This window comes from Phasianus colchicus, chromosome Z (genome assembly GCF_987193195.1).
Source record: "Phasianus colchicus chromosome Z, bPhaCol1.hap1.1, whole genome shotgun sequence".
NCBI lineage: Eukaryota > Metazoa > Chordata > Aves > Galliformes > Phasianidae > Phasianus > Phasianus colchicus.
The window spans coordinates 82708883-82919467 of NC_143476.1; the positions used below are offsets into that span (position 1 = coordinate 82708883).

Below are 210585 nucleotides of genomic sequence, written 5' to 3' on the forward strand. Positions count from 1 at the left end.
TGGATGATGGAGGTCCTGAACCATAGGTCCATAGGAAAGGCACTGCTGGCCTGACTGCTGGGAGCTGCTGCTGGCTGTTCAGCAGAGAACAGTACTAGCTGGGGGCAGTTTCCCTTTTGGAGGTTGGTATACAGGACCTCAAAAGCTGGCAAAATTGTGGTGAACCAAAAGATCTGAGTGACTTGGATCTCTTTGTAAGTGTGACCCAGGAAAGCCACACACGTTGCATGGAGCAGGCTGAGGGAGTTTTTCTTGAAAATCCATGTGCTGAAAAATGTTTTTGGATCCTCAGAGCAGAATGATAAGAATTCCTACCAGGATGATGTGTGAGGAAGAGCTGATGGTTTTCCAGCTGAGAATCCTGCACCAGTAGCTGTGACAGGGCAGAGACATTTCTTTTGTGTGCAGTTCTTATGATGCTGAGGCTGACATAAAGATCTGCTTCTGGTATACACATTTAGAAGTAACTTTCGTGGAAAATTGGAGAGTGCACAGGAAAAAATTACTGGCTGCTCTAAGGCAGAGAAAGTGCCCTCTAGAGAGAAATTTAAAGGGCCTCAGGTGATTAAATTTTTAAGGTGGCTACTGAGACATTAGTGATTGGGATATGGGAAAATACACTGGGGCTGAACTGACAGCAAGGCAGATGGAACCAATGCCTTGGTTAAAGAAAAATGCATCAAAAGCATGACATTCCAACACTGAGAGAGACTGCGCATGAGAGGAGTTTCCTATGGGAAACCATACGCCTCTTTGAGTTTTTGGAGCTCTGTCATTTGAAGTTTCCTCATCCCAAGCAACTTAGTCACACTGACTGCTGAGCATTGTAGCAGGGTGACTGCGTGCAGTGATGCACAGCCAGACAGAATACTCCAGAGACTATTGCTCCTTGCAGCTGCGAGTCCACAGCCACAGACTCCTCCATTTGTTCTGCCACATGGGCATCCTGCCCCTCATCCCAGATGTTTTCAATTTTGTATAAGCTGGTTTAGGTAAAAAAGACTCTGTTGCATTAATTCAAAGTTGGTGTTTTTAACTTGCAACCCCCCAAATTTCCTTTCCTTTAGATGGCTTCTGGACGTATGGTCCTCAGGGAAGTTTTATTAATGTGTCTCCCTTTTTGGAGGAGCAATTTAGGAAGGGTAATTCATCATGCAGGACAAAGTACCCTGATCACCGCTGATCACCACTCATCTCCAAAGAAATGAATCATGTTTGCTTTGCTTTGCCAATCTGGGAAATGTACAGAAGGAAGCATTTCACAACTTTCTGTAAATTAGAGGCAAGATCTTCAACTGTGCTCATTTCTTATTAATTGAGACATACTTTCTTTTTCCCTAATGTCATTTCACACTGAGGCAGCAGAAGCGAGAGTAACGTCACAGTTTCCTGTGACAGTACACATTACAGAAGCTGCTGATGGCTTTTGACAACACCTGCTTGCAGCAAGCCCTGTTTACTCAACTTAAGCATCCAAGACACCACCCAGAGTGGATTGACATAGTTTCTTAAATGGGATGTAATGGGAAAATACTGCATAATAGGTGGCTTCTGAAAAATTACGTTATATCAAGTGATAAAAAGATTCAAAATTCCTACTTTCAAGGACAACAGTTATAGAAGAATACACGAAAACTAATGACTCCACCTAGAGTGAAGCACAAGAGCACCCAGCATAATAAAGAGTGGCATGGAAATTTTTTGTTCATTATAGTACAGGAGATGTCTGAAAGTTGTATCCCAAATAATGTGTAAAGTTTTTAGAGGGTGACTCCATCCCTCAGTGGTTGTGTAACTGCAGGGAATGGTGCTGAGAATGAATAAAGAATTTGCTAGCAGCAGTAAAAGCTGAAAAAGGAGGTTGTGGCTTGGTGGTGAGTATGAGCATGGAAAACTTGAGAACTGCTCCCAGTCAAGACCCTAAAGAATAAACTCTAATACTCTACAGAAGGGTCTTTAGTAGTTTTAGGAGTCTGAAGTAGTCTGATGGAACAACAGAGAGGAGATAGCTAACATGTAAAAATTAAAAAATAAACTTTAGCTGTGACTCCAAAAATGAACGATATTTCCCTCCATGTTGCTAGATGCAGGAATAGAAGCAGAGGACCCCCAAAAAAGCAAATTTAAGAACAGATCACCCGACTCAAAATAAAGTTCAGTAAAATAGATGTGATTGAAATTCCTCAAAGGTTGGCTTTTGGACCTACCTTCATGAAAAATATCATGTTTACAGAGGGGAAGAATGAAGCTAGGAAATGCTGCCACTGCAGCTGAAAATCAGGCCATCGCAGAAGGGTTGTGAAAGATGAAGGAGCACAAAACCTCATATTTGTGAGTGCTGATGAGCTGCTAATGAAAACTCATGGTATACAAGAATAACAAGCAGGCAAAGCACTTAATCGTGTATTTACTATGAGCGATTTCACATGTACCTGGACAAGTATTATCCTTATAAAGTAAATGTATAATTTAGGGTGTGTATGTTCAGGAAAGGTTGATTGTGAGGTGCAGAGGGTTAATGTGATCAGGAGAAGCAGAGACATTTATTTTCTGATAAGCTAAGCTGGTGTGGACTTCTGTTTAACCTTTCAAAACATGGTTTGTGGAGGGATTGAATTGCTGTCTATAAATAAACGAGAGAATAAATACTATCAAAAGGGCAGCCCTACTTAGAAACAAATAAATATATTTTGATGGAAAAATCAAAGAAACACATTGAGGCTTCATAATAAACTCAGAGAAGAGCAGAGGAGGAGGCAGACTCCTGCTCTCCAGATACAGCTCAGTCAAGTCATGAGGGAAGTCACAGAGCTGCTTTTCCACAAGTAGGACTGGACTTGGTGCACAGGCAAGCTATGTCAGACCTGATTGGTACAAAACTGTAGGTAAAATATTGTTCTGCTTGCTGTAATTAAAGAGATTGACTTTTATTCACTGCTTAAGAGAGATCATGCTGCAGCTCAGTGCTCTTAGAAGTGCTTGCAAGCTGTGAGTCTCCACATTTTTGTCCTGCTGCTTCCACACTATGGCTGCTGTTTGACAGCAGGTTCTGGGATGCTTGCCTGCATGAAACACTCTGACACAGGGGCCAAGTCATATGTCGACCTTGCCCAAAGCCAGACTTAATAGTTCCCAGAAATTTTGCTATTTTGAAGCTCGAATTTGGGAGTGAATCCCTTAAAATTAAAACCAATTTCAGTTTCTTCTTACTCCAGTTTTTTTAGGCTTGTCCAACAGTTAGCAATAGACATATAATATCTTAACTGTTTGTAGAAACACATAAGTACATATTTTTAAACAATCTCCACTAGAGCTGTTGGAATTCATAGTTCCAAAGCAGCTGCTGCACCGCAGGTATAGTTCTGGTTCAGGAACTGCCAGGGGAACCAATTCCTCTGGTACCTGCTTCCTACCACCCAACGACAGAGGAGCAAACCACTCCAAGGACTGGCCAGATTGGGTCCAGAGCCCCATAACAAGGATGTGCTGGTGTTGCTCTGAAATTAGGAAATATTATCCTAGAAAATTAGGGGATGTCAACAAACTAATTATCACACTCACCTCAAAGTGTTCCTCACCATCCTACCCCCAAGCACTGCATATGGGTTACTTGCTGGAGATAAGCCGTGCACTGCAGCAGTAGAGAGCTTGCGTGGTAATGTAGGTCCGTGGAGCATCTCTTCAGGTAGCTTTGTTTTAGCAACATACCAACAAACACAATAAGAGCGTCACCGTGTCATTATCACTATGATATTCCAATTTTTGGAGAGTTCATTTTCTCAAATGTCAGTAATGGAATAAATACCGCACGTATGTGATTCACCCAGACAGTTAGGTTTCTTGCAGAAGTCATCCCATAAGTCAATCCCATAAGTCATGAAGGGGCACAACAGCACTGATGTGATGAAGTGATGGCCACTGCTGTTATGTTAGAAGTTTGCCTGCACAAGATCTCAGAAATTCACTTGTATGTCCTATGAGAAAGGATCACTCCTACAATTTTAATAAGGAACAGAGTCACAGAGTTCATCCTAGGCACACAAGTCTTTTCTTAGCTGAGCTAATTTTCTTAGGAATTATATCTTTTTCCTTAGAATAAATCCTTTTACAGGCATTTGGAGACTATCCCTCCCCAGAGGACTATGACTAAACCAAGACCAGACAGCATTTCCTAAGGCATATCCACTTGAGGACAGCCTGTCTTGTGCTGCTGAGGATGAGAGAAGCACCCTGGAGAGTTGGAGTTTTGTGCCTTGAACTAAATGCATGCCAAGATGAGCAGAAGTTTGGTGTTGTGCATTTCAAGAGGCCCCATCTCAACAAAGGGCACATGTTGTTATAAACCTTGTAAAGGAGGACTCCACTGTGTTCTTCCACCTTGCCTGCCAGGCTTGTGGGATGAGGCCATGATCCACAACCCACCGCACTCCCCAATGACACATCCAATGTGGCCTGTCCACAAATTCACCTTTTGTCCTCCAGTGTCTGCGACTGCCAGTTATCTTTGTCTCTACAAAAAGCTGACAAGGAGATGGAGATGTGTGCAATTACAGCTTCTGTGATAGGATACACGCAGCCTTGAAGAGTAATGAAGAGGGAGAACAGTGAAACCTAAGGCAGGGCAGCAAGGCTGATGGCCTCACAGTGACTCCAGCTGCACAGAGTAGAAACAGCGAATGCAAGGCGACCTATCTGACAAGTGAACAGGAGTATGCCCAGGTGTAAGCTGAGAACTGCATGGGGCTTGGCTAGAAAAGGAATAGATTGAGCCTGTTCTTAGATAACCAGACTTCTTCCTCTTCTTTTGTTTTGATTAAAAGGACCAGGACTCTTCTTCCTTTTTATCCTGTAGGATAATCTACAGGAATGTGAGAAGGAAAGGGTGTCTGAGTTGCATTTTATGGTTTGTTTTCCCCCCCCCACATTCTTGTTTCCTTGAGCCATGACAAATAAATGTCTTCCTATCTGATGGCTTGGCTTATCTGGTGTTGGGAGGAACAAGGTGAATCAGGATAAAACCTGCAGGTTGGGAGTGCACTGATCCCACCTTCAGGTCATTCCTAGAGACCCCAGGTGCACAAGGTAAGGCTTCTGCTACAGGGCAGAGCAGGAACGCACGGTGCCAGACTGCAGAGAATCAGTGCAGCAACTGGTGTCCTGGCTGTCAGCTTTTGTGGACATCTTTCTCACGCTCAGCACAAAATCCAGGCTGCACAAGACCTCCCTCCCTCTGTGACAGGTCTCAAGCCCCATCACGGTGACAACAGCAATAGGTCTGGATGCACTGGTTAGGGCTACATTGAGCATGTTCATATAGGAAGGTGTGGGCTAGGAAACAGCTGGGAAAACTGGTTTAGAAGAAGTGTGAGGCTATGCAGATATGGCAGAGCTGGGATGCTGGTAATAAGGAGCCCAGCAACTTGTCTGGTGTCTTCTTGTACAGGCACAAATTATACATTCGGCTGAAGGAATTCCCCCATTCCCTTTTGCAGTGTATGAAAAGATACTTTGCTGGTTGTTCTCAAACTTCTTGCGAGACGACATGGGTTGACTGCACTGTAAATCCACTACTCAAGGAGTAAATGCTTCCTTGCTCCCTGGTTCTGTATGACCTGCGATGCCAAGACCATAGACTTCATCTGCTCTTTCCTTGTGCAAAAGCCATTTCTGCGCCCAGCCTGGTACTGCACTTGCTGCTTCTCTACCCTTTGTGATGGGAGAAACAAAACAATGACTGAAGGAGGATTTACCAGAGGTTTATACAACAGCAGAATGTGTTGTTTTTTGTGTGTGTTTTTTTTTCTTCTGTTGTTTTGTTCTTTGTTTCCTTCTTGATAATCCCTAATGTTTACTTTACTTTCTTGGCAAGCAGTCAACTGTCATCTCCGTGACTTGGATCTCTTTTGCGAGCTGCAATATCTGATTTAAAACCACCCTCTTGCACCCTCTACTTCTGTGTTCCTTTGTATCTACAACACAGACTGCAACATGCTGTAGATCCGCCCAAGCACCACATATCACAGCCCCTTGAACTCTTCAGGACCACTTCAGCCTTTTCCCGACCCAAATTAACATCGTAGCTAATTCCATCTCCTCACTGCCTGCACACTTTTTCAGACTGTTGCTGAAAGCACGAGTCCTGGCACATCCACTTGAGCACACCCCGACAGCACATGGGGAGACACCCAGTGCTGACAGGGTCCCTCAAACCCCTGCTGAAGGAGGACGCACTGGGAAAATGGGTCTCACCCCATTACCAAGGGGTCTCAAGCCAGAGCTGAGGATGTTCCTCATTGGAGATGTCAGTCACTGGAGACGTCAGTTATTGGAGATGTCAGTCATTGGAGATGTCACTCACTGGAGATGTCAGTCACTCCATCACTGGAGATGTCCATCACTGGAGGTGGGGCTCTTTCAGCCCCGCGCAGTGAGAGGACACCATTGCTGGGGAAGTCTCTTATGTTATTGCTGGGGGTGTCCCACACCCCAACACCGATGATATCCCTCACTTCTTCATTGAGACATCCATCACCCTATTGTTGAGGAGAAAGCTGAGGAAGCCCTCCACCCCATCACTGAGGGAATCTCATAGCTGACGATGTCTCAGCCCCTCACTGAGAGGGTCCCTCTGTCCAGCACTGAGGGAATCCTATAGCTGAACTGTCCCTCTCCCCATAGCTACGCACACCCCTCAGCCCTCCCCGAGGGGCCCCTCACGCCCTCAGCAGAGGCGCCAGAGGGGCGTACGGGGTCTCCCGCCCCCCCTTCGCAGGGGCGGGCCGCGCGCCCCACTCAGGTGCCCGCGGGGCAGGGGGGGCGGGGGCAGCCCCCTCCTCCGTCCCGGTAGGGTCACAGGTTCGAGTCCCGGTGCGGGGGGCGGCGGCGGCGCGGCTCACCTGTCCGGGCCGGGCGGCGGCAGACTTTGCCTCCAGCCTCTATAAAAGGTAACGGCGTCGTTGAGTCAGGGCTGCCTCCTCCCCCCTCCTGTTCCCATGTATGTGCGGCAGTCCCGACCAGCAGGCAGCCGCGGGCCGTCCCGCACGCCGCACTTGCTAGAGATGAACCGCACCGCGCTGCGGATCTGCGTCCTGCTGCTGGCCGGGCTGGGCCGAGCCGCCGCCGGGCAGGAGCACGACCACAACGACGAGAACGCTCCGCACTCCCAGGAGAGAGGTGAGGGGAAGCGACCGGGCTGCGGGGCGCCGGCTGTGGGGTGCGCAGGGCGCGGGACACCCCGACGGACGGGACAACCCCCCTCCCGCGATGGGGGCTTTGGGGTCGCCGAGGCACTGAGCAGCGCCGTGCACGGGGCACCCCAGTGCCGGCTTCGGGTTATCCCGATGCACGGAGCACCTCTGTGCTCCCGTGCACGATTCTGGGGGTGCTCTCACGCTGGGATTTGGGGCTGCAGTGCCCCCCGTTACGGAGCCCCGCCTCCCCCCGCCCCGCGCAGCCCCGCACGCCGCTGCCTTTGTCCCCGCTCCCGCCAACTCTTCGACCCCCGCGGGGTCCGCGTTCTCGCCCCGCGCGCAGCCCCGCGTCCCGCTCCCAGCGGACGGCTCGCACCGCACCGCGGCTCGGGGCTCTCGGCCGCCAGCAGGGTCCGTGCAGCGGGGCAGGTGTGGGGCTGCACCACGGCGGGCGGTGGGATGGGGGGAGCGTGGGAAGCGCGGGGCTGTGTGCTGTTGCGTGCCTCCCCTCACCCCACGCAAGGGGCTTTCAAGTTTTGAGGTCACTTTTGGGGGGTAGTGCTCAGCCCCTGTGGTCTCGGTCCCTTTTCTCATTCCAGCGTTCAGCAAGGTTTGGGAATAGTGCGGTGCTTTGCTCGCCTGCGGCTGAGCACAGCACAAGGATGTCCCCGTCCCAGCGTTGCTTTGCCCGTGGGTTTGCCTTTCCGGGCTCACAGTGTGTCTTCACTTTTCCCTGTGTCAAATACGGGGTGCTGCGAGCTGATGCTATTATTGCAGTGATTCACATTTCTTACCAAGTCCTTGTTTAGCTGTGCGTGGGGTTTTGGGGATGCACTGCTCCTTGCCACAGAGATGGAGAAACTCCACCACAGGGTGAGAGGGGGCCGGGTGACACCGTCTCCCTGTGGCTGTGAGTGTGGTGTGGGACTGGGTGGGATGTGGATGGGAAGAGGATGTGGGTGAGGAGCGGTAGCCAGCCCTCAGTGACAGTCCTTGTGCTGGGGCCAGGTCCCATACATATTCCTGTCTTTCCCCCACTTTCGGCTCCTGCACGAGGCCAGGCTGGCAGCATCCACTGCACTCTGCAGCCTTCCGTAAGGCTTTCCATGAGATTTCCTAGCATGGGAGCCTGAGGAACCTCTGGTGTCTCTGTAGTAGAGCAGCCTATCTGTTCTCTCCCTCCTATTCAGACCTGTCCTGTTTTGTGATCCCTGATGCTCTCTTCCTCCATCTGAGCTCCCTCCTCTTTTGTAACCCTCCTCATTCAACTCATTCCTCCGCTTCAAGCCTCAGTCTTTCCCCAGGATTTCCCCATTTTTATCCCATCCCTTGCTAATGCCCTGTAAATGTTTTCCCTTTCCCCTGTCACTCTTCAAGACTATTTGGGTTCACAGGCAGCAGGAACAGACCAGGGGCCATTCCTGCCCTGAGCCTCCCCTCACAAACTCTCACTGCTCCATGGGATGCTGCCTGCCTCGTGGGGCCCCTCTGTTTCCCAGCAGCACAAAGAACAATCCCTGCGGCGACCTGAGCTCCGGTGCAGATTAAAGGCTGATCCCCATGGCTCGCTGTTGGCCGAAGTTAATAAACACAAAAGGACTTTAGTGCAGCCAGGATCAGTGCCCCATGGGCAGTGCACACAACGGGGGCTGGGGCTGAATGGCTGTGGGTCTGGGTGGGCAAAAAGGGGCTGTGTTTGTGGGATCAGGCTGAGATCTGCTGCCTTCCTGTCCATGGGGCGCAGAAGTTCTTTGTACGGTTTGGCAGGGAATGCTGGCCATTCTCTGGACCCTGTACCAGTCCTTGCCTCGGGAGCTGGCTGCGGGCAAGCATGAGCGCCTTGGCACAGCCTCTGTACCTTGGTCAGGTTATTACTTGCAGAGGACAAGGTGCCTGGATGTGTGGTACACTGTGGACTTGCAGTTGTGCTGTTCACTGCTTTGAGACATGGTGTATCTGTGTGTCCTGATCCCTCCTGGTACATCCCACATTGCTCTGTTCTGTGGACTGACCCTCCACATGAGGATGGAGGGCTACACCGAGCCCACTCTTTTCTCTGGTATTGGCTCTTGCTCTGTACAAACAGTGTTAGGTAGTCTCTGCAGCCATGGGGATGTTTATGGGAGCAGCCTGCAACTTGCTGCTTTTCCCCACTGCTAGCAGCAGCTGCGCTGCTCACAGGCCACAGGACATGCAGAACAGTGCACTGCTAATGGCAGCGCCCGCCCCGACTCAGCAGGGAGGTGTTGTTGGATGGTGTTGGACGTCAGGAAAAAGCAAGCTGGTGGCAGCACTGGGATCCCAAGATGGAAAGAAGGAGAGGGAGTGAATACAGGGGGGAGAAAGCATTGAAAGGGGGAAGTGTGGCTGCTCTTGGGTGTGAAACACCCCCTGCTCAGGGAAGGGGTGGGCTTGGAGCAGGTTGGGAACAGAGGGACTCCACGTGGCCAAGCAGGGCGCCTTTGTGCTGTCTGCAGTGGCAGCTGGCTCCTGCTGCTGCCCCTCTGTACCCCACAGTATTTTCCTGCTGAGACTCTCCTTGCTCACACCTCCCAGAATGTACATTGAAGCCCTGTTGCAGCACTTTTTTCCTTACATGCACATTTTTGGGAGTACATTGCAGCCCCTGCCAGGGCTGAGCGCGCCCAGAGGCAGGGCAGGGCATGCAGGGAGCTGCAGCTGCGGCACCATCACCTCCGTTGTGGTGCATGGCAGCAGTTCAGCAGCAATCAGAGGGAGAAGACGTGCTGCAGCAGGGAGCTGGGATGGAGGCTGGGACTGAATTTGGGCTGGGCAGGGCAGGGGGTTAACGTGCTTGCCGAAGGACTGTGGGATTGTGAATGCCCCCGTGTGGAAGGGACCAGAGTATTGCAGGGCTGAGAGCTGGATTGCAATGCCAGGGGATGCCTCCCTGCAGCACCAGGGCATGCACCAAGGGACCCAGCTCCATGGGGTGGGAGATGTTGCCTCAGTGCTTGGGAATGTGTGCATGGGAGGTCTGTGCTTTCTTCATAGGCTGAGCCCCAGAGGGAAGCAGAGAGCAGGGTGCTGGGCAGACTGTGGCAGCTGAGACATGTGCAGTGTGCCCAGGTATTGTGTGCCAGCCCTGGGGTGCCACGTTACCTGTGCCAGAGCACAAGCCCTGTGCTGCAGCTGAGGAACCATGCCTGAGAAAGCTGCTGGAATATCTCCCATGTGTCTCAGCTCTGGTGCAAGTGCCCCTATTCATCTTTCTCGTTGATGCCTTGCTGTTCCCTTCACATACACCTTTAAGAATATGTTCCACACCTCGAAGAGTGACTCCCTCGCATCACTCCTAAGCCTCAACAACAGCTTGGGTTAGAAGGAACCGTAAAACCCACCTAGCCCCAACTGCTGCCATGGGCCAGTCGCCCTCCACAAACTCAGACTGCCCAGGGCCCCATCCAGCCTGGCCTGGAGTGCCTCTGGGGATGGGGCACCACAGCTTCTCTGGACTTTTCTGAGATGCCACCTGCGGTGCTGGAGACGCCCTGAGAGCCGTCCCCATCCCTGTCCCCAGGCATCTTTCAGCTGTGGCCACCCGCTGCCTGGGGCTGGGAGGAGGGCAGGATCCTGCTGGGCTTGGGGCTGTGTGCCGATTGCCCGGGCCTGGGAAAGCGTGTCTTTTCCTTTCTCACCATGAGATGGAATCTGCTCCTGTTAATAGCAAGTGGCTGTCAATGGCTGTTGTCAGTGGGGGCTATGGGGACCAATATGGTGGCCCTCCTGCCTCCCGGCCACCCTGGCAGGCATTCACCCTAATGAGGGATAGACATATGGAACTGGATGGTGCTTACAGGAGCTGATGGGAGCACAGTGGGAGCAGCTGGAAGAGCATGACTGGTGCTACTCAGTGATGGGAGTGATATCTGTGAATTATTTTCCACTATAATGATAATAACCAAGTATCAAGCCCTGGAGTTTTCTCTCTGCATGGAGGAGGCAGTTCCCTTTGGGAGCATCTCTAGTTCTGGTGAAGGAGGAGGAGGATGAGCAGGCAAATGCTGGGAGAGCACTGAGGCAGAGAGTACACTGCTGCTGCAGGACCAGGAGTCCTGCATGGCAGAGGTGTGTTTGCAGCCAACCTTTCCCTTCCATTCATGCTCTTTTTTTTTTTTTTTTTTTCCCTCAAGGTCCTAGTGACAGCCACTGGAGCTATGAAGGTAAATATCCTGCACTTGCTCCTGCTTTCCCCACCACCCATCAGAGCCTGGGCTCCAGCCAGTCATGGTTAATGATTACCAGGCAGCTGTGCACACTCAGTGTCTCACCCTTCCCTCCCTTCACCCTGCTGGTTCAGCAGTGACTGAGCCTGGGCACCCCCATTTGTGAGGCAGCAGTGGGATGTCCTGTGCCTCAGTTTGGGGGTCCCTGCGGTTGTGCCTCCCCAGGCAGGCACAGGCCCGTCCCATGCCATTCTCACTGACAGGCTGTGCTGGGACTTTGCCCAAGGATCACTTGTGTCCTTGCACCGTCTCCTAGAGCAGGGTGTGCAAGGGGACAGCGCTGGCTTGCAGTGGCCCAGGGCAGAAGCTGCAGATAGTGGCACCGTGTTCACAGGGGGCTGCCAGCAGTGAATGTGATGAGCTGCAGAGCTCCTCTGCCTGCCAAGTCCACTTGGAAATGATATTCTCACACTCTTTCCAAACACCCCTAAAATAAACTTTCCTGGCAGCTCACCACGCTCAAGAGCCCTTTTGTAATGCAGCCACAAGTGGTCATGCAGCAGCATAGAGTCATAAGAATCATTAAAGGTTGGAAAAGACCTCAAAGATCATCAAGTCCAACCACTAGCCCACCACTACCATGCCCACAGAGCTGCTCATGAGCTGACTTGGTAGAAACCAACTCTTTGTGCATGATGCATGGCCCATCCCTTCTCCTGCACCCACCAAACCCCCAGGGTCCTGTCCCTGCCCGCTCTCACCACTACCCTTTCCCCATGCCAGATCCAGGGCAGTGGGCCAAGCACTTCCCAGCGTGCGCAGGCAACATGCAGTCTCCCATCAACATCAACACAGAGACGACCATCTTCAGCCCCCAGCTGCGACCCATCCAGCTCTCTGGCTACAGCCTGCCCGCCAGCCAGATGCTCGCACTGAAGAACAATGGGCACACAGGTGGGTGGGGAGCTTGCTATTCACTGCCATTGGGTGTTGGCTTTAGGAATTTATTGTAATTCGTGTTTCCTTTAGAAATTTGTTCCTAATGCAGGTTTGCAGCCATTGGTTCCTTTCCTACATTTCACTTTTCTCAAATCAAGGAGAAATCATGGCCTTGTGTGAATTAGCCTCTAAGGTACCCACTTCTCTTGTAGGACACACTTCTTGAAGTCTATGCTTTGAAATGTTATTTGAGGATCTTAAGAAGCTTCTGCAGTTTTAGAAGGGCTTTTTTCTTTCTATCTAGCATGGTGAAACTGATAATAAAATAACGTGAACAGATTCTGTCCCAGCTTTCCAGAAACCTCATCACTTCCTCCCTGCAGCAGTGGATCTGGCTGCCGCCAGCTCCTTCCAAGAGCACCTCCAGCCCTGTGTGTGCTGCTCAGACTGGGAGCTGCTGGTAGTGATGGCAGCTGAAGAGCTCTCTGAGGGTGCAGCAAGACAGCCCCATGCCCTTGTCCCTGGGAGCTGATCCCTGCATACAGCAAATCCAACAAGTCAGACTTGCTGCACAGGGCATGCCCAGCATTCTATTTTATAGCCTCCTGCCCTAGCTGCCTGCACAGCTCAACGATCTGAAGTCAGTGGTTGCTATTTTAGGCACCCTGGCATCTGGTGCTGTTTGGTGTTTGCAGAAACACTTGTAGCATTTTCACCCAGAGGGGCCAGGGCTGAGGTAGTTTTTCATGTGCTGACCTCTGTGATCACTCAGGAAAGACAGAACAAAGAGAAAAGTTGCAAGTCAGCTAGGACAGCTCTACAGTTACTCCTTCTTACAGTGTATATGTTGAAAATGACTCAGGTGAATGCTAGGAAAGCAGCAATTTAGATATACAATAGAAATACAGGAGGGTATAAATGCACAGGGAGGGAGGAGTGTATTTGAGTTCTGTATCTCTGTGCCCAGTGGCACAGGGGAGGACAGATGACTCATCACAAACCTGTACCCTGGTAATGTGATTGAAACACTTCACCTATAGGGATGGGACAGAATCACCAAAGTAGGAAAAGACCTACAAGATCATCCAGTCCAAACATCCACAGCTTCTCCCAGGGTCCAGGGATACTCGTGATGTTGGTGCTTGTCCCCCCCATAGCTCCGCCCTTAGGTTATCCACACCACTGTTCTGCTTGCCAGGTATCCAGGCTCAGCTTTGCCTCAAACCACACCTAAAGGTAAAGGCAAAACCAAATACATGTGCCCAGTGTCCAAACAGGCACTGCTCTAACTCTGCAGATTTCATGTGATGCCAGCCCTAGTGCTGGCCAGGCCTGCAGGCTGCTCTGCTTGTTGCAGCAGTGATGCAGCTCTGTGCTCCTGCAGGTATACATGGCTCTGCCAATCCCCTTATCCCCTATCCACAGCCTCTTTTGTGTTATTCCCACACAGTGAATAAGTTTATTCACTGGGTGTCCTGCAGGCTGAACCCTGCTTCATAGCACGGCTCTACTCACTGCCCTACCCTCAACCTCCTTTAAGATCCAAAGCCACTTTGTTTGTTGTCACCAACCTCCCCCAGCTCAAGGTGACTCCTTCCCTTCAGCCGTTCTGCAGACTCTGCTTTACCAACCGCCCTCTCCCTCCCCCTGCAGTGGTCCTGAAGCTGCCTGAGTCGCTGGCCATCGCGGGCGGCTATGCGCAGCAGTACCGTGCCGTGCAGCTGCACCTGCACTGGGGCTCGCCTTCGGAACCTGGCTCCGAGCACACCGTTGACCACAAGCGCTTTGCTGGGGAGGTGAGGAGCATTCTGTCCTGCTGCTGGGCTGGTGGCACAGGACCATGAGCTGCACACAGCCAACTCGGGCTGATTTCATCCCTTCTGGTACAGCTGCTGTCCTCCAGGGTGGGTTGTCTGCCCATGTTCAGGGCAGCTCTTGGTGCTCAGTGCTATGGCACCTTTATCCTACTTCACCAGCAGCAGTGTGCTCCTAGCAGGAGGAAGTGAGCTATCCTTCACCATCCAGTGGTGCCCATCCCACATTAGGGCTGTGTTTCCTTTCAGCTCCACGTGGTCCATTACAACACCAAATATGAGAACTTCAAGGCAGCCGTGACCCAACCAGACGGGCTGGCAGTGCTGGGGGTCTTCCTGGAGGTGAGCAGTCCTTGAGCAAAGAGGGGAAGGAAGAATAACATGATCTGGGGGATGGAGAAGGGGACAGCAGGACATGGGGCTCTTTGCAATCAGCCATTCCTTCCATCACTGCTGTGTTCCAGGTTGGGCCAAGGGAGAACCCATACTACCAGCAGATACTCGAGCATCTGCATAGCATCCAAGGAGAAGGTAATACCCTACTGGCACGGCAGAGGAAGGCTGTAGCAGCTGTTGGCTCTGTGCACAGGGGAAGTTTGCACAGCAGCAGTTGACTGCTGCTCCATTTCTCCTCCCAGATGATGAAGTCTTTGTGCCTGGGTTCAACATTGCTGGCTTGCTGCCTGACAACCTGCACCTCTACTTCCACTACAACGGCTCCCTGACCACCCCACCCTGCCATGAGTCTGTCAAGTGGACTGTCTTCAACCAGACCGTGATGCTCTCCAAGGAACAGGTCTGTTGGCCACATGCATGCTGGATCTTGGCTCCTCAGGGCATCCCGCATCCCATCCCGCTCACACTGCTTTCCTCCCAGATGTCCAAACTGGTGAGCAGCCTGCAGACAGATGACAATCGCCTCCTCATGAACAACTTTCGGCAGGACCAGAGCCTGCACAGGAGATGGGTGCTGGCAAGCTTTGAGCCCAGCTCCTCCCGGGAGAGGCAGGTGCCTGCAGGTAAGGAGCGTGTGAGCATCCTGGGGGGAGGAGTGAGGCCTCAGCGCTCTGCTTCTCTAGGAGAAGGGTTTGTGCATGGGTTGGCCCTGCTCCTGTCCTCAGTTTGTCCTCAGAGCACTTCCTAGCACTGGTGTTTTCCAGCTATGACTCGAAATTCCTGTTCACCCTCAGGTGTGACTATCACTGCATCACTAAATTTGTGCCCTTTCTCAGTTCTCTGAACTCACTCAGGGTTTTATTTTTTTGCTGTCCAACATCCTGTTCCCTCTCCCTTTGGGTGGCGTTTCCGATGCCCTGTGTCACACTGAGTAACAGCACCAGTGCCTGGGGCATTGCTGGGACTTCCCCTGGCCATGGGCTCCCAGCACCGCAGTGCCTGGGCAGCACCACAGGAATGCTTCACTGAAGCCTGGGAGATAAAATCTACCGCATTTTCTTTGTCTAGAATCTCACTTATCAAAGAAGGATATCGGGTTAGGCTGGCATGCTCTATCTTTGGTAAACCTGTTGGCTGCTTTATCGTGTTCACCATTTACCTCCAAGCCTTTTGCCATTTTCTGCAGAAACTGCTCCCTGGCATTATAGAGGTGGGGGTAGAGGTGCAAACACTGCTTTTTCTCTCCTATTTGCTATTTCTATCAAAGCCCTGAGCTCATAAAAAGCCCTTGTCCCCAAGCAGCGGTGGGAGTGCTGTTGTGGTGGTGGCTTCTCTGAACCATGGGACACTGCCACCGATAGTGCCAGCCGGCACCACACAGAGAGGCACAGAGGCGATAATGCAGCTGTGCACAAGCAGCACCACTGCTGGGTAAATATTTGCCTGGCACAGCCCCAGCCCAGCATTTAGGGCACGGACATGCACTGGCCATCCCTACGCAGGGAGCAATGTGAGCAGCCTGGTTCTGGGACCAACCTTTCACTTCTGGCAGAACCCATAGTGGTGTTCCCCTCCCCTCTGGGCACCCCCTGACTGTGATGTGTCTCTTTCAGGTGGTGGCACCTCAGCGACAGCAGGTAGGGGAGATGCTGGGGATGGGAAAGGGACTGGGGTGCCAGGTGGGGATGGGGTTTCTGGCAGCCTTGTGCTGTGCTGAGGGGCAGAAAGCCAGGGGGGATACTCTAGACCCACCTTGGTGTCCCTGCAGCATGCTCTAACACTAGTTCTTGTTTCTCAGCAGGACACACCAGCTCATTTCATGCAGGTAAGCATGCTGGCTGCTGGCTCTGTGTCAGCTGCCACCAGCCTGGCACCATTTCCCCCCCAGTCAACCTTGTATCATTCTTGGGCTCACAGGGGATGTGCTGGCTGTGCTTTTTGGGGTGCTCTTTGCCATCACGATGCTGGCTTTCCTGCTCTACGTCTACAAGAACCGCAGCCAGAATGCACGGTAAGTGATGGGAACACCAGTGGTGGGCAGCAGTCCTCCACAGGGATAGCAGCACCCACTACAAGACAGCTGTTAGCAGGGCCCCCTCCTGCTCTAACCTCTATTCTTCCCTCCTGCTCCAGGCTGGACTCACCCTCTAAATCCAAGGTCATCTACACAGCGGCCACAGCCGAGAACACCGCCTGAGCCACTCCCACTGAGCTGGGGGAGGACCTCCTGCAGCTGCATGGACTGTTCACCTGGGACAGCACCTAGTCTAAGGGGATATTTTTGTTACAAAAAGGATAAAATCATTAAAAAAAAAAAAAAAAAAACTACGATAAAAGCCTTTTGCTCTGCCAGCCACCTCTTGCAGAGGAAGCATCAGCCTCTATCCATGCATACGGCAGAGCTCCAGAGCAAGCAGTGCAGGGCTCCTTGCACAGTCCCGCCCTGCCCTACATCGCTCTGGGACTTCTTCCTCCTCTTATTTGTGCAAAGTGTTAGAAAAACACTGCAGTGCTGTGAAGAAATGCAGAGGTGATGGTGGCAGACCCACCGCTCCTGGCCAACCCCCGCCCTGCTCCCCTCTGCAGTTGGAGCCAAGAGCAACGGGCTGGGCATGGAGCAGGAGGGAGCCTGTGAGCAGCCTCCACCCCAGTGCATCAGTCAGAGCTCTATACAGGAGCAGGAGGAAGGATGCTTGCATGGCCAGCACACAACTTCTGCTCACCTCTGGTGCTTGTTTTATTGGTACAAAAGCCCACTGTGGACAAAACCGCCTCTCAGCCCTGAGCCCATTGGCAGTCTTCCCTGTCCTGTAGCAGGTTAACAGGGAGGTACCTGCCTTAAAATCCCCTTTTGACTCAGGGAGAGGGCAGTGATCCCCAGAACAGCCCCAAGCCCCCCTTCCCAGGTGGTGCCAGCACCAGCTGCAGCCCACCGCTCACCCAAGCCCTTGGCTGCACATCCACCAACAATGGTGGATGCGTTCTGCCCCTGTTCCTCCATATCATCCCCTAACCTTACCGTGCCAACCCCCATATGCCCACCCTGGGATGCTCACTACAGTTCAGTGCTGGGGCTGCATCTCCCAGTGCAGCAAGTTGAGATGGAGAAAGTAGCACCACAGCATTCAGTCCTGGCCCCAACAGCACCTCACAAAGCCACTTCCCAGGAGAGGAGGAGACATTGTGTCCCCTGTAGGCACAGGGGACCACAGGGCATCTTCTGCACCAGGGGGAAAAGTGAGGGAGCTTCCTGGGCTTGTGTCTCCAGCAGTCCAAGGAAGTACCCTTCCCAGGTGATAGCTCAGGGCCAATAGAGCTGAGTCCCCCAGACTGAGCTGTCCCCAGAGGGGCAGAGGAGCAAGCCAGTCACAGCACCACTGCTGCAGCCGGATGGCAGCGTCTGTCCCTGCTGGGGCTGGCCAGGGTCCCCCATTCCAGGAGAAAATGTATTGCAGAAAAGGCGACGGCCAACCTTGCTGCTGACGGGAGGGCAGGGGCAGCTGGGGATGGGAACATCTGCAGGGCCTCAGGATGCTGGCTGGGGGCTCGCTCCACTCTGTGCACCTGCAGGAAGCAAGGGGTCGGTTTTCACTAAATTAACTTCCTCAGAAAAGCAACAACCCAAACCCTGGAGTCTCTTCCTTGTAGCAAAGGCCATTGCCTTGCTTCAGTCTCCAAGACACCCTGCCCCACCTCAGGACACAATAACCAAAGAAAACTCCATTTGGGTGACTTACAGAGCAGGAAGCGGCGCAGGTTCTGGACAGAGCCCCCCGACAGCATATATGCCCAGACAGCAGCAATGGCCATCAGCACGTAGGAGGGCACCAGGCTGCCTACATACAGCGGGTTGCAAAATGTCTGCAGAGAGAGGAGAAAGGGAAAGGGTGAGCAGGATCTCTCATGGCCTAATTGTTACACACAGCCGCAGTGTCCCCCTCTTGGTTCGCCCCAGTGCTCTGGGGAGTGGCTGGGACAGGATGGGGACAGGGCAGCATCACTCATGGCCCCAGGGGTAGGAAACCAGCTCCAGGGTTTGGTTAGCGACAGGCACAGCCCAAGGGGAACTCCTCATAGGGAGTTCTGGTCTCTACGTGATTTGCTAGTGCACGTAGCTGCTCCTCCACAGGCACGGGCACCAGCATACCCCACAGCCACCCCTGGTGGCAGCACTGAGCTCTGCTCCCGGCTACTCACCGACCCTGAAACGGCCAGGTGCATGACAACGACGGCCACGATCTCCCACCAGTGCCGGTTCTCACAGCCGTGGAAGAAGAGGATGCCCCAGAAGGTGTGCAGGAAGATCAGCACCATGGTCATGAAGGCTGCCGGGAGAACAGTGAGGAGGTAATGGAGATTCAGTAGTGCTGCAAGGTCAGGGCTGGACAGGATCACAGGGGACTATGACACCACAGATGGGGGCTGCAAGTGGCTACAATACAGCTATGGGTCTGCCACCCCTGTGATGAGGGCTCAGGGCACAATCCTGTCCCTCACCTGAGGTCAAGAAATAGAGCTGCGAGTCCCCATGGATGCCCACGGTGCCAGGTCCCAGAGCGTCCGCCAGGAGGTTGATCATGGAGAAAGCACCACTCATGAGCCCAAAGCCCACGCCAGCCACTGCCAGGACAAAGAGAGGCTGTGACACCCCAAGGACACAATCCCCCCCTACCCCAAGCACCTCCAAGACCCCAGGAGACCCAACCTCTTCTTCCCCATGCAACACTCACCATATGCCATTTGCTGGATGGAGATGGGGGAGCAGCCGTCCTCGCTGAGGGCCACCAGCCCCTCGATGGCCTTCCTGCAGGGGACAGTGTGATGGGGCACCACATGGCACCCTGGATGGATAGGGCAGGGGTCTGGGGACTGTCCTGCACCAGCCCACGCCTCTCATGACTGTGCAAAAAGGGTACGGCTGTGCTGTTGGCAGGCACCTGGCCTTGTCCTAAATGACCCTGAGGTTGATTAATGAATCAACAGGCACTCTGCACATCACTGAGAACCATTTAGGACTCTGCTGACAGCTCCTGGAGTGCTGACCGAGGGCAGCGTCTGGCTGCCAAGCTGGCCACCACTGCAACAAGCACCACAGGACCTCCTTGAATCTTTTTCCAGAGAGCAAGACAAGCACGCACCAACGTCCCACGCGTTGGTGGGATGCTGCAGGCAGCAGCACCCCTGGTTGTGAACACAGTGCAGGCATCAAAAAGCTGAGATCTCAGCAGTTGTATTTTCTATGAGAGGGTGAAAAAATGCAAGAAAGTGCAGAGAAAAATGCTGAAAGGTAGAAAAAATTCAATTTTGGGCAAAAAACTCAGAAAACTAAGCATCCTGAATCTTACTGTGCAGCCAGGAGGGCAGTGATGCTGGCACTGCTGTGGCTCTGCAGGGCGAAGCACGGATCTCTGCTACCCTCTGCCTGCCTGCCGCAGTGCTGCCACGGGGAGCGGCATGAGCCCTCCTCCTCTTCCTCCTCCTTCTTCTCCTCCTCCCTGCTGCTGCAGACACCGCGGGGCTGGGGCCAGACTTTGCCCTGTGCAGGCAGCAGTGTGCCACCCACAGCAGCCTGGGCTGGGGGGAGGCAATCCTGCACTCACAACACTGCTCCAGATTGGGCAGACTGCAGTGCTGCAGAGCCCTAGAATCTCCTCCAGGCTCCTTCTGCTGATGCAGAGCTATTCCTGGGAAAGGCATGAGGCTTGCAGCAGGGGCTGGTCTATCACCCTTCTGCCTCCTCCATGCAGCAAAGTGGGAACCTTCTTGTCTCTGGCATCCAGCAGGCATTTGTCTGAGCTGCAGGAGCACCACCCACTCCAGTCACAAGGGCGGGCGGGCAGAGAGGACGCTACAGGAGCTTAAAATCACAGCCAACCCACACAGAGATCAGGAAGACACTACCACACACTCAGCCTCCAGCCCTCAGACCTGGGGCTGCTCTTCTCCACCACACAGACATCCTCCACCTTAACCCATCTCTGCGCAGTGATCTTGGCCATAAGACCTTTTGCCTCATAAAACCCCCCAACTGGGACCCTGAGCAGCAGGATGATGTGGCACAGGGACAAGGAGTGACTTCTCCTGGCACCAGGCTCACTGACACTATGTGCCCTCAGCCCAGAGCCAGGCAGGAGCTGCCCTTACCTGAGGAGCTTGTAGTAGAGGAAGCGGAATGCCTCCTGCAGCAACACAGAGAACATCACCCCGAAGATCAGGAGCCCCTTCTGCAGTGGCTCATCACGCGGGTCGCTAGCCTTCACAGCAATGAACCAGATGAGGGAGGAGAGCAGCAGTGAGACTAACCAGAAGAATGCCCTGGGGAGGTGGGAAACAGCAGCAGCTGAGCTGTGTGGGCACCAGCACGGAGCCATGGTAAAGCTCAGTCCCTGCTGCAGGAGGGCCAGCACCAGTCCTGCAGTGCCACTGGCTCCCATGCTCCTACAGACCCCGTCCCTGCTGTGCCACACCTACAGTGGCACCAGTGCAGCAGTTGTGCAGACAATGGTACCAGTATGAGTAGTGGTACTGGTGGGGCTGTCATGCCCACAAGGTGCCCACCAGCACCCAGAATGGTGCTCAGGCACCAAAACCAGCACCAGTACTGTACCAGCCCCCTGCATGTACTGGTACCAGTGCCATACTGGTGTCCTGGCACCAGATTAGTGCCCCACCGCTCCCACACTGGTAACGCTGCAGTACTGGAGCCATGACATCTCTGCACTGCTACTGGTGCCATACTGGTGCCCCACTGTCCCCCCCCGATACCAGCACCCTACATTCCCCACTGGTACCAGCGCCATACCGGTGCCTGAGCTCCCCACAATGGTACCGGTCCCATACTGGAGTCCCAGCACCAGAACCGGTACCACACCAGCGTCCCATGTCCCCCCACTGGTGCAGGTCCTACAGAGATGCCCCGATGTCACCGTACTGGTACCAGCCCCACTGCAGTGCCCCACGTCCCCCCCCGGTACCACTCCCGTACCGGTACCAGTGCCATAGCACCGTACCGTGCCCCGACGTTCCCCAGCCCCGCACTGACCCCGCGATGAGGATGATGATGCGGAGGGGGTCGCGGGCGATGGTGAAGAGGAAGAGGCTGAACGCGGGCCCGAAGGCGATGAACGTACACCCGAAAAAAACGGCGAGCGTCATGGCGGCGGGGCGCGTGGTACGGGGGTGGGGGCGGGGCTGCGGCGGGACGGGACGGGACGGGGCCGGACGGGGCCCGGCGGCGGCGGCGGCGGCTGCTCCCGGCCCGCGCCCTTCCGGGGCCGCCTGACGTCACACGCCGCGGCGCGCCGCCGCCCGGGCCGGAAGAGGCGGGGTGGGCGGGGCAACAGATGGGCGTGGTCACTCAAAGGGGGCGTGGTTTGCGGGAGGTGGGCGTGGCCGGGTGCGGTGTGTCTGCTGGGGCGGGGGCTGAGTCGGGGCGGAGCTTCGGTATGGGAGGGGTCTGCGCTGCGTGCGGGGCGTGCTGCAGGCGGGGCCTCCGGGAAGCGGGGGTGTCGTCATGGCGGTGTGGGTTTGTGCTTTGGCACGGCCGCCAGCGTGGGCATGCTGAGGGCAGAGTGCTGCGGCTGGGGCAGAGCTAAACCACACAGCTGCACGGGCTGGGCGGAGAGTGGGGAGAGCAGCCCTGTGGTTTGGGGTTCAACACGAACCGATAGTGAGTTCTTGTGGCCCAGAAAGCCAGCAGCATCCTGGGCTGTTAGCAGGGGGGGCGGCAGGGAGAGGGAGGTGCCTGTCCCCTCTGCTCTGCTCTCCTTTCATGAGGCCCCATCCGCAGGACTGCGCCCAGCCCCCAGCACAGGAGGGATGCAGAGCTGTGGGAGCAGGTCCAGAGGAGGGCGCAGGGACGGTGACAGAATCGTGTGAGTTGGAAGGGACCTTTAAAGGTCACCTGGTCCAATTCCTCTGCAGTGACCAGGGACACCCGTGACTCCCATCAGGTGCTCAGAGCCCCCACTCTGACCTTGAATATCTCCAGGGATGGGGCATCCACCAATCTAGGCAGCCTGTGCCAGTGCCTCACCACCCTGAATGTAAAAATCTTCCTTATATCCAATATAAATCTCCCCTCTTTCAGTTTGAAGCCATTTCTCCTTGTCTTACCACCTTCCTTTCTGTAGCCCCCCTTTAGATACAGACAGGCCGCCCTCAGGTGTCCCTCAGCCTTCTGTTCTCCAGGCTGCACAGCCCCAGCTCTCTCAGCCCGTCCTCGCAGGGAGCTGCTCCATCCCTGACCATTTGTGTGGCCCTCCTCCGGACGCTCTCCAACAGGCCCCCGTCTCTCCTGTGCTGAGCACTCCAGCTGTGGACGCAGTGCTCCAGGTGAGGTGTCACAGTGCAGAGCAGAGGGGCAGGATCCCCTCCCTCGCCCTGCTGGCCGCGCTGCTTTGGGTCTTGCAATGAGTTCCTTATCCATCAAGCAGCCCACCCATCAAATCCACATCTTTCCAATTTGTAAAGAGGGATGTTGTGGAGAACTGTAAGGGAGATGGAATACCTCTCCTATGAAGAAAGGCTGAGGGAGCTGTGGATGTTCAGCCTGGAGGAGAGAAGGTCCCAGGGAGACCTCATTGCAGCCTTCCGATGTTCATAAATAGGAGAGAGACCAAACTTTTTACAGGGGCAGACAGTGATAAGAGAAGAGGGAATGGCTTTAAACTAAAAGAGGAGAGATCCAGATTGGATGCTAGGGACATTTTTCATTGAGAGGGCAGTGAAGTGCTGGCACTGCTGCCCAGAGAACTGTGGTGCCCCATGCCTGGAGGTGCTCAAGACTAAATTGGAATGGAGTCCTGGAGAGCCTGAGATGGTCAACCAGAAAATGGCAGGGTGCTGTGGCCTGGACATGGCTCCCAGCTGATTCCTGGCCAGCACCAGCCTCCTGATGCTCTCCCTTCTTGAAGAAAAAAGGGGAGCAGAGGGTGAGCGAAAAGCAGAACTGGGGATCAGCTGGTGGTCATAGGCAGAGCATTACTCTGGAAGCAGCTTCCAGGGCCTCTCAGAAATTGAGAGTTTAGAAGTAAAAGAAGAAGGATCTGGCATAGGGATGTAGATGGTTAAATGGACCGACCCAATCCAGGAGGCTGGAATGGGGAAAATCACTGGGTGTGAAAGGGCTCTTTGTCCCAGCAGGAAGGGACGCCCAGAGACTGAGCGCTGGGGACGCACCCTGATAGGAAGTCTGGGCAGGCTTGTTTGCAGGACAGGGTGCTGCTCACAGGGAAAGGCTGTGGTTTTGACTTGTTCTTTTACAGCAAGACAAATCCATTTCAGGAAGATGCTTTTACCAAACACTACTCAACACAGTGACATACTGTAGGGAAGCAAGACAGACCCAAAGAGAAACCCCAGCCCTTGCACAGGACAGGCTCTGCCAGGAGAGTAATGTCTTTCCCTTCCAGCACATCCTGGGATGCCGCAAACCAATCAAGAACAAGCACTGAGGCAGGGAATTGGAGAGCCCTGTGTGAAGGATGCCTTTTGCCGCATTGCCAGATGCAAGTCAGAATTGCAAATGCAATTTGGGGACCTAGAATAGGGCAGGAGGCCAGCAGTACCTGGGTAGGAAAAAACTTGTATCTCCACGTTTCTTTTGTGAGCCAGGAGGCACAGCAAATAAAGGAAAGTGGATGGGAAAGCACTCCCTGTTGCTTGCTGGGTTGATGGCTTAGCCCAGCAAGGGGTCAGCATGAATTATGCTTCCTGGCCACATAAGGCTATGCTGTCAAAGGGATATCCGCCAAGAAGCATGAAACAGCTGGGCTCCATGCAAGCCACAGGGGGGCCCAAAGCACAGGGCGGGACTGGATGATGGCTCTGGGCATCCCTGGGGAGTCCACCCCCTTTTGGGGACAGCGATGAGATACATCCTGCTGCTCTTCTCTTTGTGTTGGAGAAATTACAACAGAGTGGGAGGAAACTTCCTGAGCGCTCTGGGAATTGGTTGCCTGCTGTATTAATACTTGCTAGTTTATATAGCTGTCCCTTAGGCAGGCGTTCAGCATCTGGTAGTAGAAAATGAGAGTGGTACAGACAATGGTACAGATACTGAGCTGGGTGAGACACTGGAAGGTAGTAGTGTGTGTACGTGTGTAGTCATGCACTTGTACATGTGCTCCTGTGGCACTGTTTGCATGGGCCATGAAGCAGAGTCAAGGATCCTGTGGCTTCCCCAGGTGTCAGGCAGATAATGTACTGGGGTGGAAGGGGGCAAGCTGGAGACATATCTCTGTCACTGTGTGCTTGAGGAGGATGCTGAGTTTGGATTGCCCTTGAGACTGAGGTTTCCTGTGCATCCTAAGGAACTGATATCACTCCCATCCAAACTACTGCTCCTGCCAAATCACAAGACCCCTGCAGAGGTCCCAGTGCTCATTCCCACCCACAAGGACCATTCACACCCATCCTTCTTGTTAAACTGCTTTAATATTTGGACATGAAGACAGGACAGAGCCATTCAGGCTGTGCACAGACAAGACGCCCCCAAGCCGTGGTATAAGGCTGCAGGGTTTCCCTTCTCAATGGATGTGTGGATTTGGCCAAAATGCTGTTCAGCTGGTGACGTCCTGAGCGTGCCAGTGGGGTGCACGTGTGGGATGGGGAAGGGGGATGAGGGCTCCCCGGGCAGCTCAGAGGTTGTTCAGCTCCAGCAAGGTCTGGTCCAGGACCTGGTGTATCCCCACATTCTCCTCTTTGGCACTGGCCAGACTCTCTGTGAACACAAGTGACACCCAGCCAGACAGCAAGATGCACACACAGACACAGCACAGGCATATCCAGGCACAGCCGGACCCACGCACACCACACCAAGCGCAAACACACACACACAGACAGGGATCTCAGAGTGGTGTCAGCAGGGATGTGCCCAAACCCTCTGGGACCCCCAGGGACGGGTGGTCCCTGCTCTTTATCTTCTCCATCCTCCCACAGTGCCCTGTTGCCCAAGGACAGCCCTTTATGGACAGCATGGGTACTGCTGGCAGGTACTACTCCAGCCAGCCATCATCACATCCCCATCTCCCCATCCTGCCATCACCACCAGCCACAATGGGCACGTGCACAAACCCTTGGCTACAAAAGAGAAGAGCCAGCGCCTGGTGCACGAGCCACGTGCTCCGTGAAGAAGAGGAATGAGACAGCAGCCCAGAAAGGCGGGTGGAGAAGACAGCAGAGAAGGAGCAGAGCTAATGAGGCTGCAGGGATGAGCTCACTGGGGCAGTCTCCTTCAATGCTCACTTGCAGATGGTATCCTCCTTCCGTGAGAGGTGGGGATGGGGCAAGGGTTCTGCCCACTCTGCTGCAAGGGCATCCTGCTGCGAGGGCATCCCCCTGCTCAGTTTGGGGTGACCAGAGGGATAGGAAAGAGCTGGCTGCCTGGGGAAGGGGAGGAAGGCAGATGCACAGGGCACTGTGTCCCTCCCCAGTGGGGCCAGGCTGATGCCAGGGGACAGCCACCATCTGACGGACATTCAGGGACATGGCAAAAGCTCTCATCCCTCCCCAAGAAAATCCCATCGGCTCCACAGGGCTTCCCTGTACCACTGAGCAGGGCAGTCACCCAAGGGGGGAGCGGGCAGGGCTCACAGCCTCAAGCCAGCCTGGTCAAAATGGGGTGGGAAACAGCTGGGGCTGGGGGCATCCCAGGGGCTGGGGCAGGAGCTGTCGCAGCTCAGTTGTTAAGTTCGGTAAGGATGACACGCAGCTCGTTAGTGAGAACGCGGTTTTTCTCGGCCTCCTGCCGGGAGCGCTCTAGAGAAAACAGAGACATCAGCGCAGCAGTGGGAAGAGAAAGAGAAAGGAGAGTTAGAAAAGGGACAGCGCTGCCCAGGAGAGCCTTCACTGGGCACCCCATGGCTATCTGGGGGGCAGTAGGGGAAGCAGGAGGAGGAGACAGCCAGTCACAGGGCTGCTGGTCCATCAGTCCCAAGGCAGGGCTGTGGGGTAGGGTGGAATGCTTAGGGAGGACTGGGACCAGAAATCACCACGGACAGCCCCTGCGGCCAGGGAGGGTGATGGAGGACGGATGCCAGTCAGTGGTGAGAGGATGTTGTGATGTCTGGGAGCACAGATGGGGAATGGACAGACCAGGTCCAGCCCTATGAATTTAGGCTGAAAAAGTCACGGAGCGGGGTCTGGAAGGTGGCACAAAATGAGGAAAGCTGTGTCCGAGAGCCAGGGGTGGTGGGGACACAGCTGTGCTGGGTTCCCTGAGACCACCTCCGGCTGCCGGCACCTGCATGAGACGGCAGGAAATGAAAGATGAGCGTGGAGAACCAGAGCAGCATGAAGAAAACAAAGGAGAAACCAAGGAGAGAAAACGCTTTATTGAGACCAACTCAGTAACCCAGAGGGATAGAACAGAAAAGAAAAAGTCATGAAATGCAAAATGCAAACTGAAAAGCAATGTGCAAAGGACAGAGGCAAGGCAGGGAGGGGAGCGCGGGGTGGTGGGGGTGTCTGCCTAGGGCCAGGACCACCCCCCTCCATCCCATATTCCCCCTGGCATGCAGCACCGGGATGGCTGTGCTGGAGGGACATGGAGTCCCTAGTGCTTGTGCTGCTGAGGGGGAAATGCGGGACACAAGGCCCCTGGGCATAGCTCCATCCTCCCACATCCCCGTGGGGTGTAGGGTCCTGGGGATGCACCCCTTCCCCTTTAACACCCCATAGCGCCTACACCTCATTTGTGGGAACACAGAATTATAGAATCACAGCATGGCTGGGGTTGGAAGAGACCTTAAAGAAGAGGGTTGGAAGAAACCCTGCCATGGGCAGGGCTGGCACCTGCTATGAACACCCCAGGCCGACTCCTGTTGACCAGTGGCCATGGGTCAGGAAGGACAGAGAGGGAACAGAGTAGGGACAGAGCGAGCAGTAGGAGTGGGGAGGGTGCCAGGCAGGCAAAATGGCCGATCTGGGGGGGGAGGAAGGCAGGCAGGGGGTGCGGTGCTGGTGCCCAGTGTGGGGTTCAGAGGGAGGTGATGTCGTTAAGCGCATTGTCCAGCTCCTCGCTGATGGCTTTGTACTTCATCTTCTGTGCATATACTTCGTCTGCAGGTGGGGGGAGTGGGGAGCAGGTGGTAGAGCAGGGAGGGAGTGAGTGGCAGAGAGAGAGAGAGTGGCAGTGAGCAGGAGGCGAGGGTGGTGGGAGCGTGCAGGTACAGCATCGGGCACAGACAGTGTGGATGAGGCCATATTTCCCGTCTGGGACTCCAGCACCTCCACAGCATCCCAGCCTCCCCCCTCCCATCACCCGTGCCCATTCCCAGCACAAGGACCCCATCCGTGCCTGCCCATGAAAGAGGGACACAGGGCAGTGAGGACCTTTTACCTTCTAAGTCATCAATGGTTTTCTCCAGCTTTGCCACAGACCGCTCAGCAAATTCTGCCCTGGTCTCAGCCTGCAGGAACACAGCAAGGACAGTGAGTGTGATGGGAAAGCCTTCAAGTCCACACCTCCACACCCCAAACATGCTCTGCACCCCAAAACTGTCCTGTTTGCTGCCCTTGGCTGGTGACCATCTCAGTTTGCCTCCAAGGCAGAGGGGTGAGATGTTATTTTGCTGCTGCCAGTGCATGTCCTGGGAGCAGAGCATCATGCATCCGAGAGCCTTACCTCCTTCAGTTTCTCCCCTAGAAGCTTGATTTCCTCCTCATACTTGTCCTCCTTGGTGGAATACTGCAGGGACAGAGAGGACCTTTAGCTTCAGAGGACACCTTCAGTTCTTCACCCCAGAGAACCTGCTCCCCTCAACCCTGCACACTCTGCCCAGCCCCAGCAGCCCCACCAGGTCATACCTTGTCAGCCTGGGCCTCCAGAGACTTCAAGTTGTTGGTGACAATTTTCAGCTCCTCCTCTAGGTCACCACATTTACTACATCCCAAGCAGGGGCCACCAGGCAGGGGAGGGGGTGAGGAAGGGGAGAAGGGGGGGAGCGGAAGGAGCACAGGGAAGGAAGAAAGAAGGAGAGAGAACAAGTTGAGAGAGGAGAAAACTCAGAGTGGAGAAGCAGCAGAGCCACTGGGCACGTATCCCTTCCTCGCATGTCACTGCTGTACTCCTGCATCCCTCTCAGGAGGAGGAGTGGACATGGAGGAGCATGTGTTGCCCACGGAGGGACAGGCGAGGTGAGGGCTGTGGCAGCAGTGCAGAGAGGAGAGAGTTGGCTGACGTGGCTCAAGAGACAGTGATAGAGAGAGGGGGGCTGCTGCACCTTGCCCCACACCCTTGCCCCAGTACCTCTTCCTCTGAGGCAATGAGGGATTTGAGGCTCTGGTCCATGGTCCGCAGCTCCTCCTCCAGCTGTCTCACTCGACTGGGGTGGAAAAGGGGCACCCACAGAGGGGGCCAGCAAAGAGCAGGTCAAGGATGTGTTGGGGGCCAGCATCCCTCCTCCCTCCTCCCACCTGATGGGTGTCTGGGATGGAGCTCCCCATCCCCATGTGGAGACACGGACATGTCCACAGCTCCCACGGGCAAGAGAATGGGATAGGGGTGGTATGAGAGCCTCATGTGCCTGGAGCGCTGCTCACCTCTCCGCCACCTCTGCCCGCTCCTCCGAGCGCTCCAGCTCTCCCTCAAGGACCACCAGCTTGCGGGCCACCTGTTGGGGACATCCAGAGGAACATGTCAAGTTGGATATTAGGAAAAATGTCTTCTCAGAGTGGTGATTCACTGGCACAGGCTGCCCAGGGAGATAGTGGAGTCACCATCCCTGGAGGTGTTCAATAACCATGGAGATGTGGTACTAAGGGACATGGTTAATGGGCTTGGTGGAAGGGGATGGGGTTGGACTGGATGATCTTAGAGATCTTCTCCAAACTTCATGATTCTATGAGGCTATGTCAAATGCAGACTAGGAAGTAGGGCTGCAGGGCTGCACTGCCCTTGATGACACCAGGGATCAGGGGACACAAGTGGTGGCACACACCTCCTCATATTTGCGGTCGGCCTCTTCCGCTATGTGTTTGGCCTCCTTCAGTTGCATTTCCTGAAGTTCCATTTTCTCCTCATCCTTCATGGCCCTGTTTTCAATGACCTTCATGCCTCTGAGGAAAACCAGAACAAGAAGGTTAGGAAGAATTTATTCATGGGGAGGGTGGCCAAGGATTAGGCTACCCAGGGAGGTTCGTGGAGTCCCCATCCCTGGAAGTGTTTAAGAGATGTGAGGACTTGGCACTAAGGGATATGGATTAATGATGGATCTCAATAAGTTGGGTTGGTGATTGGGCTAGATGATCCTGAAGATCTTTTCCAGTCTAGATGATTCTGTGATTCTATGAGATTATGGCTGTGGGTCGAGGTGGCACCTGTATCTCCTGCCTGCCCATTGTACTCTGATCTGTCCATCCTCTCACTCCAGAGACACAGTACATTGCCCAAGAACACAGGCACCCTGTGCAGTAGGATCACATCAGCAGCACCCTGGAGATGCACAGCTGAAGCAACAGAGATGCCCCATGGCAACTCAGAAGATGTGCCTCTCAGCCAGGCAGGTCAAACTGATCTTTGCCAGTGGAGGCAAACGGCCAGCTGCAAGTTGTTCATTGCCACCTGCCCAGAAGGCATTGACATGTCTGCCCTCACCTGCATAGCTCCTGCCCAGGAAATGTGTGTGCTGAAAGCAGGTACTTCACCAGAGGGTGAGCAATGCCCCGTGTGCTCTGCAGCCCTCTTTAGGATGCTACTGCTTCATTCCCAACGGCCAACCTCAGCTCCTGGGCTACTGCTCAACCCTCAGAATCACAGAATGGCCAGGGTTGGATCATGAATCTCCAACCTCTCTGCCACATGCAGGGCCACCAACCTCCCCATGGGGCACAACACCAGTTCTGAGAATCCTCTAGCTCCAGGCACAGCTTAATAATTTGTATGGGCATCAGATCAAATTGTTAAGGATTTAATGTGTGCCCTGGAAATTTCAAAGAGTGCCACGAATGCCTGTAGCAAAGGGGGCTGTGTTGTGCTCCCTCCTTACAGAAAAAACAATGCAAACTCCCAACTCAAGGGGATCCCAAGCCCTGCTGCAAAGCCAAGGGGCTGTCTGCTATCATGGGCAACCCAAAGCCACCCCCTGTTCTCCGCCACTCCCCCCCCCTCCCCATCACACCTCTCGCTCTCATCTGCCGCCTTCTCAGCCTCTTCCAGCTTCTGCAGGGCGGTGGCCAGGCGCTCCTGGGCCCGGTCCAGCTCCTCCTCTACCAGCTGGATGCGGCGGTTCAGAGAAGCCACCTCAGCCTCAGCCTGTGGAGCAGAAACCTCTTGGTCACCACATGGCACACAGACATGTATATAGCATTGTCAGGAGTTATTTTAGCTGGGACACCCCTTTGCACCGTGCAGCAATCACTTCTGACCCACTCTGATACTTTGCCGCAAGTGCCCCATCACCTCTCCGTAGTGACATGGGGTTCCTCCATCCCTAACAAATTGTGTGTGATGCCAGTTGCTCCTTAACATGTGTGCACAGCCCCCAGACCAAATCTTCGCACCCCCAGTCCAGGAGATGGAAGAGATGCCCTCAATGGGTACTCAAGGCTGTGCTTCCCCAGGCCAGCACTGGGGTTTTGCAGAGCAGTGAGTAAAGGAGGAGGAATGCCTTGTGCTGATCTGCTCCCGAAAAGGAGATGGGAGCCACTTGTGGATTTCCTGTTTACGGAGGCGGTGGAGCAAACCAGCCCCATAGAGCCCCCTCTTGGGGCCACCCGGAGTCCCCCTGCACTGCGCTGCCGACTCACACAGCCCGCCCGCGGGGCGATGGAGTGAGCTGCCCTCGGATGCATGGCACCTGGCCAACATCGCACCGCCGGGGCCGGAGGGAGCGGGGCCCCCCGCGTTCCCATGCTCTCCGTGCGCCGACGGGGCGGGCAGCCAGAGCCTGCCGGGAGCGGTGGCCCTGGCCCCCCGCCAGTCCCCGGTCGCCTGGCCCCGTTCTCTTTCCATTCTCTAAGGCTTCCCTGCTTCATCACAGCCGGGAAACGCTGCCTCAGCAACTCCCGACCCCACGGCGGGGAGAAAAAACCCAAAACTCGAAGGGATGGGCTGCGGTGGGAGCACCCCCCTTCATCGCCGGTACGTGGGGCAGAACAAGCTGGGATGCTCAAAACAGAGGTCCCGGTCAGATGCTCAGCCTCACCTCGGCGTGAGCTTTTTCCCAGGGAATGACCCCCCGAAGTGGGTCAGCGCTGCCCGAATGGGCGCTCGGGAACATGAGCTGCTGAGCGGGGAACCCGATCTGCGGCTGCAGGAAGGGGCCGCTTCCTCTGCCCGCGACAACGGCGCGGGTACCGCGCCCAGCTCTGCCGGCCCCGATAGCGGGAGGATGCGGGAGCCGGGGGAGGGCAGCGGAAAGAGAGACAAAAAACCTCCCCTCAACAACAGCACAAAGCCAAACCGGGAACGACCGCAGCCTGGAAAAGCCACAGAGCGGAAATATTGGCCTGTGCCAGCGCACAGGGATGGTTTGTCCCTACGACGGGGTACAGAAGGCTCTGCGGCCGCTCCCGAACCAGGCAGCAGCCGCTCGGGCGTGGGGATCTGGGCCGCGATGTGGGGCCGTTCCCAAGCTGAGCGCCGCTGCGGAGCATCCCCGCGAGGCCCCGGCAGCGGGGAGCTGCCCACAGCCCCCGCCCCGCACCGGCACCCGCGGGGGGGCTCACCAACGCCCACCGGGACGCGCGGCCCCGCAGCCGGCCAGTGCCCCTCGCTCCCCGGTGTGCGGCCCCGAGGGGCGGTGCCGCCCCGGTCTGGGGGTCGCGGAGTGCCCCCAGGAGCCTTACCCGCTCCCGGGCCTGCCGCTCGGCATCGGCCTCCCGCTGCAGGTGCTCGGCGCGTTCCTCCGCCTCGTCGGCCACCTGCTGCAGGCTCTGGATCTTCTTCTTGACGGCGTCGATGGAGCTGATGCCGGCCATGGCCGTGCGGCCGGCGGGGAGCGCAGCGAGGCCGCTCCGCTCAGCCCTTTGTGGGATCCGCCTGGCTCGGGCAGGAAACGCTCAGGCGGCGGCCGCTCCCGCCCTGCCTCCATCCCTTCCTGCTCCTCCTCCTCCTCCTCCTCCTCCTGCCGCACACCGACCCGCTCCCGCTGCGCTCCCTGCGCTGAGCGCACGTCGCCCCCCGATAAGGCGCATGGCCCTCCAGCATTAGGGACGCAGCCCCTCCCGAAAGCAGGGCACAGAGTGCCCCCCAGGAGGGTTGCATGCCCTAGCCGAGCTTCAGCAGGCAGATGGGAAAGCAGTTGGAGTTTTTGTCTTCCTGGGAGGAAAAGGGGCCCCTCTGTGTAGAGTGTATCCAGGGGTGCTCCCCAGAATCCCCACACATCTGCTGCAGAGACGGGGGGCACAGACTTTTGTCCCACAGGTGAAGCAATGAGAGGGACAGGGATGTTCTTGGGCATCCCCTGGATACAGCCCTTGGCCAGCAAAGACCCCCAGGGCTGATGCCCCAGGGTACAGGCACACCCAGCTCTGCATCCCAGCCACAGCACATGCTTGGGTCCATCAGAAGGGCAAGGTGCGGTGGCATTCAATCCTCCCTTAAGGACCTCTGTGAGCTGCCGGGCACTCCCAGCCACACTTCATGCCTGCCTCCAGGAATGCCATTTCCTAAGATTTGGGGCTTCCCTGGAGGGGCAGCATCTGGCCATGCCCCCACAGTGCTGCGTCCCAAACCAGATGGCAGCAGTGTGGCAGCACATGGCTTTGGACTTGGCTCAGTCCCAGCCTCATGCTTGGGCACAGAGCAACTCACGGGGTGCAGGGCAGAAGGGGAGTCTCAAGAGTAAAGAGGCCACGGGAGCAGGCTGTGGGGCAGGCACCCTGGTCCCATATCGGCCAGAGCAGGGTGCCTCCTGCTCTGGCCCCACCCAGGGATGCAGTCACTTCCCAGCAGCGCCCGTTCCCTCCCACCGGCTCAGGGAATCGCCAAATAAGAGCAAAGTCTCAGCTTGGGAGAGCGCTGGGGCGGGAACTTGGGTGAAGCCTTGTGGGATCGTGGCCTGTGATCGTGGCCTGGGAACAGCAGAATGTGTGTGTCCCTGTGCTCGCAGTTCGCTGGGACAGGCCACTGGCCAGGAACAACACAGGGCTGGAGGGGGACATACCCTGCTCCGACCACCACACTGTCTTCACGGGATGTCTCTTTTGGGGACAAGGAGGGAATGGGGCTGCAGTGACCTTGCTCTGCACTGCCAGCACACTGATAATCAGTGGCTACGGGAGCAGCCTGTCCCCAAGCCCTGTGTCTGGGGCATCCTGCACCCAGCTCACCCCATCCTGCATGAACCTGCTCAGAGCAGCACAGAACCACACACAGCACAGTCGCCCTCTGGACACAATAAACAAACCCTTCCAGGGAATTCCCATTCCTTTGACAACTTGATGTCTAAGTTTGGGCAGCCTTAAGAGTTGGTAATCAATGCCAGAACCTTTCTCAGGACAAACTTGTAAAACCTCCCTACAAGACACAGCCTGGCACTGGGGCCAGTGGCATCCAGTGAGGCTCACTGCCTGCTCTGCCCACATCCCTGACCCAGCAACCCCTGTTCCCCTGTAAGCTGGGGGTCCCAGTAGGGGACACGGGCCCCTCCAAGGACTTCGCTGCCGTTGTCTGTCCTCATCTGCTCTGCCCTGTCCTTGGCGGCCACCTTGGACTTTTGACGCATCTCCCCCATTTAGCTCCATAAACCCGCCAGGATTGAATTTTTGTTCTCAATCCTAAAAAGCCTGGCCATGCCCCTGCTGGCCATGCTCCAGACAGCTCCCCTTTAGCTTCTCCTCCAGTTTCCAGGGTTGGTTTTCATCAGAGAAGGACTGGCTATCAAAAGGAGCATTTATTTATAGGGTGTCAAATACCCCGTGTGGCATTGCGGGTTGTTATACCCAGTTCCTGAGCAGGCTCAAGCCACGCACAGCTGTTCCACCCTTCATCTCAGCCAGGCGCAAGCCAATTTCAACACCTTCCTAACATCTCCCCACTGGGATCCATTTCCCAGGAGTAGCATCAGTCATGGCCCTAAATAAAACTCTTCCCAGCCTTTCCCTTCCCAGGGTACAAGGTGGCACATCAGACCCCTAAAGGGGTGTCCCCATGCTCCCTGCACATCCTTTCCAACCTGAGCTCAGTGCGGGCAAGAGCTTTTCCTATTTCTCAGTTTTTTTTCCCATTTTTTCTAACACATTTTAGCAACTATTACCAAGTTTTCCCTACATGTGCATGTCGGTGCAGTGGGGATGCTCATCCCTATGAGCTCTAGGGCACTGGGCTAAGTGATGCCCCTATAACCTGGCACCTACATGGCATCCACAGACAGAATGGGTCTGACACCCTTCCCACCAATGCTGACCATATAAGGTTCCCCTCTTCCTTCACCCCCCCAGGGTCCAGTGCCTGCTCAGGGGAGGGGTTGCCTACGTACGTCCGTGGCTTTCTTCTCCGCCTGCTCCAGCTTCTCCTGGGCCTCCTTGACAGATTCAGAGTATTTCTCCACCTCATCTTCTGTGCCCTTCAGCTTCTTCTGCAGGCCCTGCTGTTCCTCCTCCAGCTGGGGAAGGGATAGAGCACGGGTGTCATGGTTGGTCACCCTGGAGCACCCACCCAGCAAGAGGCAGCCATCCTCACCCTGTGGTGACCACAGTCCATTTTGGGGCCCCAGGACTTTGGGAACCCCCATGTCCCCAGGGCTGGGGATAGGAAAAGTCCTGACATGGAGACACAGCTGTGGGGCACTGGGAAGGTCCCTGTCCGTGTGGCTGTAGTGGGAGTGCGTAGTCCCCCAGGGTGTCCCATGCAGAGGGGTAGGGAGATGGCAATAGGGGGTCCCGGCAAGACATGGTGAGTTTGGGGATACTGAGGTCAGAAACAACAGGCACTGGTCCCCATGGTTGGACAGCCCCAGATTGGAGATCACTAAGGTTGGACACCCAGCAGGACAACTTCCCTAAGACTGGATATCCCTAGACTGGGGATCCCAAAGGTTAGAAACCCCTGAATTGTGGATCCTCAAGATTGGACACCCAGCAGGTCCCTAACATTGGGCACCGCTAGGATGGGGGTTCCCACGTTGGACACCCATTAGGACAAGTGCTCCGGGGCCAGATATCCCTAGACTGCAGGTTCTCAAGGGTTGTACACCCCTATAATGGGGGCCGCCAGGATCAAACACCCAGAGAAGCGCGATCCTTAGGGCCAGATCCCTTTAGGGCTGGGATTCCCAGCACTTTTCTGGGGAAGGCTATGGGACACTCACCTGCTTGCAGCGATCCTCTGCCTGCTTCTTGTCAGCCTCCGCCTGCTCGGCACGGTCGATGGCGTTCTCCTTGTCCAGTTTGAGCATCTGCATCTTCTTCTTGATGGCCTCCATGGTGGCGGTGGGGCGGCGGCGGCGGTGGGGCGCGAGGCGGCGGCGGTGGGGATCGGAGCACCGGGGGCGGCGGCAGCACCGGCACTGCGCCCACCGCCCCGCCGCGCCGCCTAAGAGCCGGGGAGGGGCCGCGCCGGGAGGGAGGGGGCCGCCCCGGGACCTCCCCCGCCGCCCGCCAGCACCTTTTAGGGACAGACTTCGCCTCCGTCCGCGGCACCGAGGGAGACGGGGGGGTCGGCACCCGGCGGGCAGCCCTGGCACCTGGCACCAAAGGGGCACGAGGAGAGGGGCATAGCGGTGGCACTGTTCTGGGGACACCAGGGTCTCTGCGGTGGGGGTGCCGTGGTGACACGGTGCTGGGGACACCGGTGACAGCACGCTGGGGACGCCGCGAGGGGTCTGTTTGAGGGGACACTGTGCTGAGGGCACTCCTGGTGGCACTTCCGCGGGGACACTCCGGTGACGCTGGGCTAGGGGACACCGCGTTTTTATTCCTGTGCTGTTGTTGTCACCTGGGGACACTGCTTGGTGACTCGCCGATGTCAGTGACCCACCTCTGTCCGCAAAGCTGTCCCTGAATGAGGGGACACCCTGCACTTTGTCGCTGTGCCCTGGGGTAGGGGGACCCTGAGGGCTGGCACTGCTCTTGGGGGCACCCACGGCAATCTTAGGGGTCCTGGAGGTGCTGCAATGGTACTGGAACACCTATGGGCTGTGACCACCTGGGGACACCCCATAAGCCACCTCTGCTCCCTGTGGCAGAGGGACACTCCATCAGCTCTGAAAGGAGCAGGGGATGCCCAGAACCATCACGATACTGCTGTGCCCCAGGGTCCCCTATGTTGTTTGTGTCCCTGTGTCCCCAGCAGGACGCCGTTCTTGCATTGCAGCCCCCCATATAGCCCCATAGCATGGGTGCCCCACCAGCCTGGCACAGCTGGAGATCGAGGTCATAGCCCTAAGCCAAACATAGCACCCCACTCCCAGAGCCAGTAGTGGGCACAGGGATGCTCTGTGGAGGTGGCCACAGTGAGACCCTCCTGTGCCATGCAGGCTCCTCCTAGCACAGCCACCCCAGGACCTTCCTCCACACCACCCCAGCATTCTCTGTGCAAGGCCTGGCAGCAAAACACAATGGAAAAATCCTCCGGGACTGGAGAGAGCTGAGCACTGACCCCCCCCTTTCCATCCCACTGCTGCGTCACAGCAGCAGCACTGCTCCATGTTACCACCAGCTCTGTGCCATCATCCCCACAAGGAGGGTACCTCCAATGGGACAGTGTTCCAGGGTGACTTGGGGCATGCGGGCTGCCTTGCTCCTTCTTTCTTCTCAAAATAAACCGTATTCCATAGGCAAAAAAAAAAAAAAAAAAAAAAAAAGCAAACCCTTCTGATTCCAACTCCTCCAAAAATACCCCATGCTTGAATACCGCTCATAAATGCTTCTGGTGCATTCCCAGCTGCAGGGTGGGTTGGGAGCTGGGGGGGTCAGAGGGGATAGGGTGGAATGGGATGGATGAGGTGAGGGATTGTGTGAGCTCCAAGCCCATCCCTTTGCACCCACATCCAGCAATGGGGTGCACACCTGACATTTTGGCACAGAGGTGCAGTGAGAATGGTCGGAGGTGAGAACTGGAGAAAATGGCTTTATACAAGCAAGACAAGGATGGTTGGCTCTGGGGAAGATGCTTCAGCCCAGAGCAGCCCAATGAACTCAGATGTGATGAGCACAATGTGAGCAGCTGGGGGAGCTTCCTATGAGCCCCCCTAGGGATGCAGGTCCCTCTCACTGCACTCTCCCATTTTCCCCATGGCCATATCCTACAGGGGCAACTGGTGCCATCCAGGTGCTCCTGTCCATGGCTTTGTCCTCAAAGCTGAACTGCAGGACAAGGGGTTCTGGGATGGGCACCCTTCTCCAGTGTGCTCCTGGGGAAGGGACTTCCTTGGTTGTCACTACTGCTCAGTGTTCCCCAATGAGCCAGGCTGCAGGTCCTCTGCCCACCACAAATTTGGGGCCATGGTGGGACTTCTGGCACCTTGTGATTGACATATCCCGAGCACCACTTGTGCCTGCTGGAACCTGCATGCAAAAATAGCTCCTCCAATCTCAGCTGAAAGATTTACGGGGTCAGGGCTCCAGCCATGCTGAATGCTGCCTTGTGTCCCTCCAACATGTATTTACAGCTGACACCTGTGTCCCAACCTTTGCCTGGGAGACGTGGCTGGGAGGTCCCCACTGCTGCAGCCCACTGCCCTGGGTGGTGGAGCTGGGCTGTGCTTGTGTCTGGTACCTGGTGCTGGGTCAGGCAGTGCAGATTGTCAGGGGACAGCTGGCAGGGCTGAGATTCCTGTGGGAGGCACAAATCTGCCCTGGAGCTGGGCCATGGGACAGCGTCCCGAGGGCATAGTGGCCCCTCTGCACCTCGACACCCCATGATGCTGCAGGACACCATAGTGCTGCAGGGAATGGAGACCCAAAACAGTTCCATGGTCAGCCCGATGGACACAGCTGAGAACTGCAGAGCTGTGACATGCTGTGTAGTTCAGCCTCTGGGCTGCTTGCTGGTGCTGGCCCTGCAGCACGGGTACTTGGGGTGCACAGACAGAGGTATCCCCACTGCATCTCACCATATCCCTCGTGTCCCCAAGCTCTGCTGAGTGACGGGAAGGGGTGGCAGCAGGTGGGGAAGGGGCCACGCTGGGGCAGCCAGGATGACTATTTCAGGGCCTGAGCTTAGCCCAGGCAGCCAGAGGGGCTCCAGCTGCATTCCCGGCTGCTGCCCCACTAGGGGGTCGATGCATAGGGGGTGCCCCACCTGCACCCTCTCCCACTGCCCTGCCTAGGGATATTTTCGGCTGCCTGCAGGAATGGGGCCAGGAGCACAGAGCCTCAGGGGCAGGTGCTACACTGGAGCTCAGCCGGCCCCCAAATCCCCCTGCAACAAAATCCCCCCCCGCCTGGGCAGCACCTGTGAGGCTGCCAATGGGGGTCTGGGCTGGCGGGTGCTGCTTTGGACGTGCCTCAAATAGTTTCCATGCTGTATAAGCACTCGTGCCGCTTTCCCCCCGCAAGGAGGGCTGGCAGCCCCATGCCGCCCACAGTGGGGTCTGCAGCACCCCTCTCCCCCTAAAGCCCTGCTCCTTGGAGGCACCCAAAGTTGAGGGTCCCTGCACTCCCCCATGGACACGTGCTCCAAGCAAGCAGAAAAACCACTTTTATTGATGAAAGCGTCTTTCCGAAGAGCCATCCGCATCCCACCACCCCGGAGCTTCAGGGGAGGTGGTTTCCTTCCATGTGTAATATGGGATGCTCCAAGTATCAAAATAGTGAGAAAAGCCTCAGCGAGTGCAAAGGGGAGGGAGGGAGGTCCCAAGAGCCAGGAGGGGTGGGGAGCTGTGGGCTCCGGGCCCCTAGGCAGGCACTGGGCTTTGGGGGTTAGTGGGGGCGATGTGAGCAAGGGGATAAATGAACTTGGAAAGCTGCAGGCTCAATACTACAGAAATTTAAAAGTTATAAAAAATACTGAAGATCTCAGAAAACAATGCAGGCACTTGGGTAGGAGAAGGAAGGCAGAGCTGGCTGGGAGGCAACAAGATGGGAACAGCAGCTCCTGGGGAGAAGCCATGGCACCAGCCCCCAAGCGGAGGCACTGAGGAGGGTGCACGGTGCCTCCCGGGAGGCTGCTGCTGAGGAGTGCAGGGACATTCAGCCAGCAGTAAGGCATATAGAGGTGAAAGGAGGCTCTGTGCGAGGCACAAGGGAAGGTGCAGAGATGATCCCCAAACAAGGGCAAGGCACAGGCCTCACCCGCTCCCACCTGGAGGAGGGAGAAAGAAAGAAGCAAGAGAGAGGACAAGAAGGCACGAGGAAAGTCCTGAAAGGTGTGAAGGGCCAGGCCCCAGGCAGCAGGGAGCCTCAGGCCACAGGGGCACCTTGAGCTGCCCCAGGACAGGCTCCCAGCCCGGTGTGCTGCGTGGAGAGGTGGGCTGGGTGGCGAAGCAGCAGTGCAGGTGCGGCACCTGCACGGTGTCTGGGTTAGTCCTGGTGCACCGGTGCGGGCAGGGCACTGGTCTCGCCGAGGCAGCCCAGCGTTGTTGGAGGTGGGGTGTCTTAAATAGGAGCCGGCGGCAGCAGTCTGTGCAGTGAGTGGCGGGAGGGCTCTGCCTGGGTGCAGCGCAGAGGCGCGGGGCTCAGTTCTGCTCCTCGTCCCGCAGCTCAGTGGGCAGGAACTTGTACTGCTGCTGCCGGATCATGGCCAGCTTCTTACGCGCTTCCTCCAGTTCCCGCTCCTTGCGCAGCATCTCCTCCTGGGCGGCGATGATCTGCAGAGAGAGCAGTGAGATGCCTTGGCTACCCGTGGCAGGGATGGGAGCACATCTTGCTCTTTATCCTCTCATCGCAGCCACAATTACGGCTAAGCACCCCCTGTGGTCACAACATGGTCCTTACGAGATACAGCCCACAGCATCCTGCAGGCAGGTCCCAAATCCAGCACATAAAGCTGGGACTTGTGCCATGCCACATAGGGCTATGCCTGTCCCTTGAACAGCATTCTACCCTTCATACACCCTGTGGCCACAGGGATGGTGCAGGTATTACACCAAAAGCATCAGCACATGTTCGCTGGCTGTGTTACTGCTGAACAGTAGGAAGAGTATCAAGCCCTGCTGTGTGGGACGGGAGCAACTTCCCAGCCTGCAGTGCTGTTCAATGACCCATATTGGCGGATGATACATATGGCCTTGAGGGCAGCCAGAGCCTCCCTGCCCTATGGAAGCAGCCCCACTCCTCACCTGTGCAATTCCCCCCACCATCTTCTCCTTCACCACCACTGTCTCATCATGGTCCTGGAAGGCGGCTGCCTTCTGTGCAGCCTTCACCAGATTGTCTGATGCTCTCTTCACAGCGTTGCCAGCAGCCTGGAGTGGGGAAAAAAAGGGGAGTATTACACTCAGCCTAGGTGGGGGAACCCCTGTGCCGGATGGGCTGGTGTGCAGAAGAGGCAGCTGGGAGAAGGGGACACGCCAGCAGAGCTTCCTGCTCATGGCTCGCTGCCACCATGACTGCTCATGACCATTTCAGGCACTGCTGTTCCTGATTGAGTCCAATGAGCTCCCTTGCTCTGCTCCCATATGAACAGCGGGGCAGGGACTGTCCCATCCCAGACTTTGGCCCAAGATGACACCTCCAAGGTCCCATTGGGATCCCTCCTGCAGCACGTGGGCATTCACCTCTGCCTTGCAGCCACAGAGATGGCCACATCAAAACATGTCCCCAAACTTTAATGCCAGGGATCTGTTGCATACATTTCAGGCATTCCTAAGCCTGGCCATCAGCCGTGAATGCCCTAGGCTCTGCAACGCCAGCCTGGTGGACAGGAGCCCAGGATTACATGTGCAAGCAGCTGACGTCTAAGCTATGTGGAGCCAGCGTCCCAGTGAACCACCAACAGCAGTGCCACAGTCCCATCCCATGATCCCAGATGCCTCCCTGCTCCCACCCACCCCTCAAGCACACAGGGGAATGTTCAGGAACCTGGAGGAGTCAGCTGGGGCTCTAGGGACTCACCTGGAGCCTCTTCATAGCCTCTGAGTCATGATCAGCCTTCACCTTGCAGGCCACCAGTAGCTGTGCTGTGGAAGCAGCCACCTGCTTGGCTGACGAGATCAGCTTCTCCTCACTGGCGTGGCCCTGCACTGCCGCGTTGGCAGCTTCACACAGGTTGTTGGTGGCAGCAGCCACCATGCGTGCCTGCAGCGAGAGAGGGTGTCAGAGGAGTGCAGGAGAGGGTCCCAAGGAAGACACGGCGCATAGGATGGAGACAGTTGGCTTCCATGCCACACCCCAGAGGGTGAGAGAGGGAGTAAGCAGCGGGGCTGCTTCTTTTAGAGTGCAGAAGCACAAGGACAGAGAGCATCTTGCCCAACACAAGGAGATGTTCCCTGCCCCTATGTGTCCTTGATACTCACAGCTGAAATGAGTCCCTGTGACCACTGTCCATCATCCACTGCATTGGCCGGGATGACTCCCACCTGTTAAACACAGGAGGTGAATGAGGCACAGGAGCTGTCGGCAGCCCTTGTAGAAGAGGGCCAACCACAGGCCCAAATCCACCTTCCCCTCCTGGGAAAGCTCTGCATCTTGATGACTTCAACTCTCTTCCCTCCCTTAGGAAGAGAAAGCCTTACCTTTCCTTGGGCCACCAATTCTCGCTGGGCTGCTGAGGCCGCTTTCACCAAGGCACTTGTGGCTGCAGCAATCGATTTGGCAGCTTCCAGGATCTGCTCCTCAAAGTCCAGGCTCTCATCCGCTTGCTGTAGGCAAAAAATGGGCACATTAATCCTATACAGTAGGGCAGGGATGGTGGCAGGGAGATGGGGAGGTGAGGTGGGGCTCAGCACTCCACGCTACCTTGGGCTTGGCCCTTGGTTTCAGCTGCTCCAACTTCTTGGCTGCAGCCTCGATGGCAGCTGCCGCACCCAGCAATTCATTCTCAGCAATGACCGTGGGATCTTCTGGGTCAACCCACTCTGTCCCTACAGAGATAGGAACCAAGAGAAGTTAAACCCATGCACAGCTTGATTTCTCATTGACCCTTCCTCCTCCCATCAGCTGCTGAACCCCAGGTGCCAGCCCAGAGGTGGATGTGGCCATGGCACTCACCCTTCATGGCCTCAGCTGCCTGGATGAGCTCGGTGACAGAGCTGGCCACCCGCTTGGAGTACCCAGCCAGCTGCTGCTTCAGCTCATGGGTTGGCTTCTGCAGAATCTGTGAGAGAGCAGGAGTGAGCATGTTAGAGAAACTGAAGCAGGGGTTGGTTCCTACACGGCAGTTCCCTGTCCCCAGAATTTGCCTGCTTGGAAAAAGTGCTTACTGGGGCTCAGACACCCTCATTTCAGGCTACTGTGAATGCTATCACAAGGCAAGGAGGGTCCCATGGGTGAATTTGAGATGTTCCCCCAGAGAAGGAGGGGGGAGCCCCCACCCTGCACGTGCATATCGGTCATTGTTTGCCATCCTGTCTGCAGCAACGCAGGTCTCCTCCTGCACAGGGACATGATGCTCTTCTAGGACATCGCACAACACTGAGGTTCTCAGCTCGACCCCTTCTACCAGTCAGTGGCTGTCCTCTTGGATCTCCTCCCCAACCCAAAGCACTCCAAGCTCCAGAACCCTTCCCTCCCTTGCTGTCCCCCCCTTGGAAACTCATCTGCAAACACAAGCTGGGCAGGGGAGGACGTGGAGCAAGGTCCTAGCCCTGCAGGACACACCTCCCCTTTCTAGGAGCCACCCTGAAGAGGGTGCTCTGGGGGACCGGCATGCACACACCACGGCACACCCGAGGCCACACGTCAGCTCGAGCAGGAGTGAGTACAGGCACGGACCACAGGGTCCTGCTCCAAACCACACAGACACAGCTTCACCCCAGCGCTGGGCTGGGCAGGCAGACACGCTGCCAGCAAGGCTCATGCGGAGGTTAGACACTGGCAAGCACACCAAGTGTCGCCTTACTCACCGGCTGCACAGGAGGATGGAGAGGAGAGAGAAGAAGGCAGTGAATGCCCCAGCAGAGACACATGGGCAATGGGATATGCGCAGAAAGGGTGAAGGAGGTGAGATAGAGAAGTGGGAAGGAAGATTCAGAGGCTTCCTGAAAGCTGCCATCACCACTTCGTATTTCAGCCCCAGCACATTTTCCGCAGGGCTGGAGGGACCACCCATGCCCAGAGCAGCACCTTACTTCTCCCTGCTCTTAACTGCCTGACTGCAGTTTTCAGCCTGAATTTCTCTGCTTTCGGTGGCAGAGACCTATTGTTAGAAAATACCACATCCCTGAGGAGGTTCAAATTCCTTCCCCTCCCTGGTGAAATATGCTGCTTGCTTACTCTTCTGCTAGGAGCCACGTTTTCCATCCCAAGCTAAATAACTCTCTTTCTTGAACTACAACCACTCCTGTTCACACTCTGTGAGGCGTTGGCTCCCAAAGGGACCAACCCAGCATACATACATACAAGTCTTGCTGTATCCTGTTGGTATCAGGCAGTATCCTGTCCATAACCTCCCCTTCCACACCCTTTTGTATGGGAAGGGGCAAGCACTGCACTCTGCCCCGTGAGCACCTCTGCATGCCTTCTGTTCACTGCTTTCCAGGAACCTGCTGCCTTCTCACCGACGTGACCCTGCACACACAGACTGGCACGCTGCTGAGGCTGGGAGTGCTTTTGACTTTACTCCGGACTTGCGTGGGGCAATCCCAGGAAAGTCACAGGAGCTCCTGAGCTGACAGCATACAGCAATGGCCAGTTTGCACTCACAAGCACGTCTGGACAAAATGCCATAGTGTTAAGTCTGTTGTCTGCTCTTCTGATATGTTTAAAATTGCTAAATGGTCTCTTTCTAGAGGACATAGCCTTCCCAAGATGTACCTCTGGTAAGAATTTCACTGAATGTACTGCATGTGTGATATTCAGGAGACATCACAAGGCAGCTGGAAGGTTACACCCAAAATGCAGTGGAATAGCATGCTTCTGCGAGTAGACTGACCTTGGACACTGCCACAGTATGTCAATGCCCAATCATCTGTGAACAAGAGGTCAGCCAGAGAATTTCATCTAACACGTCAGTCTTGGCTGTGATGTCTTATGTGTGGCTACAGCATCTTCCAGAAAGACATCCGATCTAGAGCATGCAAAACTCACTGCTCCTCTTGGAACTGTATCCTGGTTGTTACCTCCTTCAAGCACAACCAACCATTCCTTGATTTCCCCTATCTCTCTTCAATTTCTAGCCATTGGCTTCTGCCTGCCTCCTTTTTGTTCTGCCAGTGCTGGCAATTCTCTTCCCCAAGGAGTTTGGCTTTCCTTGAGCTCCACCACTTCACATCTGGTGAACTTGAACAACATGATTATCAGTCCCTTTTAACTAACCCAGTGAAACCATGCTGCGTAACTGACCCACACTTGCTCTTTTTCCTTGCTCCTGGTTCAGGGCTATCAGCATCTCCAAAGGCATGCGCCCTGCACATCCCTGCAGCAGGGTCAAGTCTGTCACTATGTAATCTTGCCAAGAATGCAAACCACTGGAAGCACCTCACTGAATCCTTGCTTTCCATCTCTTGGTTAACCCAGATTTTATTTGCTTCAAGTAAGCTACATTGATTTTGTAAGACAGCTAATTAAAGCAACTGAGAGGACTGTAGCAGCAGAAGTACCTGAGAGGACTATGCTGGAGGAAGATAGGATGAATAGGGCACAGCTGGCCTTTGCAGCCAACACCTCTGCCGCCACAGATATTGCCTGTCTCACACTCCTCTGTGAGCTTAACAAGTTCTGTTTGCACACTGACTGAAGTTTCTCCCTCCCACCACTTTTAATGGAAGCTGCTTCAGGATTCTGTTCCTGTGTTGTCAAATTTCCAGCCTCCATCTGTTTATGGCCAGTTAATCTCCATCTGTTGTTAGCCAAATACTTTTCTGGAAAGACTGTTTACGGCTCTGATAGCTTCTGTAACTAACTACAGGCAGCACTCCTACCCCTCCTCACCTTTCATTTGCCTGTCTAACCTAGGTACAGGGACAAGGAATGAGACAGGAATCCAGCACCAGCTCCTCAAGGATCATTTTGACACTGACTGTCTAGCTCAGGTCAAAGCAATTACAGCAGCACTAGCTCAGAGCACTGCAGCAACAAATAGCTGCAGTCTCAAGGTAGGGACAGGTCTCTCTTTTATGCAGGACCTGAAAAACAGGCATTGCTACCTGTTGTGCCAGTGGCCACTGCACACCATCTTTTGCCCTGCACTCACCTTGGGCACTTCGAGTGCAGGCAGTAAGGATAAACTTGCTAAAATACCTCAGTGAGGATAACTGCAGAGCTCAGGAGTAGCTGGGGATGGGGGGAGCACCCTGGTGACCAAGGGCAGCCTCAGCAAACCACGGGGTTGGGGACACTCACCACCAGCACATGCTCCAGCAGTTCCAGGTACCCATCAGCACACTCCTTGCCGAAGCGCAGTGCCCGGTGCCGCACATCTGCGCTCACTTCTGGGTGGTAGGCAGCCTCCTGCAACCCAGAGATAGCATTTTCATCCAGACATGAGCACTGGAGCTCATGCCAGGGTCCCCCCAGCCCTGTGCCAGCCCCACGTCTGCCGCCCACCCGTGCAGCACCTTGCAGGCACGCAGCATGTCAGCAATGGCACGGCGGCTCAGGTTGGCAGTAGCGATGACATCCTCCTGCCGACATGAGTTACCAGCAGCCACAGCTTTGGCCGTGGCCATCGTGATGCCTTTTGTCATTCGGATGAAATCCTCTGGGGTCGAGACCTGGGCAGGAGGCACTGGGGAGGAGAAGACCTGTGAGGAGAAAGGCAGGAGTGAGGCATGGGGCAGTGGGTGGGCAGGGTGTCAGCTGTGACACCACAGCGATGCTCACCGCCAGTTCTTGGCGGATATGCTCTATTGTGGCTTCCAGTGCTCGTGTCCCCTTTGTGGCCTCATCCTCAACAGCCTTTACTGTCTTCAGCAAGGAAGTGACGTTGGTGACCATCACCTGTGGAAGAGAGAACAGAGCCAGGTAAAGCCCTGCAAAAGCTCTAGGGTGCTGCAAGCACCGTCTCTCCCTCGTGGTTTGGTGCAAAAATGTCCCTTCCCCAAACTCCACTTACACCACTTCATTTCACTTCAACTCCACTCTCACCAATTCATGTGTGCTGTGCCCCACCCTTCACATGCCTCTCTGAGCCCTTGTCTCAGTTGCCTCATAATTCTCCCAAAGATATGCACAGAAGTCCCCCAGCTCTTTCTCCAGCCCTCCTACCCCAACTCTTCTTCCCCATTGCAGACCTTGGCGGAGTTCTTCAGCTGATAGACAGCAGGATCATCCCCAGCTTTGCCAGCAGCTGCTTTGGTGGCACCGATCAGGTCCCCAAGTGCTTTGGCCACATCCTTCACAGCATTGATCAGAACCACCTGGGAAAAGCAAGGCCAGAGTCAGAGCTTGGTCACACTCAAGCTGGAGTGGTGCATTCCAGTGATAAAAAATATGGGCACTGTAGGATACACCATATACATGGAGTTTAGCTCAGCTAGAGTGGCCAACAAGGGTCAAAGCCCAGTCAACCCTCTTCAGGACATGCAGAGTCCAGCCCAGACCATACACCCTCAGCTCCTTTCCCTTCCTGCAAGGTATGAGCACCCTCCATTCACTCCAGATGTTCCATCCTACCTGAGTCTCTGGGTCTTCAGATCCCAGGCTGGCAGCACCCAGCTTCACCACCTCGGCCAGGCGGGTGATGGTGGACACAGAAGACTGGGCAGCCTGGGCTAGCTTCTCCTGGCTGGCCGTGGCATTCTGCACCAGCACCTTGGTGTCCTCTACCAATGCCTTGGCTGTCTTCAAAATGCCCTCCCTGGGGAGAAGAAGAGTGTCAGAGAGAAGGTAGTGCTGCAGAGGTGGGCTTGCACAAGGTGCTGAAGAATGACACGCAGGTGTCTGTCCCTCTGCATGTGCACGTGCTCCTTGCTTCCTGCCTTCCATCTGTACATGCTGGGTGTGAAAACAGAGCCAGCATGAATTTGCAGATCTTCCTGGAGCTGGCCCACAGCTTACAAAGATGTGAGATAGTAGGACAGAGCCTGACCCCTTCACCTCCAGCTGAGCAAAGTGTCTTATCCCCCGGCCCTGATACCTGTGGTCAGCAAAGGTTTCAGAGTTCTCCCGATTGAGAGTTCCTGCTGTGGCAAACATGATGGTGGTGTCGAGGTCAGCAATGATGCCAGAGACAGCACTGGCTGCAGTGATACAGGCTTGAGTCCCACGGTTCCCAGCCTGCAGGGCTGCCAGCACATGGGACACCTGTGGGGTACAAGTAGGTTGACTGGAGAGGCAGGCACATGCAGCCCCCCACCATGAACCTCTTTAAATCAAGGAGGGGAATCAGGAATTATATGTACAGCATCCTTTCTTAGCATCCAGTAATTTTTATCTCATATCTCTCACTTTTAGGATTGCAAGTACCACTGGACTCTGCTACTCTCCAAACAAGTGAGGCATGCAGCTTATTACACATTACAGCTCATTCCTTCTCTAAGTGCTAAATCCAAATCCTTCACTCTGCCAAGCACTCTCAAGACAGTAATTTTCCTGGTGGAAAGTAAGCTTGGAAAGGAAGAATCTGCAGGGGGCCCTGAGCATGCTGATATGTGCCAGACAGTACAAACCAGTGTTTGTTTTGCTTTTGTAATCTTGCTTACAAGGACTGCAGCTCTACTTTTTTTAACCCATATTTGCATCTGTTATTAACTGATGTGCTTTCAAATGGACAAGGCTTTCCACCATGCCAGTAGAAGGTGCAGAGGAGATCAATCACCAATGTGAGTTGCAAGCTCGTTAGAGATGCAGCAAATGCTACACACATCTCTATAAGGGCAGGTTTACAGAGCCCTGAGCTGCCATGAGGGTGTGATCAATACTCCTTGGCAGCTCAGCACTTCAGTAGTGAGCACACAGCTATTGCACACTCCAATCACAGCACAAGTTGGTACGCTGTCAGGAGGGAACTGGGGTGGCTCCTCCACCCGTTGTGCCAGGGCAAGAATGGCCAAGAGCAGACAGAGTCCAGGATGACCACCGGAGAAACCAAACTGGTGGCCATAGGACATGGGGTTCAAGCCAGCACTCCTCCCACCACCTGAATCCCCCCTCCTATTACATGCTCTGAAACCCTCAGGGCTACTCACCTTCTCGGAGACCTTGCGTGCACTCTCTATCAGCTCCTTCTTGGTGTAGGCATCGCTGGGGCTACATTGCAGGGCTCCAGCCTTGGTCACCAGGGCAGCACAGCCATGGCCCAGCTCCTGTACTCGGCGCTTGATGTGGGAGCCAATCTGCAGGCAAACATGTGCATGAGAGAGCCTGAAGGGCATTAGCCTTACACCCAATACACCCAATGGGAAATGCCAATCATCCAATGCAGTTCCTCCCCAGGCCAAACATCTTACCTCCTCATTTTCAGCAGTGAGTGCAGCTGGCTTGGCCTGTTGTGCCAGCTGCCCGTAGTCATTAGTAAGCTGGTTGGCCAGTATGCCCAACTCATCTGGGTTGGTGGTGGATTTGGTGACCTGCCAATGGAAGAAGGGCAGAACTCAGATGAGCCCTGTAGTAGGACAGGCAAGCAGCAGAGTGCCTGGGTGAGACCACAGCATTACTGTCTGCTTCCTGTCTCAAGCAGGGTGAATAGGAGAGCAGAGACCAGGCCCTGTACGCACCATCTCCTGCACAGTCACTGCAATAGCCTTGGCTGTCTTCACCATTGTGGTCTGGTAGTCCACAAATGTCCCCTCTGGCTCGCCCATTGGTCCCTCATCCAGCTGCAAGAAAATATATCAGGAGAGTTTGGCTCCAGCCCCAGCCCAGAGGCCCTCCTTGACTACAGCAGGGCAGGAGATTTGTGCTTCCCACAAGAGCTCCAGATGCTCCTCCCTTAGACCATCCCCCAGAGCTCCCTCAGGGGAAGATCTGAACAACCTCCAGCATCTCTCTCTGCCTCCTTGGCTGCCTAAGTGCAGTACCCTGTTTACCACTGCTCAAGCAGGACTCAGTGGCAGCATCCCAAGGAAGACAAGAAATAACAAAGTGTCACACAGAGTTTGACTCTGACTCCTCCTCTCCCACAGCCTTCTCTGTGTTCCCTTCACCTGGTTGATGGCTTGGGTGATGGAGTCCACCATGCCCCCAACAACGCCTGCAGCGCTGGCTGCCTCGTTGAGCGTGGTGGTCAGGTCCTCCACTGCCTCCTTCATCATCTGCACGGCCTCCTCCAGAGCCTCCTGTGTGTGGGCAGCTTGCTGCAAGGACAAGACAGAGTGAGAGAATACAGTTACTCCACTCCAATGCAGACACCACGTGCTTGTCCTGAGTTTTGGTGTCAGGCATGCACACATAACACATGACACATATTCAAAGCTCACAGTGTCAACGTGTCCACCTCCTGCTTACCTTGGGGTTCCCACCAGCCTCCTTGGCTGTGTACAGCATCTGCAGGGCAGACTCAGCCAGAGTTTTGGTCTGGTCCAGGAGGTTCATCTGCTGCTGGTGGTTGGGTGTTTTGGAGGCAGCGCCAATAGCTGCCAAAATTAGAGGCTCGAAGTATTGTGCCATCTGGGACACCTAGGGAAAAGCAGAGTCAGTGCTGGCAGGTCCTAGCATCCGCTAGCCTGAGCCTCTCCTCATGGTGCAAACTGCTTGACACACATTTGGTCTATCACCAGCTCCCCATCCCTGCCCTTCCATTACCTTGTGTCCCAGCTGTGAGGCTTCAGCCCGTGCTGCGCTGGCCACAGGCTCTATCAGGTTGTTGATCTCCTGCACAGCCGTGATCATCTGGTTATGCAAAGCCTGTTGTGAAGAGAGTACTTTGCATGAAGCTGCAGCAGAGCTGGCCTCACCAAGCTCTGGTGAGAAGGAGTTAGCCTATCTGAGGTAAGCAGGACACCAAGGTGCTGGCTGGACTGCTAAATCAGATCTGGGTGTAGGGGTGGCCTGACCAGACAGCCCTGCACCGTCCCAATGAACCAGACAGGCAGCAGGGACACACAGCTTGAAGCTAGGCTGTTTTGCCAAGCACTGGGCTAGGTGGATTTAGGACTCCTGCTAAAGATACAAGAAGGGCTGCAGAAGCCCTTTATGAAGGCAGTGGGATCCGAAGGTAAGATCCTGGCCCTGGGAGCATGTTCCCCACTTACCTCCTGGGAGATTCCTTCTCGGGGGGCCAGCTGCTGGCTGATGGCTGCAAGGGAGGCCTGGTCCACCTCCCGCATGCATCTGTTCAGGACCTCAATGGCCTCGTCGCACTCCCGCTGTCCAGGAGCTTTGTCCCTGCATGACAGACATATCAGTACCGTGCAAGGCTTGCCATCACTTTACCATAAACCTCCCCTGGTGATGGAGAGGGGCAGAACCCCTTTCACCAAGCAACTTGGTGTTTGAGCCAGGCACTGCAGCTGCACATGCCCCCTCAACACTTTTTAGTGCAGCATCAGGGACAAGAGGAACAACACCTTCCTTGCTTCCCCACGGCAACAGCCAAGAAGAACAAAAGCAAGATGTGCCAAAATATTCCCAGCATGCTTGGAAGTGCACCCAATACTGGTCAGTGCAAAGGGGCCCTGGCCACACACACCGAATTGGCTGAGATGGTCCAGTCCACTCTCACCTCATGTTTGTGATCAGTTTCTTGATGGAGTCTGAGACAGTCCGAGAGTGGCCAGCCAGCACCGACCACTGTGGTGGGTCCTTGGGGTTGACAGCCAGGGAGCGGGCAGTCTGAATGAGGCCAGCAGAGCTCTCCAGCATCGTCTTGGCAGATACAACAATGGGCTCCATGGCTCTGCGTCCCTGTGCAGGAAGGCGGTGGCCTTGTGAAACAGATGGACTGGCATGCGTGGGCAGCAGCTGCCACCACAGCCAGGCCACCCCTCCCAGCCCCAATAACACCCCACCTCAGGGCTGATCTGGGCAGGAACGGTGGCAAACTCCGGGTTGGAGGCAAAGGCTGTCAGGTTGTCCACAGCCTCTATGAGAGGAGCTGTGGCTGCGCGGCACCGCTCCCGGTTCTCCTCATTGAAGGCACCATCCAGGGCCTGGTGTGCAGGAGAGAGCAAGCAGTTATCTAACCCTGAGCATATCCCTAAAACCCATGTGCTCTCTTATCTATACCCTGCCCATACTGCCCCAACAGGAACCACACCTTGATGGTCTTCACCAGGTTGGCTGTGCTGTTGGCCACCTCCTTAGCTGACTGGACAAACTGCCGCTTGGCGACAGGGTTGGCGGTGCGGGAGGAGGCCAGGCGGCACGTGTTGCACAGGGCTGAGGTGTGCTTTGCCACAATGGTGGCTGCTGACAGCACCTGTATAGAAGAGCAGAGTGAGGCAGGACCCATAGCATCTCCCCATTTCTCCAATGCTCATCACAGCAGCCCACCTCATACTCACCTGAGACTGTGTGCAGGCAGGATCCACCAGGTTCTGGCAGGCCATCTGGATGGCCTGGTTAGCTCTGGCAAACTGAGTGGGGTCTACCAAGCCCTGCTGTCCAGCCTGGCTGTTGGGATCAGAAACTCCCACCAAGTAGGCAGCCTGTGAACATGAGAGATGCAATGAGGGACTGCATGGAGACAGAGGCAGGCAATAGCTCCCAGACCCAGGAGTGATACATGAGGTTGGGAATGAGTGTATCTCACCTGGGCTGCTGCTTCCGTAAGCCCACAGAGAGCTTTGGAGGCTGCGCTGATGGACTCTCCAAACTCAGGCAGCTTGCTGTTCTTTGCATTCTGGGAGATGCCAGCCATGGACTCACCCAGCACCTGAAGGATTCACAGCCACCAGCTAGAGACCACCTCCTGTTTGCACTGAGTGCTCCAGATTCAGAGCTCACCAAGTTCCACCAAATGAGAAGTGAGAGAGGAAGCTTCTTTCCCTTTGCCAGATTTGCCCTCACATACTTCCCCAAACCTCCCCATCCTTCCCCAACCTCCATCTTTTGCTCTGTTCCTGGCTCACCTTGGAGTTCTCCATGACACTGTCCAGACAACTGAAGTAGGACATGTCATTGACAGCCTGGGTGGGGTTCTCCAGCAGCTCCTTCACCGTCTATAAAGACAGAGATGCCACATAAAGGGAAGTGCATTCTCTGCATCCCACCCTGTACCTGTAGCTCCTCTCCCCCCGCCAGACAACTCAGCATCCAGCCAAGCCCAAGCAGAGGAGGGCCTGGGTCACCGAGTTGCTGCTTCTCACCTCCAGCTCCCTCAGAGCATTGTCGCACTCCTTCTGGCCTGGTGCCTGCTGGGTGCACATGGTGATCAGCTGGTTAATGCTGTCAGTCACGGCCCTGACAGGACAGGGGAGAGGCACACATGGATCAGTGTTAGCTTCACCATCCAGAGCCATCACTATTGCAAACACTTTAACTTGGTTCTGGGGCACATCTTGGTACAGGAAATGGACAGAGGCTTTGGTTATGAGGCCCTCCTGCCCGCCCAGGGTCTCTCTCTTTTCATAGACTGCAACCGCAGCCAGGTTAGGATTACATTAGATAAATGGGCATAGGGCAGCCCCGTAACAAACTGAGTCTCACGGAGGCAAACACCTGGCCTAAACTGAACCATCTGCAGCCCAGCACAGCCCTTGGCATTTAACCACCTCTCCCCATGCACTGCAAGCAATTCTTCCTACCGTGCTGCTGCTGCCAGTTGACTCTTGAGGTTGGGGGCTGTGGGGTCAGCAGAAAGCGCCTTCGCTGCCAGCAGCAGCTTGCTGGAGGACATGGAGATGCTCTTCAGGTTTGATACCACCTGTGCCTGGTCTTCTTTGTTCTGCAAAGAACCAATAAGAGTCACCAACAGCAGGTTCCCAAACTCTGTGCACACCCTCAATCTCTTTGGTGCTTTCCAGGCTGTGTCAGACCCCTTTGCTTACTTTGTCTGCCAGCTGGCAGCAGCTAGGATCTATGAATTTGCTGAACCAACCCTAGCCTCTTCCTACCCCTCTACTGCCATTTTGCCCAGTCTTGGGCACTCCAAACAGGTGTTTGCACTCACTGGAGACAGGCTGGCCATCTCCACTCCCGCTTGCAGGAATTCATTGAAGTCCTGTCCAAATTTGCCAGAGGATTTGGCCAGGTCCTGGGGTGTGCCACGTGATGCTTGCACCAGCTCGTTGGCAGACTGGTTGAGCCCTGCAGCCGCTCGGTTCAGCTGGCTCTGCGCCTCCTGGAAGGTCTTGTTGCTGGGAGGGAACTGGAAGCAAAGAGGGTGTCAGGAGTTGCTGTGAGGTGGTGGCAGCTGGATGGGCATTCCACACCCAGCAACAGGGAGAGCATCCAGCTGTGCCCACCTCAACACTTCCCGGTTCCCTTAGCCCCAGGCAGAGCTCACCGAATCTGAGAGCAACCTCTTGCTGGCCTCTCCCACCATGCGGATGGCAGCGTCCACGTCCCGCTGCCCAGGCAGGCAGTTCACGCAGCGATTCAGAGCCTGTGACACCGCCTTGGCCACCTGCAGAAGACATGAACAGAGCCTATTCAACAGCCATCCCTGGTGGCCCATCCTCATCCCACAGCCATCCAGGGGCCCAGACCTACCTGCACCAGGCGCTGCTGGCTGTCAGGGTCCCCAGGCTTGGCCACGGCTTTCCGTGCCTCCTCGATGAGGTTGTTGGCCTTATCCATCACGTCGCTAGCGCACTCCAACATGGCACCCTGCACCTGAGGGTCCGAGCTGTTGGCCGCCACACCGCGGGCAGCCTGGCTAAGGGAGCGCAGGGCCTGGGCCACCTCCCGGGCAGCGATGCCTGCCATAGAGGAGAGCGGTCAGTCAGTGAGGGCCTGGCCACATGCTGCAGCCTGGCTGGGGGCCGAAGGCTGGTACCTGTGTAGTTCTCATTGCCCTGGGCCACCTCGCCCAGGAGATGAGCGATGGCGGAGGTGACAGCCTTGGTGCTGTTCCCCAGGTCCTGCGCACACTTCTCCATCTGCAGGGCAAACAACATGGAGGGGTTCGGCCCTGCGACCCACACTGAAGTGGTTTGGCCTCACCCCGGCCTCCATGTCCATCACCCCGCGTGCCCTCACCGTTTCTCCTGGCAGAGGCTTCAGCTTGCCATCCCTGGCGGCCGCCTTGGCCTCCTTCAAGTCCCTCTCCAGGCTCTGCACCAGGCCCAGCGCCGAGTCGATCTCCAGGGGCCCGCAGGCCTCCTGTGCCTGCAGCGGGCGGAAGGACGGACAGCATTACACAGAGCTCAGCCCGCATGGAGGGCCATCCTTCCTGCCTGCCCTCCGCCAGCCCCTCACCTTCTGTGCAGCTGTGCGGAGCTCAGCCAGGGCTGCGGCCAGGTTCTTGGCGCACTGGCTGAGCTGCATGGCTGAGGCCTGGTCAGTGATGGTGGGCACGGTGGCCTTAGCCGCGGCAACCATCTTCCCACCGGGCTGTCAAAAAAGAAAAGAGTGAGACACGGCATGGCACATAGTTGTCTTGCTGCCTGCATCCAGCGGCAGGTTTGCTGGTACCTGCAGGAAGTTCTGGCTGGCAGCGATGAGAGCCAGCTGGGCGCTGGGGCTGTCCGGCTGCGACTGGCTTCCTCGCACACCCTGCACCAGCATGGGGATCTGGTCTGCCACCACCTGTGATGAAGGGAGAGCAGAGTCACCGCAGGGGACATGGAGTGTGTGGGCACCTCGATGGCTGCAGCTGCTCAGGTTCCAAGGGCAGGAGCTCCCCTCCTCAGCACTAGCAGCCCAGCAAAGATCTGACCACTGGTGACTTTATCATGGAGTGCAGTGATTGGACAATGAGTAGTTGCAGATGCCCCATCCCTGGAGATGCATAAGGCTGGGTTCAATGGGCCATGGGCAGCCTGATATGGTGGGGGTTGGAGCTGGGTGGGCTTTAAGGTCCCTTTCTCACAGCAGCTTTTCTCACTGTTTGAGAGAAAACCACAGCCTGTGCCCCTCGCGTCCCTCACCTTGCAGCTCTGCACCAGCTGCTGCTGTGCAGCAGGGTTCTTGTTGGAGGCAGCGGCATGCTGTGCGGCGGCGATGGTCTGGGTGGCGGAGGCGGCTGCCTGCTTGGCCGCGTGCTACCAGGGGAAAAGGACGAGTCAGATGTGGGGAGTCCAGCACAGGAGCCCTCTGTCACAGATCGAGGTCCCACTCCCCAGTACACTTCTGTTCAAATACTGTCCCTCTTTCCCCTCCGCAGCCCAAAAACCGCAACCTCACCTCCAGCTTGTGCACCAACTTCTTCTTGATGGCGTTCTGAGCCGCAGCGTTGGTGGCCATGCGCAGCCCCTCTGCTGCCTCCCGCAGCCGCTGCTGCTGCTCCTCGCTGTCGGGATGGGCGGCAGCCCCCTGGACAAAGCACAGAGCCATCGTACCCGGCATGACCCTCAGTTCCCCTGTCATCCTACCAGAGGTCGCTGTGCTGTGCCCTTTGCTCCAGCGGCTCCTCCCGCCTGCCACCAACCTTTGCAGCCTCCACCATCTTGGCGGTGGCATCAGCCAGGATTTTGGCCGCGCTCAGCAGCTTGCGTGAATTCTCTAGGTCAGTCTCTCCCTCTGCGTCAGCTTTAATAGCATTGACGAGGTCAGAGGTGGCCTGGGCCAGAATACGAGCCTGCCGCACCATTTCCCCTAGGAAGGAAGGAAGGGTGGCTGTCAGCAAGTCCTGAGAATTACCCTGATTTGCTGCTTTGCTGCACCAGCCCCCCGTCTTTGGGGCAAGCTCCAAGCATGAGTCCCCAACAAGGCATGACTCCAGAGCCTGCTTTATCTCACTGTGCCTCTCAAGCCCACCATCCCCAGGTGCCACCAGCCACTCACTCTTACCTGCGTCGCCCATGGAGCTGAATATGTTCTCAGTGACGTTGAGGATGGTGTCAGTGGCCTGGTCGTAGCGCCCGATGGGCTGCCCACCCGTGGCGTGCTGCTTGATGTGCTGCAGCAGGTCGTTGAGGGCCTGGGTGACGGCGGTGGCTGCCACCCCCACCTGCTTCAGCAGCTGGTCATCATTGGTGGCTGCCTTAGAGGCCTCCACACAGCCCTCTGCCGACTTGGCTACCAGCTTGCCAGCTTCAATCAGCTGCTCCTGGCACACTGGGGAGCTGATAGTGGGAGCAACCACCTGCAGGACAGGAAAAAAGCTGGGCAGTGCTGCCACTCTCTATTCTCCGTCCAACATCCCATGACCCCAGTGACTGCTGTCCTTGACCCCCAAGGTGGATGTTCCAAAGAACCATGGTCAGAGGAAACAGAGACTTTTAGCAAGGTGAGGGTTGATGCTTACCTTGGTGCAGGCCACCAGCTGGGAGGTGGAGAGGGCACACTGCGTGGCAGCTGCAATCACCTGCGTCTGCAGGGCTGAGTCTTCTGTTTTCTGAGCCACGTTCTTGGCCTTCAGCACCAGCGCAGCGGCGGCGCTGGCCACAGCCTTGGCCAGTTGCATCAGCATGTCCTGGGAGGACGGACAGGGTCAGTCCTGAAGCCACCACAGAGCCAGGCACAGCCGGCTGCACGGCTCTCGTGAAATATTCAGCAGGGAAACATGAGATCAGGGGGCCTTTCCACCACCCCTGCCTTGCGCCGAACTCCTGGTGTGTGGCTGGCAACACCTCCAGCCCATCCCTATGGCTGGGTGCTGTGGCATCTACCAGCACCAGGACACTGCCATGGCCAAAATCACCGCCTGGAGCAACTCAGCAGCACCACCCATGATGTTGCCACAGGGACAACCCACGCAGCACCTCTGATCATCCCACAGCCAGAACCTGCAGTGAGGCCCCACGCTGCCAGGAGGCCCTGCAGCACACAGCAGGATCTTCTGGCAGGACGCCCAGCACACTGCAGCCATCTGGATTCGCCCTCATGCCACACTGCTGGATGCCACCAGCAGTGCTTGGGACAGGGAGCTCGGACAAGGTGTACGGATCACAGCTCCTCCCATTGCAGACAGCAGCTAAGCTGCTCCAGGCCCATCTTCCTTCTGAGGGCATGCTTACAGAGCATAAACAAGGCAAACACACCACCACCAGACTCCTGAATGAGCTCTAAAGTCACACCCTGCTACAGCAAAGCCTCTGGCCACCAAGCAACATCAGAGCATCCCCACACCTACTGCAAGCCAAAGCCACTCCTGCTGCTGTCCATCATCACCCTGTCAGACATGGCAACAGTCTGGAAAGCACATGCACCAAACTCTGGAGCCCAGTTCCCAAAAGCACAGCAGCTGCCTGAGGCAGAGAAGCAGCCACTCTGTACGAAGAGTCTGGAAGAAGGAAGCAAATACACTCGGGTCTGGTTGTGGAGCAGGCTGTGGAGTACTGCAGAGTACTTCCCATGATTTCCAAACCTGTCCCCTGCCCTGTGCTAGTTGCATACAGAATTGCTTCAGTGAGAGCCCCCAGGAAGGAGCTGCCCCCCCAACTCCTCCTGTACATGCTGCCTCTGTCTCGCTGCATCCCCCCACTAGCTGTTCTGCTCTTCTTCGTGTTCTTTCCAGGCTTTGCTGATCATATTGAGGCCATGTGGCTGCAATGAGCAGAAACCTCTCATTTCATGAGCACATTTTGGTCCACACTAGGTCAAGTTCCTCTGCTGCCTCTGCTGTGCTGAGCAGCTACAGGAAACCAGCATGGGAAGAGCTCAGCTCAGCAAAAACACCAACCACAGGGCTTTGGCTGCTCCAGATCCCTGTTCTGGGCAGCTGGGCACCACAGACACAAGGTGGTAGCTGGGGGACTGACCCGAGTGCATGGACTTCTGAGAGTTGATCATGAGAAAAGCAGATTTTCCACCAGAACCCATCTCCAAAGAATTCAACTGATTGTCCCCAGAGGAGCAGCCCTGACATCCAAGAGGGGCAGACACCACCAAGCCATGCCTACAGCCCCCTTTTACCGTCTTTGGGTCTGAGGAGGGCGGGATCCAAGCACGCCGGCTTTCGGGCATCTACATGGGAATCCACAAGATAAGAGGCATTACATGACAGCGGCTCTAAGGGCAGGGATGGGAATTGGCCTGTCTGCTCCCCCGGCACAGTCACTGTGCATGGGTCAAGCTTCAGCACGGACCTCTCCTGGGGTTCCTGTGCAGGGCAGAAGGATTTTCCAAGCGTATGTCCCCACGCACAGCCAGAGCCGCTCACCTGGAACCGAGGGTCAGTGTCGCTTTCCCCAATCTGCTGCAGCAGCTCTCCGCTCGTCTGGCCCACCAGGCCAGCAGCCTGCAGGAGATTCTGGCGGGGCTGCAAGAAAAGAGGCAGAACCATCAGGTTGGGCAAGCCCTGCACCAAGCTGCTCCCACGGCTCCCACCCATCCTGATTCAGCTCCCTAGTGCCCGCCAGTCCTTCCTGCTCCTTCGCACCTCAGCACTGGCAGGCTGTGCTGTCTTCAGCAAGTCGGAGACGGCACTGGCCAAGTTCTTGGCTGCCTGCAGGAGCTGCCGCCCATTGCCTCCCTCATCCTCCATCAGAGCAGCCAGCAGCTTCACGCCCTTGGACATCTCAGTCAGGTTAGAAGATATGGTAGTGACAGCGCAGCCCACAGCCGTGTAGTCTGTGTCAGCTGGATCCCCTGTATAGAAAAGAGGGATGTGGGAACACTTGGAGAAACATCAGAAGCACCCAACCCTGTGCTCGGAGTAGATGTGCCTGAAATGAGTGTGATTCATGAGAAGCTGCCTGGCTCCTTCATCAGTGCAGGAAAGCTGGAGCACACTTGTGGCTGCAACCACAGCTGAAAGTGGACAAATGTATTCCTGACAGGTAAACTCAGAAGGGGAAGGATGGAGAGCAGTGATGCTGGAATATCCACAGGCACCATGGGAGCTTTCTGGACACACCAGAAGCAGTCTGGATTCAGCACTGGCTAAGCCAGGCTGCCTCTTTCAAGGGCAGGAACCTCAACCTTCATATAAAGGGTGGGTTAGAAGTGACTGTAAAGTCCACTCATTCCATTAATTTCCATTCTCCTGTCATGGGCTAGTTGCCCCCACCAGCACAGATTGCCCAGGGCCCCATCCAACCTGGCCTTGAGCACCTCCAGGGATGGGGCACCACAGCTGCTCTGGACGGCAGTGCCAGTGCCTCACCACCCCCCCAGTGAAAAATTTCTCTCATATCCAATCTAAACCTCCTCTCTTTAAAGGCATTCCTCCTCGTCATATCACTGTCTGCCCACGTGAAAAGTTGATTTCCCCCCCATATATATGCTCTCTTTAAGGAAGGCCAAAGGCTGGACAATGAGAGACCAAACCCTTCTGCTGAGAGGTGCTCCACTGCTGCCCTACCTGCAGTGAGGTTGACCACTGAGGCTGTGCCGGCGGTGATAGCATCCACCTGGGAGTGGATCTCATGCTTGGACTCATCCATCTTGTTTTTGCGCCAGGCTTTGGAAGCCTGAAATGAGAAGAGGGTCAGGAGGTGGAGGTAGTGGGGAGCTGCAGTGAGATGTGAGAGGAGACAGGAGGAAATGGAGGAAAAGCTGCCACCACCCAAAACCCCTCAGCATGTCCTAAAGCTACAAACACAGAAGAAGCCCCAAAACCGAGTGTCCCAAATTCATTCTGCAGGCAGCAATCTTCCTGTGAGCTGCTAACACTTCTCCTTGCCTCACCCACCCCACCAGCAAACTTCTAGCTCCAGCAGCCTGGCACCCCTTCCCCAAGCACTCACGGCATCCTGCCCAAGGGGCGGCAAGGTCTCGAAGTCATCCAGTGTGGCCTGGGCTGCATTCACAGCTTGCATGCTGGAGTTGATGGTACCTGTTAGTGCCTGTTGTGCTGAAGTCTGCAAGGCAAGAGCAGAGTGAGGGGGCTGCTTGGGACAGTGCTCTAGGCAGGTGCTGACTGCAGAGCCCCTGCTCCCCATGGCAAGCTGATGCCAGGCCAGAACGATGGGTCTGCACTAATCCCCTGGCTACCCTGCAAGCACCTACCAGAGGAGGCATGTGCCCTCGATGCATCTGGCCACTGGTGATTTGCAACTGGGCCTGGGGCATTGTCCCCACCTGGAAGTTCTCTGGCCCCCCAGCCCCTGTGCGCATGATGGCCGGCAGTGCAACTGAGCCCAGCTCCGCTTTGCCCACACGGTTAAACTGCTGCTGCAGGACGGTTGACCTGGAATGAAGAGAAACAGAAGCACTTGAGATTCTCCTCTCTGGACCAGCACTTTGGCTGTTCCCCACAGTGCTGCCCCGAAGGCTGAAGGATGCCCAGGGATGCCAGGGGCTGAATTGTGGTATGCCACTTGGCAGCCAACTTGCTCCTGACGCTTACTTCTTTGGAGACACCGAGTCTTCCAGCATGGTGGACTCCTCATCTCCCTCCAGACCGAAGTGGTCTTTGCTCTTTTTCTGTTAAGGCAAAGAGAAAATGCATTGGTCAGTGCACACCTCACAGCCTCCTTGTATCAAGTCCATGGGATGTCCCCACCTCTCCCCAGCAGAACCATGAGCCCAAGAAGCACCTTGCACCTTGCACTTCTCCCAGGAGAAGAGCAAGCTGCCTTTCCCTGAACTTGCCTTTTTCAGGATGATGTCGATGTAGCCAGCAATCAGCTGGGCGATCTGCTCCCCTTCTGTTGTCTGCACTGAGTAGTAGCCATCTTGGTAATCTCCAAAATCCTACAAGAGCACAGCACAGGGTTGCACCATGGCTGGATGCTGGCGCATATCCTGAGCCCCTCTGGAATGTGCTAAGCACCATGGCCAGTGCTGTGCCAGCCACTTTCTGCCTGTTCTTGGGGCCAGGAGAGGAAGGGAGCAGGGCACAGAGGGCTGAGAGCTGGGGCTGGCTCCTACCAAGGTGAAGCTCTTGGGGGATGCTGCCCAGCGCTTGATGTTGGTCAGGCTCCACTCCTGAATCACTTCCTTGGTTTTCTCATCCACACGCATCACACATTCCTTGGTGATCCCCAGCAGACGTGGCACCAGCTTGTTCTTCCCCTTCATTTTCTCCTGCAGGGCATAACAAAGGGGTTAGAGGGCTCACCAAAGAGCCGTGTGAGCAGCAAGCAACCCCACCTAGGGCCACAAGTCCAGGTGTGGTAATTACATGGGTCTTGAAAAGGATGTGGGGAAAAGCAGGAACTGAGTGAGAGGGCAGTGCAGATAAAAAGCCATGAAGTCCTTAAGTTGACCATAGGTTGCACCAGAGGAGGTTCAGGTTGGATACTAAGAAAAGTTGTTTCTCAAAAACAGTGGTAAGGCACTGGCACAGGCTGCCCAGGGAGGTGGTGGAGTCACCATCCCTGGGGGTGTCCATGAACCGTGGAGATACGGCACTGAAAAATGTGGTTAGTGGGCATGGTGGGGAAAGGCTGGTGGTTGGATTAGATGACCTTAGTGATCTTCTCCAACCTCAATGGTTGAGATTTGAAGGACAGGCAGATAGCAGGGATACAGGGAGAGCTAGGGCAATGTGGGCTGAGAGGTAAGTGGTGGGTAGAGATGGGAAAGATGAAGAGATGCTGAAAAGGAAAATTCAGTCAGGCATCAGGAGAGGTGGAACTGCAGAGTTTCTGCTCTACCTTGACTAGGAAGAAGGAGACCCCATAGGTCTTGAGGGAGCGGGCCAGCTTCACATAGCGAACTTTGGCCTCAATCTCGCTCATGTTCCCGCAGTTCTTGTGGGCCTGTAATCACCAGAAGACATCAGGTCAGCTACGACGTTGCCAACACCACCTTCACAGCTTCTCCAGGCTCTCCCCCTGCCCTACCAGCGTTCCGTTCCCCATCTATATCATCCCTCTGAGCACCTGAAACTTCACATTTGTCACATCTGCCCAAGTACAGCCACACTCTTCCTCTAGGCACCTGTCTTGAGCACTGTCCCAACTCTTCTTCCTCACCTGCCAGGCTGTGATGTGCCAGGACAATAGCAGCCCAAACCTTTGGCAAGGAGTGACAAGCCTGTTCTCAGCACATCCTCATACTTACCATAAAGATCTTGCGTTCCCCTTTCTGCTTGATGTACTCCTTCGGCAGGAAGTCCTTCAGCCTGCCAAGAGATAGCAAAATCAGCTCCCACAGCACAGCCCAAAGCCAGCATTTGTGTTCCTCTATGAAGACGCCCAGCACAGAGCCTTGCACAAAACCCCGTCGGTACAGTGTTTTTGGGAACAGGAAGGATGTGGGAGAGGTCACCGCAACTAATGACAACTCCAGGACCCAAAACCTTAGAGCCACCCTCTGGGATGATGATGCCCTGGGGGATGAAACTTAGCACATGCGCAAGGGGACACCCTGGGACACTCACTCCAGAAAGCCCGGCTTGTGCTTCTGCTCGTTGTGTGGCCCAAACTGGATCTGGCACTGGTAGCCAGCAAACTCACAGGCTTTGTCAAATGAGACGGGATGGGAACCGTTAAGGATGTCATCGCGTGCCTAAATGGGAAGAGAAGACACTGGGGTCTGCTCTGTTCCCTTCCACATCTGGTGGGATCTGCACTGGCACAGAGGAGCTAGCCAGGCACCTGATATACCCCCATGGCTGCTCCTGACCAAACACCTGATGGGTTGTCACAGGGCAGCATTGCTGTACCTGCACGTAGAGCAGATTGAGTTGTACAGGATCTCGTGAGTCCACGTTCTGGTCAGAGTAGAAGAACTTCCGTCGCAGCAGTAGCGTCTCATTGTCATCAATGCCTTGTTCGCGCAGGGTCCGGCCGTGGTCCAGCCAGTTCACTGCAGGTGATGGCAGTGTGAGCAGGGACAGACAGCCAGGCAGGGACAGACACACAAAGACAGACAGGTGGCCTCATTGCCATTCCCACCACCCCCAGCACAGGATGGCTCTGTCCCCAGAGCTTGCTAGCACATACACTCGTCATCGGTGTGCAACTTCTGCTTGAGTTTCTCCATCTTCTTCTCATCCCGCAGCAGGGTCTTGTCCTTCTTGAGGGTGCCAGTGACTTCCTCCTTCTTCTCCTCCATGATCTCCCGAACGAGTGAGTACTCGTCATAGTTGGTGATGCCTGTAGGAGCACATAGCACTGAGCCGGTGCTGCTCCCTTGACACTCCGTGTTCTTCCCTGCCCCATATTGCCACCCCTTCTCTCACCAATTCGAGCACATATTGTCATCAGCATATCTGTGACGGTCTTGGAGTCGTCAACCATAACTGTTTTCACAGTCCCATCCAGCATGCGGATCTTCAGGGGCCGCTGCTTCTTCTTGTACTCCATAGTATCCTACAGGCACAACCAGCACAACTCCAGCAGCCATACTGAGTACATCGCACCACATCCCCCTGGTTCCCACCTTCTCAGCAGGACGCTCAGGGGGCACGCACAGTGCTGGTTGAATGCTTACCCCATTGCGAAGCATGTAGTAGTCCAGTGCCTTCCCAGCCTCCAGCCAGATCCCCTTCTTTGGGTCTTCATCCGAGAGGAACAGCCCAAAATCATTGGCTGGAAAATACAGAGAGATTCTGTCTGGTTGGATGGGGCCACTGGGATGTGCTTGAGACAGCAGCACCCCTGGACGCTGCTGGAATTGAATGCAGTGGCCATGAGACCAGGGAAAGCCTGAGTGGGCAAAAAGCTGGCAAACAAACTGCAGAGTGGGTGTTTTACATCTGTTTGTCTGCAGGAAAGCTCATCTGAAGCATGCCCACACAGTGCTAACTGGGAAGTGGCAGTCACAGCTGACAGATGAGCTCAGAGTGGTGGCTGACAGCTCTAAAATGTTTGATGCAAAACATAACAACCAAAAGATGATGATAAAATGCTGAGCATTGCCAAGAAGGGTGCAGGAAACAAGGCAGAGTTTGCAAACACACCAAGAGAGCAGAAGAAGTGATGGACCAGGAGGGGCAGCTGCTTGCTGCGAGGGACTGAAGAAGGATGTGATGGAGGTTCACAAGGTGAATTTGTGCAGAACTTTGATGTTCTACAATCCTGCCCACTAGGGTGGGTCTGCTGCTGCCCAAGGACAGCCCTGGCACTGCTGCTGCGCGAAGTGCTGCCCTGGGAAAAGCCCTTCTGCTCCTTGCCAGCAACCTCTGGTTGTGTAAGCAGGCAGGGAGGGGGAAATTCCTGAGCTGCCCTGTGCCTGCCCAGCTCATGCTGTGCAGGGGATCCTGCTGAACGAGCGGGGAACCAGTGAGGCTGCCCTTTGTTGGCTTTTGGAAAAGCAAGCTATTTCCAAAGCCAATTCTAAGAGGCTCATTCTAAAGCACTGAGAACCAAGCAGCTCACTCAGATCCCTGCAAAGGAGGAGAGAGGCACTTCCTGGGGCAGGGCAAGAGCAGAGCCAGTGCTCAGCACACTGTGCAGGGAGGTGGCATTCAGCCACAAAACCCAGGCAAAAGGCAGGGAAAAGGGCAACACCTGTCCCAGCAGCCTGGGACTCCTCTATGGGGCAGGAAAGCAAGCTCAGAGGGGTTTGCTGGGAAACATGCTCAGATGAAACTATAACAGCATCCTGGAAGAGGAGCCGGGCAGTTCCAAAAGAGACACACAAATGTCACAGGGTAAGGGCAACAAAGAGGAACAAGAGAAAATGGTGAGCTCTGTGGCAGGGATGAGGTAAAAGCAGGTAAGTGGAAGAACTGCCTTGGGGATTCCCAGCATTGCAGCCTGAACGCGGGGACCCAAAGGCTCCTTTACAGCAGGCCTGAGCTTCAGCTGCTGCCAGCAGAGCAAGGGCAATGGTCAGAGCTGGGGCTGAGCAGCTCCCTTTAAGGCTCTCTCCTCGCGCTTTACGAGCAGCCTGGCACAGACCCAGGGGCAGGAAATGCAATGGCTGCAGATCCGCGTAAACACCCCGTCCCCCTCCGAAACCGAAAGCCATGGTTGTGCAGAGCGAGAAGGCATTTCCTCTGCTGCACCAGGAATCTGCTGCTCCCAGATGTCGCTACCTTCACCCCCCTCCTCCCACCTCCTGGAGCTGGGGGTGCCCGTCCTTGGGACGGCTCAGCATCCCGAGGTGCTTTGTCACACACTTAATTTTGAGTCTGACGGCAGCAGGGAGATATTAGAGCTGACAAAGCTCAGCACAACGGCAGCACGTCACGTCCCCACAGACGGCTGCCGGGGAGGGTATATGTTCCCCAAGAAAGGAAAAGTTAACTTATATGGTACAGGAACACCCGCTGGGAGCACCGCAGTTGTTGGAACCCACCGAGTCCTGGCCAGCTTTGTGCAGGCATGTAGGAGAGAGGAGACAGGAGGCAGGGAAAAGGCTCACAGTGATGGACACATATTTCACTTCCAATGCATTTTTCCTACCCCCCCTTAAAGTCCCCAGAATTCTTCCCAGGTTACTGGGAGGAATTCTTCTAAGACTCGCTGCGTGCTGATGGGAAGCCTAAAGCAGATCAAGGGCAGCACTTGCTGGGCTGCAGGAACTATTGCCTGTTCTCATCTATTACTTATTTTCAAGAGAGTGACCTTAGCAGGTGACAGCCCCTGGGCTCAAATAAAGTCTGCTCCTCTTGGAGCTCTTTTGTGCCACTCTGTGTGCAATTCCTTCATGTCTGGGAGCCTGAATACCTTACTAGAACCAAGGCTCATAGAAACAGCTCTATCAGAGCAATCCCTCCAGTTGTTGCAGAGAGGGACCTGTGTCCCTCTGAGCAAGGGAAGGTTCAACACGGGAAACCTGCCTAGAAAGGGGTTTCTTCAACCCCTACAATTCTGTGATTCTGTCTACAGACCTCCAAAACGAGCCACAGTGCACTGACAGACACTTTCTGGCAAGACAACACCACCGAACGCTCCAGCAAAGCCCTAATCTTGCACAAAGCTTCTCAAGCTCAGAATCAAACTTATTCACCCAGGGCTACAAGATGCCTTGAAATGAGCTCTCCCATCGCCATGCAGCACCCAGCAAACACCCTGCGGGTGCAGAAACCCAGACCTTGGGGGGACAGAGCAGGAAAGGGAAGCTGCAAAGAACCATTACACATATATCTTAGAGATGCAAAAAGCAGCACAGAGCAGGCCATAGAGCACAGCCTGAAATAAGATGGGCTTGTCCGAAGCTGCAGGAGCATGCTGAAAGGGTGCTTAAAGGCTGCCCATCACAGGCAGGTGAGAAGCAATGAGAGCAATTCCAGGGCTGCCAGAAGAGAAAAAAGGAGGTGTAGCTGGGGAAGCAGAAACACACTTGCAAAGAGCAGGGGACGAGCCCCAGACCACACACTTACGCTGTCCCATCTGTGCCTCGGGCACGCGCTCCCGGATCATGCGGCAGGCGTCATACACCATGGTGGAGGGCTCAAACTGCATCGTCTTCACCACATTGCCAATGCTGATCTTCAGCGAGAGGGCAACCATGGTGGCGGCCGGGCTATCCCTACTCCTGTGTCACCTGCTGAGGACACAACACATCAGATCCCACCACCAGGCACCGGGACACGATGCTGGGTGGGATGTACTGGTGTTCACCCCTCTGCAGGTGTCTGGAGGTGGTGGGGGAGCAGAGCCCAGAGCTCAGGTCCCAACCCAGGAGCAGGTGATGGTGGTGGAGAATAGAAGTACGGACAGAAGGGCTTCAGATGGAGTTCCCAGCCTGGCCCACTAATGGAGAGCCCTGGAGCTGCTGTGCCCTCATCGTGCACCCAATGTCCCCGAGCGGACTGTGGTGCGCTCAGCTGTCACCCACAGCACAGAGGAAATGTGCGTCAGTAGTATGCTGAGATAAGGCAGCACTGTGCAACAGAAAGGGCTTTAATTAAAACCGTGGCAAAGAAACCACAAGAGGAAAACCTCACGTGGTGCGTGGTCCGACCCCACTATCGAGGTCCAGCAGGGAGCCCTGTGGGGACCCCAGGAAGCGCACACGGCACTAATCGAGGAGACAGGGGCTGGGGCAGCACCCAGCTCGCTGCAATCCGCTCCGGGGGGCTCTGGAGCTTCCTCCCCATCGGATCCCGGCGGCCACAGGGCTCTGCTCGGGAGGAGCGCAGTGCCGCCTCCACCAGCGCGTGGAGCCGCTCCAGCTGCGCATTCCTGAGCCGTTCGGCAATGCGGCGCAGGAGCCCCGTCGGAGGCCCTCGGCCCCCGCCGACGAGGAATGCAACGCGAGCGGGACGGCCCCGCACGCAGCCGCCCCGCAGCCCCACGGCCGGGATCCGTAAGGGGCCGCGGGGGATTTGAAGGGACGGACGGGCGGGGCGGCTGCGGCCAGCGGGACGGGGATCGTCCTCTTCCCTAAATCTAAAAATACCCCGGAGCGGAGCGCTGAGCCTTTTCCATCCCTCCCCCTGCTTCTGCCTGCAGGGCAGGGTCAGGGAGCGGAGAGGAAGAGGAACGCAGAGGCAGGCAAAGAAATTAAAACTGTCCCAAACAATACTGCAAAGAAAACACGGGATGCCGCACCCGGCAGCTTGGCCTCACTCGTGAATTTCTGCAAAATCGGTGAAATCGGCCCCTGGCTGCAGGATATGCCGGAGGCGAAACTGCAATGGGACAGGGGCAGCTCCGGCTCTGTGGGGCCGTCAGCAGCCGCACGTGGCCACCGCCCCGCGCCCCAAATAACGCTGTGCCCCAAATAGCTCTGTGCAAGGCGCTTAAACCGTGTAGAAGCCGGAGGCTCGTTGCTTTTTCTGCGTTCTGAGGAAATGCTTTGTGCGTTGCTCCCCACCAGCGCGTTAAAGCAGAAGTGGTCTCTGCTATTTAAAGCAGTCCCATAACAACGTGGCGGCGGGGTACGGCGTGAGGGTTGAACGTCTGCTCAGCTGCTGCCTCCCACATCCCTGGGGTGTAGGGGAAAGACCTGGGTACATTTCCGCACTGGGGTATGCACGGGGACACTAGGTCAGGCGCAGGGGATGGGAGCATGCGCGTTTGGGCATCGGAGGGCAACGAGAGCCCTTTCGCGAGCTCTGCGGAGGCACCGGCGCGGCAGGAAGCAGATGTGGGCTCTGTGCTGATGACAGCAGCGCCGTGTTCCCAAGGCACCGGTGCAGAGACAACACCGGCAACAAGGGCTACACTGTGATGGTGCCACTGTGGGCACAGCCGAAATGCAAGAAGCGAATTGTCAGCCCCGGGCTGCCCCCCCAGGAGGTGAAAAAAAAAAAAAAAAAAAAAAAGCCAAACGATGTGATGAATGCACACCAATTTTCAGCACTGGCCGCCCTCCAGGGAAAGCAAACAAGTCAGCAGTGCTCGCTGGTAGGCGAGGCAGATAAGCCAGCACAGCAGCAGTGCAGCGGCTGCGGGCACTTCTGCATTTCTCTTCCCTTCCCCGCGACGCCTCCGCCGCCATCCCCGGGGCACAGAGCGATTTTCCACCCCATGACGTCGCCGCTGTATTTATATCTCCCGGCTTTAGAGCAAGCGCTGCTGCGAGCACGGGTACAGAGAAAGTTTTATGTTTGAAAAAAAAAAAAAAAGAGAGAGAGAGAAAAAAGAAAACAAAGCGCAGCCCAGCCGGGTTCTCCTCACGGGCTGTGTCTGCAGGCAGCCTGCTCTGCACGCCGGTGGCACACGTCCAGAGGCCGCAGAGCTTTCCCGAAGGAACCGAATTTGCTGCTCTCAGCCCGGGGGAAGGGGCAGCAGTGCGACCGCACCGCAGGAAGTTCCCGCAGCCCTTCCGCTCCTGCGGAGAGCACCCCGCACCGCGGCACGGCGGAGCACTGGAAGGACTTAAACTGCTTTGTTCTGGATTTCTCTTTTTGTGTGTGTGTTTTTGTTGTGTGGGTTTTTTTGTGTTTTTTTTTTTTCTTTTTCCTTTTAATCTCAGAAAACGCAGCGCGGTGAGGTCTCATGCTCCGACGCTTTCCCCCTCCTCCACCGAATGCAGAAGTTAATGTTTTAACCCAGAGGCGCAGCGCCGGCCCCGCACGCCCCGCAGCACCACGGATCCCGGGCGGGCAGCTCCGCGGCGCGGTGACTCAGCCACACGCAGCACGGCTGATTCACGCCGCTTCCTCCTCTCCGGCGGCCGCGACCGGTTCATGCCCGCCGGGGATGGGCGCCGGGTGGCAGCGGGCTGACAGCAGGGCCGGTGACTTTGTCCCCGGTGAACGGCACCGGGAGGGCCCCCTGCAGCACGGAGCCGCGCACCGCGCCCCACCCTTCCCACCCGCATCCTAAAGTGATGGCGTGGACAGGGGATGCTCCGACTCTCCCCGACTCGCACTGAAATACAGCCCCGCAGCGCAGCGGCACCCACGCCCGCCGGCCCGCGCGGGGTGTCCCGGTCTCGCGGCATCGCTTCCAAATATGGGGCTGGAAGCGATGCATCCCCGGGGCCGGGCGGGGGCACGGAGCTCCGGGGCCGGGCGAGGGCTCCGCTCCGGGGACCGACCGCCGCGCTCCCCACGCGGGACCGCGGCCGCCCCGCGGGTGCGGGAAACAGGATGCGGCCGCGCTCCTCCCGCACGGAGCGCCCGAGGGGGGGCGGCCGCGCCGGGGTGGGGCGCGCTTCGCCCCGCACCGCTCCGCTGCACGCGGCGTCCCCGAGCGGCGCACCCCCCCGCGCCCCGCCGGCCCCGCAGCGGTAGCCCCCATCCCGCGCCGCGTTGCCGCCGCGGGGCCGCCGCGCCGCGCTCCGAACGGTCTCCCCTTCCCCCGATCCCCGCTCAGCGTCGCCCCGCGGTGACGGGGCCGCGCCGCCCGCTCCCGGTGCCGTACCTGAGCGCGGCCGAGCAGCGCGCCGGGGCCCGCCGAGGCTGTGCGGCAGCGCGGCGGCACCGCCCGCTTCCCGCCCCGCCGCCCCCCGCCGCGCATGCGCCGGGCGCGGCACGACGCCGCCGCCGGGCGGAGCGGAGCAGCTCGGCCCGGCCCGGCCCCCGGGCTGCGCCGCGCAGCGCCGCGCTCGGTCCCCGCCCACGCCCGCCCGCGCCCCGGGGCCGCGCCGCACGGACCCGCCGCCGCCGCCACGCCCGCGCGCGCCCGCCGCCCACGTGCCGCGAGCCAATGGCAGCCCGCGCTGCCCGCGTCCCGTGGGGGCGGGGCCGGGCGCGGCGGGGCGGGGCCTCGCGCGGGGGCTGCCGGGCGGCGGTGGCGTCACCGCGGGGCGGTGGGCGCGGAGCGGAGGGCGCGGCCGCGGGCTTTTGGGCGCGGGGCGGCGGAGGAGCGGAGGAGCCGAAGCCGGGCCCGGCGCGGCGCCCCACGGCGGCTCCTGCGCTCCCCGGAGCGCCTGCGCTGCGCACCGAGCGTGTCTGCGGCCCGCCCGTTCTGTCGCGTCGCGCTGCTCGGGCTCGAGGCCCGGCCCGCCCCCCGTTCTCCCGGCGCCGCCGAGGCCCGGCTTCCCCCCTTTCGCTCTTACCCTTCGCGACCCTTCGCGACTCCTTCCCGCTGGGGCTGGGCGCCTCCTGGCTCCGATGGCGGGCCTCGAGCCTCTGGCCGCGCTGCCGGACGGGGACCTGCTCGACTTCCTGCTGAACGATGACGCGCCGGCGGCGTTGAGCCCCGCGGGGGACAGCCCACCGCTGGGGGACTGGGTGCTGCCGGAGCTCGAGGTGGGTCGTGGAGGAGCCGCTGCCGAGTGCTGGCAGGAGGGTTGGCTCCTGCTTAGCTGGAGGTTTTTCTCCGCAGCTCCTGGACAAGGAGATGGACAGCTTCATCAACTCCCTGCTGAGCCCCTCTGAGGACGAACCGTGCCCGCTGCAGGGCTATTTGCCCGCTGACAGTGACAGCAGCACTTCTGAGGATCAGAACCCGTTCCACAGCTCAGGCAGCGATGTTGCCGGCAGTCCTCAGAGCTCAGACATCGTGCAGTTTGATCACAACTATTCCCTCCATCAAGATTGGCCAGCACTGGAAAGTGTGAGGTCTGACATGGCAGAAGGAGACGTTTCCATTGACCTCGGTAAGTGATGTGTGGGATCCATCTGTCCTAGCTGGTGCCTTGTGTGGACGTTTGGCATAGAGACACAAAGTAATGTTGGAGAAAGATGAGCATGGTGGTTTTTCACTGCCATATGAGTGTGATTTCATGCTAATCAAATATGTCTGGTGAGGTTTTTGTGCAGCTTTATTAAGGCCCAGACCTTGATTCTGCCTTTATTTCCCAGAGACATGGATGTGTTTGGAAAGCACAAATGAGACTCTGGAGCAGAGCTGCAGTTTTCCTATCACTGTTGCTGTGGATGCTGGACCCCAGCATATGCCTGGAGCCCCCATGCAGGTACTGAATCTTGTGCGTCAGGAAGTGTGTATTTCTGGGCACTGTATTTGCTTTTGCTCACATCTCCCTTTCTCTCTGGGCATGGCCACTCGAGGAATGTTTTAAGGGAGACAGTGGTGCTGCTTTGGGAGAGCCGATTCTGGTTCTGAAAACTTTGCACACTTTCTCTACCTAGCAATGGACTCCCTTTATTTTGTGTTCTCAGTCGATATATTTTTCTTGGTTTGTTTTTTCTTTTTTCCTTCCAGTCCAACTTCCCAGAGCTGGTCCTGACTGAGGAGGAGAGGCAGCTTCTGGAGAAGGATGGCGTTTCCTTACCAACCTGTCTGCCACTGACCAAAGTGAGTCCTCACTGCAGCCTCTAACTCCCAAGCAGACCTGGACTCCTCCAACCCTTCGGTGCTGAAAACGCAGGACGATGCCTTGGTGGTGAGACAATGTGCTCTCCTACACCACCAGTGCTTTCAGTCTTTTTCGTCCTACTTGGTGCTTCCTGAGTTGTGTTTTCCATCTCCCTCCAGTGTGACCCAGTCCTCTGGTACACCATGAAATTGCCAGTCTTATCAGCAGACCAGAGTTTGCTGTGCAACCTGTGCAGTTTGTCCATTGGTCTGAAAGGGACAGGGGACAAAAGTACATTGCTTTCTGCTTCTCTAAGCAGGGCTGAGTGCTACACAGGATTTGTAAGGGCTGGATTGCCTTCACCCAGGGCTGGCTGCTAATGGGAAATGGTTCTTGCAGGCTGAGGAGCGACTTCTGAAGAAGGTGCGTCGGAAGATCCGGAACAAGCAGTCAGCCCAGGATAGTCGTCGCAGGAAGAAAATCTATGTTGATGGCCTGGAGAACAGGTATGAGCACACAGTACCTGTGCTGTGCTACTACTGAGGTCTTGCCACTGTGGGCAGAAAATAAGCAGATCCTGGAGGGAGGTCAGAAGCTTGGGGCATAGTCTGCCTGCTCTCTTGCACTTGGAGAACACCCAGAGCTTGCTTGCTTTGAGCCAGGTGCTGACCTGCTAGGTCCGTCATGTTCTCAGTATCAGGCTAGTTTGCAGTACAAACTGGTATCTCTGAACACTGGTGCTGCTGTGCTGCCAGGAGTAAGCATCCTTACAGATTAGGATGGTGCTTCCCTGAGGGACTCAGCAAAGACTTCATGTCCCTCCCCGCCCTTTTTCCCCATGTCCTGTGTGAGGTATGGTCTCTGGGCTTTGCCCCACTTGGTGTCCAGTAGACTCCAGAAGTGCTTTCGTCTGGCCCAGCCACTCAGGGATGGTGGCTGATCCCATGAAAAGGGATGCCAGAGAAGTCCCTGCTGTTGTCTAATAAATTAAAACCTTTCTGTTTTTCTCCTTTGCTGTTCGTCTGTCCTGGGCAGGGTGGCAGCTTGCACAGCCCAAAACCATGAGCTGCAGAAGAAGGTGCAGCTCCTGCAGAAGCAGAACATGTGAGTTCTTGTTTGACATGGTAGGAGATGTGGTGGGGAAGGTTGTTCTCTGCAAGGATTATATTCTGTCACTGGCTGTGAAGGAGAGGAGCACAGTAGCTTTAGCTGCTGCATTAACCTGCCCTATTTGCTATGCTGCAGGTCTCTGCTGGAGCAGCTGCGTAAACTGCAGGCCTTGGTGAGACAGTCCACAACCAAAACTACCACAGCGAGTACCTGCATCATGGTGAGTTAGGACTAGAGGGAATGGTTTCAAGCTGCGCCGGGGAAGATTCAGGCTGGATATTAGGAAATACTACTTCTCTGAAAGGGTGGTCAAGCACTGGAATGGGCTGCCCAAGGAGGTGGTGGAGTCCCCTTCCCTGGAGGTGTTCAAGGAACGTTTGGATGTTGTGTTGAGGGATATGGTTTAGCGAGAACCATTGGTGATAGGTGAATGGTTGGACTTAATGATCTTATAGCTCTTTTCCAACCTTAGTGATTCTGTGAGTGTCTTCAGCCCCAGTGTTTGTGATGGAGGGGTCTCTGCTGTCCCCGTAAGCATTTATTGCAGCTTATGATGCCTATTCACATTTTTTGCTGAAGGCTTTTCTTTGTTTCCAGGTCCTTGTCCTTTCCTTCTGCCTCATTCTCTCACCCAGCCTCTACTCGTTTGGCAGCAGAGGGCCACAGCCAGAGTTCAGAGGTGAGTTCTCCAAGCATGATTCCAGGAAAAACGTCCGCAAGAACGGAGCACTTCCCACAGAGACAGCCTGAACTCTGGGGCACTTCCAGCCCAAGAGCCCCTTGCCTGAGATGAGCATTTCCTTCCCTTTCTTAGCCTGTCTCCAGATTCTTTCTCCCTCTCACCCAGGGCTAGGGGTGATACCACCAAACTGTAGAGTTCCTCTGCTGCTTGCAACACAGGCTGTGCTAATGGCTGGCAGCCGTGGAATGTTTTTTCTGTGCCTCACTGGGAGGAGGCAGCCTCAGCAGAACAATTTGAGCTTATCTTGCAGGTTCTGTATTGACCTGCAGGACCGTGAGGGGTTGATGCATCCTGCTCTCAGGGTGGGTGTGTTGAAGCTGGCTCTCCCTCTTTTGCAGTTCTGTCACGGCAGATTCGTGAGTTCCCAAACAAGGTCTGGCAGGCAGCACCCGCTGTGCAGGAGGAAGTTGTACTGGAGAGGTTCAGTCCAGAGCCTGAAGACACTTCATTGTTGGGCAGCCTCAATCAGTCACGGGAAGAGGGGCAGAGTCCACCCAAGCCTGATCCAAGATCTGTGTTCAACAGCAACTCATCCTCTGACCCTCCTGTGACAGCAGGCTCAGAGCTGGGCCCTCCCCAGCCGCAGGAGCAGCACTACCGGAGAGATGCCTTGCAGTCGGAGGTGCTGGCACCATGGAAGGATGAGAGTCAGGAGTGGGTGGAGCGCACCACCAGCGTTGTCATCCAGCAGCACCGCACCGATGAGATGTGACCATCCCCTTCTTGCTGCCTGACAGGCTGGGCACACTGTTGGGGAGGGTCAGCCAGAACTGTGTTAACAGATAATCTGTAAAAGCAAATGCTTTTATGTAGTCTCCTGATTGCTGGCAGCTCAGAGGAATCATTTTAGAGAGGAATCATTTTAGAGATGATCTATCCTTACACTCTGCTCTGTGTATCTGTAACAGAGGCTCCTATCTAAGATGTGGTAGGAAGCTCAGGGAGCTTTGTTCCCTGCAGCCTTAGGCAAGCCTTCAGACTCACTGGGGATGGGCTCTGGCCTGGAAGCTGAAAGCATCTGGGCCTGAGGTGTGAGTATCTGCAGGCTGCCTCTGATGAATGCCATTGCCTCGCTTCTTCCCTGCCCAGATGGAAGTGAAAAGGCTGGGTCTTGCGCTTCTTACTGCATCTGGTGGCCACAAGCACGTGTCCCTTGTCCCTTACTTTAGTCCTTCAGTGATTTCTGATTTCTCAGTATGATGCTGATCTTTAGTGCCCTGACAGGGAGTTGTCCTGCCCTTGCAGCAGACCCTGCACTTCCCCTTGTGAACAGTTCTTGTTCACTGTTGAGCCATGGGTGCAGCTTTTGGTGTAGCTAGAGGAGATACTCTAGGTGATACTGAGGTGTTCTTTCCAAGTTGTGCATGCCTGTTTCTGTCACAGACACCTGAGCCTTTCCTCTCCCAAAGCTCTGGGAGCTGGGCTTCTGCCCCTGAGGGAGATGGGGAAGCTTTCTGCTGGACTACTAACTGCAGGAGAGAGCTCAGAGAAGCAGAGCTTCTTATTCTGAAGGTTTTCCTTTCTGCAACTCAGATTCACAGCTGCACTGTGAGCTTGAGCTTTTCTGCACTGACCAGTGAGGCTTTTTGCTGGCTCTGGTTGCTCTGTGAGGCTGAGCAGAAGCACTTTGCATTGGGGCCTTGTGTCTTTCCTGGGATACAGTTGAATGGTACCTGTTGAGCTTATCTCTTTGTCCTACTTTATATCTAAGCAAATGACATTTCCTTGTTAATGATGGGAAAATAAAACATGTTCTCTGTGCAACTGTGCACTCCATGGTCTTTTCAATCCGGGGTTGGGCTGACCAGGTGAAGATGGGGCTGTGCAAGGGTTTGGGAGCATTGTGAAAGGACCCTGAGTGCAGGAGCCCTGCTCCCAGGCCAGCAGAGGCCAGGGGCATGCAAATACCCTCAATTTGTTCAGGACACATTTATGTTGCCAGCACAACTTATGTTGCACAGTGACAATGCTCACAGCACCATGCCATACAGAAATGCAGTTACCACAACGGAATTGAGCAGCTTCCCTTGTAGGAAGCACAAGTAACTGCTGTCTGCCCCCACCTCTGTTTTCATAAGGAGGAACTGCACAACTGCAGGAAGGCTGCAAGTCTGGAGTGGTGCAATAGCCCCATTGCTGGGGGGACTGGGGAGGGCCCTGCCTGCTAGGAAGATGATGGATGCTAGATCAAGGCTATGTATTGGAGTCAGGTGGGATCGCTGGATCCACAGAGACATCAGTGGCTGTGGAGTTTAGGTTGTGCTGAGCCCTGTACAGGGTTTGGGGTGCAGGAACTCGGAGAGGCAAGCAGCACATGCTTGTGGTATGAAAAGGTCCTTGTGCAGATGGACAAGAAGTTGAAGTGTATGCCAGATTTCATCGTGGAGGAGAAAAAGTAAAGAAGGATGTCTTAAGCCTGGGCCATGTTTCTGAACTGACAATAGCATGCTTCTAACAGGATGAGGCTGCTCATCCTGTTAGCTCAGAGACCCTCAGTCTGGCCTTGGGAAGACAGCCATGCTCACCGTGGGAGCCACTGCACCTCCTGCCCCAGGAGCCCTGCTCAGTGGTGGGGAGGTGTAGGAGTCTTGGCTGGATTTTGTTGTGTTTTTTCACAAGTCAAAGCTAAGATGTGTAATGGCACTGATGCTACCTCCAGCCCCTGGTGCTGGCCCAGCTCTACCCCACATCCCTTGGAGTGATCCGAAAGCAAAGCGGGTGGTGCTGCCAGCAGTGCTGAGAGCAGACAGCACGGTTGCTCCGGGGCCAGGAGCATGGGGCTCTGCTCAAAAAGCACTGGACCTGGTGCTGCTGGCACGGGGTGTTGGCCACACCAGCCAGAACAACAACCCTTCTGTGCAGAAAGATACTGAGACTGAGGTGAAGACTCTGGAGTATTTCAGAGCCCACAGCTGTACTGGGTAGAATAGTAGGGGACTCTGCTCTCATAGCCTGTTCTGCTCTAGTACTGCTGTTTTTTCTCCTTGCTTTCTTTGCTCTCACTTCTGTGCCACAGCAAGCGGCTCTAAGCCAGTAGGGGAACGGAAATGCAGCCTGGACCTCCCACTGTGGGATGAGGGGCAGCGATGATAAAAATGCCAGGAATGAGCCCTTCGGTCAAAGAGGCTCGTGTTTTATTCCTGCAAGGCAGAGGAGCAGGAAGTGTGCTATTTCTGCAAGCTCCTGGCAAAGCTGTCCCTGACAGCTTTCCTTGCACACTGTGGGGATTGAAGCTCTCCCTTTGTGCTCTGTGGGCCTGTGCACATGCAGTCCCTGCACACAGTAGCAAATACAGCCCGTCTTCTCTTCCCTTTTGACTTCTTAAGCTTCCTTCCCAACCCACTTCCCAAATGTGTGCAGCCTCAAAGGCATTGAACAGTACCTGCGGTGGCACAGGGGACATGGTGACGCAAGTGTCATTGCTGGCACTGCCACGCCATGGGATGTGGGACAGGTGGGGGGAGAGGAACTGGGATGCGGCGGGGTAATAAGGGACCCAGAAGTGCAGCCTGAAGGAACATCGCAAGAGCCAGAGTGTGTCTGATGTAAAGCTTTATTGGGAGCAATGTCACAAGCAGTGTCAGCACTGCAGCATTGCTGCTGAGGTGGGAATCGCAGAGCCATCCTCACTCCTTCACTGAGCGCAGGCGAGTGAAGACATTGTTGCCGACCCTGTGGGGACAGAGGGGAGATGTAAGGTGGGAAGTGCACAGCCACTAGGTCACTGGCTTTGACCATGTTCCCCTGCCCTGGGCTCACCTGGTGGCTTTCCAGTCATCATCAATGTCATCAACACTTGATCGCAGCAGCCACATGGTCTTCAGGACCTCCTTCCCACCCCTGTCTATGAAGCACTGGCCCGTGAAGACAGTGGTGGACTCTGTGGGAAAAGGGGCAGATGAGAGGAGTGGGGTCGTGAGCTCCACAAAGGGCAGGGCAGTGCCAGAGCCATGGTCCCATGGTCTGCCCTGGGGACAACTCATCTGAGCTCTCCCTGCCTTCAGGGAACAGCCCCAGCACCTCCCCTGCACCCAGGGACCAGAAGGTGACACCAGTCCAGCAGCTCTGGGGGAACGGATGGGGCAGCACCAGGGCCATGGGAGGCAGGGCATCATTGGAGAAACTACAGGGATGGGTAGGAAATTATCAGAGACACCACAGAGAGGAGGAGAGATCATCAGGGACGCTGTAGGAAAGTGCAGAAGAGCACTGGGAACATTGCAGGGAAGGGGGAAGGGCAAGAGAGCATTGGAGATGTTGTGGGGAAGGGCAGGAGAGCAAAGGGGATGTCAAAGGGAAGGGCAGCAGAGGAGCAGGAACATTGCAGGGAGGCTGGGGGAGAAGCACCTGAAAACTTCCAATTGACAGTGAAGCCGAAGGTGGGCTGGGTCTTCTTGTTGATGTTGTTTTGGGTCCCGTACAGTGGTGACAATTTGATGTCATTTGATGTGGATGTTACAGCTGTGTGGTAGGTGCCACTGAACTCGCCTCTGTTGTTCACAGCCCCGATGGTCATGTTGGAGCCCAGGTCGTTCGTCCATTTCCCAGTCAGCATGCACTGGAATGAAGCACAGGGATTCAGTGCCGGGCAGGAGGCAGGGATGGGCTCCTAGGAGCACCCACTCCCAGCCCCATCCCGTTACCTTTCTGGCAGAGTGGCCGGGAGCCAGCAGAGCCAGGCTGAGCAGCAGCAGCAGCAGGGAGGAGGTTGCGTGCACCATCTCTGCAGCAGGTGGACAGCCGGCCGTGCTCCTGGCAGGACTCATCCCTCCTGCACGCCCTCTCGCCTTTTTATTGCTCCCATCACTGACTCTGCCCAGTGTTATGCAATCTGGGTGAGCCCACATTTGCTGTTCCTGGTTGCAAACATATTCCCAAAATAATGTGCTGAAACTGACCCTCCTTGCTTAAGACTCATGTTTGTGAAGGACCCTTCAAGGAAGCTGGCAGCAGGGTGCTCAGCTGGGGAAAATCCCTTTTTCACAGGTCACTCTTCTGCTGTCTGTTGATCACAGCACAGCCATCCACAGGGTGCCTGACATCATTAATGCCTATCTGGGAATGGCAGCACCCAGGCCCCATGCCATTCTTCCTCACCTTGCTCAATCATGCATACTACTTTGGGACCAGACTGCAAGGGTCTGCAGGTGTTCCCTACAGCTTGGTCCTGTGTGCAGCTGGGCTCTGGGTGCCTGCTGCAGATCCGATGGCTCAGACCTGCCCCAGGACTGCAACACGCTGCAGAAGGCAGCAAAGAGCACAAAACCCAGCCACATCCCACCTGCACCTGGGCTCTTTTTGCTCAGAGCTGGTGTGCAGGTTCACTGTTGTTTTAACAATTGGCTTTTGTTGGAGGAAACAATATTGTTTATGGAAAAACAAACATTCCCTGAATATCTTGGATGTCATATTTTATTGCCAACGAATATCGCAATTGTCCTGGGGTCTTGTGTATTTTCATGCTTCCCCTTCTGTTACATTTTTTGCTGACAAGGGAGGCTGATGTAACTTGCTTTGCACTGTATTTTCTTGTATGTTCCTTTGCAACATTCCAGGGGTCTGTTAAAATAAGAGTGTTTTACTTCTGTGTTCATCACACTGTAACCTCATGGTGACCTGCATGTCAGAAAGCACTCCCTATTTCTTGTAAGGGAAACAGAAAATTGGCTGCTGTGGTCAGTTTCTCTTTCCCCTTAGACTCACTTCTGAGCTCTGATTATAGAAACTGATCCCTGCTCCTAATGCTGAGCACTGCACTGCCCAGCTGCCCCAGTGCCATCTCAGTGCCACTTGTTACCATCAGTCAGTATCAACTTGTTACCACCACTCTGCAGACCCACCAACACTGCTCTTCCATGAGGGGCCACATCCTACGGTTCATTTCCTGATGGATTTCCCAGCCCTTGTGCTCCTGCTGCTCACTCCCCACTCTGTGACAGCAGCCGTGCCTGGCTGGCCCTTCCTGGCTGCTCTTCTGTAGGAAATTCCTGCCCCAGTGTTTACTTTGCCTTTTTCTGGGAATTGGCTGCACGCTAAGTTTCCCTTTCCCACAAGGCTGCTGAGTTCACTTTGGCTGCTCAGGTTCAGCTCATTTACACATGGACAGGCTTAAATCCAGCAGAATAGAACCTACAACACTGCCATTACCATTGACCTTCATAGTCATAGAATCACAGAATATCCCAAGTTGGAAGGGACCCACAGGCATCACCAAGCCCAGTGGTGCATCTTGTATCTTGAAGATGGATTTGTTGGCAAGTCTCAGATAAGGGTACTGAGCAAGGCAGGAGCCAGGAGGAGCCCTGTGGCTGAGTCAGCCCTGGGAATCATTTCTCCACAGTGGAGAAAATGACTTCTCTTTGGTTGCCCAAAGTAACCCAAACCACCCCAGCCTACAGACGTGTCCATATGGACCTATCCAAAAGCTGACTCTTTAAGATACAATTTTAACTGAAGTGCTTGTAAAGTAAGAAAAGAAAATAGTGAAATTGTCCAACAACTCAGTAACACCAAATTTCCCAGCCTTTGAATGAAAGCCTGTATAAGCTTATTGTATAATAAGCAATAAACTTATTGTAGAAGTCATTGTATAAGCTTAAAGGGCGATGCCAGTAGGTCACACCAATAAAAGCAGCCTCTAAGAAGGCGTGACGACTTTCACAGCTGTTTTTGTTCTTTGCCTGTTTGGATCAGGATGTGGTTATTGTGGTGGCCAACGAGGGTGAACGGCTTGTTCCTTGGCAAGGAGCAAACATCCCTGTCCTGGCACCCATTCTCCAGTCCTACAAGGGGGGACAATGGGCACAGGTGGTAGGGAGCAGGCAGCAGTGTGACATGGGCACGGTGCCCCAGGGTGGCCAGCACTGCGCCACCACCCACATACTCCGAAGCCACAGCTGAACTCAAGCCATGGCACCTGTGGATGTGGGAAGCTGCACTGCACAGTGCTTCCAGTGTGAATGCAGGGGCCTGGGTGGGATGTTCCATTGCAGTGTCCACATGGAGGCAGCAAGGGGTTGACAGGTGAGGGCTGAAGGGTACCTCCCTGGAACCAGTGCAGCCATCACATGAGATGTGATCTTGGAGTAACAGTGACAACTAACCAAGGAGTCCAGCCCTTACTTCATTAATCAGCCTCAGTCATGGAGCCAGCCCTAGAAACCTTCCAAGCAGCCTGGTGTCATTTCATAGAATCACAGAATGACTTACCTTGGAAGGGACCTCAAAGCTCACCCAGCCCCAACCCCTGCCATGGGCTGCTTGCCCCCACCAGCTCAGGATGCCCAGGGCCCCATTCAACCCAGGGATGGGGCACCGCAGCTGCTCTGGAAAGTCTGTGCCACAGCCTCACTGCTGTCTCAGTGAGCAATCTTCTCCTCACATCTAACCTAAATCTCCCCTTTTAGTTTAGAGCTTCCCCCTTGTCCTGTCACTATCAAACTGTGTAAAAGTCAGTTCCCCTCCTGCCTGTAGGTTCCTTTCAGGTATTGGAAGGATGCAATGAGAGATCCTCTTCTCCAGACTGAACAACCCCAACTCGCTCAGCCTTTCTTTGCAGGAGAGGTGCTCCATCCCTCTGAACATCTTTGTGGCCCTCCTCTGGACCAGCCCCAGCAGCTCCACATCCCTCCTGTGCTGAGGGCCCAATCCTTTACACAGTACTGCAAGTGGGGCTCGTGAGGGCAGAGTAGAGGGGGACTGGGTCATGTTAAATCTTTCATGTCAAGTCCTTCTCTGCAGGGCTGCTCTAAAGGAGTTCTTTTCCCAGTTTGTGCACACACCTGAGATTGCACTGACCCAAATGCAACACCCTGCACTTACAGGATCAGTGAATCATAGAATATTAAGGCTGGTACAAGATCATCCAGTCCAACTATCCACCTGACACCAACAGTTCTCACTAAAACATGTCCCTCAACACAATGTTTAAATGTTCCTTGAACACCTCCACGGTTGGGGCAGCCCGTTCCAGTGCCTGACCACTCTTTCGGAAAAGTATTTCCTTATATCCAGCCTGAATCTCCCCTGCTACAACTGGAGGCCACTCCCTCCAGTCCTACCACCAGTTACACGAGAGAAGAGGCCAACCCCCAGCTCAGTACAACTTCCCTGCATGGAGTTACAGAGAGCAGTAAGGTCTCCCCTGAGCCTCCCCTTCACACTGAACAATCCCAGCTCCTTCAGCCGCTCCTCATAAGCCCTGTGCTCCGGACCCCTCACAGCTTTGTTGCCCTTCTCTGGACACACTCCAGGGCCTCAGTGTCTTTCTTACAGTGAGTGGCCTAAATCTGAACACAGTACTTGTTCAACCTCATTTGTTTCACATTGGCCCACTTTTTGAGTGTGTCCAGGTTCTCTGAATGGCATCCTTTCTTTCTGCCATAACAACTGTACTCAGCTTGGTGTCATCAGCAAACTTGCTGAGGGTGAATTCAACCCCAGTGTCTATGTGGTTGATAAAAATATTAAAGAATAACAGTCACAAGTTGGGCCCATGGGGGCACCTCCAGTCACTGGCCTACACCTGGACATAGAGCCATTGACCAAAACCCTCTGACTGCAACCACTCAACCAATTCCATACCCATCAAATAATCCAGCCTTCAAATCTATCTCATTCCAATTTACAGATAGCGTGGGAACATATCAGAAGCTGAGCATGATGCAACAGCCTGCTGAAGAGTCTGTCCCCATCTTTCTTACAGCCCCCCATTGGACACAGACAGGCCGCCCTCAGGCCTCCCCCAGCCTTCCATTCTCCAGGCTGCACAGCCCCAGCTCTCTCAGCCCGTCCTCGCAGGGAGCTGCTCCATCCCTGACCATTTGTGTGGCCCTCCTCCGGACGCTCTCCAACAGGCCCCCGTCTCTCCTGTGCTGAGCACTCCAGCTGTGGACGCAGTGCTCCAGGTGAGGTGTCACAGCGCAGAGCAGAGGGGCAGGATCCCCTCCCTTGCCCTGCTGGCCACGCTGCTTTGGATGCAGCCCAGGATCCGGCCGGCTGTCTGGGCCGCAGGGCACACTGCTGGACATTGTCAGGACGTGCAGGGATGCCACAAGGAAGGCTAAGGCCCACTGGGAATCAAATCGGGTGACGGGGGTCAAGGACAGCTTCTTTAGTATGTCAGTGGCAAAAGAAAGGCTGGGAGAACATGAAAAGAAAGGCTACAGGGATATCTCATAGCAGCCTTCGAGTAGTTGAAGGGAGCTAACAGGGCTGTCTCTTTAAATGGTGTAAAACTGATAGGGCAAGGAGGAATGACATTAAACTAAGAGTGGGGACTTAGATTAGATGTTAAGGGGAAATTCAGAGGGCGGTGAGGTGCTGGCACTGCTGCCCAGAGAGCGGTGCTGCCCCATCCCTGGAGGTGCTCAAGAACTGGCTGGATGGGGCCTTGGGGAGTCTGAGCTGGTGGGGGCAACCAGTCCATGGCGGGGTTTGGGTCTGGGTGAGCTCGGAGGTCCCTTCCAACCCAAAGCCATCTGTGATTCTGTGAAGACCAAGGCTATGGATGGACTGCTGGATGACTATTATGAGCACAAGTAAGCAGTGGCCCAAACCCTGCTCCCCGGCCCGCCCCAGCTCAGGGCACGATAACAGCACGGGCCTGTGCCGCCCGGCCGGGCCGAATTCGAGGACGCCGGAGGTGCCGTCCTGCGGAACGAAGGCCGCGGCACCGCCGCCATGTGGACGCGCGCCGCGTCCTGCAGCCGGGCAGCGGGCGCCCGTTGCGCTCCGTGCTGGAAATCGCGCTGCCGCTGGGTGAGGAGGGCAGAGCGCCGCCTGGCGGCAGAAGCGAGCAGCGCTGCGTGCCACGGCCAGCCCTGCGGCGTTCACCGCGGTCTTCTGATCCGCGAGCACCGGCTGCTGGGGACTGGTGGGAGCGGACGGGCTGACGGAGCTCCAGGGCCCGACCGAAACGCAGCTTCGAACACAGTGGCTGGCTGTTGTGTAACCGACGCCGGGTGCAGCTGCTTCCACGCCGCAGCTTTGAGTCCGTTTATGAACGTCGTGTTTGGGAATCCTGCACGTTGCCCCATCTCATAGGTCGCTCTTTGCAGCGTGGAGAGCAGCCAGGACATTCGTTCAGTGGTGTCCAGGGACAAGTGTCATTTTGGAGCCCAACTTGTTCCAGCACAGGCCCTGCAGCCCTGCAGCTCGGACTGGGACCAGGGGACACAGCAGCATGTCAGAGCACACCGTGGCTCACAGCACCCCGGCTGTGCTCACCTTCCTGGGGGCCGTGGGGCCGAGACCAAGCAGGAGGCAGCATGGAGGTGCTCCACAGCCAAGCTGCGCTCTGCCTGCTGCTCCAGTCCTGCTTGGACCTGTTTATAAGCAGTGGGGGCTGCATGGGGCCCCTGGAGTCCTGCCAAGGGAAATCTGCATTCTGCGCTCCCTTTTCTACCCTACACTGCCTGTGTACCATCACACGCAGTGTGGGAAATGAACAGGAAGAGTCCGAGATCCAGGGATGGTCGTTGGGCCATGATCTTATTGCAATCAGCACACGGACGTGGTGGGAAAGCTCACATGACTGGAATGCGCTCGGGGATGGCTGTGTACTTTCTTAGGACAGACAGACAGCAGAGTGAGGTGGTAGAGTTGCTGACTATGTGAGAGATCAACTGGAATGTACAGAGCTCTGCCAAGGGATGCGTGATGAAGCACCAGGACCAGTGCTTTTTGAGCAGAGCCCCATGCTCCTGGCCCCGGAGCAACCGTGCTGTCTGCTCTCAGCACTGCTGGCAGCACCACCCGCTTTGCTTTCAGATCACTCCAAGGGATGTGGGGTAGAGCTGGGCCAGCACCAGGGGCGGCAGATAGCATGGGTGGCATGTGGCGGAGGAGCAGGAGGAGCGTGCTATTTCTGCAAGCTCCTGGCAGAGCTGTCCCTGACAGCTTTCCTTGCACTCTGTGGGGATCGGAGCCCACCTGCATGCACGGTGTGCCAGTGTACACCCCACTCCTGCACTTGATACGCAATACGGCCCATCTTCTCTTCCCTTTTGACTTCCCAAACTTCCTTCCCAACCTACTTCCCCAATGTGTGCAGCCTCAAAAGCACTGAGCAGTGGTGACACAAGTGTCATTGCTGGCACTGCCACACCATGGGGTGTGGGACAGGCAGAGGGGACAGGAAGGGGAGAGGAACTGGGATGCAATGGGGTGATATAGGAGCCAGAAGTGCAGCCCGAAGAGACGTGGCACGAGTCAGTGTCTGATGTAAAGCTTTATTGGGAGCAATGTCACAAGCAGTGTCAGCACTCCAGCGTTGTTGCTGATGTGGGACTGGCGAGGTCATCCTCATTCTGCACTGTGTGCATGCGAGTGAAGTCGTTGTTGCCAACCCTGTGGAGAACAGAGGGAGATGTAAGGTGGGAACTGCACAGCCATCTAGTCATAGCCTGGGACATTGTGCCTCTGCCCTGGGCTCACCTGGTGGCTTTCCAGTCATCATCAATGTCACCAACACTTGACCGCAGCAGCCACTTGGTCTTCAGGACCTCCTTCCCATTCCGGTCTATGAAGCACTGGCCCGTGAAGACAGTGGTGGACTCTGTGGGAAATGGGCAGATGAGGAGAGTGGGGTCATGAGCTCCACAAAGGGCAGGGCAGTGCCAGAGCCATGGTACCTCTGCCCTGGGGACAACTCATCTGAGCTCCCCCTGCCCTCTGGGAGCAGCCCCAGCACCTCCCCTGTACCCGGGGACCAGGAGGCGACAGCAGCCCAGCAGCTCTGGGGGAAGGGATGGGGCTGCTGGGAACACAGCAGGGGATAGGGCAGCAACAGGGCCATGGGAGGCAGGGCATTGTTGGAGGGACTGCAGGTATGGGTAGGAAATCATCAGGGACATCAAAGAGAGGAGAAGAGATCATCAGGACACTGTAGGAAAGTGCAGGAGACCAATGGGGACATTGTGGGGAAGGGCAGGACAGCAAAGGGGATGTCACAGGGAAGGGCAGGAGAGGAGCAGGGGCATGGCAGGGAGGCTCAGAAAGAAGCACCTATAAACATCCATTGCACTGTGAAGCCAAAGGTGGGCTGGCAGACTGTGTTGTTTTGGATCCCAAGCAGCGGTGACCATGTGATGTTATTTGGTGTGTCTGCCACAGCTGTGAGGTAGCTGCCGCTGAACTCGCCCCTGTCATTCACAGCCCCGATGATCATGCTGGAGCCCAGGTCGTTCCTCCAGTTCCCAGTCAGCAAGCACTGGGATGAACAGGGGGACTCAGTGCCGGGCAGGAGGCAGGGATGGGCTCCTAGGAGCACCCACTCCCAGCCCCATCCCGTTACCTTTCTGGCAGAGTGGCCGGGAGCCAGCAGAGCCAGGCTGAGCAGCAGCAGCAGCAGGGAGGAGGTTGCGTGCACCATCTCTGCAGCAGGTGGACAGCCGGCCGTGCTCCTGGCAGGACTCATCCCTCCTGCACGCCCTCTCGCCTTTTTATTGCTCCCGGCGCAGGCTTTTCTTCCCAGGCATTTCACAATGTGGGTGGGTCCACATTCACATTTTCCAGTTGCGGGCACAACCCCAAAATTATGCTGGCAGGTCTTTTAGGAAGCTTTCCTTGCGCTACAAGAGCTCTCCATCTCCTGCTGGAGGAAGTCAGAAAGCAAGGCGAGAGACCAGCATGGCTGAACCAGGACTGCTGGTCAAACTGGACAGCAAGGAGAAAAGGCACAGGCAGAGGGATCGGGGACAGGTACCCTGGGAGGAGTGTAGGGATGCGGGTCGGCCGTGCAGGGATGGGTCAGGAAGGCCAAGGCCCAGCTGGAACTTCGGAGTATCGCCAGAGGAGGAGGCGATGCACGCTGAAGGGGCCCCACTGTCTAATGAAGTATTGAGACTCAGAAATACGCCGTGCTCACTGGGGGCTCCTGTCATACTGTGTGGAGGCACTGGAGACGGAGGGCTGCTGGGCAGAGTCCTACGTGACGAGGTGCAGAAACTGCTGAAGAGGAGGTGAAATGAGCCAAGGCGCAGAAGTGAAGGCCATCCAACTGGCTGTAGCCATTGCTGAGAATGAGAAGAGGCCGGAGCTCTACCTCCACACTGAGGCCTGTTTGGTGGCCAGCCCCCTTTTGGAGTGGCTACAGCAATGCAAGCAAAACAGCAGCCTGCACTGAGGCAAAGCCATCTGGGCTGCTGCAGTGTGGAAAGACACTGCTGCCGCGGGAGAGAACGAGGCTGTTTTTCAGCTGGACCTCTGAGGAATACCAAAATAACCAGCAGATGGATCGGGCCTCCAGAATTCAAGGGTTCAGGTAGCTCCGGACTGGTGAACAAAGGCTGAACTACTTCTAGCTCAGTGGGCTCCTGACACTTCAGGCCATCTAGGAAGAGATGCTGCATACAGATGGGCGTGGGATCGAGGGGTGGACTCATCCGTAGACGCTGTTGCTCGGGCTTTATGTGACTGTGAATGACGTGTGGCAACTATGGAAGTCAAGTGCATAAAGCCTCCTTTCTGTGGTGGACGATGGCTGAGATCTACATATGGGGAGGGAGGTCTGACTGGATTTTATCTCGTTTCCAGAAGCCTGCCATGGCAAGCTCTGTGTGCTTATAGTGGTGGAAGCACTGATGGGATGGCTGGCAATGTATCTTGTGCTCCGTGCCACTGCCCAAAGCACCATCCTGGATCTTGAAAAGCAAGTCTTGTGGCAACAGGGCACCCGAAAAAACCTGAATCAGATAATGGGACTCATTTTCAAAGCAACGTCGTAAATAAACACCTGGGCCAGAAAGCATGGCATCCACACATCCCTTATCGTGGTCAGGCTCTGCGAATGATTTGATGGACTGTTAAGGACTACCCAGAGAGCAATGGGTGCTGGGACACTCATACGTTAGGATGGATCCGTCTGCCAGCCGAGCTGGTGCTGCCCAGTCAAATGTCTTACGGACTGCAGAAGGAGATGAAGTCGCTGCAGTGCAGGTGAGGGCTCAGGCCTGCCCCAGAACCCCCTGCACTGCAGGAGGCTGCAAAGGGCACACAGCCCAGCCACATCCCACCTGCACATGGGCTCCTTTTGCTCAGGGCTGGCGTGCAGGTTTATTGTGGTATAACAAATTGGCTTTTGTTGGAGGAAACAATATTGTTTACGGAAAAAGAAAAAATCCCTGAATATCTTGGGTGTCATATTTTAATGCCGATGAACATCACAGTTGTCCTGGGGCTCTACAATCCCCATCACTGTGAATTTTCACACTTTCCTTCCATAACATTGGACCAGGGAGGCTGATGTAACTTGGTTTGCACTGCATTTTCTCATATGTTCAATGTAGTTCCCCAAAACAAGTATGTTTTATTTCTGCGGCCATCAGCCTATGGCCTCATGGCGACCCGTGTCCCAGGAAGCACTGCCTTTCTTGTGAGGGAGAAAAGGCAGCGGTGGTCTGTCTTTCCCTTCAGCCTCACTTCTGAGCTCCGATCACAAAACTGATCCCGACTTGTAGCAGTCTAAGCTGCTACACAGACTGGGGCATTTTGGAGGCCCAGCAGTACCGCAGTGGGGGGGCTTTCAGCTCAAACAAGTGACCGTGCCTTCTTAGCAGACTTACGTAAGATCTCTCCTGCCACGAGGAAATATCCCTCCGTTCACAGTCACGCCTCATTCCCATCTTTGCTTTTTGGCTCCCGCACTTTTGAGAAAACCACTTTCAGAGATGAAGCACCGGAAGAGTAAAATTGCTGTCAAGCCATTGATAAGGCAAATGGCAACCCCAGCAGTGAGGGACAAGCCACATTATCTAGCAATTAGCATCACACAGCTCAAAGCATTGCCTGTTCTCACCCAACATCAAGTCCCCTTGAGGCACACACAGGATGTCCCCACCCTTCCTCATCACCCACCACGTGCACTCAGTGCCTTGAGCAAAAGCAGCCCCACCGGTGGCAGGAATAACCCAGGCTGTCCTGCCCAGCATGTTTATGTTTTTCAGGTGCACTGCAGGAACTTCATCTTCTTCTACAATCCACAGCATGTTTGATTGGGCTGGACCAGCTCGGCTGCCAGATGGATCCACAAGCATGACTGAGCCGGTGAGTTTTGCTAAGTGTGCATCCTAGTGTTTGAGTGTCCCAGCACCCTTTGCTCTCCTCTCCAGGTAGTCTTTAACAGTCCATCAGAAAGTTCCCAAAGTGGTGCCACAAGGAAGTGCAGTGCTGGGAGTGGTAGAATTGAGATTGCCCTGAGTTGGCACTGGCGTGGCTGGCAGAGGCAATGCATTGCTATTAAATGCTGTTGACATTAAAATATGACATCCAAGATGTTTGGGGATGAGTACTTTTTTAATACACAATATCATTTTTCTCCACCAAATGCCAGTTGGGTATAACAGCAGCTAACCCGCACACCAGCCCTGATCTGAAGGAGCCCAGGTGCAGGTGGGACGTGGCAGGGAGTTGAGTTGTGCCCCTCACCAGTTTATTCATGGCACGAGAATGGGAGGGCATCCCAAGGGATGCATGATGTATGAGTGGAAAGTTTATGGGTGAGAACTACGGGGCAGGCTGTGATGAGTGACGCTGTTGTGGGTGTCTACTACAGGCCGACTGATCATGAGGAAGCTGAAGAGGCCTTGCACAGACAGCTGCAAGCAGCCTCGCTATTACAGGAGCTGGTTCTCACGAAGGACTTCAACCACTCTGATATATGCTCAAAAAGCAATGCTGCCAGGCACACAGAGCCCAGGAGGTTCTTGCAGTGTGTGGAAGATAACTTTCTGGTGAAGATGTGGACGAGGCAATGAGGAGAGGTGTGCTGCTGGATCTTTCTCCTGCAAACACCAGTTCCTCCCCAGCCAGTCCAGGAAGGACTGACTGGGGATGTGAAGGCTGGGGGAAGCCTTGGGTGCAGTGACTGTGAGATGGTGGAGTTCAGGATCTCGCATGGGAGAAATCAGGCAGTTTGTGGGACTGCAGTCAGGACTTCAGGAGAGCCAACTTTGACCTCTTCAAGGACATGCTTGGAGGCCTCCCATGGCTTAGAGCGCTGGCAAGCAAGAGCAACCAAGAGAGCTGGTTGCCATTCAAGCAACTTCTTCCAAATTCGGGATCGGTGCATCTCTAAGACTAAGAAATCAGGCAAAGGTGGCATGAGGCCTGCAGAAGTGAGCAAGAAGCTCATGGAAAGACACTGATGGAAGAGCAAAGCCTCTGGAATGTGGGAAAGGGCTCTGGCCATCTGGGAAGAACATAGGAATGTTGTCAGGACATGCAGGGATGCCACAGAGAAGGCTGAGGCCCACTGGGAATCAAATTGGGTGACCTCCCAGTCAAGGACAACAAGAAGGGCTTCTTTAGTATGTCAGTAGCAAAAGGAAGACTGGGAGAACGTGCGTCTGCTGCTGAATGAGGTGGGTGACCTAGTAATGGAGGACACCAAGAAAGCGGAGTTACTGCACAACTTCTTTACTTCATTCTTTCCTGCTAAGACTGCCCCTTGGGAATCCCAGAGCCTGGAGACGAGAGCATGGGGAAAGGACGACTTCCCCTCGGTCGAGAAGGATCTGATCAGAGGTTGTCTAGGCTAACTCAGTTAACACAAATCCATGGGCACCAATGAGATGCATACATGAGTGCTGAAGGAACTGGCAGAAGTGACTGTCAAGGTGCTCTTGATCATCTTTCAAAGGTCATGGAGAACAGGAGAGGTGCCTGAGGACCGTTTCCTCCAGAACGCCAGTGCCACTCCAGTCTTCCAAAAGGGCAGGAAGGTGAAGCTGGGAAACGACAGGCCAGTCAGCCTCACCTCTGTGCCTCGAAGGTAGCAGAACAACTTGTTCTGAATGCCATCTCTTAGCAATTGGAAGAGAAGAAGGTTATCGGGAATAGTCTCCATGAATTCACCCAGGGAGAAATCACGTTTGACCCATCTAATTGCCTTCTAGGATGTCATCAGCTAGGATGTCGCGGGAGTTGAGGGGGGAGCAGTGGATGTTGTGTGCCTCGACTTCAGCAAGGCTTTTCACACTGTCCCCACAACATCGCTGTGGGCAAGTTGAGGAGGTGTGGGACAGGTGAGAGGATGGTGAGGGCCATTGAGAACCGTGTGGACTGGCAGAGCTGTCTAATGAGAGGGATGTCACTGGAGGAGTTCCTCAGCGGTCGGTTCTGTGCCTCGTTCAGCACCTTCTCCAGTGACCTGGATGACTGGATAGTACGTGCCCTCAGCAAGCCTGCTGACGATATGAAGGTGGGAGAAGCAGCTGGCATACCAGAAGGCTGTGCTGCCATTCAGCAAGACCTGCGCACCCTGGAGAGTCGGGTGGAGAGGAAGCTTATGATATTTAACAACGGCAAGAGTAGAGTCTGGCAGTGGGTGGGGAATAACTGCAGACATCAGTTATGCAATGATGTGCGTAACTGCACGCAGGTTGGGGCTGTCCTGCTTGAGAGGAACTCTACAGAGAATGACCCGCGGGTGCTGGAGGCCGAGCCGTGGGCCGTAAGCCGGCAGTGTGCCCTCGGAGCGAGAAAGCCAATGGTATCCTGAGGTGTGCTGAAGAGAACATGGCCAGCAGGTCGAGGGAGGTGATCCTTCCTCTCTCCTCTGCCCTGGTGAGGCCACGTCTGGAACACCGTGTCAAGTTCAGGGCTGCCCAGTTCAAGAAAGACTGAGAACTACTGCAGAGAGTCCAGCAGAGGGCCTTAGAGATAATGAGGGGCCTGAAGCATCTCCCGTAGGAGGCGTGGCTGGGAGACCTGGGGCTGTGTAGTCTGGAGAAGGCTGAGGGGAATCTTATCAGTGCTTACAAATACGTAAAGGGTGGGAGTCAAGTGGATAGGGCCAGGCTTTTTCAGCATTGTCCAGTGACAGATCAAGGTTCAGCGGTCGCAAACTGGAACACAGAAAGTTCCATCAGAACATGAGCAAATCCTTCTTTACTTCAAGGGCGACATAGCACTGGAACAGGCAGCCCAGAGAGGATGTGGAGCATCATTCTCTGGTGATATTCAGAATTCCAATGGCCTGGCGAATATATCTCATGCTCTGAGCCACCTCCTCTGCCCCCCCACCAAGTCCACACTCCTGTCCTGCACTCCTGACCCCACTCACCACTCACATATCATGTCTGTGGTCAACAATGCCCACGTTCCCAAAGAGCAGTCATTGCTTCAGCTCTGTCCCCATCACAGCCTGCGGAAGGCTGGGGGTATTCATGCAGCATCCCTGCAGTGTCCCTCTCCAGGAGTTTCCCGAAACCCACCTGTTCAGTCAATGCTCATGGATCCATCTGCCAGCCGAGCTGGTCCTGCCCAGTCAAACATGCTGTGGATTGTAGAAGAAGACGAAGTCCCTGCGGTGCACCTGAAAAACATGCTGGGCAAGATAGGCTGGGTTATTCCTGCCACCGGTGGGGCTGCTTTTGCTCAAGGCACTGAGTGCACGTGGTGGGTGATGAGGAAGGGTGGGGACATCCTGTGTGTGCCTCAAGGGGACTTGATGTTGGGTGAGAACAGGCAATGCTTTGAGCTGTGTGATGCTAATTGCTAGATAATGTGGCTTGTCCCTCACTGCTGGGGTTGCCATTTGCCTTATCAATGGCTTGACAGCAATTTTACTCTTCCGGTGCTTCATCTCTGAAAGTGGTTTTCTCAAAAGTGGGGGAGCCAAAAAGCAAAGATGGGAATGAGGCGTGACTGTGAACGGAGGGATATTTCCTCGTGGCAGGAGAGATCTTACGTAAGTCTGCTAAGAAGGCACGGTCACTTGTTTGAGTTGAAAGCCCCCCCACTGTGGTACTGCTGTGGCCTCCAAAATGCCCCAGTCTGTGTAGCAGCTTAGACTGCTACAAGTCGGGATCAGTTTTGTGATCGGAGCTCAGAAGTGAGGCTGAAGGGAAAGACAGACCACCGCTGCCTTTTCTCCCTCACAAGAAAGGCAGTGCTTCCTGGGACACGGGTCGCCATAAGGCCATAGGCTGATGGCTGCAGAAATAAAACACACTTGTTTTGGGGAACTACATTGAACATATGAGAAAATGCAGTGCAAACCAAGTTACATCAGCCTCCCTGGTCCAATGTTATGGAAGGAAAGTGTGAAAATTCACAGTGATAGGGATTGTAGAGGCCCAGGACAACTGTGATATTCATTGACGCAAGTGATTTTATGTAAGTCTGGTAAGGAAGCAGTCAGTTTTTGAGTTGAAACCCCCCAGTGCAGTTCCAAATCTGCCGTGGTCTTCAAAATGCCCCAGCCTCTCCACTACAGTCTCTTCTCACACAGAATCATAGAATCATGGAATGGCTTGGGTTGGAAGGCACCTTTAAGATCACCTACTTCCAACCCCCTGACATAGGCAGGGACATTTTCCGCTAGACCAGGTTGCACACAGCCTCATCCAGCCTGGCCTTGAACACCTCCAGGGAGGGGGCATCCACAACCTCGCTGCACGACCTGTTCCAACCTCTCACCACCCTCGCAGTAAAGACTTTCTTCCTGATATCTAGCCTAAATCTACCCTCTTCCAGTTTAAAAGCATTTCTCCTTGCCCTGTTGCTACATGCCCTTATAAAAGTCCTTCCCTGCTTCCCTGTAGGCCTCTTCAGTTTCTGGAAGGTCACTATAAGGTCCCCCTCGAGCCTTCTCTTTTCTTGGCTGGAGTCACAACTCTCTCAGCTGTCCTTGCAGGGGAGGTGTTTGAGCCCTCTAATCACCTTCAGATCCCTCCTCTGAACCCACTCCAACAGCTTCATGTCCTCCCAGAGTTGGGCTTCCCTGAACTGGAAGCAGTACTCCAGGAGGGGTCTCGTGAGAGAAGAGCAGGGGTGCAGAACCTTCTCTTGATGCAACCCAGGATACAGTTGGCCTTCTGGGCAGCAAACGCAAATTGCTTGTTGAGTCTTTCATCAACCAACGAGCCCAAATCCTTCTCCTCAGGGTTGCTCTCAAGCCATTCTCTGCCCAACCCATATCTGAGCCCCGACCCAGATGCCAGAACTTGCACTTGGCCTTGTTGAACTTCATGAGGTTGGCATGGCACCCCATCTTTCAAGTCTCCAGCTTGAAAGTCCAGCTCCATCTGGATAGCATCCCTTCCCTCTAGCATGTCAACAGCACCGCTCAGTTTGGCGTCTTCTGCAAGCTTGCTGAAGGGTTGTGCAGGCTGGTGTGGCCAACACCCCGTGCCAGCAGCACCAGGTCCAGTGCTTTTTGAGCAGAGCCCCATGCTCCTGGCCCCGGAGCAACCGTGCTGTCTGCTCTCAGCACTGCTGGCAGCACCACCCGCTTTGCTTTCAGATCACTCCAAGGGATGTGGGGTAGAGCTGGGCCAGCACCAGGGGCGGCAGATAGCATGGGTGGCATGTGGCGGAGGAGCAGGAGGAGCGTGCTATTTCTGCAAGCTCCTGGCAGAGCTGTCCCTGACAGCTTTCCTTGCACTCTGTGGGGATCGGAGCCCACCCCCACTCCTGCACTTGATACGCAATACGGCCCGTCTTTTCTTCCCTTTGGACTTCCTTCCCAACCTACTTCCCCAATGTTTGCAGCCTGAAAAGCACTGAGCAGTGGCTGTGGTGGCACAGGGGACGTGGTGACACAAGTGTCATTGCTGGCACTGCCACGCCATGGGGTGTGGGACAGGCAGAGGGGACAGGTAGGGGAGAGGAACTGGGATGCGACGGGGGGCTACGGGAACCAGAAGTGCAGCCCGAAGGGATGTGGTACGAGCCGGTGTCTGAAGTAAAGCTTTATTGGGAGCAATGTCACAAGCAGTGTCAGCACTCCAGCATTGTTGCTGATGTGGGACTGGCGAGGTCATCCTCATTCTGCACTGTTTGCATGCGAGTGAAGTCGTTGTTGCCAACCCTGTGGAGAGAGAGAGGAGATGTAAGGTGGGAAGCGCACAGCCACTATTCTCTGCGAAGGTCCGTGTGCCTCTGCCCTGGGCTCACCTGGTGGCTTTCCAGTCGTCGTCAATGTCATCAACACTTAACCGTTGCAGCCACTTGGTCTTCAGGACCTCCTTCCCACCCCTGTCTATGAAGCACTGACCCACAAAGACACTGGTGGACTCTGTGGGAAAGGGGCAGATGAGGGGAGTGGGGTCATGAGCCCCACACAGGGCAGGGCAGTGCCAGAGCCACGATCTTCTGGCCCTGGGGACAACTCATCTGAGCTCCCCCTGCCCTCTGGGAACAGCCCCAGCACCTCCCCTGTACCCGGGGACCAGGAGGTGACAGCAGCCCAGCAGCTCCGGGGGAAGGGATGGGGCCGCACGTGGGGCATAGGAGGCAGGGCATCATTGGGGGGACTGCAGGGATGGATAGGAAATCATCAGGGACACCACAGAGGGGGAGAGATCATCAGGGACACCGTAGGAAAGTGCAGGAGAGCACTGGCGACATCGTGGGGAAGGGTGGGAGAGCAAAGGGAGGGTGGGAAAGAAGCACCTGAAAAATTCCAACGGACTGTGAAGCCAAAGGTGGGCTGGCAGACTGTGTTGTTTTGGATCCCAAGCAGCGGTGACCATGTGATGTTATTTGGTGCGTCTGCCACAGCTGTGAGGTAGCTGCCGCTGAACTCGCCCCTGTCATTCACATCCCCGATGATCATGCTGGAGCCCAGGTCGTTCCTCCAGTTCCCAGTCAGCAAGCACTGGGATGAACAGGGGGACTCAGTGCCGGGCAGGAGGCAGGGATGGGCTCCTAGGAGCACCCACTCCCAGCCCCATCCCGTTACCTTTCTGGCAGAGTGGCCGGGAGCCAGCAGAGCCAGGCTGAGCAGCAGCAGCAGCAGGGAGGAGGTTGCGTGCACCATCTCTGCAGCAGGTGGACAGCCGGCCGTGCTCCTGGCAGGACTCATCCCTCCTGCACGCCCTCTCGCCTTTTTATTGCTCCCGGCGCAGGCTTTTCTTCCCAGGCATTTCACAATGTGGGTGGGTCCACATTCACATTTTCCAGTTGCGGGCACAACCCCAAAATTATGCTGGCAGGTCTTTTAGGAAGCTTTCCTTGCGCTACAAGAGCTCTCCATCTCCTGCTGGAGGAAGTCAGAAAGCAAGGCGAGAGACCAGCATGGCTGAACCAGGACTGCTGGTCAAACTGGACAGCAAGGAGAAAAGGCACAGGCAGAGGGATCGGGGACAGGTACCCTGGGAGGAGTGTAGGGATGCGGGTCGGCCGTGCAGGGATGGGTCAGGAAGGCCAAGGCCCAGCTGGAACTTCGGAGTATCGCCAGAGGAGGAGGCGATGCACGCTGAAGGGGCCCCACTGTCTAATGAAGTATTGAGACTCAGAAATACGCCGTGCTCACTGGGGGCTCCTGTCATACTGTGTGGAGGCACTGGAGACGGAGGGCTGCTGGGCAGAGTCCTACGTGACGAGGTGCAGAAACTGCTGAAGAGGAGGTGAAATGAGCCAAGGCGCAGAAGTGAAGGCCATCCAACTGGCTGTAGCCATTGCTGAGAATGAGAAGAGGCCGGAGCTCTACCTCCACACTGAGGCCTGTTTGGTGGCCAGCCCCCTTTTGGAGTGGCTACAGCAATGCAAGCAAAACAGCAGCCTGCACTGAGGCAAAGCCATCTGGGCTGCTGCAGTGTGGAAAGACACTGCTGCCGCGGGAGAGAACGAGGCTGTTTTTCAGCTGGACCTCTGAGGAATACCAAAATAACCAGCAGATGGATCGGGCCTCCAGAATTCAAGGGTTCAGGTAGCTCCAGACTGGTGAACAAAGGCTGAACTACTTCTAGCTCAGTGGGCTCCTGACACTTCAGCCATCTGGGAATTGTTTATGGAAAAAGAAAAAATCCCTGAATATCTTGGGTGTCATATTTTAATGCCGATGAACATCACAGTTGTCCTGGGGCTCTACAATCCCCATCACTGTGAATTTTCACACTTTCCTTCCATAACATTGGACCAGGGAGGCTGATGTAACTTGGTTTGCACTGCATTTTCTCATATGTTCAATGTAGTTCCCCAAAACAAGTATGTTTTATTTCTGCGGCCATCAGCCTATGGCCTCATGGCGACCCGTGTCCCAGGAAGCACTGCCTTTCTTGTGAGGGAGAAAAGGCAGCGGTGGTCTGTCTTTCCCTTCAGCCTCACTTCTGAGCTCCGATCACAAAACTGATCCCGACTTGTAGCAGTCTAAGCTGCTACACAGACTGGGGCATTTTGGAGGCCCAGCAGTACCGCAGTGGGGGGGCTTTCAGCTCAAACAAGTGACCGTGCCTTCTTAGCAGACTTACGTAAGATCTCTCCTGCCACGAGGAAATATCCCTCCGTTCACAGTCACGCCTCATTCCCATCTTTGCTTTTTGGCTCCCCCACTTTTGAGAAAACCACTTTCAGAGATGAAGCACCGGAAGAGTAAAATTGCTGTCAAGCCATTGATAAGGCAAATGGCAACCCCAGCAGTGAGGGACAAGCCACATTATCTAGCAATTAGCATCACACAGCTCAAAGCATTGCCTGTTCTCACCCAACATCAAGTCCCCTTGAGGCACACACAGGATGTCCCCACCCTTCCTCATCACCCACCACGTGCACTCAGTGCCTTGAGCAAAAGCAGCCCCACCGGTGGCAGGAATAACCCAGGCTGTCCTGCCCAGCATGTTTATGTTTTTCAGGTGCACCGCAGGGACTTCGTCTTCTTCTACAATCCACAGCATGTTTGATTGGGCTGGACCAGCTCGGCTGCCAGATGGATCCACAAGCATGACTGAGCCGGTGAGTTTTGCTAAGTGTGCATCCTAGTGTTTGAGTGTCCCAGCACCCTTTGCTCTCCTCTCCAGGTAGTCTTTAACAGTCCATCAGAAAGTTCCCAAAGTGGTGCCACAAGGAAGTGCAGTGCTGGGAGTGGTAGAATTGAGATTGCCCTGAGTTGGCACTGGCGTGGCTGGCAGAGGCAATGCATTGCTATTAAATGCTGTTGACATTAAAATATGACATCCAAGATGTTTGGGGATGAGTACTTTTTTAATACACAATATCATTTTTCTCCACCAAATGCCAGTTGGGTATAACAGCAGCTAACCCGCACACCAGCCCTGATCTGAAGGAGCCCAGGTGCAGGTGGGACGTGGCAGGGAGTTGAGTTGTGCCCCTCACCAGTTTATTCATGGCACGAGAATGGGAGGGCATCCAAAGGGCTGTGCAGAATAAAATTCTGTAACCCACGTATGGTTATCAATCAGGTATGTTTATTATGGCGCTGTGATGCACTGGGGATTTTTCCACCAGAAGTGATTCAAAAATTGCATAATTCAGATTCCCTTATATAGATAATACATATTCTTTAATTATGGGTGAGACAATTAACATATACACACTTATTTTAGGGAGTTATTTATGAGGTCTCCAGTCTTCTATTCCATGGTCTCTTTTAATGTCCAATGTCCTTTAGCATCATGGCAGTACAACCAACAGTCATTTAGTTCAGCCAGTGCTCTTCCTCACTTGTCCTTTAGATGAACTTTCTTCCCTGATGCATGCTCATTAAGAGCATGCTGATTATAAGTAATTTGTAGTTACTGAAATCATAACATTTGCTCATTCAGCAATCAGCCATTATTTCTGGACATCTGCTCGACCCTGGATAGAGATAAGCTTGGAAGGAAGACAGAGGCATATCTTGATGCCTTCCTGTTGCATCCCAACCTACCCACAGAGTGAGACAATCCAGCCTTGCGTGGAGGTCACTGAATCACAGAATTGCCAGGGTTGGAAGGGACCTCAAGGATCACGAATCTCCAACCCCCCTGCCACACGCAGGGCCACCAACCATCCCACCTAATGCTAGACCAGACTGCCCAGGGCCCCATCCAATCTGGCCTTGAACACCTCCAGGGACGGGGCATCCACAACCTCCCTGGGCAGCCTGTTCCAGCACCTCACCACTCTCTCCGTGAAGAATTTCCCCCTGACGTCCAACCTAAATCTCCCTTCCCTCAGCTTAAAGCCATTTCCCCTTGTCCTGCTGTCACTCACCCTTTCAAAGAGTTGATTCCCCTCCTGTTTGTAGGCTCCCTTTAGGTACTGAAAGGCTGCAATGAGGTCACCCCGCAGCCTTCTTTTCTCCAGGCTGAACAAGCCCAGCTCTTTCAGCCTGTCCTCATAGGGGAGGTGCTCCAGTCCCCTTCATCTTCGTGGCCCTCCTCTGGACCCTCTCCAGCAGCTCCCTGTCTTTCTTGTACTGGGGGCTCCAGACCTGGACGCAGTATTCCAGATGGGGCCTCACAAGAGCAGAGTAGAGGGGAACAATCACCTCCCTGTCCCTGCTGGCCACCCCTCTTTTGATGGAGCCCAGGATCCCATTTGCCTTCCGAGGTCCTGGCTTCTTTGATGTTTGATAAGCTTGCTGTTCTTTTGCTAAGACTCTCTTATCCAAACAGAATAGCCTTACAACATGCTATCTAGTCCATAATACTATACCCATACTATTCGCAACATTCAAAAACTACTGCAGCTTTGCAAGCGAGAATTAATCACGTAATTGAACAGCCATGTTTCTAAAACATGCCCTGCGCGCTGCCTGCGTCAGCTTGGAGGGGATGGCAGAGCGCCGCCTGGCGGCAGAAGCGAGCAGCGCTGCGTGCCACGGCCAGCCCTGCGGCGTTCACCGCGGTCTTCTGATCCGCGAGCACCGGCTGCTGGGGACTGGTGGGAGCGGACGGGCTGATGGAACGGGCCCGACCGAAACGCAGCTGCAAAGACGGTGTGTGCCTGCGGAAAATGGCGGTGTGATTTAAATCAGCTTGCTCGCAGGCACAGTGCTGTGTGCCCGTGGTCCCGCAGCGCTGTGGGTCTTTGACGAGGGTTTTGTAAAGAGAACAGGATGTGGCCCAAAATCTGGGCTGTGCATTGTCCTGCTGTAAACTGTGCTGTGCCAGGTGACCAAGCAGGCACAGTGAGGTTGGAGAGGCCAGGTATTGACACTGCTGCAGAACGAGGCAGGAGATGCTTCTGTTTGGATATTAGTAAAAATTTATTCTCAGAAAGTAGTGGCAGAACAGTCTGCCTGGAGAAGTGGTGGAGTCACCCTTCTGGAGGTGCTCAAGAACCCTGGAGATGTAGCACTAAGGGACATGCTTAGTAGGCATGCTGGGGATGGGTTGGGCTAAATGACCTTTGTCTGCTTGGCAGGGGGAGCGTGGATGATGCATGGCAGGCATAGCTCACAGGTACTGGGGCTTAATGGGGCAGCTTGTGTCTCAGAGTTGCAAGGATCAAGGGGGTGGCTACAGCCATAGCACGCCATCATGAGGTGGATGAAACCACATCCTCAGTGGAGGGAGATGGCACCCTCTCAAAGGCTCCCTTCACTGGGGTGCCCCAAAGCACGCTGGGCAGACTTTTCATCTCTAATGCCCCAGCACTTACTAGACATGTCCCACACATGGTGAAGGCCGTGCCATCTTGCTGTGCTGCTGCTGGGATCCCTTAAGGATTGAGGCATTGTCACAGCCACCAGTGAGGGCTGTCCTGGTTGAGCACTTGCCCTGGAACCCCCATTGTCTTCCAATGCCAAAATCTCATAGAATCCTGGAATCATTTGTTCCCCTACAATGAACAGGAACACCTATAGCTTCATCAAGTTCTCAGAGAGCCAGTCCACCCTGACCTTGAATGAAAAAACTTCTTCCTTAAATCCTGTCTACATCTCCCCTCATTTAGTTTGAAGCCATTTCTCACTGTCTTATTACAACAAAACTTGCCCCCATTTCTCTTACAGACCCTCTAATGGGGGGTCTCAGGGCTGCTCTCAGGGCCTTTTCTTCTCCAGGCTGCACAGCCCCAGCTCTCTCAGCCCGTCCTCGCAGGGAGCTGCTCCATCCCTGACCATTTGTGTGGCCCTCCTCCGGACGCTCTCCAACAGGCCCCCGTCTCTCCTGTGCTGAGCACTCCAGCTGTGGACGCAGTGCTCCAGGTGAGGTGTCACAGCGCAGAGCAGAGGGGCAGGATCCCCTCCCTCGCCCTGCTGGCCGCGCTGCTTTGGATGCAGCCCAGGATCCGGCCGGCTGTCTGGGCCGCAGGGCACACTGCTGGCTCACGCCCCGCTGCCATCCAGCGGCACCCCCAGGTCCTTTCCGGCAGGGCTGTGCTCTGTCCCTACATCCCCGGCTCGTACCGGCAGTGGGGGTTGCCACCACCCGGGTGCGACACCTCGCGCTCGGATTTGTTGAACCTCAGGAGGTTCACCTGGCGCACTGCTCAGCCCGTCCAGGTCTCTCTGGATGGCGTCCCGTCCCTCGGCCGTGTCGACCGCACCACGCAGCTGGGTGTCATCCGCAAACTGCTCCGGGTGCCCTCCATCCCACTGCCCGTGTCACTGATGATGGCATTAAAGAGCGTCAGTCCCAGAACTGACTGCTGAGGAACAGCACAGACTGCAGTTTGTACAGGGTTCTCACCCTGAAACCCTCTTGTCCACCAGTGCTATTTTCTTGCTATGTGCTTGACATTTTGTCCAGAATGATAGTGTGCAAAGCAGTATTGAAAGCTTTACTGAAATGCAAAAGGATTACTTGAACTTGTTTCCCTATATCAACTAGGTCGGTGATCTTTTCTTAAAAAGGGAATTTAGTTAAACAGGACTTTCCCCTCATGAACCCATGTTGGCTGTGACCCATGATTGCATTATCCTTCAGATGTTTTTCAGTAGCTCCCAGCATAATGTCTCCATAATTTTAGTAGGTGCTGAAGTGAGACTGACAGGCCTGTAATTAGCAAGGTCTTTTTGCTTGCCTTTCTTGAACAAGAACAACATATTCTGGAACAATATTTCCCAGCTTTCAGCCAACTGGGACCTCTCCAGATTTCCAAGACCGTTGAAAAATAATTGAGGTCTTGTGATGACATTGGCCAGCACTCTGAGTGCCCTGGGGTGGATCTCATTGGGTCTCATGGATTTAGTTGCATCTGTATGGAACAGCAAATTGCACACAAGTTGGGAGTTGGCTGGGAGCTGGTTGTCCCCTTGTCCCTGGACCCCCAGGGGTCCCAGAGCCCATCATCAGTGTTGAAGACAGAGGCAAAGCAGCCATTAAAGATCTCTGCTTTTTCTATGTCCCTGTTTGCAAGGTAACCATTCTCATCAAGTAATGAACCAACTTTCTCTCTGGTCCTTCTTTCATTGTTAACATATTTAACATTTAATATTTAATAATTTTATTGTCCTGCACAGCATTGGCCAGCTTTAACTCTAACTGAGCTTTGGCCACACAGTTTTTTTCCCTACAAAGGCAAGCAGCATCCCTGTGTTATTCTCATGTTTTCTGACCTTGCTTTCTGTGGCCTTTCCTTCTAACCTATCGAAGAAGATCCCTGTTCAGCCAAGCTGACCTTCTGGCCCAACTGCTTGACTTCTGACATTTTGAAATTGCCCATCCTTAAAAAGTGGCCAGCACTAATGGATCCCAGTACCTTCAAAAACAGTTTCCAGGGGGCCTCACTGACTAGTTCCCTGAGTAGCCTGAACTCTGCTTTCCCCATATCCAGGGCTGAAATTTTGGTATCCAAGTTCCTCTTAAAACCAAGGATTTTAAATTTGACTACTTCATGATCTGTGTGGCCAAGACGGTCACTCCATCCACAAGGCTTCTCAAACTATGTACCTAGGAGGGCAGTTTTCCTCGTTGGCTCCTCCAGTACCTGCACCAGGAAGTTGTCAACAAAGTATTTTAGAAATCTTCTGAAACTGTGAGGTGTTCCCACTTAACATCTGGCAAGTTGAAGACCCCATAAGGACAAAGGCGTTGATCTAGGGAGCATCAATAGCTCTGCCAGCCCGTGCCCTATTTCCTAATTCATGTGAAGGAGATACTTGGACTAAATATTAACTGAAAATGCAGGAAGCTTGTTAAAAGGTAACTCCAGACAGAGCAGCCAAGAAGGAAAAAGGCTGCAGCAGAGCAGCAGTGTAAATGTACTCTGCTCAGAAAGACTGAGAAGGAACTGCAAAAGCTCAACAAACTCAAGCCTGGGAGAAGGAAAGCATCAAGGATTTGGCAATGTGTCAGAAGAGGAAGAGGAATCCAAAAGAGAATGCTTTACTGGCAGCAGCAGGCACTCAATGCTAAGTTTTGTCCCCCAGCCACTGCTATCCCTGCTCTCCCAAAAACTGCCCTGAAATACTGCCCTACCTTGCCCACTGGCACTAAGGATTTATTCTGCTCTGAAACAGCATGCTGTGCTGCTAGTAATGCTTGTTGGAGGGCCTGCAGTACAGAGAAGGTACTCATCCCCCAGTCAAGTGCATACCAGTTGCTGGTCCCCTGCCTGCTCCTCTTCTGAGCTCAGCTGGAGGGGAATAAGAAGCACATGTGGTACAGCTCTGCTGTGAGAGGGAGGGTTTATTTGGCTCCTGGTGCATAAGCACAGGGATGCAGCAGGTGGGCAGCAGGACACAGTGAGGAGGCAGCAGAGAGCCCAGGAGCTGCAGACAGGATCGCGAGGCGCGGGCAGTGCTCCCCATCACTTGACGCGGGTGAAGACATTGGTGCCAACCCTGCAGGAAAACGGGTCAGTGGGGTGGGAGTGGGCATTGCAGGGGTGACAGCGAGAGCTATGCTCACCTGATGGCCTTCCAGGTGTCCTTGCGGGAGGGAACCTCTTCCCGCAGCAGCCATGCCATCTCCAGCGTCTCCTTCCCACGGCGGTCCACAAAGCACTGTCCCACAAAGACAGTGGTGGAGTCTGGGGGTAAACCAAGGGCTGAAGCCAGGGGAATAAAGACTGCCTTCTCTGATAGACAGACACCCTGAGTGCCCTGGGCTGACAGATAGCTCTGTCAGACCCTTAAACAGACAGACAGACATCCCGGGCAGAGCTGTCTGGCTACCTGTGGCCTTGCTGGTGCTGCCATACCTGCAAACTGCCACTGCACAGTGAAGCCAAAGGTGGGCTGCTGCCCCTTGGTGCCGGGGGGCTGCTGGGCCCCCTGCAGCGGTGACACCAGGATCTGCTTGTTGGTGACTGCTACCGCTGTCTGGTAGGAGCCGGAGAAGGTCCCAGCCACGTCCAGGGCTGAGATGGTCATGTTGGAGCCCAGCTCATTTCTCCACAGGCCCTGCAAATCACACTAGGACCAGAGGACATGGCAGTGTGTCAGATCACAGCGTGGCCCAGCACAGCACAGCATGGCAGCTGCCCCCAACATTGCAGCTTCGGCCGCTCTCACCTTCCTGGAGGCTGCAGGACCGAGGCCAAGCAGGATCAGGCCAAGCAGGAGGCAGCAGTGGAGGTGCTCCATGGCCAAGCTGTGCTCTGCCTGCAGCTCCAGTCCTGCTCAGAGCTGTTTATAGCGGTGGGGGCTGCGCGGGGCCCCTGGGCCGCCTGCCAAGGGTCACTGGCAGGAGATGGGCCACCGCCTGCAGTGGCAGAAGGGACGTGGTGACACAGACATTGCTGCCACAGCACTGTGTGGGGGCACAGGAGAGGCACCGGGAGGCCGTATGGGGGCATGGGAGCCAGAAGTGCTGCCTGAAGGGATGTGACAAGAACTAGAGCGTGGCTGCAGTAAAGTGCTTTTAGAAGGAGAGTCAGGAGCAGTGTCAGCACCCTGGCATTGTCACCAGCTTGAGAGCAGCAAGGCTGCCCTCAGCCCACAGGTTGGGGAAATTGGTGTCAACCACAGGAAGACAAAAGTCAAGACAAAGGTGTCCCACCACAGTGCCGAGCAGCCTGCACAAGGAACCAGGTACGCTGTCACTACTGGGCCACTACTTCTGGCCTGAGCTCCCCCACAGCTCTCCAGTCATCAGTGCGTGACTGCATGAGCCACAGGGCCCTCTGGCCGCCTTCCCAGCACCTGGTGGCAGCTCCCTGTGAGGGCTGGTGACATTTCAGAACCCATGGTGGTTTCTTTGCCTTGTTGCACGCATAAATGGGGAGCTGGCTGCTACCCCAGCTCTGCATGCAAAACCCCACCCTTGCACCTGCACACAGACCAGGAAGCACAAGGAGAGTGATGGACAGCTGAACAATAGTTTATTAAGAACTTAAAACAATTAATTTTCTAAAACCCGCTCCCCTGCCCACCCCAGCTTGCAGCACGGTGCCAGACCAGGCTGGGCACTGTTGGGGCTGGGATTGTCACCATGCCCCAGTGATTGTCCCAGCTGGGCCCCCCAGCTGCAGAGTCAGCCCAGGAGGCTACACACTACAGCATCCACGTGTCAGTGTTGGCTGTGTCCTGTCCGTCACATTCTGCAGGCCACATACCCCAGGACAGGTGTTGGGGCATGGGGGTCCTGCAGGAGCCCTGAGAACCAGGGAGGGGACAGTCACATATCCCCATCCTGTCCCCTCCTCTCACTACAATGATGACAGGACATAACACGTGCCTCTGGTCTCCTGTGCAGCACAGGGGCTGGGGATCCCCCAGAGCAAGGGGCAGAAATGTGGGGGCCAAGGAGGTATGAAAGAAAACAGCAATTTGAGCATTCTCAAGAGAGGGAGGCACAGGATGAGATCCCTGCAACTCTGCTCTGTGCCACCAATCTCAGGGGTGCAGAGGATTCTTTTGGGGTGGTGTAGGGCTGAGGGCCCGGTGGGCTTTGCTCTCCAGGGCCAGCTGCATGCTCCAGATGCTGAGGGGCCGCATGTATGCCAGCGAGCGGTAGACTTTTTTCTCACAATAGGCTTCAGGGGTCTGGAAAGCCATGCCCAGGTTCTCCCACACCGTTCGGTAGCAGCCCTCTGCTGTGTGGAAGCCCTCCTGCACCAGTCCCTGTGGAAAAAGGCTGCCACTGTCATCTCTGTGGCATGCAGATGACACATGCCAGCTCACCCCCTGGCAACCCGCTTACCTCCTGGATCATGGTGGCAGCCAGAGCGTAGACAACACCAACCCACACCTCACTGGACTGCACACTGGAGGTGTCAGGCACACCATCAGGTCGCATGCCATTCACAGCACCCATGGTGCCACCCGCAAAGCTCATCACATTCTTCTCAAAAATGGTCCTCAGTGCACTGACAATGTGGCTCTTGGGGAAGACCTGCGTAGAGAGAGCGCCAGCAACTTGGTGACATTTCTCGTAAGGAATAGGTCAGCACTGCATGCTGGTAAGTTAGAAAAACACCAGGTAGAAGGCCTTTTCCCCCAAAAAAAGACAGAGAGGAGAGGCAGACCTTTATGCCACGTTTCCCGACGTTGCCTAGTGACTCCTCCACAACTACATCTCACTCCTGCTTTGGGGTTTGCTTTGGGGACAGGCCAGCTACACTCCTCAAACTTGCCCTACTTGAATTCTCAGCCTGCAGTTATGGTCACTGCTGATGTTATTCAGGCTATTGCCAACTCAGAACCCAGGTTTTCTGCTGGTTAAAACTGCTGTCTCATCCCCATCATAGCTACTTCATGTAGCTAGTGTAGCCTGCCACCATCTACAACAGGCATTACAATGCCCAGAAAAGATCAGACACGGACCAGAGGTGGACAGAAGAATGAGTCAGGGATGCTGGAGGGGAAGTCTGTGGCACAGCCAAGGTAGTGACATGGGGATACATCCTGCAGCTGAAAGGTGGGACTGTGAATACCACAAGAGTGATTACAGTATGTGTTGGGAATCTTATCAAAAGATCTGAACACTGAAAGTTACCTAAGCAAAAAGGAGATTCAGCTTCTGCACAGTAGAATAAGAAAAACTGAGCATGGTTTTCACAGATTTCAGAAGGACTTCAACCCCTTCAGGTTTGCCATTAGGTGGCAATGCAGGGACTGTGTCCCCGATCAAGGGTTGAGGTGAGATGAGACAGCATGAGGATAAAAGGTTGGACTGTGACACATGGGACACCTTGTGATTTTCTGCTTACGGCAGGAGAGCTCTGAGACTTTTACCGCTAGCAAAAGGCCTATGAAAGGTCAGCAGTGCTCACTGAGCAAACAGTTGCTTCAAGAGAATACAGGAGGAAAAACAAGTTATTCAACAAGCCAAAGCCAAGAGCTCACAAGAACTACAAGAACAAACTAAAGCACCATGCTGACTAAGCCCTCGCAAAACAAAACAAAACCAAAACAACTCGAGCATGAAAATGCCTGCCAGTCAAACAGCAAGGAGGACTGCATAAAGATGGAAAGACTCTGCATGTAGCTGGAAGTAAATAATGCTTCTCTGTGGTGCTAAAACTAAAAAGTCATAAAAAGGGCACTGGGACAGGAAATAGTCAGTTTGCTTGTCTGGCCGCAGCACAGGATGCACCAACTTCTTGGGCACATTTGCTGGAAATGTTGAGGAAGTGGCAAGCATGGTGACATGCCACAGGAGCTTGCCAAAGGCTGGCAGAGATAACCCAGCAACTTTTGCAAACTCATCAGGGGGAAGGCAGTGGATCACTTTATCTGTGCTAAAGCCAAGCATCTGATACAGTCATGTTTTCCAGTGTGGATCTGGAGATAAGCAGAAAGGCTGCTTGGGAAACAGTCTTCACCAGCAAAAAAAGTTTCAAGACAGAATTTCTTCAGGACTGAGGTCACCAATTTGTCTTACTTTGCATTTCATTACTGACCTGCATACACAGCAGGAATGCATTAATGAAGTTACAAGCAGGAGAACTGCCAGCAGGCCATGGGATCAAAATACATGGAAAAAACTGGATGACCATAGTAAACAGAGAGAATTCATCAGTGCAGCCTTCAGCAAGCTCTGAGCTCACCAGAGAGCAGGGGACAAATGATACCTTAAGCAACAAAGTCAGACATCAACAAAAACATGGGCGAGATTTCAGACTGTGCCACATTTACCACTTGCATCTAAAAAGGCTGTTTGAGTATCGCTGCACAAGGCTGGAGGGCACAGCCAGATGCTGTCTCCTCACTAAGTCCCACAGAATTTGGCACACTGCTCTTGGGGGAGAAGCTATTGCATATTCTTTCCCACCACAGAGAGCTCTGCTCTGGAGCAGCAGGATCTGACAGCTTCCTTGGTCATAAGTAATCCACAGGAGTGCTCTCTGCTGCCACGCTGTGTTCCAGTACTATGTTACTAATCATTGTTCTTGCTGCCTCATCACACAGAGCAGCCTTTGGCCAATTCCTCCTTTGTGAGGAAAGAGCTGTGGGCCACAAATCAATCTCCATGTTCACCAACACTCATTTAGGACTTCAAACTGGGCAACAAACAGCATGTGGAAAGTTTCATGCATATTTTCACTGGTTTCTAAGCAAACACCATTTTGCGGAGAGCAGAGCCCGCAGGACCCTCCTAGAAGTGTACCAGGCTTGACCAAGGTTACACACTTTGCTCACGCAGCCCATTTCTGAGCTGATTTCCATTTAGTGCACTGAAGTGCATTAAGCCACCTCCACCCAAGTGCTGCCCAATGCACACCAGCATCTAGCACACGGCCCACACCAGGTGCTCGCCCTGCTGAGCTTTCACAGCCCTCTTCTCCTCACCTCCAGCTCCTTTTGGTCCAGGCCACAAGCCCCCAGGAACCACTGCCCCGCACACTGGTCTGACATGATGCTGCTGGAGGTGCTGCTCCCACTGCTGTCATAGTTGTAGTATTTTCCTGGAAAAAGCCAGAAATATGGCATACTGATGGCTGCTGTGCTGTTCTATCTCTCCTAACCTTCCCACTGGCCAGCACGCACCATTCCACAGCAGCCTTTCAAATGATTCCTTGCCCTTCTGCAGGATGGCACCATACTTCTGCCGGGTCTCGGTGTCACCCAGCACCTCTGCCATCTCACACATCATCCGGACAGCTGCCAGCCACAGCCCACCGCAGTATGCACTGCCAGAGCAAAAAGGACGATTGTGTTGGCAATGCTGGACACATTGCGCAGTGCTCTGGTGACATATGGGGAGCATATCCCCAATTCTGAGTTACCTCCCACCATTCAGCCCACACTCCTGGCTTACTGACCTGGCCCCGTTCACCACCCATGCATCATACGTCTGGTCAGCAGTGCCCCCGTTCTCAATAAGCCCATCGTTGTCAGTATCAAACTTCAGCTCCGACTCCATCACAGCCTGCAGGAGGCAGGAGGTGGTCATGAAGTATTCCTGCTGTGTCCCTCTCCGGATGTCTCCCATCTTCTAAGGACCCTCCCACAGTACCTGGCAGACCGGCCACATGTCCTGCAGGTACAGTGCATCGTGCGTCAGGTAGTAGTCACGATACACCTGCAGCACAAACTTCAGGTTCAGGTCCTTCCAGTTGGCAGTGTCGTGTATCAGATAGGCATTGACTCGCTGCCAGGGCTCGTCGTCTGCATGAGGACAGAGCAGATACAGCAGCACAGCAAGCAAAAGCCATCCCTATAAGGTCCCAGAAGTGTCACAATCAAAAAGCACCAAAGTGACACATTGTACCCACTGCCACCTCCTCTGCAAGCATCTGTTCAGCATCCCTGTACATCCCCCTCACCTGGATCCCCAATGTCATGGGGCACCACATTCTTCATCTTCACCTGCGCTGTTTTGCCACACACCAGGTACTGCCGTGGCTGCATGTCCTCGTTCAGCACTGAGACAGCTGGAAGGGTGTGGGATATTAGTAAGGCATCAAGCCCAAACCACAGGCATAGGCAGAGCTATCAGCACCCTGCTGTGCCCTGCAACATACAAGGGGACAACAGTCTGCTCCCAGTCTCTTGCAGCAAGGACATGTCCCAGTGCTGGGGGAGATGCTGAGTGGCATCAGTGGGACAGGGTTTGCTAATCAGAGCTTAGCAAGGAGCTGGAAGGCAATACCAGCCCCTCAGCACCAACACCCAAGGCAGAGGTCAAGCCCACAGCACCAACAAGCAACTCACCAATGTCATACTGCAGGCTGATCTGCAACTTGGGCCACAGCATTACAAGGGCAAAGGATGCATAGAAGTGGACATCATAGGTGTTGTACATACGGTACTCCTGCCCTGGAAGCAGCAGAGGGCCAGTGAGGGAGGGGAGACACAGAAGGACAGATCTCCCTCCCCATGCCATGCTTCATCCTGCAGGGGTGCAGAAAGCATCCTCGGAACAAGTAAAACAGGGAGGGTGCACTTGGGACATGAGGTGCATTGTGTCCCAGTGAGTTGTTACCTTCCAGATAAGCAAACCTCCCATACTCCTGGAGGACAGGGAGGAGGTGGGACAGCTTAGCAGCCCCTGGTCCCTGCAGGTCCTGGGGGAGGCAGTCAGGGGGTATGTCCAGCCAGATTGTGCCCCCATCCGTCATGAAGTACAGCTCATTGAACAGGGCTGACTTGTACCAGGAGGGCAGCTGACTGCAGGAAGAGGGAAAGTCAGCCAATGACCCAGTCCCAAGTCCCCTGCCCAGTCACTATCCCCCATCCACCCCACCTGTCCTCCAGGATGGGCTTCTGCCATGCTTCAATCTTCCTCTCCCACTCCTTGTAGTGTGTCAGGGCATAGTGTGACAGTGCAGGAGCTGCATCCCCACTGCTGCCAAAGAAGCGTGTGTACCGCCTGCCAAGAAGAACAACTCAGCTCAGGGGCAATCCAGAGAGCTCCACCTGGCTGTCCACAAAGCACCCACCTGAGGTGCAGTCTCTCCTTGGAGCCAAAGTGAACACGGGGCATGTCCCACACCAGGGCCAGCTCCAGTGTCCCATGGCCTTGTGCAGGCACCGTGCAGCTGGCACACACTGCAGCTGCTGTCACTTCTCCCTTCTGCGTCTGCTTGCTTTTACCTGCCAGAAAGACGATGAAAAAAAGGTTCACAAAGTAACCAAGGAAGCCTACAAAGCCTGAGGGATTGCTGCCTCAAAGGAACAAAGTTTTCTGGTCCCCCTGCAACATGGAATGTATATCTGATGCATTCTGGAGGCAGCACTGCTGTGCATGAGCAACTGCTTTTTGCAACCAGGATAGAATACTTACCATGGGATGAGGGATCATAGGGGAAAAAAAAAAAAAAAAAGAAATAAAAAGGGCATGGAAGCAGAGAGAGAAATGAGGCAGTAAAGCCAGCAGGCATGCATGGAATGACCCTGTCACCCAGAACTGTGCACTGCCAGCACAGGCACCAGCACTTTGCAGTGACAGCCATTGCCTCCAGCTTTCTAAAGGGTGCTTGAACAGCACCTGCATTTAAAAAATGTCCTCAAGCAACTGTGTAATTATACACTGGCCCTGACATGTGTACCAGGTAAACTCATTAAGGCAACAATTTTCAGGGAAGTATAGATCCTATGATAAGGTCCAGCATGCATAAAGGAAAAGCACATCCCAATAGCCTAGAGAGCTCCAAGTGCACTGCAGACAGCAGAAAGGAGTTTTTGTTTTCCTAAAATATTTAGGCAACTGGTGACATGAATCAACCCTCACGAAACATTGCAGAAGTCCAGTGCCAGCATCACAAGTCTGTCAGTGTCAGCAATCTGTTCTCTTGGAAGGCAGGCAGGGCGCTGGACACATGCGCAGCTCTATTGCAGCAGCAGGACAGCACGGGCTGCAAGGTGTCACCCTGCTGGAAGGCAATGAGCGAGCAGGCAGCTGAGGATGACGCAAAGTATCAAGGAAATTCCAGAGACCTTCAGGAAACCCTTGTGGCACAAGAGGGCAGCAGGTTACACCAGCTTCAGAACTCAAGAGCTGCTAAGTGCTCCCTAAACAAATCAGAACCAGCTCGGCTGGCAGATCTGGCAGCACGAACCTGGGGAAGGTGGCTGGGCACCACTACAGCCACATAGCAAACCTCAGCCCATGCTCCCCCCAGGCCTCTGAGACAGCACTCACCAGTGGGGGACTCCAGCTTGCCATCCTGCAGGAGGTCCTGCCACACGTCCCTGCCTGACCCCGCAGGGTCAAATGCAGTAAGGTGAGTGATGACTGTGCCAGCCTGGGGATAAGGAGAGCATCAGGAAACAGCTCCCATTCCGAAGCCGAAGCAGCAGGTGATGCAATTGGATCACCCCAGAGTACGTCTGAAGCTGGAACTTTCTTGGGTGGACAAAGCTACCCATCACCAATCTCACAATCATAAGCTTGGTCTCGTGCTGCCCACCAACACCACCCCCAAATCTGCTTGCCTGGCATCATGCAAGCTTCACCCACTGCATTACTTGCTGGAACCCCAAACAACTGCTCCAGGGAGCTTGAAGACACCTTCCTGCTCCTATCCAGCTCCAAGGCTGTCCCCATACTGGGGACCACCCCACAGCCACCAGCAGCGCAGTCCCACTCCAGTCCTCACCTTCTCCCGGGCAGCCACGGCGAAGGTGAAGGGGTTGATGGGTGTACAGTGGTGCAGCAGGACACCAGCCACCCGCTCCCCACCATCCTGCAGTGCAAAGGGCTCATTCCAGTGCCCCCCGCTCCCATCCCCCTTTGTGCCCGTGCCATTCTGCAGGGTGAACATGATGGAGACATCCACAGGCTCCTCACTGTTGTTCTCCACCTCCCAGATGAACACACCCACCGGCAGGCTGGAGTCCTGCAGGGATACAACACAAACATAAGGGTAGGAAGTGAGCAGGACACAGTGTCAAAGCACTAATGGGAAGGGAACACAGCAGCTGCCAGAACAGAGAACAAGCAGCAAGGGATGACTCCTCTCAGCACTAGGTCTAGCTGTGACAAAGCCCACAGCAGCTGATACTAGGAATGGGATCTTAGTCTTAGGACAAAAATATCAGGCTGGGAAAGAAAATGATCAAGGAGGGAAGTCTGGCTGACAACAGTCGTGCCTTAGTGGCACCAGTGTGGCACTCCAGGAGCACTGGGACCATTGCCATAAAATACCACATCACTCCCCAGCTCCTTCCTGGAGCTACTGCAGTACCTCAGGGCACAGGCGTGATACTTGAGGAACTGCCACCTCCTCACCTTGTAGTCATGGGGGATGACTGGGGAAATTTGGCGGCACGTGAGCACCACATTCTGCCCCGGCAGCTCATACACCATCCAAGCACGGGGGTACAGTGCATGGTAGAAGGCATAGCGGCCACAGTAACCCCAGTTCCAGCCCTGCAGAGCACTGGGTTTCTCCACAGACAGGACCTGCTGGTAAACAGTCTGTCCCTTGCGGCGCAGGCACACTGTGAACTGGGGAGAAAAAGAACACGGGGGAACAGGGTGAACCCCAAGGCAGGGGTCACGGTGCTGCAGGGGGGCAGGTGGCACTGAGCCCTACCTGGTCAGTGATGACTGTCTCATAGTGGTACTTCCCAGGGTTCAGCTGCCAGCGGCAGAACTCGCCCCGCCAGCCACGAGTGATGGTGCCGCCGCCAATCCCACCTAGTGGGCAGCCTGGTGGATGCAGGGGTCAATACTGCCCTATGCCCCAAGCAGCCCCTTCCTGGCCAGAAGAACCCAAGGGCCAGGAGCAGGACAATGCCTCCTATACCACCCCATGCTCAATCCAGGCTCACCATAGATCTGCTGCAGAGGGACAGCACACAGGAGGTCGATGAAGGCAGATTTCTTCTCAATGCGGGTTTTCTTGTACCACCACTTGAAGTACCTGCAGAGAAAGCAGGAGGTGTGATTGCAGATAGGAGCACTGCCATCCCTTGCCAACCCCGCAGGGCAGCAGTGCCCATCAGATAAACCCTCACTGTGGAGCTGGCCCCAGGCAATGCCCTCTCACCCTACTGCTCACCAGTGGGCTGCACTGAGCCCAGCCTGCTGCCCCCAAGGATGAACACACCTGCCCCACCTCAATGGTGGGTAAAGGCTTTTCCAACAAATCTGGAGGCAGAAGCAATGCTGCACTTGGCAGTATGAGGATAGCACACAGAGGTCGGGAGAACCAGCCCATCCTGTGCAGCCACTGCCACTATCGGCAGCTCCATCACTTTGCTTTGTGGAGGTGCCCCAGAGTGAGGAGCAGGGGGTGCAGAGCAGATCACCACCTTCAGCTTTCTCAGCAGCACACAGCACAGGCGACCGAGATTTTACAACCAGCAGAAAGCCTGCCTGCACTGAGCCACACCAGGTCCAGAGGGCATTGCTTTCTGCTCAGCCTGGCACAGAGATTAAGCCTGCCCAGACAGCTCCCAGTGTGCCCTGTCACCACAACTGTGCCACCGGTACATCCAGGGTCGCCCTGCAGAAAGCTGCAGCAGCGCAAAGTCCCACACCGCATCCTCCCCCGCTCCAAGGCCACGGCACGGAGCACGGCACGAGGAAATGGTCAGCGGTGACAGCCTCAGGCACGTCCCCTGCATTGCGCCGGGCCGCGAGCCCAACCCTTCCCGGGGACGCACGGCAATTCCCTCCCGCTGGAAGGAACCTTTGCCCCGCACACGTCTTGCAGATGGCAGCGGGGCCGCGGAGCCGGTGCCGGCTGTTCCCGTACCCCATCTACAGAGCGGGGACGCGACCTCCGGGCCCCGGCGGGTACAGCCGGCGTGGGGGTCGAGGCCGGCACAGCGAGACGGGAACCGCGCAGAGCGCGATGACACGGCCGCTGCTCCCCTCCGCCGCTCCCAGCCGGGGTCCGGAAGGCTCCGGGGCGGCCCGTCTGCCCGGCCACCCTCCCCCCCCTCTCCGTATCAGCCCATCACGGCCGCTCCCGCCCCATCCCCGCCGCACCACCCCCTCCCCCGGCCCGCCGCCGGTGCCCCTGCCCGTACCGCAGCATCAGGCCGACGTGCCGCAGTACGTCGCGGAACGGCACGTCGCCGGCTCCGTAGGGCTGCCGCTGCTCCGGGAAGCGGTGCGCCAGGCACAGCCGCCAGCCGGCGGTCTCCACGCCGCGGCCCCGCGCCGACCCCTCGTAGCACCGCATCAGTGGCTCCGCGTCCGCCATGGCCCCGGCGCGGCCACGGCCTTGTCCAGCCGCCCCCCGCCGCCACCGCCACCGCCACCGGCGCCGCCGCGCCCCGCACGCGCCCTCTTCACCGCCCGCCGCCCCGCCCCGCCCCGCCGCTGCCGCTGCCGCCCCGCCCACCCCCGCGGGGCACGGCGCCCGCGCCTCCGGAAAGCCGGGCGGCCGAGCCGAGCGGCGCCGAAAATTGCCGAGCGGGTTCGAGCGGCGCTCGAGCGCTTCCGAGTTGTCCCGAGAGTTCCCGAAAGCCGCCGAGCGCGGCCGAGAGGTCGCGGAGGAGCGGGCGGCCCTGCGGCGGCGCGGAGCGAGCGGGGTCTCGGGGCGGTGAGTGCGGTGCGGGGCGGCGTGCGGGGCAGAGTGCGGGTCTGGGGCTGCTCCTGGGCCCTCGCCCCTCGCGGGGGGGTGCGGGCGGGCGCCGACGGCTGGGGCTGCCCCTCAGGCCTGGGGGAGGAGCGAGGCCGTCCCCGGGCCTCCTCCGTGCGTGTGTGGCGAGCGCCGGGCCTGGCCGTGACGCCGGGCGCCTTCGTGAGCCGCCAGCTCTGCTCACCGCGCCGCTCTGTCTGGCAGGTCCTGTCCCAGCCATGATCGAGGTGGTGGCCAAGCTGGGCCGCGGGCCCGTGTTCCTGGCCGGGGAGATGCTGGAGTGTGTGATCACCTTCACCAACCCCTTGTCGGCCTCCTCCACGTCCGCCAGCAGGTATGGCAGCGCTGGGGCTGCCGCCGGGTGTGCTGCGGCGGCGCCTATGGGGCGGCGGTGCCAGCTCAGCCCCCGGTGACTTCCCCGCCCAAGGTGTTCCCTAATGGAGCTTTGTGCCATCTCTGTTGCAGGGCGGAAACACAGCTCATCATTCTGGTTTTCTGCCCCCAAGAAAGAGTCTGGGAAGAAGTATGCGGGTAGAGATGCTGGGAGAGGTGCGCTAAGTGCTCCCCCAGCGAGCCCTCAGCAGCAGCGTTGCTGGCAGAAAATGAAGCTCAGCTGGCTATCAGAGTAGGGTATCTCGTTACACCAGAGTGAGTCTTGCAGGGCAGCGTCCAGGCAGTGTCATTATTTCCAACATTTATGGAAGGAGTTCTGCCTGGCAATGCAGTGATGTGCTGGTGTGATCCCTACCTCCAGAGCCAGCAGGCAGAGGGGAAAGCGGTAGCTAGAGGGAAGGACAGGCAGTCTTCAGCATTTGCTGTGGCCCAGATGCTGAGTGCTGCCTCACTTCTTGTCATGGCTGTGCCAAAGTAGCCTTTGAGGAAAGGTGACAAGACAGGAGCTTCCTACGTTGGCTCACAGGGAGTGACTCACCCAATGGCTCTGTGTCAGCTGTGTGTGCAGCCTTGTCTCACTTCCCAGGGGTGGAGATGGCTTTCCTATCCTGGGTCCTTCCTGGGAAGTGTTTCCTGCCCCATCAGGTCCAGAACCTTTGCATCATCACCAGTATGACTTTCAGAGATGACTTTTGATGGAACCACTTCCAATGCACGCGGTCTCATCAGCGGCAAAGTAGTATATTGTATTAACATCATAGGATATTTCTTAATTAAGTTCCTTAACTTTTCATTGTTTCTTCCATGTTCCTCTTGCCTGTTGAATGTATTAGTGTGTATTTCAAGCACAGGAACAGAAATTAGGGATAGTAAATAAATGGCAGAAAGCAAATCTAGTTGTGATGTGTAAGGTGTTCGATAAAGGAAGCTGTCCTGACCAAAACAGTGTGGATTGCAGCCATTATGGGCTACAGAAAGAGCCGTAATGAGAACTGAGGGAGAGGTGAGCTTGGCTCCTGTGTGGGGTCTGTTTGTGTCCTGCCAGCTGAACAAACAAGGTCTGCTGATAGGAAGGAACATGCAAATTTTGTTTGCAAGTCTGGTTAAAAAATTAGAACAATCTGATGGCACGTTGTTGGGCAAAGCTAAAAATAAATGAAAAATATTCAAAATACCCTGTTTGAAGGACGGTACTATAATCATGCTAAGCTGACATAAAATTGTTAAGCACTGTCTCTTATGCAAGAGTATTTCTCTGCCTCCATGTAACAGATACCTTATGAAAGAAGACCCTAGGGCAGCCCTTAAATAAAGCCATGCCGTTGCTTTTGAAGAATTTCAGCTTGTAGGGTTAGAGGTAACTGGGCAGAGTATCCAGTGCACATTCAGGTAAAGTACATAGGATCAAGTAGCGCATAATTAGCTGAATGAATGCAGCAAACCTCTTTCCCTGGTTCACTTGAACATTTAAGTGGTCTGATTAGTCTCACTGAGAGATATCCATGTGCCGCAGAGGTTCCCCATACCACTTAAAGTTCTGTGTCAGTGCTTACTAATCAGATTGTGATGCAGGATAACAGGGGAGGAACCAGACACTGCCTGCATTCACAAGACTACTACTGAAGTAAAAACAGATAAGGGTTTTGGGAACTGGAAGGTGTCAGTGTGCCTGTAGTGTGACTATAGGGGTTCTGAGGGAAATGGCTGCTGGGAGGGAGCATGTGCAGGGGCAGATGAATCCAGTGAGCAGGTATTACTTCTTTCTGGTTTAATTTGAATCCATACACTTCTGTGATTGTTGTTTTATCACCACACACACCTCAGTGCTGCTGCATGTCACTTTTGGCTTGGGGTTTGGCTTTTTTGTGGCTAAATGTCCTTCCTTCATTAGGAGTGGCCTGTATATGACAACTAAATAAAAATTGCTGCTCAACAAGAGTAATAGAGCCAGGACTTGGGTGATACTGCTATCAACAGCTGTTACCCAGCTGTGGTGGAGGGAGCTTCAGGTCAGCACCCCAGCTCAAGCATGTCCTGGAACCATATTTGGAGAGGGGCTTTAGGGATGGATTCAGTGGCAGTAAAGCAAGACCTCCTTCCTTCTGGAAAAGCAGTCACCCATAGAGTAGGACAAGAAGAGCTGCTATTTTCCTGATTCATGCTCACTACAATCTAGATTAAAGTGTAGACATGAGTGTTGCTTTTCTTTGTTCTCAGTGAGATGCTGGCGTGGGCCAGTGCCCAGATCCACTGCCAGTTTCATGCCAGTGAGAACCGGGTAGTGCTTCCTCCATCTGATGGCAGCAAGCCTGACGTACAGGCAGAGAACGAGACGGTCTTTGTTCCCAACAGAGGTGAGTGATTCTCACAGGTGGTGGAAGTGATAGCACAGCAAGCAGGAATCACACATACTCTGAGAGGGAGGAGGACTGCAATTGCAAAGTCCCTGGTGCTTTCCTTGAGAAATTCCCTGGTGCATGGGCTGCTGCAGGACCTCATTAATGTTGAGATCATAGTGGTGCTAGCTTGGAGGAAAATGTCAGAGTTGTCAGTCCAGCTATCCCAGGAATGTTGCATGGTCTGACCAGGACATGAGATATTTCCTCATCAGCCCCTCTTCTTCCCCATTCCTCACTATGGAAGTGAGGCATGACTAAGCCTGCCACAATGAGTACCCCCTTGTCACCCCAGGGCTGGCCAGGAGCAGCACTTACATGTTCTTCGTCTTTTCCAGGAGAGCGGGGTCAGTGTATCCTGTCCACACCACCAAAGATTCTTTTCTGTGACCTGCGACTGGATCCCGGGGAGTCTAAATCCTGTGAGTTCTGTCTTCTCTTCAAAGCATTCACCTCTGGGGAGCCCCACACTCAAGGTGGCTTTGCAGACCTGAGTGCTGCAAACAGTAGACCCTGGTGCTCACAGAAGGCAAGTGATGGGAGGGTAAATCCTAGGGAACTGCTCCTTGCTGCGTTGTCCAGAATTTGTTCTCTGTATGTATTGCATTGTCCCTCAGTTTTGCTTCTGGCCTGTGCCTCTGCCACAGGTCCGTTGTATAGCTTCAAGGCATGAAAAGTTTTGAAATACCTGGCTGCAGCCAGAGCTACTCACACCTGTGTTTCCCTGCCTCTGTTCCTTCAGACAAATTGAAGCAGTCTGGGAATTTAGGCTGGCATCTGCCAAAACCGTGTGCTTCTCTTCAGGTTGCGGCTGTCTTGGAGACCATTCTACTTGTTCTAATTTTTCTGATCTTTCTGCCATAAAAGTGAGCACTTCTCATTTTCTCTGGCTGAAAGCTCCCTGTGTCACGAAAGCCCACAGACTTCTTCCAGCAGGCCCCCTCTAAGCTATACTTCATCACTGCTTTCCCTTTTGCTGTTCAAAATGAATTTGCAGCAGTCCTAATCCCAGGCAGTGTCTTGTCTGAGAGCTTTCTACCTGAGCAGTCAGCTGTGCAAACACAAAAACGTGCTATTATCCTTTAGTTGGTGGCTAGTGACCCAGCTTGTCACTTCATGTCAGATCTTTGTGTCCCAGCAGCCCGTGGTGGACCAGCAGGTTGCTTCAGGCACTGCAGGTTGTGTATGTATGCATCCCTCAGGTTATCCCAGCAGAAATCTGGTTGGAATGGGTGACAGACACCTCTCAAGTTACAGACTGAGGAAACCAGGTGGAGGGGGCTCTGCTATAGCTTTCAGCAAAGCTGCAAGTTAAAGCAAGAAGCTGTGGGCTATGCCATGCTAGTTTTGAAGCTGACACCTCTTGCCTTTCTTCAAGGAGCTTCAGTTGGTTAGGTGATTAATGGGGTTAAACAGTGCTCTGTGGTGCTTGACTGTAAAGTCTGTCATTCAGGAACGTTTTGTTATACACTTAGTGATGTACAGCAGCACACACGTGAAAGCAGCTGGCTCTACTGCATTGCATCCAAAGATGAATGTGTTTTCTGAATGCCAGGGAGGAGGAGGAGGCAAATATCTCAGGTGGCCTGAGGCTCCCCTGAGTGCTCCTGCGCTCCTTGCTGCTGGCATCTGTGGGGCTGGAGCATTCTTTCTCCCACACATGGAGAGCCCTTTTTTCCACAGCAGCTTGGGTAGGCTAAGCAGGCTCTGGGAGAGCAGAGCAGTGATGACAGTCCAACCCCTAGGTGGCTGGGATGGATTGAGGGGATTTACTTGAGTACTGGCATGGCAGATGGAAGCTGCTGAGCCTACAGCTAAGCCAGTGGTCCCTCTGAGTGATGTTGTATGTTTGCATTCACTCCACTGCTGGGTGACAGTGGCACAAGCATAAGCTCCCTTATTTTTGGTCACAGCCACAGCTCCACGGGAAGAACACAAACTCTTCAGCACCTTGAGACTCCTTGTCTCAAGGCTACATGTGGTACACACATTTCTTGCATGAGCTATGTGTGATGCTGCTGTGTGTATGACTCTGGACCCCATGGCACCAAAACCCTGTTTCACAGCTCCAGTTCTACCTAGCTGCTCACACCAATCTCATTGGTGTGCAGTGCTGCTCCCCTCACACGAGACTGCAGCTGGCACGCTTGTGGGTTGTTTCTGGGGGCTCCTGCCAGCTCCGTGGAGGCAGAGTTAAGGCTGTGTGGGTGTGTATCTTAATTCTTCATTTCCTGTTTTTCAGAAGTTTTGAGTTTTCCTGCACAGTTTGGAAAGGCAGAAAAAAACCAAGCAATTTTAATTCTGCTTCAGCAAAGTACCGTATTAATAAACTGTAGCCAGAGCTGGCACGTTTAGCTGAGGTTGTGTGAGGATGTTGTTTGATAAAAGACCTTGTTTTCAGTTGCCTACGAGCTTGTTCCCCAATAACTTCCTCATGTTGTGGTGCCTATACGTTATAGTTGACTCACCTCCCATCAGTTTGACACACTGCCCAGACTGAGCTCTTTAAATTTGTCAATGTAAAACATTTTCTTAAGCCCTCAAGTCATTTCTGGCTATTTCTGCCTCCCCTCTGGTGTTGCAATGCCTCTAAATATTTGGTAGATCATAGGGAGAGGAGGAAATGGAAGTTGCCTCAACACAAGCCAGGAGCTCAGCCAGAGGGTACAGCAGGAGGGTCGGGGAAGCATCTGCAGTGCCAGGAATGCGCTTCCTCCCGGGGCCTGTCAGGAAGCTGGTGCTTCCTGAGTCTCAGCATTCCTGCGCTAGGCAGCAGATGCTGTGCATTGCCCATTTTCTTCCCCAGACATGGTGGGCTCTGCTCCGACTGTCCTTGCTAGGCAAGGAGACCCTTGTGAGCATTTTTGCTAAACCTGCTGCAGGGATTTGCTGTAACACTCCTGAACCTTCCTTGGAAATACCTGATTTTCTTTTCTGTCGAGACAGTTCTCAGCTTAATTTGCACCTCAGTCCAGTGGGACGGCCTTTTGTTTTTGTGTGTAAGAGCCTGCAGCCTCTGGTCACCAGCATGGGATTTCTTGTCTGTCCAGTCGTCTTTTTTAAATCCAGAAGTTTTATTTTAAATGTAATTCTAGCTTTTAATCTAAGCCTCAAAGTTTAGGATGTGCCAGACTTGGGGTAGGATCTGTGGTTTAACAGCAGGATGCTGCCCTTCCTCTGGCAGGGTGTATTTGCGTCACGGTGGGCAAGCCAGAGATGGAGATGTTCCACAGTCCTCCGTTTGTGTCTCTTCTTAAATGGTGTGCAGTTTGGGAAAGCTGCAGAAGTGTTCATGCTGCATTAAAGAAGCATTGGGATTTATGCGGTGAATGTGGATGGGGCTTTGAGAGGGCTGCATATGGTGCAAAGCCAGGTCCTGGCACGGTGCCAGACCAGGCTGGGCACTGTTGGGGCTGGGATTGTCACCATGCCCCAGTGATTGTCCCAGCTGGGCCCCCCAGCTGCAGAGTCAGCCCAGGAGGCTACACACTACAGCATCCACGTGTCAGTGTTGGCTGTGTCCTGTCCGTCACATTCTGCAGGCCACATACCCCAGGACAGGTGTTGGGGCATGGGGGTCCTGCAGGAGCCCTGAGAACCAGGGAGGGGACAGTCACATATCCCCATCCTGTCCCCTCCTCTCACTACAATGATGACAGGACATAACACGTGCCTCTGGTCTCCTGTGCAGCACAGGGGCTGGGGATCCCCCAGAGCAAGGGGCAGAAATGTGGGGGCCAAGGAGGTATGAAAGAAAACAGCAATTTGAGCATTCTCAAGAGAGGGAGGCACAGGATGAGATCCCTGCAACTCTGCTCTGTGCCACCAATCTCAGGGGTGCAGAGGATTCTTTTGGGGTGGTGTAGGGCTGAGGGCCCGGTGGGCTTTGCTCTCCAGGGCCAGCTGCATGCTCCAGATGCTGAGGGGCCGCATGTATGCCAGCGAGCGGTAGACTTTTTTCTCACAATAGGCTTCAGGGGTCTGGAAAGCCATGCCCAGGTTCTCCCACACCGTTCGGTAGCAGCCCTCTGCTGTGTGGAAGCCCTCCTGCACCAGTCCCTGTGGAAAAAGGCTGCCACTGTCATCTCTGTGGCATGCAGATGACACATGCCAGCTCACCCCCTGGCAACCCGCTTACCTCCTGGATCATGGTGGCAGCCAGAGCGTAGACAACACCAACCCACACCTCACTGGACTGCACACTGGAGGTGTCAGGCACACCATCAGGTCGCATGCCATTCACAGCACCCATGGTGCCACCCGCAAAGCTCATCACATTCTTCTCAAAAATGGTCCTCAGTGCACTGACAATGTGGCTCTTGGGGAAGACCTGCGTAGAGAGAGCGCCAGCAACTTGGTGACATTTCTCGTAAGGAATAGGTCAGCACTGCATGCTGGTAAGTTAGAAAAACACCAGGTAGAAGGCCTTTTCCCCCAAAAAAAGACAGAGAGGAGAGGCAGACCTTTATGCCACGTTTCCCGACGTTGCCTAGTGACTCCTCCACAACTACATCTCACTCCTGCTTTGGGGTTTGCTTTGGGGACAGGCCAGCTACACTCCTCAAACTTGCCCTACTTGAATTCTCAGCCTGCAGTTATGGTCACTGCTGATGTTATTCAGGCTATTGCCAACTCAGAACCCAGGTTTTCTGCTGGTTAAAACTGCTGTCTCATCCCCATCATAGCTACTTCATGTAGCTAGTGTAGCCTGCCACCATCTACAACAGGCATTACAATGCCCAGAAAAGATCAGACACGGACCAGAGGTGGACAGAAGAATGAGTCAGGGATGCTGGAGGGGAAGTCTGTGGCACAGCCAAGGTAGTGACATGGGGATACATCCTGCAGCTGAAAGGTGGGACTGTGAATACCACAAGAGTGATTACAGTATGTGTTGGGAATCTTATCAAAAGATCTGAACACTGAAAGTTACCTAAGCAAAAAGGAGATTCAGCTTCTGCACAGTAGAATAAGAAAAACTGAGCATGGTTTTCACAGATTTCAGAAGGACTTCAACCCCTTCAGGTTTGCCATTAGGTGGCAATGCAGGGACTGTGTCCCCGATCAAGGGTTGAGGTGAGATGAGACAGCATGAGGATAAAAGGTTGGACTGTGACACATGGGACACCTTGTGATTTTCTGCTTACGGCAGGAGAGCTCTGAGACTTTTACCGCTAGCAAAAGGCCTATGAAAGGTCAGCAGTGCTCACTGAGCAAACAGTTGCTTCAAGAGAATACAGGAGGAAAAACAAGTTATTCAACAAGCCAAAGCCAAGAGCTCACAAGAACTACAAGAACAAACTAAAGCACCATGCTGACTAAGCCCTCGCAAAACAAAACAAAACCAAAACAACTCGAGCATGAAAATGCCTGCCAGTCAAACAGCAAGGAGGACTGCATAAAGATGGAAAGACTCTGCATGTAGCTGGAAGTAAATAATGCTTCTCTGTGGTGCTAAAACTAAAAAGTCATAAAAAGGGCACTGGGACAGGAAATAGTCAGTTTGCTTGTCTGGCCGCAGCACAGGATGCACCAACTTCTTGGGCACATTTGCTGGAAATGTTGAGGAAGTGGCAAGCATGGTGACATGCCACAGGAGCTTGCCAAAGGCTGGCAGAGATAACCCAGCAACTTTTGCAAACTCATCAGGGGGAAGGCAGTGGATCACTTTATCTGTGCTAAAGCCAAGCATCTGATACAGTCATGTTTTCCAGTGTGGATCTGGAGATAAGCAGAAAGGCTGCTTGGGAAACAGTCTTCACCAGCAAAAAAAGTTTCAAGACAGAATTTCTTCAGGACTGAGGTCACCAATTTGTCTTACTTTGCATTTCATTACTGACCTGCATACACAGCAGGAATGCATTAATGAAGTTACAAGCAGGAGAACTGCCAGCAGGCCATGGGATCAAAATACATGGAAAAAACTGGATGACCATAGTAAACAGAGAGAATTCATCAGTGCAGCCTTCAGCAAGCTCTGAGCTCACCAGAGAGCAGGGGACAAATGATACCTTAAGCAACAAAGTCAGACATCAACAAAAACATGGGCGAGATTTCAGACTGTGCCACATTTACCACTTGCATCTAAAAAGGCTGTTTGAGTATCGCTGCACAAGGCTGGAGGGCACAGCCAGATGCTGTCTCCTCACTAAGTCCCACAGAATTTGGCACACTGCTCTTGGGGGAGAAGCTATTGCATATTCTTTCCCACCACAGAGAGCTCTGCTCTGGAGCAGCAGGATCTGACAGCTTCCTTGGTCATAAGTAATCCACAGGAGTGCTCTCTGCTGCCACGCTGTGTTCCAGTACTATGTTACTAATCATTGTTCTTGCTGCCTCATCACACAGAGCAGCCTTTGGCCAATTCCTCCTTTGTGAGGAAAGAGCTGTGGGCCACAAATCAATCTCCATGTTCACCAACACTCATTTAGGACTTCAAACTGGGCAACAAACAGCATGTGGAAAGTTTCATGCATATTTTCACTGGTTTCTAAGCAAACACCATTTTGCGGAGAGCAGAGCCCGCAGGACCCTCCTAGAAGTGTACCAGGCTTGACCAAGGTTACACACTTTGCTCACGCAGCCCATTTCTGAGCTGATTTCCATTTAGTGCACTGAAGTGCATTAAGCCACCTCCACCCAAGTGCTGCCCAATGCACACCAGCATCTAGCACACGGCCCACACCAGGTGCTCGCCCTGCTGAGCTTTCACAGCCCTCTTCTCCTCACCTCCAGCTCCTTTTGGTCCAGGCCACAAGCCCCCAGGAACCACTGCCCCGCACACTGGTCTGACATGATGCTGCTGGAGGTGCTGCTCCCACTGCTGTCATAGTTGTAGTATTTTCCTGGAAAAAGCCAGAAATATGGCATACTGATGGCTGCTGTGCTGTTCTATCTCTCCTAACCTTCCCACTGGCCAGCACGCACCATTCCACAGCAGCCTTTCAAATGATTCCTTGCCCTTCTGCAGGATGGCACCATACTTCTGCCGGGTCTCGGTGTCACCCAGCACCTCTGCCATCTCACACATCATCCGGACAGCTGCCAGCCACAGCCCACCGCAGTATGCACTGCCAGAGCAAAAAGGACGATTGTGTTGGCAATGCTGGACACATTGCGCAGTGCTCTGGTGACATATGGGGAGCATATCCCCAATTCTGAGTTACCTCCCACCATTCAGCCCACACTCCTGGCTTACTGACCTGGCCCCGTTCACCACCCATGCATCATACGTCTGGTCAGCAGTGCCCCCGTTCTCAATAAGCCCATCGTTGTCAGTATCAAACTTCAGCTCCGACTCCATCACAGCCTGCAGGAGGCAGGAGGTGGTCATGAAGTATTCCTGCTGTGTCCCTCTCCGGATGTCTCCCATCTTCTAAGGACCCTCCCACAGTACCTGGCAGACCGGCCACATGTCCTGCAGGTACAGTGCATCGTGCGTCAGGTAGTAGTCACGATACACCTGCAGCACAAACTTCAGGTTCAGGTCCTTCCAGTTGGCAGTGTCGTGTATCAGATAGGCATTGACTCGCTGCCAGGGCTCGTCGTCTGCATGAGGACAGAGCAGATACAGCAGCACAGCAAGCAAAAGCCATCCCTATAAGGTCCCAGAAGTGTCACAATCAAAAAGCACCAAAGTGACACATTGTACCCACTGCCACCTCCTCTGCAAGCATCTGTTCAGCATCCCTGTACATCCCCCTCACCTGGATCCCCAATGTCATGGGGCACCACATTCTTCATCTTCACCTGCGCTGTTTTGCCACACACCAGGTACTGCCGTGGCTGCATGTCCTCGTTCAGCACTGAGACAGCTGGAAGGGTGTGGGATATTAGTAAGGCATCAAGCCCAAACCACAGGCATAGGCAGAGCTATCAGCACCCTGCTGTGCCCTGCAACATACAAGGGGACAACAGTCTGCTCCCAGTCTCTTGCAGCAAGGACATGTCCCAGTGCTGGGGGAGATGCTGAGTGGCATCAGTGGGACAGGGTTTGCTAATCAGAGCTTAGCAAGGAGCTGGAAGGCAATACCAGCCCCTCAGCACCAACACCCAAGGCAGAGGTCAAGCCCACAGCACCAACAAGCAACTCACCAATGTCATACTGCAGGCTGATCTGCAACTTGGGCCACAGCATTACAAGGGCAAAGGATGCATAGAAGTGGACATCATAGGTGTTGTACATACGGTACTCCTGCCCTGGAAGCAGCAGAGGGCCAGTGAGGGAGGGGAGACACAGAAGGACAGATCTCCCTCCCCATGCCATGCTTCATCCTGCAGGGGTGCAGAAAGCATCCTCGGAACAAGTAAAACAGGGAGGGTGCACTTGGGACATGAGGTGCATTGTGTCCCAGTGAGTTGTTACCTTCCAGATAAGCAAACCTCCCATACTCCTGGAGGACAGGGAGGAGGTGGGACAGCTTAGCAGCCCCTGGTCCCTGCAGGTCCTGGGGGAGGCAGTCAGGGGGTATGTCCAGCCAGATTGTGCCCCCATCCGTCATGAAGTACAGCTCATTGAACAGGGCTGACTTGTACCAGGAGGGCAGCTGACTGCAGGAAGAGGGAAAGTCAGCCAATGACCCAGTCCCAAGTCCCCTGCCCAGTCACTATCCCCCATCCACCCCACCTGTCCTCCAGGATGGGCTTCTGCCATGCTTCAATCTTCCTCTCCCACTCCTTGTAGTGTGTCAGGGCATAGTGTGACAGTGCAGGAGCTGCATCCCCACTGCTGCCAAAGAAGCGTGTGTACCGCCTGCCAAGAAGAACAACTCAGCTCAGGGGCAATCCAGAGAGCTCCACCTGGCTGTCCACAAAGCACCCACCTGAGGTGCAGTCTCTCCTTGGAGCCAAAGTGAACACGGGGCATGTCCCACACCAGGGCCAGCTCCAGTGTCCCATGGCCTTGTGCAGGCACCGTGCAGCTGGCACACACTGCAGCTGCTGTCACTTCTCCCTTCTGCGTCTGCTTGCTTTTACCTGCCAGAAAGACGATGAAAAAAAGGTTCACAAAGTAACCAAGGAAGCCTACAAAGCCTGAGGGATTGCTGCCTCAAAGGAACAAAGTTTTCTGGTCCCCCTGCAACATGGAATGTATATCTGATGCATTCTGGAGGCAGCACTGCTGTGCATGAGCAACTGCTTTTTGCAACCAGGATAGAATACTTACCATGGGATGAGGGATCATAGGGGAAAAAAAAAAAAAAAAGAAATAAAAAGGGCATGGAAGCAGAGAGAGAAATGAGGCAGTAAAGCCAGCAGGCATGCATGGAATGACCCTGTCACCCAGAACTGTGCACTGCCAGCACAGGCACCAGCACTTTGCAGTGACAGCCATTGCCTCCAGCTTTCTAAAGGGTGCTTGAACAGCACCTGCATTTAAAAAATGTCCTCAAGCAACTGTGTAATTATACACTGGCCCTGACATGTGTACCAGGTAAACTCATTAAGGCAACAATTTTCAGGGAAGTATAGATCCTATGATAAGGTCCAGCATGCATAAAGGAAAAGCACATCCCAATAGCCTAGAGAGCTCCAAGTGCACTGCAGACAGCAGAAAGGAGTTTTTGTTTTCCTAAAATATTTAGGCAACTGGTGACATGAATCAACCCTCACGAAACATTGCAGAAGTCCAGTGCCAGCATCACAAGTCTGTCAGTGTCAGCAATCTGTTCTCTTGGAAGGCAGGCAGGGCGCTGGACACATGCGCAGCTCTATTGCAGCAGCAGGACAGCACGGGCTGCAAGGTGTCACCCTGCTGGAAGGCAGTGAGCGAGCAGGCAGCTGAGGATGACGCAAAGTATCAAGGAAATTCCAGAGACCTTCAGGAAACCCTTGTGGCACAAGAGGGCAGCAGGTTACACCAGCTTCAGAACTCAAGAGCTGCTAAGTGCTCCCTAAACAAATCAGAACCAGCTCGGCTGGCAGATCTGGCAGCACGAACCTGGGGAAGGTGGCTGGGCACCACTACAGCCACATAGCAAACCTCAGCCCATGCTCCCCCCAGGCCTCTGAGACAGCACTCACCAGTGGGGGACTCCAGCTTGCCATCCTGCAGGAGGTCCTGCCACACGTCCCTGCCTGACCCCGCAGGGTCAAATGCAGTAAGGTGAGTGATGACTGTGCCAGCCTGGGGATAAGGAGAGCATCAGGAAACAGCTCCCATTCCGAAGCCGAAGCAGCAGGTGATGCAATTGGATCACCCCAGAGTACGTCTGAAGCTGGAACTTTCTTGGGTGGACAAAGCTACCCATCACCAATCTCACAATCATAAGCTTGGTCTCGTGCTGCCCACCAACACCACCCCCAAATCTGCTTGCCTGGCATCATGCAAGCTTCACCCACTGCATTACTTGCTGGAACCCCAAACAACTGCTCCAGGGAGCTTGAAGACACCTTCCTGCTCCTATCCAGCTCCAAGGCTGTCCCCATACTGGGGACCACCCCACAGCCACCAGCAGCGCAGTCCCACTCCAGTCCTCACCTTCTCCCGGGCAGCCACGGCGAAGGTGAAGGGGTTGATGGGTGTACAGTGGTGCAGCAGGACACCAGCCACCCGCTCCCCACCATCCTGCAGTGCAAAGGGCTCATTCCAGTGCCCCCCGCTCCCATCCCCCTTTGTGCCCGTGCCATTCTGCAGGGTGAACATGATGGAGACATCCACAGGCTCCTCACTGTTGTTCTCCACCTCCCAGATGAACACACCCACCGGCAGGCTGGAGTCCTGCAGGGATACAACACAAACATAAGGGTAGGAAGTGAGCAGGACACAGTGTCAAAGCACTAATGGGAAGGGAACACAGCAGCTGCCAGAACAGAGAACAAGCAGCAAGGGATGACTCCTCTCAGCACTAGGTCTAGCTGTGACAAAGCCCACAGCAGCTGATACTAGGAATGGGATCTTAGTCTTAGGACAAAAATATCAGGCTGGGAAAGAAAATGATCAAGGAGGGAAGTCTGGCTGACAACAGTCGTGCCTTAGTGGCACCAGTGTGGCACTCCAGGAGCACTGGGACCATTGCCATAAAATACCACATCACTCCCCAGCTCCTTCCTGGAGCTACTGCAGTACCTCAGGGCACAGGCGTGATACTTGAGGAACTGCCACCTCCTCACCTTGTAGTCATGGGGGATGACTGGGGAAATTTGGCGGCACGTGAGCACCACATTCTGCCCCGGCAGCTCATACACCATCCAAGCACGGGGGTACAGTGCATGGTAGAAGGCATAGCGGCCACAGTAACCCCAGTTCCAGCCCTGCAGAGCACTGGGTTTCTCCACAGACAGGACCTGCTGGTAAACAGTCTGTCCCTTGCGGCGCAGGCACACTGTGAACTGGGGAGAAAAAGAACACGGGGGAACAGGGTGAACCCCAAGGCAGGGGTCACGGTGCTGCAGGGGGGCAGGTGGCACTGAGCCCTACCTGGTCAGTGATGACTGTCTCATAGTGGTACTTCCCAGGGTTCAGCTGCCAGCGGCAGAACTCGCCCCGCCAGCCACGAGTGATGGTGCCGCCGCCAATCCCACCTAGTGGGCAGCCTGGTGGATGCAGGGGTCAATACTGCCCTATGCCCCAAGCAGCCCCTTCCTGGCCAGAAGAACCCAAGGGCCAGGAGCAGGACAATGCCTCCTATACCACCCCATGCTCAATCCAGGCTCACCATAGATCTGCTGCAGAGGGACAGCACACAGGAGGTCGATGAAGGCAGATTTCTTCTCAATGCGGGTTTTCTTGTACCACCACTTGAAGTACCTGCAGAGAAAGCAGGAGGTGTGATTGCAGATAGGAGCACTGCCATCCCTTGCCAACCCCGCAGGGCAGCAGTGCCCATCAGATAAACCCTCACTGTGGAGCTGGCCCCAGGCAATGCCCTCTCACCCTACTGCTCACCAGTGGGCTGCACTGAGCCCAGCCTGCTGCCCCCAAGGATGAACACACCTGCCCCACCTCAATGGTGGGTAAAGGCTTTTCCAACAAATCTGGAGGCAGAAGCAATGCTGCACTTGGCAGTATGAGGATAGCACACAGAGGTCGGGAGAACCAGCCCATCCTGTGCAGCCACTGCCACTATCGGCAGCTCCATCACTTTGCTTTGTGGAGGTGCCCCAGAGCGAGGAGCAGGGGGTGCAGAGCAGATCCCCACCTTCAGCTTTCTCAGCAGCACACAGCACAGGCGACCGAGATTTTACAACCAGCAGAAAGCCTGCCTGCACTGAGCCACACCAGGTCCAGAGGGCATTGCTTTCTGCTCAGCCTGGCACAGAGATTAAGCCTGCCCAGACAGCTCCCAGTGTGCCCTGTCACCACAACTGTGCCACCGGTACATCCAGGGTCGCCCTGCAGAAAGCTGCAGCAGCGCAAAGTCCCACACCGCATCCTCCCCCGCTCCAAGGCCACGGCACGGAGCACGGCACGAGGAAATGGTCAGCGGTGACAGCCTCAGGCACGTCCCCTGCATTGCGCCGGGCCGCGAGCCCAACCCTTCCCGGGGACGCACGGCAATTCCCTCCCGCTGGAAGGAACCTTTGCCCCGCACACGTCTTGCAGATGGCAGCGGGGCCGCGGAGCCGGTGCCGGCTGTTCCCGTACCCCATCTACAGAGCGGGGACGCGACCTCCGGGCCCCGGCGGGTACAGCCGGCGTGGGGGTCGAGGCCGGCACAGCGAGACGGGAACCGCGCAGAGCGCGATGACACGGCCGCTGCTCCCCTCCGCCGCTCCCAGCCGGGGTCCGGAAGGCTCCGGGGCGGCCCGTCTGCCCGGCCACCCTCCCCCCCCTCTCCGTATCAGCCCATCACGGCCGCTCCCGCCCCATCCCCGCCGCACCACCCCCTCCCCCGGCCCGCCGCCGGTGCCCCTGCCCGTACCGCAGCATCAGGCCGACGTGCCGCAGTACGTCGCGGAACGGCACGTCGCCGGCTCCGTAGGGCTGCCGCTGCTCCGGGAAGCGGTGCGCCAGGCACAGCCGCCAGCCGGCGGTCTCCACGCCGCGGCCCCGCGCCGACCCCTCGTAGCACCGCATCAGTGGCTCCGCGTCCGCCATGGCCCCGGCGCGGCCACGGCCTTGTCCAGCCGCCCCCCGCCGCCACCGCCACCGGCGCCGCCGCGCCCCGCACGCGCCCTCTTCACCGCCCGCCGCCCCGCCCCGCCCCGCCGCTGCCGCTGCCGCCCCGCCCACCCCCGCGGGGCACGGCGCCCGCGCCTCCGGAAAGCCGGGCGGCCGAGCCGAGCGGCGCCGAAAATTGCCGAGCGGGTTCGAGCGGCGCTCGAGCGCTTCCGAGTTGTCCCGAGAGTTCCCGAAAGCCGCCGAGCGCGGCCGAGAGGTCGCGGAGGAGCGGGCGGCCCTGCGGCGGCGCGGAGCGAGCGGGGTCTCGGGGCGGTGAGTGCGGTGCGGGGCGGCGTGCGGGGCAGAGTGCGGGTCTGGGGCTGCTCCTGGGCCCTCGCCCCTCGCGGGGGGGTGCGGGCGGGCGCCGACGGCTGGGGCTGCCCCTCAGGCCTGGGGGAGGAGCGAGGCCGTCCCCGGGCCTCCTCCGTGCGTGTGTGGCGAGCGCCGGGCCTGGCCGTGACGCCGGGCGCCTTCGTGAGCCGCCAGCTCTGCTCACCGCGCCGCTCTGTCTGGCAGGTCCTGTCCCAGCCATGATCGAGGTGGTGGCCAAGCTGGGCCGCGGGCCCGTGTTCCTGGCCGGGGAGATGCTGGAGTGTGTGATCACCTTCACCAACCCCTTGTCGGCCTCCTCCACGTCCGCCAGCAGGTATGGCAGCGCTGGGGCTGCCGCCGGGTGTGCTGCGGCGGCGCCTATGGGGCGGCGGTGCCAGCTCAGCCCCCGGTGACTTCCCCGCCCAAGGTGTTCCCTAATGGAGCTTTGTGCCATCTCTGTTGCAGGGCGGAAACACAGCTCATCATTCTGGTTTTCTGCCCCCAAGAAAGAGTCTGGGAAGAAGTATGCGGGTAGAGATGCTGGGAGAGGTGCGCTAAGTGCTCCCCCAGCGAGCCCTCAGCAGCAGCGTTGCTGGCAGAAAATGAAGCTCAGCTGGCTATCAGAGTAGGGTATCTCGTTACACCAGAGTGAGTCTTGCAGGGCAGCGTCCAGGCAGTGTCATTATTTCCAACATTTATGGAAGGAGTTCTGCCTGGCAATGCAGTGATGTGCTGGTGTGATCCCTACCTCCAGAGCCAGCAGGCAGAGGGGAAAGCGGTAGCTAGAGGGAAGGACAGGCAGTCTTCAGCATTTGCTGTGGCCCAGATGCTGAGTGCTGCCTCACTTCTTGTCATGGCTGTGCCAAAGTAGCCTTTGAGGAAAGGTGACAAGACAGGAGCTTCCTACGTTGGCTCACAGGGAGTGACTCACCCAATGGCTCTGTGTCAGCTGTGTGTGCAGCCTTGTCTCACTTCCCAGGGGTGGAGATGGCTTTCCTATCCTGGGTCCTTCCTGGGAAGTGTTTCCTGCCCCATCAGGTCCAGAACCTTTGCATCATCACCAGTATGACTTTCAGAGATGACTTTTGATGGAACCACTTCCAATGCACGCGGTCTCATCAGCGGCAAAGTAGTATATTGTATTAACATCATAGGATATTTCTTAATTAAGTTCCTTAACTTTTCATTGTTTCTTCCATGTTCCTCTTGCCTGTTGAATGTATTAGTGTGTATTTCAAGCACAGGAACAGAAATTAGGGATAGTAAATAAATGGCAGAAAGCAAATCTAGTTGTGATGTGTAAGGTGTTCGATAAAGGAAGCTGTCCTGACCAAAACAGTGTGGATTGCAGCCATTATGGGCTACAGAAAGAGCCGTAATGAGAACTGAGGGAGAGGTGAGCTTGGCTCCTGTGTGGGGTCTGTTTGTGTCCTGCCAGCTGAACAAACAAGGTCTGCTGATAGGAAGGAACATGCAAATTTTGTTTGCAAGTCTGGTTAAAAAATTAGAACAATCTGATGGCACGTTGTTGGGCAAAGCTAAAAATAAATGAAAAATATTCAAAATACCCTGTTTGAAGGACGGTACTATAATCATGCTAAGCTGACATAAAATTGTTAAGCACTGTCTCTTATGCAAGAGTATTTCTCTGCCTCCATGTAACAGATACCTTATGAAAGAAGACCCTAGGGCAGCCCTTAAATAAAGCCATGCCGTTGCTTTTGAAGAATTTCAGCTTGTAGGGTTAGAGGTAACTGGGCAGAGTATCCAGTGCACATTCAGGTAAAGTACATAGGATCAAGTAGCGCATAATTAGCTGAATGAATGCAGCAAACCTCTTTCCCTGGTTCACTTGAACATTTAAGTGGTCTGATTAGTCTCACTGAGAGATATCCATGTGCCGCAGAGGTTCCCCATACCACTTAAAGTTCTGTGTCAGTGCTTACTAATCAGATTGTGATGCAGGATAACAGGGGAGGAACCAGACACTGCCTGCATTCACAAGACTACTACTGAAGTAAAAACAGATAAGGGTTTTGGGAACTGGAAGGTGTCAGTGTGCCTGTAGTGTGACTATAGGGGTTCTGAGGGAAATGGCTGCTGGGAGGGAGCATGTGCAGGGGCAGATGAATCCAGTGAGCAGGTATTACTTCTTTCTGGTTTAATTTGAATCCATACACTTCTGTGATTGTTGTTTTATCACCACACACACCTCAGTGCTGCTGCATGTCACTTTTGGCTTGGGGTTTGGCTTTTTTGTGGCTAAATGTCCTTCCTTCATTAGGAGTGGCCTGTATATGACAACTAAATAAAAATTGCTGCTCAACAAGAGTAATAGAGCCAGGACTTGGGTGATACTGCTATCAACAGCTGTTACCCAGCTGTGGTGGAGGGAGCTTCAGGTCAGCACCCCAGCTCAAGCATGTCCTGGAACCATATTTGGAGAGGGGCTTTAGGGATGGATTCAGTGGCAGTAAAGCAAGACCTCCTTCCTTCTGGAAAAGCAGTCACCCATAGAGTAGGACAAGAAGAGCTGCTATTTTCCTGATTCATGCTCACTACAATCTAGATTAAAGTGTAGACATGAGTGTTGCTTTTCTTTGTTCTCAGTGAGATGCTGGCGTGGGCCAGTGCCCAGATCCACTGCCAGTTTCATGCCAGTGAGAACCGGGTAGTGCTTCCTCCATCTGATGGCAGCAAGCCTGACGTACAGGCAGAGAACGAGACGGTCTTTGTTCCCAACAGAGGTGAGTGATTCTCACAGGTGGTGGAAGTGATAGCACAGCAAGCAGGAATCACACATACTCTGAGAGGGAGGAGGACTGCAATTGCAAAGTCCCTGGTGCTTTCCTTGAGAAATTCCCTGGTGCATGGGCTGCTGCAGGACCTCATTAATGTTGAGATCATAGTGGTGCTAGCTTGGAGGAAAATGTCAGAGTTGTCAGTCCAGCTATCCCAGGAATGTTGCATGGTCTGACCAGGACATGAGATATTTCCTCATCAGCCCCTCTTCTTCCCCATTCCTCACTATGGAAGTGAGGCATGACTAAGCCTGCCACAATGAGTACCCCCTTGTCACCCCAGGGCTGGCCAGGAGCAGCACTTACATGTTCTTCGTCTTTTCCAGGAGAGCGGGGTCAGTGTATCCTGTCCACACCACCAAAGATTCTTTTCTGTGACCTGCGACTGGATCCCGGGGAGTCTAAATCCTGTGAGTTCTGTCTTCTCTTCAAAGCATTCACCTCTGGGGAGCCCCACACTCAAGGTGGCTTTGCAGACCTGAGTGCTGCAAACAGTAGACCCTGGTGCTCACAGAAGGCAAGTGATGGGAGGGTAAATCCTAGGGAACTGCTCCTTGCTGCGTTGTCCAGAATTTGTTCTCTGTATGTATTGCATTGTCCCTCAGTTTTGCTTCTGGCCTGTGCCTCTGCCACAGGTCCGTTGTATAGCTTCAAGGCATGAAAAGTTTTGAAATACCTGGCTGCAGCCAGAGCTACTCACACCTGTGTTTCCCTGCCTCTGTTCCTTCAGACAAATTGAAGCAGTCTGGGAATTTAGGCTGGCATCTGCCAAAACCGTGTGCTTCTCTTCAGGTTGCGGCTGTCTTGGAGACCATTCTACTTGTTCTAATTTTTCTGATCTTTCTGCCATAAAAGTGAGCACTTCTCATTTTCTCTGGCTGAAAGCTCCCTGTGTCACGAAAGCCCACAGACTTCTTCCAGCAGGCCCCCTCTAAGCTATACTTCATCACTGCTTTCCCTTTTGCTGTTCAAAATGAATTTGCAGCAGTCCTAATCCCAGGCAGTGTCTTGTCTGAGAGCTTTCTACCTGAGCAGTCAGCTGTGCAAACACAAAAACGTGCTATTATCCTTTAGTTGGTGGCTAGTGACCCAGCTTGTCACTTCATGTCAGATCTTTGTGTCCCAGCAGCCCGTGGTGGACCAGCAGGTTGCTTCAGGCACTGCAGGTTGTGTATGTATGCATCCCTCAGGTTATCCCAGCAGAAATCTGGTTGGAATGGGTGACAGACACCTCTCAAGTTACAGACTGAGGAAACCAGGTGGAGGGGGCTCTGCTATAGCTTTCAGCAAAGCTGCAAGTTAAAGCAAGAAGCTGTGGGCTATGCCATGCTAGTTTTGAAGCTGACACCTCTTGCCTTTCTTCAAGGAGCTTCAGTTGGTTAGGTGATTAATGGGGTTAAACAGTGCTCTGTGGTGCTTGACTGTAAAGTCTGTCATTCAGGAACGTTTTGTTATACACTTAGTGATGTACAGCAGCACACACGTGAAAGCAGCTGGCTCTACTGCATTGCATCCAAAGATGAATGTGTTTTCTGAATGCCAGGGAGGAGGAGGAGGCAAATATCTCAGGTGGCCTGAGGCTCCCCTGAGTGCTCCTGCGCTCCTTGCTGCTGGCATCTGTGGGGCTGGAGCATTCTTTCTCCCACACATGGAGAGCCCTTTTTTCCACAGCAGCTTGGGTAGGCTAAGCAGGCTCTGGGAGAGCAGAGCAGTGATGACAGTCCAACCCCTAGGTGGCTGGGATGGATTGAGGGGATTTACTTGAGTACTGGCATGGCAGATGGAAGCTGCTGAGCCTACAGCTAAGCCAGTGGTCCCTCTGAGTGATGTTGTATGTTTGCATTCACTCCACTGCTGGGTGACAGTGGCACAAGCATAAGCTCCCTTATTTTTGGTCACAGCCACAGCTCCACGGGAAGAACACAAACTCTTCAGCACCTTGAGACTCCTTGTCTCAAGGCTACATGTGGTACACACATTTCTTGCATGAGCTATGTGTGATGCTGCTGTGTGTATGACTCTGGACCCCATGGCACCAAAACCCTGTTTCACAGCTCCAGTTCTACCTAGCTGCTCACACCAATCTCATTGGTGTGCAGTGCTGCTCCCCTCACACGAGACTGCAGCTGGCACGCTTGTGGGTTGTTTCTGGGGGCTCCTGCCAGCTCCGTGGAGGCAGAGTTAAGGCTGTGTGGGTGTGTATCTTAATTCTTCATTTCCTGTTTTTCAGAAGTTTTGAGTTTTCCTGCACAGTTTGGAAAGGCAGAAAAAAACCAAGCAATTTTAATTCTGCTTCAGCAAAGTACCGTATTAATAAACTGTAGCCAGAGCTGGCACGTTTAGCTGAGGTTGTGTGAGGATGTTGTTTGATAAAAGACCTTGTTTTCAGTTGCCTACGAGCTTGTTCCCCAATAACTTCCTCATGTTGTGGTGCCTATACGTTATAGTTGACTCACCTCCCATCAGTTTGACACACTGCCCAGACTGAGCTCTTTAAATTTGTCAATGTAAAACATTTTCTTAAGCCCTCAAGTCATTTCTGGCTATTTCTGCCTCCCCTCTGGTGTTGCAATGCCTCTAAATATTTGGTAGATCATAGGGAGAGGAGGAAATGGAAGTTGCCTCAACACAAGCCAGGAGCTCAGCCAGAGGGTACAGCAGGAGGGTCGGGGAAGCATCTGCAGTGCCAGGAATGCGCTTCCTCCCGGGGCCTGTCAGGAAGCTGGTGCTTCCTGAGTCTCAGCATTCCTGCGCTAGGCAGCAGATGCTGTGCATTGCCCATTTTCTTCCCCAGACATGGTGGGCTCTGCTCCGACTGTCCTTGCTAGGCAAGGAGACCCTTGTGAGCATTTTTGCTAAACCTGCTGCAGGGATTTGCTGTAACACTCCTGAACCTTCCTTGGAAATACCTGATTTTCTTTTCTGTCGAGACAGTTCTCAGCTTAATTTGCACCTCAGTCCAGTGGGACGGCCTTTTGTTTTTGTGTGTAAGAGCCTGCAGCCTCTGGTCACCAGCATGGGATTTCTTGTCTGTCCAGTCATCTTTTTTAAATCCAGAAGTTTTATTTTAAATGTAATTCTAGCTTTTAATCTAAGCCTCAAAGTTTAGGATGTGCCAGACTTGGGGTAGGATCTGTGGTTTAACAGGAGGATGCTGCCCTTCCTCTGGCAGGGTGTATTTGCGTCACGGTGGGCAAGCCAGAGATGGAGATGTTCCACAGTCCTCCGTTTGTGTCTCTTCTTAAATGGTGTGCAGTTTGGGAAAGCTGCAGAAGTGTTCATGCTGCATTAAAGAAGCATTGGGATTTATGCGGTGAATGTGGATGGGGCTTTGAGAGGGCTGCATATGGTGCAAAGCCAGGTCCTGGCATCTGAGAGATCTCAGAGTCAGAGGTTTTGTGGTCCAAGTCATCAGTCTGCAGAGGGGGATTACTCCACAGCTTGTTGTGAAGATCTCTTAATTGTTTCTTGGCCATTTAGCCCCAAGTGCTGGTAAGCTTCAGAGAAAAACACAGGAAGAAGCTAATTTTTTTTCTTTTTTTTTTTTTTTCCTGAGTTTGAGGCTTGTGTAAAGTGAATATCAAAAGAGGAATGAAGTATCCATCACATCTCTGTGCTTTCTGTATTATTTGTTCATAGATGAGGCAGAGCCCTAAGGAAAGCATGACATGTGACTGCTTCTTGAAAGTGTCATGTTTATGTGGTGTACAAAGGCAAATTCAGGTTGAACTCGTGATGAGTAAGTTCAGCTCTCATATGTTTGTGTTCCTGGATTCTACATCTTTCACATTCTTTTGAGGCAAAATTTGTATGTGGTTGTATATGCTGGAAGCAATGTCTGGATGACGGCGCGTGATGTGAGGTGAGAAGCAGTGCGCTGCTGCAGAAAGCCAAGGATGTGCTTGACCCACTTGGGGAGAGGAGATGGCAGGAAACACCATGCTCTGCCCCTACCCCTGCCACTCTTCCTGGCTCAGTGCGGGGAATCAGCATGCAGCAGCTTCAGGAAATTCCTGGCAAAGCAATGCTTTCTGTGCCTGTTGCAGATTCGTACTGTGAGACGCTGCCCATAGACGGCCCTCCCTCTTTCCGGGGGCAGTCAGTGAAGTATGTATACAAGCTGACCATCGGCTGCCAGCGGGTCAACTCCCCCATCAAGCTCCTGCGTGTGCCTTTCCGTGTCCTTGTATTGCATGGTAAGGCCATGCTCTGCCCTCTCCTCAGGTGCAGGCTGGTCTGCAGCCTGCCCCATTGACTCTTGCCTTCTTCACAGGCCTCAAGGATTACCAGTGCCCACAGGATGAAGCTGTTGCTCCCTCAAACCCCTTCCTGGAAGAGGAGGAGGGCTTGAAGAAAGACTCTCGCCTGGCAGACCTGGCAACAGAGCTGCTCATGGCAGCCACCTCCCGACGTAGCCTGCGTAGGTCACTTCTGTTCAAACATGCTGTCCTGACTTACACATGAAGCAGGAATGGCTGCAAGCTTGCCCTGTTCCCAGCTCAGTGCTTGCTGTGAAAGTCTCTTGCTGGCGCAGTCTGGGGCTATAGCGCAGCTCCATCAGGGCCTGCTCTAGGTCAAAATTTCTCACAAACTCTTTCCTGCCAATCTCAGTAAAAGACCCTCTTCCCAGCATACTGCAGCCAGCACATGGTTTTCTGTTGCTTGTTGCATACCTTTCCTAGAGGGAATGCCTGTCCTTCATCCAGGAGGTGCTGAAGGCCAGGTTGGATAAGGCCCTGGTAAGTGTGTACTAGTGGATGGCAATCCTGCCCAGGGCTGGAGGTGTGAAACTGTGATCTTTAAGGTCCTTTCCAACTCAAGCCATACTCTGATTCTATGATTCCCCAGCAGATAAGCTGTATGTGTTAGGTTCTTTGAGTGTGCAGTATTAAGCAGAGCCTCGTTATGCCCCAGCTCTGTTCGTCTCTCTGCTTTCTACTTAGACTTGTACAATATCAGCAACACACGTGGGAAGGTGGGGACATTCTGTATCTTCAAGACTGTGTATAAGATTGGAGAGGATGTCATTGGGACTTTTAACTTCTCAGAAGGAGACATCCCATGCCTACAGGTCAGTGCTGATTTCATTACACTTTGTGGAAAGGCAGGTGTTTTGGGTGGGAGAGTGGGAGAAAGGATTGGAGTGGCACTGAGTTGCTGTGGGACTTCTGGTGAGACCTCAGTAAGATACAGCTGAGGTTCCTTTGGGGTTCCAGGTGGGAAAGGCTTTGGTTCTGAGTGCTGTTGGGAAACAGGCCCTAGGACCAAGCGAGCATGTGAGCATGAGGTTTCTGCTGATTGCTCTCCAGTTTTCAGTGAGCCTGCAGACAGAAGAGAGCATCCAGGAGGAGTTCCAGAGGCGACGGGGACAGCCTGTCTCTTTCAGTACACATGCCCGTCATCAGGAGGCCTGCCTGCACACAGCCCAGAGCAGTTTCAACCTTCCAATCCCGCTGAGCTCAACTCCAGGATTCACCACCAACATTGGTTAGTGGCCCTAATTGTCCCCATAGGAGGATCATAGTGTCCCCAGCCCTGCCTTTGCTGCCCTGTATCTGCTGGCAGACTCTCTACAGGGCTGTATCATGTAGGAGGGAGCTGGCTGTGTGTGAGTGGGCATGTTTGTTTGTCCCCTTGCCAGGACAGCCAACACTGAGACAGTTGTTGTCCCTTGTTTTGTTGGCTGCTGACCTGCCTCTTGCCCACAGTGTCCCTGAAGTGGAGGCTGCACTTCGAGTTCGTGACTTCTGGGGAGACGGCAAGGACCTGCATGGTTCGTGGGAGCCAATCAGAGGCCATCACCTGGACTGGGGTGGAGCAGATTGAAGTGGACACTTTCAGCTGGGACTTACCCATCAAAGTCCTTCCCACGAACCCCATCCTGGCCTCCTATGTATCTCAGTTCTCTAGTGCCAACTCCATCACCATCTGAAGTGGAGAGAGCTAGTAAAAACCTGCAGTGCTGGAGGGATTGGATGGCAGGACCACAATTAATGTGCAGCAGGGTGCACACCCCAGTATTCCTCAGGTTCGTTCACAATGTATGAATGGGCACTGGGCTGGTTTGTCCTGCCTATGGGCAGAGGAGCATTGTGCATGCTGCCATGCTCTGTGCCATGGCCTTCAGCTGGGAGGCTGACCCTTCGTGTTGGAGCCTTAGTCACAACCCTTGCTGCAACAAGATCTGCTTCCCAGGGAAGGGCCTTGTGCATGCTTTTACCCCATGACAAAGCTGTCAAGAGAGAAGAGCATAGCTCAAGGATTCTGGAGTTTTTCAGAGAAGCCCCATGCTGGCTTTGCATGAAGGTCCTGGCAGGCCAGTCTTGTGCTGCCAGCTTATGCTGGGCTGGATGTGGCCAAATGCTATGGCAGCTCCAGATAGAGCAAGGTGGCAGCAGCATAGTGATGATCCAAAGCTGTGAAATGCTGAGCACCTGGGCTGATTTTTCCTTCTGCTCTGGTGTTCAAAGGCATCCTGCTGGTCTTGGGATCCTCGAGGAGCTGAAGTAAATGCACAGTGGGCATTTGGGAGCTGGGACAGAGTTCTCTCTGCTCAACAGTCAGCTCTGCATTTCTACCAGACCTTTCAAAGAGTTTTCCTCTTTGCATAGTAATCTAATAAACACCAGAAGATGCACAATTCAGCCTTAAAAAGACCATTATTTCTGAACCCTTTCTGGGGGACAGGCAGCCTAAGCATTCATTAGTCACTGAGTGGAGACCACTTTGTTTAATACCTTTATTGCAAGAACAGAAACATCTACACAAGGCTCTGTACAGCACAGGCATGGCACCAGCTGGGGCAGGCTGTTCAGGGCAGCCAGCCACGCTCACACAGACAGGTTGCTTCAGCTCTCTGAACACCAGCGGGGCACCCAGCTTCCTGCAGCTGGAGTGGGGTAGCCTGCACAAGGGGCCAGGCTCCTGGGGACAGCTGTTTTCCCCATGTGCCCAGTGTTCTGCCTACCCAGGGCTGGCACACAGAGTTCTGGTCACAGGAGCTGTGGGAGCATGGACATTAGTGGTACAAGAAGCAGGTTACGCTTCTTGCACTCAGGGGCAGAGAAGGAACTGGCAAAGCACGTCATGCTTCAGGACTGCTATGCTTCCCACTGAGATGCCAGTGGCTGCAGGCAAGGGAACTGGGGTTTTGGTGGGAGCTGCTTAGCTTGCAGCTGGATGTGGTGTAATTTGGTCCTGTGGTCCTTTAGGAGCTGAAAATTTCCTATGCACCTTGATGGACATCCCTTGGGATCTGCATTACCCCCAAAAATCACAGCTCAAGGCCTGCTGATCCTGCTGGGTGCTTGTGTGCCTGGCCTACCCCACCGCTCATCTTAAGAGCAATGTCATGCTGGGGAAGGGTCCCCAGCTGAATGCAGGAAGCTGAAGGCAGAAGCAAAGCTGTACTGTAGCAGCACTAGGGTGTAAACGTTAGCTCAGTACAATAGTGCATGGATAGTGGTTTCCCTGGAAGGTGGCTGCAGTGATGTCTACAGGATGGGGCAGGTCTGGAGCATGCAGGAGGTGAGCTCTGGGGCAGTGGGGCTGAATGTAAGGCCATGCACTCTATCTGCTAAGCCCTGCGTCCAGCACCTTGTTCAGTGGCTCAGGAGTGCCAGCTGAGCCCCACTCGTGCTCCATGCTCTTCACACATGGCAGGCTGGGGTTGGCCTTCTGCACCACTGAGATCTGGCAGGTCTGCGTGTCATAGTGGGCCTCGCACCAGTCGGGGAAGTCAATGGGGTGTTGGGTGCTGAAAGAGAGGGCACAGTGCTGTCAGTTTCTCTGGCAGGTACCAGGAAGCAACCCACATATTTCCCAGGCCAGTTCCTGCGTGTCTGATGTCCACAGAACCCTCTGTAGCACCTCTTACCCCACTGCCATCCCTTACTTCCTGCATCCCCTGATCTAGTCCCTGATTTTGTGGTTGGCAACTATGGCTGGAACACAATGATATTTATGGTCCCTTCCAACGCAAGCACCCAAGCCCTTCAATGATTCTATGATCCCCAGGACTCTACTGGTTGGTCTGTCACAAGTGCCACTGCCAGCCCTACTGCTGCCCATCCCCAGCATCCCTCACTCACGTCTCGCAACATCCGACGCCAATGGGGTGCAGGCAGGTGCACAGCAGGCAGTTGGTGCTCAGCCACGACTCACCAAGGGAGAACTGCTTCCCCTCATACTCGCAGGGAGCTGCAAAGAAAATAATGACAATAAGCGTGAGGGTGTGTGGGAGCCCCACTGGCATCCCTCTGCCCTGAAAGGAAACAGGTATATCACTGCTTCCCCTCCTCCCTGTGACATGGGAGATAGTTGGTGGCCTCTCCTCCTGCCATCTGGGCAGGTTTGAGAAGCCCAAGTGGATACAAAGGGAGATACTCTTATCCATCCTGGTGACTTGGGGCAGAATCAGGTAACTGTTGGCTTTGAATTATCACATTCAGTGTCGCTTTGGATTTTGGCATCTCTTCACCCCTGAAAGGACAGGAGGGCAGCCCTCCTGTCTGTGCTACTGGTCCTGCATCTTGGCCACAGCCGGGCTCCTGCCAGGAGCTCTTCATGGCCCAGCAAGCTGTTTCTCAGCCAGAACCCTGGGGAGCTGTTCTGTGGTTTATAGACTGCTCCTTCTAGTCATCACTGGCCCACGATTGTGCTCCCAGGCTCAGCACAGCCTGTGCAGCTCTTTGCAGGGCTGAGCCCAGCTGCCCTGGGGAAAGCCAAGGCATTCTCCCAGCATCCACATCCTCCCAGCTCACCTCCCTGCTTACCTTTAGCCTGGAAGTAGCATTTGGCCTGGGAGCCTGGCAGCTGAAGGAAGAGGGAGAGAAGGAGGCAGAGCCTGCCCCAGGTGCATGCCGTCTTCTGCGCTCTCAGGGCCATGGCCATCGTTGAGCTGGGCTCTTAGCAGTCCTGCCGAGTTGCTTTTCTTCTCTTTCCTTAGCTTCTTTCCCGTCTCTCTCTCTTTCTCTCTCTTTCTCTCTGCCTTTTTAATGCTCTTCCCCTGATCCCAACAAGAGATATTTATAAAGTTCAGCTTTACGACCCTGGCCACCAGCTGTGCCCCACTGGAAAAGTTGTAAAACTCATTTCCTGATTTGAAAGGCATGAAAACAAGAGGTAGGATCAAGATTTTTAACAAGCTGTGAAAAGCTGATTCATGCCCTCCAGAAATGTCTCCAGTTGGAAGCCCCTGTGGGTGCAGGGCTCAGTGGCAAGGGAAGATCCAAGGAACCCTGGTGGGGTTGCCCTTGGCATGGTGCGGGGCACCCCTGGCTCCCAACCAGGGGAAGAGCTCCAGACACCCCTCTTTCATGCTGCATCATGGCAAGGTGTCCGAGCATCCCATTGTGTGGAGTGGGACGGGCACCAGATTGACAATCGGTGCTTTCCTGGTGGGTGTGGAGGTGCTCACGCCCAGCTCATGGAGTGAATTCCCCCTTCTCCAAGCCTGTAGCAAAGGCTGTGGGTGAGGGCTGGTCTCCTTGGCCAAGAGCAGGCAGTGCAGTGGTTCCCAGTGGCACAGTGCCCTGTATGTCCACAATAACCCCAAGGCTCAGCTTGGTGGTGCCAATATGAATATGGGGCCATGCCATCTGCAGCACCTGCGGATACCAGAGGTGAGCAGTTCCTTCCAGAAGCTGGGCAACTGCAAAAGCAGGGATGTGACAAGAGGGATGAAATCAGGTGGATTTGGCCAGCAGGTGACCTGAGAGGGGAACAAAGGGCTTGGCTGTGAGTATGTACCTAAGGACTGCCACAATCCCTTGCCTGCACTGACTATCTGCAGGTTGCAGGACTCAGGCTGTTACCTGCAGCCAAGCAGAGAGGATGGAAGGTGTGGGCAATAGCAGGGCACTGGGAATGGTGACTGCCCAGAGAGGTTCGTTGCCCTCTGCAGAAGGTGCTGCCACAGCATGGAGCAAGGCCATGGTCCTGCCTGCTGGCGGCTATAGCAGCAGCAGCGTACATGGGTCATCTGCCTAATGTTAAGCTGCCTTGTTTGGGATAGGTTTACACCCTGACGCGTGAGGCTTAATATCCCTTCCAGAATTTGTGTTGGCATCCACTGTTATAGCTGGATATTTCTGTTATCCTCACAGATGTCCAATCCCTCCTTGAATCCCACTAAATTTTGGCCTGAGCACTTTCCTGTGGCAGCCTAATTAAGCAGGGAGTGAAAAAAAAAAAAAACCACTTCCTTCTATCCGCTTTGGATTCACTACCTTAAGGTTTCAAGGCACATCCCTCTGTGGACACAAGTCCCCACACTGCCTGGCATCCCCGGACCCCTGCTGCCACCCCACAGTCCTCCATTAAACCACTGTGTTGGCCAAACGAGTGGGGGAAATGCTCTGTTTCTAGAGAGAAATCTCAAATCAAGGGAAAAAATGGGGAGGCAGAGGGCTGCACGTGCTATCGGCTGGAAGAGGTGGTAATAAATCAGAGGAGCTTGGGGTGCCCATGGATAAACTACAGCCCACAGTCTGTGGGCAGGGACGGAGGAGAGTATCAGTAACAAATGAAAATCACCCTCTGGAGCAGAGTTGTTACTATATAAGGAGGATAAAAGTCTCCGTCGTCGGAACGGTAAATGAATATTTCTATTGTGTGTTTGGAAAAAGGAGTCTAGCACGCTAGCAACCACAATGAACTAATCCATCTTCGTTTCATCACTGAGCAGAGAAAATGTTAAACAAAAGTTGTGCTTTTCATTTGGAGGCCCCAATGGTTGACTCCCAGAGGGACACCAAAAATCTGGAGAGGGGGCAGTTGTGGAGTGGCCAAGCTACTACAGCTGGGGATCCCGGCTCTGAAGGTAGTGGATGGGGATGGATAGAGCACACAGAGCTGCAGCTTCGGTTGCGGGATGCTGTGGTGTGGTACAACCCTGCTCTGTCTCTGAGGTGACATGGGGTGGCCAGTTCTGGTGTTTGCCATCAGCCCCGAGCATCCCAGGACATTGCAGGAGGTGACATCTGTGTCTCAGCAACCTGCCCATAATGGTGCAGCTCAGCCCCTGCAGTCAGTGCCTGGCACTGGGAAGGGTACCCCATTGCCAGGGGCAGCCGGAGGTGGGCAATGGGATGGGGTGGCAGCGGCCCAGCCCAGCCTCACAGGAGGTGTGCGGGTCATAAAAGATGATGGACAAGTTGCCATCGGCAGGATCCAGGAGTGTTATAAAACCTGAATCTCCTGAGCCTTCAGCTCAGGCTGCAGCTGCAGAGCAGGAAGCAAACAGGATCCCGGCTGGCATTGTGAAAGCAAACACCATAAATCCAAGGAAGTGCTGCGATTGCTGTTTTAGGCACTGGGGAGCTTGGCTCCTGCTCCCCACAAGCACTTTATTTTCTCTCTAAACAGCAAAAAAAAAGCCTGACCCAACTTATCGCTGGGCCGAGCTGGGTCAGTGTCAGCCTGATTCGTGCAGGACCGAAGCAACTGACTGTGGCTTCTGCTCCAGAAAGAGGACAAAGTGGAGGGGGCATGGTCAATATCTCGATGTTGCATTATTCCCAGGGGCTGGGCTGGCATTCAGGCTGGGTTCTGTTCTCTGGTACACCTTGGACTGCACCCTGAGCCCCCAGCATGCTTCCAGGCAGACTCTGATGCTCCCTGGTGCTCCCAGTGCTCCACCACCCTCTGACTTTCTTTCACGGTCTTATGTTCTACCGCTTACCCTCATGCTGCATGCCTCTTTGTCATATTCCATCTTTCTTCGTAGTGGTCCAACCTTGTCCTCACATTCCATTCTTGCTCTCATTCTCCATTCTTCTCCATCATGGTCCATCCTTTTTTAACACTGGGGTCCACCCTTCTTCATCACGCTCAGCTGCTCACTCTCACAGCCCATTCCTCTTCAGTATGCTCCATTTCTCTTCCACATGATCCATTCCTCTTCCACATGGTCCATTTTCTCCATCATACTCCATTCTTTGTCCTCGTGTTTCATCCCTATCCAACATGTTCTATTCCTCCCCATTGCGGTCCATCCCTTTCTCCAGTGTGCTCCATCCCTTTCTCCCATGCCTTCTCCAGCCTGTTTATCCCACTGGTGGCTGCATGCACCCCTTGTTCTCCTTTGCCACAGTTGCCCGCAGAGAGGAGCTACACGTCCCTCTGCAGTCCCACTGTACCTATGCCACCCCATCTAGCATCACACCTGCAGACATCTCTTCCTGCAATGCTCCCAGCTCACAGCTGCTGGTACCCAGAGGCACCTTACCCTGCCTGGGCCACATTCTGGCACCAGGGGGTACCCTGGTGTGCCCCACTGCTGCCTTCAGCCATTTTTCCTAAGAAGAATGATGGGAAGGTGCACGGGAAAACAGGCCTTGGCACCCGCCAGCCATCCCAAGAAAATAATAACATCCGGGTGGGCAGCAGTGCTGCGAGTGCGAGAGAGTGGCACTCCATAAATCCCCTGGAGCAGGTGCTTTGTAGTCTGCACAAGGAAATGAGCACATTATTCATCTCGGCTTAAACCTCTAAATGCTTCCTGTCCTGTGATTCAGAAATAACCCTGGGAGATCAGTCCTGGGCTGTGCAGGAACTGCACTATCCAAGAAAGTGCCACGAGCCTGCCAGGCCCAGGGCCAACTGAGGATGGGTGCCTGCAGCAGAGAAAATGGTGCAGGGATGCGTGCACCACAGTGACACCACTGGAGCTGCGGCACCAGTGGGGCGAGTGTCTTCAAAGAGGCTGATGGCACTAATACAACTGGTGGAACCCCAAAGACTAATGGCACCACCAAGGCTGGATGGCACCAGTGAGGCTGGTGGCACCATTTTGACTGGTGGCAACAACACGGCTAGTGGCATCAATATGGCTAGTAGCATCACAGCAGCTGGTGGTACCACAACAGGTGGCATCAATGAGGCTGGTGGCCCCAAAAGGGTTGGTGGCACCAATGGGGCTGGTGGCCTCAGTAAGGCTGGTAGCATCACCAGAGCTGGTGGCACCATCATGACAGGTAACAGCAAGGAGACTGATGGCACCAGTGAGGCAGGTGGCATCTTAGAATGGTGGCATCTATGAGGTTGCTGAAACCCTGGGATGGCACCACTGATGCTGGTGGCCTCAGTGAGGCTGATGACACCACTGGGGCTGGTGGAACCACTGGGTCTGGTGACACCAACACTTCTATGTGCTGCAGGGCTAGCAACACCCACAGTGGACACCGGGCGTTTACATTCTCAATGGCTCTTGCTGATTTTTGCTGACTTTTCTCCAGCATCAGAATCACAGCCCCTTGCTCCATACAGCCCAGCTCCAGCATAATCAGTCCTCTGCAGACCCACAGTGCCCCAGCACATCATATCTGGCAGCTGGGACTCATGGCAGCACCCCAAGGAAGAGTGTTCCTTGGGCACACCCCTCAGGAAGAGCCACAGTAAAGACCTGGACAGGACCCTATAGACAGAGGTGGGGATCCTCCTTCACTCTGGGGCATGGAGAGATGCTAGTGGCTCTTCCCATGTTGACATCAAATTCCTGCACACAGAGACCCCTGCCTGATCTGAACCTGAGGAACAGCACAGTTGCCACATTACTCATGCTTTTTTTCTTCACAATCTTCTCTTCTGCTCATTTTTTTCCCTGTTGTTGGCATGCAGAATCCAAACACAAGGAGTCCTTCAGGTTACCCTGACAACTGCAGCATGTGAAGCCCATAGTGCAGAGGGCACTGTGCATGCCCGTCCCTGTGTGGTGCTCATGCAGCGGCCTGTGAACTCTTGGCCAGAGCAGCCCCAACCTTTTGGAGATGTTCCCCTCATGGCAGGAATGAGGCGGTGTTTGGAGTAGCTCAGTGGAGGGAGATGGGGACTCATGGATGTGTCCCTTCCATCCATGGTGTGCCCCAGCTCCAGCCTCCTGTGCCCCAGAGCAACACATCCCCACTATGTTGATGTTCCATGCAACTCCTCCATCCAGCTCGGCTGTCCTGACCCGCTGCCTGACACACTTTACAGCCACCTCCTGGGACTGACAGCTTCCTGGCCCTACTCTCGGTGCAGAGGTGAAGGCACTTGGCAGTGCTCTGCAGCCCGCCTGCTCTCCTCGCCGCGCTCCAGGAGGTGGAAACACATTTTTAACCAATTAAACAATCAGCAGCATTAGGGATCCAGCAGTTGCGTGTGCCTTCTGGGAACTTGGGAAATGAAAAAGTGCATGAGCTCTGTGGAGCAGTGCTGTGCCCATGGTGCTCAACGCATGGCCCACTACAGTCCACCAGTCCCACTGCCACCCACGTGTGCCATTAGGGACCACAGGATGACACCAGCAGCAGGTTGGTTGGCACAGCTCCCAGCATGGACGCTGCAGGCAGTGGGGGCAGCTTTTGGGTGAGGGCACGGAGGGCACCCTTCCTGCACGGACACTGAAAAAGACAAAACTCCGTGTGAGGGGAAGGCAAGATGTGGCTACAAATATCCAAAAGCAAGATGGGGAACACGGGGCTGGAGAAGGCGCTGGGCACGCACCGCTATTCGCGGGACCCCCGCCCACGCTTGGGCGTACGAGTGATGGCAGCACGTGCGGTGCGGGCTGCTGCCCTCCCTGTTCGTGTCCCTGTCCCTGTCCCCGCGGTGTCCGATGTCAGAGCACGGCCGCCGCTCCCCGGGCCCCCCCTGGCGGCACGGAGACATCACGAGGGGCGGCAGCGGGGCTGCTTTTTGATGCTCTTAGGAGAGGTTTTGATCCCCATCGCGCCGCTCCCGGTCGGGTTTCACCGCCCGCGGTATTTATATCCGTAAACCAAGGCCGCGCGGGGGACGTGTCGGGGGACACCTGAAGAGGGACTGGCAGGAGAAGCCCTGCCCATACCCCGGAGGAGACATGGACTCCCGCTGGAGCCATGTCCTCAGCGGGGGCCCCGCATGGGCAGCCAGACCCACGCAGGCCCACCACGCCCCCGCCTCCGCCCATCCTCTCACCGCGTTCACGCGTGGGGCGGGCGCGGGGCGCTGAGTGGGGGGGCCGGGAATGTGCGGAATGCACTCGGGCACGCTGCCCCCAGCGGTGCCCCGGCAGATCCCCCTAAATCGCTCCTGCCAGCGCCGCGTCCGGCTGTTTCTGCCCCGTGTCCCCCCGAGAGCTCCGGTGGGACCCAGCGCCCAAATCCACAGGGACTCTCCAGCGGGGACACGGCGTTCCCCATTCCCCAACCATCCCCTGACGAAGTCCCCCAGAAACAGAGCATCCCCTCCCCGGTACCCCCACGCCGGACACTCAGGGCCACCTCCACAGTGCCCCCACGCTGGGTACCACCAGGACGTGGGCATCCCTCCCAGCCATTCCACGGTGGAGACCACCGATAATTTCGACACTGCACTCAATCACCCTACGCAGGGGACCCCCAGAATTTGCGTAATAACTCCCGAGTTCCCCCAAGTGACCACCTCCTTACACTGCACTACGTCTCCCCCTCCCCGAATTCGGACACCCAATCCCCCCACAAGAGGGACCTCCAGCAACCCAACCCCCTCACGATCCCCACGTCTTGTGGCACATTAACACCCGGGACCACCTCCCCAACACATACGTCCAGGTATCCCCAGAACCTGGGCACCCCTCTCGATTCCCCTATGCTGAACACCCCCAGCACACCAGGTCCCCTCCCCAGTACCCCCATGCTGAACACCCCCGTACCCCGATCATCATAACCCACTCACCCTCCTCTCTCCCCCCGCGCTGAGAACCCCCAGGACCCGGAACCCACTCCCCAGTCCCTCCACCCTGTGGTCTACCCAGAACTCGGACCTCCGTGGCACAGAGGACCCCCAGCACACAAGCTCCCCACCACACCCCAGCCCCCTCCCCAACTCCCCCACTCGAGAACTCGCAGCACTCTGCCCCTCTCCTCGACACCCCCCACCCTCTACCCACGAGCCTGCTCCCCATCTCCCGGCTCGGGAACACCCCCGCGCCCCGACGGCGCGACCACCGCCCGCCGCCGCTGCCGAGGGGCCGAGGACGGGGGGCGGTGCGGGGCGGGGCGGCGAGGGGTGGGGGGGAGAGCTGCCCGTCCCGGGGCGGCCCCGCCCGGGGGAGGTGCAGGCGGCGGGGCGGCGGACGGAGGAGCCGCGGGCGGCGGCGGGCGTAGGAGCCATCGCGGCCCATGGCTCCGCGGCTGCCGCTGGTGCTGGCCGCGCTGCTGGCGGCGGCGGGCGGCGGCGGCGGAGGGCGGCGGGCGGCGAACCCCGACGGGGCGGGCGCCAACCTGACGGTGGCCGTGGTGCTGCCGGAGCGCAACGTGAGCTACGCGTGGGCCTGGCCGCGCGTGGAGCCGGCGCTGAGCCTGGCGCTGGAGGCGCTGCAGCGGGGGGAACCGCCGCTGCTGCCGCGGCCCTTTTCGGTGCGCGTCGAGTTCATGAGCTCCGAGCTGGGGGGGGCCTGCTCCGAGTACGTGGCGCCGCTGAAGGCCGTGGACCTGAAGCTCTATCATGACCCCGACGTGCTCTTCGGGCCGGGCTGCGTCTACCCCGCCGCCTCGGTGGGGCGCTTCGCCTCGCACTGGCGGCTGCCGCTCATCACCGCCGGCGCCGTGGCCGTGGGCTTCAGCGAGAAGCGGGAGCACTACCGCACCACGGTGCGCACCGGGCCCTCCGCCCCCAAGCTGGGCGCCTTCGTCTCCCACCTGCACGCCCACTTCAACTGGAGCTCCCGTGCCGCGCTGCTCTACGTGGATCGCAAGACCGACGACCGGCCCTACTACTTCACGATCGAGGGCGTCTTCCAGGAGCTGCAGGACGGCAGCAACCTCACCGTCCGGCACCACATCTATTCTCCCGACGAAGGCGGCCCCGACACCGCCATCCACTTCATCAAGGCCAGCGGGCGCGGTGCGTGGCGGCGCGGCGCGGTGCGGGGAGGGGCGGCGGGGCCCGAACTGACGGGACGGGACGGGATGAGGTGGGCGGGGGTCTCGCGGAGGGAGCGTGGGCCCCGCGCGGGGCGAGGAGCCGCGTCGAGAGCGTGGAATAGTGCTCGGTGGGGTGCGGTGCGGGGATGGAAAAGGAGGGAGGGATGCTCATGGGGTGTACAGCTGGACCCCTGCGTGGCACAAGAGGATGGGCACACTTCTGGGGATCCCGTAGCTCACAGAGAGAATCTGAGCACGCAGGGGGATTCGTGTGAGTCACAGCAAAGGCATGGGGACACCCGACTGGGCACGACAAGGGGATGGACACACAGTGGGACCTGTGTGGGACACAACCAGAAGCAAGCATCAGGGAACCTCTTTGGGGCACAGCAAATGGAAGGGCACACAGTGGGACCTCTGTGGGGCACAGTGAGGGGTTGGGGATGCAGTAGGACCTGTGTGAGGCACAGCGTGGGGTGGGCAAAACGTAAGGCACGGGTGGGGAGGAGGGACTGGGGGGCATGGGGCAGCGGGTGCAGTGGGGGAACAAGGCTCTTCCTAGAGCGCCTGGAGCCACCTTGGTGCCACCAAGGTATCCAGGGCAGGGCGAGGAGCCACGGGACCCCCAGTCCCTGCCTGAAGCCCCTCACAGGGCATAGGAGACATGGTGGCATCTTGGTGGCACCCTGTGGCTCGGGCCACCAAGGGCAGGCTGGACCTGGAGATGGAGGTGACAGTGTAGACGTGGCCACTGATGGGCAGCACTGGCAGTGGCTCTGGTGCCAGCACAGTGAGATGGATGTGCCCTGCTCAGGGAGGACACAGCCTGGCATGTGGATCCCCCCTCTTGGTGCTGGTCCCCAGCTGTGACCATGGCGGAGGGATGGGGATGAAGCTGGGAATTCCCCAGGAGAGTGGCTCTGTTGGGCGCTGAAAGAAATGGAGGGGCTCCAGAGGCAGCTGGAGAGCAAGGGCAGGCAGCTGCTCCTCCATTATTGATGAGCAGGGCATATCGATCGGAGAGGCAGCACTCCTTAATGGATCTGAAGATGCTGTGTCATTAGGAAGGACATGAGGCTAGGATGAGAGGAGCCAGATGGGCCAGCAGGGCTGTGCCTGGGGGAGCTGTGAGCCCCCAGCCCTGAGCCGATGGCTTTCTATGGTGAGAAAGCACGCAGGAAAAAAGCTCAGCTCAATGATCGCTTCCAATGTTTCCGGCTTGGAGCTGTAAATCACTCTGATGTGATCGGTGCCCCTGGCTCAAGGCAGCATGGGCAGAGACACGGGGCCTCTAGGGCTGCCCCATGCGGTGTGGGGCCATGGGGCACACTGTTATTATGCGCCCTGCAGTGAGCATCGCTTTGGCGTCGCCCAGGGGTGTGGATTTGGTGAGGTTGGGGAGAGCCTCGTCCCTCTTTGTGCCCCCCAGCATTCCCCATCCTCATCGTTTGCTGCCCCAAATGTGGGTACATATGGCAGTAGTGGGGCCAGCACGCACCTGCCCCATGAGCACTGTGCTGCCATGTCCTTTCTCTGGGCCTGAGGGCGACGTGCTGGGCCCCACGTCGCTGCTGCTGCTCACAGCAGGGCTGATATAATTAGAGCTGCAGATGAGGGAATTACCAGGGCATCTGCCTGCGGAGCACAGGTCCTATGCCTGGGGACATGGGTGGGCACTGGGACTTGTCCCATGCTGCTTGGTGATGCTGCCAGCCCCGTGTGTTTTCCCCATTTGGGTGGCACCTGTCACATATCCCCGACCCCTCTGCACATCTCTTGCCCCGGGAGCCATGCTAACTCCATCTCCCCCCCTCCCCTGCGATGGGGGCCGTGGCCATGTGAGCCCCCGCGCGGCCGTGCCACCATCTGCTACCAGCTGTCACAGCCAGAGACGGTCCCACGTGGTGTCCCCAGGGACTGAGGGGTGGGGCAGGAGGTAGCACAGGGGTGACATTGTGTTTTTTGGGAGGATGTCCCATTAGGAAGCCCCAGTGGTTTCTGCCCCATGGAGAAGCCCCCCTGAAGGGACACTCTGTGTCCCTTGTGCTGCCATGTGCCACACTGTGTCCCAGCGCCTGTCCCTCCCTGTGTGCAGCTCTCCAGGGGTTCTGCACCCACAGATGATGGCTTTCACCAAGTGCAGTGTCCACAGATGCAGATGCCGGCCCTGGTCCCCCCATCGCTGTGCGCCCAGTCCCAGCAGTGCTGGGGTTAGGGCTGTGCACGGGGCCAGCGGCTGAGCGTGACATTCCTCCGGCGCCCGCCGCCTCCTCCCCCGTTGCTCAATCGTGGGTTCCCAGCCAGGCTGGCTGGAGCGGGGGCCCTGGTTTTCCGGGGGGAGGGAGGGAGGAGGCGGTGGCAGGAGGGCCCCTGCTCGGGGGGGTTCCGGACGCTCTCTGCACAGCAGCCCACGGGGTGCCTGGCTCCATAGCAGCATACCTGCTGCCAGCACCACACATCGCTCATCTTTGTGTCCTTGTGGCATTAACAGAGCCCCAGTCATCGAGCTGTGGGGTGGTGAGAGTGGTGGGACGGGGCCCGGGCACCCCCTTGGCTCTTGGGTCGCAGCAGCAGATGCTCTGTTTCCAATTAATGCCGTGGCCGGCCGAAGGTGCTGGAATCCGGGAACCTGCGCATTCCTGCCGCACGACCGACCACAAACCCAAACATGTTTTTGTCCCTTTCCTCAGCCTGGATTCCCCAGCGGGCTCTGGGGCATGGCCCTGACGCCTTTCCCAGCCCTGTATTCCCCTTCCCCAAAGCCTTTGGGCTGAGATGATGACACTCCACAGTGCGTGGCACATAGGGCATCCATCCACCCCTGTGCTGGAGTTCCACTTTCCCCCATACTGGGTGATGTGGCACGGGCACGTCCAGGCAGGCAGGACTATGGGGTGGCCCCACAACTCTGTTGGGTGGGAGCCGTGCCCTGACACCCCACATCCTGGCAGTGGTGTACCTGTGTGGGCCACCGGAGATGCTGCGCCGCATCATGCAGCTGGCACAGCGTGAGAACCTGACCAATGGCGACTACGTCTTCTTCTATGTCGATGTCTTTGGGGAGAGCCTGCGGGGGGACTCCGCCCGCGATGCCTTCAAGCCATGGCAGCAGGGTTCAGGGCAGGACGCGGGGCTACGTGAAGCTTTCCAGGTGAGCTGCACCCTCCTATGTGAGGGCTTAAGGGTGGGGATGGGGACCTCAGTGTGACATGGGGTGCTGCGCTTGCAGACGGTGCTGGTGATCACCTACTACGAGCCCCAGAACCCTGAGTACCAGCACTTCCAGACCCAGCTCATCCTGCGTGCCAAACAGAAGTTTGGAGTGCAGCTCAACTACTCCCTGGTGAGCAGGTCCCACTGCATACCGATGGGGGACTGTCCATATGGGGCTCTGCCTGATGGAGGGACTGTCCCTTTGGGGTTGCAGAGAGTGGGATGTGGTGGAGGGTGATGACATATGCTTCTGGTGGGAGCAGTGCAACGTGGTGCCATCCCTGCATGGCATGTGTGTGGATGTGGTACAGGGTTATGGGGCTGCAGGGTTGTGTGTGGCAACATTGTGGGCTTATTGGGATGTGCATGGCCGCACTGCAGGTCTGTGGGGCTGCAAGGGTGTGCATGCCACCAGCTCAGGGTTACAGAGCTGCCAAGATGTGCAGAATAATGGAACTGCAGGGGTGGGCATTGCCCCGCTGTGGGGTTATGGGGCTGTAGAAGTGTGCATAGCTCTGGCACAGGGTTGTGGGCTCGCAGGGGGTGCATGCAGTGCTCAGCTCCCTCCTGCAGATGAACCTGGTGGCGGGGTGCTTCTACGATGGGGTGCTGCTGTACGCCATGGTGCTGAATGAGACCCTGCGGGAGGGCGGCTCCAAGAAGAACGCCACGCAGCTCATCGAGAAGATGCGGGACCGCAAGTTCCAGGGTAGCAGTAGAGAGAGGAGCCACAGGGGAGGGGTGTGGGGGGGCAGGTGGGATTGGTACTGTCCTCCACATCCCACCTGTGCCTCACTTGTCCCATAGGAGTGACAGGACTGGTGAGCATGGACAGCAACAATGACCGTGACACTGACTTCAACCTGTGGGCCATGAGTGACCCTGAGAGCGGGCAGTACGAGGTGGGGGCAGCACTGGGGTCTTGCTGGGGGACAGCTGAGGGACAGCTGGGGGGGGGGTCTGGGCTCATCTGTCTTCCTGCAGGTGGTGGGACACTACTCGGGTGCAGAGAAGCAGATCCGCTGGCTGGGGCGGCCCATCCGCTGGGTGAAGGGGGCTCCCCCCTTGGACAACCCACCCTGTGTCTTTGATGTAGATGACCCCTCCTGCGATAAAAGTGGGTGCATGGATTGTCCCACTCCATCCTTCCCTGGGGGTGCACAGCCCCACAACAGTGCTAACAGCCCCCCTAACCTGAACCCTAAACCATGGCAGCCCCGCTCTCCACATTGGCCATCGTGGCTTTGGGCACCGGGCTCACCTTTGTCATGTTTGGCATTTCCAGCTTCCTCATCTTCAGGTGGGTGCAGGTTGGGGGGCAGCAGGGTGGGGGTAATAGGGATAGGCTGTCTGACCCACAGTGCCCCTCAGGAAGCTGATGCTGGAGAAGGAGCTGGCCAGCATGCTGTGGAGGATCCGCTGGGATGAACTGCACTTTGGGAGTGCAGAGCGGTACCATAAGGGAGCAGGCAGCCGGCTCACACTGTCCCTGGTGAGACCTCAGCCCTCTGCCCCTCTCCTGTCCCTGTCCTGTCCTCCTGCACAGCCCCATGTCTCCTACAGAGTCATATTGTACTCCTTATGTTCATCAATCCCCTGCAAAGCTCTGCATCTCCTGTAGAGCCACACTTCATCTATTTCCTACAGAGTGCTCCATCCCCTTCAGAGTCACATTTCATCCATGCCTTTCCACCTTCCCCACAGCCTTGAGTCCCTGTGGAGCACCATGCTCCATCCATCCCCTGTGTGACCCTCCATCCCCTGTAGTGCTGTATCTCCACAGCCCCCCATGCCCTGTAGCACATAGCCTATAGACTTCATGCTGACCCTACCGACAAGACCTTGTCCTGCCCCTCCCCTGCTCCATGAGTGCCATCACCCCTCCTGCTGTCCCCATCCCTAATGCAACCTCCCTGCAGCGTGGCTCCAGCTATGGTTCACTGATGACCACGCATGGCAAGTACCAGGTCTTTGCCAACACCGGGCACTTCAAGGTCAGTCTGCACCCTTATGGGATGATAGCACATCTCCCTAAAGCTGCCTGGTAGGCACTCACCCCTCTGTTGTCCCCAGGGCAATGTGGTGGCCATCAAGCATGTCAACAAGAAGCGCATTGAGTTGACGCGACAGGTGCTCTTTGAGCTAAAACATGTAGGTGTGGGGTCTGGGATTGTGTCTGTGCCCTGTTGGAGTGCAGCATCTGCTCCTGGTGGTAGTGGGGCAACTAGGTGCTGCCTGTCCCCACCAAGCTCTGCTTGCATCCCCAGATGCGGGACATCCAGTTCAACCACCTGACACGCTTCATTGGGGCTTGCATCGATCCTCCCAACATCTGCATTGTCACTGAGTATTGCCCAAGGGGCAGCCTGCAGGTAGTGGGGGGGCGTGGGAGGGTGGAGGAGGTGGGAAGGGAAGGGGGAGAGAGATTGAGATAGGGGTGAAGCAATGGGGATGGAGATGTGATTGAAGATGGAGATGAGCGTGAAGATGGGGTGGAGATGGGGATTGGGGTGGGGACATGGGGATGCGAGTGGGGATGAGGATGGAGATGGAGGTGAGGATGGGGATGGGGTGGCCAACAAGTGATGCTGGTGCCACTGTCCTTGCGCCCACTGTGCCTCTCCAGGACATCTTGGAGAATGAGAGCATCAACCTGGATTGGATGTTTCGCTACTCACTCATCAATGACATCGTCAAGGTACCTGAGCAAGGGGCACATTTGGCCCGAAGGGGATGCTGAAGGGTGCTGGTGTCATGATGTCTCTCTGTCGGGCACAGGGAATGGCCTTCCTGCACAACAGCATCATTGGGCACCATGGCAGCCTCAAGTCCTCCAACTGCGTGGTGGACAGCCGCTTTGTGCTGAAGATCACTGACTATGGGCTGGCCAGTTTCCGCACACCCTGCGATGGCGAGGACACACATGCCCTTTATGCCAGTGAGCACTTACTGTGGGGATGGGGACATGGGTGGAAGGGGAATTGGGGCTTTACCTCACTGCACTGTGGCTCTGTCCCTACAGAGAAGCTTTGGACAGCCCCAGAGCTGCTGCAGAAGGGGCATCTGCCTGCACAGGGCATGCAGAAAGCTGATGTCTACAGCTTTGGCATCATTGTGCAGGAGATTGCCCTGCGCAATGGCCCCTTCTACATCGAGGGCATGGACCTGAGCCCAAAAGGTTGGTGAGATTTGAGGAGGACGGGAAAGTATGGGGTGGGTTTTGGGGCATCTGCTTACCATCAGCCCCTGCTTGCTGGACAGAGATTGTGCAGAAGGTACGCAACAGCCAGAAGCCCTTCTTCCGGCCCTCCATTGACACTGGGGTGCACAGTGAGGAGCTGGCCGTGCTGATGGAGCGCTGCTGGGCGCAGGAGCCTGCTGAGCGCCCCGACTTCAGCCAGATCAAGATCTTCATCCGCAGATTCAACAAGTGGGTGCTGGGGAGTGGGGTACAGCGGTCCCAGCTCCACCTGGGTGTGGGGATTGCCACCAGGGGTGTGTCCCCCATGTCCCCATGGCCGAGCTGCCCCTATCCCTGCAGGGAGGGCAGCACCAGCATCCTGGACAATCTCCTGTCACGCATGGAGCAGTATGCCAACAACTTGGAGAAGCTGGTGGAGGAGCGGACCCAAGCCTACCTGGAGGAGAAGCGCAAGGCGGAGAACCTCCTCTACCAGATCCTGCCCCAGTGAGGGGGGCTGCATGGGGCTGGGGGCAGCATGGGGCTTGGGGCTGTAGTGCGGCTTAGGGCGCAGGAGTCCTTTCTTGTTCCCTGTGCTGGTGCTGGTGAAAGGAGTGGGAAGGAGGGGGTATGTGATTTGAGGAGAGGACCCCCAGCGCCCACTGTCCCTGCTTTCCTTGGCAGCTCTGTGGCAGAGCAGCTGAAGCGTGGGGAGACAGTGCGAGCTGAGGCTTTTGACAGTGTCACCATCTACTTCAGCGACATCGTGGGCTTCACTGCACTCTCAGCCGAGAGCACCCCAATGCAGGTGGGAGCAAGGCTGGGGGTGGGCTGGGAGCTCGCCACGCCTTGCAGTGCCATACACAGGGCCAGGGACACCCTGCTGCCACCATCCCCACTATGCTTCTTGCAGGTGGTGACGCTGCTGAACGACCTCTACACCTGCTTTGATGCCATTATCGACAACTTCGACGTGTACAAGGTAAGGGGTATGGGGTACCAGGGTGGGTACCAATGGGTGCTTGCTCCCCCTGACATCACTACCACAGGTGGAGACCATTGGGGATGCCTACATGGTGGTGTCAGGGCTGCCGGTGCGCAACGGCAAGCTGCACGCCCATGAGATTGTCCGCATGGCCCTGGCCCTGCTGGAAGCTGTCAAAACTTTCAAAATCCGGCACCGGCCTAATGACCAACTGCGTCTGCGCATCGGCATTCACACCGGTGAGCCCCAGGGTGTTGGGAGGCTGCTGCACCATAGGGCTGGGAATGGTGAGATGCTCTCTGCCCTTTTGCCATCCCTGAGCATCTCGGTGCCTCCAGGTCCTGTCTGCGCAGGAGTGGTGGGGCTGAAGATGCCGCGGTACTGCCTGTTTGGGGATACAGTGAACACGGCGTCCCGCATGGAGTCCAATGGACAGGGTGAGCCATAGGGCTGGCGGTATCCAACCCTGCCTTAAGCACCACAGGTGCATTCAATTCCTAGCCCCATCCATGTCCCTTTCCACTCCAGCCCTGAAGATCCATGTCTCCTCCACCACCAAAGAAGTCCTGGATGAGTTCGGCTGCTTTGAGCTGGAGCTGCGCGGAGATGTGGAGATGAAGGTGAGGATGCAGTGCTGGGGATGGCACTGTGGGGACAGCGGTCCTAGGGGGTCTGACCATTTCTCCCCACCCAGGGCAAGGGGAAGATGCGGACGTACTGGCTGCTGGGTGAGCGGAAAGACCCCAAAGCTGTCTGAGCCCAGTGGAGCCCCCCACCCCTGGGGTGCACCAGGACCCCCCGCAGCAGTACTGGGGCACGGGGGCTCAGTGGGCGCAGCACCACCCGTCCCCTCCATCAGCACCAGCAAAGCTCCCTCCAAGCCTCCTGCTGCCCCCTGGGTGGGAGCAGCCTCCTGACTACCCCAGCCTCTCGGGTCCTGACTCCCCATCCCCAACCTCTGCGGCTTGGCGGGTCTGAGCCGTCCCTGGGGCCTGGCTGCCCCACAGGGCACTTTGCCTTCTCTTTTCAGTACTCAGCTCCCCCTGCACCTGTCTCACCCCTTTCCCAAACAGAGGAAAGGAGTGGGACAGGCTTAGACTTTGCTGCTCCTCTCCACACTCCCCTATGTATATAGCCCCCCCACACTCCAGAACCCTGTAAATATCCCCTTCCCAGGTGTAAATATAAGCGTGCGCACAGACTATTTTGTTGAAATACAAATTGCCCTCAGTCCTGCTGTTCCCAGCTCCTGTGCTTTGCTTTGTCCCAGTGAGGTGTGGGCCTTAGAGGGCAGGGTGTGGGGCCAGAATTGCAGCCCTGAGACAGCTGGGGATGGGGACATGTCACCCAGCAGGGGTAAGGATGGGGATGGAGACACATCACCCACATGTGGACAGGGATAGGGAAGGAAACGTCACCCATGTGGGGATGGGGATGGGGATGTGTGTCACTAGTCTGGGAATGGGGACACATATCATCCACCTGGGGCTGAGGACAGAGATGGGGACACTTGTCACTCATCAGGGATATAAGGATGGGGTTGCATGTCATCCTCTTGGGGACAGGGATGGGGGACACATCATCCACCTGGGGATGGGGATCAAGTCAAGCACCTGGGAATAAGGATGGGTTTGTGTCATCTGTCTGGGAATAGGGATGGGGATATGTGACATCCACTGTGGACACTATGGATGTGCCACATTTTGTGGTGTGCTGCCTCACGGAAAGTCCCCTTTGCATTGGGATTTGGGGTCCCCACAGCCTGCTCTGGAGGCATCCTGGAGAACACCAGGGTGCCAGCAGCAGGGCTGGCCCCTGCTCTTTATTGCATGCTGGGCTGCAGCCGGCGGGTAGCTGCCTCGTAGGGCAGGGGCTGCTCCAGGTACTCGGTGATGGGGGTGGAGAAGGCGGCGTTTCTACGGAAGGGACTGTCCCCAGTGCGGATGCAGGTGACACCCTGGAGGGGAGAGATATGGAGACCCTTGTGAGCAGGGTACAGCAAGGTGGTGGGGCAGAGTGTGGGTACTCACAGGCACACTGTGGGCTTGCTCCAGCCAGAAGCTGCGGGGCTGCTCCATGTGGTAGTTGTGGGGCTGCAGAAGAAAAAGGGGAAATCCCCTATGAACTGGGGGGTAGTGTGAAGACCCCCTCTTTGGGACGCATGGGGCAGGCAGTACCTGGGTGGTGAGTGGGGGTGTGGGCTGGAAGCCCCCTGCCTGATAATCCCGGTGTGTGGTGGAGAGAGTCTCCATGGGACCAGGTGGTGGGTTGATCTCCTTCATCAGCTCCTGCCTGCAGGGCAGGGGGAGGGTGTGGGGTGCCCAGATCCCCTCTCCCCATGCCCAATGTTGGAGTTCCTGAAGACCTCTTGGGGTCCCACAGGCTCACCGGTACTTCTGGTACAGCATCCTCTCCAGCATGGCTTCCCGCTGCCCTGTGGGGTGCCAGCATCCTCAACATCATGTCTTCGTTCTCTGCCCCACAACCTCTCTACCTCTTTTTTTGAGACTGCACCTTGTGCCAGCAGTGGGATTCTGTGGGGCGGGCGGAAGGCATCCTTGGTGGTGCTGCAGGGCAATGAGATGGGTGGGTGCAGGGGTGCCAGCAGCCCACGGTGACCGTGCCGGTAGATGAAGCCCTCGCTGCCCAACTCCAGTGGTACCACATTGTCCAGGTGGTTGGTGGCTCTCTGGGGACACAGTGTGGGGCGCATCATGGTGTCACTGTCCCAGAGTGCTCACAGCTCCTTGTGGAGGAAACCTCAGCCCTATGGATGAAGAGGTCTAGGGACAGCCAGTGAGTATTTTGGGAGTCCTCCCTCTAATTTTTGCCTAAATGGATGCTTCTGGAACACGCACCCTTGCTCCAGTGCAGCCTCTCCCCAGACCTCCCTGCCTGTGCTCAGTTGAGCCTCAGGGTGGACGCTGTCAGGCTCCTTCCCCATCCTGCAAAACTCAAGGGCATCCCCAGGATGGGGAGCAGGGACTCACGGAGGTCCCCGGGCTCGTTTTGGGGTGGGAGTTTACCTCCTCCTGCCAGTTGTGGATCAGGCAGGTCCCCCGTGGCACACTGCATCTCAGCTGCTCTGCCGGCACCTCAGGGAGGTCCTTGTTTGTGGGCACCAGCACCTTGGAGGACTCCTCGTTCAGAGTCAACGGCACCTCGTGGTGGTCCTCTTCTGTGTCCACCACCTCGGGCGAGTCTTCATTCGGGGTCGTCATCACCTCCTGAGGCTCCTCGGCTACAGTCACCACTGTGTCTCTGCAGCATGAGGACGCCACGGGCAGCAGCACCTCACCTCGCAGCCCGATTCTGCACGGGGGTCCATCCGCGGGGTCCACGGGAACGACGTGGCCGGTCAGAGCCACCCTGCGTGGGGACAAAGGAACAGCTGGGCTGCATCCCATGGTGCGTCCCCCACCCCACACCTTCTATTACCCTCCCACCTCCATGTGCCTTGAATTCTGGACCCCCAAATGACCCCGGGGACCCTCAAGGCTCGTGACACCAATAACCTCCCCACGAGCCCCCCGGTGTCCCGACCCCACCCTTGGGGGGTCTCGGGCCCCCGCCGCGCTCCGTGTTGCATGGCCGCGTCCCGCATCGCCATGGGGACGGTAAACGCTCGCCGCGCCCGCGCTTCCCGCGCGCTGATTGGCGGCGCCGCGTGCGGGCGCGCTTCCCATTGGCGGGGATGAGCGCGGGGCGGGGCAGGAGGAGAACGGGGCAAAACGGAGCGAAAGGGGTAAGGGGGCGTGGCCTGGGGCAAAGGGGGCGTGGCCAGGCCGGCGCGGGCGCGGGCTCTGGCCATGTGCGCGCTGCGGGGCCGGGCGGGGCCTTCGTGCCCGGCGTCCAGCTGCGAGCTCGGCCCCACAGTGACAGCCCGGGACAGGCAGGGCAGGGCCGAGCCGCCCTCAGCGCCTGCAGGACGCCGGCCCCGCTCCCCCCCCGCCGGGCAGAAGAAGGGCCCTTTGACGGCGGCGGCGGCCCCGGGCTGTTATTGCAGCACTCTGCGGTGTGCGCCGGCGGTGCCACCGCGCTCCGGCTCTGGGGCCTCTGTTTATCCTGGCCGACCTCACGTCCCACCCCCTGCCCCAGCGCGGCGGCCCGTCCCCAGGCGCTCGGCCTCGCGCCAGGCGGGGGCAGCGCGGCTGCGGCAGCCGCTGGGACCGTCCGTGCCGGAGCCCTGTGGAAGGGCCCGGAGCCGGAGCACATCTGGGCACGGCGTGCCGGTGACACATCCCCCCCGCTTCTCCACCCCCCCTCCCCGCGATCTCTTTGGGGAACTTGCGTCATTTGCGATAGTCCTTGGCTGAGGAATGAGAACAGCTCTGGACCTTCGCCCACCGCGCTCCCCACGGCGTGGCACGGAGACGGGGCTCGGCGCCCGTGCATTTTTGGGGAGCCCCCCAACCTAGGGAGTGCTTTTGGCGTTCGCCAACCTCCTGCTGCTGTGCTGCTGCTGCCCGCCAGTCGTACAGGAGAGGCCCAGCAGCTCAGCTCCTGCTAACGGGAACCTCGGGGGTCTGCGAGCAGACGCGGAGAGCATGGACCCGCCGGTGCCCCCCAGCAGGGCCCCAGCAGAAGCACCCTGCTGAACAGACCCCACATTATCCCCGGCGGCTGCGGTCCCCGGGCGGCTGGCGGGGGCCCAGGCTGCGGTGCCAGGTGGGCTGCGCGCTGCGCCAGCGCCCGCCCCGCGCTAAATTTAGCGACGGACGGAGCGGGAGGCGCGGGGCAGGGAGCCCACGGACGCCTGCGCGTTGCGGCCCTGCACGTGTCCCCGTGGGCTGGAACCGCGCCCGGAGCTGCTCCGGCAGGAGTGCGCTGCGCGTGTTTTGCACGTGCGGGGGGGGAGGGAGGAGAGGCTGAGATAAGCAGGGTAACTGTTGTGCATCGTGGCCTATGCACACTTGCTGTGGATGTATGCAATGTGCTGTGCATGGTGGTGCATGGCCTGCACTGTGCAATGCAACATTTTGCCAAGTGTTGGATGCATAGTGGGTCTCCTCTGTGCAATGTAACGTTTTGCACATCTGTGCATGGTCTGGGATGTACAGTGCAGCATGGGTCAGAACTTAAAACCAACTCCCATCCCTGAGGAAGTCACCACAAAACAGAGCCAGAAAATCCACTGCGTGTCCCCAAGAAACTTTATTGCGGGGGGACCTGGGGGAGGGCGGGGAACTTCAGCCGGGGGGCCAGTTCATCTGCCGTCCGCCCAGCACGTGGAGGTGCAAGTGGTACACCGACTGGGCACCGTGCTTCCCGTCGTTGATAACTACCGGGAGAGGAGCAAGGATCAGCGTGGAGAGTGTCAACCGTGGGGGGACACGCAGGGGGGACACTCGACTCACCCAGGCGGTAGCCGTCAGACAGCCCCTCTGCCTGCGCCGTGCGCGCTGCCACCACCATCAGGTGTCCCAGGAGCTGTGGGAGCGGAGCCTGGGGCTCAGCCCCGCGTCCCTCACCCCACTGCTGCCCTCGGCAGCCATCCCCTCTCACCTGCGCATCCTGCGGACCCACGCGGCTCAGCCGAGGGATGGGGCGCTTGGGGATCACTAGGAAGTGGACGGGCGCCTGCGGAGCCACGTCGCGGAACACCAGGCACTGAGGGAGGGAGGGCAGGCTGAGCCCCGCTCTCACGCGTGGGTACAACCCACGGCGTGACGTGCGCTCCGCTGACCCCTACCTCATCATCCTCGTACAGGATGGTGGCCGGCACGCTGCGATCTATGATCCGGCTGAAGATGGTGGGCTCCGTCCCCACCCCGGCGGCCGCCCGCTGCGCCTTGCCCACTTCTCCGTCCTGCCCGCCGGCCGCGCAGCGGCAGCGCTGGAGACACGCGGGGATGTCACGGTGCGCGTGGGAAGGAGACCGCGCGCTGGGGCCACGCGGGGGCGCTAGGGGTGCGAGGTGCGGACTGGACGTGGGGAGGCACGAGTCGACCTCGGGGCCGCACGCGTGGGTTACGAGCCGCAGTGAGACGAGACGCACGGTGGGAGGCGCTCCCTCACTCGTGGACTTTGCACGGACGGGAGCGCGGGCACCGCCACGAGACCCCCCCTCCTCCCATTCCCTTCCGCCCCGCGCCCCTGCGGTGCCCTCGGCCCCGCCCCCGCGGTTCCCGCGCCCCCCGCCCACCCGCGCCCACCTGCCCGGCGCGCGCCCGCGCCACCCAGACGCGCGCCAACCCGCGCGCCAGCACCGCCGCCATCGCCCGCAGCGGTCCCGCCCCCGCCCCGCGCACCCATTGGCTCCCACCCCGTCACTCCCGCACCTTAAAGGGCCCGCACGCTCCTCCACGCCCCCACGCGTGACACGGACGGCACCGCGTCACGCGCTGCGAGGACCCCGCCGGAAGCGAGCGCGGTGCTGCCCGCTCACCCACACACCGACGAGCGTACACCCGCCCGCGCCGCCACCTCCACGCGTTCCGCGTGGGTTCTCCCAAGGATCCTGACAACGAGAGCCGTGCCGCTCCGCGTTTATTGCTGCTCAGAAGCCCATACGGGGCCGCTTGCGACGCGGTTGCGAGGCGGAGGAGAGCTGGCTCTGTGAGCTGGAGAGCTGGCTCTGCGAGGAGGGGATGCAGCGCTGCACCGTGATGCTGCTGGGGGCCTCGGGGGGATCCTGCGGGCCCTCGGCCCACACGGACAGGTAGTCCCGCAGCGTGCGCCGACGCTCCTTGGGGATGCCGCGGGATCGAAGCTCCTGAGAGGACAGCAGGATCTCGGTGGGGGGTGGTGGTGGGGTGCCGGGCGGAGAGGACACCGCCACCTCCCGCGGGGTGGCCGGAGGGGTGCGGGGAGTGCCGCCCTCGCTGAGCTCGGACAGCTCAGACTGGTAGGTGATGGAGGAGGTGAAGCTGGCCGAAAGGCTGCGGTGAGCCCGGCTGCGCTTCTGCCTCCGCCGCCGTTCCCGCAGTGCTTGTTGCCTCTGCAGGGTGCTGCCGGCTGGCCCCACAGCCCCCCACTCGCCTCTCCATGCTGCTGTTAGCCTGGCACTCAAGGCATTGGGTTCCAAGGAGGGTGGTGGGCCGGGAGGTTCTGGGGCTGGCTCCCAGCGCTGGATGCGGCCCCGCTTGCGCATGGCCTGGCGCAGCTGCAGCTGGTACTGCTGTAGGACGCTTGGTGCCATCTCTGACAGCTCCTTGCGGGTGAAGAGGCGCCGCTGGCTGAGGGTAGGGGGCCCTGATCGGCAGGAGGATGCTGGGGAGCCCATCCATGCCTGCAGCAATGCCCGCAGCCAGCGACGGTACCGCAGAGCTGCAGGTGCGCTGGGCACATCTGGGACAGACTTGGGGCTGGCCTGGGGCTCAGGTTCCTCAGTGGCTGCTGGCGTGGCCACTACCCCCTCCTCCTCTTCCTCTTCATCATTGATTATCACCTCCAGATTGGATAAGTAGAAAGTCTGCTCTTCTTCCTCTTCCTGTTCCTCTTCCTCGCTGCCAAACAGAATGGGAGAGCCGGGGGGTGCTGCTGCCTCATCCTCCTTGTTGGGATTGGGAGCTGGTTCTGCCTCGTCCCCCTGGTCAGGAACAGGTGAGAGTGCTGCTTCATGCCTCAGCATCTGGTAGAAGACATCACCTGCCTCGGAGAGCTGGAACACCAGAAGGGACTTTTGCTGGCCCTGCTCATGCTGCACGGCAGCCAGCCCTATGGGGACAAATGAGGCAGTGTCACCACACACCCTACTCCACCTCCCCCTGGGTGCAGCACTCACTCCTCTTTCCCATTTGGTCCCTACGTCTTCTCCTAAGCCATCAGTATCTCATCTTGATAGATACTTGTTGCCTTTTGATGCATGCCCAATGCAGCACTGACTGCTGGCTGCTGCCCCTGCATGACCTGCAAACCCCAGGACCACTCACCAGCTGCGGGGATGCTGAGGCGCTGGTGGAGCAGGTGGTGCTGGTGTGGGAGCTGTGTGGGGAGGTGAGGTAGGCAGCTGGCAATGCTGTGTAGCTGCTGTGGTGGCCCTGCAAGTTGGCAGGCCTTCTGGCTGCCACCTGCAATAAGACATCAATAAGACATATCAAGAATCAACTAGTGAGGCAGCAAGGCCAGGACATGGACATGAGGGGAGTTTGTGTGTCCCCTACCTGGTTTCTCACCTGTGTACTGCAGCAGCAGCAGTTCCTGAGTATGAGAGGTGCCCAGCAGCGCTTTATGGCTCCTTCCAGACTCCCCCGGCACAATGTCAGCAAACAGTGGGGGTGCTTTCATCATGTGTGACCATTTCAACACAGGTACCAGCGGCAAGCGCTCGTCCAGCAGGTATATGGCAAACTGGGAGAGGGCAAAGCTCAGCAGGGCTCCCCCCACCTGCATCCAAACCAGCTGCACAAGTTGGCTGGGAGGTTTGGGGACTCTCAGCCATGGAGGACTCACCTGAGTGGCGACGAGGTGCTGGCAGGGATGAGCCCTACCTAGGTACATGGGCAGTACTATGCGTTCACCCTGCTCGCACTTGGCTTCCTCACCCACCTTGAAGAAGTCGAAGTGGCAGCTGGTGGGGGCCTGCAGTGGCACAGCAGGGTGCTGTCAGCATCATGGGGAACAGTAGGACACCCCTCAGCTGACCTTGCCCCCTGTTCTCATGCTCACCCGAGCATCCAGGCACAGGATGCCAGTGCGGTCAGCACAGCTCAGCACCCGTGGGTGAGCAGTGAAGTCACTCCAGCGCCAGGGTGAGTGGTCCCGGAAAAACAGGGTCTGGGGGTCATGGCGGAGACGCTGCAGCCTGTGGGGAAGGGACAGAGCTCTTCCTTGCCGTGGGGCACCCTTGCCTCCTGCCACCCCAAATACTGGGGATGCAGCACCCCAACTCACCCTGTCTCAATGTTCCATAGATAGACGGCTCCACTCTGGGTGCAGACTGACAGCTCCCCAGACAGGTATGGGCTGTGGGGCAGAGATACGGCATCACATTGGAAGGTCTGTGGCTGAGGACCTCCCCAGAGCTCTGTATCCCCTGCACACACCTGACGGTGAGGCAGGAGGCTGGCACATCAGTGTGGATGACCTGCAGTGGGCTGGGGGCAGCCCCTGTCTTGCCTGGCATCCTCCAAACACCACAGTGGTAGTCAGAGCGAACGCCGACAAAGTCTAGTAGGAGACAGGAGAGAGGGCAGGTGAGAGGGCAGGGACCCCACCATCTCTGTATGCAGTGCATAGGTCCCAGGGCTCACTCACCTTGCCCATCCACCCGGGTAGCAGCTACTTGCCGGATGCGCCCATTAAGCTCAAACTGCACTGGCAGCCCCCGTGCCCGAGGTTGTTCCTCCAGCACCACATCCTGGAAATCTGGAGTGCTGGCTAAGGGCACTGCCACACAGTGCCCCTCTGCCCCAAAGTCTCCCACAGATCACATGGAAGGATACAGAGGTGGTTCATGGCCAACCCGCCAGGGTACACCAGGCGTCCCACGCGACTGCTTGCATCCTGAGGAGGCAGCCAGGCTAGTGCTCCCCCTGTGGAACTGTCATCGAAGAGCAGGCTGGTCCACTGTAGCAGCAGCTCTTCATGCACACAGTCGGCCAGCAGCCCCAGTGGCACCTCAAAGAGCCAGTCCCGGCACAGGTGAGAGAACAAGCGCAGGCGGGAGGTAAATTGATGCTGAGGGCAGCCACTGTGAGGGGACAACCAGTGTCAAGCAGGTGCTGGAGCCCACAGTTCCCCCAACCCAGCAGCACTCACCGCCTGGCTTCCATATGGTTGATATTTTCCACCAGGGATGTCATGCGGATGGTTGTGTCCCGGACACTGCGTTTCTGCAGGGAAGAGAGCAGCAGTGCCACTATGAGCAGACAGGAGGGGGTACACCGGTGTCCCCCTCAGCTTCACCAAGAGCACTGACCCTGAGCCTGGAGTCTCCCAGGTGGAAGTTCTTGTGCAGCAGTCGCCCCAGGGAGCTGAAGGCGTCCTCAGGGTGATCCACAAAGAAGTGCCCCAGCTGTGTGGGGACAGCAGTGTGGGGATGTGCAGGGATGTCACAGGGGAGCCCAGCCCTGGCTCCTCAGCAGCACCCGAGCCTGTACCTGCTTGGCAAAGTCCAACGCAGCCCCAGACCTCCCAGTCCGCAGCTTTCTGTGCAGGATACCGTGGTAGAGGATATCCCGAGGGGTGACAGTGGGGACCCAGCAGCCTGCGGGGGGGGCAGGGGGCGGTGGGGAGGGCGGCTGCCAAGGCTGTCCTGACACCAGGTGGCAGTCCCATTCTCGGCCCCCACGCACCCTCTGACCCTCACCCATATTGGGTAGCAGCAGCGGCACTGCCGCGGCCTCGGCCGGCGCCCAGCTCTCGCCCTCGTGGCCGCGGAGGGGCACAAGCGGTGGCAGCACCTGCAGGGAGAGGTCGGGGGCGGGGAGGTGAGGGCTCCCTTCCCGTACCCCTAGTGCCCCCCACCCCTCCCCCTGCGCCCCCTCCTCTGCCTTCCCGTACCTTCAGTGCCCCCTCCCGTGTCCCCCGTTGCTCCTCACCTGTCGCTGTCCGGGCCCGGCCTCCAGCACCTTCCCGCGCTCCCCCCAGCCGGCGGCCGGAGCCGGGCCCCCCTCGTCCTTGGGCGGGCCGCAGCCGAAGTAAGAAGGGAAAAGCACTCCCGGGAACTCCATCGAGATACCGGAGGAGGAGGGGGGAAATGGTGATGCCCGGTACGTGAGCTCGGCAGTGCAGGTGCTACCCGGGACCAGAACCTGACCGGAAGCGGCAAGCACGCGGACCCGACTCTACCGGAAGTAGGAGTGAGCGCTCTGCACTGCTCACCAATCAGCGATCGGGCATAGAGAAGAGCACGCCCCGAAGTGCGACACCGCCCCCTGGCGTGCAGGCGGCATAGCGCGCTCAAGGAGAGCAGAAAGCGGGACGGCGCCGGCTGTGAGCGACAGCCAGAGCCGCCAATAGGCGCGTGGGGGCGGGGTAAGGGGGCGGGGCGGGTGACGTCATGGTCGTCCCTGCGCGGCGGGGCTGCTGGCGGCGCGCACCCCACGGCAGCCGGCGCGGTGGCATGGGGCGGCGGGGCGGCGGGCGGGGGCGGCCGCTCCCACCGCCACCCCTCCTCCGCCTGCCCCTGCTGCTCGTGCCGCTCCTCCTCCTCTTGCCTCCGCCGCCCGCCGGTGAGTGCCGCGGGGCCGAGGGATGTGGGATGTGCGAGGAGTCAGGGATCTGAGTGCTGTGGGATGCTTCGTGGGGGGGGGAGGTGCGTAGAGGACATGGGATGTGCACGCAGTGGGGTGAGAATGGAGCGCATACCGTGTGCAGTGGGGCGCAGCATCTGCCTGCTGTGGGATGCGTATGCCATGGGACAGTGTGTGCAATGGGGCGCAGGATGTGTGTGCAGAGAGATTTAGGACAAATGTGCGGCAGGGCATATAGATGTGTATCCTGTAGGATGTCCATGCAACTGACTTTAGGATGCATAGGCAATGGGGCACGAAGTGTGCACATAATAGGGCACATTCATGTGTGATGGAAGGTGGCAATTTGAGTGCAATGGGGTGTTGGCATAATGGGACATGAAGATGTGGAGGTGTGTGGGGGTAGTGCCTGATGATAAGCAGGCTGTGGGGCACAGGTGCAGCAGGGTAGGTAGGGGGCTCAGAGCTGTGCGTACTGGAGGGACACAGGTGGTGTAAGTGCCGAGCGACGCCCAGAGTGATCAGACTCATGGTCAGGGGCTCCGGGAATCTGCAGATACAATGGGTCACCAGGACAGAGGGCTGTGAAGTGGGGCAGAGGGATGCGTGTGCAGTGAGGGTGAGTGAGGGGACACTGGAGTGACTACGTGAAGAAATGAGTGTGCTATCGGGCACGGGAGCTGCCTTCATTCGGGGGCTGCGGAGGGGTATGCGTTGTTGTGTATGGGGGATCACAGAGGAAGGGGGCCGAGCTGTGGGGTAGGAGCACTATGGGCCCCTATGGAGCCGCTGGAGGCAGCTGTCCGTGGTGCTGAGCCCAACCCACAGAGCCCGTGGTGCTGAGCCCGACATAGATTGAGCTGTCCGTGGTACTGACCCTTCTGGGAGAGGAGGTCGCCACTCTTCGGCTTCTGGCCTGGGGCACGCACTTGCTCTTGCTTTTTCTCCTTTCTTTCCTTCGTAGAAAGGAAATTCTGTTCCATCCTCCAGCTTCTCTGCCTGCATTGTGGCCTCACTGCCGCAGGGCTCCAGCCTGACTCTCCCTGTGCACCTGAGTGCCCTCATTTTGCCTCAGATGAGTGGGCTCGGGAAAGTGCAACGGGGTCAGGAAGCTCTGCGTGCTTCTCCCATGCCATCTTCTGGAAGCATGTTCACTGTCTCTTTCTCTTTGAGGTCCACTGCCCGTTCACTGACCCCAGCTGGCAGGGAGCTTTGGTACCCTGGGGAACCGTGGACTGGCCAGGCAGGGAAATCGTGATTGAGTACTCTTGCATGCAGATGGGAATTTCATGCCCGTCTTGTGTTGGCTGGCAACGAAGGGAGGGGGAGCTGCCTTTGTTCCAGGCAAGGGAGCAGATGCATGTCAGTGTTCAGCCTGCTGGGGCTGCACACACGCAGCACAAACACACGTGCATACAAGCGCATGCGCATGCTCCCAGCCAGACACTGTAAAAAGCAGCCTTTCTTCTCAGCTGTCCCCTTCTCTGCTGGATACATCCTCCTGGCCACAACCCTGCTCCCATCTGCTTCTCTGCTAGCATCCTGTTTGTTGGCTGCTTGTAGAGACCTACATCTTATTCTTGGTGAGTAAGGCTCTTAGGCTGGCAGTGGGGAAGTGGTACAATAGTAGAGTGAAGTTACTGCTCCTGTCTGGAGATCAGATCTTCCTTCTTTCCACTGTACCAAGCAAGTATCTTCCTTCTCCTGCTAAAGCTCCTGAAATCCCCAGGCAGCTGGACTTTTGGATGGTGAGACATGCCATGCAATAGCAGAAGGTGTCTTAAACATAGAGCTGTACACAGCCACACACACCCTTGTGTGTGGGTGTGCACGCCTTCATTTAGCTGTGCATGCAGACAGCGCCCACACATGCATATGTGAGCACATATGTGCACCATTCCTCCTCCACAAACACAGGAGAGCTTAGGAGCTGTGCAGGAAGTGCATCACTCTATAATTCTTGCTGAACGGTACAGACTGTGGATAGGGTGGGAACAGCTGACATCAGCCCTGGCCACACAGTGAAATGGCTCAGTTGCAGCTTCTCCTGCCCCTCACACTGAGAGTCCCTTGAATCTCTTCTGCAGATGGGCTCTTTGTAACCGACTACTTCACCCGCACACCACGCAAGCTCAGTCCCTTCCGCTCCTTTGCCAGCATTGAACTCTTTCACTTCCACATCCCCGAGGACACGGTCATTGCTGTTTGGAATCTCATCACCTTCAAAGAGCAAGGTGGCACCTTTGGGGACCAATGCCCAGACCGTAGCATCACCGTGTAAGTAAGCAGCTTGCCCCCTTTGTTCCCTTCCCACCTGACCCTGCCTTCTGCTGCTGCCTGCCTGGATGTGCCCTGCAGCCTGCTTGCACCCATCTGCTTCTTGCTTGTGCATGCATAGTTACACACACATGTAGACATGCGCTTGCATGCATGCACAGATCATGCACACACAGGCACACAGGCATTGGATTCAGGTACACACATGCACAGTTATCTGCACAAACATGCACATATATATGTAGATGCACAAACATGTTCATACATATGCAGATGCATACACCCACTCTCTCTCCCCATAATTCATTTGTTGCAATTTTCATTCCTTTGTGCAGCTCATCCATGAGCAGTTTTACTTGAACACCTGCCTAGGGAAGCTCAGGGTCTTCACCAAGATCCTATCTTACTGATGTTTTCCCCATGATGGCTCTGAGCTTGCTTGCAGAGACACACCCTGCTTGTAGGGTGAGCTGCCCCTGCCATGCTGCCCAACCTGATCTCTGTTAATTGCTGTCTCTCCTGCAGGTATTTCCGCTCAGGGGCTCCTTCCGTCATTAACCCACTGCACACACACTTTCCCAGTGACACGGCTGTCCCTGGCTCCTTTGCGCTGACCCTCACCTGGACCTTGCCCAATCGCACCACAGGGGTGTTCAATATCACCAGCCCCCTCCCTGGAGACTGGTTCCTGGCTGCCCACCTGCCCAAGGATGAGGGCAAGATCTCTGTCAAGGTGAAGGGCTGAGGGAACACATAAGTTGGATTGGCTAGGTGTCTTATACAGGGCACTTGGGGGGCATATGAATAATTGGCGGGGGTCCTGGGCATCTTTTGGAAGAGGAGACCAGGACAGTTTGCCTACCCCATCACCATAGTGCAGGGCCTGTGTCTGTGGGACAGTGGCTCGGTGTGGCTGGTCCCCATGCTGACTGTCCCACTGGCACAGGGCCTCTATGAGGAGTGCCAGTACCTCTTCCAGCCACAGCTCATTGTGCAGCGCCTGGTGAACATTGCCGTGCTGTACCCTGGTTACGTCACTGAGCAGAGCATGGCTCCTCATAACCGCTCCTGCCTCTACAAGTGAGTGTGAGAGGATCTGATAAGCAAGGGCAGCCTTGGGACCCAACCCCTGACCTGCGCTGATGCAAGCATCCTGCAGGGTGTTCGTGCCCAGCTACACATCACGTGTGGTGGTGGAGGTGCTGCGGTGCCGCGGGGTCGAGGGCTGCCCACTCTGGCTGCGCATGCGAGCGAAGGCCCCCCCACTGCACAACTCAACAGCAGTAGACTGCCGGGAGCGTGTGCCCTGCCATCTGGCACTGGACCTGCCTTTCTGGCAGCACTGGTACTATGTGCTGGTGGAGAGACACCCTGGGTCTCCGGGCACCATCTCCTTCCAGATCACCGTGCAGCTGACAGGTGAGGGACACAAGGAAGCTTGATAGGGCACAGAGTTGAGTGGGAGATGCCAAGGGTTGCCTGTGGGATCTGGGTACAGAGTGACATCCAGCTTGCTGGGGATGCTGGGTTGCACTAAGAGATGCTGGGACACTGGGAGATGTTTGGAGATGTTGGGGCTTTAGGAGGTGCTGGAAAGTACTGGGACACTGGGAGGTGCTGGAATGCTGTGGGATACTGGTCATGTGCTGAGACACTGGAATGCTCTGGGATACTGGGAGGTATTGAGACACTGAGATCCCTTGCTAGGATGCAGGGATTGCCAACCTGGGGGATAGGGAGGGCAGGTGGGAGCTAAGGGCAGAAGGCTGGGGGCTGCGTGGTGCCAGGGCTGATGGCTCTGCTCCCAGACTGCTCCCGCCCCAGCCTGGCCCGGCCGCCCTTCCTGCCCTCCAGCGCCTCCATGAACATGCCGCACTCCTTTGGTTCTGCGGGTGGGATGGTGCTGGGGGACAGCCCCCCTCCCACCAGCCCCAACAGCACCAAGCGCCCGCTCCCCGTCTCTTCCACCATGCCTGCCACTGAGCGCTGCTGGCCCATCCGCCCCACGCTGCGCAACGAGCTCGACACCTTCTCCGTCCACTTCTACATCTTCTTTGGGCCCAACGTGTCAGTGCCGCCTGACCGTCCCGCCATCTTTGTCATCAACCTCCTGCCGGTGCTGGACAGTGGCGGGGTGCTCAACCTGGAGCTGCGGCTCAATGTGGTGAGGTGGTCGGGCCAGGAGATGGGCATGTTGGGGTCTGGGGCAGGGGTGCCTTTGGGTCACAGGCTATGATTTGAGAGCTGTTGGGTGGTGGGCCATGGGTTAGGATGCTTGAAGAGTAGATAATGACCAGGGTGCTCGTGGATAATATGTTAGGATGCTGTCAAGTGCTGTGCTGAGCAGGGAACACTCCCAGTGCTGCTTTAGGGCCATCTCCCCTCTGCCCTCAGAGCTCTCTGTGTGGTGAGAATGTGACAGTGTTTGGCTGTTTGAACCATGAGGTCCCACTGACATCTGGTGACAACACATCGGTTACCTGTGAGACAGGTAGGTTGGGCTGTGCCTGTCCCCCTGCTGTGGCCATGGGTTTTGACCCCCCATGCCCTGCCAGGGACTGCCTGGGGTGGGTGGGTGCCTGGCCTGCCCCCTGCCCAGCTCACCCGCAGCTTTCCCTGCCGGCAGAGTCCCTGGCAGGCTTCCTGCTCTCTGTCAACGCCACGGCCAGCCTGAGCCGCCTGCGCATCCCTTACCCACAGACGGGCAGCTGGTACCTGAGCCTACGCTCCCTCTGTGCCACAGAGCATGGGTAAGATCCCAGCATGCCTGCCATGTGTTACCACATCCAAGTGCATCCTGGCATCTTTCAGTGCATCCCAAGCATCCCAGTGTATCCCAGCCTTCCCTGTCCTGGCAGAGCTGGATGTCACTGCACTGTGGGCTCCTGCAACTCTGCTCTGAAGCTCTCAGTTGGGAAGCAGTTGTTGGCTTGTGTGCATCTGGGGGCTGTGCTCATGCCCAGTGCATGCACATTCAGGTGTTTGCCCTCGTTCCCCCACGGGGCAGGTTCGAGCCTTGCACCAATGTGACAGCTGAAGTCTACCTGCGTGCCTACCTCTCACCCTGCATCAACGACTGTGGCATCTATGGGCAGTGCAAGCTGCTGCGTACCAACAATTATTTGTATGCAGCCTGTGAGTGCAAAGCTGGTAAGATCTGTTCTAGGCTCTCTGTCAGTCCTCCTATCCTGTCCCAGCTCTCCAATGGGTACTGGATGGAGCTTCCCCTCTCTTGCAGGATGGAATGGCTGGGGCTGCACTGACAATGCCGAGGCATTCTCCTATGGTTTCCAGCTCCTCTCCACTCTGCTGCTCTGCCTCAGCAATGTCATGTTTGTGCCTCCCGTGGCCATTGCTGTGCGCAGTCACTACCTCCTGGAAGCTGCTGTCTACATCTTCACAATGTTCTTCTCCACTGTAAGTGCAGGATGGGGATAGAATCGTAGGATCATTTGAGTTGGAAATGTCAACTGGTCCAACTCCCCTGCATTGAACAGGGACATCTACAGCTCAGTCAGGTCCTCAGAGCCTGACATTGAGAGTCGCCAAGGACAGGGTATCTACCACCTCTTTGGGCAGCCCATATCTAAATCCCCCCTCTGTTAGTTCAAAATAATTTCTCCTTGTCCTGTCACAACAGACTCTCCTAAAAAGTGTGTCCCCTTCTTTCTTACAGTTCCCCTCTAGATACTGAAAGGGTAGCTTGTGTTGAGATACTGAAAGGATGGTGGGCAGGGAGTTGGGCAATATGGAATGACTCTCACCCCATTCCCTATGTGGCCCCAGTTTTATCATGCCTGTGACCAGCCAGGCATCGTGGTGTTCTGCATCATGGACTATGACGTGCTGCAGTTCTGTGACTTCCTGGGTTCCCTCATGTCTGTCTGGGTCACTGTCATCGCCATGGCCCGGCTGCAGCCCGTGGTCAAGCAGGTGAGTGTGGAGAGAGGGTGGTGAGGAGGGTCCTGGAGTGGAGGTCCAGCCTGATGTCCCTGTCACCACTCCACAGGTGCTGTACCTTCTGGGGGCCATGCTGCTTTCCATGGCACTACAGATGGACCGCCATGGGCTATGGAACCTGCTGGGACCCAGCCTCTTTGCCTTGGGCATCATGGCCATTGCTTGGGTAAGGACCCATTGCATCCCTTTCCTGTTGTGTCCATTGTCCCCATGCTCAGCCCTCCCCAGCTTGTCACCAAGAGACATGGCTTGTCATGGTGTGGTAGCAGAGGGGCCATGGCCACCCCTGAGGTGCTGTTGTCCCCATGCAGACGGCTCGCTCCATCCGTCGCCGCCACTGCTACCCACCCACCTGGAAGCGCTGGGCGTTCTACCTGTGCCCGGGTGCACTGATTGCGGTGGCTGCTGTGCTGCTCTATGCCTTCGTGGAGACGGAGGAGAACTACTTCTACATTCACAGTATCTGGCACCTGCTCATCGCCGGCAGCGTGGGCTTCCTGCTGCCACCCCGCGCCAAGCCCAGCGGGCGCCTGGGGCCGCTGCCCCGCCGTAAGGGCTGTGGGTACCAGCTCTGTGTCAATGAACAGGAGGAGCTGGGGCTCGTTGATCCAGGAGTGGCCTCCATCAACAGCATTTGCACCAGCTGATGCTACCAGTGCACTGGACTCAGGCAGGGATGGTGACACAGGGAACAGCAGGACTCCTCCGGGCTGGCGCACAGCTGTCCAAGTGTCACAATTACAGCCTGGTTGAACTTGTCAGCAGGCATTGCTTGCTACTCCATCTGGCACAGGAGTGCCCCTGTCCCCACTACCTTCAGCCCCCCTGGTGACACCTTGATGCCCTGCATGTGACTGTCCCCACCCTATAGTGCTGAAGTGGTGACATCCCTGCTACTGCCATCGGCCCTGGGCAGCTGCAGGGCACTGAGCCTTGCTGGGAGAGGGCAATGCATGCACTGGGCCCCCAGATCTGCTTACAGTAACACTGTCTCAGCCTCTGAGGGGAGTCGAGGCAAAGGTGTTCTGGGGGGGACACGATGACAGTCAGGTCCCCAAGACCTGTGTGCCAGCCAGGGTGTCCTCATGTACACCTGTATAGCCTTTGGTCATGTTGGCAGTGGGGCAGAAGCTGTGCTCCCTACTGGGCTACATCCTGTGATCCTGCCAGCTACATGAGGGGGGCAAAACACTGGCCCTGGGCACCCTGAGGGGGGTGGGAGGTGAGATGGAGCAGAGGGAAGGAGACCCCCCTGCCCCTTCTCCCTGCTGCAGGAGATTGCTTCCGTTCCCCAAGCTGCAGCCCAGGAATGGATCCTGGTTCACAGTGGGCTGGGGGTTGGTGGGTGCGGGGCAGACAGGGGCAGCTCCAGGCCCACTGTTCTGGGAGCAGCAAGCAGTGCTGAGCCTTGGTGCCTGTGCGAGGGCCCCGGGGTCCGGCACCCGGGAGCTCATCCTCCATCCCTGTCTCTGCCAGGCAAAATGCTCTGTCTGGTCCAGCCAGGCGGCCGGTTGGGGATTAATTTTTAATTAAAAACGTTGCTCACTTCACCAAACCCAATTGTGTCTCTTCATCTCCCAGAGAGACACAGTACTGAGCTCTTGCATCATTGCAATGCATGCAGAATGCCAAGTGTGGTGCTTTTGCCACCCAGTGCAAGCATCTGCCTGTCAAGGGGTCCTGAATACTGCACCCCAACATGGAGACACTCAAGATCCGGCTGGAGGGGCTCTAAGCACCTCACAAAGTTGTAGCTGTCCCTGCTCATTTCAGGGCAGTTGGACCAGATGTCTCTTAAGTGTCCATTCCAACTCAAATGATTCTATGATAGATTCTTTGAATTTTACAGAGAGGACTGTGTCCTGCATGGCATTTGTGCCCCGTCCCATCACTGTGGGGCTGAAACAAAAGCTGCTTCTTGGTGAGTTTAAATAGGCCCTACAATAACAGGTTGCAACAAGTATGTGGTGAGATGTGTCTCAGTGGGGTTTATCCATAGGAGCTCTCTTGGAAAGCTGCAAGGAACCACGCTCCAACTCCTCTTGGATTCACTTCTCAGAATCCGGGACAGCTCAGCACTCAGTTAATTAAATCTGCGACTGCATTTTTCATCTAAGGGCCAGGCCAAGCAGCCAGGCATGCTCCTGGGGGCGGAGACTGGCAGGCATCAGTGGGGAGGATCCCAGAACTCGGTGACAGCCCAGTGCATCCTCTGGGTCCTGCTGGCTGCCTGTCAGGAGATAGATATCCCCATCCCCCGCCTGCTTCCCAGGTACCTCCGTCCCTAATGAAGATGCTCTTAGGGTAAAGACTGCGCTCTGCCTGTTCCCTGCTCAGATTTTTGGCATTCCTGTGACTCCAGTGGGAACAGCCTTCCTAGTGCTCCATTCCTGCCTCTGCCAGACACAGCAACTGCATCACCATGGCAACAGTGTCCCCATAGCAACCAGGTACATCTGACATCCTCATGGCAACTGGGTCCCTGAACAGCTGTTGATGGGGAGGGATGAGAGTTCTGAATCCCACCAGTGACATGAGGACAGACACAACATCCAGAGTAGTGTGATCCTTCATATGCCTGTCCTGACAGGGGGAGCAGCAGGGGGAAGGCAGAAGGGAGTGGCAATGGGGCCAGCACTGCCACTGCTCAGCATCCTGCATCCCATCCCTGCAATCGGACCAGCATCCCCTGCTTGGAAATGAGCATCCCTAAAACCCCATAGTCTCTTCCTGGCCCTAAATCACACTGTGGGATGTTGTGCCTGCTGCCTGCCCTCCCAACGGGGCTCACCCTGCTGCAGCCTGCACTGTGCAACTTTAATGCGCCTGGCCTGAATCACTGAGCCCTGCAGCAGCTGTGCGAGCATAGGCAGCATCTCTTCCTCTTCACTCCTTGCCCTTGTGTTCCCTGACAGCAAGATGGCAGTGGTCACTAAAATCCAGGAATTAAGCTTGTCAACCTGAGATTGATAAGAAGCTGACATTGTTATGTATCAACATCTCATACTATGCATGCACAGCGTTAACAGGGAGTGCTTGCAAGGAAGTCTTTGGTGGTCATAAAGTACCACGGGGAGGTGCTACCCAGGCAGAAAGTCATGTGTTACACAAGCCAGGTTCCATATAGGGCCAGGAACTTATTTACAAAAAAACGTGGCTGTTGACTGAGTTTCTAATCAGCATTTAATCTGGGCCATTGGAAGCCACAAGAAGTCCCCTCTTCCCCCTCCCCAGGCCATTTCTGGAGCAGTGTTCCCATCACATGGTATCCAGACAACCTCAGTGACACTCAGCTTGGTTCCCTTGGGCTGACAGCCTCTCTGTGCTGATATCACAAGGGCAGTTCATATGGGCTGGGTAGGGGTTCAGCACCACAAAGCCCTAGAGCTGGAGGCAGCATGTCCCCACTGCTGTGCCTGTGATCCCATCACACCACATCCCACAGCTGATGTAAATCCTGCTGTGGGCACAGCCAGAGCTTGGGCACAGCTACCACTGCAGGGGATGAGGGCAGTACTCTCATGTGGAATCAGCCTTTCAGCAACAGAAGTCAAACTGCTGCACCATGTGCAGTCCCAGATGAATTTGCCTGAAGAAGCAAGCCTGCAGAGGAAGAAAAAATGATGGCAACGGAAGTCTAGAACATTTTACATAGGGTGCAAAGCCACTGCTCTCTTTATGGATTTCAGATTAAAGTTTTCTCATAAAAAAACCTCTTTGCTCAAATATCACCGCTAAGATTTCCTTTGAGAAAGGCAAGTGCTAAACAATGGGTTGTTGGGTATTATGAGCAGCACTCTCAGCGGAAGCTGTGTTAGAGAAATCACAGTGAATCTTTCTGTGTGAGCCTAAGTGTGTCTGCACCAAGGGAAATACTGCTGTTCATTCTTACTTCATATAAAGATGTTTCATCAACTCCAGGGCTAAAACCCAAGACATTGCATTTCTAAAGAGAGCATTTGGGTTGAACCAAAACCAACTCTTAACAAATGCTATTGAGACATTTCCAGTCTGGTTTCCAGCACCGAGTCATGTGCTGCTCCAGCACATCAAATCTGCCAAGCTCTGCCAATCCCCACTGACATTCTGACAGGACAAAAGGGGGGAGGGATGAGGGCACCTCAGAGGGCATGGTGGGACTGAGTGTAGTGCTGTCACTGTGCCTGCCTTCACATCACCATGGGACGTGCTGAAGGATGCGGCGTGGAGCAGGGTCACTTGAGGACACATGTCACTGCATCACCATGCACAGCACGACAACCCCCAGCCCCACATAGAATGCTGCTCCAGGAGTCAGCAAATCTCCTGCCAGCACTGTGCTGGACCAGCCTGTGGGAATTTCTGTTCTTATTAACTGATGATGGCATTCTCCTTTGAGAGGATGACACACTGCAGGCTCCCTGCAGGGCTCAGCAGACCGGAATGAGGTCCCAAAGCATGGCAGCTGTGTGCCAGTACCCCAGCAGCTGGGGGGCATCTCCTGGCCCAGAGGCGATGCTGTTGCAGTTGGTGCATGAAAGGTAGATGGAACAATTTGCAGCTCTCCCCACTGCTGCAGGATGGAGTGGCTTCTAGCTGTAAGCATGACCTGTCTTTTGTGGAAGAAAAGTGATTAAGGATGGGCTGAGCTTTCAGAACTCTGGCTCTGGGTGCCCATCTCACCTCTCCGTGCCCTTCTCATCCCATCCCATCTTCCCAGCACGTCCCACTGCCCGCAGCCCACAGTGTCCAGGCAAACGAACAGAGTGAGGGCTGCAGTGCAGGATCTCATGCAGCAGGTATAGGATGAGTTAGGTGAGTTAGGGCTTTGGGCACGAAAATAACACTTCTGGCCCGCTCCTTGTATCCCAATTATGGTGTCGGGTGGGGGTGGGGGGGCTGCCCCGCTGGGGGAATCCCCCTCCCTTGACGTCATCAGAGATCCACCCCCCGCGTGCATCCAGCCTCCTGATTGGCTGCACGGAATTGGCTCCGCCCCCTCTGCGGGTGAGGTGGACGCCTGCATGGCCCCGCCTCCTTTATTCCTTCCTGATCTCCTATTGGCTGCTGAGCTGTCACTCCGGCCCTGCACACCCCGGGACACCCGCCTGCTGCCGCCCAGTGCTGCTCGGTGCTGCGCTCCGCTGGATCACTGCAGCATCCCACGGCAGTTCAGTGCAGCCTCACTGCACCCAATGAGACCTCACTGCACAGCGCTGAACCCCAGTGCAGTGCTCATTGTGCCCCAACACTGCAGCCTCTTTGCAACCTGCTGCATTCTCTGCACTTCCTATCTGCAGCCTCGCTGCATCTCCAGCCCTCTGCAGCCCCACAGCACCCCTCTAAATCCTAGGTTTAGTGCTAGAATTACGGTTAGGGTTGCACTGCATTGCACTGCATTGCATGTCATTGCATTGTATTGCATTTGGGTTAGGGTTATGATTGCGCTTCATTGTGTTGCACTGCACTGCCTTGCATTGCTTTGGATTTTTTTTTTTTTTTCATTTCATTTCATTTAAGTTCATTAGACTACGCTGCGTTTCACTGCATTCTCACTGCCCCCAGCCTCCCATCACTCCCACATCACATGTCACCTCCTGCCAGGAGATGTCCCCTCTCCACGCTGGGTGAGCCTGTGTGCGTCTGTGCCCTGGGCCTAGAGGTAGTGGCTGCAGCCTCTGTTGAAAGAGACCAGAGCACAGAGCAGAGCTTGAGAGTATCCCCACCAGCTTGGCAGTGTCACGGAACCACTGCATGTGACACAGGGAAGAGTGCCACTAGAGGTGATGGACTTCCCCAGCACGGCTCGCCCCCGCTGGGCTGGGAGCCAGGTGTTGGAGAGGTGACAGTGGCACCATCCCTGTTCCGCCCATGAGTGCGCATCGGCCCAGGGGAGCTTCTGGGAGGCTTTAAATAGTGCAGTTCCCCTTCCGCTCAACTCGAAACCTTGAGTATGGGGGGAAATAATTGGTCAATTGGCACTGCTGATACAAAAGCTATTTTTAATGTTACTAAAATCTGTATCTTCTATAAACATCTAAAATCCCCAGAGCTCCTGTTATAAAGATTTGTGCCACAAGCACACTCACGGCAGGGTGCAGCCAGAGCCAAGAGATGCCTGGCACTCCTCTTTGGGATCCGGGGAAGCATAAGGCAGCCCAGAGAGCAGTGGCACTGGGGGGCTGCCCCCAAAAAGGGGAATGTGTGCAGCACCGTGGCTGGGGGGGGCTTGTGGCCGGACCAACAGCTGGTGCAAGGTCTCGCCCACCTGCACCAGGCTGTGTGAGAGGAGGTGGAGGTGGGAGACGGTGTCGCTGGCGAGGCTCTCCAGCAGCGCCTGCTGCTGTCGCGACGTCTGCAGAATCTGGACCAGCAGCTGCTGCACACTCTGCAGCAGGCCAGCCACACCACAGCCTGCAGTGAGAAGGGGGTCAGGGGCAGCCCGGCCTCACTGTGCATCCACAGGGGTCTGCGGGCATGACTTACCTTGCAGGCTGGTGTCCGGCACATCCTCACTGGCTGCTGTCTGCTCGCAGGGTCTGGGAGAGCTGGGGACTGCAGTGGGCACTGGCAGCACAATGTTTCCTCCTCCCATCCCTAGGGATGTTTCAATGGGGAAACCTGCACCAGAGATTGGCATGGAGGTCGCAGTGGGACTGTGGGGTCACTGAGTCCACTGCTCAGACCCAGCTGCCAGGGCTCAGATCCCTGCTCCAGCTTAGCATAGAGCAGAGGGCACAGGTTCTTACCTGCCTTTTGCTCAGCACTTTCCTGTTTCAGGACAGTCCGGCTGCCTGCAGAGAGCAGATGCAAAGTGTCACCAAGGGCTGTTTCTCTCTCCAGGATGCCTGAGCTCAGTGGCCAGGGCACAGTACTCACCCAGGATGGGAAGGAGAGGGATGCAGTGAGTGGTGTCTGCAATAAGAACTGCATCAGAGCCTGCTGGCAGGGATGAGAGGGGGAACCGGGGCAGGGGAAACCTTACTTGGGACAGATGTGGGGTCAGGCACTGCTCCAGCGATATGCTCCCCGCAGGCTGCAGAGAGAGAGCAGAGAGGAGACGCAGGGTCTGTTGGGACCTGCTGGAAACAGCACCAGCCTGGGATCTGCCCTGCTGCACGGCCAGCCCGGCGTGCCCTAGCCACAGCTCCCCAGCACCCTGTGGGGCCTCAAAGTGTCTCATGAGCTAGAAACAAAAGCAGGATTCACTCACCCACCACTGCAATGCAGCCACCTCTGGGCTAGAAGGCAGCAACCGCGCAGCGGTGCACAGCCAAGCTACGCAACAGATTAGGACTGGAAGTGAAGGAGAATCCCACATCCACTTGAAACTGCAGGGGGAATTTAGGGAGACAACGTAATTACCCAGTGCGGATGCTGGCTGGGGTGCAGGGGTTCACTCCCCCCTGTTAGTAGAGGCCTGGGGACAAAGCAGCTGGGGCTCCTGTTTGGAGGAAGCTGTTTCACCCCAATGGCTGCTGTCTCAGGGAACAGCAGCTGCTGCCTCCACCTGCCCACACAAACCAGGGATGCAGGCTGCATCACCTCAGTGCTGATCCCTGTGAGCACCCTTCAGGCTGCATGCAGGTGGAGATGCTCCCAGCTCTGGCCCTCACTCTCAGTCCTATCTCCTCTGAAGTTTTGCGTTGTTTCTGCAGCTAAAGGCAGGGAGCTGCACACTCTGGATTGCTGCACAGCTGCAAGAGCTCCCTGGGCTGCAGCAGGACCACATTCCTTCCAACTGCATGAGCAGCCAGCAGTCCCGAGGCTGGGTCAGAGCTCAGGAACTCCTTGTGCCCCACATCCTCATGCTCTGGGGCTGTTCCCAACACTTCCATCCATGCACATCCCTACCGACAGGTCCATCCTGGGAGCACCCCTAAAACCCCTCTTCCCATCATGCTGGCATGGGCATGGGCTGGAGCCGTGGCCGTGCAGCCCGGTGTGATGGAGCAGAGTGGTACTTACAGCTCTCTGGCTCATCCTTCACATGCCACAGCAGCGGAGACAGCAGCATGCCCTGGGAATCTGTGGAAAGGAGTTTCAGCAAACAGGAACTGAGAGTTCCCACAGCCCCACAGCCCCATTCTAGGTACCTGGTGGTACTGGTGAGGATGGAGAGTAGGTGGCAGGGACCGATCTGCGTCTCCTGGGAGGCAGCTTCCCCAGGTCTGGAAGAAGAGAAAAAGCTCCAGCTCTACACTGGCTGTGCACCCATCCTCCCCACAGCCCCAGCACCCACCCAGCAGCCGCCGCTCGCGGAAGACCGGTCGCCCGGCAGCCTTCCAGATGCTCTTCATGGCTCGGTAGTGCGGAGGCAGACGGGGAGAGTGGAGTCCGGCTCTGCGTCGCGTCTCCCGCTCCGAGTGGAAAGCTTGCTTAAGTGCCTTCCACTTGGAGCGGCACTGGGCCACGCTACGGCTGTAGCCGGCCGCCGCCAGCCCGCGGGAGATCTGCTGCCACAGAGCCTCGTTGGGCCGAGAGGTGGAGGCCATCAGTAGGGCGGCCTCCCCCGAGCCCCCCACCAGCGCCAGCAGGCTGCCGACCTCCGCCTGCGTCCAGGCTCGCCCCCGGGGCATGGCGCGGGGGGAGGCCCCGGTCAGCGGGGGGCTGCACCGGGAGCCACGCTGGGGATGGGACCCACCGGGGACCACGCACCGGGGATGGCGGCGGGAGCCGCACCTGGGTCCAGCGGGAGCCACACTGGGAATTGCACCGGGAGCTGCCGGGAGACGCCGGGAGCAGCAAGGAGCATGTGCAGCCCGGGGAGGAGCCGCTGGGAAACGTAGTCCTGGCGCGGCGGGGCGCGCGCATCCCTCGAGCATCCATCCCCCACTGATCTCCGCGCCGGCAGGGATCGCGGCTCCGAGAAGGAACTGGCAAAACCCTAATTCTAACCCTCACCCTAACAGTTAAACAGTAGCCCCAGCAGCTTCATTCAGCCCCGACCGTGCTGGGGAGCTCAGACCCAGGACACCGCGGGGATGCCCGTCGGGGCAGCCCTCAAGATGTGGGGGAGGGAAAGGAGCACCCCATCCCCCGGCTTTCCAGGGCTGAGATGCAGCTGCAGCCCCATGCAAAAGAGGTGGCAGAAACCACTTCTGCACACGCCCCCACCACCCTGCTGCTCGGGAGAGACCTCGTGTCCTGCTCCCAGAGGTTCCCCTCGCTTCCCAGAGCAGGCAAAGCAGCCTTGAGAATATTTCACATCCCCAGCCCTCTCAGTCGGCTCTGTGGGCACGGGGTTCCTTTGTCCCACCGTGCCAGCCTGCACCCCCTGGGGCTGTCACCCAGCTGGTGTCTCCGGGGACTTCACCAGGAAGTGACACTTTCCATTTCGTGTCACACTCGGCTGCCACAGAGGGAGGCTGGGGAAGGGGGTTGCTGCTCCCCCCTATAGCCGTGGGGTGCACAGCGAGAGAAAGAGGGAAAGATGGAAGAGAATGTCATGTATGCTGAGCTGCGCCTGCCCCCTGCCCCAGGTAAGGGCACACTGCTCTCCATCCTTCTTGCCAGCAGCACCCGCACCCCTCCCTGCTGCTCCCCTCTCCTGCAGACCCTTTTGCCCCATTGCAGACTGCTTGCTGGTGGAGTTGGGGGGCTGCACGCTGCTGCAGCCTGCTGCATGGCACAGTGCATGTAGGCACCTGCTCTGCTGCCTTCCCTGTGCCATGTCTTCGTTTCATGTCAACACTCTGTCATCCTTTGCGGACAGAGCATGAGGGAGGCCTCTGCCTGCAGTGCACAGATATTAGGGTGCATTAGGGGGGGTTCCCCATCCTTGCCACTCAGTCCCAAGTGGCATTCCCTCTTTCAGCCCCTGTGCAGACAGCGCGGATGTCCTGGCACTGGGCAGCCCTTGGCCTTGGAGCCCTGTCGCTACTGCTCTTACTGGCACAAATCATCCTCGTTGGATTGAGCTTCCACTGTAAGTGCTCCTGTGTCCCCCTCCCTGCCCAGGGGCTTGGAGTCGTGGTTGGCAGCATGGTTCTGTGTGCACCTCCTACTTGCTCTGTGTGTCTTCCTCGATGGGGGCAGAGGGAGTGCAGGCTTGTGGGCTTTGGAGCAAAAAGATGAAGGTAAACCTTTTTCATTTGCTGGAGAGAAAGGCAGAAGGGTATGGGAAAATGTGGACTTGGGGATGACACCAGGACATCTTGCTCTGTCACCTGGTGGTGGTATGAAGACGGGATGTGATGCTGAAACCAAAAGGCAGAAGGTGTGACCTGTTTCCAGCTGCAGCAGTGTTGACCAGCTTGGAAGGCATGTCAACAAAAATTGGAGATGCTACTGTTCTCTCTCCTCTTTTGCAGATTTAGCCCAACAGGCGAGCTGCTGCCATGGTCCCCAGTGCATGGAGAACCTTATCTCTGGGCTACAGGCTTTGCAAGGTAGGAGAAAGGCAAGTGTGAGGTCCTCTCTGCAGGGTTGGTGGCACCCTCTCTGTCTCCTGACACTTCAGTGCCACCCACTGCAGGCTATGTTTGTATACAGGGAGCTGCCAGTTCTGCCCAGCTGGCTGGCTGTCGCATGCAGGGCGCTGCTATTACTTCTCCTCAGCCAAAAGGAGCTGGGAGCAGAGCAAGGAGGACTGTTGCTCCAGGGGAGCACAGCTGGCTATCATCCAAGCCAACAGCACACTGGTGAGTACCTGGGTCCTGGCTGCTCCAACCTCACCATGGTCACTGGATGACATCAGCGTCCCCCTAGTGGTCTTCCAGTGCTGTCTCTGCCCATGTGCCTAAAATCCAGCTGGGATCTGGATGCTGTGCCAGAGCCAAGTGGCTGCAGCCGGGTGTCCCTGAGGAATTCATGCCTATCTCCTCCTGTGCAGGCTTTCCTGACACACGTGTCCCATATGGATGTCTTTCACGTGGGCCTGAAGCGGAGCCTTTCTGGGTTTGAATGGAAGTGGCTAGATGGCACCGTGCTGAAGAGGTGAGTGCTGCAAAAGGTTGGAGAGGTAATGGGGGGGACAGCCAGCCTGCAGGCAGGAATGTGCTCCCTGGCTCAGCCCCCTGCCTCCCATTCTTTTTATCTCATCCCACTCCCTCCACACAGGCTTTTCCGACTCCAACGCTCCACCAACTCCTTCCTGGCCTGTGGCAGAGTGTCAGGATCAGGGCTGTCTGGTGGTGACTGTAGGGAAGCCCACGGCTGGGTATGCGAGAAAAGTGCTGTCAACCTGCAGTGGCTGCAGTCCTCACCACCTGCTTTCCTCTGGGGAAACACCACCTATACCTGTGCAAGGCCGTGATGACCATGGGGACAGTCAGTGCCCAGCACCCACCCCTGCCTGCCAGGCACCCAGGGCACTGACTCGGTACTCACAGCTCTTCATCCCTCCCTTTGTTTATTGTACGTTGCTAATAAACTTTGATGCTCACACTGTGGCTGGCGTTGAGGTTTAGGGTTGGGGTTCAGAGCTAGCATGTGTCCAAGTGTCCCCATGGCCTGGTGAGACATGGAACAACTCCTGTGTGGGCTGGGGCAGATGCTCTTATGCTCTTGCGTCCATCCTCCCCATGTGGGAGCAGACCAGCAGCTCAGCAAGGTCATTCCTGGGTGCTCCCCACACTGCCTGCTACCTGAACGTGGAACTGGTGGTGGAATGGGGAAAAGAACATAGGGGAAAGCAGGGTCCCTCTGTGACCAGGGCTGTAGGGCTCCTGGTGCCGCACAATGGTGGTGTGGTTTAACTCCACAGGCAACTCAGTGCATCACAGTGCTTTGCTCATCCCCACCCTCCAGAGGGAAAAGAATCTGACCTCCCTTCCAGTCTGAGCAATTCTCCTTTCTAAGATTCTATGAAGTGATGCTGAACAAGGCAGAGAGTGCTGTGCAGGACAGAGCAGTGCTTCTGCTCTCTGCACAAGATCAGCACTGGAAAGGAAACCACATTTTGCAAATCAGTCATTTACTTCTGCTTTCCTGTAAATCAAGAACTTTCCCCACCCTACACATGATCATAAGTTACCATCTTACTGAAGTCAGAGTCGCTAACCTGTTCCTATCTGGGGCAGAGCCACCAGCAGCCCCATGGCCCAGAGCGTGCTCTACGCTGACCTGAGATTTGCCAAGGGATCAGGGGGCCACGGCACAACCAGCCAGGTGCTGGAGGCAGGTAAGAGCCATGGGGACCTCACACCTCCCCACATGGCCAACATCATCACCCCATCGCTGCCCGACCTTCCTCCCACAGCCAGCGTGGACGACACAGACAGCCCCTATGAGAATGTTGTACCGGGATCAGCACCTGCGGGGACAGCAGGGGAAGGGACCCAGCACAGCCCAGGTAAGTGCCCAGAGGGGGGACGGGGATGGGACAGGGATGGGGACAGGGATGGGGACAGGGATGGGGCAGGGGGCCCCACTGCCCCCAGCAGCATGAGTGACTCGTGCTGCTGGTGTGTCTTGCAGGGCGCTGGTCCCGGCGGCGCTGTGTCCCTGTGGGGCTGCTGGCAGTCAGCCTGCTGCTGTTGGTGGCCCTGGTGACCCTGGGGACCTGCTGTGAGTGGGGACGGCATGGCTGGGGAGGGAGTGGTGAGGCAGGATGGGGGCCAGAAGGAGCTCAGGGCTGGGGTGATGCAGCTTCTCACTTGGCTGCCCTGTGCTGCCTGCACTGCTTGTGCTGCCTGCATCTTCCAGTACTGCCTGCACTCCATGTGCTGCCTGCATTAGCCTCCCATGGATTACCACTGCTTCGTATTGCTTCCCAGTACATCCCATTGTCTCCCATCACTGTCTGTTGCATTCCATTCATTCCCATTGCCTCTCACTTCTTTCTTCTACCTCCCTTTTCCTCCCTCCCTTTTACCTCCTATGAATTTCCGTTGCCTTCCATTGGTTGCCATAATTTTTCAGTTGCCTCCTAGTTCTTCGCACGGACTCCCATTGACTTTGCCTTCCCATAGACTTCTCATTGTTTCCCATTGCATACCATTACCTTCCCATTATGTTCCACTGGTTTCCATTGCTTCCCATTGCTTGCCAATTGCTAAATCAGTATCCTCTACCTTCCAGTTCTCTTCTGTGTCCTTCCTACTGCCTCTCATTAGCTCCCATTGTTTCCTATTGCCCCCCTTTGCCTTTCCATTAACTTCTCATTTCTTTCTATTTAAGTCCTTTGTTTTCTATTGCTTGCCATTCCCTTCCACTTCATTTCCCATTACCTACCCATTGCCTCGTACTGATTTCCACCATCTTTTATTATTTACCATCACCTCCCATTGCCTTCAAGTTTGCTTCCGAGTATCTCCCAGTGCCTTATGTCAACCTCTGTTGGCTTCTCCCTGCCTTCTATTGTTTCTTGTTGATTCCCACCACATTCTTACCGACTTTCTCTCACTCCCTCCCACTGCCTTCCACCACCTCCCATTTATTGTCATTGAATCCCAGTGCACTCCCATTGATATCCTACTCTTTCCTCCTGCCTTACCTTTGTCGATCATTGATTTCTACTGCCACCCATTGCTTTCTAGTTGACTTCCCATTGCTTCCCACTGCCTTCCCGTTATATCCCATCAATTCTCATGACTGCCCAACTGAATTCCCATTGCCTGCACCCCCCTTGACTCCCCTCTGGTTGCCCTGCCTGCCCCACACCCGGCCATGACCCACGCCCCCTACTCAGGCTGCCCCATCCCCGTGCTCCAGCTCACCTTGCCCCATCCACAGACTGGCAGGTGAACCACCAGCTGCAGAACATATCCATGGAGCAGGCCACTGAGCGAGGCCACTTCTCGCAGGAGGCACAGGTGTGGAAGCAGAGCCTGAGGCAGAAACAGCAGGAGCTGGCATGGGTGCAAGAAGAGCTGCAGCAAGCATGGCAGGAGGCCCACCGCAGTCAGCAGGAGCTGGCCAGGCAGGATGCCGAGCTGCTGCGTGTCTCAGGGGCCCTGAACGCGACCCAGAAGGAGCTACAGGATGTGCAGGGGAAGCTCAGTGCCATCCAGCGAGCAGCGAGCAGCCTGCGTGTCTGCCTGAATGCAGGTATGGGCACAGTGCAGTGGGGAGGGGACTGTGCCTGAGGGCTGTGGGGCCCACCTCTGCAGGTGGCCAGCACCTGAGCTGTGCTGCTGTCTCCAGACTGCTGCCCCTCGGGCTGGCTGCTCTACCGTGGCAAGTGTCTCTTCATCTCGGCGGGGAAGGCGAGCTGGTGGGGCAGCTACTGGGATTGTGTGGAGAAGTCTTCCCGTCTGCTGATCCAAAATGAATGGGAGTCATGGATGCTGCCGGTAAGTATGGGGGCTGCAGCTCCTCAGCAGACTGCCCCCCAGGCTGTCCCAGCACTCCTGACCACCAGGCATGGGGGAGGCACTCAGCATGTTCCTTCCCCACAGAGTTTTCTCCAAGCAAACAGTGCCATGTACTGGATCACGAGAGAAGACTATTACAGTGCAAAAAGGTTAGTTGTGTATGAGACTGCAAGCTGTTTCGCATGTATTCCTAGCAGTCCCTGGTCCAATCATTGGAAGTGCAGGTTACCCTATTTCCTATGCTCAAGGTGTCTTTTCAACTCATGAGATCCTCCTTAAAGTGGTGCTCCAAACAGCCATAGTCAGAGCCTACTCATGGGGCACAGCACCACGCTCCCCAGGTAGTGATGCTCAGTCTCAGCATCATATCCTAGTGCACGGTTCAGTGCCATCCATAAGCTCATCCACTTGGTGCCCGGAGGGACTTGGTCAGAGAAAACCACTGTCAGGAAGGAGACTCTTCTTTCATTGTGTCCTCAGTGCAGGAACTTGAAGGCATGTACAGGTGGTGTATGCTGTCCCTGCTTCTCTGACATGTGTCCTGTCTCCTAGGTATGATTACAGTGGAGATTGTGCACTGTTAGTAGCCGGGAAAATGCAGAGCTTATCATGCAAGAAGCTTTACCCATGGATCTGTGAGCAGCCCGCAACGCTGAGCAGTGTGACCGAGAGCCTCACTCCTCTCCTGACCAAGGACTGATCTTGCTGCCAGCCCCTCCATGTCACAGGGCTGGGGGGCAGCAGCTGGGCTGCCCACAGAAATATCCCAGTGCTGTGTACGCATTCTTTCCAACATGTGGCAAAGCACTGAGAAAATGGTCTGGAGAACTGCTTGTATTTTAAAGCAAGGCTTATGAAAAACACACCTCATTCCCCTCTCTCACATGCATGCAGACACTTGTACCAACATTTTCCTGCTCCCTAGATCCACACACTTGTACCCACGTACCATGCTCTTGCATGGTGATATCATGTTGGATTCGTGGGAGTATTCAGGTTGGATATAAGAAAAAATTCTTTCCCAGAAACATTGTGATGCACCAGCACATGCTGCCCAGGGAGCTGGTGGATTCACGATCTCTGGGGGCATCCAAGAAGATGTGGCAATGAGGAACATGGGCAGTGGGGGTGGTTTGGGGTGAACTGAATGGTATCACTTGTCTTTTCCAACCTTAATGATTATATGATTCTGTGATTCTGCCTGGGGAAGGTGTGGGCAGCAGTGCTATCAGTATGAGAAACATGCTGGAAGTCCTGAGGGGAAATGAGGGTGCAGTGGGGAGCCTTGAGACTCTGGGGAAAAAAGAAGGAGCCCTGAGGCTGTAGGAGGAAATGGTGATGTAGTGAGGAACCTGAAAACAATGGGGTAGGTGGGGAAGTCTTGGGAACACAGGGGAGAGCCCTGACTCCAGGGAGAAAAAATTCTGATGACATCAACAGTCAGTGATGGGGCATCTGTAAAGCCAAAGCACTTCCCAAGGCAGACAGGTTAGGAACACCAATGAGGCCATCATAGCCATCTTCAAAATGTGCAAGAGGTGACTGCCATGCAGAGGATGTAAGCAGAGCTCAGTATGGCATGGCTGAGAGCCATGACCAGAGGTCAGGGCACTGTGAGCATGTCATCAAGATCCGGGAATGAAACTCGCCAATCCAAGAGACAGGTTAAAAAGCCAACTACATGTGTTCTGTGTTAATATGGGGTTCTTGCAAGTCTTTGGTGGTATTGAGGTACCCACAGGAAGGTGTTACCCAGAAAGTCATGTGTTATACAAGCCAGGTCCATATATGGCCAGGAACTTATTTATGAAGAACGTGGCTGTTGACTGAGTTTCTAATCAGCACTTTTATCTTGTTAGGGCACCTATCAACTCTAGCAGGATACAGTGTATCTCCTCAAGGCTTGTGTGATGTTCAGAGCTTTGAGGCTCTAGATGCTTATCTAGGAACAAACCAACCTTCCCGAGACAGAATGTCAGGTTGTGAAGAGTTTGAATTAACTGCTGAAGGCCCTGAATTTATTGCCAAGTAGTAAGGATGGGCAGGAATGTGAGAAACAGACAGGCAAGGTTTAAAACACTACCACTTTCTTTCTCCATCTACCTCCCCAGACCATGACAGGGCATGAGCATGGTGCCATGCACAATGGGAAGGCTGTCTTTCTTTTGTATCCATAGCTTCTGTCTCCAAGTCCTGTAATGGAGAGGGAGTGCCAGAATCACCCTTTGGCCAGCGGAGGAAAGATGCTCTCTGATACGCCACTCATATCTGGGGCTTGCTCACAGATCCATGCATGATAATCTCTGCAGTTTTTATGGTCTATCTTCCCAGAGACTGTTGCTACGCAGTAGGTAACCGTGTCTCCCCTAAAATTGAAAAAGCAGGTGAGAGGAGACAAGGTGACATATTTGATGATGTCCCCAGCCTACTGCCTGCCACCGGGCTTTTCAGCAAAGCAGAAGAGCCAGAGTTGTTCCCACCAGAACATCATTCCTTGGTCAGGGACAGACAGCCAGGCAAGGTGTGGTACATCCAACCCTGGCTGGCCAAGGAGGGAGGTTACTGACTTACATGTAATACGACTTCTTATTCAGCGACTGAATACCTGACGTCCGATAACTTCCTCCAATCCAGTACTTGTTACCATCTGTTTGCAGAAACTGCTGTGAGGGAAAGAAACTATCAAGCATCTGCCCCAATGCCCAGTGGCCAGGAGCACTGGGACCAGCTGTGTTCCCAGCAGGCAATAGGGGGCACTTCACCGGGGCAGTGGCAGCAGGCAGTAGGGGACACCCTGCTAGGGAGTGCAGCCCCCATACTTACCGGCAGCATCCACAACTCCCGTTCATCTTGGATGGGAAGCAGATGGGAAGATTTCTCCACACAATCCCAGTAGCTGCCCCACCAGCTCGCCTTCCCCGCCGAGATGAAGAGACACTTGCCACGGTAGAGCAGCCAGCCCGAGGGGCAGCAGTCTGGAGACAGCAGCACAGCTCAGGTGCTGGCCACCTGCAGAGGTGGGCCCCACAGCCCTCAGGCACAGTCCCCTCCCCACTGCACTGTGCCCATACCTGCATTCAGGCAGACACGCAGGCTGCTCGCTGCTCGCTGGATGGCACTGAGCTTCCCCTGCACATCCTGTAGCTCCTTCTGGGTCGCGTTCAGGGCCCCTGAGACACGCAGCAGCTCGGCATCCTGCCTGGCCAGCTCCTGCTGACTGCGGTGGGCCTCCTGCCATGCTTGCTGCAGCTCTTCTTGCACCCATGCCAGCTCCTGCTGTTTCTGCCTCAGGCTCTGCTTCCACACCTGTGCCTCCTGCGAGAAGTGGCCTCGCTCAGTGGCCTGCTCCATGGATATGTTCTGCAGCTGGTGGTTCACCTGCCAGTCTGTGGATGGGGCAAGGTGAGCTGGAGCACGGGGATGGGGCAGCCTGAGTAGGGGGCGTGGGTCATGGCCGGGTGTGGGGCAGGCAGGGCAACCAGAGGGGAGTCAAGGGGGGTGCAGGCAATGGGAATTCAGTTGGGCAGTCATGAGAATTGATGGGATATAACGGGAAGGCAGTGGGAAGCAATGGGAAGTCAACTAGAAAGCAATGGGTGGCAGTAGAAATCAATGATCGACAAAGGTAAGGCAGGAGGAAAGAGTAGGATATCAATGGGAGTGCACTGGGATTCAATGACAATAAATGGGAGGTGGTGGAAGGCAGTGGGAGGGAGTGAGAGAAAGTCGGTAAGAATGTGGTGGGAATCAACAAGAAACAATAGAAGGCAGGGAGAAGCCAACAGAGGTTGACATAAGGCACTGGGAGATACTCGGAAGCAAACTTGAAGGCAATGGGAGGTGATGGTAAATAATAAAAGATGGTGGAAATCAGTACGAGGCAATGGGTAGGTAATGGGAAATGAAGTGGAAGGGAATGGCAAGCAATAGAAAACAAAGGACTTAAATAGAAAGAAATGAGAAGTTAATGGAAAGGCAAAGGGGGGCAATAGGAAACAATGGGAGCTAATGAGAGGCAGTAGGAAGGACACAGAAGAGAACTGGAAGGTAGAGGATACTGATTTAGCAATTGGCAAGCAATGGGAAGCAATGGAAACCAGTGGAACATAATGGGAAGGTAATGGTATGCAATGGGAAACAATGAGAAGTCTATGGGAAGGCAAAGTCAATGGGAGTCCGTGCGAAGAACTAGGAGGCAACTGAAAAATTATGGCAACCAATGGAAGGCAACGGAAATTCATAGGAGGTAAAAGGGAGGGAGGAAAAGGGAGGTAGAAGAAAGAAGTGAGAGGCAATGGGAATGAATGGAATGCAACAGACAGTGATGGGAGACAATGGGATGTACTGGGAAGCAATACGAAGCAGTGGTAATCCATGGGAGGCTAATGCAGGCAGCACATGGAGTGCAGGCAGTACTGGAAGATGCAGGCAGCACAAGCAGTGCAGGCAGCACAGGGCAGCCAAGTGAGAAGCTGCATCACCCCAGCCCTGAGCTCCTTCTGGCCCCCATCCTGCCTCACCACTCCCTCCCCAGCCATGCCGTCCCCACTCACAGCAGGTCCCCAGGGTCACCAGGGCCACCAACAGCAGCAGGCTGACTGCCAGCAGCCCCACAGGGACACAGCGCCGCCGGGACCAGCGCCCTGCAAGACACACCAGCAGCACGAGTCACTCATGCTGCTGGGGGCAGTGGGGCCCCCTGCCCCATCCCTGTCCCCATCCCTGTCCCCATCCCTGTCCCATCCCCGTCCCCCCTCTGGGCACTTACCTGGGCTGTGCTGGGTCCCTTCCCCTGCTGTCCCCGCAGGTGCTGATCCCGGTACAACATTCTCATAGGGGCTGTCTGTGTCGTCCACGCTGGCTGTGGGAGGAAGGTCGGGCAGCGATGGGGTGATGATGTTGGCCATGTGGGGAGGTGTGAGGTCCCCATGGCTCTTACCTGCCTCCAGCACCTGGCTGGTTGTGCCGTGGCCCCCTGATCCCTTGGCAAATCTCAGGTCAGCGTAGAGCACGCTCTGGGCCATGGGGCTGCTGGTGGCTTTGTCCTTTGCTGCCCCTGCTGCAGCCACCCGTTGTGGGTGCAAAGGAGAAGTGAGGTGGTGTTTGCAGAAAGCTGACACTGAGTGGTTGTAGAGGCAACAGTGAGTCACGGGGACCTGTACCCTGGCACTGGCCCTGCAATGCCAGAACTTCCCCTCCCACACCCGAGAACCTTCACGGTCCCCTGGTCTCATTGTCATTTTGACCTAAGCATGAAGTGCAGCAGGGTGAAGGCAGAGACTCACTTCTTGCATTGGAGTGAGTGGGTGAGAACAGGTTTACTGCACAGGGCTGATCCTGTCCCATGTGGACATGGCTCCTTTTTGGGCTCCATGGTAGGATCTGAATACTGTAATGGGTGGAAGCATTTTTCTTCCTATCCTTAAAGGAGATTTCCACACTGCATGCACCTCATGACACCCAAGGACTCCTCAGGAAGAGCAGTGTTGGTGGCTCTCGTTGTCCTGTTCCCACCAGCATATCTCTCCATCTACCCCTGGACACCACCCCCCCTCTGCCAACAAGGTGAGCAGGACATGTGTCCCAGGTCCTGAAGGGTCATAATAAGTTGTCCCATTGCTGTCCCTTTAGAATCAATGGAATCATCTAGTCCAAATGCCAATCCATCCCCACTGTGCTCACTAACCACATTGTTCAGTGCAACATCTCCACATTTCTTGGACCTCCACCCCTCTGGGCAGCCTCACCACCCTCCCGGTGAATACATTTTTCCTGATATCCAATCTGATCCTCCTCCTTGTCCCCCATCCCACCACTCCCATGGTGGCAGGCAGGAGGGTGGGTCAGGTGGCACTCGTCCTTGGAAAATGTCACTCAGGTTCCCCAGCCATCACCATGTCCTCCCTGGGCAAGGGTCACCCCATGCCCAGAAGGATGTACTCCGTGGAGATTGGGTGGGAGCTAATGAAGCTTTGTCTTTGCACACTGTGGTGGGAGGAGATCCATATTCCCTGATGCACGAAGGGAAAATGCACACCATGAACACCTTCAGTCCCCCGTGGAGCATTCCCCGTGCTCCTGTGCGCTGCTCTGCTTTGGTCCTCCCGAGCCTTTGGATGCAGCCCTGCTCTGTCTGTACTCACACACTGGGCTGCCCGATACCATCATGTGCCCAGTGGACTGTGACAGCTCTCGGAGTGTGGGAGGGGATGTGCTGGTGGTGCTGGGCCAATGGCAGGGTGCTGGTCCCCACGGCTGTGCCTCGCTGGTCCCATCTGCTGTGGCTCAGAGCCAAGTTCTACTTCTGTAAGAGCCGGCCTCACTTCTCTTTTGCACCCCAAGCCAGGGTGCAAAGACCACCCCAGAGAGTTGGGTGGAAGACAGTAGGACTCAGGGCTTGTCTGCATGGCCCAGGGAGTGCTCTACACTGACCTGAGGTTTGCCAAAGGGCCAGGGGGCCGTGGCACAGCCAGCCAGGCGCTGGAGGCAGGTGAGAGCCACGGGATCCTCACACCTCCCAATACAGCCAACATCATCACCTCATTGCTGCCCGACCTTCTTCCTACAGCCCTTGGTATGGATGAGGCTGAGAGTCCTCACGAGAACATCACACCGGAGCTGATGCCTGTGGGGACAGCAGGGGAAGGGGCCCGGTACAGTCCAGGTAAGTGCCTGGTAGGGATGGAGATGTGGGAGGTCATGGTGTGGGCAGCACATATTGCTTCAGGGCACTCCCCATTCCCTCCTTGGAGAGAGGAAGCGCCCACGCTGTGCCACCACATTGCCACCATGCTGTCTGGGGCTGCCCAAGAGGTGACAGAGGGTGACACGTGGCCACTTGGTGTCTTGCAGGGTGCTGTTCCCGCCGGCGCTGTGTTTCTGTGGGGCTGCTGGCTGTCAGTCTACTGCTGCTGGTGGCTGCCATGGTGCTAGGGGCCTGCTGTGAGTGGGGACAGGTGGCACTTGGACATGGGGAAAAGAGAGGGGTGAGGTTGGGGTGGGTGCTACAGATTATACTCATGAGCACGGACGTAGGTCTGTCTGTCCCAGTTGCCCCAAGCTGCAACTTATCCCTCGCACATCATGGGTATTTCCATTGGCTGCCATCACCCATACTCCTTGCTAGGCTCTTCTTTCCTGCTATCCTGCTCTGATCCTACCCCAGCCTGCTCTGCTCCTACTCCAGCCTGCTCTGCTCCTACTCCAGCCCACCCTGCCAGGTCCTGCCCAACTCAGTCCGCACACTTCCCAGTCCTCCCCATCCATTCCCACTCAGTTGGGTTGCCCACTGCTCTGCCTACCCCATGCCCAGCCCTTTGCCTCCTACCCAGGCTGCCCCATCCCATGTCCCAGCTCACCCTGCCCTGTCTCCAGACTGGCAGGTGACTCGCCAGCTACAGGACACAACCCTGGAGCAGGTGGCCGAGCGCGGCCGCTTCTCACAGGAGGTGCGGATGCGGGACCAGAGCCTGGAGCAGATGCGGCAGGAGCTGGCACAAGTGCGAGAGGAGCTGCAGCAAGCCTGGCAACAGGGCAACAACAGCCAGCAGGAGCTGGGCAGGTGGGAGGCCGAGTTGGCATATGTCTCAGGGGCCCTCGCTGCAACCCAGAAGGAGCTGAACAGCGTGCAGGGAAGGCTGAATGCTAGTGAGAGCACCGTGACCCTGCTGCGCTCCTGCACGGCTATAGGTATGGCGATAGGGCAGCTCCAGCTTGCCTGCAGTATTGAAGTGTGGATGGTGGCTTTTTGGCCATGGGGTGGAGATGGGATGGTCGAAAGGTGAAGCTCTGCAGGAGATGGGGTTCTGCAGATGCCAGTGAGTGCCTGAGCTGAGCTGTGCCCCTGTCTCTAGACTGCTGCCCCTCAGGCTGGCTGCTGTACCGGGGAAAGTGCCTCTTCATCTCAACGGATAAGAAGACGTGGGATGACAGCAGAGCAGAGTGTGAGGAGAAATACTCTCAGCTTCTGATCACCAAATCCTGGAGTCGCTGGACTGTGCCGGTAGGGAGCGAGAGCTAAGTGCCAGGGCATTGCAAAGCTGGGGACATCCAACATCAAGAGGACAGCACAAGAAAGATGTGGAACTCTTGGAGTGGGTCCAGAGAAGGGCCACTAAGATGAGCGGAGGGCTAGAGCACCTCTCGTATGAAGAAAGGCTGAGGGAACTGGGCTTGTTTAGCTTGGAGAAGAGGAGGCTCCAGGGAGACCTCGTTGTGGCCTTACAATATTTGAAGGGAACGTATAAACAGGAGGAGGAACGGCTGTTTACAAGGGTGGATAGTGATAGCACAAGGGAGAATGGTTTTAAACTAAGACAGAAGGTTTAGGTTAGATATGAGGAGGAAGTTTTTCACACAGAAGATGGTGACACAATGGAACAGGTTGCCCAAAGAGGCTGTGGATGCCCCATTCCTGGAGGCATTCAAGGCCAGGCTAGAGGTGGCTCTGTGCAGACTGGTCTGCACATAGCAGGGGGTTGAAACTTGATGATCTTTGTAGTCCTTTTCAACCCATGCCATTCTATGATTCTGTGAGTCTATGATTCTATGATTCTATGATCCCTGGAGCTGGGTGTGGGGCTGGGATTGCTCGGGTTGTGCAGGAAGATAAAGGCTCTGCAGCCTCTAAACCCCATGGAAATGTCAAAAGGCCCTTCTGCCCCTTCCCCAGAGCTTCCTGAAGAATGCAGATATTGCATACTGGATCGGGCTGCAGAAGAGCAAGTACCCCTGGTATGAATATGACTGGCTGGAGGAAGGAGAGCCAGACGGTGACGGGCTGACGGATGCCTGGTTCTGGGTGGACGGCTCGCTTTATGAGAGGTACCCCTTGCCCACATCCCCCCTCCTCTGGTGAGGCTTGACAAAACACTTTACATCCCTCCAGTAGCCAATGTGTGAGCACTGGGCTGAGATGCTCAGAGCCCATGCAAAGGGAAAGCTGAGCCTTGTGCCTACGGGATGTGGAGAGAAGGGACCAAGGAACCTGCATGTTTTATTGGGGTCTAAGCAAAATGGTTGAGCCCCTTCCCTATCTCCCACACCACCCTCGTCCTCCTGGAGGGGAAATCATCGCACCCTGCCCGCGCGGTCCCGGGTTCCTCCCCGTCACGTGTGCCACCAGCCCGGCTCGCCTCTGCTTCCTCTTGTGGTGTCTGAGACCAGTGAGGAGGAACGGCCCTGTCTGCTCAGCCCCTGCCTGCCCCTCCACCCCGAGCACACTGGGAGCACCTCCGGGGCGAGATGCTGCCGGCATGGGGCAGCCCTGACGCGGTGTGTTCCCACGCAGACCTTGGCAGCCGAAGTCCAACGGGTCGTGCGCCGTCATCAGCCGTGGGAACATCAAACCGGCGCCGTGTGAGGGGCCAGACGACCTGCACCTCTGGATCTGCGAGAAGGCAGCTGGGCCCAGCTCCCCATTCATGTGATAAGGGCAGTGACACGGCCAGCTCACCCCATGGTGCGCAAGGAAGGCAGCAAAGGGGAAAGATGGGGAAAACCCCGTCCCAGCCCCACTCAGCACATCCTTCTCTTTCAGCACCCACATCCTCTCTGCTTCAGCTTTCATGCAGCACAGGAGCCCAAGGATGGAGCTACCGCTGGCGCTGGCATTTGGGTGTTATTGCTGATTAGAAAGTAGAGCAGTGACCTTTAGGATGGCACCATGTGGGCATGCACTTCCAAAGCAACAGCAGCATCCTGCGCCAGACACTTTGCAAGACATGTCATTGGGAATTTAAATAGCTGCCACGCACGTGCAGAATAGCCCCAATTTATGCTCAGCCTGGCAAGAGCAGAGGAAGTTGTGTTCTATTATGGGGTTGCACGTGCCATATTTAGTTGATTAATGGGTATGTAAATCTCTTTGCTTGAAGAGCACAAGGCTGTTAAAGGCATTTTAGAGGTGCACGTGTCGCTCCACGTTGTCCGCTGGCTGACCCTATATTGTAGCAAATAAAGAGACAAAGCTTGTCTGCCACTTGCTTTCTTCTCTACTGCTAAGACAAAGACTCCACGGTGCAAATCCAATGACCACAGAATCATAGAATCATTAAGGATGGAAAGAACCACTAAGATCATCTCACAAAAATGTCAGCTCATCCTCACCATGCCCACTGAACGTGTCAAAAAACTGTACCATGCCATAAATTGGAATTGCCCAAACCACAAACTGGAATTTCTCCAAATCTGACTCAACTGAGTTGGCCACTTTGGTGACACCGAACCAGAACTGCCCCAATGGGACACAGTCAGACGAAATCCCTGTCACCCCCAGGCCAGGGCTCCTCATCCTGCTCAGTGTGTACCCCAAGAGACACAAGCATCAGTCCGGCCTGCTGGGACATTCAGTTTTTATTGAACACCTTTAAATAAGCTGGGTATATATTACTAGCCATTATCATTATTAATAATAAAAAAAAAACCACAACAGTTCTGCATTCACCAGTGCGTTGTGCGGGAGGGAGGAAAGCCGGCTCCCACTCCTGTCCCTCCCTTATCCCCTGGCCACTCAAGAGATGCTGGGGGCTGCAGGGTGCCCTCAGCTTGGGGTGAGCAATGTGGATGAGTCCCTGGTGCTGGGCAGGACAGCACACATGTGCCGGGGGCTCAGTGCCCAGATACCCCCAGTGCTGGCCCCCTCCCCGGATCCCTACATACCACGGTGTTTCGTTGTGTCAGGGACCAGGTGTGTGTCCTACACTTGCAGGGTGGCAGCTGGGACTCCCACTGCTCACATACACACACGACTGCTTCACACCCCCTGCTCAGCCCTGCTCGCCCTCGGCCCGAGGGGCTGTGAGAGCCCACTGAAGGCTAGCCCATGGGGACAGGGGAGTCCCACAGGCTTCAGACCTGCGGGGACCTGACCCCTGCTGCCTGGGGCAGCAGTGTTATTGCACTTCAGCCTCCCAGGCAGTAAGGGCTTCCATGTGCTGAGTGAGCTGTGATGAAGCGGGGAGGCACCCCAGGATCCCAGTGGGGTCCCCAGCACTAGGACTGTGCCTCGGGCAGCTTCAGGCTGGGCTCTGCTGACCCCTGGGCTTTCTGGAGGCGGTCGTGGCAGAGGAGGCTCTTGGCCTCACAGTTGAGGTTCTGGTAGCGGGGTGGGCTGGGTGCTGGCCGGTGACAAACAGAGGTGAAGCTGAAGGGCCCCCAGCAGCAGCTAGGGCAGGGCAGCACCTCGTCCTGCTCCAGCACCATGCTGGACCCGTGCCCAGGCAGCATGGCCACATGCTCCGTCCGCTCCAGCGCCGCTGCCGTGCAGGGGATGCTGAGCTCGGAGAAGCCATCCTCCAGCCCACTGCCCCAGGACAGCGGCTTGCTGACCACTGCAGGGTGGTGATTGTTGAGGAGCCGCCCATTGAGCAGCTCCGGCTGCCACGGATTGCTTCCCGAAGCCAATGTGCGGATGAAGTTGCCACTAGTGGATGCCGGAGCGCAGAGCTGCGGCGGCGGCTGCTCAGGGTGGCGGGGAGCGCAGTCTCTCCGCTCCTCCACCCCAGGGCTGGATGGGATTCTCGGCTTTCCGCTGTCCCAGTGGCACTGCTTCGGGGCAGGGAGCCGGGAGGGTGACCTCACGCTCAGCGCCAGGCCCCCCCGGTGGGGCAGCTCAGGGGAGGCAGGCAGTGAGTGGCACTTGCGGGGTGGGGCGGTGGGTGCTGAGAAGTCACACTGCACCTCCACGGCTGGCTCAGGAGTGATGGGGGTGGCAAGCTGCAGTGGGTTTGGAGGGGGCAGGTCAAACGTGAGCGAGATGACCGACTTGCTGGGGATGTCAAAGAGCTTGATCTTGCCCCCCTTAAGGTCCTCGCGCTGGGAGAAGGGGTTGACACGTGGTGGCGTCTCCTTGGTCCTGGCCTCACTGCAAGGCTCCAAGATGGGTGATTTGGGGGGGAAGACATCAGAGTGGCTGCGGGACAGGTGCTGGTCCGGCTGCAGGTGCTGTGTCCCCAGCTCACGCAGTGGGGACTGCTCAGCGCGGCCAGCCGCCCTCATGGCCACTCCTGGGTTGGGGGACAGGAGGGAGTCACCAGTGGAATGTGGGGACAGTGCAGGCAGAGGACTGTGAGGCTCTGTCCCACAGATCCTCTCCCCCAAAATGATGGGCAACCCACACTCCTGGGACACCCACATACCATTGAATGTGGACACTGTGCTGGGTGCAGGCATGCTATCCCCAGTGCAGAAGAGAGTGGTCCTGGCACCCTCAGTGCCCAACTGGTGCTGCAGGACGCCCTCCAGGCACTGCGTGATTTCCAGGAAGGAGGGGCGAGAAGTGGGCTCCATCTGTAGGAGGGAGGAGATCCTGGTGAGGCTGGTGCCCCCCTAGCCCTCTGGAGCAGCTCCCAACCCAGGTAAGGAATGGGAAGCAGGGATGAGGGCATCACAACGCAAGAGCTCACGCTGCAGCAGTGGAATGCCAGCTGGAGAAAGGCTGTCGGGCAGTCATTTCCCACCATGGTGCGGAAAGTGGTGATGTCCAGGCCGAAATCCTGCTCCGGGGAGACAAGGAAGAGTGAGGCTGGGTGCCAGCACTCGGCTGGGTGCAGCAAGAGGGGTCCCCTTTCACATTTTTGGTGACACATTACCAGCCCTGGTTCTGCCATGCCCTGCCCTTCCTTCCCATTCCATGGAGTTACCTCGGTGCGGGGCAGGTAGTCAGGGTCAGCGGGGACACGAGCAATGGTCTCGCACAGGATGATGCCATAGGCGAACACATCAGCCTGCAGAAAGCAGGGAGTTGCAGGGGACTGCAGCCTGAGGCCATGTAATCCCCTGCTGCAAACCCTCCCCCCAGGCCTCCCCAGGGATGCCATCCCCTCTCCCTTTGCATGCCCAGGTGGTCCCATGCAGCGTCACCTTCTCATTGTAGATCTCCCCACGTAGAACCTCAGGTGCCATCCAGTAGGGAGAGCCCACCACGGCCAGTGGCTCCTTCTCGCTGCCCTCACTGGGGACACAGTGGCATGTCAGGGTCCCACTTCCCCAGATCCCCTTCTCCCTGTGCCAACCCACCTCCATGCACCTCATGTCCCATCTCGCCCACCACCAGCTCACCAACACCATTCCCTTCTCCACCTCCTCCTGGACATCCCCCATCAGTCCCCCCACCAGGAATCACCCCACCACCCCCATCCCCACAAAAACATCCATCGCTCCCCTGCTCCCACGCCAAACGAGCTGGAACCTCTTGCTTGGAGGATGGGGATGGACAGACAGACCTGTAGGTGGGGATCTTCTCTGCCAAGCCAAAGTCGCCCACCACAGCCGTGTAGCCATTGGTCTCACAGCGCACCAGGCAGTTCTGGGGGCACAGCAGGACGGCCTGTCAGCCCCCATCTTAACACCACCACTCCTGGGATGCATGTAAGGGAAACTCATGGCATCAGGATGCCCTGTACCTTGGAGGTGAGGTCGCGGTGGAAGATGCCCTTGGAGTGCAGGTAGCGCAGGCCACGGGCGATGTCGAGTGCCAGCTTGACACGCGTGGACCAGGAGAGGGGCACGGGACTGTCCAGCAGCTGCTCCAGGTTCCCACCATTGATGTACTGGTGGGAAGATCCATTGCCTTGCTGCACCCCGCTCCATCCCACCAAGCTGCTGGGTCCCCAAATCTCTTCCCATAGCTCCCTCACTCACACACCAAGTGCCCTCATGGTCACCAAACACCCTCTCCCTGGCCCCATGATCACCATCCCACTCTCACCTCCGTTAGCGCGTGCAGCTGCCCCTGGTGCACACACACCCCCATGAACCTGCGAGAAGAGAGAAGCTGAGTGTGACCTGGGAGGATCCAGCCCCAGGAGCTCACCCAGCCCCACAGCAGCCCCAGGTCCCAGGGAATGGGACGAACCTGAGGATGTTAGGGTGAGAGAGGCGGTTCATTAGCTGCACCTCCCGCAGCATGTTGCCCCGGTTGCTGGTCAGCTTGTTCATCTTCAGCACCATGATCTGCCCGGATTGGCGATGCCGCACCTGCAGCAGGTGCAGGGGGAACTCAGCTCTGGGGTCCCCACATACCCCAAGTATGGGGCATCCCAGGGTTAGTGGGAGGGACTCTCTGAGCACAGCAGCACCCTAAGAACCCCCATGCTCATGATACACAACCCACGATCCCTGGAGCACCCACATGCTGTTCTCCCCATCCACACGCCCAGATCCCCAGAGTCACAGTGGCAGCCCAGTCCCAAGAGTGCAGGAATGGATCGCAGCATGAGCTATGCAGCCAGACCCCATAGCAAGGGGTTGAGGACAGAGGGAACGAGCGCTTCCCCAAGCAGCCCTGGGGGCACGGTACTTGAATGATGCTGTATATTTAGCCAGCCCAAGGCTGTCACATGAGCTGTGGGCTGGCACCCTGCCAGGAACAGCAACCAGGAAGGTGGCCAAACATGGACACCCCTGGCCCACCGTGGTCCCCAGCATGTGTGGGGTGAATGCACGAGCGTAGGGTCCCCTATCCTAGTGCCAAGAAGATGGCAGAAGGGGTCCCCTAAGCTGGCACAGGGGGAAGGACAGGATCCACAGCAGCTGCCTGGGGGGGGCACTCGCTCAGCCCCAGCTGCACCCCAGCACACATGGAGGCACGGGCATTCCTCAGTGCTTCCGTCAGCTTGCTGCTCTTCTCCTTTTTAGTCGATGCTGCTTGAAGCTGCTGTGCTGGGCCCTCCCCACATGCCCCCCCCCCCCCAACCCAGGGCAAACCACATGTGGCCCTCGCACATCAGCTGAGGCTCCCTGCATGCAAGCAGCACCTCCCACTGAAGGGCCTGGAGGGGAATTAGGAATTAATTAGGACCCCTCTCTATTAATCTCTGCCCGGGTGCACTGAGGCCAAACCAGCCTTGGGCAGGGTTGGAGCAAGTAGCAGCACAGCCTGGCTCATGGAGGGGCTCTGAATAATTCAGCAGCAGCTGCTACCCCACTCTGGTTACATCGCATCACCTCCCTGCCAGGCTGCAGAGACCTCCATCCCTTGGCACAAGGGAGGACAGTGTACCCCAAAACCTTCACTGAGCACCGGATCTGGCGCCTGTGCCCAGAGGGAGCCTGTCCTCATGCCACCTGCAGCCCACAAATGTTGAGCGCCAGGCCGAGCTGGCAGCGTTGCCCTCCCACACATCACATCATAGGGCTGGTGGGACTGGATGGGTTGGTCCTGGCGTGGCACCGGCTGCTCCCAGGCGCCAGCAGCTGGCTCAGCCCCATGGGTGCTGTGCAAATGCTTGGTAGCAGTAGCATGTGCCATGGCATGGCTGCCCACCATGGGAATGATAAGATCCAAGCCAGCATCACTGAGCAATCATCTGGTAGGTGCTGGATGGGATCATGTGGCCAGGACATGCCCATGGCCCAGTTCTTTGTTCATTAACCTCTTGCCATGGTGATAGGCTGGGTCAGGTCTGACTGCACTGTATGGCGTTAATGCCATAATCCTGGAAGATCCTGGGGGAGGGGGAAGAGAGGAAGACTCTGCTGTGAAGTTTCCTACAAGGACCACAGTGGGTCTCCAAGCAGCACAGTCTTCTCCCAGTGCCCCTTCCCCACCCCGGCCAGGCTCTGGCACCATCCCAGCAGGCTGGGTGTCCTCAGGAAGCAGTGGTGGCCTTCAAGCCACAACCCCATGTGACTTGCATGTTTGTTCTGAGGGGGTTTCCATCCTCCCCCTGACATCGGCAGGGGAAGGCAGCGGGCAGCAGAGCCTCCCCAGGCAGCACGGGTCCCCCCTCGCCTCTCCACGTGCTGGCCCTATGCCCAGGAATCCCAGCACATTCCCTAGAGCTGAGCTCAGTTGAGTGCTGGGGGAGGCAGCAGCCTGTTGGCCCCCAGGCGGCAGCCGGCCCTCACCCCCTGCCTAAGCCCCCAGCACCTCCCAGAACCCCCCATGCCCCATCCCACCTGCGGCACTGCATCCCCACAGCCCCATCCCATCTGTTGTCATGAGGGCTGGGGGAAGGGACGGGGCTGGCTGCAGCCCCAGCCTGGGCACAAGGGATCTGGGCTCTTTTAACAGCGGAAATTAGAATCTTATTTAAAGAGCATGCTAATCAGAGCGAGCAGACGGCCCTGCAGCCTGTGCTCCTGGTGAGATGCAGGGCAGCACCAGCACCTGGGGGTCCTACACCTTGAGCAAAGGCTGGGTGCCTTTCTCGTCCCCTTGTCCCAGTATCCCCATGAGGATGGGCAGAGGGGTGCAGGTCAAGGAGCAAACACCACAGGCAACTCTGACAGCTGCACCTGAGCTCGGGGGGATCCTAGCAGTGCAACAGGTCTCACAATGTGCAGGACTGGAAAAGCTGCTCCCTGTGCAGAAGAGGCAGATCCTACAAGGTTTCCTCTGGGAAGCACAGGAGCAGAAAGCTCAGTCATGCTGCTCACAATGAGAACCTGAGCATCAGCAACGCTCACCCGCCTGGGTTTGTTTCCCCATTGGAAACAAATGGAAACAGCCACCCATGTCACTGCTCCACCTGGCTTCGTGGAATGAGATGAGGTCTGCCAATGAAGGGCATCAGATAAGAGTTGTGTCATTCATGAGCTGCATTGGTAATTTGCGAATAAATAGGAAACCTCAAAGGTCAGCAGGGAAACCAGCTGAGATGGGCAGGGGGCACCTGAGCAAGGGCTGCCCCTCATGGCTATAGGGCTGTGCACAATGGGGAGCTGCATCCTGGAGACAGCAACTCTGGAGGATGGGAATGTTTGGGTACAGCCCCAGGGGAAGGCAACCCCAGGGTGTTGCAGGGAGGGATGCGAGAAGAGATGCAACAGAGGGTTAAGGGCTGGAGAAAATGTCTGGCACGAACACAGCCAGCTCAATCTGCTCTGTCTATCAGTGAGATGGAGAGGTGGTTCGCTGCAATGCCTGCGTGCCCGAGGAAGCAGGTGGGCCTCTGGAATCACACAGAGAACCAGCTGCTGTCGGGAGCAGCAAGGGCCAGCTCCGTGGGGGCACTGCTGGGAACACCCTGGGAACAGCCGCTATGGCTCAGCCAGGGGAACGCCATCAGATGGCTGTGCTGCGCCAGCACCCCAAGCCACCTGGTTAAGGACACAGAGGTGTGGGCCCCTCCTCATTCCCCACGCCCACCAGGGATGGAATGAAGCAGGACCGAGCAGGCGGCTGTGAATGCCCACAGCTGTGAAAAGCACTGTGGAGTGGAGGGAAGTGGGTGGAACATGACCCCGTGCTTCATCCTCCTTGCAAGATCAGGGCACTGTCACCCTGTCAAGCCCCACTGTGCTCAATGCCTGGCCTCAACTCTCTGTATCTGCACAAAGCCCAACCAGACACCTCCTGTTCTGGCTGCTGTGGTTCCATCCAGCTCCCACCCCTGCATCCTCTGCTCCCCCACATTCATTGTGGACACTGTGAGTATGGTGTGGGAGCAGAGACAGTGAGCATGGAGAAACCATGGCCTGGCAGTGATCCGGGATCATCCATTATTAAAGATCCTGGCTTTATTAAATGCCTTCTTCTGCTCCCAGGTGCTGCTTCGTGCTCACAGCCAAGGATCAATAGGAGGAAACTGGCCAGCAGCGAGGCCACAGCCCCACAGGAGTGGGAGGGATGGCCTTAGGAGGGTCCTCTCTGCATGGCCACCACGGCCACATTGCAGGGCAGTGCTTGGGGGGGCTGCAGAAGAGCTGGGGGGATCCTGATCTAGAAAAGCTGTTATCAGAAAGGGCTGAAGCCACAAGAAGCGTAAGGCGATACACAGCACGCTGAGCACAAAAACATGTGCACACACCTCTCCCTGGAGTGAACACAGCACGCAGCACTTCGACGAGCTGGGAGTGCCATCACCACCTCCAGGACCTCAATCCCCCCACCAGCACCCGCGCAACCTACACCTGGGCGCGGCCACGCGTGACCGTCCCCACTCAGCAACCTGCGCCCATCCCAAGCCTCGGGACCTGTGGCACAAAGGCAGCTCCGCGACACCGTCCCCTTCAGACGGACCCCGCACACCCACCCACCCCGCTCAGGGTGCACGAGAAGACGGCCGCACCTCCCGCCTCCGAACCGGCTCCGGGATCCCCCACCGTGGCTTTCCGACCCAACGCCCCCCGGCCACCCCGCCGCCCGCCGGTAGCAGCGCTCCGGAGCTCCGGAGCTCCGCGCCCGGCCTGGCTGTAAACACCGCTCCCCTCCCCCGGGGAACAACAGCACCGCGGCCGCGGGGCTCTCCCGCAGCCACCGCCGGGCACCTCGGGGGTCCCAGGCTTCCCACCACCGCGCCCTGGCGGTAACCCGAAACCCAGTCCCGTCCTCCCCCCTCCGCCGAAGGGATGCTCGGGGGCCGCGCACACCTTGAACACCTCGGAGAAGAAGCCGGTGCCGATCTTCTCGCAGTAGAAATCGTCGATGCGCGCCAGGGTGGAGACGGCGCTGCGCAGCGCGCGGTACGAGGAGGGCCGCATCCTCCCGCAGCCCGGCCACGGCCCCGCCGCCTCTCCCGTCTCGTTCTCCTCGGGCCGCTCCCCTCGCAGCGCCGAGCCGGGCCTCCGCGGCAGCTTCTCCCACTCCATGTCGGCCCCGCCGAGCAACCCCCGCGCCATTCACATCCCCGCGGGGTCACGGCCGGGCCGCCCCGCCCCGCCCCGCCCGGCCCGGCTCGGCCCCGCGACGAGCAGCGGCGGCGCGAGGGGGAACGCAGTGCTCATGGCCCCACGGAGCCTGCAGCCCTGACCCCCGCCCGGCCCGGCGCTGCGCCTCCGCCGCCCCGAGCGCTGGCACCGGCGGGGCGGAGCCGAGGCGGGGACAGCCCTTAACTCCTTGGCAGCCGCCGCTGCCGCCGCCGCTGGGCACAGAGACCCCTCCCGCCGTGCGGGGTTTCGATGTGTGGGGTCCGATGTCGCCGTCCGTCCGGCCCCTCGCCACGTGGGGTCGCGGGTGCTGGGCCCCCTACGAACAGCGCGGTGTGGATGGGCCCCGCCGAGGCTGCGGGATCTGCTCACGGCTGTCCCAGCCCAGATGCGCGCTGTGTATTTGCCGCTCCCTGCCCAGATGGTGTCTCTGGGACTGTGGGAAGTGCAGCCTCTTGGTGACAGCGTGCCTACTTCTCTTTTCTCCCTTTCTGCGTCCCCCCACTCCTCCATCCCGCTCCTTGCTGGTCCATCCACCCTTACTCCCTGGGGCTCCCTGCAGCGAGGGCTCCCTGTCTTGCATCCTCATGCACCACACTAACTGCTGTCCCCACTGAGAAAAGCAGCAGCAGCAGTTGTCTCTAGGCATGGTGCTTTTGGCCAGCACCTGTCTCAGGGTTTTAGCCATCCCTTTCCATGGCAGCACCACTCCAGCCTGGTGCTTCCACTTGATGTGGTGATGGGTGCTGTGCGCCTGGAGGCTGCCCAGCCCCAGGGAGTCACCATGCAGCAGGACATGTTCCTGGGCATTGCATCCCAACATCTCCATGCTCCTACCCTGCTGCTTCCTACTCCTCTGTGGTGCTGAGTGATAAAAATACAGCTAAAAATACAGCTGGGATCCAAGCAAACCTTGTCTCGGCCCTTCCATTGAGTGCACATGAGCAGCAACCTCACTAGGATCAAGACAGAGGTGGAGATTTGTAGTGAGGCATTTTACAGAGAAAAGCTCAGAACCACAGCCTGTTTCAGGCTCCTGCTGCTTACAAGTGGCTGAGTTTACATTCAATTAAGCTGTAACGGATAAATGAAAGCCCTGGAGACAGCCCTGACTGTGGAAATTGCTGCTGCAGGATTTTCAGTCCCTTCTCTCATCAGCGCTGGTAGCTGTGCCTCGCTATTTCCACACCACTCTGCTCCTGCCTAGCACAGCCATGAAGGTCCCCGGTGCCTTCAGCCCTCCCGCGGTGCCAGCAAGCCCAGCAGGCTGGCTGGGCTGAGCAAACCCCAAATCGAGCCCCACGAGCCCTGATGAGGAAGAGCAGGGACAACCCACTTGGAACCTGCTCAGTGCTCAGAGCCCAGAGGACAAGGGACAAAGTGCCAGTTCCAGCGGTCTGTGCGCACCCGGGTCGTGCCCAGCAGCACGCAGCACAGGTGACGCAGCAGGACTACATTTCCCAGCGTGCTGCATGTCCCTCGGTGTGCGCAGGGCCCTGCACCCCCCGCACCCAGCAGACTCTGCGAGCTGCAGCAGCCTGCGTCCAGCTGGTTGCCGCTGCGCTGCCTGCTCTGCAGGCGCGGCGCTGCTCTGTTCCTTGGCACGCCAGCTGCAAGGCCGAATCAGCGGGGCTGCCTGCAAATATTTGTTGTGCTGTTAATTTTCTAGGAGCAGTGTCAGCACGGCACCTGGCAGTGTTTGCTCTCCCCCTCCTGTCACCTCTTGTTGATTCTGCATACTGGTACTGTGGCATTTGCAGAGTCGGCATCCGCATCCCAGTTCCGTCCTTTAGTGTGCAGCCCTTCTTGCCCCTGCTAGGAAGCACAACACCATGCCATGGGGCTGAGTAGGTGGCAGCTATGGCCATGCCCACACCACTTGTGTGTGACCCACAACAAGGTGACATGCAGATGACATGAGCCCAGCTACGTCCTCACAGCGATCCAGCAGGAGCGGTCACCAGGAGCTAGTTGCCTTGTGCCATTCAGGTAGGGGATGCACCACCATCTCCAGCATCCCTCTCTCTGCTCCTGAACTGCCCATCTCACAGTACCTGCCATGCTCCCTCTGTAGGCTTCATACAGGCAACAGAACTCCTTCAGCTTGGGCTACTGGTGGCTCATCCCAAGAGGCTGTGCCAGCTTTGCTCCATCTCCTGCCCTTCACCAGGCTATTAGCAATACTCCCCACCACAGCACAGAATCCCTGTAGCTGTGCTTACGATTCTGCAGACGTGAGCCAGGAGCGGGGATGCCAAGAGGTAGTGGGAACAGAACCACATCAGAGCTGCCACAGGGCCCAGGGGCCAGCTGCAGGACAGCAGGGCTGGAAGGCTTGGTGGCTTTGGGAAAGAGCCTC

The 210585-nt window shown here is 56.2% G+C and overlaps 25 protein-coding genes across 58 annotated transcripts; 9 read left to right on the plus strand and 16 right to left on the minus strand.

The window, feature by feature from the left end:
• Positions 1-6827: 6827 nt before the first annotated feature.
• Positions 6828-16990, plus strand: LOC116239688 (carbonic anhydrase 14). Of its 2 annotated transcripts, none has more exons than XM_031609858.2 (12): positions 6828-7173; positions 11345-11374; positions 12161-12331; positions 13970-14112; positions 14380-14472; positions 14595-14661; positions 14769-14926; positions 15008-15149; positions 16140-16163; positions 16325-16351; positions 16444-16537; positions 16660-16990. In XM_031609858.2, the coding sequence occupies exons 1-12, from the start codon at positions 6993-6995 to the stop codon at positions 16721-16723; spliced, it is 1194 nt and encodes a 397-aa protein (XP_031465718.1). In that variant the 5' UTR covers positions 6828-6992; the 3' UTR covers positions 16724-16990. The 2 variants fall into 2 exon arrangements, with proteins under 2 accessions (XP_031465718.1, XP_089987319.1); XM_090131193.1 differs by having other exon boundaries at positions 16328-16351.
• A 913-nt stretch (positions 16991-17903) lies between these two features.
• On the minus strand, positions 17904-21730 carry LOC116239689 (gamma-secretase subunit Aph-1b-like). The gene is made up of 7 exons (XM_031609859.2): positions 21569-21730; positions 20671-20841; positions 19257-19330; positions 19024-19146; positions 18724-18851; positions 18264-18387; positions 17904-18090 (listed from the first exon to the last, which is right to left on the minus strand). Exons 1-7 carry the CDS (start codon positions 21679-21681, stop codon positions 18053-18055), a joined length of 771 nt encoding a protein of 256 aa, XP_031465719.1. The 5' UTR covers positions 21682-21730; the 3' UTR covers positions 17904-18052.
• Positions 21731-24944: 3214 nt separating this feature from the next.
• Positions 24945-35993, minus strand: TPM2 (tropomyosin 2). 13 transcript variants are annotated; one of them, XM_031609851.2, is made up of 9 exons: positions 35781-35990; positions 34950-35075; positions 30648-30781; positions 29469-29586; positions 29071-29141; positions 28336-28411; positions 28154-28216; positions 27869-27938; positions 24945-25249 (listed from the first exon to the last, which is right to left on the minus strand). In XM_031609851.2, exons 1-9 carry the CDS (start codon positions 35892-35894, stop codon positions 25167-25169), a joined length of 855 nt encoding a protein of 284 aa, XP_031465711.1. In that variant the 5' UTR covers positions 35895-35990; the 3' UTR covers positions 24945-25166. The 13 variants fall into 13 exon arrangements, with proteins under 13 accessions (XP_031465711.1, XP_031465705.1, XP_089986826.1 ...); XM_031609845.2 differs by lacking the exon at positions 28336-28411 and adding an exon at positions 28778-28853 and having other exon boundaries at positions 35781-35988; XM_090130695.1 differs by lacking the exon at positions 24945-25249 and adding an exon at positions 25256-26286 and having other exon boundaries at positions 35781-35993.
• A 3096-nt stretch (positions 35994-39089) lies between these two features.
• On the minus strand, positions 39090-70770 carry TLN1 (talin 1). Of its 4 annotated transcripts, none has more exons than XM_031609888.2 (57): positions 70675-70770; positions 66602-66765; positions 63763-63860; positions 63512-63641; positions 63273-63425; positions 62993-63135; positions 62708-62835; positions 62389-62449; positions 61980-62084; positions 61252-61407; positions 60973-61074; positions 60728-60804; positions 60388-60568; positions 60126-60239; positions 59741-59849; positions 58817-59025; positions 58598-58696; positions 56741-56908; positions 56284-56578; positions 55922-56088; positions 55678-55806; positions 55422-55535; positions 54967-55080; positions 54751-54885; positions 54532-54660; positions 54329-54431; positions 54043-54251; positions 53837-53956; positions 53501-53698; positions 53136-53275; positions 52698-52791; positions 52461-52550; positions 52142-52264; positions 51894-52037; positions 51647-51808; positions 51399-51539; positions 51113-51294; positions 50643-50775; positions 50194-50295; positions 49897-50067; positions 49596-49745; positions 49167-49268; positions 48900-49019; positions 48639-48785; positions 47588-47754; positions 47125-47308; positions 46743-46868; positions 46333-46449; positions 46068-46253; positions 45853-45960; positions 42562-42667; positions 42310-42434; positions 42087-42212; positions 41868-41930; positions 41467-41649; positions 40692-40817; positions 39090-40220 (listed from the first exon to the last, which is right to left on the minus strand). In XM_031609888.2, the coding sequence occupies exons 2-57, from the start codon at positions 66729-66731 to the stop codon at positions 40089-40091; spliced, it is 7626 nt and encodes a 2541-aa protein (XP_031465748.1). In that variant the 5' UTR covers positions 66732-66765; positions 70675-70770; the 3' UTR covers positions 39090-40088. The 4 variants fall into 4 exon arrangements, with proteins under 4 accessions (XP_031465748.1, XP_031465746.1, XP_031465747.1 ...); XM_031609886.2 differs by lacking the exon at positions 70675-70770 and adding an exon at positions 70038-70125; XM_031609887.2 differs by lacking the exon at positions 70675-70770 and adding an exon at positions 70038-70111 and having other exon boundaries at positions 66602-66768.
• CREB3 (cAMP responsive element binding protein 3) lies at positions 70730-75493 on the plus strand. The gene is made up of 9 exons (XM_031609890.2): positions 70730-70867; positions 70944-71217; positions 71423-71535; positions 71784-71876; positions 72277-72383; positions 72913-72981; positions 73123-73207; positions 73585-73666; positions 74068-75493. The coding sequence occupies exons 1-9, from the start codon at positions 70730-70732 to the stop codon at positions 74439-74441; spliced, it is 1335 nt and encodes a 444-aa protein (XP_031465750.2). The 3' UTR covers positions 74442-75493.
• Positions 75494-77268: 1775 nt separating this feature from the next.
• LOC116239706 (avidin-like) lies at positions 77269-78523 on the minus strand. Its single transcript, XM_031609883.2, has 4 exons — positions 78373-78523; positions 78077-78287; positions 77489-77609; positions 77269-77401 (listed from the first exon to the last, which is right to left on the minus strand). Exons 1-4 carry the CDS (start codon positions 78493-78495, stop codon positions 77356-77358), a joined length of 501 nt encoding a protein of 166 aa, XP_031465743.1. The 5' UTR covers positions 78496-78523; the 3' UTR covers positions 77269-77355.
• Positions 78524-83569: 5046 nt separating this feature from the next.
• On the minus strand, positions 83570-88179 carry LOC116239710 (avidin-related protein 1-like). The gene is made up of 4 exons (XM_090131737.1): positions 86025-88179; positions 85736-85940; positions 85166-85286; positions 83570-85078 (listed from the first exon to the last, which is right to left on the minus strand). Exons 1-4 carry the CDS (start codon positions 86145-86147, stop codon positions 84988-84990), a joined length of 540 nt encoding a protein of 179 aa, XP_089987863.1. The 5' UTR covers positions 86148-88179; the 3' UTR covers positions 83570-84987.
• A 5456-nt stretch (positions 88180-93635) lies between these two features.
• On the minus strand, positions 93636-96359 carry LOC116239705 (avidin-related protein 1-like). The gene is made up of 4 exons (XM_031609882.2): positions 95418-96359; positions 95129-95333; positions 94631-94751; positions 93636-94544 (listed from the first exon to the last, which is right to left on the minus strand). Exons 1-4 carry the CDS (start codon positions 95538-95540, stop codon positions 94454-94456), a joined length of 540 nt encoding a protein of 179 aa, XP_031465742.2. The 5' UTR covers positions 95541-96359; the 3' UTR covers positions 93636-94453.
• A 6390-nt stretch (positions 96360-102749) lies between these two features.
• Positions 102750-104044, minus strand: LOC116239711 (avidin-like). Of its 2 annotated transcripts, none has more exons than XM_031609892.2 (4): positions 103860-104044; positions 103547-103760; positions 103255-103393; positions 102750-103187 (listed from the first exon to the last, which is right to left on the minus strand). In XM_031609892.2, the coding sequence occupies exons 1-4, from the start codon at positions 103929-103931 to the stop codon at positions 103154-103156; spliced, it is 459 nt and encodes a 152-aa protein (XP_031465752.2). In that variant the 5' UTR covers positions 103932-104044; the 3' UTR covers positions 102750-103153. The 2 variants fall into 2 exon arrangements, with proteins under 2 accessions (XP_031465752.2, XP_089987446.1); XM_090131320.1 differs by having other exon boundaries at positions 102753-103187; positions 103255-103375; positions 103860-103995.
• Positions 104045-104651: 607 nt separating this feature from the next.
• On the minus strand, positions 104652-114433 carry LOC116239682 (non-lysosomal glucosylceramidase). The gene is made up of 17 exons (XM_031609840.2): positions 114216-114433; positions 113010-113101; positions 112772-112887; positions 112465-112683; positions 111833-112072; positions 111376-111478; positions 110174-110327; positions 109978-110103; positions 109717-109901; positions 109446-109550; positions 109058-109165; positions 108748-108899; positions 108554-108660; positions 108279-108421; positions 108081-108196; positions 105490-105681; positions 104652-105410 (listed from the first exon to the last, which is right to left on the minus strand). The coding sequence occupies exons 1-17, from the start codon at positions 114389-114391 to the stop codon at positions 105183-105185; spliced, it is 2562 nt and encodes an 853-aa protein (XP_031465700.2). The 5' UTR covers positions 114392-114433; the 3' UTR covers positions 104652-105182.
• Positions 114434-114613: 180 nt separating this feature from the next.
• Positions 114614-119918, plus strand: LOC149913131 (RAB6A-GEF complex partner protein 2-like). Its single transcript, XM_090132610.1, has 5 exons — positions 114614-114733; positions 114977-115106; positions 117383-117519; positions 117900-117983; positions 118304-119918. Exons 2-5 carry the CDS (start codon positions 114991-114993, stop codon positions 118423-118425), a joined length of 459 nt encoding a protein of 152 aa, XP_089988736.1. The 5' UTR covers positions 114614-114733; positions 114977-114990; the 3' UTR covers positions 118426-119918.
• Positions 119919-120828: 910 nt separating this feature from the next.
• Positions 120829-130662, minus strand: GBA2 (glucosylceramidase beta 2). The gene is made up of 17 exons (XM_090132608.1): positions 130425-130662; positions 129219-129310; positions 128981-129096; positions 128674-128892; positions 128042-128281; positions 127585-127687; positions 126384-126537; positions 126188-126313; positions 125927-126111; positions 125656-125760; positions 125268-125375; positions 124958-125109; positions 124764-124870; positions 124489-124631; positions 124291-124406; positions 121700-121891; positions 120829-121620 (listed from the first exon to the last, which is right to left on the minus strand). Exons 1-17 carry the CDS (start codon positions 130598-130600, stop codon positions 121393-121395), a joined length of 2562 nt encoding a protein of 853 aa, XP_089988734.1. The 5' UTR covers positions 130601-130662; the 3' UTR covers positions 120829-121392.
• A 150-nt stretch (positions 130663-130812) lies between these two features.
• LOC116239683 (RGP1 partner of RAB6A GEF complex) lies at positions 130813-140416 on the plus strand. Of its 2 annotated transcripts, XR_004169145.2 has the most exons (10): positions 130813-130936; positions 131180-131309; positions 133586-133722; positions 134103-134186; positions 137823-137972; positions 138050-138196; positions 138720-138847; positions 139086-139263; positions 139485-139804; positions 140247-140416. XR_004169145.2 is itself a non-coding variant. In XM_031609841.2 (9 exons), the coding sequence occupies exons 2-9, from the start codon at positions 131194-131196 to the stop codon at positions 139706-139708; spliced, it is 1164 nt and encodes a 387-aa protein (XP_031465701.1). In that variant the 5' UTR covers positions 130813-130936; positions 131180-131193; the 3' UTR covers positions 139709-140416. The 2 variants fall into 2 exon arrangements, 1 of the variants encoding a protein (XP_031465701.1); XM_031609841.2 differs by having other exon boundaries at positions 139485-140416.
• Positions 140417-140619: 203 nt separating this feature from the next.
• On the minus strand, positions 140620-149557 carry MSMP (microseminoprotein, prostate associated). 2 transcript variants are annotated; one of them, XM_031609843.2, is made up of 3 exons: positions 142551-149557; positions 141867-141975; positions 140620-141532 (listed from the first exon to the last, which is right to left on the minus strand). In XM_031609843.2, exons 1-3 carry the CDS (start codon positions 142666-142668, stop codon positions 141346-141348), a joined length of 414 nt encoding a protein of 137 aa, XP_031465703.2. In that variant the 5' UTR covers positions 142669-149557; the 3' UTR covers positions 140620-141345. The 2 variants fall into 2 exon arrangements, with proteins under 2 accessions (XP_031465703.2, XP_089988735.1); XM_090132609.1 differs by lacking the exon at positions 142551-149557 and having other exon boundaries at positions 141867-142285.
• A 343-nt stretch (positions 149558-149900) lies between these two features.
• On the plus strand, positions 149901-159997 carry NPR2 (natriuretic peptide receptor 2). The gene is made up of 22 exons (XM_031609861.2): positions 149901-150624; positions 153596-153795; positions 153874-153987; positions 154431-154566; positions 154665-154759; positions 154842-154974; positions 155073-155157; positions 155229-155349; positions 155777-155851; positions 155931-156008; positions 156125-156229; positions 156484-156555; positions 156636-156795; positions 156880-157035; positions 157119-157287; positions 157399-157545; positions 157723-157846; positions 157952-158020; positions 158088-158262; positions 158362-158460; positions 158552-158643; positions 158718-159997. The coding sequence occupies exons 1-22, from the start codon at positions 149901-149903 to the stop codon at positions 158778-158780; spliced, it is 3192 nt and encodes a 1063-aa protein (XP_031465721.1). The 3' UTR covers positions 158781-159997.
• On the minus strand, positions 159846-161673 carry SPAG8 (sperm associated antigen 8). 2 transcript variants are annotated; one of them, XM_031609862.2, is made up of 7 exons: positions 161572-161673; positions 161050-161392; positions 160538-160712; positions 160412-160457; positions 160201-160315; positions 160054-160116; positions 159846-159980 (listed from the first exon to the last, which is right to left on the minus strand). In XM_031609862.2, exons 1-7 carry the CDS (start codon positions 161631-161633, stop codon positions 159846-159848), a joined length of 939 nt encoding a protein of 312 aa, XP_031465722.2. In that variant the 5' UTR covers positions 161634-161673. The 2 variants fall into 2 exon arrangements, with proteins under 2 accessions (XP_031465722.2, XP_031465723.2); XM_031609863.2 differs by having other exon boundaries at positions 159891-159980; positions 160054-160141; positions 161572-161627.
• A 1480-nt stretch (positions 161674-163153) lies between these two features.
• HINT2 (histidine triad nucleotide binding protein 2) lies at positions 163154-164241 on the minus strand. The gene is made up of 5 exons (XM_031609860.2): positions 164179-164241; positions 163716-163859; positions 163529-163633; positions 163381-163453; positions 163154-163304 (listed from the first exon to the last, which is right to left on the minus strand). Exons 1-5 carry the CDS (start codon positions 164239-164241, stop codon positions 163213-163215), a joined length of 477 nt encoding a protein of 158 aa, XP_031465720.1. The 3' UTR covers positions 163154-163212.
• A 184-nt stretch (positions 164242-164425) lies between these two features.
• Positions 164426-168747, minus strand: TAF1C (TATA-box binding protein associated factor, RNA polymerase I subunit C). Of its 5 annotated transcripts, none has more exons than XM_090131054.1 (14): positions 168508-168747; positions 168276-168369; positions 168067-168173; positions 167886-167981; positions 167726-167799; positions 167410-167657; positions 167222-167332; positions 167011-167134; positions 166859-166930; positions 166634-166769; positions 166418-166546; positions 166141-166315; positions 165898-166035; positions 164426-165682 (listed from the first exon to the last, which is right to left on the minus strand). In XM_090131054.1, exons 1-14 carry the CDS (start codon positions 168637-168639, stop codon positions 164523-164525), a joined length of 2796 nt encoding a protein of 931 aa, XP_089987180.1. In that variant the 5' UTR covers positions 168640-168747; the 3' UTR covers positions 164426-164522. The 5 variants fall into 5 exon arrangements, with proteins under 5 accessions (XP_089987180.1, XP_031465736.2, XP_031465735.2 ...); XM_031609876.2 differs by having other exon boundaries at positions 166129-166315; XM_031609875.2 differs by having other exon boundaries at positions 168067-168369.
• A 206-nt stretch (positions 168748-168953) lies between these two features.
• On the plus strand, positions 168954-176944 carry TMEM8B (transmembrane protein 8B). Of its 2 annotated transcripts, none has more exons than XM_090131057.1 (13): positions 168954-169140; positions 171249-171438; positions 171964-172171; positions 172385-172518; positions 172598-172857; positions 173247-173602; positions 173833-173929; positions 174065-174188; positions 174446-174588; positions 174677-174855; positions 175225-175371; positions 175448-175564; positions 175710-176944. In XM_090131057.1, exons 1-13 carry the CDS (start codon positions 168969-168971, stop codon positions 176043-176045), a joined length of 2463 nt encoding a protein of 820 aa, XP_089987183.1. In that variant the 5' UTR covers positions 168954-168968; the 3' UTR covers positions 176046-176944. The 2 variants fall into 2 exon arrangements, with proteins under 2 accessions (XP_089987183.1, XP_031465726.2); XM_031609866.2 differs by lacking the exon at positions 168954-169140 and adding an exon at positions 169151-170744.
• A 4405-nt stretch (positions 176945-181349) lies between these two features.
• On the minus strand, positions 181350-184510 carry LOC116239698 (uncharacterized). Its single transcript, XM_031609870.2, has 8 exons — positions 183620-184510; positions 183474-183548; positions 183346-183405; positions 182363-182413; positions 182257-182292; positions 182127-182171; positions 181864-181998; positions 181350-181791 (listed from the first exon to the last, which is right to left on the minus strand). Exons 1-8 carry the CDS (start codon positions 184200-184202, stop codon positions 181463-181465), a joined length of 1314 nt encoding a protein of 437 aa, XP_031465730.2. The 5' UTR covers positions 184203-184510; the 3' UTR covers positions 181350-181462.
• A 99-nt stretch (positions 184511-184609) lies between these two features.
• On the plus strand, positions 184610-186763 carry LOC116239699 (killer cell lectin-like receptor subfamily G member 1). Of its 2 annotated transcripts, XM_031609871.2 has the most exons (6): positions 184610-184859; positions 185195-185305; positions 185691-185768; positions 185872-186020; positions 186212-186315; positions 186439-186763. In XM_031609871.2, exons 1-6 carry the CDS (start codon positions 184811-184813, stop codon positions 186632-186634), a joined length of 687 nt encoding a protein of 228 aa, XP_031465731.1. In that variant the 5' UTR covers positions 184610-184810; the 3' UTR covers positions 186635-186763. The 2 variants fall into 2 exon arrangements, with proteins under 2 accessions (XP_031465731.1, XP_089986732.1); XM_090130606.1 differs by lacking the exon at positions 185195-185305.
• A 568-nt stretch (positions 186764-187331) lies between these two features.
• Positions 187332-191406, plus strand: LOC116239700 (B-cell differentiation antigen CD72). Its single transcript, XM_090130604.1, has 7 exons — positions 187332-187501; positions 187580-187672; positions 187798-187887; positions 189055-189369; positions 189466-189614; positions 189720-189784; positions 190188-191406. The coding sequence occupies exons 1-7, from the start codon at positions 187417-187419 to the stop codon at positions 190333-190335; spliced, it is 945 nt and encodes a 314-aa protein (XP_089986730.1). The 5' UTR covers positions 187332-187416; the 3' UTR covers positions 190336-191406.
• A 447-nt stretch (positions 191407-191853) lies between these two features.
• Positions 191854-194773, minus strand: LOC149913133 (uncharacterized). Of its 3 annotated transcripts, none has more exons than XM_090130602.1 (7): positions 194575-194773; positions 194404-194496; positions 194189-194278; positions 192707-193021; positions 192459-192610; positions 192207-192295; positions 191854-192001 (listed from the first exon to the last, which is right to left on the minus strand). In XM_090130602.1, the coding sequence occupies exons 1-7, from the start codon at positions 194657-194659 to the stop codon at positions 191854-191856; spliced, it is 972 nt and encodes a 323-aa protein (XP_089986728.1). In that variant the 5' UTR covers positions 194660-194773. The 3 variants fall into 3 exon arrangements, with proteins under 3 accessions (XP_089986728.1, XP_089986727.1, XP_089986729.1); XM_090130601.1 differs by having other exon boundaries at positions 192207-192298; XM_090130603.1 differs by lacking the exon at positions 194189-194278 and having other exon boundaries at positions 192207-192298.
• On the plus strand, positions 192939-199607 carry CD72 (CD72 molecule). 3 transcript variants are annotated; one of them, XM_090130600.1, is made up of 8 exons: positions 192939-193037; positions 196204-196299; positions 196488-196577; positions 197010-197324; positions 197489-197637; positions 198307-198458; positions 198925-199095; positions 199174-199607. In XM_090130600.1, exons 1-7 carry the CDS (start codon positions 193028-193030, stop codon positions 199061-199063), a joined length of 951 nt encoding a protein of 316 aa, XP_089986726.1. In that variant the 5' UTR covers positions 192939-193027; the 3' UTR covers positions 199064-199095; positions 199174-199607. The 3 variants fall into 3 exon arrangements, with proteins under 3 accessions (XP_089986726.1, XP_089986724.1, XP_089986725.1); XM_090130598.1 differs by lacking the exon at positions 192939-193037 and adding an exon at positions 194782-195200; XM_090130599.1 differs by lacking the exon at positions 192939-193037 and adding an exon at positions 195207-196125.
• A 344-nt stretch (positions 199608-199951) lies between these two features.
• Positions 199952-208379, minus strand: TESK1 (testis associated actin remodelling kinase 1). Of its 4 annotated transcripts, none has more exons than XM_090130595.1 (10): positions 207951-208374; positions 203491-203612; positions 203344-203392; positions 203039-203185; positions 202859-202941; positions 202497-202587; positions 202277-202360; positions 202040-202129; positions 201773-201923; positions 199952-201640 (listed from the first exon to the last, which is right to left on the minus strand). In XM_090130595.1, the coding sequence occupies exons 1-10, from the start codon at positions 208197-208199 to the stop codon at positions 200628-200630; spliced, it is 2079 nt and encodes a 692-aa protein (XP_089986721.1). In that variant the 5' UTR covers positions 208200-208374; the 3' UTR covers positions 199952-200627. The 4 variants fall into 4 exon arrangements, with proteins under 4 accessions (XP_089986721.1, XP_089986722.1, XP_089986723.1 ...); XM_090130596.1 differs by lacking the exon at positions 207951-208374 and adding an exon at positions 203767-204320; XM_090130597.1 differs by having other exon boundaries at positions 202040-202360; positions 202497-202662; positions 207951-208379.
• Positions 208380-210585: the final 2206 nt, after the last annotated feature.

Coding starts and splice junctions, on each gene's coding strand:
- CD72 (XM_090130598.1), top strand. CDS start 195,080: ATGCACCTCATGACACCCAAGGACTCCTCAGGAAGAGCAGTGTTGGTG. Junction 197,325..197,488: donor GCGCTCCTGCACGGCTATAG/GTATGGCGATAG, acceptor CCCTGTCTCTAG/ACTGCTGCCCCTCAGGCTGG. Junction 197,638..198,306: donor GGAGTCGCTGGACTGTGCCG/GTAGGGAGCGAG, acceptor CCCCTTCCCCAG/AGCTTCCTGAAGAATGCAGA.
- LOC149913131 (XM_090132610.1), top strand. CDS start 114,991: ATGATCGAGGTGGTGGCCAAGCTGGGCCGCGGGCCCGTGTTCCTGGCC. Junction 117,520..117,899: donor GGTCTTTGTTCCCAACAGAG/GTGAGTGATTCT, acceptor CGTCTTTTCCAG/GAGAGCGGGGTCAGTGTATC. Junction 117,984..118,303: donor TCCCGGGGAGTCTAAATCCT/GTGAGTTCTGTC, acceptor CTGTTCCTTCAG/ACAAATTGAAGCAGTCTGGG.
- LOC116239706 (XM_031609883.2), bottom strand. CDS start 78,495: ATGAGTCCTGCCAGGAGCACGGCCGGCTGTCCACCTGCTGCAGAGATG. Junction 78,288..78,372: donor CCGGCCACTCTGCCAGAAAG/GTAACGGGATGG, acceptor GCTTCATTCCAG/TGCATGCTGACTGGGAAATG. Junction 77,610..78,076: donor TGTCAATTGGAAGTTTTCAG/GTGCTTCTCCCC, acceptor CTTTTCCCACAG/AGTCCACCACTGTCTTCACG.
- HINT2 (XM_031609860.2), bottom strand. CDS start 164,241: ATGGCGGCGGTGCTGGCGCGCGGGTTGGCGCGCGTCTGGGTGGCGCGG. Junction 163,634..163,715: donor TCCTGTACGAGGATGATGAG/GTAGGGGTCAGC, acceptor TCCCTCCCTCAG/TGCCTGGTGTTCCGCGACGT. Junction 163,305..163,380: donor GTCTGACGGCTACCGCCTGG/GTGAGTCGAGTG, acceptor CTCTCCCGGTAG/TTATCAACGACGGGAAGCAC.
- TESK1 (XM_090130597.1), bottom strand. CDS start 208,199: ATGGCGCGGGGGTTGCTCGGCGGGGCCGACATGGAGTGGGAGAAGCTG. Junction 203,393..203,490: donor TCTCACCCTAACATCCTCAG/GTTCGTCCCATT, acceptor CTCTTCTCGCAG/GTTCATGGGGGTGTGTGTGC. Junction 202,942..203,038: donor ACCGCGACCTCACCTCCAAG/GTACAGGGCATC, acceptor CTGTGCCCCCAG/AACTGCCTGGTGCGCTGTGA.
- LOC116239698 (XM_031609870.2), bottom strand. CDS start 184,202: ATGCTCGAGGGATGCGCGCGCCCCGCCGCGCCAGGACTACGTTTCCCA. Junction 183,406..183,473: donor ATCCTCACCAGTACCACCAG/GTACCTAGAATG, acceptor TCCTTTCCACAG/ATTCCCAGGGCATGCTGCTG. Junction 182,414..183,345: donor GAAGGATGAGCCAGAGAGCT/GTAAGTACCACT, acceptor CTCTCTCTGCAG/CCTGCGGGGAGCATATCGCT.
- LOC116239689 (XM_031609859.2), bottom strand. CDS start 21,681: ATGACGCTCGCCGTTTTTTTCGGGTGTACGTTCATCGCCTTCGGGCCC. Junction 18,852..19,023: donor GCTCTATTTCTTGACCTCAG/GTGAGGGACAGG, acceptor TTCTCCCGGCAG/CCTTCATGACCATGGTGCTG. Junction 18,091..18,263: donor CCTGCGCCGCTTCCTGCTCT/GTAAGTCACCCA, acceptor TGCTTCCTGCAG/GTGCACAGAGTGGAGCGAGC.
- LOC116239700 (XM_090130604.1), top strand. CDS start 187,417: ATGGCCCAGAGCGTGCTCTACGCTGACCTGAGATTTGCCAAGGGATCA. Junction 187,673..187,797: donor AGGGACCCAGCACAGCCCAG/GTAAGTGCCCAG, acceptor TGTGTCTTGCAG/GGCGCTGGTCCCGGCGGCGC. Junction 187,888..189,054: donor GGTGACCCTGGGGACCTGCT/GTGAGTGGGGAC, acceptor CCCCATCCACAG/ACTGGCAGGTGAACCACCAG.
- LOC116239688 (XM_031609858.2), top strand. CDS start 6,993: ATGTATGTGCGGCAGTCCCGACCAGCAGGCAGCCGCGGGCCGTCCCGC. Junction 14,473..14,594: donor TGCTGGGGGTCTTCCTGGAG/GTGAGCAGTCCT, acceptor GCTGTGTTCCAG/GTTGGGCCAAGGGAGAACCC. Junction 14,927..15,007: donor TGATGCTCTCCAAGGAACAG/GTCTGTTGGCCA, acceptor CTTTCCTCCCAG/ATGTCCAAACTGGTGAGCAG.
- GBA2 (XM_090132608.1), bottom strand. CDS start 130,600: ATGGCGGACGCGGAGCCACTGATGCGGTGCTACGAGGGGTCGGCGCGG. Junction 127,688..128,041: donor CCGTGGCTGCCCGGGAGAAG/GTGAGGACTGGA, acceptor CCTTATCCCCAG/GCTGGCACAGTCATCACTCA. Junction 126,112..126,187: donor AAGCCCATCCTGGAGGACAG/GTGGGGTGGATG, acceptor CTCTTCCTGCAG/TCAGCTGCCCTCCTGGTACA.
- LOC149913133 (XM_090130601.1), bottom strand. CDS start 194,659: ATGGCCCAGAGCGTGCTCTACGCTGACCTGAGATTTGCCAAGGGATCA. Junction 194,497..194,574: donor CAGCCAGGTGCTGGAGGCAG/GTAAGAGCCATG, acceptor TTCCTCCCACAG/CCAGCGTGGACGACACAGAC. Junction 192,611..192,706: donor GCGTGTCTGCCTGAATGCAG/GTATGGGCACAG, acceptor TGCTGTCTCCAG/ACTGCTGCCCCTCGGGCTGG.
- SPAG8 (XM_031609862.2), bottom strand. CDS start 161,633: ATGGCGATGCGGGACGCGGCCATGCAACACGGAGCGCGGCGGGGGCCC. Junction 160,458..160,537: donor AATCCCACTGCTGGCACAAG/GTGCAGTCTCAA, acceptor GGCACCCCACAG/GGCAGCGGGAAGCCATGCTG. Junction 160,316..160,411: donor ATGCTGTACCAGAAGTACCG/GTGAGCCTGTGG, acceptor CCTGCCCTGCAG/GCAGGAGCTGATGAAGGAGA.
- TLN1 (XM_031609888.2), bottom strand. CDS start 66,731: ATGGTTGCCCTCTCGCTGAAGATCAGCATTGGCAATGTGGTGAAGACG. Junction 59,026..59,740: donor AGTGGTCAACCTCACTGCAG/GTAGGGCAGCAG, acceptor TTTTCTATACAG/GGGATCCAGCTGACACAGAC. Junction 54,661..54,750: donor TCCGCACAGCTGCACAGAAG/GTGAGGGGCTGG, acceptor CGCCCGCTGCAG/GCACAGGAGGCCTGCGGGCC.
- TAF1C (XM_031609874.2), bottom strand. CDS start 168,639: ATGGAGTTCCCGGGAGTGCTTTTCCCTTCTTACTTCGGCTGCGGCCCG. Junction 167,800..167,885: donor TGGGAGACTCCAGGCTCAGG/GTCAGTGCTCTT, acceptor TCTTCCCTGCAG/AAACGCAGTGTCCGGGACAC. Junction 166,036..166,128: donor GTACACAGGTGAGAAACCAG/GTAGGGGACACA, acceptor GTCTTATTGCAG/GTGGCAGCCAGAAGGCCTGC.
- LOC116239682 (XM_031609840.2), bottom strand. CDS start 114,391: ATGGCGGACGCGGAGCCACTGATGCGGTGCTACGAGGGGTCGGCGCGG. Junction 110,104..110,173: donor AAGGAGAGACTGCACCTCAG/GTGGGTGCTTTG, acceptor TCTTCTTGGCAG/GCGGTACACACGCTTCTTTG. Junction 109,902..109,977: donor AAGCCCATCCTGGAGGACAG/GTGGGGTGGATG, acceptor CTCTTCCTGCAG/TCAGCTGCCCTCCTGGTACA.
- LOC116239683 (XM_031609841.2), top strand. CDS start 131,194: ATGATCGAGGTGGTGGCCAAGCTGGGCCGCGGGCCCGTGTTCCTGGCC. Junction 138,197..138,719: donor CACCTCCCGACGTAGCCTGC/GTAGGTCACTTC, acceptor CTTTCTACTTAG/ACTTGTACAATATCAGCAAC. Junction 138,848..139,085: donor GAGACATCCCATGCCTACAG/GTCAGTGCTGAT, acceptor ATTGCTCTCCAG/TTTTCAGTGAGCCTGCAGAC.
- TMEM8B (XM_031609866.2), top strand. CDS start 170,522: ATGTCAGTGTTCAGCCTGCTGGGGCTGCACACACGCAGCACAAACACA. Junction 172,858..173,246: donor GATCACCGTGCAGCTGACAG/GTGAGGGACACA, acceptor CTCTGCTCCCAG/ACTGCTCCCGCCCCAGCCTG. Junction 175,565..175,709: donor GCATCATGGCCATTGCTTGG/GTAAGGACCCAT, acceptor GTCCCCATGCAG/ACGGCTCGCTCCATCCGTCG.
- LOC116239710 (XM_090131737.1), bottom strand. CDS start 86,147: ATGAGTCCTGCCAGGAGCACGGCCGGCTGTCCACCTGCTGCAGAGATG. Junction 85,287..85,735: donor AGTGCAATGGATGTTTATAG/GTGCTTCTTTCT, acceptor CATTTCCCACAG/AGTCCACCACTGTCTTCACG. Junction 85,079..85,165: donor GATGACTGGAAAGCCACCAG/GTGAGCCCAGGG, acceptor TGTTCTCCACAG/GGTTGGCAACAACGACTTCA.
- LOC116239711 (XM_031609892.2), bottom strand. CDS start 103,931: ATGGAGCACCTCCACTGCTGCCTCCTGCTTGGCCTGATCCTGCTTGGC. Junction 103,761..103,859: donor GTCCTGCAGCCTCCAGGAAG/GTGAGAGCGGCC, acceptor CTCTGGTCCTAG/TGTGATTTGCAGGGCCTGTG. Junction 103,188..103,254: donor GACACCTGGAAGGCCATCAG/GTGAGCATAGCT, acceptor GTTTTCCTGCAG/GGTTGGCACCAATGTCTTCA.
- LOC116239699 (XM_031609871.2), top strand. CDS start 184,811: ATGGAAGAGAATGTCATGTATGCTGAGCTGCGCCTGCCCCCTGCCCCA. Junction 185,769..185,871: donor TGGGCTACAGGCTTTGCAAG/GTAGGAGAAAGG, acceptor GTTTGTATACAG/GGAGCTGCCAGTTCTGCCCA. Junction 186,316..186,438: donor GATGGCACCGTGCTGAAGAG/GTGAGTGCTGCA, acceptor CCCTCCACACAG/GCTTTTCCGACTCCAACGCT.
- NPR2 (XM_031609861.2), top strand. CDS start 149,901: ATGGCTCCGCGGCTGCCGCTGGTGCTGGCCGCGCTGCTGGCGGCGGCG. Junction 153,796..153,873: donor GGCTACGTGAAGCTTTCCAG/GTGAGCTGCACC, acceptor CTGCGCTTGCAG/ACGGTGCTGGTGATCACCTA. Junction 155,158..155,228: donor TCCAGCTTCCTCATCTTCAG/GTGGGTGCAGGT, acceptor AGTGCCCCTCAG/GAAGCTGATGCTGGAGAAGG.
- LOC116239705 (XM_031609882.2), bottom strand. CDS start 95,540: ATGAGTCCTGCCAGGAGCACGGCCGGCTGTCCACCTGCTGCAGAGATG. Junction 95,334..95,417: donor CCGGCCACTCTGCCAGAAAG/GTAACGGGATGG, acceptor TGTTCATCCCAG/TGCTTGCTGACTGGGAACTG. Junction 94,752..95,128: donor AGTCCGTTGGAATTTTTCAG/GTGCTTCTTTCC, acceptor CCTTTCCCACAG/AGTCCACCAGTGTCTTTGTG.
- CREB3 (XM_031609890.2), top strand. CDS start 70,730: ATGGCGGGCCTCGAGCCTCTGGCCGCGCTGCCGGACGGGGACCTGCTC. Junction 70,868..70,943: donor GGGTGCTGCCGGAGCTCGAG/GTGGGTCGTGGA, acceptor TTTTCTCCGCAG/CTCCTGGACAAGGAGATGGA. Junction 71,536..71,783: donor TGCCTGGAGCCCCCATGCAG/GTACTGAATCTT, acceptor TTTTCCTTCCAG/TCCAACTTCCCAGAGCTGGT.
- MSMP (XM_090132609.1), bottom strand. CDS start 142,171: ATGGATAAGAGTATCTCCCTTTGTATCCACTTGGGCTTCTCAAACCTG. Junction 141,533..141,866: donor GGCGTCGGATGTTGCGAGAC/GTGAGTGAGGGA, acceptor CCTCTCTTTCAG/CACCCAACACCCCATTGACT.
- TPM2 (XM_031609851.2), bottom strand. CDS start 35,894: ATGGAGGCCATCAAGAAGAAGATGCAGATGCTCAAACTGGACAAGGAG. Junction 30,782..34,949: donor CGGAGAAGAAAGCCACGGAC/GTACGTAGGCAA, acceptor TCTGCTCCACAG/GCTGAGGCTGAGGTGGCTTC. Junction 29,587..30,647: donor GCGGCAGATGAGAGCGAGAG/GTGTGATGGGGA, acceptor GGTTTTCCTCAG/AGGCATGAAGGTCATTGAAA.